This window comes from Aulostomus chinensis, chromosome 15 (assembly GCF_037954235.1).
Source record: "Aulostomus chinensis isolate RoL2024-O1b breed Wild chromosome 15, RoL_Achi_v1.0, whole genome shotgun sequence".
Lineage (NCBI taxonomy): Eukaryota > Metazoa > Chordata > Actinopteri > Syngnathiformes > Aulostomidae > Aulostomus > Aulostomus chinensis.
The window spans coordinates 14,094,552-14,338,344 of NC_141334.1; the positions used below are offsets into that span (position 1 = coordinate 14,094,552).

At 41.6% G+C, this 243,793-nt stretch overlaps 14 protein-coding genes and 1 long non-coding RNA gene across 33 annotated transcripts; 8 read left to right on the forward strand and 7 right to left on the reverse strand.

The window, feature by feature from the left end:
• Positions 1-1,377: 1,377 nt before the first annotated feature.
• On the reverse strand, positions 1,378-6,127 carry LOC147248843 (uncharacterized). Its single transcript, XM_086179125.1, has 2 exons — positions 4,924-6,127; positions 1,378-4,818 (listed from the first exon to the last, which is right to left on the reverse strand). The coding sequence occupies exons 1-2, from the start codon at positions 5,648-5,650 to the stop codon at positions 3,848-3,850; spliced, it is 1,698 nt and encodes a 565-aa protein (XP_086035251.1). The 5' UTR covers positions 5,651-6,127; the 3' UTR covers positions 1,378-3,847.
• Positions 6,128-10,346: 4,219 nt separating this feature from the next.
• Positions 10,347-12,645, forward strand: LOC147248844 (LRRN4 C-terminal-like protein). Its single transcript, XM_086226515.1, has 2 exons — positions 10,347-10,482; positions 11,175-12,645. Exon 2 carries the CDS (start codon positions 11,183-11,185, stop codon positions 11,900-11,902), a length of 720 nt encoding a protein of 239 aa, XP_086082641.1. The 5' UTR covers positions 10,347-10,482; positions 11,175-11,182; the 3' UTR covers positions 11,903-12,645.
• A 10,831-nt stretch (positions 12,646-23,476) lies between these two features.
• On the reverse strand, positions 23,477-61,927 carry klhl13 (kelch-like family member 13). 4 transcript variants are annotated; one of them, XM_086226952.1, is made up of 8 exons: positions 61,840-61,927; positions 60,621-60,716; positions 38,346-38,487; positions 36,754-36,886; positions 34,456-34,652; positions 32,772-33,567; positions 29,721-29,834; positions 23,477-25,076 (listed from the first exon to the last, which is right to left on the reverse strand). In XM_086226952.1, exons 2-8 carry the CDS (start codon positions 60,671-60,673, stop codon positions 24,589-24,591), a joined length of 1,923 nt encoding a protein of 640 aa, XP_086083078.1. In that variant the 5' UTR covers positions 60,674-60,716; positions 61,840-61,927; the 3' UTR covers positions 23,477-24,588. The 4 variants fall into 4 exon arrangements, with proteins under 4 accessions (XP_086083078.1, XP_086083077.1, XP_086083075.1 ...); XM_086226951.1 differs by having other exon boundaries at positions 60,621-60,691; positions 61,840-61,920; XM_086226949.1 differs by lacking the exons at positions 60,621-60,716; positions 61,840-61,927 and adding exons at positions 44,317-44,388; positions 54,799-55,127.
• Positions 61,928-63,321: 1,394 nt separating this feature from the next.
• LOC147248846 (uncharacterized) lies at positions 63,322-65,554 on the reverse strand. 2 transcript variants are annotated; one of them, XR_015119437.1, is made up of 3 exons: positions 64,380-65,554; positions 64,192-64,285; positions 63,322-63,751 (listed from the first exon to the last, which is right to left on the reverse strand). It is a non-coding gene; the product is annotated as an uncharacterized LOC147248846 (long non-coding RNA). The 2 variants fall into 2 exon arrangements; XR_015119436.1 differs by having other exon boundaries at positions 64,375-65,554.
• Positions 65,555-65,705: 151 nt separating this feature from the next.
• Positions 65,706-74,132, forward strand: wdr44 (WD repeat domain 44). Its single transcript, XM_086225893.1, has 20 exons — positions 65,706-66,209; positions 67,066-67,099; positions 67,302-67,376; positions 67,517-68,123; positions 68,343-68,491; positions 68,582-68,677; positions 68,797-68,933; positions 69,459-69,542; positions 69,662-69,768; positions 70,160-70,311; positions 70,408-70,546; positions 70,621-70,685; positions 70,782-70,898; positions 70,999-71,121; positions 71,223-71,414; positions 71,574-71,675; positions 71,757-71,872; positions 71,997-72,124; positions 72,208-72,342; positions 72,422-74,132. The coding sequence occupies exons 1-20, from the start codon at positions 66,133-66,135 to the stop codon at positions 72,508-72,510; spliced, it is 2,724 nt and encodes a 907-aa protein (XP_086082019.1). The 5' UTR covers positions 65,706-66,132; the 3' UTR covers positions 72,511-74,132.
• LOC147248848 (U2 snRNP-associated SURP motif-containing protein) lies at positions 73,398-82,779 on the reverse strand. 4 transcript variants are annotated; one of them, XM_086225895.1, is made up of 24 exons: positions 82,623-82,779; positions 80,965-81,049; positions 80,693-80,804; positions 80,077-80,186; positions 79,883-79,950; positions 79,641-79,765; positions 79,143-79,207; positions 78,894-79,059; positions 78,613-78,812; positions 77,878-77,921; positions 76,632-76,736; positions 76,474-76,540; positions 76,149-76,318; positions 75,904-76,066; positions 75,747-75,826; positions 75,566-75,653; positions 75,319-75,447; positions 75,028-75,217; positions 74,817-74,897; positions 74,682-74,745; positions 74,442-74,592; positions 74,182-74,292; positions 73,810-73,988; positions 73,398-73,726 (listed from the first exon to the last, which is right to left on the reverse strand). In XM_086225895.1, the coding sequence occupies exons 2-24, from the start codon at positions 81,040-81,042 to the stop codon at positions 73,603-73,605; spliced, it is 2,670 nt and encodes an 889-aa protein (XP_086082021.1). In that variant the 5' UTR covers positions 81,043-81,049; positions 82,623-82,779; the 3' UTR covers positions 73,398-73,602. The 4 variants fall into 4 exon arrangements, with proteins under 4 accessions (XP_086082021.1, XP_086082023.1, XP_086082020.1 ...); XM_086225897.1 differs by having other exon boundaries at positions 73,398-73,723; positions 82,601-82,757; XM_086225894.1 differs by having other exon boundaries at positions 82,601-82,757.
• A 1,302-nt stretch (positions 82,780-84,081) lies between these two features.
• Positions 84,082-111,327, forward strand: lrch2 (leucine-rich repeats and calponin homology (CH) domain containing 2). Of its 4 annotated transcripts, none has more exons than XM_086226716.1 (21): positions 84,082-84,406; positions 93,860-94,004; positions 94,261-94,387; positions 94,469-94,574; positions 95,259-95,395; positions 95,672-95,802; positions 95,947-96,034; positions 96,583-96,679; positions 96,801-96,898; positions 96,988-97,055; positions 97,237-97,341; positions 97,695-97,763; positions 97,881-97,943; positions 99,425-99,473; positions 99,575-99,715; positions 99,969-100,025; positions 100,102-100,165; positions 100,882-100,994; positions 106,910-107,047; positions 107,152-107,229; positions 108,239-111,327. In XM_086226716.1, the coding sequence occupies exons 1-21, from the start codon at positions 84,133-84,135 to the stop codon at positions 108,356-108,358; spliced, it is 2,268 nt and encodes a 755-aa protein (XP_086082842.1). In that variant the 5' UTR covers positions 84,082-84,132; the 3' UTR covers positions 108,359-111,327. The 4 variants fall into 4 exon arrangements, with proteins under 4 accessions (XP_086082842.1, XP_086082843.1, XP_086082845.1 ...); XM_086226717.1 differs by having other exon boundaries at positions 99,969-100,019; XM_086226719.1 differs by lacking the exon at positions 99,969-100,025.
• A 3,231-nt stretch (positions 111,328-114,558) lies between these two features.
• il13ra2 (interleukin 13 receptor, alpha 2) lies at positions 114,559-124,184 on the forward strand. 3 transcript variants are annotated; one of them, XM_086226122.1, is made up of 10 exons: positions 114,559-114,877; positions 115,007-115,095; positions 115,295-115,446; positions 117,049-117,205; positions 117,287-117,407; positions 118,239-118,423; positions 118,795-118,949; positions 120,045-120,189; positions 123,140-123,257; positions 123,350-124,184. In XM_086226122.1, the coding sequence occupies exons 2-10, from the start codon at positions 115,020-115,022 to the stop codon at positions 123,417-123,419; spliced, it is 1,179 nt and encodes a 392-aa protein (XP_086082248.1). In that variant the 5' UTR covers positions 114,559-114,877; positions 115,007-115,019; the 3' UTR covers positions 123,420-124,184. The 3 variants fall into 3 exon arrangements, with proteins under 3 accessions (XP_086082248.1, XP_086082250.1, XP_086082249.1); XM_086226124.1 differs by lacking the exons at positions 123,140-123,257; positions 123,350-124,184 and adding exons at positions 120,530-120,597; positions 120,900-123,021 and having other exon boundaries at positions 114,602-114,877; XM_086226123.1 differs by having other exon boundaries at positions 114,603-114,877; positions 120,048-120,189.
• Positions 124,185-128,902: 4,718 nt separating this feature from the next.
• LOC147248851 (transmembrane protein 47-like) lies at positions 128,903-135,727 on the reverse strand. Its single transcript, XM_086226268.1, has 3 exons — positions 135,354-135,727; positions 132,179-132,319; positions 128,903-129,171 (listed from the first exon to the last, which is right to left on the reverse strand). Exons 1-3 carry the CDS (start codon positions 135,574-135,576, stop codon positions 128,990-128,992), a joined length of 546 nt encoding a protein of 181 aa, XP_086082394.1. The 5' UTR covers positions 135,577-135,727; the 3' UTR covers positions 128,903-128,989.
• A 9,341-nt stretch (positions 135,728-145,068) lies between these two features.
• On the forward strand, positions 145,069-169,908 carry LOC147248852 (neuronal migration protein doublecortin-like). The gene is made up of 7 exons (XM_086179028.1): positions 145,069-145,241; positions 147,767-148,135; positions 151,556-151,896; positions 161,119-161,221; positions 163,941-164,030; positions 167,160-167,257; positions 167,343-169,908. The coding sequence occupies exons 2-7, from the start codon at positions 147,772-147,774 to the stop codon at positions 167,397-167,399; spliced, it is 1,053 nt and encodes a 350-aa protein (XP_086035154.1). The 5' UTR covers positions 145,069-145,241; positions 147,767-147,771; the 3' UTR covers positions 167,400-169,908.
• A 4,102-nt stretch (positions 169,909-174,010) lies between these two features.
• Positions 174,011-184,658, forward strand: LOC147248853 (calpain-5-like). Of its 2 annotated transcripts, none has more exons than XM_086226332.1 (13): positions 174,011-174,218; positions 175,967-176,155; positions 176,439-176,570; positions 177,465-177,673; positions 177,851-178,043; positions 178,121-178,311; positions 180,036-180,113; positions 180,194-180,389; positions 180,472-180,594; positions 182,546-182,748; positions 183,127-183,248; positions 183,332-183,468; positions 183,877-184,656. In XM_086226332.1, the coding sequence occupies exons 2-13, from the start codon at positions 175,991-175,993 to the stop codon at positions 184,057-184,059; spliced, it is 1,932 nt and encodes a 643-aa protein (XP_086082458.1). In that variant the 5' UTR covers positions 174,011-174,218; positions 175,967-175,990; the 3' UTR covers positions 184,060-184,656. The 2 variants fall into 2 exon arrangements, with proteins under 2 accessions (XP_086082458.1, XP_086082459.1); XM_086226333.1 differs by lacking the exon at positions 174,011-174,218 and adding an exon at positions 174,250-174,957 and having other exon boundaries at positions 183,877-184,658.
• Positions 184,659-188,372: 3,714 nt separating this feature from the next.
• Positions 188,373-212,377, reverse strand: LOC147248854 (serine/threonine-protein kinase PAK 3). Of its 2 annotated transcripts, XM_086225623.1 has the most exons (16): positions 212,179-212,377; positions 199,492-199,685; positions 199,272-199,372; positions 198,211-198,364; positions 198,046-198,083; positions 194,273-194,335; positions 192,849-193,004; positions 192,587-192,761; positions 191,678-191,741; positions 190,791-190,839; positions 190,589-190,701; positions 189,692-189,809; positions 189,451-189,550; positions 189,104-189,300; positions 188,832-188,969; positions 188,373-188,584 (listed from the first exon to the last, which is right to left on the reverse strand). In XM_086225623.1, exons 2-16 carry the CDS (start codon positions 199,661-199,663, stop codon positions 188,495-188,497), a joined length of 1,728 nt encoding a protein of 575 aa, XP_086081749.1. In that variant the 5' UTR covers positions 199,664-199,685; positions 212,179-212,377; the 3' UTR covers positions 188,373-188,494. The 2 variants fall into 2 exon arrangements, with proteins under 2 accessions (XP_086081749.1, XP_086081750.1); XM_086225624.1 differs by lacking the exon at positions 194,273-194,335.
• An 11,833-nt stretch (positions 212,378-224,210) lies between these two features.
• mepcea (methylphosphate capping enzyme a) lies at positions 224,211-232,057 on the forward strand. 2 transcript variants are annotated; one of them, XM_086178965.1, is made up of 5 exons: positions 224,211-224,501; positions 225,224-227,058; positions 228,909-229,127; positions 229,444-229,567; positions 229,667-232,057. In XM_086178965.1, the coding sequence occupies exons 2-5, from the start codon at positions 225,271-225,273 to the stop codon at positions 229,699-229,701; spliced, it is 2,166 nt and encodes a 721-aa protein (XP_086035091.1). In that variant the 5' UTR covers positions 224,211-224,501; positions 225,224-225,270; the 3' UTR covers positions 229,702-232,057. The 2 variants fall into 2 exon arrangements, with proteins under 2 accessions (XP_086035091.1, XP_086035090.1); XM_086178964.1 differs by having other exon boundaries at positions 224,212-224,754.
• Positions 232,058-236,496: 4,439 nt separating this feature from the next.
• On the reverse strand, positions 236,497-240,332 carry defbl2 (defensin, beta-like 2). Of its 4 annotated transcripts, none has more exons than XM_086227076.1 (5): positions 240,258-240,317; positions 239,073-239,208; positions 237,226-237,382; positions 236,861-236,972; positions 236,497-236,730 (listed from the first exon to the last, which is right to left on the reverse strand). In XM_086227076.1, exons 3-5 carry the CDS (start codon positions 237,359-237,361, stop codon positions 236,709-236,711), a joined length of 270 nt encoding a protein of 89 aa, XP_086083202.1. In that variant the 5' UTR covers positions 237,362-237,382; positions 239,073-239,208; positions 240,258-240,317; the 3' UTR covers positions 236,497-236,708. The 4 variants fall into 4 exon arrangements, with proteins under 4 accessions (XP_086083202.1, XP_086083201.1, XP_086083200.1 ...); XM_086227075.1 differs by having other exon boundaries at positions 239,073-239,211; positions 239,850-240,258; XM_086227074.1 differs by lacking the exon at positions 239,073-239,208 and having other exon boundaries at positions 240,258-240,332.
• On the forward strand, positions 239,877-243,424 carry spag7 (sperm associated antigen 7). Its single transcript, XM_086227072.1, has 7 exons — positions 239,877-240,022; positions 240,961-241,028; positions 241,107-241,195; positions 241,286-241,370; positions 241,465-241,554; positions 242,270-242,426; positions 242,534-243,424. The coding sequence occupies exons 1-7, from the start codon at positions 239,938-239,940 to the stop codon at positions 242,647-242,649; spliced, it is 690 nt and encodes a 229-aa protein (XP_086083198.1). The 5' UTR covers positions 239,877-239,937; the 3' UTR covers positions 242,650-243,424.
• Positions 243,425-243,793: the final 369 nt, after the last annotated feature.

Consider the following 243,793-nt stretch of genomic DNA (forward strand, 5'->3'; position numbering starts at 1 on the left):
TAATGTCTTTCTGTTAAAGTGTAAACTATGTCCTGATGAAAAAAAAATGCACTGTAGTGTAAAAAAACAATGTTTATTGAAAGTATTCAAATGTAACCCTCCTCTGGTGACAGCCCCCTCTCGGTGCTTGACGTTCTGCATCAGTGTTGCAAAGATGTATCCAGTTTCTATTTGACATCCTGCAGATTGAAAATACTAAATACTGCACATAAGAGCAGCAGGCAAACACACTCATGACATCCACTGCATCTCCAGCAGGTGCATCAATGAAGTCCAGTCCATTCTGAACCCTGCATGTGTGTGGGTGTGTGCGGGTGTGTGTGGGTGGGTGGGTGACCTTATCTTAGAATGATATCGTCATTCAGTTATTTTAGGTCTCTTAGTGTGTGTGTGTGTGTGTTTTGTAGCACCTTGTCAGGACCTTACACTATGATGATCCTCTGAACATTGCTGTCTTGTGTTTAACTTCAGGACATTGAATCTCCTGCCTAACAGATTAATCCTCAATGTGCAACTCAGATGAAACTTTGATGTATCAGATACATATCTGTGACATCTATCTGTGTGTGTGTGTGTGTGTGTGTGTGTTTCGGACCTGTTAAAGCTTCTAATCATACCAGACTATTTCAACTAGTCATTACTGGGCATGGAGACAACAGTAAGGTGTTATTTAAGACTCCGGGTGTGTCCACAGCAAGGTTTCAGTCAGCATGGAAGCTAAGTTCCTCTCCAGGGAGGTTTTATTATCTCCTCCCACAAAGTTGTTCTGATTTCAATAACAGGATCAGAAATATCTCAGATACTGCCGAAAATGAAGGCTCTGCATCGTTGATTATACATGCTCCGCTTTGATACAAAGTTCTTTTTTAGCTCAAAAATGGGAACCTGCCACTTCCCAGTTACTTCTGACAAAAGTTAGGAATTCACCACAGGAAGAAACAGTGACCAACATGGGAAGTTGTGGATTAAATTACCTCAATTTTGCAATGTTTGACAAGAAAATCCCACTGATAAAACACTGACGTGTGTTTACAACGACGTGTCGAAGTGCCCTTGAGCAAGAAAGTGAACTCCCTATTATTACTAACGAGTAGGTAAACAGTTTGCTCAGCTGCCCCCATCATCAGCGTGCGTGTGTGTGTGTGTGTGTATGTGTGTGTGTGTGAGAATGAGGTCATATTGTTAAGTGTTTAGAGTGCCATAAAAAGTAGAAAAGTACTGTATCGATAGAGTTCATTTGTAGTTCTGAGGGCCGGTTGAGTTTTTGTACTTTTTTATGACTGTCAAATAAAAATATACATCCATTCCTTTGTATGTTTGTTTAATAATAATCTACATGAAGTTGCATAAATTAACTATATGCATCAAACCGATTATGTACGTCATTATTATAAAATTAAGTGTACGTCATTTTTGTTTTGACACAATAACGGGAGCATTGCTCTGTATTACCCAAACCAATGGTATTAAATCAGGATCTGCGGGAAAATTATTGTGTTACAACATTTCTTGTACTCCAGTTTTAAATTTGGTCTTGAAAAAAATCTCTCAATCGTGTTTCAGTTTGAGCAAACAAACAAACAAACAAACAAACAACAACAGCCCAAAATAACTGCACAAATTCAAAGGGATCCTTATTTCACAGGAACCTCTTCAACTTGATAGAGTCAAGGAAACAGAAGTAGAAACAAGGGCCTTTAATATGGAACATTTACAGAGGGGTGAATGGAATGTGAAGGTACATTTTGAACTCTAAAGCGGTAAAAACAACAACAACAAAAAAAAAAAGTTAATTAACTTCACATTTACCATTGAGTTTCCACCTACATGCAAAGGCCTCTTTGATTGTAATCCACCCCCCCCCCCCCAAAAAAAACAGAAAAAAAGCAAATAGGGTTATGGGGGTTGGGGGGTTGGGGGTGGGGGGGGGGGCAACGACTAACCTCTGCACTGGCTACACAGTGACGAATACTTCACATCTTGAGTGCTTCGAATGTAAAATGTACATAGAATAGATATGTGGACCGTTAATAGTAGGATACATGGAGAATGACATGATGAGCTGCATCGGTCATGTCACAGCAGAACATCAGGGAGTTGTTTCATAAGATTATAGTTATTTACAAAGCATCTTAGCATACTGATATTTTGTAAAGCATGTTGCTTCTTCCCAAAAACAAAAACAAAAATGCATTGTAGCGGATGAACTTTTCCACAAATATTAACCCTTATTAAACCAGCTAAAATGGCTACAACTACATTCTTATTTACAGAGACGGCCACATGCAAGCACCAAAGTCTGTCTGCGAGGAAACGCTGTTAACTGTCTGAAGACAAGATGATGATACCAGTCCAGGAAATGAAGAAGAAGAAGAAAGAAAAAAAAAAAAGCTTTCTTAGACTCACAGCAGCAGCTTGAATAACAAAAATGGAGTCTTAAGATGTGGTTCTAAATACAGAGGTGGTAACATGTCAGGAGAAATATGAAAACGGTATTACTTCGTTCATCGGTGTGCACGCCGGTGCCGGCTGCCTCCTCTTATTCCACGTTGGTGAACAAAAAAAAAAAAAAACGAGAAAAATAGCGTTGATAAACTCACGTGACAGCACCATCAGATGGTGAGGGTTCTGCAGTGTGAATATGAGTCAAAGTGATATTTCAACCAAAACAGTACGACTTCTTGGTGACATCAGCTTGATGTCGGTGAAACCAACGACTAACAAGAGCAAAACCTCTGTTTACAAACGCTCGAATGGATCATCCGGTCTAGTCAACGTCTTCCTGCTCTGTAATTCAGAAAAACTTTGATTCCAGCTAAAAACAAACTAAAACACTTCTGGTTTGTTGTGACTGAGCGTCTCAGTCACTGTGGGGTGATGCCACCAGTGGTTTTGTTTGTGGGTTATTGATTGGATTACATCAGCTGATGCGTTTTTTGAGCTTGCAAACAGATGCTTTGTATAATTCTGCTCTTGTTGCATCCCCGCAAACTGATTCGTGCTTCACAAAAAACAAACACCAAATGATATTTTAGTTTTTTTAGCCAGTGAGCGACATCAGTGAAGCAGGTGGTTAATGGTCTTGTCATGGTCATTTGGTACTAGTGGAAATTCATGGAGACAGTTGAGGAGGATTGATGATGAAGCTCAAAAGATCCTTGCAAAAAGACGAATACTGAGGAAAAACAACCAGCCAGATCTTTCAATTCTTCCCCATTTACTCTCCTATTTCATCTTCATGGCTGTTCCAACTGTGTTCTTGCCATCGTCAACACTAAAGATGCTAGGCGTCGCGTGAAGCACGAACCAATCTGAGGGTTCCATGTCAGCCTGGGCGTCTCAGCTTGTTGGCTAACAGCATGCTGCATTAGTAGCTGGAACTACTTCAACGGTAAATGTCATCCACGGCTAATGTGTGTACAGAAACTCATGACCAGAGTCGTAACAGTTTGTCCAAACTAAAATCCAGATGGGAATTAGCTTCACCAGCAGCAGCGGCGGTGGCGGCGGCGGGAGTGTTCCAGGCACTTGTATATATTTGAGGTAAGAGTTGGCTCCTGTTCACTTCTGCCATATTTTTTTGCCAAATTACTGCGGAGAAGCTGACAAATTAGCAACTTCCTGTGCCAAGAACAACCCGCACACTGCGGCTGCAGCTTGTTTGAACGTCCAGCGAATGTTTTAGAAGTCGTTTTTTACATGAATGTCAAACATGAAAATGTCACAATCAAAGTCAAACTCCAGGCTTGTGGTTATATGAAGCCTTATGACCTTCATCGTGTTAACAAACTACATAAACACCTTTTCTCATGTTTCCTCTTCGTTGAGAAGACAGGCTCAAACATCTTTACACACAGTCCACCACTGAGCTGTCCTCCTCCTCTGGCCCCCACTCTCCAAACCTCATCTGGGGGGACGGAGCCGCAGGGTGAAGGTTGTTAATGTCATCAATGGCGTCGGGGTCTGTGTCATCGCTGGCACCTAGTCCCATGTGACCTCCTTCTTCACGGTGTGTGCGGATGTGCTTGCGCAGCGCCGCAGGCTCCTTGAAGCTGCGGTTGCAGAAGGGGCAGCAACACGGCCTCTCGCCGGTGTGGATGAGCTGGTGGTGTTTGAGGTGCTGCAGGCGACTCAGACGTTTCCCACAGATCGCACACACGTATGGTTTCTCTCCCGTGTGTGTGCGTCTGTGTTTGCGCAAACCGTCCAAGTGTCTGAAGCAGTTACCGCACTCGGAGCAAGAGTATGGTTTCTCACCTGTGTGAATGCGAAGGTGAGTCTTGAGGGCCCCTGACTCACGGAAACGGCGGCCACAGACACCACAAGGATAGGGCTTCTCTCCAGTGTGGATGCGGATATGCTTCTTCAGGCTGGAAATCAGACGGAAAGTCTTTCCGCATTCTAAGCAGTGGTGGGGCCGATCTCCGGAGGGTTCCCCTGCGGTGTCAGTGGCCGAAGGTCCCGCTGAATCCTCTGCTCTGCCTGGTGAAACACCAGCTCCTCTCCCAGCTCCAGAAGTCCTAGCCAGCGGTTTTGGTCCATCAAGTGCACCCTGTTGCAAGGCACTGGTGCATTCTCGAACAAGTCTTTGGTGACGCAGTGGGTGAGTAAAGGAACGCTGGGAACTCCCCTCATCTCCTACTTGAACGTAGCCGAGGTCACCCACGCTGTGGGACGACTGCTCTCCATCACCCACCCGGTTGTCATTTCGCAACCCAGGCTCCTTCCTGGTGGTCTGGCTGGAGGCGGATGCTGGTCCCTGCTCCTCTTTAATCTCAAACCTGGATGCTCCACCTGATCCCTGCGACTGCCTCTCATCTACAGGCAAATCACAAAGAGTTCAAATATGAAAAGTAAATCCATTGAAAAATACATTTATATTGACTCCATTCTTTTTTTCTGAAGAAAACACACAGTATTTACCTGGTCTGCTAGTATCAGAGCACATGTGCGATGTGTCAGAGGTGAAGGAGTCCAAAGTGTGGTTGGTCACTGAGCCATCTGGCTGGATAGACAGCTGGCACATTTTGTAGTCATCCCTCGGCTCAAACCCGTGAAGCGATTCATCCACAGAGCTACTGAGACCCAAGTCAACCCCAGCTCCATTCACATTCCGAGGGTTCTGATGGTCCCGCTCCAAGCCTGAAGTCATTGAACCCATGGAAGACAGTGACGGGGCAAACACCGACTGACTAATGGTCTGGGGGCCACTGTAGGAGATCTGAAGCTGGTCTATGAGCTTCTGAGCACTACACAAACACTCCTGTAAAGTCTTCAACTCCCTCTCAGACACCTCCAGGCGAACTTTGAGTCTTTCGTTCTCTTGTTCCTTGTGCAACAACTCTTGCTGGGTTTCATTGAGCACCAACACCACTTCGCCCAGGAGAGTGTCAACAGCTGCAGACATGGCGGTTTGGATGGTCGGGGCAAGCCTAGACTTGAGGGAGGTGACGGTCATGCTGCCATGTGAAGCTCCGTATAAAGCCTTGTTTGTTTTACGGTCATAGCAGGACTCTCCCCCGGTCCTGTCGGGAATGTTGATGATACTTTGTTTGCGATTCCCACTGTGGACGGAGCTGCTACTGCTACTGCTGCTGTTGGGTGGAGGGGAATCCATGCTAGCAGTGTAGCCTGCCCGCCGGGACGTCATGCTGTTACTGTTGTCGGCGAGCTTTGACTCAGTTGGACAGCTACGTTAACGTGATATTTAAACGCTGATAAATGGAAACAAATTGGAATAATTTATAGGTTTGGTCAGAGTCCAGTTTCGCCAGATGCATTTGCTTCATAAGCTGACTGACGTCGCTTATAAAAAAACAAACAATGTATTTAACTCTAACGGGGCCTGGCTCCGCTAGCTAACAGCCTGCTAGCTTAAATTAACAACGCGCGTCCGTTGAAGACGCGTTCCTCCAAAACACGGCTTGTCTCCGGCAGATATGAGTTGGTGGCATTTAACTTGGTGCCTTAAGTCCGTAAGATTTTATTGTTTGACGTAGATAACATGGCCCTCAGCATCGACTCACCCATCTGCAGCTTCACTCTCCAGGATTGCACTGTAGTCTACTGTACACTTGGGCCCGTCGCACGGATATGACGTCAGAAGCCGTTTCAGGGGTTTTGTACCCCTGTATTTGACTGGAAGGGATTTTCAAAGTTTTCCTTTTCCACACATGTATTAAAAGTATTCCCATTCAGAATACTTCAAATATAAACGCATATTACTGTCGATAAGCAATATCGCTATCTGTAACGTCAAATCTCACTGTTTGTGCACTGGAGGCTTCATGCCACATCAGTTACATTCCAAGGAATATTGCCCTCCACAGGTTTAAAATCACAAAATGATTAATGTTTTCAAACACTTAATTTATAAAATAAAAAAAATACAACAACAAATGAGTAAAAGTGTTGCACCTTGTTCGAAAGATTAAGTCACACCAGCAGTCAGTAGTCAGGGCAGAAAATAATACTCATTTACAGTGAGAGGATATTAGACTGGGATTTACCCTGAAACATTTTATGATGTCAAAAATCACCTAGAGAAATGTTCCTCCTAAAATCAATTTTTTTTTCAAGAAGCACAGAAACTCTACACAAACATTGATGAAACAAATAGCATAATTTTGACAGGAGAGGAACTTAAACAGGTGTTTTCAAAATAGAAATTGCTTATTAGATGGGTTATAAACACTTATTTTCCTCCTATCCAGAAGTGAACAACAATTCATGTTTGCTATGCTACTACTATGGGAGGCATGGCTCTGAGGTAGAGTAACCATCTAACAACCAAACGGTCGTTGGTTCGATACTCATTTCACCCGATGACCATGTCCAAGTGTCCTTTAGCAAGATGCTGAACCCCTAATTGCTCCTGATGAGTAGGGTGGCACCCTGCATGGCAGCCTCCACTATCAGTGTGTGTGTGTGTGTGTGTGTGTGTGTGTGTGTGTGTGTGTGTGTGTGTGTGTGTGTGTGTGTGTGTGTGTGTGTGTGTGTGTGTGCTGCTAAGGTAGAAAGGGGTAGTATAAAAATGAGTCCATTCATTAGCGTCTACATTCAGGGGATGTGAGAGAGGCTGTTACGTTTCTGTAATTATGTGTTCAAATTTTCATCCTCAGCTGGCACAGTTGAGAAACACTAACAAATTGATATTCATTTTTATAAACTCTTTTTGCAATATATTCAATTAGTTTACCTTAGTCTATGGGACAGGGTTTTAAGCTAGTGGTGGAAAATGTACATATAGAATATAAAATGATCAGTAATAAGAATGTCATGCAATGAAAATGTAGAGCGCGTATTTGCACAATATAAGGTTACAATTAATAATCATAATGGTGCAAAGGCAAGTGTATTTCTATTTTTTTCTATTCTATTCATCAAAAGAGCCAGGACTTTAGTCCCTGAATGAGCAATCAGGCTTTCAATTAGCCTGTAAGTCATAAATCAGGCGCAATTACAATCCAAATTCAGGACCATGCAGCAGCCATTTGAGGAGAAGACTGTAATTTACTATTTGATCTAAAATTGTGCATCTTGGGTTAAAACTAAAAGTTTGTGAAGATCATTGACAGGATGTAAATCAAGACAATCTGAAAAAGATGGAGAAGAAACCAGTCTGCTGCTGCCTCATTAAGCTGTTTTTATTTGGGACCAAACGCATGATACTACCCAGGAGAACCGCTCCCAGTACAGCAATCCATCATGAACGTGAATTGTCTCTAACACCCTGTTGTGTAACTGAAGTGAAATAGACCCAGCCAGTGGTCTGTGTAATATCCAAATTTGACTCTCTGGAGCAGCCAAATGTTTGTTCCTCGTTTAGTCTCTGGGGGGCGCTATAAGCCGGTTTTTATGAGGTGGTACTGAGGCTGCATGAATCATTTTGACAGGCCGCTCACAAACACGAGAACTTGACATTAATCGAATGTCTCTTCTCATTGAATTATCACTCTGCTGTCATTCATTATTATAACATGATTATTTAAAGTGTGTGTGTGTGTGTGTGTGTGTGTGTGTGTGTGTGTGTGTGTGTGTGTGTGTGTGTGTCTCTCTCTCTCTCTCTCTCATTTCTGGATGTATCTAATACAAAGTAAGCCGAAGATGAAAATGAACAAGGGGATAATAACGCCAGCATGTCAAATCTACAGGAAGGAATCTAAGGAAGACTTTTTGACTCTAAGTTAACCTTCAGGGGGGGTCAGTGGGCCATAAATAAGGCCAATAAACAACAATAATCATCTGTGTGTCTGAATTACATTTATATAGAGAAAAATGAATGGCTACCCAGACACACCAGGATTTTTCTGGTCACCAGTGTGACAATGTTAATGAGTAATGCTCTTTGGATCTTGCTTCATGGAACCTAAAGTTTCTTTGGAAGATAATTCAGCCTCTCCGGTTTGTTAGTAATGAAGAGAGCAGACCCCTCCCTGCCAGACATGTTGCTCCGGGAAAAACTGACGTGGTTTCGGCAGAAAGAGCGACAGGATTACGGAACCGACCCTTCTAGAGGTTAACATCTCTATTAGTAGTCAGAGGCTTCACCTTTCTGTCTAAATCACTCGTTAATTCATATCTAACCTTGTTTAATTATAAGTCTGTGTATCACTTCTTAGTCTTAAAATATATCGTTTTTTTTCAGATATTGCGATTGCACAATACAAAAAAAAACAACCACCACACACACACACACACACACACACACACACACACACACAACGCACACGCACACGCACACACATACCTACATGCAAATGTATGCATCATTTTCACACTTACACACCCACACTCTTTCCTGTATGTGCTTGGACCCAAAACACACTCTCTCTCCCACAGAAACAGGCACAGAGAAGAAGTCAGTAGCAGATAAATGTACAATAATGATTTCAGAAAGAAAGAAAACGAGTGCTTTATCTTCGGGGATACATGGAGGATTTTACTCCAGCCAACATGTGTTCTGAAGGAACACACCAAGGACAGCCATCATAAATTTGCACATGGCGGGAGTGTGATGCTCAGCTGGTTATGTTCAGAATCTAAATTGACTACATGTGTTGAGTTTATAGACTTTGACTGAGCTCAGCTCAACTTTAGAGTGAGTTTCTCCGGCGCAGGGAGTTGTAGTTGTTCAATCTGAGCTCGAAATCAGAGTATGGAAGCAATCAGGTAAGTTGACACGCAGGTCACGTCAACATCGTAGCCTTTCTTCCTGGATATGGGTTGGCAGATGTTTAGTGGTACAGAGAGAGATTTTACTTTTCCTTAAAATTGGTCTCAACTCGGGCTGAAAATGGAGCAACGAATGACAATGATACTTTGGATCTGATAAATAATACAGTTGAAAATCAACTTTGACAAAATGAAAATAACTTTTTGGCTCCTTAGCATATTCACACACTCAAAAAAGTTTTATAGCTGTTTTGTTGTTGTTGTTGTTGTTGTTGTTGTCGTCTTTCTCATTTACCTGATATCTCAGAAATCCACTAGGATTCTGGGCTCTAAGGCATCTGAACTCAACTACAAATACAAACCAAACACAGCTGTATCCTAGTTTGCCACGTTGAACAGATCGGCCCTAAAATGTCAAGGCTCCTTCCATCTCACACCGTTCAAATAAGTTTGATGAAAAACAGCATCATAACGGGGTTTGGTTGTTTTTTTTTTGTACAATCCTGGAAACAGACAAACGCCACAAACACACAATCTTCTCCGCCGTTGTGCGTCCTGTTCTAACTTAATTTATCTGTTTCAACTTTATGGATCTATATTTCAGCACATTTTTTTCTCTCCTCTCAAAGCAGTTTCACAACAACACAACGCAATCTGATACTCGGTGATATCAACAAAAGTAGCTGCCACCTCTTGTTATTTGACCTTTTTGTACCCTTAGCATCACTGCTCCTGCAAGTCCAGTCAGGTTTGTTTCTGGCATTTGGTGAGCAGCTGCAAAACAATTTCAGCATGGCTGCGATGTTTCAAACAAAGTCATACATTTTATTTAGGTGAGGGGTGAATGAGAAGGAGGGACGCTGTCTGGAGCCGCTGGTCATTATCCCAGATGACACATTCAAGTGAATCAAAAAACCTCCACACAGAGCGTTCTCACTGTCCTCCTCAATTCCTGTCACCCCTAAAAGGAAAACAAGAGCTCATTAACAAGTGAGACGCACTCTGAAAAACCTGAAAAGGAATTCAACACGTGGTTCACTGCATCTGATATGAAACAACGGTGATGAACCCGGGAGCAGACCACTAATAGCACGCATAGTCACCGCTCAGTCAAGACTAAAACACTGAACAAGGGGAGAGGTGTGGCTGGTGCAGACGGGTCTGGAATAAGAGAGAAGGGGGGATTTGTGGGAGGGCAGAAGGAAGGAGAGGAGACGTATATAAAAGCAGAGAGAGAGAGAGAGGCAAGAGAGGGAACAAGTGGAAGAAAGAAGACTGAAAGATTAACAAACTTCTGAAAACAAGCGGGTAAGTTCACCACTTCCAACATTTCACACCAGAGCTCAACGTACAAACTGGCATTCATGGAAGCTCCTGCTCTGTTCTCTGTACAATTAAACACAAACTGACCACAGGAGATGTTCTTTTTTTGAATGGGTTTAATTCTTAGCGCCGAGCGTATTTACAGCACAGAGAACAGTTCAGGTATGCTTGTGTGGATTCTTGTGGAAATAACACTGGCAGCTTTCCTGTAACTGGATCCAGCTGAGAGGGTTGCACTGTACCGTGGGTGTGTAGCCATCTGAACTTGTTGTGCAACGCTGCCTGGAATGTTGAATTAGAGAGAAGTAGGTCCAAATCTGAATCAATGAGGATTATTCCTTGTAGCTGTGTGTGTACAAGAGGGTGCAAATCATTGACAAAAGCCCCATAGAATTATACATTTGAGCAAATTAAGCATTCGCATTTTTTGTCATTTACTTAATCAAGAGCGAAACCAGGCTCACGTGAGCTATTTGTCTTATTCGCAAGAGCCTCCGCAGTATTAGAACCCCAAAGAGGCAGAAGCAAGGGAATAATATGTCTGCTCTCAGTCAGGCAGACAGAAATACTTTATATGTGCTTACAGCCGCAAACCCACTGGGCTGATACTTTTCAGTCCCATCCAGAAATCTAATTTCCCAAACACTGATGGAATTCTACTTGTGTATGATCTCCAGACAGAGCGATGGCTGCCAGCAGGGACCTTCCTTTCCCCCTGATGATCACTTGCCTGCTTCTCATCGGAGGCCTCCCTCCCACAAGCTCAAGAGCCACAGGGACGGATACCGTACGACTTCTCAGACCACGTGGGTTCACGCCTGACACCCAGGTGCTTCCCTCAGACGATTACTATGACTCTGAGGACCCAGTCACCACTGTCCCACCCAACAAATCAAACGGACCCTCTAAACGGTGTAACTACGACCCCTGTCTTGACAATGAGCCTTCCTGTCAACAGTTAGGAGTCTTCACTGGCTGCTCGTGTCCCGGCTCCACTTTATCTCTCGATGCTCCAGAACCTCCTCACCTGAAAACAGTGTCCTGGAACGGCTCGGAGGTCGTAATTCACTGGTGTGCTCCCTATTCTTACGTCAAAGCTTACATTGTGACAGTTGGAGGGAAAGAGTGGCAGAGGTTTAGCAGCAAACGAAGGAGAGGAGGAGTGGGCGACATAGAGCCCATCACAGAGGTTTGCGTGATCGCTGTAAATAATGCCGGCGCGAGTGACGGGTCATGCATGATGTACCAGCCTCGAGACAACAACCTGCCTCTCACAGCAGGACTCATCGGGGGGGCTCTGGGCCTCCTGCTGCTCCTCTCGCTGGCCGTCCTGCTGTGGAGGCACAAGAGGCAGAGGAAGCTGGAGGCCAGCATCTCCATGCGTGACACAGCGGAGAGTCAGTGAAGAGGAAAAAACAACAGCAACAGACTCTTCAGCAGGGTTGCAGTTCATTAACTATGACTACATCATGACATTTTTACTGCACAAAGATGCACAGTGACACACCATGTCAAGTATTTGAAAACAAGCTGGAGGACAGCATTGGATCCATCAGCTTTAGTTTTTGCTTTTTTTTAAATGAAAATTTAACCCAGATGACAAACAAGAAGCAGAAGAAAACGTTGGAGGACGGATAAAGAAAATTAAGCCTCATCAATTCACTGTTTTGTTGGGCATCTTGGATAAAACAGTCAAGTTGCCATAGTTGTTAGGAATTTGTCTTGTGACGGAACAGCAAACGACCACAGCAGAACAATACAAGAAAACACTCAGAGAGCACTCAGCTGGGCCGGCTCACATGAACCTACCCCCCCCCCCCTCAAAAAAAAAAAAATGCCTTTTTTATGTTGAACACATCTGCCTCAAAAACTGAATGAGCTCTGGGCTCACGCTGCACCGCTCCACCAATCTGACAACGTCAGGCCTTGTAGTTTTCGTGTAATCAGACAAAACAACAAACGTCGCATGAAACACACATCACACACTCCTGAGGATACGAGATATCACACTTAACTTGAACGCTCTCGTACTCGGGAATAATCGACCTGAATCATAAAGCCGTCCATGTGGTGTTTATTTATTCTTTTGTTTTAGAGATGCTGGTTCATTCCGCAATATTTCGTTACTAACAAAAAAAACAAAACAAACCACCACCAGTACAAGCTGAATTGCTTCATGGGATGATGTCAGGGGGGGGAAAAAAACCCTGGTAGTGTTTTTAGTTGCATCATCATTTAATTTTGACCAATTGTGCAACACAACGCAATAATTTAAGGATGGAATTTTTTGAAGTCTCTCTGTGAGAGATTGATGTATTTAAGGAACTGATTTGAAGCGTGTAAATAAATGGCGTTTTGCTGTATTTATAGATCCTTAAAACCGCTGTGACTTTTAATCTTGTACATGTTTAAGGGTTCATTCTAGGACTTTTTCTTGACATGTAGTTTTTGCAGAAACAGACACAGGAAGCGACGGAGACAGGAGCTGCCGTACGTGTTTATTCAGGGGTCTGACTATCTAAGTGAATTAAAAGAGACACTTTTGCAACCATATGTCGGAATGTGTACTTATTTAACAGCTTTCTCTTGGGTGTGTGGCTCCATCTGTCACATTTTGGAAGTTGTGTAAGTCATGTGGACCAGCTCAAGTGTTCAGCTCTGTTTTTCCAGCTGTCATAAAATAGCTCTTTCAGCGGATATGGATTTTGTGAGGCTTGTCTTATTCCAGCTGAGACTTCCAGTCATCCAGCACCGGGCTGCTGTGAGGCTTCAGGCCTTTTTTTTTTTTTTGCTATGATGAGAGAGAGAGAGAGAGAGAGAGAGAGAGAGAGAGAGAGAGAGAGAGAGAGAGAGAGAGAGAGAGAGAGAGAGAGAGAGAGACAGTCCAATGTTTAAATCCTTCCAGTTTATCTCATTTTCAAGCCTCCATCTGCATGTCTCGCAGTCATGTTATAATTCCTTCTTGCTCTGGCTGCTGCCACGGCGTTGCTCCACTGCCCCCGGCCGCTTCCTTTAACCAACTCCGCCGCGCAACTTACATCTCAGAGAGCTGCATGGAAGTCATCTAACATCAGTCATTTAGTGACAAAACACACAGCACGTCAGTGACTGGAATGGCCCCAAGGTGCTGTTTTTACACTGTTAAAAAAAAAAAAAAAAAAAAGAAAGAAAGAGAGAGAGAAATTGTCAAATTTCAAGTAAAGGAACGCCGTTGTCAAGTACGTCAGTGAGAGGAAAGGACAGAAGGAGAGGAAGAAACACAACGTTGTGTTACACTGAGATGAAACTTAAGTGATCTGTCTTATGTTTGGTGCCATGAGTTGATTTTATTGTTGTTTTTCCTGCAAGGAATGAGACAAATTTGGCACTGAGAGGGAGATCTGGATGTAAACAGATCCAGTTGTAAAAACAAGACCGTACAATACGGCGTGCTGGTAGCAGCCTGTTTCATGTAATTTACTTAAAACCCACGCACGCGTAAGTTTAAGCTCCCACCTGGTTTAGATGATTAAACCATGAGGAACATAAGTTTATGAAAGAGCAAAAAAACACAAACACACACACACACACACACACACACACACAGCATCAACATCTGTTCGCTTTTAAATAAACTTTGAATATTTCTGGATGCTCAAAGCTGCTGAGAGAAGGAGGTCAGGTGTACTTTTGCTTCTCTGTTTGTCCTTGGAGTATAAACACAACTAATCTATTTTCATGATAAGAATGTAGAAATCTACTGTTAGACGGGTTATTTTTATTGTGAAAAGAACATTTAGAGGAGATTTGTAAGTCTTTTTATTTCCTTTCTGAAAATATGATTAATCATGCTATTACACGGAAGTCAGACTTTTCTCTCGGAGTCAGAGAGCCAAAACTGAAACATGGCGGGATGCAAATTATAGAAAATAATCCTGCGATCTTTGGTTCTTCTAAGTAATTAGTATTTACTCTTTTACCCAGTTGACAACTTCAGATTTTTCACTGCCCCAAAAAAGGAATTTTTCTAAAGTGCCTCCATAACATGAAAGACATTCTTAAGTTAATTTATGATTGATTATCTTAAGTCTTTCAAACAATCAAAACAGAGAAAATGGGAGCTGATAAAAGGAGTTATGACGAGTAATTAATCAATGGGATGTTGTACGTATTTATACAGATTTTCGGAGTTTTTTTTAACCTCACGAGAGCAGCACGATGAGTGATTTGCAGTATATTTTCAATCATTTATTTCTCACATCTTGGGGCCAACTCTCAGTCTTTCAGAGAAGCGTTGATAACTAAGAGGTTAAAAAAAAAAAAGACAACTGAAATAAAAGAATACTTGATAACTCATGACACCCTAGACGCAGCGACTGCTTTACCATCTTCTTGATTTTTTTTTTGTTTTGTTTTGTTCCTCTTCTGGCACACTTTAAGTTTTCGGATGATTGTTCCTGTGGAGGTTTTCAGAGTGAAAAACTCCACATTTGTGCTGAGGCAGACCTCCTCTGAAGTTGTTGTTGTTGTCAGAGTAAAGCGGGAGAGCAGATGCGAGGTGCAGAATGCGTGTGTGTGTGTGTGTGTGGGGGGGGGGGGGGGGGGTAGCAGTTCCAGTATTTAGCTGGTTCCAGATGAATGTGGTTATTCTTAGTAACTGTGGATGAAGATGGCTTTTTTTTTTAAAAAATTTTACAGCAGGTCAGAGCAGCCGGGCTGCGTGTTTGTGTTTGGACATTTCTGAACTGGTCATGATGAAGCAGTCACTGCCCAAAAGGATGAATCATTATTCATTCTAAGTGTGAATCAGCAAAAATTCAAGTTTTTGGGGGATTTCACAAGAAAGAATTTGCTGATGCGGTCACTCTCTGATTCACAATGACAAAATAATGTTTGCGTCTGTATGATTATTTGTTCTGTCTGAAACTTATCGTGCATTTTTGTCTTTGTTCCGGAGGTTACTCACCAGAGCTCAGTATGTTCTCCAGTAGGAACAAACAGTCAGGCGGTGACATGTTCTCCATAGGAGCGCAGGCGGGGACTTCCTTCAGGCTGGTTGCCCTCTACTGGTGGACTCAGATCCCGGCAAAGACGTCAGACCCGATGGAGGAACAGAAAAGGACATAAAGAAGACAACAAATAGAAAAAGAACAGTTTCAGAGCAAACAGATTGATTTCTTTGTTGCCGGCGAGAAAAAGTCGGTTGAAATGTGAGGCTTCGGAGCATCATGTGACAATCTGAAAGCAAGAGCAGAACATATAATATCAGCTAAATACTGGCTGTCAGTGTTCCACTTCCAGGTATGTTAATGGAATATTTAAACAGAAATTGTGATGTAGGGGAGAGTCAGCACAGGGGAAATATGAACAAGTAAAAAAGAGCTGGAATGTAGTGACATTTTGAGGAATGAAGTAACACACAGTGGAAATACTCACACAAGGAAACGCTTCAAAATTCTTCCTAGGCTTAAGTTGTTATCTATAATAATTAAACTGTCTAATCTAAAACTACATCTAACATTTTTTGCGGCACTATTTGCTACATTATTTGTCATAAAGTGCAATAGGCGGCGATGAATGCGTTCCAATATAAGAGAGCGGGTTATTTTTTTCACGGTAGCAGTTGAAACTGGAAGAGGTTTTACTGCAATGAAAGTAATACCAGTGGTACTATAACGTTCATCTGATGACCCCGGACCAGCTCTAATTCAGGACCGTCTTTCATTATCACCATGCAATTAATTATTCATGTAATTTTAATTTGCATTTGGCACTGAGAGAGCGTGTGGATCTTTTTATTTCTTCTTGGTAATCCACCAGCAGGGGCACTAATGGTTGTTTTCCTGCCCGCTTGGGGTCAGCTTTTACTGGGCATAAAATCAAAGTAGGTCAGGCCTCCATCAGGGTCTATTATTGCAGCTTGGCCACCCACTACAACCTCTCTCAGTTAAATGACCGACCACTACTTTTATTTAAGTATTGAAAACATTTTTTTAGCCCTTTGAATGGATTTTTTATTTACTGTATATGAACAAAAACAAATAAATGCACGTCAGTACTGAGTAAGTCCTGCTACTCTCTTTTTTAGGGGGTGAACGTTATGTTCATTGATCCTCCAGAGCCCGAGTCAAAGTATAGATGCTCCACTACCAGTGAAAGCTACTCAGTCAAATTTGATTCAAGTGGAAGTTTTCACTTTTAAGGTAATTCAGTATTCAAAAGTATATTTTCTTTTTTTTAATAACATTATATTACTGTAGTATATAGCAATTCCTTGGAGAATCACAATGCAATCAAATTGACAACAAAGGACGGCCGCTGTGATAACTTAAAGCGATACATCACCCCCCCCCATCACTAGAAGTGTTATAATTTGTTTGATTCTGGCTCAAATCAAAGCATTCTTAGATTACTGAGCTTAAAGAGGACCTGGATTATACCGGATGATGCTAATGAGAGTTCCTAAAGGGCTGTTTTGTTGCTGTTAGCCATCGATCCCCGTTAGCTTTGTGCTAAATATACGTGACTGGCTCTTTCTGTGTTTTGGAGAGACAAAGTAGTGATGCAGGAGGGGAAAAAACACAATTGGAGCTTAAGACTTCCGTTTGTGAGCGCTTGAAAGGCAAAAAGAACATTTTCTGGGTGAAGTATTGCTTTAACTAAACACACTAAAGTCTCAACTTTCCAGAGTTCATGTTTATTCATTTATTAATTTACTTATTTATAAAAAATACATAAAAAGTCCTCACATTGTTAATTATTTTACAAGATTAAGACCTTTTTTTTAAAAAAAACTTTTAGTGACAAACTTTTATTTTAAAGTGTGTCATTAAAAGCCCCCCTGGCTGAAGTGTTGAGGAGCTTTTTTTTTATTTTATTTTTTTATTATTTTAGCAGGGACTACAAACTCAACTTTATCAGAGGGAACTCGGGGTCTGAGTGGGAGGTTGTAGAAACAGATCCCCCCACAGGCGTCTCATCCTGTTTACTCCTGCTGTGTCTTGGATCAAACCAAAACTCAGAATAAAAAAATAAATTAAAAGATTAACTTCTGTATCCAAGAAACTCGAATGTCACCAGAAGGACGATCCGAATTGAGGTAAATGCCGCACGTCTGACATGTTTTATCATCCAGACGTCTTTCACTTCTTTTCCTTTTTGAATTTGGTTTCACAAAAACCACTAGAGGTCATTATTGTAAAGAGCACCGTCGACATAAAAGCCACCTTCTTCATGCACTCAGTCTTAATGAAGTGGAGACAGAAATTAGTTGGTCTAATGGGGATGAAAATGAGTTTGCAGTTGTAATCATCTCCGCCACATTTCTGTGTTGCAGCGGAACGTCAAAAGTTTGAAGAAGCAGCTCCGTGTTTCTTTTTCATTCACCGGTTGACTCGTAGGTCAGCAGCGCTATCCACTCCCCAGGACAGCTAAGCAAGAGCGTTTCATAAAGCAGTTTTCATTTCCTTGTATGATACACTCAGGTAACCATGGCAACCTGGCATTAAACCGGCTGGAGCTGAGGAGGATGAAACTGAGCTCAGCTTGGAGAGGAGAGTTATCACGTTGGCATCAGCACCGTCTCTCTCCCTCTCCCTCTCTCTCTCTCAAACACACACACACACACACACACACACACACACACACACACACACACACATATCCTTCACATGACTTCACGGGTCAAGAATCACATTTTCCTTTTCAGCAGTTTCTGATGCATCTGGATGCAGGACACGCTGTCCTACATGTCCTTGTATCACAGTGCTCACGTTAAGGTGGAACATTCCCAAATCAGAGAACACCCGATAATTAGTTTGACTTTCCACTGGAATCATGTGAGTGAAACTGAATCCAGTCACGATGATGTCCATCATATTAGGATCTGTTTCAGTCTTATTTTCTCTTTGTGCGCCAAAACGGCAGTTATTGTTCGTGCAATAACGGCCGTGATCTCTGAGGAGATTTTCTGGTTCTGAGGATTTTTATAACATGACAGGAACAAAGGGAACCTGCGGCGAAAATGAGGCAGCTGATTTGTGTAGTGGAGGGACCGTTTCATCATCAGAAAAATGCTCCTTTAAGATGACCTACGTAAATCAGGCAAATGGCACCAACTGTCGTGCAATTTGCGACAGAAAAAATAAACCCATAATCAATAAATGTTGACCAAGAAAGAGACCGGAAACATCTCTCCTTGTAAACTTCCAGCCTGACACAAGTTCTTATGAGAAAACTATTTTTCCTGTGTTTTTCATTTGCTCTCAAGATTCCATAAAGACTCTGCAGCAGATTCATGGCGCATTATTCATGTACGTATGAAAAAGCATCCGTGGCTCCTGATGAACACCCGAGAAACTCTAGAAAAAGCCGGAAGACTACAGAGCTCAGAGCAAAAAGAATCACCAAATAGTTTTGTGTACAAATTTCCTTCTTTCAGAAAACTGGATTTAAAAAAAACCAAACACCACTTCTCATTTCAATGAACAGCGTGTACGCCTTTAATGTGGGCCTGATTCATTTTGGTTTGACTTTGTGAAAGTCTTCAGCTCCAGTGAAGGCGCTGCATCTTTAACAGCACAGGAAACCTGGAGGGACGTGAGCCAGAGCAGTATTTAACCCTGTGAGGTTAAGTAGTTTTCCCAGAGCACCTGTACCGTTCCTCGCTCTCCTCTCACAGCTCTTAATGCACTGTATAAAAGAACATGTTCTCTGGAGTCTCCGAGGAGAATCCCACTGTTTAAAGCTGTCTTTTTTTCTCTCCCCACCTCACCGTTTAAATTCTTTACCTGCTTATATCATTTTCATCGTCGAGGGAGAACCACAACATCCCATGATGTATTGGGTTGAGACGCCTTGGAGAGAGACGCACATGAAAGCCAGAGATGCGCGCACGCGCGCGCACACACACACACATATTTATATACATATAATAAAGATATTATTTTGCAAAAAGCCCATCAATTATATATCTACTACATTAGTTACAAGGGTCATCAGAAAGTTGTGTTTCAGGCTACTTGTATTCCATCTACCGAGTGTGTAACTGGCTGAAAATCCGGTTTACCTGAATGATCATCAATCCAAATATCCTGAAAAAGCTTTTGCGACTAGTCAGACTTGTTAACATCCATGGCAACAACACACTCCTGTCAGTTGAACAGCAAAAGCCTGTTTTAGGTCAATATTCCAACACATCTTTTTAATCTGCATTTACTTTATCAGCAGGTTATCAGGGTCCATCCATATTTTTACCAGTAAAATTCCTTGACTAAAATTAATGACCGAATCATGTTTGATGCAACACAAACACTTAGGGAAGAAAATGAGCTGGGTTTTTCTCAGTCCGTCTTAAGCGAACCAAATACATTCTAATATGCAGGTCCTTATGAAGGACATCCTCATGACTTTTACAACATTTTCTCGCTTCATTTATGTTTCAGAAACTTCTCAAGGGCTGGAAATTATTACCGTTGAAATTATTATTTCAAAATCTCATGACTTTTGGATTATGGAAGTGTAATCTGTGTTTTAAAGTGAAGTTCATTTCAAACTCATCAACATGTTTCCGTATTTCCCTCAACAGCAGCAGGTTGAAAGTAATCATGCAAGGTTTTTTTTTTTAAATATCAAACCAGTTATTAAAAAATATCGTCCGATATCGACGTGAATATCGTGCATGACAGATAAAAACAAAATGAACGCCGGTGGTTGTTCAGCAGCACTGCAGCATAAACAACTGAGAGCAGCAGCGGTGCGTCACAGGCTCATTGTAGAAAATCAGCTTTCAATCCATGAAGGAACTCGAGAGAGATTTTTTTTTTGTTCAATTTTTGGGTCATAAACTCAAATCTGGGCCTTAACACAGGCAGATGTTGAACAAAAACAAATCCCAATTATCCACCTCAGCTATGATCGTTATGATAATAATAAAAAAAAAAAAAAAACAACCCTAAATCCAGGACAAGAACAAGCGCTGGAACAAGAGATGAATCAGGGACGGATTATTCAGGACACAGTCTCTGGGGACAGGGAGCCTGAGCGGAGAGTTAAAAAAAAATAAATAAAAAAATCCCCTGACCTTCTCTGAATATTCATGAAAAAAAAAGAGGAGCGAGAAATAGAGATGTAAACCTTCTGAGGCCGTGGAACCTTGTGGAGTTTAATAATGGCCTTTGATTCAGCACAAAAATAAATAGATGTAGCAGGAGCAACATCAGGAAAGCTTGGCTGCCTGCCAGCCAGGAGGATCAATAACCATTAACACCATCATGCCTGCAGTCAGAAGACAGCAGGGATCTGCAGCTCTGCTCACTATTTCATCATGACGGGAGGCGGATTGGAGCTTTAGTTACAGTAAGAGCATCTCTCTGCTCCCGGATCTTCATCGGTGCTGAGAGAGATGCCTCCTGATTGACAATGTTGTCAGTTCACCGTCTATGTAAACACATCCAGCAGCCTGCAGAATCTAGGTCATTTTCCGGCTGCGATGAGACGAGGAGTTGTATAGACACGTCAAACTGTGCACTGTGTTCGTATGCCAACAGTCAGGCTGTAATCCACACACCCGCACGCGCACGCACGCGCGCACACACACGCACACACACACACACCTCTCTTATCTGCTCGGTGAATGAAGTGAACATGCCACCACAGGGTTGATAAAATCCCCAGAGAAACACAGGTAGTAAAGCGAAGGGGAGGAGGAGTGTTGAACACTTGTAATTTCTTGCTCCACTTCTCTTTGCTTTAACTCGGAGGACATATTGTTCAGTGAAGACAGAAAAAAAGAAAAAGCTTTCAGCCTTTAGCGCACACAAAGCTCTGCGTTGTGTATTATTGACACTGAATGGCATAAACAACAAGGAAACAATATGATGATGTGGCTGGAATTACACACTGGATTTAGAGCATCATGTGCTGCATCTCTGCGTGTCATATCAGACCTGTGAATGTGTGTGTGTGTGTGTGTGTGTGTGTGTGCGTGGCTATTCAATTCAGACACGATCAAAACAGATTTATTTGAAGGGCATTAAGTGTCTGCAGGAAATGCTCTCAAATCCATTTTCAAACAAGAGAGCCCTCACCTCCACCAGGACAGACACTCACAGACTGCAGTCTCAGCCAAACCTCCAGTTAAAACATCTTTTTTTTCAAGGATCTGCCACCAAAATTGAATGCTTCCATCTTTCGTCCGTGCTATAACCGTCCACCTATCAATCCAATCAGAGTTTTTAGGAGCAGTGACTTTTGACTCGCAAAATCTTTTCAATTTATGCCGGAGTCCCACTGGACCTTTGTGGTCAGTTTGAAGGAATTCCTGTAAAATGTCCCTGAGATCCTGCATTAACAAGACCGGGGGAGATCTCCCTGACACGTGAGGTCGCAGTAACCTTGACCATTGACCGCCAAAATCTTTACTTCATCCTCGAGTCCCAGTGGACATTCGTGCCAAATTGTAAGAAATTCTTTCAAGGTGTTCCTCTGACGTCACGGGATGGACGGACAAACTACTGACAGAAATCCTCTGACTCACAGCTGTGACAGAAATATCAACCAAGCAATTCAGTGATGTTTGACCAGTAACGTTAACACTGAAGTGCGCAGACGTGTGTGTGTGTGTGTGTGTGTGTGTGTGTGTGTGAAATCCTCAGTTATAGATGATCTATTCTATATTTTGATCTCAGTCAACAGCCAGACAGGAATATCTGCTAAATTGTATCCGGCTAGCAGACAGTCAACTCATTACTCTCCATCTCCATCTTTAGCCTGGCAGCAGCATCAGTCCCGCCCTCGGTGCTGATTGGCTAAACGTTAGGACCCCCCCCACCCCCCGCCCCCCACCCTCAGCACACTTTGGATTGATCATTTCTCAAATGAGAAACTGCTGTTTCATGTCTCGCCGTCAGTCAACTGGCTGGAAAAGATCTCCATCCTGGCAGGCTGATACATCGAGATATTACATGGAAAAAGGCCAAATTCGGAGCCTTTTCTAGAAATACAGTTTTACCACCCAATTATCAGCATATTTTGAACCCTTTGATATAACAGGACTTAGTTAGATCATCGACCCTTTTTCAGTCAGATGCCTTTAGATCCGGCGATACCCAGCAGAGAGGATTTATGTTTGGTGGAATCACCTGGGAGAGAGGACAGTAAATTCCTGCTTTCCTTCCATCATTTTCCTCGTATGTTGACGCCAGCAGCAGCTGAGCACATCGCACTTTTGCTCCTCTGTTCACCCGGTTCGGTCTGTGACTTGCCATTAAAGGATTACACTTTAAATTTGAAAGAATGATGCAAACTCTTCCATCAGAAGAGGACTTAACAATAAGCTGCTGTACAAATAAAGAGCTTTTGAAATGCTGCAGGGACAGCGATTTCACGTAGCACTTCTCCAAAGTAAACAATTTCACAAAGCATCACATCACTAAAGCGACAAAAATTGCCTGTAAATGGATAATTGTGTGAAGGAACATCTGGCTGGGAGGACAAAATAAAGCAGGAATGCATAGAAGAGATAAGAAAGGTATAAGAAAGGCACGCCACGACGGCTACGAGGACAAATGGGACAGTTCAGGCGGAGTCAGAGGCGCCGCTGCAGCATCTAATTACTGTACGGTGATGAGAGTGTAATGAGGATCTATTACTCCAGACCAAACTCACCTGATGACTACACAAACCTTTTGTTCCTGGTAACAGCAGGAACCAAATGTCTCGGACACCATATGCTGCTGTTAAGTCTTTCATCGGACAGGAGGAGGTGGGCAGATTGTGGGCGACATTACCGTCTGTCATGATGCCAGGAGGAGAGGCGGCTGCGGCAGTGGCGGCGGCGGCTGCGGCAGTGGAAGTGCCAGACTCCACTTAACACCGTTTGCATCACTTTTCTACAGCTGCCACGCTTCACTGACAGTAATCAAAAAGATTCCTAGAACTTTACTCTTTGGAGGATTAGCTGAAAGTGAGTAATGAGGACAACAAGTTATTTACTTTCAAAATCAAGTTTATTAAATTTAGAAAACACCTTTTTGTTAACAGTTTCATAGCAGTAGCAGGAAAGAAGTGAAACTGTATGAGAGATGTCGATGGGGCCTGGGCCAACCCCTGAGTTTAAAACCAGCTAGTTTGTCCCTACATCTCTGCGCTCAGGTCTGGGGGGGGTCACCTGCTTCTGACCTGGCATGGATCTCTGAAGCGCTGTGTTGTACTGGACTGGACTGTTTTGAGTTTCCTTGAAGCCGTTTCACCTCTCATCCAAGAAGCTTCTTCAGTTCCAAGACTCTGGTGGGGATGCAGGCTTCTATGACTGCGTGGGTTTGATCCTGTAACGGAGTCAAACTGGTAACTATGAGGTCGTCACACCTGAAGGAGAGAGGACATTCCTTTGAGGACAGAGTTGTACGCATCCTGGCCAGAGGAGAAAGACGGTTTGCAGGAAGAGTTAAGGAAGCCTGGCCTTCAGCACTGCCTGTCCCCCACCTACAACACAGTCCCAGGCACCTTCCCAAGGAAACTCAACACCCACTCATGCTTGGATCTCTGAGGCCCTCGGTGGGATACCTCAATGACTCTGAAACCCAGAGTTCACAGGCATTAAAAACTGAAGAAGACACTTGGATGAGAGGCGAAATGTCTTCAAGGACACTGAAACAGTCTAGTTGACTACGACACAGTACTTAAGAGATCCATGACCTGGATGACAGAGAATCTTCACCGACGACCTGGCATAGACTAGACCGAGTCAGTGTGGGAGTCAACATCTCGACGCCTAAAGACATAAGAAAACTTTGTAGACATCAGGTAGAAAAGTTGATTTGCAAAGTCACTTTTCAAGTCAAGGTATTTCCTGCCAAAATATACCGAGTATGCCACATGAGCGTGTAATTAGGTTGCCAAACCTTGTCGGTATGTAGTTTACTCACTTGGGGAGGGGTTCTGCACAGCTTTAGGGGAGGTGGGGATGTCTGGGGATGCAGTACAGATTCAGTCCAAAAAAGGAAGTGCAAACAAAGTCTATAAGGTGTTTGTTGAAGGGGGCTTGGGTGGGCGGTGGGAGGGGGAGGAGGGGTGCGGGGGTCTGAGCAAAATAGGGCTCCCCCCCTTTACTCATCAAGGTGCTGATAGGGGTGATTCTCTGGAGGGGGAGCCCGAGATATCCTCAGGGGGGAAAACGGTGAGTGTGCAGGCCCGGATCCCGCCCAGCGACTCGGGTAAATCAAAAACTTTGTGCCATTCGTCTTTCTCTGGGTCGTACTTCTGTACTATTTCCACCATGCAGCGATTGTTCCACGAGTATCCGCCCACCACATAGATCTTATTCTCAAACACAGCCACGCCCACGTCGCTCTGGCCTCGCAACATGGCAGCGATAGGTGTCCACAAGTCGAGGGCGGGGGAGTAATATTCGCAACTCAGCACGTCGTCATAGTCGCTCGTGCCCCGGAAGTGATTTCCTCCGATCACGTAAAGACGGTCGCCCACCGTGCACATGCAATGGAGGCCGCGCACTGTGGTCATGGGAGCTTTCTGAGTCCATTTATCTGCATCTGGGTCGAAGCACATCAGCTCCTTCTGAAAAGTGTCGTGAGTGATTCCCCCTGTAACGAGAAAAAAGGGTTGATCATCAGAGGAGGAGAGTAGCTGGGCAGGGTTGTCATTTACGCAAATCACTCACTCCCGTTTACATGGATCTACGCCAGTGGTTCGCAACCTGAGGTCTGAGCTGCCCAACGGAGGGCGCCAAAGATCACACGACACAGGACTTGTTTTTTCCTGCTTTAAGGTTGTCTAAAAGCACATGCTAAACCTGTATACTAAAAATCACTCTTAGTGGATTATGTACTTGATGGAAAAAAATTCTTTGAAGAGTCTTTAAAATATACGTTTGAAATGATAATAAATTATAACAAACAATAATACATTTTAGATGTTTCAAAGCGCCTGAACCACAATGTGTGTGTGAAACTACAGGGAGCTCTCAAATAAAAAGGTTAAATGATTTTAATAGATGTTCATTTGTGCTATTAATCACTTAATTCCGTGTGTGTGTGTGTGTGTGTGAGAGAGAGGGGTGGGGGGGCTCTGCTGAGATGGGGTACCGCTGATCTAGGACATGTAGAGAACACAAGCTGAACTTCAGCATCATCATCGTCAGGGTTTATGGCTCTTTATAATCTCATCATACCTTGATCCAAACGTGTAAAGCCGTGGGGGAAAGTAAAGCCTAATTTCACCAAGTAGAGTGACACTAATAATCATGCCGACTCGTGTCTACAGTGTGAAATAAAGCTTACGATGAGCAACCACAACAGAGCGGGACGCTACAAAGTGCTCACGCAGATATGCACAAACAGACTGCAGAAGGCGAGACACATAAAGCTGAGGGAAAGTGGGGAGGAAAAAAACAGGACATGTCTACAGGGAAGGCTTAAAATAAAGAGGAACACAATCCCAGCATGCATTTGGGTGGAAGCCAGCCTACTGCCCCCCCCCCCCCCAATCCACCCACCCATCCCGCCCTCACCCCCACCCCCAAGGCATAGTGACTGGGAGCAAAAGCAGTGAAGATTTGCAGCGCATGCTGAATAGAAACCCAATCCCTCTTCTGCCGCTGCCCGGTGATGGTGCGCTTGGTTTATTGTAGCAGCCGACGCCGTCTATTCAGCTGCCATGACTCAGATCTGTGATCCTGCGCCTCCTTAACTGATCAAATCCACAGATAGTCCCGCTATCCATTCTCTTTATCCAAGCAGTCCAGGGGGCACGTCTGCTATTAAAAACCTAACAAGCGCTACATGCTGGAGTTAACGCAAGGTCCTTATGATTCCTTTCAAGAGGCCCTGCTGCTATTTGATTAAGATCAAGGGCTTTGGCTTTTCCTTGATGATGTCTGATCAGTATCCCGGGATCCTAATGTCTAATCAGCACCATCAGTCAGACGCTAAGAGTAGACAAGGCTTTGCAAAACTCTCAGAAACACAGTTTAAAAAGCTTTTTCCTTTCAACAAAGAGCGAACAACACACGTTCCCTCAACAAAGTAGATAGAAAATATCTGTAAAGTCCCCTAACAGAACCAGTGACCTGCTTGGTCGATTGGATCAGAGGGGACACGGAAGGGAGGCAGAAAAAAGGGAGCTCAGCAAACTCCAAAAATACAGCACAATGATCCTGAGTGTCCAGTAGAGATTTCAACTGTCTGCTGCTCTCTGATCACCAGCGTCAAATAAAATCCCTCGAGGACGCCCATGGACCACCATTAACATGCAGTGAGCTCCAAATAGGTTTGAGAAGTAATTTCCTTAAATTCATCTCTTTGTCTCTTTTCAGATTACATCAAATGGCAAGGTGCTTTTTATATCCAGTGGCCATTGAGATCTATTAATTCAGCTGCGTCTCTCCACAGAATATAAACACACTCTTACTGTCAGGTTCAATTTACATCCTTCAGTCTGGAGCACGAGATCTTACAAGACAACAGACCGCAATGATTCTAAAAGCTACAATTTGTGTTTCCAGGAGTGGTGAGACAGTTAGCATGCATAACAGCTTTCTTAATCAAAACGGTCTTAAAAATCAGAGTTGAGGGAAAACCTTTTTGGCAGCTGACTAACAATTCTTAATCGCAAACAATCAGGAAAAATATGAAACACAGAGATCTAAGAGGCATCAGCAGTCACACAGAAGCCTGTAGAAGAGACCACACTGTTCTTGCTAGTGGATGACTCAGGAAATAATTGAGAAACAGCTACAATGATAAGATGGAAGGATCTTCATGTCTTGGATAAGACTGAGGTCCAGAGGCGGTGTGGCTGTGCACCGCTCCACTCTAACACACCACTTGAGCTGTGATGGTGTGTGGGCTGAGTGCATTTGTCAGGTTCATCCAGCTGACAGGATACCCTCTGACAGCCCAGCAGCACAGCTGGAGAAAGTGACCTGATGTGCTGCGACAGACAGACACAGAACTGCACTTCAGTGTGGGTCACCTTGCACAGCGAGACTGTAATCCCCCGAGACTGTGGCTGCTGCAGGGCCTTAGAGCAACAAAATTCCTCTAATTGGTCATTTACCTTCCTTTTCACATTCAAGGCGAGCTATTACAAGTATCACCATTCCAAAAGCTCCTAAATGAGACCGTAATATCTGATAATAGCATGCCTCTTTCTAAAAAGACAACGCGGTGAACCTCTTGTCCTAGAGCTCATGTCCTCGCTACGATCTCAGCGGGAGTCCTGCTTGTGTTATAACCCACACTTGTATCCAGAGAGCTGCTGCACCACCTCTCTCCTGTCACACAAGCGCTAATTTACAGGTGCAACGGTAGGACATGTCACAGCGCGGACAGCTGTTACAGGAGTAATACTCCCCCAGCAGTTGGCCCACAACTGCCTACACCACAGACACATGACCCCAACAAGGAAATCAGAAGGAATCCGTTGGAATATCATCATCAGAGCAATGAATACTGCAGAGTACAGCCAGAGGCGACCATAACAGAAGCAGCTGGCCACCAGCAGATAGCACATCCTGTGACCACTGGCTCATTCCTTTCACTTCATTTGTTTTAAAGAGCGAAGATGGCGCTTTCTACATGCTACTATGTGATTAGGTTTGCCAAATAATGTGGTCTGTGTGGTCCCAAAATACTGTGGGCAGCAGTTCATACACTTGCCAAGCGAACAATTATCTAATCAACTCGTGTCATAAAAGTTTTTCTCCGCTTGTATCAAAAGTCATAATTGTGTGCAAGTACTTATTTTCTTCTGATGCAGTTTCCAGAGAGTCAGAAATCAAATTCAAAGGGGCAAATGCACCGTTAACTCTCTCAGATGTGGTAATAATTCTGCATCATTCCAATTAAAAAAGGGTGCGCTGGTAACACAATCAAATGTGGTACTGTAGATGTGAAACAGTCTTTTAAAACATGAAATGAAAGAAACTTCAATGTAAATGGTGGAGTGGCTATTTGGCTTTTCCACCAGTGTTCAAAGATTCGACTATTTGTAGATGAGGAGATTATGAAATTAAATTAGAGAGGCGTGTGTAGACGCCATTATAGATCAGCAGTAGAAAATAAATTAACACTAAATTAACTAAGAGTTTTGTCAAAACTCCAAGTGTGCAAACTCACACAGAGCCTACGAGCATTGAAAAAGCATTGTAATGTCTGTGTATGAATTCTTACACGAACATGTGATGCTGTTCAATGAAAGAATGCCAGTAAACTTCCCGTCTTCATTTTCCCCCCTTCCCTTCTGCTGTGCTGCTATGCTAAAAAAAAAAGAAAGTCCTCCTTTCATGTTCATGAGTGATGTTGTTCATGCTCATGTGTGTTACAGCAATTATTGTACCCACGGCCAGGATGGATTAACACAGGCTCTTCTGTGTTACACCTCCTACACAGGCTTCAATCCTCTACTTTGCACCAGACTTCCCAATTTCCCATCCAACCCCCCCACCTTTGTAAAACTACTCAGGATTAGTCACACTGTGAAACTAGGACTCATCTCCATAACGCAAGATTTGTTTTCAATCCTATGAAGTGAACAAGTACCGAGGTGACACCTAAAGGGTAGCAGCCAAACAGCCCAATGTCAGTGTCAGTGTCCGTATCCCACGCTGTAAACATGCCACAGACTTGCATGCTGAGCATAGAGGAATCAGTCTGTGTGTGTGTGTGTGTGTGTGTGTGTGTGTGTGTGTGTGTGTGTGTGTGTGTGTGTGTGTGTGTTTGGACTGAAAGACACTTACTGGGTATCTAAAGACTGACTATCTAACAAAAAGTAACGGGAACTAATTTTTGCAACACCAAGTAGAACATTCCACGTAGCAAAAGGTGCACACACCTCGCGTTAGTCAAATAGCATTGTGATATCCTGCTCATTCCAGACCTTTAATGTACATGTCAATCACACATTATGAATCTTTTTCTATTTGGATGTTTCCATTGAACATGAAGAAAACAGTAAAGCAGAAAACACTACACTCCTGATCAACGGTGGAAACATCTGACGATGCAGCTGGTGTCAGCTAAATGCTACCAGGCGAGTGGCAGGACACATTTGTATTGCCTTGAGTGTTATCAGATGTAACTGGTAGTTTGATGCCATGAAAGGCTTGAGAAGGAAAAGATGATCTAATTAGAAATGACAGTGTTATTATGACTGTGGGACGTGAAATCTATTTTTAAACATAACACACAGTCTGTGAGATACATCGGTCTTCACTAGAAGCCACTTACCTGAAATATACATATAGCCACCATACACGGTCCCAGCATGGCCATAATGCGGCTCATTCATTTTGGCAACGTATGTCCATTCATTTGTCCTTGGGTTGTAGCACTCCACAGTAGCTTGAAGAAGAGGACGTGGAGAAAAAAAAAAGGTATTAGTTGAAAGTAGGTCAAGACACAACTAAGGAGGACAAACAGCAGCAAATGAGGCCTTGGAGGGTCTCAGTGTGGGAGCTAAAACATGGATTTAAATACATAGTACACATCTCTACAAGCCCGTCAGCACTGAGCGCACGGGAAATAGGGAGATGTAAGATTGTAAAATCCTTTCTATGAAGATCCCCAAGGATGGATTCGCAAATCGGAGAGGATGTGGAAAAGGGACACAGGGATTCAGCAATGATCCTCTAAGGCATTTTGGCGGCTTGGTGACCTGTTAATGAGAAGGAAGGGTCCGCCGACTTGTGGGCTCTGTGTCTGCTCTGGAGAAGGGTGTGATTAGGGCGAAGAGCAAGCTGGAGGTTTTTAATTAAGATTACAGCGACTTCAGTCACAGTCATCAAACATAAGGAGGAGCACAAAAGTACATCTGATGCTTTAATATCAGGGGCGATAGATGAGTTATGATTTTGTTATCTTCCTATGTGAGAAAAATCTCATCTGCAATGAACAGAAGACAGCAGGGGTGGAGATGAAGTCAAAAAACGTCATAAATAATTTCAAATCAGTTTTTTTTCTGACCACACTTTAATTTGGGATAAGCCTGAATTTCTTGTGTCCATGATACGTCCTTCCTGCCTTCCCTGCACAGTCGCCTCCCTGGTTAGTGCTGGCAGACTTTAGTTTTCACTCAGGGCCTATTGTTCTCTGTATTGTGTTGGTCTAAGCATTGCTATGTTTAGCTAACTTAGCTTAGCTACATGGGAAGCTGTTTAGAAGCAGTTCTTGGTCACTTGTGCGTTGACGTTGTTGTGTCATGTTGTGAGTGACACAAAATGATCCTTTGAGATCTTATCGGAGCATCGAGATGCTTCCCTGGATTCACATTTCAAATCAACTCCAAATGCGGTTCTGATTTGATTAGCGATCACATTTTATTTTTTTTGCAGAACATAAGTTTGGATACAATCTGGTAGAGGTCGATTGATTATGTGATACGATATTCAGCATGTTTAACATTGTCAGCATCTGTTTTTAAAAAAAAAAAATCAGATCCAGTAAAATAAACACATTTAGAAATGTGCTATTGTGTTGATGGATTTATTCAGAAAACTTTCTGGGTGAGTGGATTCCTTGCTCTGCTCAATAAACAACTATCATCAAAGTGACCTTGAGTTGTGCACCTACTCTTGCAGCTGCTCAGTGGAGGAAGTACCACTATGATAGGAGACAACGTTCGTACAGAGCAGACTGTAATGCAGATAAATAAGTTACTTCATTTCATCCTCAGGAACACAGTTTGAAAGCTTCATCATCACATTTTCCCATTATCAGCTGAAAAAGCCACATTCCTAATAATTAGCATGACCTTGTCACCCTGCAGGTTGCCAACTGATTCTTAATGAAGCACTTAGAATTTACCATGTAGCATGCAGTATTTCTCTGACCTCCAGTATAGGCCCAAACCACAGGGGACAGAACACAGTAATTGGATCGAAAGAGACTAGTGATCTGTGGAGTCTGGCTGGCCCCAGTAATCTCGGAGGATTAACAGGATAGGAAAGAAAAAAAATCTGCAGCTTAACTTTAGATATTTCTTTGTTAGAAAGGATGCCAAAAGAGAAAACATGACCTATAGATCCATGCTGAATTGAGTATTTTTGCCTCAGCAGAGAACTGGAACTAAAAGATTAAGCAGCAATCAGTAACAAGATGAACACCCTAAAATTACTGTCAAATGACCATGTAATAATGTCTTTTACTTGAGTTATTGGCGTGACTTTGAGGCATAAAATGGTGTAATTACTTTGCCTACAGACCCATAGAAGGTCTGATGAGGGTAAAACAATTACTTGTCTTATCAACCTGTGTTACATACAAAGTACTTCACCTACAAATGTCGAGATATCTGACTGAAGATCTTCAAAATATAACCTGGGTGTCTTTCAGTCATGTAAATTTGTTGCAGATCATATTCTTGTTGTGGGAGACTGGGAATAGAGTTTGTGTGTAACAAAAATAAATACAAAGTTGTGAGCGGCAGTGAAAGGGCAGTGGAACGTAAAGCAGAAACAGGCAGTTGTGTAGACAGTCAGTGAATTGGAGCTGTGTTCTTTGGTCTAATTATAAACCAGAAGAGAGAAATGCTCACACAGTGGCCGATCGCTGTCCACTGCGGTTCCAGAGCTGCATTTAAGTACTGGGTGGCACCTCTCTGTGGCTCAGAGTTACGGGAGCTGACATCCCACATGGAGTATTCAGCATCGACAAACAAACTACAATGAACCAGTTTTCACAGTGGTACATTTGAATTGAAATTTATCTTGAGATTTTAAGCCCCCCCCCACACATGACAGTTCCATTAATCTCTGCTACTACGCTTCCTGCCCCTGCTACAGCTCCATCTCAGGAGCTACACATCAATGTAATGTGATACAGTGATGTTTATCATTTGTTGAGAGTATCAGAAATGTCTTGATTCACTGAACACAACAGTACGTTAAAGGGTGAAGGTTGAGTTGTATTATATTTTGGTGTATTGTGAGGAAATAAAACAACTGCATATAGTATGAAACAGTTTGCCACAGACATAATCCAGTCTCGGATACGAATCATAATCACTAGCCCTGTAAAGGTAAACAATGACCTTTAAAAAGGAAACGCTGCATGTGTTGGTAGATTGTACAAGTGTTTATCATAATCTGCATACAGTCAAATGTTGACACAGCAAATGATATGCTGGCACAAACTTGATTACCAACATCAGTTATTAAGCTGCACGATATACCCCTACAACATCTTGATATGAAGTGTATAATCTCATACAGTATTCATGAGAGGCGTTGTTGTCGCTAAATAGGAGAGAGAGAAAAACAAACAAGCAGGGAAGTAACTCACCAAGCTCCCCGGCTGCGTTCCTCCCACCGACAGCATAGAGGTGTCCCTTGAGTGCACTGAGGTGGAAGAAGGTACGTTTCTCATTAAGGCAGGCCACCTGGATCCACTTGTTATAGCGGGGGTCGTACCGGAACACGGTGTCCACTGCTGTCTTGCCTTTGGTGTCATAGTTGCTTTGGCCACCCACCACATAGAGGAAGTTGCCGATGACTGCAATGCCATGTTGGTAGCGCGGTGCATCCATAGGTGCCAGCGCCTTCCACTCATGAGCCTTCTCATCAAACAGACGCAGCTCCTTACTCACAACTAGCTGCTGCCTCAGAACACCACCCAGCGTGACCAGGTGGGCGCTGTCTGAGCGGATGGCTGTCCGTTCTGACTGCATAACCGGTTGCATGTACGGCATCATTTGGTAGTTGCTAGCTTCCAGGAGAAGGTTGACACAGGTGTTGTCTGTGCGCATAAAGTCTACAGTCTGTACGTGATTGATGAGCTCCTGGGGGTTCATGAGAGGGAAGCGGATGTTCTTCATGAGCTTTGGGGCATAGTCCATACGACCGTCTTCGTATCGTAGCCAGCGGCAGGCAGCCTTGAACAGATCCAACTCAGTGCAGTGTTTCAAACTGTTGCTGGACAGTACAAAAGCCAACCTTTCAAAAGGTAGCTTGACAAACTCTCCCGTGCCCAGAAGTGAAGGGAAGTTCTTCAGGATGAAATTGTTGACGTATTTGTCCACCTCTGTGAGGTTGTACGTGTTGGCAATGCGCCCTACCTCAACACAGTTGTCAAGAGAAACCTGTGAGGAAGAGGAGACCTCATTAAAGCTGGTGAAGCAGATATGGGTGACTGAACCCTCCGAGTGTGAACATACAAACTTGCCTCATTAGATAAATGTTACAAAATATTAGCAATTTAGTATTTAGCAAATTAATAACATAGGTTATTGACACAATTTTTTTCCCTGCTTTTTTTTTTTTGGTAACATGTCATTGCTGATCTAATTTCTTTGTGCCAACAAAGATCATTAACTAGAGTCAAGAAAAGAAAATATATTTAACTCTTGACTAAGTTGTGTTGAGCTCATACATTCTCAAAATCTCTAAGCATCAATGTGGGAAATTAACTGTATTTTGATCCCTTTTACTTAAAAAAAAAAAAAAAAGTTTACACACACACTTGATGCTACATTTGTAAATGAGATAATCATAAACACATTACCACGAGCTTTTTTCACTCATTGCAATATGAAGCTTGTTGAGTGAGTGCATGAAAAACAGAAATTCATGTTCATATTTTCAGGTTCTAGCTTTATCAATATACAGGAGAATAATATGAAATAATTGTCTAATTCACCTGGAACAACTGGTCCTGAAGATTGAACCACCTGATTCTAATTTCACTTCAGTATTACTACTTGCAATTATAATTACTGCTAAGTTTTTGATAATTCCTTGATTCTTAATGGTAAGGAAGCATGTAAAATCCCATTTAAGCTTGGTGTGAAATTGTTGGAAAACTGGTAATTCCAAATGCAGACATTTGTTTGGCTGAAATAAACGAGTATTTGGGATCTGCAGACTTAACACTCAACAGCGTTTCTATGATGATGATGATGATGATGATGATATAAACAGCAACTACTGTATAACTGCTGAAGACCATTCTAACAGTCCTGCTTCCTTACCCCAGATATGAGGAAGACCTTGCAGAAATCCAACACAGGAAGGATCTGTAAGAAGCTGGCCGCCTCAAGTGTGTCTTGGAGATTCTCCATGTTGAGAGACAACTTGGCTGTGTAGATGAAGTCGATGATCTTCTTCAGGCCTATTCGGTTAACTCCATGAAGCTTGATGCACATTAAATCCTGTTCTTTCATTCCACCTGCATTAGGGGTAAGTAGGGGATGAGAAAAAGTAGGTGCTAACACGTGGTACACCTAATACATAATCTTGTTTGACTGACATGTCTGTGAGCAGCCAAATGTTGTTGTTGTTTTTACTTGGGAGGATAATTCAGTTGACAATAAAAAAAGGTATTGTTTCATGTTGATGCATATGCAAACAAGCACAAAAATGTCAAAGGCGTACACCAAGTTTCAATTTCTGTTCAGAGAGAGGACTGAAGGTGTGAGGGAGAACTCTCTGCTCAGCATCTATGCTCACACTCATCACTAATAAGATCTCTGTCCTGGCACAGTTTCTCCAGTCGACAACTTCAACAAGATTATCTTCTCAACTTAATCACATACTTTACATGCCAAATCTATAAACCTGTTTCCTCCATTGCCATGAAATGAGGGCTGGTCAAACAAAGTAGAATAAAGTTGGAGTATAGCTCATTAGAGAGTATCCCTCATAGTAATCATGACTACACTGATCACCTGCATACAATCAATCCTGTAAAAAATGCTGTTTAAATTAGAAGTGAAGATATGTTGGCATTCATACTGGTATTGACCAGTGTGGATTATTTGTACTTTCTTTCAATTATATACTCAAATTTAGGTACCAGTCATAAATGTAAAAACTAACATGAAGTTACTTGTGGTTTTTATGGTGGCCCTGTAAATTGTTAAGAGGAAGCAATCGGGAAAATAGAATTGGGATTTTCTAGATATTGTGAAAGTAAATAAATGACCAAGAGTTATGACCAAGATTGACGTTACAACTCTTGGTCATTGCAGAGGCCACACTTCTTGGATTGGTATAGGCCTAATGTAGATAATTGATTTACATTAATTATAATGAAGCAGTCTGTTTACAGTGTTCATTTAGGGTCTTTTCATACGTGACAACATTTGAAAAACAATCTATTTCAAGTAACCCAAGGTTTTTGGAGTGTCACAGTGCTGTGTAAAGACTTCACCTGCTGCTTCATCTCCAAAAATACTCTGTGTAAGTGTGTATCTGTATGTGTGTGTCTGTATGTGTGTGTTTGCTGAGTGCGCTTACATCTTCTACTCATACCGTCATGGCTCAGAGAGTTATATTGCTTGTGTTTCAGGACTTTTACAGTGTGTAATTACTGTCCCCCTTCTCTTACAGCAGCAAGTGTGTTGCATTGTACTCCTATATAAATTGGATTAATGTAATAAATATCTAAATGTTAATGAGATGTAATCTGTATGAGAAATAAATGAAAAATGCTGGTTGGTAATTTGACCTGTATTTTCTGCTGCATTTCAAAAGATGAGAGGATGGAAAGTTTGGGATGATGAACATGATAAACATCCCATGATAGCACTGTCTATGAGAACATACTAGCATGATAACATACGCATTAAGCTAAAAGCACAACTTAGAGACCATCAGTCATTTACCATCCTCCCCAGATCCAGACAAGGAGAAAGACACCCTTCTCTCCTCTGTATGTACAATAGGGGAGAGCCTCAGAGTCCATGTGACTGCTAGTTAGCTCAGCACAATGTACAATAGTAGGTGGGCAGGTTAGGACGCCTCTGTTAAAAGTCATCAAACAGATAAGGTTGCTGCGTCAAATCAGTGCGCTCAGTCAGGACACTAACATGGCTGCAGATCTGTAGTCCTGATACCGCTATCTACTGTATTCCCCTGCGTTAGGTGCATCAGGAAGATGCTAGAGTCAAATAATTCACATTAACAGTTATAACAAGTACAAATGGCTGTGAATGTGAATGTACAATAATGCATATTCTAGATGAGCACACAAACAACACTGGAGGGATGAAGTCACAAGGTCATCGCGAGTGAATTCAAAGGGAGCAAAATGACAGTGACATAACGGGGACTGCCTTAAGAGCATGGAATTATTCATGAATAAAGAAAATGCTTTACGAGAGAATTCTGTGCAGGAGGAAAGAAGATTAAGAAAAATCCTTTAATGAATCCTAGCACCAAGAAGCACATCCCACACCGCAATCTGTGTCAGTGTTACTGATACCAGTGAATTAGCGAAACAACTGGAGAGCAGATGTTGTAGTTAGCGTGCAGCTTTGTTGTCCCACCTGTGAACATGGCTTTGAAATAGTCGGAGGAGGAGGCCATCATGGCACGGTGTACAGGGAAAGCTTCATCGCCATCTCCAGCCACCAGTGTGACATCACATAGCAAACCCTCTATCCTCAGCTGGTCGAATCCCTGCAAAAGAAAAATGGAAGCCGAATGTGACTGATGAAGGGAATTATTATAAATTATGCAGTGGTTTTATTGCAGTGATCGAGAGCTTCAGTCGGGGCAGGATGAAGACGGTCATGTGATTACTCTTCTCTGGTCAATAAGAACACACAGAACAACAAAAACAAATCTGTCTCAGCCACTGAATTTTCCACAATGATTCATTATGGATCAATCCAGCTACCTTTGAGCTATGGAGCCAAACAGCTAGATGAAGGCCCTCAGGTCTACTCGAACCCTCTTGCTAGTCGTCTAGTGTGTGCATGGCACTTTAAAATGATATGTTTGGAGCAACAGCCACAGGGAGATTAATCTCCTTATTATCCTTCCAACATTATAAGTGACTTGAAAGTCTGTGGTGATTATTTACATGGTGAACTACAGTCACTTTTTGGAGAGTCATGTTTTCACTATTTAATTACCTGACTGCTGTGCTCTCTTGCCCATTATTTATCTGTTGTGACAGGCAAAAAAACAGACACAAGTTAATAGCAACTCTAAAAGCATCTGCAGTCATCAGTGGCAAGTTTTTAGGTCGGTTGCTTCCACATGCATCGGCCAAATGAAATTAGCAGTTCCTGCTAACTAACTGTGGCTACAGGGTGTAAGACCAGATGGCCTAGAAAAGTCATTACTGCGCCTTGACACCAAGAGCTTAATGAGCAGTAAAATCCGCCAACAGCATTCAGTTTCAGGTGAGAGCAGGTGATGAAGGGCAGCTATTTCTGTGGCAGTGACTCCTGTTCTCCTCTTCCTGCGAGGGGGAGAGAGTTCAGGAGGCAGGACATGACGCTACACAACAGAGTCTTGTGTGCCTTCCGACAAGTTCCGAATCAGTTCTTCACATCACAAGTTCCTGAATCTTGTTGTTTCATCACTTAGACCTGTTTTGGCGTGGTCTAAATTTCCCCTTCCTCTTCACCCTTGCTGTTTGCATTCGTCCGGTTTCACACCACTTTGATTAAAAAAAAGGAGGTTTCACGCCTACCCAGTAAATCCTCTGGATATTGACCTTTTCTGTTCTCCCATTGGTGAAACGAGACAGTTGACAGTTTTTATCTTGCATATGGCCGGTTTATGTCTGTTTAATACCCGGCTGATTCAGACATAGTAGTCTGTGTAACAGTAACTGTTTAAGTTTTATTAAAGCTTTTCTATACACTCTTGATCAGCAACATTTTGAAATATATGTTGTGCTCACTCAGAAATCTACAATTCTAATGAATGGAGTCCATCCACACATTTCCTTGTGTAAGGAGAAGCGGAGACCACATTTCCAAGCGTGAACATTTATACAGCTCATATTTCTCACATGCTCTCTATAGGGGCGGCACCGAAAAAAAACGGAACCTCAGACAATGGTAACATTTGCTGGATGTTCGCATATTCATATGAAGTTGACACAAGGGTTCTGATCACTCACCTGAAGAACCACAGAGCTGTGTGTGTTGCTTGTGAAAAATCGAGTGTTTCCAGTCTTTGATGCCTGAAGGTGAGCACAGATGCCCATATCACCGTAGCCCAGAGCAACTTTCATGTGAGCGTCGTCGTCCTCCACGAGGGATCTATTAGGAAAGAAAGGAAAGACATTCTTACTTGAAAAGGGTAACAAAAGCTTGTATTTCCATCTAATTTTAGCTCATGGAAAGTAGGACAGAAGTTTTCAAAGTGATACTACTTAAGGACACATCGGGGTGGCGGTAGCCTAATTGTTACAGATTGTGAATGGAGGGTTCTAAAACGGTGGACACCCTGGGAAAACTGCAGCTGAAATAGGGAATAAGTCTGTTTCCAGCCTCGCCGAGGTACTTCTGGACACAGATTTCAACTCAGGCCACACAAGTGGCTGCTTCCACATTGAATTCCAAACATCAAAGTGAATCTACCTCTTTCCTCGCCCTAACTGAAATCACATCTGTATCATGTTTAAATCAAGTATTATCTTGAAAACAGCAGCTCATTAATGAGCCATCTTCCTCTCTTACATCAGCAGTACAGCTCTGTCAGTACACAGCTGTGTGATCATTCACAGCTCGCATTCCTCAGTAGTCGACTGTAAAAGCTCAAGGCGAACACCAAGTAAAACCACCACTGTATGTTAGTTATTCTGTGACAACGTGCAGATGTGTAAATCCCTTCACCCAACATCTTGTTTCTGAATGACAAATGTTTTACTTTTGCACTTTCAATACAAACCCCCCCCCCCAGTCATGACTGTAGATGCTCCTGTGATTTTGTTCACAGTCTATTCAGCAGCTTGAACCAAAGCCAGATGTATCAACAGCCAGCCAGAGAGTGGTGTGATATCTGGTCAAAATAAGGACTGGCCTGTGAGGACGACCACAATCAGGGATTTTAGAACCCTCTGACCATGCCAGAACCACTCTGGTCAAAAGTTATTTCCCAGATTGCTTTTGAAATTTGTTGCAGATATTAACTGCACCCTGTGTGTGTGATCCCAGGCCTTAAATTTAGCAGCTACTACAACTGACTTTTCGACTTGGACTTTTTTAAATACTGCCAAAAAGAAAAAGAAAAAAATTGCAGAAAATACTCATGCCCTTTAATGGATGAGCGAAGGTAAGATGTTGATGATCATAGAGCCTCTTCTCTTGTGCCAACCCTGGGGCAGCCTTGCAGTTTTTTGTTACTTGATCCAAACAAAATGTCTGGTTTGCGGTTTGTAATAAACAAAGTGGCGCCTTGAGGCCAAAAGCACAGCTTCAGCATACAAGACATAAAAAGGTCAATTACAGACCAAAAAAATAAATAAATAAATAAAAACATTTCAAAGAAATCCAGAATTCCAAAAATAACAAAGTGCCAAACAACTCGCTTGTTCAAAGCGAGCCTTTCTACAGAGCCTTCTTGATAATGTTATCTTTTAACATGTAGTGGTCGAGCGCCTGCAGGCAGGACACTGATGAAGCACTTGCCTCTTGTAAACTGCACGGCGATGCGATTTATCATCTCTCTTAAGAAGACATGAAATGAAACAAATAGGCTTCAGGGTACTGAAACGATCATTCGAATTTAAAAATACTGTGATGAAAATGAGAAAATATAAAAAACAAAACAGGGGGTGGCATGCCTCAGAGCTAGAGTGGCCGTCTAGCAAACGAAGAGTCGCGGGTTCGATCCTCACTTCCCCCAGGGACCATGTCCAAGTATCCTTGAGCAAGATACTGAACCCTTTATTGCTCCTGATGGCCCTGCGATTGTGATGGACTGGTGACCTGTCTAGGGTGAACCCCGCCTCTCACCTAATGTCATCTGGGATAGGCTTCAGCCCCCCCCCTGCAATCCTTAATGGCTAAGCGGTATAAAAAATGGATGGATGGGGAAACTAAACATTAATTGTGATTCATAACCCAGTGATTCTACACTATAACAGAAACATGTCTAACAGGGAGTCTTTAACTGAGCCAAAATGTGTACAAACTGAGCTCAAACTAGGACATCAAGTTGTGATGTAATATAGTGTAAAGTCCTCGAATGATCCACACCAACATGGCGAAACTTTGCACTGACAAAGCTTTCATTAGAGATGAAGACCCATTTGTTACACAACGTGTGAAAAGTCTGATATGTCGCCTGCGATCTCACACTCTATTAAGGTTAGACCATAAACAATACAGGAGGGATTTTTGAGTAAGGTTATTACGTTAATGTACTGGAAGGAGGTACTTTTACCTAAAAAAACCTTTCAGTGAAATAAATAGAAATGACCGAACAGTCTACGAATAGTGTATAGTTTATGCAAGTGGCGCCTGAGTACATAAAGGCATTAACTTTCAGATGACGACTGGCCTGGTTGTGATGAAATATTGTTTTACAAAAATGTCTGGCTCAGCAAAAGAGTGAATTTGTGTCTTCAAACGAGCCTATGAGCAGGCAGAGCTTGTCAGATGTGGAAGACTAATAGTCTTTGAGCAGACTATTTATATAATGAAGCAATTCGGAGCTCTTGTGTAGATGAGGACTTGATGTTGCAGTGTATTTTTTTTAATCATTTGTGAGTAAATGTCCCCCTATGCTTTCTGTAGGGACATAATTCAACCAAAAAACAAAACAAAACAAAACAAAATACGATATTTGGCAGGCTGCAGTCAAACCTTTCAGATCTTTCTCGTGTTTAAAGTTCTCCTGTTCATTAGTGTGGCAGATTTAGGCCGATACATGAGACTTGTTTCACTTTGACTGAAAAACAAACATCTCTCAAGATACAGTGGCACAAAAATAGAACAACAGAGGAGGATGCACACATTCAAAATTCATGTCAGATGAAAGTTTAAGGACACGCACACGGAGGCTGCACAATGAATTCGAATTTTAATCAAAATGACACTACGGTCTGATGCAATTTCCAAAAAGCTGTAGTATTTGTTAAAGGCTAACCGTGTGTTAAAAACATTTTAAATTAATTATTGTGGTGGTGCAGAGATGTCCTGTCTTGGGAAAACATCTTTTTGTGGTATGGATCTCCACAAGCATCACGTTGGAATGTTTTTTTTTTTGTAAAAATGTAAAAATGAATAATAATGATGTAGAAATCTGCATTCCTTCTAAAATCACAAATCATAACCCCAATATTGTAATAGAACGGGAAAAAAAGTTGTGTTAAAATATTATATCCAAGCCGGGCAGCCCTACATACCTTTATTAACTCACTCAAAAAAGTCCGTAACACTAAGACGTATACCTGGGTAATAAATCAGTGGTCACATGTACCAACAATATCAATTTTAACAGGGAAAAGATTCGATAGAATTTTCCTCAGCATTATTTAAAATGATTTACATGCAAACTTCCATGAAAGCATACAATAAACACGATCATTTTACAGGTGTGGTTACACTCACGTGTGACGGGAATAACAAAAAGTGAAAAATGAGAGCAGGTGGTGATACAACATGTGTTAAGTCAACCAGCGTTGCAGTTTTTTTTTTTTTTAAATTTTGGTTCTGACTCATTAATAAAGAGGTTAAATTCGTTCATTTTCTCTCCTGAACTTTACTAGAAACAGGTCGTTACAAATCATCAATAATTATCGACAGAATGAAATGAACCATTCCGTGCCATGTATTTTTTCCCACTATATTGCTCAGCCCTCTTTAGAAGATCACATAAAAACATTTTTTCTTTCACTTAGTCACAAGCTGAAGATCTAAATTTGATGCAGGTCCTTGTGATCGCAGCAGTGGGGTGTCGCTTCTGGTGTCATGCTTTGGTAGATATGGGAACGGAGCAAATAAAGAGTCTTAGTGCATCAGAAACTTTATGTTTTCGTCTGCTTTGTTGATGCACAGAGTGAGGAAGTCAACCACCCACTGTAACTTTTTGTCTCAGGGTTCTCCTGATGTTCCCAATGTGCACTTTAATATGAAACTGAGTGCTGTACGGTGACTTATGCACTTTGCAGAATGAATGGGAATGCTGATAGAAGTCCTGAGAGGTATGAAGTGTATCATGCAGGAAATATATAATTGTATTTGCAAAGTTTTGGGCTTCAATTATTTAAGGTCTCTCGGAGGTGAAATAAAGTTTGTCAACTCTTGAACTGTAAGTCAATTTGGCTCCATGATCTCGTAAAAACAGATGATTGTGTTCATTCTTATTGAAAGAAAACAGTTTTGTGGTCAACTATCCGAGGAACTGATGGAAACTCCCTTTTGCCCCCCCCCCCCCATCAAAGAAACTCATAGCCAACCTCAAAGCTGACAAAGGCCAACTGATCAAATACTTTGCATCTCTTCAACTAACCTCACCTGGTTACATTTTGACAAACTTAGAGGATCATGGTACACCGATTTTGTTTTCCACAAAACCATTAGGCCAGAGACATTTTTGGCATGTGAAGGATGGACAATAAAGTGAAACTTCAGCCAAAAAAAACCTGCCCTCATTTACGTTAGCACTAATCCAGAAAGGCTGCTGTTAAGTTTGTTTTTAGCTCAAAGTGTTTGTGGATTACTGAGCACACAGCTGGATTAAGAGGACGGGGATTATGCCGCACCATGTGCTTGAGAATTTGTAGACTAATGTTTTTGTGCAGTTTTGCTGCTGATTTTAGTTGGTGGCTATGGGGCGCCGTTAGCTTCCAGCTAAGTATACATGGCTGGCTCTTTCTGCTTTCTCGAGTCCCAAAGAAGTGATGCAGGGCTGAAAAAAATGTCTGTGGGCTCAAAACAGCGATTTATGAGTACTTAAAAGGCAAAAAACACTTTTTTGGGTGAAGTATCACTTTGATAGAAAATCAAGCCAAATCTGTCATTCCTTACACATGCTGAAGAGGAAATAAGGAACAGGTAGAACGACAAATGCGGATTAATAGACAGTGCAGAATAGAAACAGAAGAGAAACATTCCTACTACAAGAGGTAAAGAACAGTTGTAAAACTATGATCTAGATCAGTGCTTCTCAAAATTTTTCAAATGATGAAACCTCTTTAAAATGTGTTTTCATGACTAAGACAAAACCATTACAACAAAGATGAAAAACAGTAGTAAAAAACTAAAAGCAAAAAAAATATGCCTTTGAGTGAAGCAGTATGGCACCGCATCATAAATTGGAGTTATTAAAGATTTAAATGCTTTTTTTTTTTACACATTTTTTAATGAAAAAAAAAAAATCACAGTAAACTGATTTTTAAGAGAATGTAGCTGCATCACACTGTTGTTTTACTCTGTGTTTGACATATTAAGTGTCAGGAAGTTGCTTTGGTAACAATGCTAAACAGGTATTTTCAAGTCAACTTCCAAAATTCTCACATACCCCCTTTGAGAAACACTGATCCGGACTGCACATGCTTGAAATATCTACACTCATCATCCAATGCATTAAAACCAATAACAGGTTTTTTTTTTTTAATTCGTATAATAAAACAGCCCTGCAATAATTGTGTTATTTCTTATTGAATCTGCTTGAGAGGGGAGCCGATTGATTACAACAGTTATTTTGAAGGCTGTACTTTGTTGTTGAACTGTACTGGGTTTGACTAATAGGTGGTGTACCTAATATTTTGTCAGGCTCACAATATATTAGGTACAGCTCTCAGTCTAAGCCTCCAAAATGACAGTTGAAATAACGAACACGTCTCTCAAACATTCAATAGATAATGAACATTTTCATCCTAATGAAGCAGTGATTTAATGCAGGGCTGTTGCTGTTTTGGCTGATAGGTGTAGATCTTGATGAACTACATTTAGGTATTAAGCAGATTTTAGAATGAAGATGAGAGGATGAAAATACGTTTGACATTTTCACAAGGACATGAAAATGAAGAACCTGTAGGAATTTGTCAACAACATCACAGCTGAACCCGGAGAGATTTGCTTAACCAGTGGTCACAATTACACTGACACACAGCACAGGAAATGTACTGGTACATTTACCCCGTCAGGTGGTAAGTCGGACAGGCAGCGAGGAGAGAGTGGGTTGTCCAAACCACAAAGGAGTGTTGGTGGCTGCCGGAACGAAACAAAGAAGACAACATCTACAGCATCCCACATAAAAGTTCTGCTCTTTGAAAACACACTCCAGAACGGAGATGGAACCTCTAGATGCATGAATCATGAATTAAGTATTTATGCTCATCAGCATTTAAAGTCTCACTCCACACAGAAATGTGTTTTACTTCTTGTTAGTACAGCTGAATGTTTGAGCTTCACTGTGTAGAATGATGCATGTATAGAGTCTGGAACTAGAAAGCTGATTTCACATTCCTTAAGTGTAATTTTTTTCTCTTTTGCTCTTAGCAATCTGATTTTTAAGAAGTGGGGCTACGAGCGTAGTTTGTGACATTGCAAATGGTTTGGAAGCAGAATTTGGCCCAAAATTCAACTTGCACAGGTATAAAGTGGTAACTTGATGTCTCCAATCAATGCAGAAACAGTGAAACAGAATAGAAGGAGACATCGTGTCCCCAGCGGCACTATGAAAATACCTGCATAGCATAGTCTTTTTTTTGGGGGGGGGGGGGGGGGTTGTTCATGAGGGGAAAAGGGAGTAGTTGTCAATTTAATGATTTATATGTGGCAAACATACACAGAGGTGTGAGTTGTCCAGCAAGTTCCTGTCGTCGAAAACCACCTGGAGACAAAAGCCTTGTATATCTTTGCGTACCATTAAAGATAATTTACAACATGACTGATAAACTCATGTACCAATTCAATTCGAGAAGAATCATTGGTCACAGGTGAGTTACTATGAAATGAAAGACAATTTTTGTGTTTAAAGGTGCAACATTAATATGACAGAGTGCAGATACATCAGAAACAAGACTTGTGATTGTATCAGAGTGTGGGTCACTCTCACAGCCCTGTCCAGCCAACTCTTACCACCACAAGCGGGGGTGGACTGGCTGGTATTTTTTTCCCATTTCATTTTTGTATTTGTTATCCTGCCTTTTGGACCAGTAGATCATCAGCTGGGATTTGGCTGGCACAATAACTATATCCTTCTGTGGTTCCCGGCACCGCACACCAAGCTTACATTGAGAGTGAGATAGAAGATAAAAAAGATAATGAGAAGCCAAAAGAAAAAAAAAAATGCTTGGGTGGCAGAGAAAAGCTCCCAAATGTGTGGAGCTCAGCCGTATTTGCAAGGACAATGGCTGCTACAGTGGCACCTTTGGCAGCGGCAGTGCCACCAGTCCAAGATGGTGAGAGCGTGGGGGACCAATGAGCGGACCAGCCCAGGTGGAAGACAGCAACACAAGTAACTGTATAGGCTAAACAAGGATTGTGATAGTATGATATTATTGAAATTGCTTGTTTCATTTTCTATGTGAAGTGTAGGATTTAATATATGGCTCTAGCTCCGTCAGGAAGAAGGGAGGGAGTGAATTGGTACACTTGTGCTGGTACACTTGTCCACAGTGCTTACAACTAAGCTTCGTAGTGGTCTGGGGAAATAGTAGGGTAGCTTCACATATTTAAGGAGGCCACATACATGTAGTACTGGTAGGTAGTGTGACGGATTGTGGTGGGCCAGCCTGGGCCAAAAATGACAGGGCTTTTTTTTTTTTGGTTCCACCCCTGACAACAAGCACTGGAAAATTGGTAGCTACAGTGAAAAGCTGCGATAAAGAGCCTATTTTTAGGTCAGAGGAGCTTTGCATGAGTAGTAAAGTTACTTTTATTTTCACCAATGTTGGATTTGAGCTTGGCTTGGAGAAAGAAGGGGGTCAAAGGAAAAATTAGGCAGAGGAGGAAGCAAGAGGACTGAAAAATAAGTGATGAAGGAACAAGAGTAGCAGTCTATCCAGTCCCTTCATGTCAGTGGAAAGCTTAAAACCATCTTTCCACCACTGACAGCTCGGGAAGCTTAAGTCAACTTAGCTTTTCCCTGGGATGACAGTGGAAGGGTGTTGAAAGACTTATGAGTATAGCTTTACTGTTTTGTCATGCTTTGCTATACATTGACAGAAACATCATTAATATCATCTATTTTCAGTCCTGAACACCTAAAAGACAGTTTCATGGAATACACTAGATAATTCCATCAAAGAGTTTTTCATGTCTATCCGAAACAGCCAGACATACAGCTCATCTCTTCTGATAAGATCCCCTTCGGTAGATGCGGTTCAGAGTTTCTATCACTTTCGGTTCAAAACGACCTCTTATTCACAGTCAGCGCAGAGGAAATAAATAATCCAGAAAACCTAAGTATAATGTGGAAAGTGCGAATAAATGTGTTGCAGTCCATTAGTGTTGGACATGGACAACTTTATCACACAAATTGCTTTACAGTTTCATGACATTTACTTGTTATGAAGGGTCACGGAGGACTCAGGTTCAGCAGCTGAATGCAAACTACTCATTCAAAACATAGAAAGACATAAAAAAGATAACAAGGTGAATATAAACAAAACAAGGGCAACACTGACGGGATTAGTTGAATCAATCAACAACTAAGTCCCTGCCCAGCCTTCCAAGTAGAGCATATGACACACACCTTGAGTGACGACTCTTAATGCAATGAAACCAGGATGTGCTAAAGAATACATCTTCAAGATGTTATGCTGAAATAACACCTAGAGAAATGCAGATCACAACCCTTTTAATATGATGCAATCAAATAACCTTGCTTTGGATTTCACTTTCAAAAGACCTGTTAAATTGACAAATCTTTTCAGATGTATTATAATCTTTCTCGTACCCATCTCAGTTAAATCAACCAGTTGATTTCGAATGTATATTCAAAAAAATAGCTGCCAGGAAATAATAAAATTTAATCTAATTGCATATTTTGCAAAGAATTGAAATGAACTGCATATATTAGGTTTGGATGAGGCAAGCATTTAAAATCTTGCAATTCAAACAGATTTTGGTGAATGCAGGAATACATTCATAGATATAAATTGTATTTTCATGAGCAAAATATGACCTACAGAGTTATCTCATGTCACTATTAGTCCCTCTATTTCCGTCATTATTAACAACCCCACGATTCAATGATACATGGGGTCTTCCATCTTTCTTTCATCTCCAACAGACTAGACGCAGCCAAGGCGTATTGCTGCCCTCTGGTAATTAGTCACACCTCTTGTTATACAGGCTAAATACACGTATGGCATCAAGGAGCAATGGCGCTACACTTTTTTCTAACTTTTAAAAGTATTTTCAGTATTGTGAAATATAATGTAACAGTACCACACACACTACAACAGCAGGCTAAAAAAAAAATTGCGAATGCAACAATGCCACAGCAGCACAGAGCTGTGACAGTCGTGTTGCAACACTCGAGCCTACGTGAGAATTTACAGCACATTATCTTCTTGATTTCTCAAATTGGAGAAGACATCAGTAGGTATTGTTTCTTTCGGCAGTTAACACTTCTATTCATCCAGCGCCACGTCTACCGATGTACAGGAAACTAGCTTTACTACTATGAAATGCATCACTGGGCCAGTGTTTCCACATGTTTAGATTCTGTAGATCTTGATTTTAATCTAGCTTCCCTGCAGAAGCAATACCTGTCTTTCCTCACTTCAACTTAAAATCAAAAATGAAAAATTCTAATTTCAATAGTTGTTTTTCGAGAATTGGTTGAAGCTCATTTCTGTTCTCCCACAACAAAGTAAGAGGCAATATGGTAATGGAGAGGAGGCAGCTGAGCAGTCTTTAAATTCTTCCATCATACATCGCCATATCATCAAGCCGACTTCAAGGCATACAAAATGTAGAGATGCAGGTGATGGATAGACTGCAATATGAATGTTAGAATAGGCTCATCATCATAACAACTACAGCCATTTTTATTCCACCAAGATACAAAAACGAGTCATGACCGAGACCACAGACATTCCAGGGGAGAGGAAGCTATCACTTCACAGACAATTTCCCACATCTGTGTGAAAAGTGTCTCACAAATGTTTGATCTGCCTGTTCCGATGAAAACTGGCACTTCAATAAATACTGCTTTAGCTTAGCAAGCCAGACAAATAGCTGCAATTCAGTATTCACAGACTCAACCCCTACTGATTTAAATGCTGAATATAATGCATAGATCTTTTTTTTTTTTTTTTAAATGCAGGTTTTTAACCTACCTGTTTTGAGAATTTCCATTGATGAACTTAAATGATTTAAATACAGCAAGAGAGCATGACATAAGAAACAACGTGAAATGTGAAAATACCCACCCATGCAATTTTGTAAGGCACGTGTATTACATAAACCATTTATGTGCATCTCCCCACATTCGATTAGTTGAACTAAGAGCTCTAAAGGAAACCATGGAGCTGTAAGTATTAACAGCCCTCTCTGTCTGGGACAAACTAAACATAATCTCCAGATAATCACTCCAAACACCACTAATAATCTTCACTTAATTGGTAGAATATCTATGTTTTAGCCGTAGTACTCTAATGAGTCTGCAATTGCACTTTGTAATCAAAAAGCACTTCAAGGTCAATGCTTTTATATCATGAAGGGCTGTGTGATTTATGCTCAACTAAAATTAAAACCATTCCAACCAGCACTATAAATAGTTAAGCCACAAAAAGCCACAAAACATGTTTGCGTGTGGGTGGAGGAGACAATCTGTCAACATGCACCAAATGCTAAATCAACCTGAATGATGCTGTAAGAGGGAACACACCCCAGCTGAGGATAAACACAGCCAGAATAATTGGCTTGTAAAGAAACTCAGCATTTTTGAGGAATAGCTATAAAATAGATCTCCTTTACCGAATTGTCACAGCAGATCTGTGGAATCACCCAGCATATGGAAGAAAAGCCGGAGATGTCAAAAGCAAAGGAACTATCCTAAATTCTGGATAAAACGGTACAAAATGTGTCAAAGCATCTTAATATGTTTAGCTTTTGTCGTTCTATTTTTAATTGAGAATAAAATTAATGAGTTCTATTTTCCTCCTTCAATTTTAATATGTAATTGAGGCACAAAAATTGCATCAATATTTATCCCCAGAGGTATTCCTGTCAGCAAGAAAAAAGAAGCATCAGTATAATTTTGCCTGGAATAAAATGAGAAAAAGTACAAAGGGTCTTAAATCTGTCACAATCTAAACATGATGAACAATCAAAAGTAGATCCTTTCAAAATCGTGTAATTCAGCAATACTGAAGTAGGGTTATTAATTCCCTGACTGCACTGGTGTGGTAAGTTGCTGGTGCAGGTTCTCTGGAGGGGAAGCGTAGCAGAGGTAGCTCTATAAAAACATAAAGCAATAAGGTGTAAATGCAATGCAATGAGCAAGCTGACTCACTGATGGGGTCGGGATCAAGTAGTGTCTGCTAGATAAGTGTTTTGGGAACCTCTGCAATAGACTGCATACAGATCTGTTTTTCAAACTCAATCCAGCAATAACTGACATTTTGGCCACATGTTGACTCAGATATTCACTTGTAATAATTGTGAAAATTTGCATGCAAACAAATTTCAACTTTAAGGCTAGTTTTGCGATGACAGATGCCATAAATCTCCATACGTTTTTAAACACCAGACAGCAGCTTGGACAGTGGCAAGAATGACTACCAGCAGATCCACACCCCTTACATTTTGTCTTGGGGCATGTTTTTAGTGGCTCACTTCAGCTCGGGGCGGGTCGCTACGGCTTGGGTGCGTTTCCACTGGAACTGGGTACCACGTCAGCATGGGTGGACTCACCGGCTGAGAGTTCCCCGGCGTAATTTGTGTGCGACACAACAACAGTGGAAGACATTGAGGCAGCGTGATGCCTGTTGCTTGGTCAGTGGTTTTTGCTGAAACTAAAAGTAAGGGACGACAGACAGGCAAGGCTTCAAGCGGCGAAACAGAACACCCAAGAAAAGTATAAAAGACTTTACCAAGCGATCGACAAGTATTCTGCAGAGGCAAAGATGATATGAAGTACACGGCGTAAGCAGGTAAGTTACCCAATCAGCGCCCCGCTATGTGTTTACGTCACATTTTAGTCCCTGCTCAGCTCACTTGGAACCCCAGCGGATCAGGGACCAAAATGGTACCAGTTAGTACTGTGTTGGGGCCGAAGTGAGCCAGTGGAAATGCGCCCTTAGACATGCCTTCCAAGAAAGGATTTATTAAACCGAACTTAACAAATCAGTTTGTGACACACAGACCACTTTTTAAAAAAACGAACTGCCTCCACAGAACAAAAAACAAAACTTTGGAGAACGTCCTCAGTCTCTACAAGTGTTTAGACTTGTCCGTGACCTGAGTCTATCAAAAGGTTGTTTTGATTTTTTTTACTTCTGAACAGTCTTTTTACTGTGTTCTGATATGACACATTCGATGACAGATCAATCAACTTTCTGCAACTCACCAAGTTGTCAAGAAAAAAGTTGAGTCTGTGTGTGTGTGTGTGTGTGTAAGAAACGCTTGACAGTTTCACCTGATTGAGCTCACTTGATGCTCTGCCAGCTACACTGCCTCTGATAAATGATCCCTAGGTGGCCATTGCATTTTGTTCAAAATGCCCACAAGTCAGCAAGAACTTAATGTACAGTCCAAAGGGTAGGTACATTAAAAGCTCCATCAAAATTGTCTTCAGTTGAAAATTCCTCCTGAAGCAGAGCACCTGTGTCACATGGTCAATATTTGTGTGTGTTCGTGCAGTGGAACAGCCGTGCGAACGAGGGCTAAACGATTCCATTTCAATTATTTTGACTGATAATGTAATTGTGCTAAAATTCATATTACAGGGAATTGCAATTTAATTACTATTTTGTCATTATTCATATTCTAATAAAAAAAACATTGAAATGATAACAATATGATTTTTACAGGGATCAGTACCAAACAAAGATGCTGCATACGATGAGTGTGCTTAGACATTCCTGCAGCAATGCAATATGGGGATGGTATTCTGACACACATTTGGCCTTGAGCAAATATTCTGCCTCCTGCAGTTACAACATTGCACTAGGCCATATTACAATTTTGATAAAAGTCTGATATATTGTTCAGCCCTGCTTTGAATATCAAAACCATGATACATCTTCTCAGGGAGTGTTTAAAAACAGTGGCAGAGGTTGTAAGCAGGAGGGGGGAAATTCGATATTTTGTAGGTCTTAGGAAAACAACTATGCAAGTTCATGAAAGATGTTTTATGAAAATTTCATGTTGATCCAAATCTCCCGTGTGTCCAACTTGTTTGAGACAGGATGACTACAAAAGCCAAAACATGGGATTTCATTCCGTGACCCCTCTGTTCAATATAGAAGCGTCTGTTTCTACACTCATTTATTCAGAGGTTTCCTCCAATTACTCACCAATCTGTATCTGATGACGAGGATTTTTTTTTTCAACCCATAAAGTTGATGAAAAACAAATCAGGGGAGTTTAAATTCAAAATGAAAAGAAATACAAAAGCTCTTACTGAGTGTGACGTCAGATGTAATGAATTATTTTGGTGAAAAGGAGACATATAATTGATGGATCAAAGGAATCTACGTTGCTAATGAAGCAGGTTCCATAGTAACCGAGTAAACCGATGGACTGCTTGCATCCGGGAATATGCGACTCATCGCAGGGGGGGCGGCGGCAGCAGCAGCAGGAGGATCTGACAGCCACATGAGACATGTGAAGCATCTACATGAGTTTTGCAAAAAATACTGTTGACATTTAAAGCTTCAATATGACCTAAACTGTACAGTCTGTATGCACTTACAGGGACTGTGGTTTAGGTTATTCTACACGCAGCCAAAATGTTTACAGATGATTGAATGATGAAAAAGAAACATTTATTCAGCATTTCTTATGAAGAAAACAGTGAACTTGAATAAAATTGAAAGATGGTGACTTTTAGATTAATTTGCCGAAACCAAATATGAAGGTCAAGTTATTTCCTATTCAAGATTACTTCAAAAAGGGATTTCCATCATTTTTTCTTAATGTTAGGAAGGAATGAAAGCTGATAATGGAGACAGGGAGATGACATGTGCTGAGGGTCCCTAACTGGAATTGAAAAGTCTTGCTGCAGTGAAAGCTGTTGGCTCTCCATGGTGCCTGCTAGAAGTGATTACTACAGACAGCAGTCACACATATTAACTGCTTAGTACTGAACCAAAGTACAATGAGAGATGACATTAATTTCAAGGACTTTCAAAACCACAGTGACTTCTCTCTGAACTGAGGATTATTCCAGAGGCCGCAGTGACAGTGAACCTTAACCATTCCAGGCTGCCGTGATTCCTGCACCACCTTCACTGGTTATCAAGGTGTTTTAAAAACATGTAAGCAAGCACGCATAAGTTAACGTCTTCATAGATTAGGTAAATCAAATATTCCAAAACACTCTTTCCTCAGTCATTCCTCCCTCTGCTTTGGATACAAATACATAGTTTAAAATACTAGCGTACAAAAGATAAAAATATCTCTTAAGTCGAAAAGACTCCACTTAAATGGCCTCTAATGAGTAGATTTTTTCCCTGACCACAGAGTAACCTATAATTGGGGGCCCAATATCAGCCTGCCTAAACACACAGCTAACAATATACACATTTCAAAATAGCAAGTGGTCTGGAGGGGCAGAGCCATGCGAGGCGGGGTAAGGTGGAGCCTCAAGGCTTGGGTATGATTCACTTGCCAATGTGTGCACCACCTCCTAAGCAGACATGCAAGTGCCGTCCTCAGCTACTTATAAACACTTGATGCACTGTTCTTGAGCCGTTCATCAACATGGCTTTGTGTCATTTTAACTGCTGGAGATTAATACAGCGCACAAGAAATGATATTTCTTACATTAATTATGTATTTCAAAATGACTTGTATATCAGTGCATCATGTTCTCCTTTATAACTTTTGAAATAAACTAGTAGACCAAACGATACTTGTCAATGAAGATACAAAATCCTAAAGTGGTAATGACTGAGACTGAACATGCAAGTGGAATGTCAAAATGATCAAACATTAATCCTTGAGTAAATTCTTAAGTTGCACTGAAAATGCAACTATAATACTCCTTTACTGAAGCACACACTCAACCGATCTGCAGATAGGAATTTTACGAATGTTCATGGTAGAGATATATCTAAAGATAATCTCACTTTACAGCTACAACATTATGCACTAAATCATATTTTGGTCAAACTACAATAACAACTCATATTACAGATCACATGCAACGGTTTTAGCAGTTGTCAGTTTGATCTACGGACTGTCGGGAGGAATCTGGGCGGGGAAGTAAAAGATGAGGGCTTACGCCTCAATTGCTCCAACCACTAAGGCACCCTTGAGCCAGGCCTTTAACCCGAAATTGCTCCGGTGGCACAACAGATAAAGCCTGAGGTTGTACAAGCATTTCCAAGTATGAGTTTGTGTAAGTGTGTGCATGTATGTGTGTGTGTGATCGTGTGAGCCTGTGAGTGTGTGTGTGTGTGATTGAGTGATCCAGCTAAACTACCCTTGTTAAATAAAGATTGAAGACATAATGACAAAGTCAATAGCGTCAATACTTCAACACCCACAAAATTCTGTAAAATGTCTAGAAAGTTAAAATGTTCAGATAAGCCCTGAGAAAGGACACCGACAGTCAGGTATATAAAGATGCACAGAAATTGTTTTATATATATATATATATATATATATATATATATATATATATATAGTAAATTTATAAGTAGCTATGCTGCAGATGTCACCTGTTTCACCAGGATACTTAAAGTGAAATGTATAAAAACAAAGGTTAGATGCACATATGTCTCATGTGGTGCATGTGTTTAATATAACCATTTGTAAACTAGCAAATTTAAGCTCTTAAGCTCATAAGTAAAGCTGTGTAATAACTGGAGACAGCAGAAATCCAATTTTGTAAAAATCCATCCAAGTAAGCCCTAGACTATCAAATTACCTATGAGGTGGTCTTGATTTTTTTTCTTCTTTTTTTTTTGAACGGGCTGAAGCCATGTTACCATTCAAAAGTCAGAGAAGAGCTCAGAAATAGGGGCAGAAAAGAGAGGATGGTGAGGGGCTGTGTGAAGCCCTTCCAGTCTACCCTTCCCCCCTCCTGAACAGTAGCAGATGACAATAGCTTCTAAACCAGGGCAAGCCAGACATCCTGACAAAGGCAGGCTCCTCCCAAGCTGCTGAGTCCCTGTTTCCAAATAAACACAGCCACAGGAGAGGGCAAGAGTCGGGATGTGTGGTGCTTGCCACGACTAGACAAGCAACCAAATGAGTCCTTCTCCCCACGAGCGATTCTGCACACAAACCCTATAAACGCTTGCTGGTCAAAGCAAATCTCCTGACACAATATAACACTAAATCGTATCGTGCTTAATTTGGGCTGCACAAGAACAAAAAAAAAAGAGAGAGAGAAAATAAGAAGATATAAATCTCAATAACTGAAATGCTACATCCCTACAGACACTGCCACAATAGTGATAAATTGAATTGTACATAGCTGGTACTCACATGTAGGCAGGTGAAAGCGGTGAGGACCTGGATGTCTTAAGAACTGGCACTGGGAATTTCCAGCTGACAGGGGAACCGCTTTTCCATTTCAACGGCATGTTGTTGTCACCAGAATGGTGCTAGAGCAATACCAACAGCAAAGACCATTTCCATGAAAAGGTTTCCAACGCAGTCTTCCATCCCACTCTGCCCACACCATTTAAGGGGGAGGGAGAGCAGCAGTGGCAACAGCAACACAAATACACAGGCAGAGGCAGTGCAGGCTACAGTCAGCGTTGTGACTTTAGCAGCAGCACTGACAAGCCAATAGATTGCATCCACAACGACTGCCTTCCCTGCTGCATTCACGATTGTCTTGTGGTAGGAGGGGGAAGAAGCCCTGCCTTCCCATCACCCTTTCAGGGTTCATGGGTAGCCCAGAAGTTAAGCAACAGCGCCACCTTGTTAAACCAGTTGTGATTACACTTCTTGGGGGTAGGAGGATGAGAAGACTCAATTATGAAATTAATACAATTCTTGTTCTTTAGCCAAAAGGAAATTTACAAGCATCAAACATCAGATTTTCAGGAACTTAAAATAATTTGAAGGAAATCTGTGTTCGTCAGCAGTAATGCTAAAATAAAGTAAACCTCACAAGATATCAGTTGATCCACATGACTAAAAATGTCCCATTGATTATCTATCCCTAATATATGTTGTAGTTAAGTCCTACAAAGTTTTTTTTATTATTATTATACTTTTTTTTGTTATATTATCATTATATGAATGCCAAAACAGCATTCCTAGTTTTTGGAATTCTCATGTACACAAACATCCCTTGTAATTACTAAAACAAGCTCATAAATCCCCCAGACTGTCAGATTCCTGACACCTGGTAACCGTCCTTGTAATACACCGTTGGATACGATATACTGGCTGAATGACCTCATGACAAACTTGTCGTGGATACTAAACATGAAGAGCACAGTGACTGCAGAAAGGAAGAAGAACTTTAATTTTTCCCCTTCATCCCCTTGACCAAACCTTTCAAGTAACTAAATTATCTAATTAATCTTAAAAACAAAGTACGAGATCCCCCTGAGGGAGATCAGTGGTGAGAAGAACACAGGTTTGTTGGCCCAACAAGGTATCAAAAACAGCTGCCACGGACATCTTCTCTTCCAGGTTGGTGGGTCCTTTGCTAAGCTACATTTGTTGGTCTAGCATCTTTTGTTTACACTTGTTGAGAGCATAAATATAAGCTAGTTCGTGTTCTTGGTCTTTCAGTGATCATTCAAGTCGTAACAACAATCCAGCCATTTTCCTTGTCCATCAAAACTGGTTATGGGGGCTCAACAAATACCATCGTTACTGAGCGAACACCCGAGAAACTGAGACAAGTTACAAAAATCTAATAATAATTATATAGCATGAGTGAAAGCAGGCAGGGTTGTATACAATAGGGATGTAACAAATGATTATTTTGCCATTGATAAAGCAGATTAGTTGAAAAAGTTTATATCTTTAAAATGTTCCACTTTTTTTTTGGGGGGGGGGGGGTGCTCATCACAATTTCCCAGAGTCCAAAGTGATGTGTTAAATCACTGTTTAACATTTAAGCAACTAGTCACTCATTAAAATAGTTGCCGATTAATATTTTTTCCTTGAAACAAACGGACTAATTGTTGGGACTCTAGTTTAGGCACAGTTCAGCAGTTGTGAGTGGGTAAACTTTGGAAAGCAGCAACTGATAATGGTGTTAAGCCAATAGAACGCAAAATAAGTAACATTTCAAATATTGAGAATGAATTGGCAAGTGGGGGATTTAACTTGTTAGGGCCTGCTGCACACCTCTGACGAACAAAATTATACATTACATAACTTGTGTTGCTGACAAATGCAGTAGCATAACAACATCCTGCCTGTCACTGAGGCAGCTGAGACTAGAAGCATAAATTTAGACCAGATACATTTCTTTACAGAGGAGCTTCAATTATTAGCCGCCGGCTCATTGACACGACCACCAAAACATGTCCACATTTAGATTAGGACCAAGTGCTTTGAAGCATCCAAGTTGCCCCGTCCTGCCTGAATATAAAAATTCCTGCAGCTTCTTCACAGGAGACACCTCTCACCCAGAGGTGCTATCAGTTGTACCATTTTCAAGAACATGTCTGGTGAATACTGTCAGATTTTGGTAATTGGTTTTGAGCCGAAACACAGAGAGAGCACACAGAAGTACACATTGCTGTCAGCTCCGCTTTTCCTGAAAAATAAAAACAGTCTCCATAGTACCAGAGCTTAAAAAACAGATGCTGCTGATGTAATTCATAATTCCACTAAAAATAGATCTTTCGGAGTAAATGTCAAATTCTAAAGCATATAATAGCCCAAACCACCATCTGGTGTACAACACTCCTTCTGCCCACGATGTCAAGAGTCCACATCGTAGTTGCAGCAGGTGTAGCAGAGTGCACATTAAATAAAGGAAATACAGACTTAACATGGTGTATGCAGGTTCCTGTCCCATCTCAAGGTGATTGATTAATACGCTGTTAATTACCTCATCTGAGGACAAAATGCAAAAATTCCTCAACATCCGTGGTCTCCCAGACAGCCAAACTTCAATTACCACATGAAGATGGCTGCTGTACTGTTGGTCACCTCACCAACCACCAGAAAGCTTTCTCTGGGGCTGATGGATCAATTAGGCTAAATTACCAACTCTAATAAGGCTCCAGGGAGAAGCTCTGCTCCTTTACATCGCAGCTAACATCCTTTCCCACATTTTCCTTTGCTGGCAGCTCCACTCATCCCATCTACATCTTAGTTTGTGTACAACTAGATGAACAATGTAAAATAAATTTTGAAAAAGGACTTTCACAACCAATAAACCGTAAGTCTGGGAATTACAGGACACTCGTTGGCTGAGGACAGACAAACTGCACTCCCGCTGGATTCAAATTATTACTTCATACTTAAGTACATCCATCCATTTGGTGTAGTTTGTCCTCCTCCTCATCCTCACAGTAAAATTTTATTCATGAGTAAAGGAGTATTTTTCTGACAACATATTGGACCCCATAGACAGAAATTGTACGCAAATAATCAAATAAACTGTAAGTGTCGTGATATTACCAAGGAATTCAAAGTTTGTAAATACGTGATAAAATCTTTTATCCATACTTAGTTCTTATGAAAAGCGCAACAGTCATCTAAAGCTACAATTCTTGTTGGAATGAATACAATTTGCTCCAATACCAGGATATCGATCCTCACTGCAGATCCTAAAAGTAATATTGCATAAACCAATGTTTTCTACTTTTATTCTCTCATTTCAGCTCATCTGCAGCAACTTCAAGGTCAAAAAATATGCTGGTGTAGCCAAGTCAAGAAAAACTTTGCCAAATTTGTCACCTCATCTGTCATCCTCTCTCATACTGGGAGCTGGAGGCTGGGCATCAGCTAAAGATAGCCAGCTGTAAAGCTAGGGAAGTGCAGAACTTTACTTATAGCCCTTGAATACTTTTTCCATCAGCTGCACAAGACTAGTACCTCAAATAATACTGTTTAAAATGATCAAAACATTTATTTAAATCACATTGCCTAAATATATAAAATCATCCAGCCTGAGTCCGACAGGAGAGCCCCACTTGTCACTCTAACGGTAAGAAAAACTGCATATCAACTATTTAAGCAGACGAATAAAGGAAATGATATGTTGGCATATGACAGGAAATTGACAAATGTAGACAAACATGATGCTCATTGCGAATGTGAAATGTGTTTTCATAGATTCGGTGCTAGGACAGACGAGCAATGACGATGCAGGTAGTGATGTGTGGGAGCCCAGAGCAATCTTCATCTATGCATTTCACTTAAGTTTGGTCATTTGTGCATTTCCTATTGGAACTTGTGGAGAAGGTACATGATTCAGAGTTACTAAAAGTTTGCTATAAACCTCCCACTTTAGGTGGACACAAGTGCTCCATGACAGAGATAAATCGCTTCAGTTCCATTGACTCGAAACTAGTAAAGAGCTCCATATAAATTTTGCCATTTCGCCGAAACCGAACTCGTCTGAAGTCCTCAGGAACAACAGTTCGAGTCAAGGAAAACTTATTCACAAGCAATTAAGGCACAGAAGGCTGCCACAAGTTCAATCATGAGGTGGAAACACTACAATATATCAGTCTTAAACAATAAACAGGTAAGGCTCTTAATATAACAGCCCCACTTCTTTTTCCTCATAATTTAATCCAGAAATACCTGTTCAACATCTCAGATTCTATGCTGTTTCCCAGATGGCACAACTGATATCCAGCTAGGTTGCAGTGCCAGGCTATGACAGGGCTGGTAACTGCTGTTTAATTATCGGTTGTGTGTAAAGTTATTTACCAGCCTCCTCTGTTCTTACCCACCTGTGTATGGTGCTGAATTGCGCTTGATCTTAAAATGCATGCATGTGCAAAAGAAACACCAAACTAAACTCCTCTAAGTGCTGCAGACTTGAGTGCCGTGCGCACATCATTTGACCCGTAACATTACACCCAGACAACGAAAAAACAGGAAATGGGCCCTCTAAAGACAAAAAACCCCTTCCTTTTACCATTACACTTATTCTGCAGCAGTGCTCAGGAGGCAGAGTGGGAGCCGCTGTCTTGTAACCTAAGGGAAGCTTCCTCTTACCATCAGTGTGTGAGTGAGGCAACACTGTAGAGCACTTTCAACTGTAAAAAACTTTCAAGGAAAGTTCTACATAATCGCAGTCCATTTACCTTTTTTTCCCCCCCCAAAGTGATCTGGTTAAATATAAAAAAAAAAAAGCCACAATACCAATGTTTATGCCACAACTGGGCTTAACTGCAAGACAGTCTTGTGCAGGACAAGTATCTCGCACACTCAAGGTGTATTTACCTGCCGTGTTGCGTTATGGCCTTCAAAAGTGCTTCACAACTGAACACCAGCACACTTGTTTCTGCTTATAAACCCTTCTGCTGGATTTTTCAGTGGAGTTATAACCAGCGGATTAATTCAGTGCTTATTTATGTGTGTCTATCTCATTTGAAAAAAAATAAAATAAATGTGATTACTGAAAACATACTGAAATGATAAAATAGTGATTTTTGCAGGGATCTGTACTAAACCAACAAAGATGTTTTCTCAAGACTCCAGGCACTCTTTGCATGCTGCAGTATCTCCCACAATTAAAATGGTATCTTTGGTGACATTTGACACTTCAAAATTCTACCACCTGCAGCCATCTGGATATTGCTCTAAACTGTATAGTGAAATCAATCAAACTCAGCCTACACCAATTTCAAATTGCAGCACAGCGTAATATTTGTGTAAAAATACCATCGTATATAAAACATTACGATGCTGCAGAGATGTCCTGCCTCCACATATTTAACAGACGTTTAAAAAAAAAAATCTGTTTGATACAGATATTAACATAAAAAAAATCACAGTATCAGTATTTCAATGGGTTTTACAAAGAAAATGAGAATGATGTAAAAGATTTGCCTTCTCTCTAATATCACAAATCATGTCGCGATCACATTTTTGGAAAAAAAATTGAAAAAAAATCAATCAGCACTAATTCAGATCTCCCCAAAGAACAAGCACATAAGTATTAATGAATGCTAACATAGTTCTCAAATTCCGCCTGCAAACACAACTTAAGATAAAATCAGTTCATACTCAGTATTCACACATTCATCCAGGAACTGTGTCCAAACAGCTCCTGCATATTCGCAAGAGCTGAAACGATATAACCGCAGTAAACAATAATACACATACATTCCCAGTGGCTGCTGCGATTATGGAATATCACACACTACCTGTCATGCAGTCCGATGGGCATCGTCTCCCCTCTGTGTGCAGGGTGCTCCATACCCTCACCAAACCACACCTGCACCACAGAAACAGGGCAAATCCTAAAATATACACAACAGCGTGACACAATTTGATTAAAAAAAAGGCATTCTGCCATTGATACATAGAATATTGTTGAATGAGAAGGTGATTTAATAAGCAAATATAAGATTACTTGCTTGCACACAAATGCTTTTTTTAAATGTACATTTCTCGAAAATATGCAAACTTTCATTAACAAAATTGCAAAAACAAAGCGTTCAGTACTGTTTTGAAAGTATCATTGATTTACAAAACACAATTGGCAATAACAAAAAGGCTGTGGAAAACCCTTTTCGTGTTTATATACTTGGAATTACACTGGTTTATCACGCAGAACTTTGTATAAATCGTTCCATGAATAGATGTTTCTATCCACTCAGAAGTCAAGGTGAATCCCTTACTGAATGTAACACTTGCCTGACATTGTTAACTTGTTGCTCTACACAGATCTAGGCTAATTGAAGCTTAAAATATCTGTGGTGTGTGACAGCATTACATTCATCGGTATTTCTGAGCCGTGTGCGTTTCATGTACTAAATGAAAGGACGTCAATCTTGATCATGTTGAGAATGGTAATCGGTAAACGCCCATTCGGATGCGGTCAAGTTTCCATACGAGTTATCATGTTGATGTTGTAATCTGGTGAAGTGACTCAGAACCGATGGGGCTGACCGTGACGTTGAAGCCCTGCTAGAAAAATGAGCAACATGTACTGTCAGAAGATGTAAGGCTGTCAGCTCGGAGCAAAGCTCTTTTTCTAGCCATGTTGCCTCCTCGAACATCTCCAGTGGGAACAGGCTAAGGCTAACTAGCTAAGCTAACCCATTTAACGTTAACACTAGCTAGCTTGAAATACACCAGAACTATCGGCTGTGTGGCTGTCAATTTTGTTATTGTTAACCATCGCCCGCTAGCTGTGGTAGTTTAACTACAGGGCAGGGTAAACGACCAGGGTTTTGACGTGAGTTAGTTGGTCTAGTTATTACTTGGTCTGCTTCGCTCGCTGGTTTGATACGACCAATAAATAAACTGTGACCCACTGTCAACCTTGTGTTTGTTGTGTACAGTACCTTCTATATGAAATTTCAACCATGGTATGTATATTTATCCACTCTGGGAACTTTTAAAGGATAAATTCCATACCTTCAACGACGAGAAAGCGTTGACTAGCGTCCTTGTTTTCCTCCCAAGCCCTCAAATCCACTTATACCAGCGGAACCTCCTTCTTTGTTTTATCCAATACACGTGATCCTTACTCCCAGCGCCGGAGCATCCTAACTTTCCATTGGTGGAAGGGTATGGCAAGCTTTTCTCATTGGCTCAAAACTTCCGTTACTAAATAAAGTGGTTCTAAAGAGGAGTTCTCCTCTGAAGTATTTGAAGCATGTCTGAATTTATTTACACAAACACACACACACACACACAAAAACTCGCCCTCAGTTCAGAGTGATTTATAATGATGAATGAATTCACAGTTACTTTATTTCACAACAGCAACTGTGTTCGATATTAGATGGCGCATTAGTGTGATTAGACTAAATAGTTGGGATTAGGTGATTAGGTTCATCCTTTGTCAAATATGGATATGCTATTTCAGCAGCGGATTATTTCTGACTTTACAGATTTCACTGCTGTTATTTTCTAATTAGCATAATCATAATCCCTCTCTTCTTAAAAAAAATTGCAAGTGCTGACAAATGCTGATGCAAGACAATACAATTGTTCAAAATTAAATACACAAATATACGAGTCTCCTTGTACAAGGCAGAAATACGCGCAGAGTTCGACACTTGAATGCAGTCACATTTGTTGATGAAAAGCGTCTGCTTTCTTTGTGCTAATTGACAATCTGATTGTTCTATAGGAACATGATTTTGTAACATCGCAAATAGTTTTGAAGCAATTGTGGTTTAACACTCAACATATAATTTGGAAACTTGTGGAAACACTGATTTGACCTGGTTGTGAAGTGAAGTACTTTCAGGCATTCTAAAGCAGCGTAAGGAGAAGTGACATTTTAAGGATGTTAATACAGTAATTACATGATTTTTAAAAAATAAAAATCATGCCACACACATTTTAGTGACAGGTTAGAATACTTCGGTAACCACATGGGGTTAAGGTAAATAATTACCCACAAGACGGAGATGAGGACGAAACACTCCATTTTCTGTGCCAGGATTTCTCTCTTCACACTGAAAAACCTGAGGGTTACTTCAACTCAAACTGAGGACACTGATCGCCTTTATTAATTCAAACAATTTAAGGGTCGATAATTACTTGATGTGCTTAGAAGAACTCAAATAATTATTGTTGATGTAACTTGGGTAAATAAAGCTGCCATTACAAATTACAGTAATTTAAGTGAACTCAAAACCATAATGTGTATTGGACTCTCACGCATCATTTATCTAAACGTTTTTAAAAAAACGCATTATAAGAATGCTTCTGATTTAAGTAAGAGTAACTTAAATTAACCTCACTTATACAAATTGTCACACTTAGGCTGAATTAACTTGCTTAATTTCCACTTAAGCAAATTACTGCATTGTAGTTGTGACAACTTCAGACTTTGTTGTTGCGACTCACCGCATTTGATGAGACAGACTGCCTCAAACCATTTAACTTTTATGAACACAGAAATCTCATTCAGTTTAAATCATTTATTTACTTAAATATGCAACACTCATATATTTCTGTGTCCAAAAAATGAAATATTCTTATTTCTAAAATGCAAATTTTCTTTACCCTATCAAGAAAAAACAGACATTAAACAGCGTAACCTTTTGATAACTTATTCCAGCTCAAGGCCTGTAACAGGTTTGAGCCGCTTTCTTCCACCAGCAAGATTTAAGAAAACCACAATGAACTCAAAGACGCCACTTAGCTTCTACGGTAGCTGAAACATAGAGCACAGACCACTCCAAACAAAACCACCAGTGAAGCAGTCAAGGATCTGTGGGACGATTGAGACATGGCGAGTTTCAAAGGGAACTCCTGCAGGCACCTCTTCCTCATTCAGCGCGGCTCCTTCCCGGGTTGCCTTCAGTTCAGCCTGAAAGGATAATGCAAGTGAAGTGTGTGTCGGTGAAATTGAACAAACCATAAATTTTGCAAAAAGACCAATGCCGCTCACAAAAACATCAACGTAACATAATAACGTCCAAATTTTTACATGGGAGTAGAAGCACGTCACAAACAACAGTAAGTCCCTGGTTAACTCAGTATGTTAGAGGTGTGTTTTGGGAATAACAATCAAACATATCAGTCACTTCAACCACAGGACCATGACCTTTCCTGAAAGTGAGCATACTGACCTCGAGAACTCTGAATATTTCTACGTTGAAGGGCCACAGCTCCATATTTGATTACATTGTATACACTGCATATGATTCAAACATTTCCAGTAACTCCAGAGCCAAAGAGAGACAGGGATAGACACCGTTTCTAAAACGCAGAACATGATTTTATTGAGCAAAATATTCAGTTTCATACCATATTTACCGTACAATTTTTAAGACATCTGAGGAAAGTACGGCAACAGGCTGGCAATGGCCGCTGTTCTCGAAGAAGCGATGCCATTCCTGCCCTGTTAAAAGCACACACAGACACATTCCATTGGGTCATATTTAAGAATTGTAAAGATATTAAAGTGTATAAATATTAAAATACTTGTACCTCACCAAAACTTCTAGTCTTTCCCATTTTGTAGAGCCTCTGCAACTGAGGTATGTACTTGACTTAAGTATCAAAGAAGGAAAATGGAAGACTGGAGGGTGATCCTCAGGTATTTAGCTGACCTTCAAACTGATAACAAGCCTGGCTCTAACAAATTCCATGTACAGAACCAGCGCCTCTTAAGGTCACTGGTATACTGGAACTTGCCTGTTTAATCTGTGCAGTTTGTAGAATAAAACTGACATAAGGTGGCTGCTGCAGGAGGCACAGTCATACTCTCAGATCCTGGTATCATCGGGAGTTTATCTGGACAAGAAGAGACCTCCAGGAAGACACTGCTCCCCATTTCCTGCCATTAAAACCACAACTGGCCATTCTTACACTTTAAAATACGACAGCAAAGTACCCAAGTAAAAGGATGCTAAGACGAAGTAGCTAAGCTAACTAGCACGGGTATATAAACTTCAGAAACAAAAAACTTAAGAATGACACAATCACCTTCAGAACTAACATTAACATTACCCGGTGCCACCTTGAGCTCAGACATGAACGAGTGTTACCGTTAATGAGTTGAAAGGTTATTTTCTCAACTACCAGACTGGTAGTTGGGTGTGCATGCATGCTAACGCCGTTTCCACAACGGCGCATATTAGCAAGTTTTCGTGTTCACGAACTGTAATATCAGACGGAGAGGTAAGCAGCCTCGAAACAGTAAAAACGTTGTCAAAGGGCCTCGCCAGGCTTGTCCCCGAAAAAACACCTGCCGAACTCCTCCACAGCTCCATCCTGATGATGGAGAGCAAACTACATGAAACCTTAAAAAGTGCAATAATGCGACCTTGAAGTAATATTCAAGTACCATATTGTTAAAAGAAACAACAACAAAAATTTGCATCCCTTTACTAAACTCCCTAAAGTGTGTATGACTTATAGAGTGCTCCAAGAGTCTGATCCAACACAGATGTGAACTGTAGAGGGACTGGTTGACAGAGGGATACTGAAGTGAGAATTCTAGTTTATTTCATGCCTTCATTTTAATTCGTTAGCTCATATATTCTTTTTTCTTTTTTTTCCTCTCAACTATAAGTATCAGCTTCTATAAGCCCACTGACTCTCAACCTGATTAAAGAGATCGGCTCCAACACAAACACGGTAGCTTGTGTTTTCTTTGGATGTAATGAAAAATACTAACGGAGCCCGTCCCTGTTACTTTCTTTCCCCTCATTGTCTTGATTGCACTCCCACATCAGACCAGTGGACGGCAGTAATGTCACTAAATCTGACTTTGCTACCATAATATTGAAGCAGAAGAAGAATGAGTCCGAGCCCACAGCTGCCTGTGCCCCGCCCTTTGGTTCACCTAGCTGACATACATATTTGTTTATGACGCTGTTCACTGCCTCCGGCTGACAGCTCACCGAGTGTCTGTCGTTGCAAAGACGCATTCTAGTATCTCATTTCGTGGAAGATACTCTGCTCTGAACGCTTTCATATTTAAAAGAGGGCGGAAAGGTAGTTAGCATAAGGTGCTGGTCAGTCGTACGACCAGATAACATTTGTTAGCCCAGCGGTAGGCTAGCATACTGTAACGTTATGGCGTGACGTTAGACAGGAAAGTGCTCGACGGGGCGAAGCTTATTTTATTATACTAATGTAAAACAGGTGGATTCAAAAGAGCCCATGTGATAGAACAATCTCTTTCGCGGGTTAGGCTTTTAGCAGCTGCCTGACTAGCTAGCGAGCTAAATTGACGTTAGCATGGCGTCAGACACAAGTGACACGGAGGAATTCTATGATGCTCCTGAGGACGTAAATTTCACTCCATCTCCGAAAGTGTAAGGAAGCAAACTTTATAATACTACATTTGACTGTTGTTACTGCTGATTTTAAATTGTATGCCAATCTTTTCAACAGTATTAACCATACTCATCTTTGTTGTGACACGTACGTGTGTAGAAATCCTTTTTTGAACATTTGTGGTACACAGCTCGTTCAAAGTCTGTAGAGAGATGGAAATCCTTGCACTCAATTTTAAAATGCATTTTAAAGCTCATACACTTACCAGCGATTTATTATGAAGGGATGGCCTTCCTTAGCACTCAAGTCACATGATGTTATTCCTCAGGTCTCGGGATATTGGGATATTATATGTTTGCAAGCTTCAAGCCTAAATATGAGTTTCAGTTGGGATTCTTCATGTTAATGTTTGTGGTAACACTAAAGAAGAAGCTTTTAAGCCTTGGATTGGTTAACTATGACTAAACTGGAAACAAAATTGCAAAGTTTTTCAAATATCAGGGCCTTTTGTCATGGCTTGATTTAAGGTCATATAATTATCCAAACATGTATTAGTTACCTGAACTTTGAAGACACCAGATTTCTGGATATTTTAGCTTCATCTGTTTGCAGTTCTTTGCTGTTGATTGAGGTCTATTTACTAAATAAGTTTACAACAATATCAAAGACCATCCTTGACCATGTTTTCCCATCAAGCTTCATTTTTTTCGCAACCACATTCTGTGAAAGTTGAACATATGATCTGAAAATCAGTGCTTAACTTCCCAATGAAAGAAGACGCACATTTAATTCCTCAAATGGACAGATACAATAATAAAAAAAACAAAATTATTTGCTTTGAGATTTTGTATTTTAGACATTGACTGGACTTTTTTGATCAATGTGTTTTTTTAGGTCACCTGCAAAGTTTGTCATTCCTTCGCCTCAGGTATGTTTGCCTAAACCGGACACTGTTTAAACAAAGTGATATCAGCAACTAGATTGGCTTTTCTAACTTTAGTTCCAGTCTTAGGAAGACTTTAAGATATAGTAAAAGTGGCTAATACATATATTACTGTCTGTCCTGTGAATTTTGTTATGCATTTCTACAGTAGGTAAACAAAAGTTTGACTGAATCTCTTTCTGAAAAGCTCTCACAGATACCAGTCCAGGATGCAGGCTGTGGTGTGGCCACAAGCGAGGCCCAACAAGATGATTCCTTACAGGTTAGATTTTGTTCAGTATGTCTCTATATCACACCCAAGATCACTTTTGAGTTGTATTATTTCTCATTTTTGTTTGTGGAAGTGAGAGTGGTAGTTCTATATCTCTGTTGTTGAAGGAACCCTTTGTCTCTTCCAAACAGATCATTGACAGCATCATTGAAGAGAGTCAAAAGGGAAATGGTGATGTAGTTCAACTGCTAGATCAGCTCCATGTTGATGTAAGAGCAGAGCTGGAGCCAAAGGAAGAGAATAATGCTCAGGAAGTTCCCGTGGAGCAAGCAGTCCCAGCTGTTGAACCTCAGCTTATCGAGAGACCAGAGGAACAACAGGAAAGTGCAGCAACAAATGGAGCATGTTCTCTACCTGCCCCTGAGCCCTTAGATTTCCCAGGGCCATCAGTTGGAACACAAGAATGTGTTCAGCCCCCTGACATCACCAGCACCATAGGACAGAGTAAGCCTGATGGGGCGCTCGTGGTTACAGTCAGGGAGCAGGAACAGAGACCTGCAGATATCTTAGACCAGGTCCCCTTTACAGACAGGTCAACGGACTCAGGCTCGCCTGGGCCTTCAAAACCCCCTAGACAATTCACAGTGGAACCAGACATTGTAGCCAGCACCAAGAAGCCTCCTCCATCACGACCACCCCCTCCTAGCGGTTGCCCTCCACCAAGACCACCTCCGCCGTCCTGGCAGAATCTACCTTCCAAGAAGTCTCAGGAGTGTCTGAGGCCAAGTGGACTTGAAGGTAGAGAATGAATGAATGAATGTTGAGTTTTGATGGTCCAGACATCAGTGAATCAGCAACTGTTCAAAACATTTGGCATTGTTGTCATATTTGTTGAGCCTTTAGAGCGAGCGCATCATCTGTTGATCGATTATCATCGGTTGATGTCAAACCACTCTACTTGTATACACAGCAGAAAGAAAAGATGAGCGGTTTTCAGATGATGTTTTGTTCATTTAGTGTCTGCAGTCAGTCCAATCACCGATGACGCTCTGGAGCCTTCTGGCCTGGTGTCTCCCAGTAGCACAGTGAGGAGTCTAACCAGGGAGTTGCAGCATTCCTTGGATCTGGCCAGCGCTACCAGTGGGGACAAAGTGGTGACAGCACAGGTCAGTCAAGCTATGAACCTGAATGTGATGTTACGCTGTTTACTTAAATGTTATCATTCATTATTATTGCTGGTTTTGTTTGTATTTTAGGAGAATGAAGGTGAACAGGCCTCATCTCTGAGTGAAGGGGAAACTCCAGGCCCTCAGAGACCACGTTCCAACTCTGGTAGAGAACTGACAGATGAGGTCAGTCCCGGTGTATTTGACTTTGTTAGCTTTATTTAGCTTGAATCTGAGCCACTAGTCAACTTCGTTTACATTACTTACACAGACCTTCTGTGCTTATGTGTGTTATCTCCTAACAGGAAATCCTGGCCAGTGTAATGATAAAGAATCTGGACACTGGGGAAGAGATCCCGCTAATCCAGGCAGAAGAGAAACTTCCTGCTGGGATTAACCCCCTCACGTTGCACATCATGAGGAGGACCAAGGAGTACATCACGTAAGTGGAAGGTGTTTTTCCTCCACAATATTGCTAAACAAGTGAGCGTGTTTAATAGTTGAGGGTGTGAAGAAGAGGCCATTGGCCCTTGCTCACAGGATGGCATTTGTGCATGCAGAGCAGAAATTTTTTCCTCACAAGACTTTTGACTCACGGTGACGATTTTGTGCGCTCATGTACTGTACTGTGCATGCACCTGGTTTATATGTGTGTGGGTTTTAGACTAATTAAAAGCCGTGCAGTGTCAACAAATGATAGCGAACCGCATATTCCAGACACATTATACATGACAAAGTCCTGGAGTTCTCTTGCATGCGCATTCGTGGATAGTTTTGATAATGAAACCTCATAATCAATAGAGAACTTTGTCCTGCAGTACAACGCTGTACAGAAAAGCAGTCACTCTCGGCAGGGTCTTTTGAGAAGCTGCACATGTAAAGAAAACATTTTCCCACTGAAATGCTACAGGAAAACAAACGGCCCATTCTTAGAGGAAGTTGATCTGCTGTATTTTTACCCTCCCAGGAATGATGCAGCTCAGTCAGATGATGATGACAAGTCTCAGGCTCCGCTGACCGACACAGATGGAGGAAAACTGAAACAGAAAACGTAAGGATCGGTGATGCTCTGGAATCTATTTCTGGAAATCAGATTCTTATCCTCCACGCCACATGATTATCTGTAATATAGATTTTAATAATGGTTTGGTATTCCTTATTACCTTCCAGGACTCAGCTAAAAAAATTCTTGGGCAAGTCTGTGAAGAAGGCCAAACATCTGGCTGAGGAATACGGAGAGAAGGCAGTCAACAAAGTCAAAAGCGTACGCGATGAAGGTAAAAGACATAACACGGTTACCGAATGCTGTATTCAGTTGAGATGAAACAGGATGACAATTCAAGCTGATATCAGGATGATGCTGTTGAAACCCAAACGTTAATGCGAATGTCCATCCACCAACTGCTGCTGTGAAAAAAGTTCCACAGAAGCCGCTCCGATATAAAAATATCTAATAATATCCTGAACTTTAAAATTTACCCAAAGGGCTCCCTTGGGACTGTCCCCCCCTGGATGGTAGCATCATTGACCTGCTAGTTCCACAAATGCTCATCCTTAAACCTCCATTTTTTTTCTGTACCTATTTAGCAGTTTCAACATGTGACATGCTAAAGCTGTTATTTCTAATGTTGAGAACTCAACGGTGCTTGTTTCTTGGTGGGGGCTTAGTTTTCCATACGGATCAGGATGATCCGTCGTCCAGCGATGATGAGGGAATGCCTTACACCAGGCCGGCCAAATTCAAGGCAGCTCACAGCTTCAAGGGTCCATTTGACTTTGATCAAATTAAAGTTGTGCAGGATTTAAGTGGAGAGCACATGGTAAGATGTCATACTTATTTCTTTTTGTGTGTCACGTTGAATGGAAGGTGAATGCCAGTGAATACTGAGATATCAGCGGCCATGTCTTGTCCTCAGGGGGCGGTATGGACCATGAAGTTCTCTCACTGCGGTCGACTGCTGGCAACCGCAGGCCAAGATAATGTTGTTCGCATCTGGGTCTTGAAGACCGCCTTCGACTACTTCAATAACATGAGAATAAAATACAACACTGAAGGTAATCTCGGCAGTAATTCTGCTGTTTTAAAGATTTGAATTCACACTCTGTTAACATTGCCTTGACATCTCCAGGTCGAGTTTCACCTTCACCATCTCAGGAAAGTTTATGCTCCTCCAAATCTGACACCGATCCCGGGGTTCGTAGAAAATATTCTGAATTGTGGATGTTCAAGAAGAAGATATGTTGAGAATCAGATTATCTTTTGGCTAACATGGTTTATGTATCTATTCAGGCAAGTTGTGTGCCAGAGGACCCTGACACAGAGGATAGGAATGCCCCTTTTCGTCAAGTCCCTTTCTGCAAGTACAAAGGTCATACAGCTGATCTATTGGACTTGTCCTGGTCAAAGGTGAAGCGTTCATCTTTTTGTCCCTTCTCTCCACTCATTTTAGATGTTCTTATTTTTTGTTTGAATTTGTCTCACGTAATCAATTGCTCTGTCGATCTAGAACTTTTTCCTGCTCTCCTCGTCCATGGATAAAACGGTTCGATTGTGGCACATTTCCAGGAGAGAGTGTCTCTGCTGCTTTCAACACATCGATTTTGTCACAGCCATCGCATTCCATCCCCGAGTAAGAGTCACTCTTCAACACTTACCTAGCACAAACAATAATGCTTATTTGGCTCCCACACTGGTAGTAGTAGAAGTAACATTTATTTTTGCGTTTCCCAGGATGACAGATATTTTTTAAGTGGCTCTCTTGATGGAAAGCTACGACTCTGGAACATTCCAGACAAGAAGGTGGCGCTGTGGAATGAGGTGGATGGACAAACACGCCTCATCACTGCTGCCAACTTCTGTCAAAACGGGAAGTATGCAGTCATCGGCACATATGACGGGCGATGCATCTTCTATGACACAGAGGTGATCGATCCATATTCCTGCTGACACATTGTTCCACATGATCCACTTTATCATGTCAGCGTCAAATGTCAGAACATGTTATGTCATTTTTAAGTGTGCACGATGATCTGGATGATTAAAGAAAACTTGGGTTTATTTTCCTCCGTGTGCATTCCACAGCGTCTGAAGTACCACACCCAAATACATGTTCGGTCCACCCGAGGCAGGAACAAAGTTGGCCGTAAAATCACCGGTATTGAACCTTTACCTGGAGAGAATAAGGTAAGATCTGGTCTCCACTGTACTTACTTCTTACCTTACCTGGAGCCAGATGAACTGACTACCCCACTCCTCCCCCCATAGATTTTGGTAACCTCAAATGATTCCCGCATTCGCCTCTATGACCTGAGGGACTTGTCTCTGTCTATGAAGTACAAGGGTTATGTCAACAGCAGCAGCCAGATCAAGGCGAGCTTCAGGTGAGGAGGGTTTCCCTTCTGACTCAAGCATTTTGTTCATGTAATTGTACCAACTGATCAATAGGTAGATGGAATCTTGTTGTTTCATGACACCCTTAACACACAATGATCTGTCGTCCCACAGCCACGACTACTCATTCATTGTCAGCGGCTCCGAGGATAAATATGTGTACATCTGGAGCACTTACCACGACCTAAGCAAATTCACATCTGTCCGACGTGACCGCAATGACTTCTGGGAAGGAATTAAAGGTAACTGAAAGGTTACCTGCATTTTAATATCACTTGTCTGATTCACTCTTTCTTGCTCATCTGAATCCTTGTTTATTTTTCAGCACACAACGCAGTAGTCACGTCAGCCATTTTTGCACCACACCCAGGTCTCATTGTTCCTCAGGAGACTGGGGCGGAGAAACCAGAAGCAGAGTGTAAGAGCCTGGACTCCACAGACTCTGAAACGATACCCTCAGGTGGGTTTGCATGGATTCCTTCTTGGAATAATTCAAGTCACTCATTTCAGTGTGTAAAATCCAAATAATTCTCCCACAGGAGCACTGAAGACGGATCACACTGAGGTTCTTCTCTCTGCTGACTTCACTGGAGCCATCAAGGTTTTCATCAATGTAAAAAAATACTGAGCACTTCAGAGCTGGCCAGCTCTTCTCATTCAGGACCGGCTGTCAGAGAACACTCCGAAAGATCGGGGGCAGTCAAAACTCACCTGGTGGTCATTTCTCTGATATGAGGAGCTATTTGATGATGACACCTCCCCAAAACAAAAGAACCGGGACCCTGCTGTGGAAGATGATGGAGAAGGACACGGACTGTACAAAGCAGGCAGGATACAAATCCCTGTCTCATCTTTAATACCAATCAGCTGTGAACGGTTTGGTATTAATGAAACAACCCATGGTGTAAATTTCCAGCTGTACGGTCTAGTCACTAGGTATAGAGGGCTGCTTGTATTAGTATGAGCACTTAACTAGTTCCTTTTGCTCCCACGTTTCACAGGTTCAAGACACTGTCCTAAGATTTGTGACTTAATGTGTCGTGTGTGAAGAGACGTAACCGTTTGTCTTCAGAACAAGGTGATTATAAATGTTACTTCCCCAAACATGTCAAAAAAATCTAGATTTTTCTAAAGATTTCCTCTGCTGACGATAACAAATCTATGGTACAGGAGAATCTGTATGTTTGATTAGGGCTGGGTATCTTCCTGTTTTTCAGAAACAATACTGGCTCTTTTTTTTTTTTTGATACATTTCATAATATAGAAGGACTGTAGATTTTACTGTGTAACAGTACTAAAATTTACTGTGTAACTGTGCATACTGAACTGCTTTTTCAACAGAACAAAATAATACGATTAATTTCCTCAATAAAAAAAACCCAAGCAAACTAGAAGAATGCTTGATAACATATTTCATCCACCTGATGCAGCAGGTTGAAAGTTAAGATACCGAGCCCCGCCCACAATGTCCTCCACCTCCAGGAGAGTAACACAAACACACACGCGCGCACACACACACATGTAATCACCAACAGTGATTTATTGAGTGTCTGAGTTTGCACATTTCTAATTGTCTTTTTAAAAACAAACATTAAAACAAAAATATATTTATAATTACAGTGTTCAAAGTTCATACAAAAAAAGAGCTGAATCTTGCCTGGATACGTAATAGTTTGGACCAACCGGAGAACAGAGCAGCGGGACAACTGCTAGCTGACAGTCAGTGTTTGCTCTTCTTTGCCTTCTTGTGGGAGCGATGTGGTGATCGCGACCTGGACATTCGTGCCTTTCTGTTTGGAGATGGTGAACGGGACCGTTTGGACCATTTAGGAGACCTTGTCCTGCTGAGAGAAAACGACACATTATGACTGACATCTGAACCAGGATTAACACATTTTCACAGCTAAAACGATCAAATGACACTTGCTTTAAAGGAGAGATGCTACTTGATTTGCGGGTCTGCTCATCAGAATCTCTACTCCGTCCTCGTCTTCTGTCCCCGTCTTCACTTCTTTTGCTCCTCTTTTTGTCCCTTCTGTCATCCTTTGATCTGTCTTTAGACTTGGACGTCGACCGTTCACCCTTTTCTTCATCTTTTTCAAACTCCTGCGGTGGACAGGTGTAACATGTCACGCCAGATTGATGAGTGCCGACATGATCCACCTGGTCGCAGTGCACTTTCACTCTGCTCTGTTTAAATGTACTGATAGTCACTTTTGTAAGCGTGTGATTAAAGGAATATTTTACTCATCAGTTGTGTTTTCATTTGAGCTCCTCTAACGCGTCACTGCACGTTTACCTTCTGTAGCAGTTTGTTCCTGTAATGTTCGACCTGTTCCTGGATGCTCATTCCAGATTTCTTCGGCCTCTTTCCAGATTCCAGCTCATCTTGGATCTTCATAACCTTCACCTGTGTCAGACACATCCAAGTTTACCACGCTGTCAGACACTTCCATGTGCAATAATAAGCGGTATGTAGTGATTAAAATCATACAGCTACTTCTATCCGCTTTGTATATGGAACTGCTCTACCGTGCTGACTGTCCCGCGAGCGCTCACCTCCAGCTCTCTCAACCGTTTTCTTTTGCTCTCGGACATTTGGAAACTTTTGAGGGAGCTCTGGAAGTCTGCACTGTTATATTTGGAGGAGCTGCCGGAGTCATCGCTGCTGTCATTCTCTGAGTCGTCGTCTCCGTCCTGTGAGTTGACGCTGTAGTCATGGGGGAGAAGAGGGAGCTATGAGTTCGCTCCATGGCAAATGTGTCACGGATGCTTGGACACTAATCGCCGTGGTCTTACCTTGCATTCGTTTCATCTTCGCTGTCTTTATCTGCCACAGAGCTCCATTTAGACTCGGTCATGGCTGAAAGAGGAAGGAGTTAGATGAGCTTAGACAGTAGAGAGGTAGTGAACTGGCTTTGGAACATGTGTTACCTTGAGAAAACGTCCCATCCTCACCCGTCTTCTCCCACTTTGACAAGGGCCCTCTGGAGAGAGGAGCATTGCTGTCATCCACTGAAGAGAAAAAGGCAGTGGGGTCAGGAAACTCCAGCCAGCAGCACCTTGTTAGCATTTCAAGTAGCAGTTCATGTTTGTGCTACTTCATGTTGAGGACTCCACTGGAGGTTACTCCTTATCCACTCACGTGGCATTCCATCAATGTCATCGATGGCAGCACCTAAGGGAACGCCGTCTATGTCATCAACTGGGACTCCATCTAGAGGGTCCCAACCAAGGGGGCAACCGTCTAGGTCGTCAGGGGGAGCGCTGCCCAATGGTAACCCATCTATAGGTGCACCATCCATCGGTGCACCATCGAGGTCAAAGGGTGCTTTCTATGAGATGAGAGCACATAGGTTATGACTTATAGCGCGTGTTAATAATGTCTGATGTCAATAGAAAATGTCTGCAGCAAGAAGATAAATATTCAGCTCACCTCCACTGCTTCGACTGGCCCCTCCCCTGATTTAGCAAAGCCCAGGAAGATGTTTTGAAGGTGGATTAAATAAGGTTCCGGGTATATGGCCCAGTCCTCCCAGGCTCTAAAACAACTCATGACCTTTTGCTGAGGTGATGAGAGAGAAAAATACAACGTGTTTTTTGGGATTTTTTTTTTGGAGCTCTGCATTTTCTTTGGGTGGGAAGGTGGTAACATTCCTTTAGTCAATGAGAGACATACTGACCTTAAACTGTTCTGCCTGCAGTCTGGCTCGTATATTTTTATGTGCTGCATTTAGTTCTCCAAATATCTGTGTTAGCTTTGTTTCAAAACTGAAGAAAAAGAGAGAGAGAGAGAGTTTTAGAATACCGAGTCCCCCAGAAATAACACAAGGGTTAAATATGAGTCGGGAGAACGTCTCTTACTATTTACGATAATATGATGCACCGGCTACTTTGGCACACGAGTTGTGCAAAACATCTGACACAAGATACAATCTGGCAATCTAGGGAGGCAAGGACAAAAACAAGGGTGTTATTATTTGAGTGGAATCAGGCTTCACATACGCAGTAGGAGACTCACTTTCTTCTGCAGGGGCGTCTGAAGCAAGGAGAAGGATTCAGTGATGTGTCCAACCACTTCCTCTGCTGCATCTGCTCGCTCCAGGCAGAACAACATGGTGTTGGCGATATCGTCTCTGCTCGGCGTGAGCTCGTCAAGCAGAGTCTCCAGTCTCTGTCTGTGTCTGAATGGTGCAACCAGCAGAGTCGTATCGCTGACTCTTCATTCTTCAGGCGGAAACATAAATGATTGCTGGAGATACTTACTCAGCTCTGAGCTGCCCTTTCTTCACCTCCTCCTCCGGAGAAGCGTCCTCCTCCACTTCTGCCTTCTCTTCTCCAGTCTGCATGTAGCTGTTAAGAACGGGGGGCCTCCAAAGGGAGCCACCGCGGAACATGCGGAAATCTGTTGTCCTCCACTCAGTCAGGGACTCCCCCTGTGGTGGAGAGGAAGGTCAAGCGTATGGAAACTCACAGATTCATTATGATGGACCAGCCATGTATCCGCTGAACCACTCAATCATCCCATAGAAGGGAGGCACGTCATTGATTACAATGAAACGATGCTCCACATAAACCCTTGAATTCACACCTGGAGAATAGAAAACAGCTTCCAGCGGTAGTACACGTGATCTTGACTTTTGTTGTCAAAAAGGAACCTGTGAAAATAAAGGAAGTGGAATTTTAAAAAAAACCCAAAACAAAACTGACCAGTGGGATTATGTCAGGAGCAGGTGAGGTGATACTCACTTGTAGTCTGGGTTGTTTTTTTCCTTGTTCATTATTATGGCTTCAAACACGGGACCTTCACGCACCACAAACTCTATCATTCTGTGAATGATGAATAATAAATTCCTGCGGAGGGAAAGCGAGCGTATCAGACAAGGGTTTTGTGTCAAAACCTTGGAGGTAAACATCTTACACTCTCTTAATAAAGTGTTGATGTTCACAAATCACTTCTGGAACTGCAGTTCAACTACTCGTTTGATTTGGGACTGGAAGTAGTTCTGCCATCATCTAGCTTGGGTTTATGGGACATCTATCTGCCTTCTAGCTGTATCCGTCTGCAGTGTCTCAGCCAGGAAAGATAGATCAATAGCTCAGATGCTCTATTGTCACACTGCCATATGATAGGAGCAAGAGGAATATTCTGGAAGTGTTTAAGCAAACTAAGAGAGAAAATACAAATGTATACAAAACAATGTTAATTACATGCATTTTATTGAAATCGGACTTCACGAGGACCTGTGACGTTCGTTTTACAGATGTTGATTGGACCACTGGTGACAGAGTTTGGGTCATACGACTACAAATCAACATGCTAGCAGTTACAGCTCTTACAACTGTCACTTCCTGCCCCGGGCTGCAGGGGGGTGGAATTCTGATCCATACATTTGCCATAAGAAGTCCAGGGATTTATAAGGAATAAACTGGCCATTTTGGGTAATGTATATAAACTATGTAACAGTGAAGGGTGTACGCTTCCCCCACATGTACCTATTGCTAGCATTTTACTTGCTGCTGCATGGTTTTTGAGGTCATGCCCAGCTTTGATGAAATTACTGCATTTAATGCATGTGATCAATAATATTCAAGCAAACACTAAATGAAAATGTGTTCGTTTCTACTGCCTTTTGCTAACTTGTTTTCTGTTCATTTCTGCAAACTTTAGAAATGCTTTTTTTTTCTGTTGTTCAAACGTAGTTTTTAAAAAGTGTGTCTCAAATGTTTGCGTGTATATCTGCATATGAGAATGCAAAATGTGAACTTTCCTTGTTTGTTTATGACCAGGTAAATAAAGTACAGACTACCCTCAATTTTCCAGTTTATTCCTGTCAATTCCAGTGGATATTTTCCAACATTGATTATTCCCAGAAGCCTCTTCCTGCCTAAAGGACTCATCTGAAGGGATACATGAACAGTGCAGCACAGCCTCTGTCCTCTAATACTCCTGTTAACAACAGCTGGTCAGTCATAGTAAGAAGAGTGTGTGTACCTTTCGGTCGGGATAACCACTTTGACTACGGCTTCGGACAGAGTCTGTTTGTGAAGTCAAACCAAATAGTGAAAATGTTACAAAGTGAGTATTTGTACAGATGAAACACTGCAGGATACATACAGCTTAGAAAACCTCGTTAGCATCAGCAAGACACAGCGTTATTACTCGGGTGGATTCAGAAGGATCAGCTGAGAAAACTACTACAACGACAAGAATTCACAGATGAGAGCACGTGGAATGACCTGCTACAAACTTTTCTATTATTTTAAGATGCGCTTTATCGCCTACTTTAAAGACGTAAAATTCTGCTACGCTGTGTTTAATCATTTGCCATCACATGCAACATTACTGGTTTGCGACTTTTTGCAATGACAGCTGACAAAGAACAGTTTTGCTTTGAGAATAGGGTGAAAATGTGTGCAGTGGACCAATAAAACTGCAACATAGAGCCAGAGATCAGGGATTTATGAATCAGTTGAAATGACTGTAACTTAAACATAACAACAACAAAAAAAAGGTCTCTTAATAATTATTCGTGTCGCTTCTACGCAGCACTATGAGACAACCTTTTACTAAATCATCTTTTACAGATCATAATTCCTGTTCTCCTCAGCCACGTTGCTTATTTTTACAAATTTACAGAGCAATAAGAGAAAAGAGTAAAACTCCACATAGCATTAAAAAAAAAAGGGTGACTCGGCACGGCATGACACACCAGGGAACAGATATTACCTTGTCAAGCTCCCCTTTGGACATGCCCAGCGGCTTGGTGAAGTCATTGCGGAAGCGATCCCTCGGCTGAGCATTGAAAGGAAGACCAGATGGGGGAGGCGGCGTGGCCCTCACGCCCACTGGCGTGTAGAGAGGTTGAGGCGGAATGCGAGCCGGTTTACCCCATCCCAGCTTCATTTCAAAGCCCATAATGACTTTACCTACAATACCAAACATGATCCCACAGTCAGCATGAGGCATGTGGATGTGAGCTGAAATGGAGCACGAAGAGTTAACTGTACCGTCAAGAGCAGCCAAAGCTCTCTCTGCGTCTTTCCGCGTCATGAAAGCCACGAAGGCTCTGTTGGATGTCCTGCAGCGCTCCTCGTCAGTACGGGGCCACATGATCTTCACGCTGGCCAGGGGACCATACTTACCGAACTCTTTACAGAGGATCTCCTCATTCATCTAAATAAACAAACACCTGATCGGTGACTACATCAAACAGATACGCTGAGCTGAGTGGACGCAGGTCGGCGTGGCAGCCCTACCTTTGGGCTAATACAGCTGATGTAGAGGTTGGTGGTGGTTGGCACTGTGAGGTCATCATATAGCGCTGAAAGGAAAGAAAATTAGCATGATTGCAGCGGCGATTTGTCGGCAGTGACTCATTTAAATATTCACTGCTATGAATTTACCTATGGGTGCTCTGCAGGAGAAGGAAAAAATACTGAGATGAGGATGGAACTATGACGTCAACCTGATTTAATATGATACAGCTGATAGGAGAGGAAAAACATGCCAAGCAAACGACTGCAAAAAAAAAACAATTAAAAAAAAACAACAGACACTCACACTGAACTGAAACGAAAGCACAACATGAAAAAATAGGACCGCTGCTGAGTATTGCTGTCATGCGTGTCCTCTACTCTTCTCTGCACCTTCTCAGCTCACACGTGCAAACTGAACATTGAGGTGCTTATTTTAAAAAATTCGTCATCCCCAATATTCAATGCTTCAATAAGAAGATAGTGAAGAGGAATTCTTACTTGATCGTCCTGATAACGGTATGTCCAGCTCTCCAAACCCTCCTCCGCCTCCCCCTCCCCCTCCCCCTCCTCCTCCAGGGTCATTTTTCTTCCTTTTGTGTCTCTCCTCTCGCTCCTCTTGTATTCTACACGACACACACACACACAAACACACACACACACAGAAATGGCTTTTGATGATTAAAAAGTACCAACCGCTTGATACGAAACACAATATCAAGCTTTTTTTGCTACACACTTACAGTTTCAGTTCTTCTTTGAAGAGTTCAAGGTTACTCTTCTTTTTTTCTTCGGTTTTTTTCTTAAACGCCTGTAAATCAAACAGTCTAGTAAGTTGTCGTGCTTCTTCTTACTATGGACTGTCTGTATATGTTATTTACAGGGTTTTGCATGATTAAAATCAAACCCCTGACCAAACTCGGGAGTGCAGACTTACAGACTTTTTGCTTTCTGCGGCCAACGCTGGGGAGACATGCTGGGTCACGGGGACGAACTTGGTAGCAGGTCGATAAAGCTTATTTTTCTTGACCTCTGCTGCTTCCTCCTCTGTGAGAAGTATAACAGGCTGCTCAATTCTTGCCACAGCACATTTGAATAAATCTTCCCAAGAAGAAAAACTGATATAAATGAGTTGAGCCTTGGTCATTCAGCTATATTTACATTTTAAAATTCAAATGCCAAGAACCTCTTTATGTTTAATATTAATTTCATGCGTTCTGAATTGGAAGCAATTTAGTTTTTTTTAAATGAAAATGATAATAGACTGCTGACAATGGTGCTCCACGGTGGCGGATTTTTTTTAATGGAACGGTTTGAAAAGATACGGGCGCTGAAAAGGAAGACGTGAACGATTGCAATGCAAAGTCAGAATAATATTCAGTCTTGTTCAATCTTCCAAAAACGTCCAGATAACTCAGTTTAACGTCGTGATAGCTCAATATTTTGTACAGACATTTTGTAACTGAAAACCAGAGTAGAATATTTTATATCACAGTTGCACACAAACAGCTTCTCCGTGCATTCTATCCATACATGAAGTCTCGGCTGCTGACCTTTTGTAGCGTTCACGATACCCCCGCGGACAAAAGTTTTCGCTCCGCTTTTCTTATTGCTCTCAAAAGATGCCAAGAATTCTTCAAAAACTTCCGCCGCTTTTTCTTCCTCCTAAAAAGTCACAGATGACCCAGAATATACACATTTGTCTTCAAGAACCTGAGTGTGGTTACATAACATCTTCTAATACTAGATTCTGTAAGTACTTCATACACATTGAACGGATCCAAAATATCCTCCCCGCCAGAGGAAAGGTCCACAGCCTACTTACCTTCTGCTTGAGCTCTTTTTGTTCTTTCTTTGTGAGTGTTTTGATTGGAGTAACAGGTTTTCCCTTTTTGTCTGCCATGCTCAGACTGCAATAAAAAGTCGGAAACGTTAGTGCTTGAGAGTTAAAAAACAACAACAACAGACTTGAGAATACGTCCTCAAATATCACACCATTATATTTGCTTTTCTTCAATTCAGGTGTGAATGGTGACGCAAGAATGATGATTCCTTTCAATATTTTCAATCGTATCGGAAATGCAATTTTGGGCAAAATGGTCACAATGGAGCATTAAATCAATATTGTGAATTCAACTGCAGCGAGTGATGGGGGGGAAAAAAATCAAGGCAAAATACACTGAATAGTTAATTTAGTGAATAAATTCTAGGAATGCACAAAATTTGATGTTATTTTCTAACTAGTATCCCAATAGTTTCACAATTTAATTGATTGATGGACAATATTTATTGACGCTTACATGTTCTAAAAAAAAAAAACACTTAAAATTTTTCCTTTTTTAACATATAAAAAACATGTTAAGTGTGCAAAAATGAAAAGTGCTATTTTCTTTATTTCTAAAACACTTGGAAAAGCCCATAATCAATTATTTAAGACATCATTAATCACAAACAGCAGATGAGATCCAGGTGTGATGCTCCAATTATTGTGTATCATATTCTGCATGTTTACAGACCATATTAGAGAAGAGTGAGAATGGTGTAAAACTGTGTATAAATAATCAGGAATGAATCCAAACTGAGGTACGAGGTGGAAATAACTGTGATATTAAATCAGTTTGACCTCAGCAACATCGTCTAAGAGTTAGTTTTTTTTGTTCATGAATCAATATGATGTATTGTATTTGCTCAGCACTCAATAAAACCAACACTTTCATCAATCTGGTGTTGAAATAAGTCCAATCCTTCATCCTTCTGTCAAAAACAAGCTGTGTGTTCTAGTCAGAGGAGGAACCTCCCTCCTCAGCACCGCACTGTCCCATGTGTGTGTGACAGTATTGATTTACACTCCTATCATGACATCATCTTTACACATGCAATACGTGAGACACTCAAACACACAAGTTTAGCAGATAAATTGACAGCTGGATGATCCCAAACACCGCAATGCAAACTTGAGTTACGCTACAGAGCTCAACTAGTGATGGGTATATCGCACTTAACTGTCGGTCGGCATCAGCCGAGCTTCGACACACGATGTTGCATTTTTAAATAAAATATTACAGCGATATACTGGATGTCCAGCACACGCAAAGGCAGAGCATTATAGTTGGAGTTCATACCGACGCTGTTTAAAAGGCCTCCCCCTCAGCTATCACTTCACTTTGCTAACCATAGGGCTAGCTATCAACATTTAGCTTAGCTGACAATCGCACAGTCAGACTGGAAGCTAACCCGGCGTTAACCTTCAGATAAGTAATAAATAATACACACATCCCTCACTAGCATATTAGTTATAATCTCCCACAAACATGCAGAAATCCCCACCTACTCGTTAGCCTCTGCTAACTCCGGACAGTGAAAACAAGCCTCAGCTAGCTAACACTTTTCTAATGCAACGCCACAAAGCACCGTCCGACCGGACAGGACGTTATTAAACCACAGTGCAAGCACATTCGTACCTGGGCTAGAACTGGAACTTACAATGCGTTTTTGTTATAGCTGCACCATTTTTGTTGCAACGATAGCCGATCACAACATGCTATCAGAGGCGAGATAGCCGACTGGAGCTCAGTCGCTCAAGACCTGCATTCCAGGTCCGGACCATGAGAATTGAATGTGGGGGGCTCATACATATTCATGACGGAGATATGTCTTAAATTAAAATGTATATATTTTATTGATACATCTTCAGAGTACCCTCCTTAGGTCCCTTATGTATTGTGGACACTTGAGGCTAAATGTACACCTTTGTAAATTTAAGGAATCTAAAAACCAGGACATATCATGCTCTTTCAGGTCATAATTCATATTTATCTTTTCAAGATATTTTAACAGTAATTAATAATAATGACTCCCTGAGGACGCTCAAACAAGTGAATATGCTAACACTTGTTCAGCAATTATGCAAGCAATATATTTTGCTATATTGTTAATCTGGTCAGAATCTGACCCATAGAATAATCAGTTATAATAATATCAACTGAATTTCCTGACCAAAAAAAAAAAAAAAGAAAAGAAAAAAAAGATTGATGTCCAAATGTACATCTTCTATAAGTTCCTTGAAATGCAGTTGATTATGTGGTGGCCATTTACTGTCTTGAAACTATGAGGTTCAGTCGCATTTCACATCTTTATATATTTTGCAGAGGCTGTATTCATCCTTATTATACAGCCAAACTGTGACCAAACAAAACTATACATTGTTTTTGTGGGATCCATCCACATCTAATAAGGGTTTCAGACAGGACACTTTATGAAATAGAATGTATGCTGAAGGTGTACTGCAGTTTGAGGGTAATTTTCCTTTTTTTCCTTTTTCCAAGAATCCTAAACTAATAATTGACTCAGAACAGATGGCTTTCATGTATTTATTGTACTGTGATATCATGTAAAACAGCGTTATGAGGTTAGTGTCGTTAAATATTTGGCTGTGGATGTGGACAAATACTATGATGATGATCCTATCTAGACATGAAGAAATTAAAATATTGGTAATGTGATGATGGAGGCCCACCATCCCAGACTTGGGGGAAAAAAAAACCTATTCTAGCACATTATCATTTTTATTATTTATTTAGTACCCCAGCACCCACATGTTTTAATATCTCTGAAAGTGTGTGTATACATTTTGACATTCTATCATGGAATTTTATGTGATTAAATGGTTAAAATAAACACCTGCATCCTTCCAGGAATGAGGAAGTCATAATCCCTGTGTCGCACTAGGGTCCCTGCTGGGAATATTGGAAGAGGAGGTTAAAGTAAAAGCCTAAAATGGCTACCTATCCTCCTCCTCCTCCTCCTCCTCCTCATCATCATCATCATCACTATCATCACCAGCAGCAGCAGCAGCAGCAGCACGACTACCACCTCAAGCCCATCCCCTAGCGTTCGTCCCAAGAATGCAAGCCTACCCCGTGTATGCGCATGGGCGGAGGGTCTGCCGCTGTGCGCTCTTATTATTGTAAGAGTAATTCCTTTTTTTACGAAAATGGCGTCTAGTCAGGGAGGTGTGGGAGCTGTCACGGCTCTTCAAAGCCATCACTACTCTAGCGGACCTCACTGGAGCCCGGGTGCGAGCCAGTACCAGCACCAGCAGCAGCACCAGCAGCAACAGCAACAGCAACAGCAGCAGCACCACACGGCCCGCAGCCTGGACCGGGCTCTGGAGGATGCCGTGTGCTCGGGGATACTGAACCTGAGCGGGAGGAAGCTGAGGGAGTACCCGGGGATGAGCTACGATCTGACCGATACAACACAAGCTGGTGGGTCGCTGTGCTCGCATGGACCTTTGGTTATCAGTGCGGTACCATGTGGCCGCGATGTGCGTGGATTTATGTGTGATTTTTCTAGTGTGTAGATGAGTGTATTTTAAAGTGATACGCCGTCTACTGATCCGGCTGTGTAAATACGCCCCAGGTGCAATTACTGTCCACTCGGACTCATTTATGACACCGATTTACTGCTGTGAGCGTCTCGGCTGCTGTTGTGTGGTTGTTTTGGTCGACGCCAGTAGCGTCCTGAAGCCCCCTGAGACCCGTGAATGAGACGGCTGGCTGGCGCACCCAAGTCAGGCGCCGTGCAGCGGTTTGCACACGCAGCTGTGGTTGATTCGCCTTTTCGATCCAAATCGGAATGAACCAAGGGGTGAAGTCATTGAGAAAAAAAATTTAAGTGATTATGTGACACTTTTTTTTTTTTTTTTTTTAATTTACTGCACAAGCAGACAAAAGATGGAGGGTAGTAGCAGCCTCACCCCCTGCCTGCATGGGTGCATATGCTCATATATCTGTCAGAGAGGAGGAGGAGGAGGAGGAAGACACTGGGCTGGTTTTGGTTTCATTAACAGCATTTCTATAAGAGGAATTAGAGAAAACCATATTCTGTGCTGTGCTGGTATTGTTATAAGTCACTATTGGGCTCATCGTCTGAACAGGGTCAGATCTTACATACTAATTTATTGGTATAAACCTGCTGGTGTTGAAATGGAAGCTGTGTTTAACTTGCTCACAAAAGAATCTGGTATGAAAATGGTTCAGTTTCTCTTCATGTCGGGGAAGTCCTCACCCATTGTCACTCTGTTGATGCTGGATCTTTTTCCTCGGAGATGCTCATATACCATATGGTGCTTTGTCACGTGCAGCTCATAGTAGGGCACTGTCTCCTAACCCTGAGGGATTTCCATTTTCTGCTCAATGATTTTGGTACCTTAATCATCACAGTGGGCTTCCACCCCACAAGGCGTTTTTTAAATGAATATGCCAACATTTTGGGGGAGAATATGCTTATTTGCTCCCCAGAACCAGATAAGAAGATAGATTACCCATGGTGACCAGTTTACTATTTGTTAGCTTAGCACAATGAATGGTAGTGGGTGGGAAGTGTTAGCTTGCCTTCATCAGAGGTCATCAAATACTGGGAGGCTATGCAAAATAGTCATTCTGAATGAACACATTAAAATTTAGAGACAAGACACAAAGTCAGAACTACTTTCCTAACTGGGCGCAGTGATTTGCCGCAGCACCACCAAAGCCCCACTGTAATTGTAGTCACAAAAAAGTAGCATTACTTCTGGACAAACCAAGATCTTGACAGTATCAATTGGCTGACTTTGACAGAGGTATGCTAACACTTCCCAGCCACTATCATTCATTATGCTGAGCTAATTAGCTGTCAGATGGTCCAAGCTCCCTCATGAACACAGAGGAGAGCAGGTATCTATTTTCTTTTCTGTCTGCATCCATCCATCCATTTTCTTCCACTTATCCTGTTAAGGTGTTAAGGGTTGTGGGGGGAGGGGGGGGGGCTATCCCAGGGCCAACACATAGAGACAGACAACCATTCACACTCACAGCCACACCTACGGTCAATTTAGAGTATCAATCAGCCTCGTCCCCTCTTGATGTCTTTGGACTGTGGGAGGAAGCTGGAGTACCAGAGAGAACCCACACAGGAACAGGGAGAACATGGAGACTCCACACAGGAAGATCCTGTGCCCGAGCCGGGGCTCGAACCCGGAACCTTCTTGCTGTGAGGCGACAGTGCTGACCACTGCACCACCGTGCTGCCTCGTCTGTCTGCATACTTAAAAAAAAATAGAGAGAGAGAATCCTTCCTGAAAACAGGTTTGATCAGTTAGTTGTTATGTTATTGCAGTGGACTCCATGTGGTGGACTAAAATCCTTGGACTTCCCCTCTGTCAGCACTCTAATGTTGTCATGAATGCAGCTTTTCTGCCTCAGTGGTCTCGATATATTAAGATTGACCTCCGGGATCAGAGATTCAGGGCTAGTCGTTAGGCACCAACTAGACATGAATGAGTGTTTATATGACAGTGTCATTTTTAAGAGCTTGAGCTGAACTGTTATGCACAAGTTGTGTTTCAGGGGTGACGCAGACACAACAGGAAGCTCTTTCTATTTCTGGCTTGTTTGGCTGAGAGTCCACTATTTGTCACGATATCAAGGCCTGCTTGTTTCTCAAACGCGAGCTTGTCTCGATACATTCAGATTGTTTCATATATGATTGAGTTCTATCATTATTTTATTTCACACAAAAGATACAAACACATTTCTCTCACTGGGAGTTGTGAATTCTACAGTCTTGTCACAGATTTTTTTTTCTTGTCGTATATTCATGTTAGTGCCGGAGGGGAAGTGTGTCTCATACGTGTGCGAGGAGGAACAACACGAACATTTGCGTCATCTATAGTGCAACTATAATAAGTGCACCCATCCTATTGCTCGTCTGTGGGAGTGGGCAGGATCGATCACATGGGAAAGCTCTCAGACTGAATAAAAGGCGAGATCAGTGAGGTATAATCAGGCGCCATCCCTTGAGCTGAAGACAGATGTAAGAATTAAAAGTTCTTGCTTTGTTGTCTCAGTTTGGCAGTTTGGTTTTTGAAATTAATTAAAATTTCAGTAAGGCCTCTTCGGTCTCAGCTTTGAGTGTAACAGCAGCGGCGATGTAATATTTATATCTGAATCTGAATGTGACGGTTCAGAAACAGCACTATCTGGTCGCACATTGGGTGTTAATATAAAATCAGTCAATGCCACTGCTGCTCAGATCAGGGTCTAGCTGAATGACCCTCCCCCCCCCCCCCCATCTGACTAATGAGCCGCGCCGGTGTGTGTTGAGAAAGAGCGAGGCCTGCTCACACACGGGCGTCTGTTTGCGGTGGGCTAATGGCAGTTTGTCTCTAGTCAGTCTGTTTTCCCCTGGGAAGGTGTGAGAGCTCCGAGCTGATGTCCTGACCTTGGGGGGGGGGAGGCCAGTCAACCTGGGCAGATGTTCAGGTTCATAAGGCCCCCGAGGGGACACGCAAGAACAGTTTGAGGTGCTTCCACTGTGGCTCCGCGCAGTGTGTGTCGTATTCTTTGACACACAACAGACAGCAGGAGGATCAGCTGTTGTTGTGTGTGTGTGTGTGTGTGTGTGTGTGTGTGTGTGTGTGTGTGTGTGTGTGTGTGTGTGTGTGTGTGTGTGTGGTACCTCAAGGGAATCTTAATGTACGGAAGATTTTTTTTTTAAACCCAAGTTTATCTAAGAGTGATTTATTTACAAAGTACTTGAGCTGTTCTGGCAGGAGTTTGTGCTTTCCTGAGTGCTGACAACTTGAAGAATCTGTTGTCAGCTTTGATGACAGATTCACTGGTTTTATATTTAACAGCCAGATGCAGTTGAGAAGCTGACACCAAAAGCTTAAACTGCTGTGGTTGTTTCTCCAGGCGATGCACTCATGCTGTCATGATAGTAGAATTTTCTAACTTCCACACAAGACCTTGAAACATGTCAGGGAAACACCCATAGATCCCATCTGCTGATATTCACCTTGCTGACTGCCAAGGAAGCGCCTGACAGCAAATAAGATGGAATTCACAAATGGGAGTGGCAAATGATGATAGGAAAACACTTAAAATATCCTTTTTTTATTTTTTCAATGATGATTATATACATAAAGGGGGGGGGGGTAACAATACTGGCAAAAACAAACAAAAAACCCCATCAGTATAATCATCATCTATCTGACATTTTTTATTTTAATATCAGTATCCATGTCGGACCTAAATTTTAGAAATCGTGCGCATAAAAAAAAAAAAATTGGATACTCAATAGTATTTGTAATACTCAAGAGAAACTGTCAAAACATGTTGAGCAAATAAATATAGATTTGTATTAAAAAGTAAGTAAACAGGGCTTGAACCTGTCAGGAAGGAATGGCGTGTTTGGGCTGGTAGCAGGGAGCAGCAGAGTAACTAAACATTAAAAAAAATGTTTTTCTCTTTCATAAGATTAGCACTATGACATCATCAAACCCAGAGACGATCCAAATCAAATCAGTTGTACCTCAACTTAACATCTACCATCATACCAAGTTTCATCAAAACTCATCCTCAGATTTTTAAGTTATCCAGCTAACAGACAAACCAATCGCGTTACTCACTAATCTCAGAGATGAAGTACATTTACTGCGTGTGACGTGTAGTTCCTGACTTGACTCAGTCACCCTTAGCACACACACTATTCCTCACACGGTAAGAATGCATCTTTTTTTTTGGGGGGGGGGGGGGTTTACATTCCTGAGAGGTTAAGTCCTCTTTGAAGGACAGAAGCACACAAGTGTCGACCTGCTATTCTTGGGTCTAACAATCACCCAGTGTACATAAGCACCGTTACCTCAACAGCACAATGAGCAGGGTGAGTCTTTCCAAAACGAAACCTCAGCTCTTGTTTCTAGTAATCACAGTCATGTGAATTTAGCCTGAAATAGCTTGAAAAAAAAGAAAGACATTCCTGTGTAGTGTTTGTCCCTGAGGGCTCTGACGAGATGTAGCTGTGGATGTCCGGATGAGGAGACAAACTACAATAATGACTGTGAATCGTGATTTGTGGCTATAAGAAGAAATGATGTCACATCTCATTTTTTTCTCAACAGTCAAAGAACTTTTATGAGAGTAATGAGGCCGGTAAGTGTTAGATGTTTGTATGTGAACTTCAGCGGTGGCTGGGAAAGGCCTGCGTTGAAGAATAAAGTCTCTGAACCCAGAGACAAAACAGCACGCATCGTATAATTAGATCAGAACCAAAGTTTGTTTGTTAGTCAGTGAGTTGTCACACGGTTTCTAAGTATAGAGCTTCAGCTTCTTTGATGCAGGATCCAGGGGAAGTGTTTGATTTGTAGACATCGAGGAGACAGACATATTGACTTTAAGATTGTGTGCATGACAAGTCAATAAAAGCACCCAATAAGCAACAAAGATCACGTGATTGTTCACTCCTGCAGGCCAAACCACCTGATCACTACCCGCCAGCTCACCCCAGGTCAGAGGGCCCTGGACTACTGAACCCCACCTAGAGAGCAGCCTCAGTTCTGTAAAAGCCCCTTGTTTCTCCTTCCTGTTGGCTTTTCCAAATTTGACGAGACACAAATGAATCAGACTGACTACCTGAGTGCTGGCAGATCGCCACCTCCATCCGTAGGCCCGTAAAACACTTTACTGTCTGCGCAGTTAAATAAGTGATGTATTTAACTTGTTTTATTGTGATACTTAAAATGTTTAGGGTTCATGTCAATTGTAGCCAAAGTTTTAAATGAGGAGGTGCACCCGTGTTAAAGCTGGTGCCTGTGGCCTCAGACTGCTCTGGTTTCCAAGTTTTCTCTCCACTTCCTTTATGAGCTGATGACTTTATTTGGTCAACTGATCCAAGAAGAACACACACACACACACACACACACACACACACACACACACACACACACACACACACACACACACACACACACACTCACACGCAAAGTGAGTGATGGAACAGTTGCAATTTCAACAAAGCATTAACTAGCTTCAGCTTGGGTCATATGTATAAGGTCTGGGCTATCAATCAGATGTTCTTTTTAACTACAATTTCCACTTGCAAAAATAATGACAACAAGATAATTGAGATCAAATGATAATTGGGCTGTTTTCCATTTCACTTGGCTGGTTAAAATGCACTTGCACTTTACAAATGTACAGACAAGAAGACAAGACATTTACCTTTTGTAAATACATCGTATTTGTTATATTGTATTTGTTAAAGATTTTTTTGGGAAAACTAGTTTGATTGTTCTGGGCTGTGGAGACAGAGCAGATTCTTGTGTGCTTTCCGATACAGTGACGTACAAGTTTGTCTGTCAGAGGAAGAAAGAGGATGGATTCAAAGTTTTCATAAAAGAAAAGTACCAGATAAATCTGGATTTTTTTTTTCAATGTAGTTTTTTTGCTCTGTTTGGCTCCTGAAAAAAAATGGAGCACAAGAGTTCCTGTCACAGATGATCACAGCTTGATTTAAAAAAAAATAATAGCCTGAAAGGAAATTGTTCCGTTCCAGCTCCCTATAAACTGTAGTAACTCTCCGTCGAGAGAGGGACGTTCCAGCAGGATATCATTTAATTTAGAGTTCGCTGTGTCATGGGAAGATTGTACTTGGACATTCGTAATGAATGGGTTGCTGATTTGGCATGAAGGTGGGGTGGAGTGGAGCCTCGGTGAAGGGCTCATCTGTGCCGCAGGAGCTCTGGCCAACCAGCGGGTGGACGAAAGGCCCGCTGTGGGCTGCAGATGGTGCATGGTCTGGGATGGAGATGAACAGGTTCACAAAGACTGTCCACCCCCCCAGCTACCCATCCACCCACATGATTCTACTACTGAAGACCAATCCCTAGCAGTGGATCTGCAGCACCGAGCCTCAGGGAGAAGCGGTGCTGACTCTTAATGGAAAGAGAGTAACCCTTATGACCTCAGCTTTGGTCTTTCCCCATGTGGTAATTTCAGTTTCTCACTGCCTCTCACCTCCTTGTAGTCTCACTTCCACTTAGCGGATGCTGTTGGAGCTCATCTATGGTTGGTTATTTACAGCCTGTTAGTTAAAATTCACAACAGCTACAGAACTTCGCTGTCCTCGCATCTTGTAACGTGGGTGAGTAAGGTGGGGGTACGCTTGCTGAGTTTGAATAAAAGCAACATTCTGTGCATTGTGCGCTGGTTCAGGCTCCGTGTGTTTCCTTTGACTCAAGCCCATTCACATATAGCATAATTGTTTAATGAAGGCTGGGAGCGATCTTTGATGGCACGTATTAAGGAGGTGGGGGTTTGCTTTTTCCTTCACTTGGGATTTATTGAAAGCTTAATGTTTAGTCGAGGCTGTGCGGCTCCTCACGAGGGTCTCTAACTATCATGTCACCCGGAGGCAATGTTGAAGACAGGACCATTAACACACACGTTCACACACTCATTCGCAGAATCAATATGCGTCCAAAGGTTATCCATAAGGCCTCCATAGGTCCGTGTCTATCCTCACGCCTCCTGTTTAAAGAGATCATGTATGTATTAAGCAGACACAGAGAGAGAGAGAGAGTTTGTTTATGAGTGATAGAGTAACGCTGAAGATGATGACGCAGCGATCTTTCTAATGGAGAATGGAGCTTTCCTACTTCCGCAGGACCTAGAATGAACACCCGTCTGGCTCATCAGCTCTTATGTCAAACTGTCCAATTTTCTCTTTGTGACAATTAAGCACATCCCTTCAGTTTAAGACTTTTAACATCCATCCATCCATCGTCGTCTTCCGCTTATTCCTTACTAGTAAGGGTCGCGGGGGGGCTGGAGCCTATCCCAGCATCAACGGGCGAGAGGCGGGGGTCACCCTGGACAGGTCGCCAGTCCATCGCAGGGCCAACATAGAGAGACGAACAACCATTCACACTCACAGTCACACCTACGGTCAATTTAGAGTATCAGTCAGCCTCGTCCCCTCTTGATATCTTTGGCTGTGGGAGGAAGCTGGAGTACCAGAGAGAACCCACACAGGAACAGGGAGAACATGCAAACTCTGACTTTTAACATACTTATATAAAAAAAAAATCAGATATTTGATCTGATTCAGAGCATTACCCTTCACCTCTCCCTGCAGCTGAGAACTGCTTGTTCATCAGATCATATTTTTTTGCTCTGTCTTGCTCCGTCTAACAGCGGTGGGAGGTGATGAAGAGTGCAGCGTGAGACGAAGGGCTTACGCAGACATATCCCTTTGATATGAGGTGAAAAATATTTATGACACAACTAAGTGAGGGAAATGCACGCAAAATGAATGTAGACCGACAGCTGAGTAATGAGCTTGGCTGTCAGTATCTGTTTTGAGTTTGCTTCTTTTAGTTGACTCACGCGGATGAGCGGGCTGGTGTTTAAATATTTGATCTTAAGAAGCCGATGCAGATGTGAGGTGGTGCTGGTATTCACCAAGAAGAAGCCCCCCAACTCATCGATGACTAATGCAGAGCTGGGATTTTGCAGCAAAGCATCAATATTGTGTCAGACAGCTTTTTAATTGCACCTTATTGATAATGGTTATGGGAATATTTTTCAATACGCAGAAGAATTCCATATTTTGCACTAAATGCTCCAGATTGCTTCAAAAGTGTGCTCTATTTACACCCCCATCCCCCATCCCCCTATTGAAAATGAACTGTGATTTGGAGTGTTGACATTGTCACTGTGTGTTGGTAGAGACATCAGTCTCTCTAACAACTGTGGGATGGATTATCATGAAAATTTAAATGGATATTCACAGTGGCCACAGTATGAAGCCAAATAGCTAATGAGATACATTGACTTCTCTTTTTGCACGACTGCAGAGTTGACATTTGTGGTTGGAAATGAAATGTCTGGATGTCACGGTCTCGTTTGGACTGTTGTTGTTGTTCTTTTAAGTTGTTGTACTGCCATTAGCCCCTGTTTCTGGTAAATGACGAGGTGGCAGATGGTTCCTGTCTTTCATTACGCTCAGCTGTGTCTCATTAGTCCTTTCTCAGCAGCCATCTTGACATGCCTTTGTAGGGTAAACACAGGTGTAATCAATAATATTATTTTTGGTGTCTGTTCCGTTGAACTGAGCAAGGGCCCTGGTGTTGAGCAGCTTGCTTCACTGGACTGCCTGCAACACCCTTAGCAGAATGGGGCCATTATCAATTTTATTGATTACACATCAAAATAGCTGCTGTGAAAATGGCCTTTTGTGTGTGTGTGGATTGTTATGAAACCCGCTACCGACATACACGTCCACCTCAAGTTTTACATTTATTATCTTTGCTGAGCTAATAATTTCCTCTTGTGCCTGGCACACGTCAGCATGTAAGCGCTGTATGAGTGTCATGCTAGCAGTACTATTTTGCTTAAAGCATTACCACTTCTACAGCCGACAGCCAGCATATATGTTACATTGATGCAAATGTATTAAATATACATGTATAAAAAAATTAAACTTGATGAACAAAAATCCTCAAAAAAAATCTACAAATAATGCAGGTTAGAACAATTCATCATAAATAAGTAGAAAGTATATTTGTATGTACGACACATAGAAACTAGACTACAGATTTGGTAATGGTAATTCATACAGATTTATTGCAATTGCAGTGCCACTTCCACTGAGACTGATAATAAGCTGAGATAAAAGGTAGCACTCAGACCATCGAGACCCAAGGGTGTGGTTTAGGGTGCATCAAAGAGGAGTGTTGCCTCCTCCTCCTCTGCCACTGAGATGTTCTGTTGATCAATCTGTGAAGCCTAAAGTCTTTTATGCTTAACGCAGACATAATGGACAGTGCCTGCATCTAGAAAAAGAAAAATCACATCTGTTGAAAGTGCCCTCATCTCATCACCTTGTGTTCTCTGCAGATCTGTCGAAGAATCGGCTGTCAGAAATCCCTCCCGAGGTGTGTCTGTTCGCCCCGTTGGAATCGCTCAACCTCTACCACAACTGCATCAAGTGCATCCCAGAGGCCATTATCAATCTGCAGATGCTGACCTATCTTGACATCAGGTGCTCATACTTTCAGTACTTTCAGTACAACCTCAGTGTTTTTTGTTGCAGAAGTACTTGTTCCCCTTTCACTACGTGGAATGAAAGGGCAAAAAGGGATTTCCTCTTTTACCAAAATTCAGATCCTGTCCACATGATGTTCATTGTTACAAGCTCATTAGTTCAAAAGTCAGATATCATAAAGCATGGATATTTGTATGCTATTGTAAATATAGGCCAATATAGATATAATTTTTTTTAATTTTTTTATCTCCAGCCGAAATCTCCTGTCAGTTTTGCCAAAATACCTGTTCAGCCTCCCCCTCAAAGTTCTGCTTGTGAGCAACAACAAGCTTGTGTCCATCCCTGAAGAGATCGGCAAAGCCAAAGAGTTGATGGAACTGGTGAGCGGAACATCTTTCACTCCCTTGAAACTTTCTAGCGCTCAAGTCACACCATCTGTTACACTTTGTCTCCCCCTGCAGGACGTGAGCTGTAATGAGCTCCAGGTGCTGCCAGCTCAGGTTGGGAGGCTCCATGCCTTACGAGAACTCAACATCAGGAAGAACTGTCTCCAAATACTACCTGAGGGTTAGTACATCACGGTCCTTAAAGATGCCCCGTCATTTGTGGCTTAGAAGCACTACCAAGCTTCTCTATTTGGTTTATACACACACACACACATATATATATATATATACACACACAGTATATATGTATATATATATATACACACACAGTATATATATATATATATATATATATATATATATATATATATATGTATATATATATGTATATATACTGTGTGTGTATATATATATGTATATATATATGTATATATATATATATATATACTGTGTGTGTATATATATATATATACTGTGTGTGTGTATATATATATATATATATATATATATACTGTGTCTGTATATATATATACATATATACTGTGTGTGTGTATATATATATATATATATATATATATATTTTTTTTTTTTTTTTTTTTTTTACTGCAACTGTGACATAATGCACCTTTATGGTAGTGAAAGTGAAGGTGGCAGCAGCACGGTGTATAATTGTGAATATGTAAATTCTGTTCATAATTATTGTACTTTTGTATCTTTTTAACGTTATATTTACTTTATATTTGTATGTTTTTTTCTTTCTTGTCTTGTTTATTCACTTTACGTTTTGGTGTTTCTTCGCTCGTTTGTGCAACTAAAATTGAAACTAAAGCAATTTATGACCCTCTCCCGTCTCCTTTGCTCACAGAGCTGGCTGACCTTCCTCTCATTCGACTTGACTTCTCCTGCAATAAGATCACGGAGATTCCTGCAGCCTACAGGAAACTCAGGCAGCTGCAGCACATCATCTTGGACAACAATCCTATGCAGTCCCCCCCCGCACAGGTACGGAGCACCATGTAGTGAACCGAAGAATACAGACCTCTTTCTATTTATGACAGCGACTCAGACTCCAGAATCCTTGGGTCTCAAAAATTAGTTCATACATGAGTAGGGTACATGTTAGATATCGGGAGCAAGGATTTACTATTAACTGTCAGGTTTTGCTTAATTTCTGTAAGATTCAATTAGGGGCTAAAAAAGTCCTCAACTGGCAAGGAAAATGTTTTTATTTAAAACAGTTTGTGAATGAAGTTCCACGTGTGCGTTTGTATGTTTCAGATTTGTCTCAAGGGCAAAGTGCATATATTCAAGTACCTGAACATCCAGGCCTGTAGGATCGATAAAAAACCAGACACCCTGGACCTGCCCTCCCTCGGCAAACGCTGCCTTCCTCAGCCACTTACAGATAGGTATGAGCACCAGTGCTACATCGTGTCTCATCGTCATTTGTTTTCACGCTTTCACTCACACATGCGTGGTATTTCTCATAGAGTGCACTCTTTATTTTCATACGTCTTTACCTCTAATGAGCTGTTTGTTTTGCAAACATCCAGCATGGAAGATTTTTATCCCAGTAAGAACCACGGGCCTGACTCTGGCATCGGCAGTGACAATGGTGACAAGAGGCTTTCAACAACAGAGGTCAGAGTCCTACAGCACAGCCCCATTTGATTGATACACATGATAAGTATACTGACATGTTCCGCTACTTCTGAGGATGTAATATTTTTAGATACATACTGTCAAAGGCAATCATACTCAAAAAGCTTGAGAGGGCAGATGAGCCTTCCCCTGGATTTCATCTCAGCTTCCTATTTACGATTAGATCACTGTATTAAATGAATATAAGATTATTGACACGGGGAATTAGTGGATCTGATAATCATCATGTTTTATTTATTTTTGGCATTTTTGTTTTTTTTCTAATTCAGATTGACAATAATAATGAATGAACTTATTGTCAATCCAAAATGTTTGCTGTTTTATTTATGCATGTATCTGTAAAGTAAAAGTTCAATGAAAACAAATCTTATAAGTAAACGCAGGCTTCAAAGCATTTCAACTAGACAGATAAAAATCAGTACTTAGATCAAATGAAGGTTAGAAGTCCAGCCACGTCAGAAGGTCTCTGCGTGCCAGTGAATGCTGGTACTCAGATATTCACTCCTCCTCGTCTTCCTCTCCCGTAGCCTTCAGATGACGACACGGTCAGCCTGCACTCTCAGGTGTCAGAGACAGCCCGTGCTGACGCCCTCTCACTCCTCTCCAAAATGGACTCTTGCAAAGGTTACCGAAAATAAGTATCACAATAGTATCTACAATAACAGAGACAAGGGGGGAATTTCAATGACGTGCCTAAAATATGAGCCTTTATGTGATCAACGTGGATGCTTCCTCCCTCTATCAGATCAGGATCTCTATGACTTTATAGAGTCCAACGCAGATGAGGATCCTGCTCTGTCAGAGTGTGATGGGCAGCAGAACAGTCATGTGTCATGCATAAAGGTACGAATCTGTATGCTGTAGCAGCAAGTTATTTCAAGGAAAATAAAAACCTGATTGGATTTATTGATCTCCGATATGATGTTTTTCAGGAACTGGAAAAAGTTCTTAACATGTCTCACCAAATTAAAGATAAAGAGAGCTGGAAAGAGGAGTCGGGGTGAGTCGTAACTCATCTTCTGTCACCATCCCATCACGGCGGTGTTGTAATTAGTTGTGGACTTGTAACTGCTTGCGTACCTTCAATGAGAGACCAGCATCAGCAGAGCGCCCTCTTTGCCCTCTCGATGTTGTGTTTAAAAAATCATGGCAAGCTAACGATGGCCCTTCCTGTGTTGCAGGTCTGATAAAGAGCAGCTTGTTGAGGAGGAGGATGATGAGCTGAAGGAAGTGCTTGATCTGAGGAAGATTGCTGTTCAACTTCTGCAGCAGGAGCAGCAGAATAGGTGTGTGTGTGTTTCCTCAATCAGCGGTGCCCAGGTTCAAGCAACATAGCTAAAGCTACTTCATTCTTACTGAAATGTTCTGCATTCGACCTCCATTGGCAACACTTTCCTCGTTTCTCTCTGCTCTTCATTAACTCTCATGCTAGCCTCAGTCTTGAAAGGATGACCTCCTAACACTTCTCTCTCAGTGCGATAAAAAAGGCTTTTCTGGTCTGTTTTCCAACTGTTTCTAGCTATTCATGCATTTGAGGGTGTCTTCTTTCACCTCTGCTAAAAAGTTTGCTTCAGCTCCACTTTCTTTCTGTTCATTCCTATGTTTCTTCTCTGCTGCCACTTCGATATATGGCTTCTAGACGACGATCCCTAATTTGTAGAGCAGAGAGTCTCATTCACCGGCGGAGAGTGACAGGTCGAGCGCACAGGTCTGACATTGTTTACTGATGTTTTGACTCACCTTTGGAAAATCCCATACATGTGTCATGAGTCACGCTACTCTTAAACAGTGTTGTAGAACTACCTGGATCTGTGTTTGTTTGCAGATTCTTAAGCCATTCAGGGAGCTCTTGCAGCAAACCGAGGCCTCCTCCCCAGACGGCTCGGAGGTATGTCTCTGTATGGCGTGTTCAGTCCTGAGCCCACATTGGCATGTATTCCCAGCAGACATAACTAACAACAAGATTACCTAAAAATGTTCATGTGTAAAAACATGTGCAAACTTGATATCACTCAAATAAATTTACAAACTGATCTACCACGCTAAGGATTGTGACTGTCTCGAAAGATAATGCTTTGTGCTATATATAAATTATAAACGTGGCATATACGTGTGTGCGTATATATATATATATATATATACATATATACATACACACACACACACTACCAGGGCTTGAAGTTCATATTTTTGGAGCCACAGTCATTTAACCAGAGCGCTCTGCGTTTAACCAGTCGTTTTAAAGTGAAGCAAATGGATAGTTTCAATTACCAAGGATAAAATCTCATTACTCAAGGTAACCAAGGAGTTTTAGCCAATCTGAGGCAGAGTAGGGTGGGCCTTAAACAGGTTTTCACAGGTGCACAACACTCAAGTCGACTGAAGTTGTCATAACTACTACAACTGAACATTTGTGACTCACGTCGGGTAGCGACTTACATACAGAGGTTAGCAGTTGAGTTGATTTTAGCAAATTAGCAAAGTTGATGATGATGATGACGGAGAATGATGGAGGCAAGGCTTATTAAACCTGGTGAAGATACATCAACAATAGAAGGGGGGTGAAGAATAAGTGGCGCTGGGCTTGGATAGAGGAGAGTGGAGCAGACATCAAGCCTTATGGTAGCTGGTGTCAAAAACGGTACCGCCACTAATACATCTATGACTGACGGTGTTTGCGAACCAAAAATATGAGTGTTTGCAATCGTAGCTGAACACGATCTCACGTTCACTATGTCCCAGCCACTTGCAGATCAGTGCAAGAAGCTGGCAGCAGACAAAAATGCAAGTCTAAGTTACCCGTTTCCAACAACCACGCCAGCTGTTAAAACACACATGGCCTTGCCCCGAGTTCAGGAAACAGCTGTCTGAAAACTATGTACTGAGACATGTTATGTTTTTAATTGATAGTTCATCATTAAAAATCTAGTAGAATGATAGGACTTAAGTTGAGGAACTACTGACTCATTTGGAATAGATTCAGATTTGATGACCTCATCTGGGCATGTGCTTTCTAGACTTTTGGCAGAAATCTTAAAAATGAAAGGATGGATTTTTGGGGGGTAAAATCGGTGGGAAGATGTCATATTTGAAAGAAAGCGGTGATCCACATTTTGAGGGGATCTTGATCTTGGTCTTGGTCTTGAAGACTGGGGCTTTGGCAGGATATGGCAGTACTTTTCTGGACAATTGAGATAAATCAAACTCCTTTGAAGATTTTAGCTTCCTCTTGATCGTATATTTGTGGCTTTTTTATGTGTTATTGTATTCATACTCTGTATCCATAGACACCCTGATGAAGGTATGTGCTCCTTAGTTTCATTATAAAACAAGAGTCAACTCATAGTACTTTTCTCTTGTTTGTCAAAGTGCTTCCCTGGATGAAGGAAGTAGTGGAGCAACTGTGGTGATTGGACAGGTACAGACTTTCTTAAATCAAAGCTACAAGGTGTCCTTTACTTTATCACGTGACCCGGATCCTACAGAAGCCAGGAGTTTCATTGTTTCTTGTTTCTATAGCCTTCGTCTTCCTGCTCCTTTGATGGAAGCCTGAAGAGTGATCAATCAGATTCCGACTCCAAGTGGCCTGAAATCCCTCCTGTCCTGAATCAAAACGAAGATCGAAAGCGGAACAAGTACCTGAGAAAGGATTATCTGAAGGTGCAGTACAAGTTTGAGCCTGACTTCGAAGTGATTCTTGTTTGGCTTTGCACGTATCAAGTCAACAGCGTCAGTTTCTGACCAAACATTTTTTTGCGATGCTTTTTTTTGATAAAGGAAGTTTTGCTGTGGTCTTGATGAAAGAACATAATTATTTTTGTTCACTCTCCCCATAATATGGAAGCTGATGGGAAGTTCATCTGGGGAATATGAAAGGACTATAAATGAGTTGGTTTGTTTTCTTTCCAAACAGTACAAGTGTCAGAGTGCTCGGAAGAACTCCAGCATGGATGATGACTGCGAGGCGAGTGTGAGGACCGTTCTGTGTGGTGCCTTTACTCCATGACAATCAATGCCTTGTTTAGTTTTTATTATTCTGTCTGCAGGAGGGCTTGCGAAACGTTGATTTCAGTACTACCCTGACCGTGTTTGGACTAAAGCCCCGATCAGGTAATGCACCAGTGCAAGCAATTTTCGTGGGGTTTTTGTTTTTTTTAATTATTGTTGTTATTCCAGTTGTGTGATTCATCTTTTTGTTTACAGTGAAAGAATGAAATCCGTAAAGCATGTACAACGAGCACGACAACTGTAGATGTCCACTTCTCTCTTGAAAACTGACGAGACATACTCTCATTGATGAAAATCTTGAGGACCTGCACTATCCATACCCTACACTGACACTTCAAACATTGTAAATAAGCGAATGATACTACTGTTAATAAGTAATGAGTGTTCTGTTGATGAGGTCACTTTCTTTCTCAAGTTCAGCTTCTTTATTTCTCTGGAAGGGAGGACGTTTCTGAGGAATTGTACGATAATAACAGTCTATCAAGGACAAGGCATAACAGGACTTGGAGGGGGGGGGGGGGGGGGAGTCTAAATTAAATTCCAGTGAATCAATTGTGAGACTGACAATCAATCAAAACGTGATTCAGCACTTTGGTTGGGTAGTTTTTTTTTTTCTTCGGTGTCTGTAAACACTGACTACACAAGTGGAAATGAATTTCCGGGAAGACGGAAAGCCAGCAGGAATGGGGGAAAGTGCGCATGCACTCAAGCAGACCCCAGTTGCCCTGAGCTCGATCTCCTTTGAAATGACTTGGAGATGTTTTTAGAATTGTGTCATACTGTGTTTGATTTGAAACTAACACGATGTGTTATTTCAGCATTCACCAGAGGAAGTCGTCAAGAGTACAGTTCAACAGACCCCAGTTTCACTATGAGGAGGAAGATGGAGCACTTGAGGGAGGAAATGGAACAGATAGGACTCTTACGGCAGGTCAGATGACTCCTAACTTCTTCAAGCGTTGTGTCACTCACAGGCTAAAGATACTCCTTCAGTTCCAGTATGCAGGAGGTTTTTTTTTTTCCAACTGTGTTCCACATCTTTGCACTCCTTTTAGAAATATGTCACAAAAATGATTGAAAGCACTGTTGTGCGTTCAACCGTGGACTTGCTCAAAGTTTCGCGCTGCTGCTGGTGCGTGGCGGTGACATCGCAGCAGGTAGACTGAATCGAGTAACATTTAACGTCTTTATCATTAAAATACTAAAAAACACATTTATATAAATTCTGCCATGCCTAAATCTAGTGTGTCATTTCCTAGTATCGATACATTCTTTTGATTACATTTTAAAAAGATGTTAGAACGATATGCATCGTACGGAAGGACAACTAGCTGAGCACAGATAGATGTAGTTTGATCACAGGAATATAAATTGACACATCAACGCATAGCTGTCAAGTCTCCCGTTTTGGCCGGGAAACTCCCGTGTTTTACCCCTCTTTCCCGCCCTCCTCCCGTTTTAGTGTTCTCCCGTAAATCTCCCGTATTACAATGGAAAAAAAAAAATCCTCTGCTGAACTCTGTCACTAGCCTCGCGAGAATTGCCACCTGCAGTAGTCTGGGCGGCAGTTGTCGCGAGGTTAGTGCCGACGGCGGGAAACAAACAAAAGAGAGATGGATCACGGACGTGACACCGAAGGCATTCCTGCCAAAAAAAACTAAGTCTTCCTGTAAATACCTCGATAAATGGAACTCTGAATTTACCTTTCTAACGAGGAGCAGAAAGGGGGATAGCCACGCTTTCTGTAGGATTTGTAATAGCGACTTTAGTGACTCCCACGGAGGAAGGAATGATGTCAGCCAGCATGAGAAATCCGCCAAGCGCGGGCTCGAGGCACGGAATCATGCCCAGGCGATGTCAGTATTTCTGACTAGAAATACCACGGAGGCAGACCAGGTCACAAATGCGGAGGTTAAAATGGCAATGCTGTGTGCCAAAAACAACGTTGCTTTTACTTTTTGACTTCAACAAGTGTGTAGCTGAGATGTTCCCGGATATTATAATGTAGGAATTTTCACAGCATTTCAATGTCAACAAAGGTAGGCCTATCAGATTCTGATCACCTAGTTTTAGTTAGTAAGCGGTTGGCAAGTTGTTTTTAGATATCTTGTACACCTGTCTTAAGATGTAAGGGATACTGGAGCTTAATTGGGGTGGTGGGATGGCTTGCAGCGATCACCAGAAAATTTCCCTTAATTTCAAATCCAAAACTTGACAGGTATGCATCAATGTAGTAGATGAATCGTTACACCCCTAATCTTCTGTAACCCTAGAGGTGGTTTTGTGTGAAAATCCCAGTCGATCAACAGTTTGTGAAATCCTCACACCCGCCTGTCTGGCACCAACACCCATGCCACATTTAAAGTCATTTCGATCACCTTTCCTGCTCCTTCTGATGCTCAGTTTGATCTTCAACAGTTCGTCTTGACCATATCCAGCTGCCTGCTGCCAGGTGATTGGCTGATAAGATATTTTTATTAACGAGCAGTAGAACAGGAGTCTCCAATGGTAGCCGGAGCAGTAGTGTACTGTGTTAGTAGTTGAATATTAATAGTTGTTTTGACTGCTGAGACTGCTTTTTGGTGCTGCTCATTAAGATTTACAAAGAAACCGGTGGACTGAAATGTTGATTCAGATGGGTCACAAGGTGGAGAAAATGATTCATTCAGTTGAGTGGATGAATTCATACACCCACACAGATTTTGTTAGCATCAGAGCTAATAGTGTATCATTGTTGACTCATCTGCATGTGGCTGTTTGTATTTTCTGAAGTAGGAAGTCGCTGGGTGCCTGGAGATCAGCAACTTCCTGTTTTCATATTTATACCTATGAGTGGCACAGCCGAGGGCCGGAGCCAGGCGTTGTTTTTCGTACTTCCATTCACAAATCTCATTCTCTTTAACACAATATCTCAGCAATGCTTTGAGGGAATTAATTCACATTTTTCAGACATTTCCACTTGGACTCAAGGTTGAACCAAAAATATTTTTGTCGTCAGGGGATTGTGACCCCATATCCATACCGTTTTGGTGAACGCTATGTCACAAAAGCCCACAACCCATAAATATTTTCTGGCAAGTGCAGATTATATTGAAAGCCATATTGAGACGTGTTGGGATCTGTAAAATCACCTGTTGAGAAGCCTCACTCAACTCTATTTTAGTTTATCAAAGCAAAACTATACACACATTTTCGTACATTTCATTATCGCAAGGTGCACGACTGCGTTGTGGTGTTTGTAGTTTTTGCTAGTGGTACCAATTTTTTCGTTTTTCGACCACATATTATTGCCAGTAAACATTTAAAGGGTAGTTTAGAGAAGGACTGCTGCATTTATTTGCAGTGGTGGAGGCTGTGAAGGGATTTTTGGAAGAGGATAAAACACTCACTCTCTCTCTTCTGCTGTAAATTCTTTTGTATTGTAATTGGGAACAGAAATGTAAAATTTGGACATGAAAAAGTTTGAGCAAACACTGAGCATACTCAAGTCTTCAACTCAGGAGGCATGCGAAGTTTACTCAAAAAGGTGGTCTCTATGCAGTGGTTAGGTGTGTATACACACACACACACACAGAACTATGTGGGACAGGTTGAGGCCAGGTCAGAAAACACATGAACCAATAACATGGAAATTTTGTAGAAAGCAGTTTCTAAGAAAATGTTAAAACTACAGCAGCCTAACACTCTGCACTAATCGAGGAGCAGAAGAACAACCCCAGGCTCCTCTTCAGTGCTGTAGCCAGACTAACAGAGAGCCACGGCTCTACTGAACCAAGCATTCCTGTTTCCCTGGGTAGCAAAGACTTCATGGACTTCTTTAATGACAAAATTCTACTTATTAGAGAGAAAATTCTTCTCCTCCTGCCATCAGCTGACAACACGGCCACCCCAGAAACCTCAGAGGCAGCTGTAGAACCAGACATACACTTGGATAGTTTTTCTCCCATTAGCCTTCATGAGCTCAGTTCAATAATTTCCTCCTCTAAACCATCCATCTGTCTCCTCGAGCCCATCCCAGCTAAGCTGCCTAAAGACTCTCTACCCCTAGTTAGCCCCTCTCTCTTCGATATGATCAATGTTTCGCTGTTATCTGGTTACGTCCCACAGTCCTTTAAAGCAGCAGACACTGGAGGACACGTTACAGTTAACAGCCTCTAGGGTTGTCAGTCCGTCCTGTACTTACGTCCCCACACAGTGCCTCAGTGATCAATAGTGATGCAAAATCCAAACTTCGACGCAACAGTATGAAGAACTGTCATCGCAACTAGACCTGTCTGCTTGGGGAAAAAAAGGCTACGACATGTGGGCAGGTGCTCTGGCTTCAGGCCACCAACAACAGAGGCAATAACCTCAAGATAAACCTCTAATGAAGCCGAGCTCCACAAGAACAAAAACAAACATGAGAAGTACATGTTAGATTACAGAATCCTTTCAATTCACTCAGTTTATTTGACTGGGAAAACTGCACCTGGTTGAGACACACAAAATGAACATGAATTGCAACCTGTTCAGAGAGTGTCATCATATCTGAAAAACAATAGATAGTCCTGATGGGCAAAATCCAGCCCCAGGGCCAGAACTGGCCCAAAGTCCATTTTAATCCTGCCTGCAATATCATCAAAGTTAGATTTGAAGTGTCTCTCAAATCAACAAAAGGCAGTATTATGTTAATAAATTTCTGTGTGAATAACTTTTCTCCCCGAGAAAGCAAAATTCAGCTCAGGTTATGGTCCAGGCACTTGTCAGCAGCCGTTGTCTCTTCCATCTGACCTTTAGTGCATCCACGATGCCACTGCCCATCTCATCTTCAAGCAACACATATTTTTGCACGTTACTCCCCTCTCCTGGCCTCCCATCACACAAATAAAATTCCAGCCACTAGTACTCAACCCCTCCATTCTTCCACATTTACCAACAAGTGTCTGTTCAGTGACAATGTAATGACTTCAGTGAGTCTGTACTGCCTTTCCAGCAAAGGGTGTGGTCTATATTTAGACTGCACTAAAAGCCTCAAGTTGATTCTTGCTCATTCTTTATCTCTGGCCAGTAATGTTTGCTTTCTTAGTGGTAGATTTACAGTCAGGACCAACACCTTAAAACGGAGAGAAGTTGAGTCTGATTGTCGCCTTTTTAAACAGGACTGTACCTCTTAATACTTTGTCAAAAGTGCTGGTACAAAAGCTGTATATTTGATATTGGTAAGAGACAACCCAGCATGCTAACCACGTTATAAATTTCATCCCGGGAAAAGGAAAAAAAAACAAAAACTGAGGTTATCCTCCACGTTACTTGTTGGGCAGAATATTTAAAGAAAGCAGTTGACCAACAGAGAAAAAACAAACCCATGTTTCAGCTCACTCATCCATCAAGCCTGGCCTTAATCTATCTAAATCAGTATGGTTCTTTGGGTTCTACTGTTGCACACACCGGGTCAAGATGGACCTAACAGATGTGCTCAACTCACCTGCTAATGATGCAAAGGAAAAAATGTTGCATTAAAAAAAACAGCTCTTTTTTCACTGGTCTTAAGACTGGAATGTTTACTTCTCATTTAAAATAGAGATCGATAACATCCCTATCATGGGAGTTGCTATCACGTAAGTCCTTGGGGTTTGCTTGATGAGTCCTCCAGCTGGAAAAACCACTTCAGAGCCGTTACAACAATACGGGTAAAATGCATCACTTGTAGAACTTACATGCAACCACTTCTTTCCATGGATCAGTCATTGCAACATGGTTTGAGCCAGCACCCATCAGACCAAACATTTCTGAAACAAGCACGTGTAGCTCTTGTTCCCTCCAGGCCAATGCTCTCGAATCTTAGTTTAGTATAATCTAGCGAAGGCCCAAAATTTGGGATTTTCTAACCCTAAAAAAAAAAATTTAAAAAAAATTTACAGTTAAGCCAATACTTCCCATATAGTTTTTCAATATGAATTGAGTCCACGCTTTAATGAATGTTGCTTATTTTGTTTTAGTTGGGTCCCCCCTGGTGACTTTTGCCTTGGATTGTTTATGATTCACACCATACGGACAGTTTATTTTCAGATTCTCAGCTCGTTTTTTGTGCACACTCCTTGGAAGTTGATCTGACCTAGATTGACTCACTCTATTGCATATAAAAAATTGGTTTTCAATGGTGTGATTGTTTGATGCAATTATTTAGTGTTTTGATATGCAGTAACTGTTAATTTTACTGTTTAATTTCATTGTTGATGCTACCTGGAGGGTTTTTGGCAGTTTTCATTCACATTCTTTTCTTATTATGCGGTTTATATATTTATTCTTCTATGTGGTGATAAAAAAAAGAGTCCCATGTTCTTTGGAAATTCCAAACGCTGTCTACTTTCCTGTGAACTGGTTTATTATCAGGAAATGTTTATCAACCATCTCAAATCCCAGAATAGCATCTGCTGTAAGATAATGTTGCAAACAAGCCCAAATATGACTGACATGGTGTGTAAGTTGACTTGAAAACAGCATTGGAAGGGAGAACTGTGGAATCCAAATATCTCCCATCAGGTGAAGTGAAATGTTGGCAAGTGTACACAAACATCTTGTGTCTCAACTTGGACGCACTGATCACAAACACACCCTTATCAAAGGTGTGGAAGTGTTGAGGTATGACAATTCTGGTCTGAATAGATGGGATTTAAATTTTCACTCCGCGGTGTTTAACAGCACCGCCTTCAAGCAGATGAGAAGCCCGATATGTTTACCCAAGGCAGTTGACCCCACCTTCCAGAACACGTTGCAGAAGTGCATTTAATGAAAGTAAAATGAATACGTCGAACTTCTATATCAACTGGAATGCGGTGTTATGATAAAATGACTGTGTGTTTGCAGAACATTGAGTCCAGACTGAAGGTGTTACTCCCAGATGATGTTGGAGCTGCTTTGATGGACGGGGTTGTCCTTTGCCATTTAGCCAATCACATTTGTCCTCGCTCTGTTGCCAGCATCCATGTACCATCCCCTGCAGTGGTAAGCTTAAACTTAAAATAAATAAATAAGTATCCTTTATTTGAAGTCAAATCTTTTTATGCTCTACTTGGAATTACTAACATGGCCGACCTTTGTGTCTGCAGCCAAAGCTTAGCATGGCTAAATGCCGTCGGAATGTGGAGAACTTCTTGGATGCCTGTAAGAAGCTGGGTGTTCCACAGGTAGTGATATTTATGACCCCTATGCAATTATTTTATTATCTGATGTCTGCAAGCTCCTCCATGTTGCCCTGTGAACCATTCTCCCTTAACAAACAGAAATAGATGCCAACTGACTGTTGGTTAGACGTCCGCGACATTTGAAAGTTTTACAAAATTCCCATTATATCCCTGCTATTAATTGCACGTTATTGCAATATCAAACTGTAACGTGTAGTATAGGATGAGGGCTTGAAATTTTACAAAATTTCAAAGAGCCAAAGTGCAGAACGATACTGTTGTAGTAAGTACTGTGAATTACCAGTCGCATTGGAAAGCCATTGAGCCTAGATTTGGAATGACTTTGTTCTCTGATGAAACGACGAAAACCAATATTTGCTGCATACAAGCTGATTTAATCCAAAAGCCCACACACAGAAAACCTGATCCTGCTTGACAGTTGCCAGGAATTGCGATGTAGGTGAAAATACCCGGGAATACACAGTAAATAAAGAGCAAACCTGTTACATTGTACAGGAAATGATCCAGAGATACCGCTAGAACAAGCAGCAACTACAGGTTTTTATAAGCTGCAGTCGATGAGTGGATGAGCAACAGGTGTGCATGCGGAGAGCCCCAGCACCAGGAAACAACACCCAGCATCTGAATGAACTCCCAGAATCACCAGCATCACACGAACAATGAATCTGCAGAAAACGCCCAAATCAGTCGCGCCGACACACAAATTTGCCTTTGGAATCAGTGACAGAAAGTGTAGATGAAAGAATCCCACGTAATTGCCTTGGCTCGCAATTCTTGCTTAACTTTTGCAATTCTAAGGAAAAAAATCAGATAAAAATCTGCGTATCATCATACATCATAAGTTCTGGAAGAAAAAAAACTGCTTCACAATGGAGGTAGGTTGCTGCAATGCTAGATGTGAACGTGTTTTATTCAACTCCAAAGCACCTCTAACGACCACACAGCTTTCTCTCTATGTAACTGACAAAAATGCCTCTCTCTGCCGGCTCAGGACAAGTTGTGCCTGCCTCATCACATCCTGGAGGAGCGCGGTCTGGTGAAGGTGGGCGTGACCGTGCAGGCTCTGCTGGACCTGCCTACAATGAAGCCCACACAACTGTCAGCTGTTTGACATGAACCAGAATGTTGATTCCGACCTGCAGTCATCCAGCCCCCCCCCCCCCCCCCAAGTCCAAATGCACACCCCATCATCAGGGACCAGAGAGCCCCTCGGGGTGAGGCCCCAGTGGCCCGTGGGTCTTCAGGAGTCCGCCTGTGCCTGACTGAAACAGGAGACAAGATGGTTCAATACCTCTTCTTTCCGCATATGATGTCAGCCGTTGCCCACTTCCTGTCCATCACATTCTTACTTGTACGCCGTTCCTAGTTACTGGAGTCATCCTGTGTATGTGTGGACTAGCAATGTGACTGTGCGTTTCCTGAGGTGCACAGTTTGGACTTTCTGATGAGAGACAGACAAGACACTGGGTCGTCCCTCTCACAATGCTCAGTGACTATTGAGCCTGCAAGTGCCAGTACTGACAACGTTTCCACACTGGTGTTGGAGACAGTGAGGAGATTCGGAGGTGGGCCTCACTCTTTCACTGACCAGGACAACTGCCCCTGAGGCAGATCCTCCTCTGCTGACTTCTTTTTTCATGGAATTCATTTTTCTAGCGATCATTTCTTTCACAAGGTTTACCAGTTGGCATTTAAGGGGCCCACTGTTGTTTGGTTTCAGTGGCCAAACCTCTCATCAATTTTGTAGTATTAGCCAAGTATAAAATCTGTGTCCTCACTGCTTTCACAACTGGAGAGTGCAATCACTCTGTCTTTTCCCTGGAATTAGGGTGTGGTATCAATAGTCTGCTGTACAAATCTCTTTCTCAGAGTTAACCTGCATGCATCACAGGAGCTGATGTCTGACCACTGTGATAACGTGTGCTTGGCTCAGGCCAAAACCATGACAGTCTTGTTTCGTAGCATTCTCCAGAGAACATGCAAGGTTTTCCTATTCTCTTGTTTAACCTATTACTACTTTTCTACTCAAATCCCACACATTGCCAACACATTGGTTCCCACACAAAGATTTTTTCATTGCTTTGCATACCAATACATCCTCCAAATGTGTGTGTGTGTGTTTGTGTGTGTGGGTGTGTGTTTGAGTGTAAGGCAATCAGTCGTGGAAAACCTTATATACAAGGCACGATCCTCTCCTGCTGTCAAGCCGCCCTGCTGCATTTGTTTCTGATGCAATGAAATACGTCAGGGAAATTCAATAATTTATGCATTTATTTATTCGTTCAATATTTATATGCTGTTGATTTGTGCATCTTAACCCTGTGTAGTAGTGCTGGAATGTTTTTTTTTTTTCTTGTCTTCCACACCCACTCATAGAGTGTAAGGTTAAAACACACCGTTTTGTCAGTAGAACTGACAATAGAGCCTCTGTGGAAGCCATTATGCAAAAGATTAAGTTAAGAATTTTTTTTTTTTTTTAAATATTGTGACAGTATAAAATAATTGTTGTACATTTTTTACTGTTACCCTTTATTTTTTATTTATTTCTGGATGGTTATTTCCATAGGCTGCATAGGACTGAACTGTCACGGGCTTGTTGAAGTTTATCTATGCTGCCAAAAACAGTTTTGGACTGAATCAAAGCACATAATGAGTTAATTTGACGTTAAAAAGCTTACATTCAACAAGAAAAACCACTTACCTCAGCCCAACCCAAGGTTAAAAAAAAAAGGAAAAAGTTTTTTTTTTTTTTCAACGTTTATTGGATCTGCTCCAAAATGGAAGGTGTTCTTCCTCACCCTTCCAGGAACTTGAATGAGAATCAGCTGTGTTCATCCTGTCACGTAACATCCTTGGGAGAAGTGACGAGGTCTTCGATGATGCTGGCCAAACTTGACCTCAAAATGTGGTACAGATCTCAGCTGGTAGTCTCTTTTCTTACGCAGAACGAATCATTTCCCCTGTTTTCCATTTCTGTGCTTCAGTTTCTATTTGAAACAGTGTGAGTGACATTTAGTCTTTCAATGCACCGATTTATACTGTAGACGTGAATTAACCGACACAACGTACCAACACGCTTACGTGCCGGGTACTAAAACGTGAGGGTTATCTTGTTACATTTTTAAGTGACTATTAATTCAAGCGAGAGAGAGCCGAGGACTCAGTGATATGAAAGAATCAGCTGTAATTTCTGCTATCGGACTTTTTATTTTGAACAGCAGAAACGAGGAGGCAGTTCTGAGGAAGTAGATATTTCACGACTGACAAAAATATCGCAATTCCTGCTGTAAAAGATGTAAAATATGTGAATTTTCTTCTTCCTTTTTTGTGTGTGTCCTCATTGAGATATCTTGGAAGACCACTTCAATATCTGAGAAACATCATGGGTACAAATGGCACTGTAACACCTGAAAACATGACATAATGTGCCTTAAAATACTGTATCTTTTCATTTTTTTTCCTTGCTGGACTTGTATATTCATACTCTTTAAGGAGATCTATAATGTTTTTGGTTGTTTTTTTTATTTTGTCCATCTGGGCTTACGGTAGCTCTGCATGATTCTGGAGTGTTCCAAAAATACACTTTATTATTCAGAGCTCTTTTTGCATACATGCCTTGCTTTTATTCTTTTTGTTTCTTAACCTCATTAATTGAAACTTTGGTCTCATGAAATGCAAACATCCGACATTACAGCATATATGACAGAAAATTAAGAACAAATAATGGGGTCACCTTAAAGATTATGGCGTGCACCTTTTTTCTTGATTTTTTTTTTCTTCTAATAATTCGTGATATTTTAGCTCTCATTTTAAACTGGGTTTTATTTTTTTTTCCCAACAAATAAGATGTAATTATAAGCAGCTCCTGCGTGGAGGCGTCCTGCTTTGTTGTTTGGTTGCCGTAGAGATGCTCCGTGGTTTTGTTAGCGTTTAAGGGCAGATTACAGCCCTGGTCCACAACAGAGGTGTAATTATCAGTTTTCATCACCTTAAATCCACACTGCGGCGTGAAGTCACAAGCTCTGAAAGTAAACAGTATGGTCCCATAGCCGCGCTGCTGAGAACATGGGTGTTATTATCCTGGAAGTTTTCTGAACTGAAATGCCTAAGATTCCCACCACTGCCGTAGGGTTAGATTACTAATTCAAATAACACAGGGCTTCCAGACTGCTGATCAACAAAATCACAGCCCCCCCCCCCCCCCCCCCCCCCCGCAACAAATCTCTTGAATTGTTTTTACAGTTGATTGTCAGCTCCCAAGTGTCGTGATCTGGTTCAATTATGCCTCCATAAACACTCTTATCCATCACGCTCAAACCTTTATGCCCCTTGCTGCCATATATTTGTCAAATAAACCACCTGAAGGGAAATGGGATTTAGTTCAATTTGCTGTCATGTCAGACATAACTTACAGCTGCTTGAGCGTCGTAGTTCATTCCCAATTGTCTTTAAAAACTGAGTTGTATACTCAGACACGTACATGAGGTGGTCCAATGAGGGATCCGCTCTCATCCGTGACATTTTTACACATTAAAGTTTGTTCACGTTGGTGAAACAGACCGTAACGTGTACGACGTCAGTCATAAAAAGTGACAGCAATTTTTTTTTTTTTTTAATATTTAATAATAATTTAAATTTTGGATTCGAACACAAAGTTTTGACAAAAATAGACGAACACATAAAAAAACAACCGAAAAACCACCTTGATATTCCAAGTTGTTTAAAAAAAAAAAAAAAAAAAAAAAGTGTATTAAGTCAACTCCAGCAGTGTTTTATGGACTTAACAAAAAAAACTAAAATCCTCAAATCCAAAGTTCCTCAGCCTCCCATCAGGACGAGAATGACTGAGTTTTCAGTTTGGGGTTAAAAATCCCTTTAACTCAACAGTCAAATAGTTTTACTGCTGTGGTTTTGCTTGTTAAAGGGACTGAGGAGGATTTTTCTATACATATTTGCATTTTCAGGCAAAAGAAGAAGAAGCAGAAGCATTTCTCTCGGTGAAATATTTGGAATCAACTTTTAAAGCTGCAATGATGATTAAATGTAGCTGGTTACAACAAACGGTTAGAAGTAATGGTGAGTTTCATTCTGACTCACACACCTTTGCGCTTCATAAAAACCTTTTGATTGTAAACTGATGTTGGCAAAATGAATCATTTGTGAGCAGGCATCTGTTTCCTCTCTCGGTTTTCCTTGATACTGATTGTGACTGCTCTCTTTGCTTTCATCTTTTAAAGGTTTACGTCACTTTTATTAATGTCTATCCAACAAAAGAAAATTGCTCTCTTGTCCAAACCTCTTTATTTTCCACAGGGGGAAAACGAAAAGTCTTTAGTGTGAAGGCTAGAGTGTGAGCTACTTTTCACTGTTTTATTTCGCTTGTTCAATTCACATGGCAGCACGGTGGTGCAGTGGTCAGCACTGTCGCCTCACAGCAAGAAGGTTCCTGGTTCCAGTCCCGGCTCGGGCACAGGATCTTTCTGTGTGGAGTCTCCATGTTCTCCCTGTTCCTGTGTGGGTTCTCTCTGGTACTCCAGCTTCCTCCCACAGTCCAAAGACATCAAGAGGGGACGAGGCTGATTGATACTCTACATTGACCGTAGGTGTGACTGTGAGTGTGAATGGTTGTCTGTCTCTATGTGTTGGCCCTGTGATGGACTGGTGACCTGTCCAGGGTGAACCCCACCTCTCACCCGTAGACGCTGGGATAGGATCCAGCCCCCCCGCGACCCTTAATAGAAAGGAATAAGCAGAAGACGATGAATGAATGAATGAATTCCCATGGCATGCGTGACACATGGTTACTTGAGCGATTTTGTCACTACAGCTTTCAGACCCACACAGATGTGGATTTGACCACTTTTGCTCAGTGGGTGCTGAAACTGACGCTCCTCCAACAGCTTCCATGCAGACCACGAGGGTTCACAGTGTAAAGGGGACTAGAGTTTCCTCACAAAACTGTTGCAGGGAACCAAAAATTTCAAACTCAGAAGACTCTTTAAAATAGTCTTTGATATAGTGTTTACTGGAAATGCCAAATATGAATTGTGACCAAATGTTGAAAGCACGCAAGACCAGTGGATTTAGCCAAGAAAAAAATGAACTGAGAGTACCGATATGATTTCTTCTCCTTAATTATTTGCATATTGAGACCATTTAGAGTCTCAAACAGCCTCGTCCCCTCTTGATGTCTTTGGACTGTGGGAGGAAGCTGGAGTACCAGAGAGAACCCACGCAGGAACAGGGAGAACATGGAGACTCCACACAGAAAGATCCTGTGATGGAGCCGGGACTCGAACCCAGAACCTTCTTGCTGTGGGGGGACAGTGCTGACCACTGCACCACCGTGCCGCCCTGTCTTGTCAAATCAGAATCAGAATACTTTATTCATTCCCAAGGGAAATTCTGTTCTTAACAGTATTCCACTCAACAACAGCAAACAGGGAAGGAAGAAAAAACAAGGCTATGCACATCGTGCACATAATGACAGAACAAGACTATATAGAAAGTGCAAAAGAGCAGTGTGCAAAAAATAAGTAGAATAAGTGGGTCATTTACATGAATGAAGACAGTGGAGTGAGTGTGGAGGGTCGACAATGAATTTACAGAGATGTGCTGTTTTATTGCCAGTGGGAGAAAGGACCTTTTGTGGCGCTCAGTTTTTGAGGTGGGTGGTCTGAGTGTGTTGGTCCGTGTGCTCCTGTGTTGGACCAGGAGCTGATGGAGGCAGCTCACTGCCCTGAACAACCCCTGCTGCAGACTCAGCTCAAGTTACCACAAAGGACGAACGAAAGGAAGAGGAGAGGGAACTGCAGTGTGGCCACCACCTGAAACACCACTGCTTCATAGGTGTTGTCTTGCTAATTTCCTCTCTTCTCCATCTGTTGTCAGACCCATTTGAACTGATTGACCATCATCGTTGCTTGGACAGGTTGCACCTGAGACTGCCTGACTCTCGAAGTGCAGCAATAACAACCCACCTCCCCAACCTCTTAGCCAAAGCTGCCGTTTCCCTTGTAGTCTTTCATGTTGCCTCTTGTCCTCTTACCACGGCTTTGATGTGACATTTGAATATTTCTCACACTTGTAGCTCGAGAAAAGACAGACAGAAAAGTCAGGTGTTATCATAGGGGTGTGACGGCCTGAATGAGATGTTGACAGAATTATGATTAGAATTTTATGGGAAGTGAAAAAGCCATGCGACGACTGACAGAAGGATAACCGGCACCTCCAACCGCCCTCGATGCGTCGGGCTTCCTCTTCAGTCCCTGATAAGAACACCTGATCTGTCCTCTCCAAGATCTGTCCTCTCCAAGATCTGTCCTCTCCAAGATCTGTCCTCTCCGTGCTACAAGTCTGAGGAGTGTGAAAATGCCGCAAATAAGGCGTGACGACGGGACAAGAGCTGACATGACAGACGAACAGGGAAAAGGGAAACTGGGATAATGGGGATGACTATTGTTACACTGGGGAAACTCCCAGTAACTTTCTCCTTTCAATTTAGCCGCTGCTTCCAGCTACTGTTGTTTTTTTTTTCGTCTCCTTGGTAGGTCTTAGTCATCCGAAGCCTTCAAAAGTCCACCCTCCCTGCCTGCCTGGCTGCGGGAGCCTCACTATCTTTGACACTCCTGTAAGTACACTGCTGCCGGCTTGACTCTCTTCAAGAATATTTGTTTCATTGAATTTGTGTGTGTGTGTGTGTGTGTGTGTGTGTGTGTGTGTGTGTGTGTGTGTGTGTGTGTGTTGGATTATCAATCAGCTTGTGTTCACCGATGGCGGCTCACCGGCTCACGCTCTTGCTGCTCTTCATCATGAGGAGGGAGGAGAGGCACTGTCAGGCTCTCTCAGGTTGGTCCACGTATTCATTCACAATATTAGTAAGAATGTAAATTCATGGCACTCTGCAATGTTATGTGGGTCAAATCCACCAGATGCTGAATTGAACTGTATTATAATGCTGTTAACCTGATGAGTTCTTTTTTGTATTGTGGTTTTGTTGTTGTTGTTGTTGTTGGAATAAGTTCACAAATGTTATGTTTCCCTGCAGTTGATCCACCTGAGTCCATAGACATATACGATCCTGGTCATCTTGGACGTCTGGACATTACATGGAGACCCCCGGCCAGCTTACACAACCTGACCGAGTGCCCCCAAATGTATCAGCTGGAATACTTTGACTCCTACCAGAATAGTTGGACCGTAAGTATCATTTCATTCAGATGTCACTTTGAAGCAAAACTCTGTTAAAAAGGGCTGTAATGAGGCAAAACATGGATGCATAGTCTCAGGCGAAGGGGTGTATCGATGTCACGAACTGTTATTTTGTATCTTTTTTGGTGGAGAGCAGGTTTCACTCTCATGTCGAACAGTTTGTGGTTGTTGGAGGAATGTTCGTGGCTTTAAAATATGAACCGCTGTTGCACTTTAAGCTTCTTTATCCACATTTAGGAAGGATCACACATAACTCCACTGGCTTCATTCGTGTGTCTGCATGTGAGTTATAAAAATGGTATGCGGGGCTGTTCTTACTAAACCCCACCAATGTTCCTTATTCACATCTACAGCCAGGTTTTCTTTGGTCTTTCTTCTTAGAGATCTGTGTCACTTCTGTTGATGGGGTGTTCACAGTCCTGACGCTGTAGCATCTGTGTCAACAATGAGTGGGATAATATTTTGGGATGTCACTGATGATCCTTTCCCAGAAAGGCTCCTTCGCTGACTCTGGACTGTTACATTTTGATGGAGACAATACGGGGATTATGTCTTGTGTCTTTGTCCTTTGCTGTTAAAGTCACCCAAAGGCTTTTTCTGTGTATTCCGTTCCGTTATTGGCCACATTCAACACTGCCACGTGATGGACACTCTGCAGAGATTTTTCCGGAAATCGACAGAATGTCTTGGATCCATCTTGTCTGGTAGGCTCGGTGGGACCTGGCTTGAAAACAAAGTCCTCGCTCGAGGGAACATCTCTGCGCTGCTGCATTGTTCATCCCGCTTCCCTCCACCAGCCCCATGACTCCACAGTCAAGCATGAGTTCATTTCAGTGTAAGCGCTCACTCCTCATCGGTTGGGCTGCGTCAATGGAGGATAATCTGACATTCAGGCTAATTATTCTTAGGAGCTTTTTCCTTCCTACATTTTTTCCCCATCTCCATCCTATGAATCATCCTGGCCACCTTCTTCATGTGCTGTATCTGGGCCCATAACGTGTCAGCTTGGTTACCCGTATCAAGGAGGAACCACACAGATCACATCAACGGATTCGCCACATTTCTGTTTCACAGGGCATTCGCCATTGTGGTGAATGACAAAAATCACATCCCCACAATATCAGTGCATATGAAAATAAACACAGCATATATAATATAACATGGGAGCACATTGAGAAGAAATGAAACAACTCCAAATTAATATAAATAACATTGTAGGTGATAGCATGCCCTTTAATAAGCACAGTTAGCGTTTGCTAATCTTGCCTTCTCATTGATTTTCTTTATCGATTCTCGGAGGAGCAATGACAGGCGTGACTGTGAAATAAAATCCAGATGATCGCTTACGTTAAAAAAAAAAAAAGAAGAAGAAGAAATCCCATAATGTTATTGGTAGGATGGAAAGCAATTCCCCAGGTTGATATCTGGATGATGTCATTGCATCCCGTGTTTTATTTTTGGCATCTTTTATTGGCTCCTTTGCTTTGTGGAGCACTTTCTAAGTATCAGAACTTAAATGCTTTAAAAGCTGAAGTTTGGAACTGTTTTCTGTCCGGATGCACCCCTGTTTACACAAATGTATTTCTCCAGGCCATCAGGACTCCTGCGAGGACCTACACTGCCCAGTTTGACCTGATGAAAGACGTGAGCGTGAGAGTATACACCTTGCTGAGTGGACCCTGCACCAACGGCCATCTGGTCACCAGCTCAAACTACACTGAGCTGGTGTGGAAAGCTCCCAGCACAGGTCAGTCCTGAAGCTTTCTAAATACAACGCTGTCAAATGAAATGAAAACATATCCACTGATGGTTCTGGTTCTACCTGCAGGTGTTGCAGATACTGCAGTGAAAGATTTCACCTGTGTGTTTTATAACATGATGTACGTGAAGTGCACATGGGAGAGAAGCCCGAAGACCCCAGCCAACTCACAGCACAATCTGTATTTCTGGTAAGTACCAACGAAGAAGAGAATTTTGAGTCACCCTAGAAGAAGTCAGGCCTTTTACTGCTGGATGACTTCACATGAAATGTTGTTCAGACATTCACGGCTGCCTGAGGATGAACCTCAGTGGCTTTGGGGATCGGTTATTTGCTGGATTTTTATAGAATTTGGTTGAAATGCTCGTGTTCCTCATCCAAACATGAATCATTTCATTCAGTATATCCTCCAAAACCAATAACATCGCTGTCAGCTATACTTTCTCTCTCTGACGGTGAACGTCAACATTTCTGAACGTCCCAATATCTTGTGTGGATGTTCGAACAATAAAATCTAATTAAAAATTACCCCCAAAAAAGGAAGAAAAAACAAAACAAAACAAAACTGTAGCTTAACTATTCTTCATCACACACCTTTTCACATCGAAGTTACAGACTCACCTGCCAGCCTCTACCTGCCTGTAAATGGTGTTTTTGAGCTAAAGAAAAACAAAAGTAAATCCATCAAAAAAAGAAAAGAAATCAAAAGACAGGAAGCTGGTGGTCAAAGGACCAAAGAAAAGGAAGTGTAACTAAGGTTCAGAAGTTTTTCCGTGGAAGCCTTGCAGTGAAAACAGTCCCATAGAATTTCCCTTGTATCAGGATTCTCCTTATCTTAAAGGTTTCCACTGAAACATCAAACATAAACATATAACTCAGTCAAAAAAACCCAAAAAAAAACATTTGCACGGGAGTGAAAAGCCACTGTGGTCCTCCTCAATCACAGCTGTGATTAATGTCTTCCGTTTAGTTTTACTGATGATGAACCGAAGTGATCTTTCATCATCTGCCTCTTCACCAGGCACAAAGAACTCCAACAAACAAAAGAATGCCCAAAGTACCTTCTGTCAAATGGAGTTCAGACCGGCTGCGACTTCACGGGAAAACCTCTTCCAGAGTTTACAGATGTCAGCTTCTGTGTAAATGGCTCCTCTCCTGAAGGGCCCCTGAAACCAACATACACCACCCTCCAAATCCAAAACCATGGTAAATGAGTGTTTGCTTCCTCTTGACAGATTACTTTAAAGCCACACTTGAGCCAAAACATATCATTTGTTTATCAGTTTCTCGTGCTTCTTGCTAAACCCAGAATTCAGAAACTGCATACTTTTTTGCTGGAACCTACTTGAGGTTGGAGATTTATATCAGCTAAAAAAACCTAAACGATACAAAATGTCTGTTTAGAAACCCAAGCTTCAAGCCCGAGACATTGATTTGTGTTTACTGGAAAGGCAAAATACACATTTTGGGTGTAGTATCACTTTCTATCTCATATAAGATCCACTGCAGTCCTGCACAATTAACAGTTTTCCTCTGGTCTTCCTGTCACTGTCTGTTCCTCTGCTGCAATGTCTCAGTGAAGCCTGATACCACAGGTGAGCTGCATCTGCAAACAGGTTCGGATGCACAGCTGGAACTACGCTGGACGAACCCTGCCGGAAGGGTTCCTAAACACTGTTTGGAATGGGAGGTGGAACACAACCAAGAGGGACGCAGTAAAAAAACCATACTGGTACTGTAAAGTTTACCGAACATGTGAATCTAAGTCTTAACCCTGATTTAAGAGCAGCTTTGTAAAATTTGTCTTGAACAGGTTTGAAGTCATGTATGTCTCTGGAGCTGTAAGAGCGTCTTTAAAAACGTCCATCTCATTGTTTTGTATTTTCCCTTTCCTCTTGACTTCAACTGGAAGTTGTTGTTCAGCGTTTTTTTTTTTTTCAAATCCAGTTTTATTATCTAAAGTTATAATTTGCTCTATTCCCTCTGTCAAGGAGGTCGTAGTCCTGCTGGTGTTTGTTAGACTGTCCATCACGTTGATTTTCGCCACACTTGGCACAGGGCTGTTGAGTGGCTCGAGGAAAACCCCTAAAATTATGGGATAGAATAATCATAGTGTCACTGAATGCAACATGAAACAATATGCTTTTTTTTTTCAAATATTCAATGTACTCCTTCCTGCGGTAGACCTTGTTAATCTCAAATATGCTCAGAAATACTTTAAGACATTGGCAGTGTGTTACTATGAAGAGTTTGTGCTCTTTTGGCGTTACCCTGGCAACCACTTTGAATACTTCACCACAGAAGAAGAAGCTGTTGTTTGCTGGACTCAATATACTGTAGTGTCCAAACTTCGACGGTTTGATGAGTCACTGCCTGAAGACATTTGTGAGCTGAATTAAAGTCCAAAGGCCACCTAGTGGTTAGAGGATGTAAATGACACAGTGTTGTCTTCACATGATGTGTCACAACATGAGATAGAATAGGAGGTGGATGCAGGAAGTGATCCAATTAAAACATTTAATCATTAGGTTTCACCTCCCTCTTACTATACTGAAGAGCCGCACACTCCAATATGTGTGTGAGTGTGTGTGTGTGTGTGTGTGTGTGGGGGGGGGGGGGTGCAAACAGAACAGACAATTTTCTGGAAGATTTTAAGATATTTTCCTGCTCTGGATGTGATCCTGTTTGAAACAGTCGCTGGAGCATCCACACTGTCATTCAAACCTCCAGAATGGAACATAGAAACAAGCTAATTCATCAACTTAAAGAACTACAACTCTCATTTTACTCATTTGAAATTTCTTTTTTGTATCTCTTACTTTAAAAGCAGATTTCAACTGAGGCCACAAGTCTGACGCTGCCTTCCGTCTCTGACAACTTGAGGAACTGCTTCCGGGTCCGCTGCCGTTTGGATAAGTATTGTACAGAGACAAGCTTCTGGAGTGACTGGAGTCGCCAGATATGCCACCCAAGTAAGAGCGTCCTTCTTATATCACATAAAGCACATTATAAAACAACGCATAAGTGTCCCGTTACCATGTAATACCATCCACGAGAGTTAAAAACCCTCTAAAAGACTTGTTTGTGTAAAATCTCTAAACTAGCAAGTACAATATCGTAGACAAGTATTTGTCGTATTTTTGTAAAGGAAAGCTCTGGTACTTTTTTGGCTTGTCCCTCAAGGATAGATTTTGGTGTAAAATGTTATTTTTTAATAGGTAAAGAATTTTTTTTATTAAATTGCGTCTCTATTTGAATAATTCCATATTTACACACGAAAAAAATTAAGCAACTTTTTCTTTGAATTTAAAGCCGTACCAACAAATCCACAAGTCACACAGGTTTTCCCAGCTGGAGAACCTTAACGTCATCATTACAAAGTAAGTTGTATTTAATCACTGTTTTGTTTTTGTTTTTAATTATTTGTATTGTATAAAACATGATTAAGACATTCCAATTTTAATAGTACAGTATGGCCTTATATTCACACCATCAGACACAGAGATGAACAGTATTGTATTTGATGTCGTAAGCTAAGTGATAAATTCTTACATTACAAATATTTTAAGATTTCAATGACTTAACGAGTAACGTCAGACAGCAAGCATCACTTTCATTTTACAAAAACCCCAAAACAAACCAACAAGTGCTAATCTTTTCTAATTGCTCTGTTTAATCAAAGCCACAGAAGTCTTCACAACTGGATCCAATGAAAGACAAGATGAAGCATCTTATACAAAATACTCTTCACATGAATGGAGGGGGAAATGCCTCTGGTGTACACTGTATCAATTTATGAGTGAAGATTTGAAGAGTTGCAAATCATAGACAGACATACAGCTTTCTGTGGCAATGCACTGAATGTTTGAGTCATGTTTAGTTTGGCATGGCATCTTTTGAATTCTATTTTTGTTTTTTTGTTTTTTGTATTTAACACTGAAACAAGCCTGTCTCCTAAAAATGATGTTCCATACAACGGAAATGCATCCTGTTATGATTTGAATAATCTTTCTTGTGGATTGTCTCAAGTGACGAAGCCAAAACATGACCCGAAGAAAATATTTTGCATACCAAGAGAATAAGGGGCGGCACGGTGGTGCAGTGGTTAGCACTGTCGCCTCACAGCAAGAAGGTTCCGGATTTGGGTTCCGGATTCGAGCCCCGGCTCGAGCACAGGATCTTTCTGTGTGGAGTCTGCATGTTCTCCCTGTGCCTGCGTGGGTTCTCTCCTCCCACAGATTAGGTTAATCAATACTCTAAGTTGAACGTAGGTGTGGCTGTGAGTGTGAATGGATGTCTGTCTATACGTGTTGGCCCTGTGATGGACTGGTGACCTGAACCCCGCCTCTCGCCCAAAGGCTGCTGTGATAGGCTCCACCCCCCCATGACCCTAAAAGGATAAACGGTAGAAAAGGGATGGATGGATGGAAGAGCATAAGATAATAACATTAGTTTTCATGAATTGTGGTATTCAAACTTAAAGAAGAGGTCAACAACCAACTGCTCATCTCAGAGAGAAATTATCCCCACAAGAATAATTAGGATAAGAGAAAAACTACTTTTGGTACTGAGAACATATCAGAGCTGCAGTAGAAACATTTCCATTTGTACAAAAGGTATAAATACTGAATTATTTTAGGTGGCATATTGACTCGTTTAAATCTCCAGTCTCCAGCATCAATTCTGTAACCTACAGAAGCTTTTACTTATAATTATTCTACTAATTGATTTCTGGGATATGGTCATCATTACAGCTGTATTCTGCATGTATACTGTACTTTATAATTACTTGAGGGCCTGTATGGACAACCTCCAGCGCTATAACTCCCTATTATTTGAGGATTTAATTTGATATTTAATGGTTCGCAATGTTAAATCATTGAAACTTCTTTGATCTTTGCCTGTTAAGAGTTGTATTTTTCAAATCAATGTCAAGGAAATGGATGCAACTTCATTTACTGTTAAAGCATTCAAATTTAAAGAATAAAATATCTGCTCAGACTCTATGATGTGATCGGTCCCCTTCATTGCAATCCACATGGTTGACAAAGGTGTCCCTCAGGGATGGATGTCAAGCCCCCTGACACTTTTTCTCTAACTAATAATCATTGGGATGTCTGTTTTTTGTGTATTTAATGATACCATCTTGTACATTTGACTCTCTCCATGTTACTCTGATCTTTGAAAACTTCACTCCTCTTGATTTAACTTATGTTGAAAGAAAATATGTGCCTTGGACCGGAGCACGGTTCTTTAGAATCTTCACCTGTACTCCCAATAGACACAGTAGAACTGTTACTGTAGCTATACGCTCAAATTTTGTCAGTAGAAGCGTGACTAGTTTATGAGTAGCATGTTAAAATCTTTGCTCCAGAAAAAAAACCAAGATGTATCGTGACTTGTCGGACTTGAGCGAAGCTTCTGTGTCTTTTATTTCCATTCAAACACAATTATGCAGCATTTAATGAACCGCCATAGCATTGTTTTGAAGATATGTTGAGGAGAATTGCACCTAATAATTCTTTCCCGTGCTGACCATCTCACATATATACACGTTACTCTGTGCTCATGCTAATGCCTCTACCCTTAACTTGAAGTCAAGGAGCCCTGAATATGCGACATCTCCTTAAATTTTTAGACAATGCAAGATGGTAATGACACCAATAGGCATTTAATACATTTAGAATACAATATTATGTAAAAAGAAATAGCCCAAACTTCTCATGGACATAAAAGTCCGATTGATTATGTATTTGCTATGCTTTGACAATATTTTCATACTGATATGCTATTGTTTTATGTGATAAATTATTTCAGCTAAGCTTTTTACGATATGTGCTTTGTCAGAAGGATAGGGGCTGTGGTTGATTTGACTTGATGTGCATGTCTGTGCTTCTTTTTTTGTCTTTTTCTTTGTCTTAGAGGAGATTCCCAGCTCTGCTGAGCCCCGACAGGAGCCAGTATCTATCTTTGTGTATCTTGCTGCTGTCATCATTACCGCACTGCTGCTGTTGCTGGGTGTGTGGGAAGTACTCAAAATGTCAGTATTTACATGAGCAGCCAGACAGACAATAAAATAGCACAGATATACGGCGAAAAGACAGATCAATCAAAACTGTGCATCTGTTGTAGGAGAAATCACGGTCAAGTGAAGAAGTTGGATCCTCTCACCGCCTCGGCTGGCAGATCCTCAGCTCTTTGAACGGCGAAAACCAGACGCCACAGCAGAGCTCATTCATCGCTGTCAAAGAGCCCACAGATGCTCATCCCTCTCGTTTTGAAAGTTCTCTTGAAGCTGACGATGATAGTCCTCTAATACTTGGTTTTGTACGACATACGGGGTCTATGATGCAATTCATTGAATGGTGCAGTTCATTGAATAGGTTACAGCACATAATCGTGGGATGTTTTAACGTACCCCTCAGAAATAAAACGGTAAAGGGTCAATTTAGAGAGCATTGGGTGGAATTTAATGCCGAAGCTGCTTGACAGTTTTGATATTTGTATTCCTCTTGAAAGGGTTACATTACAGCCTAACATGATTAACTGTCAAATACATATTCCATCAATGTACCTTCTTCCATATGTGATACAGTGATGCTGTAGAGTTCAACAGATGTTGATATTGCTCTTCGTGGCTTCTTTATAGAAGGAGCTTACATTTTATGCTAATAAGCTATTATTACCACATAGCGGCCTTAACAACCTCATTTTATTGCTATTTATGTAACACAATGTACTTTTCAGTACTGGTCTTATGGTGAATAATGTTATTGGTTTTCATGGGAGACATTTTACAAGTATTCGTAAGTCGTAGAGGAAAAACACAGTTATGAAACAATATTTCACATTTTCCAGGCTTTGGTTGTGACATGATATGGGATATTTCTGTAAATAAAATTTCCAACAAGCCCTTGAATAATTATTTTTCCTTTTGTGCTTTGTTTCAAATAAAATGAATTTTTTAAAACGCTGTGTGCTCTGGAGTATCTAAATTAATTCTTATTCGATGAAATGACGTTCTACCTCAGAAAACAGTGAAGAAGCTGCAACTGCTGCTAGAACTACTTTACTTTTTTCTACTGATCTGATTGAAGCCCTCAGCTGCTTGAACGCTCTCTGTTTGGCCCTCAACAAGCTTGAATATTTTGCTCAACAACATCATAAAGAACAGAGCAGAACTCCTGATGGTTCTGATTATAGTTTTAATGAACTGCGTCTAGGGATGAGACATTGATCAGAAAAACAAATGAAAGGGCAGAATAAAAAATGTAATACTTGAACTGCTGTGCAACACAACAGAAATGCCTTGTGATCTTTGTTTATAAGGATTTTTGTAGCAAACTCTATCCATTTCTCATGTTCATCTGTCAAAATTGCATTTTTATAGGAACGTTTGTCTGTACAGCCGCATATTAACTTAATTAAATCCCATATAATCAGTTGCCAAAAGGCTACACGCTGCCATTTCAAACAGTTCAGCAAATGACATCAGTTTTGATGTGATTTTTCTTCCAAACCATGACATTAATTATGCCTAAAAAAGGCTTCGTCTGCTCTGATTTATTATTTGTATGAAGACAGGACAAACCCCAACATGGCCTGACAGACTGAGAGAGGAATCACTATTCTGGGAAGACTGAATGAGAATGCTGACAATGTTTTGTTTTCGCCTCTCTTGATCATTCCCCTCTTGTTTCTCAAAGTTCTCATATTCTTCATTTCCATACATATAGAACGAGGTATAATATGTACAATGAAATCATCTGTTGTGATGTTTGCTTCGATTACCTATTAACAGTAGATAACCTATTAGTCAGGAATGGGTGAGAGTTGTCTATATTTTTGCAAAAACATGTTGCCCTCTAGTGTCCAGATACTATAAAACACACATCGCATTCAGAATAATAACACAAAATAACAACAATAGTCACGATAAGACAAACTGAACTTGATGTCATGTTTTATCAAAGTTGTGATGAAGTCATTCTGGTACATTAAACAAAATCAATTGTTTTTGGTGTTGCTGTTCTCTTTACTCTGTGTATTATACACAGCTCTTGTTGTGATTCCTACAGACTAAGTAATCATTTACATTAAAACCTCTTCCTGCTACGTGATACTTTCTTTCACTGGGAAAGTGATCACCTGGGACCCGGCTGACCTGTTCTTTTTAGTATTTGATCTAACATACGCCGTCACCCTCAAGGTTGTCGAGGCACCTGACCGCTTCCCACCATCAGTACCTGAAATGTACATGTGCATGTTTGAGTTGTGTCTCTTCTTCATGCGGCTCACTGGAGTGTTTTTTTTCCCCATAAATAATTAGCAGGGGAACACCACTATAGACTATGATCATAAAACGTTGACAAACATATGGCGTCAGAACGAAGTGCCTAAACCCAAATATAGAGGATGGTCTGCAGCCCTGTGAATGCTAGAAGGGTGCTGATGGGCAACATGGAGTGTTTGAGTGGTGCATGTGTTCCTGGCTTCAGTCCAGGGCCAGAAAGTGAACCAAGGAAGCTGCAGGGAAAACAGGGTAACAGGACAGAAGTGAATAACTTTTCTTAGGTTAATATGTAATTTTGGTGGGGCCACGCTTGATTGAGGATTGGTTTGTGTGTGTGTGTGTGTGTGTGTGTGTGTGTGTGTGTGTGTGTGTGTGTGTGTGTGTGTGTGTGTGTTTGTGTTGGGGGCGGGGGGCAGGGGGGTCATGTATAGCTCAGGTGTGACTTTTCAGTCCAGTTACCTTCCTTCGTCCCAGCGTGTGGTCTGTGCAGGACTTCTAGGATCCATGGACGAGCCGGGACCCTTCAGGTTTACATTCATGACTTGATAAGAGCTTGGAGATTGTCTGTATAACAACCATACAACTTTCTTCCTCAGGTCTCAAGGTGTCAGAACATGTTTGTCTCCGTCTCCCAGGGTCAGTAACTGGAATCTGTCCCTGCAGAGTAAAAGTGTGCAGGGCCTGACTGGTTACTGGCCCCAGGGGCCAGGCTGTGCTCCGAAGGCCGCGCTGTATTTACCGTGTGGGAGCTTTGAAATGGTGAGTGTTTTTAGAATGTAACACATAAGACACATTTCAAAATATCAGCAGGTTTGTTAGCCCCTGGGAAACATCCATTCACTCATAGTAAATTTATGGAGATGTGAAAGCATTAGTCAGCCTTGGCAAGACTGAACATACAGGAGTCACTTAAATACAAGTAAAAGAAGACTATCAAATTATGAACAGTAAATATGCATTCAAAGACTCAAATATTTGGCTTTCAGCACCAAAGCAGCCACCCTTTAACTGCTTTTTTTAAAACAGATAGCAGTGCTCACTGCTTTTAATATTAGAATGCATTCGATTTGCTGTTGCTGCCGAGTACAAACGTGCTTTCCTCTGAAGCTCTTTTAACTCAACAGGGTAGAAAAATCAACTCATTAGTGGCAACAATGTCTGACTCTTTGTCTTAGTCTTGCTTCCTTCGCTGACATACAGTAAGTTGATATAATTCTGTGCTGTAGGAAGACTGTGGTCATGTATAAAGTATTTGCAGCTGGGAGTGAGTCGTGGCAGCAGCTGCAGAGGAAGTGAACAATCATCATCAATCATCAACATGTGACAAATAAACAGTGGTTTGTACCATACCTGCCCACTTTTATCATTTCAGAATAACGTCCTTTTGGATTTGTTGTTTCATTTCCAATTTCCAAAATAAAATCAGAGGCTTTTTTGGGGGTTGGTATCTAATCAGGATTGAATCTCAACTACATCTGAATGCAAACCTAAAACAAAGAACACTTCGGTTTTGTTCATGACTTTTAGGTTTCTCATAGTACCAGACACTGTTGAGGATGACCACTAGATGGTGGAAGAGAGAGGTGGGTGACAAACATGCATCTTCATACAAGTCTTGACTGAAGCCACAACAATCTTTTGACAGGGCAAATGTGCAGTTCACATTTAGATGGACAATTACACGGAAAAATGCCTTGGCTGATATATCATTGTTTAGGTGTGATAACGTGGATGGCTTTTGAGCATCATAATACCTGTTTTAATGAATATTTACATTAAAAAAACATTTTTCTGCCAACTAAAATCTACCAATGCCTCATGAGACACACAAGCATCTGTGCACTCATTAAAAATGTATGATAAATCTTTGGATTTTCCACTGAAGTAAATGTTTATGAAACACCTCCAAGCAATACATGGTACACTTGAGAAAGTGCCAGCGTGTTATGTAGCCACATCACCTCTGACTAGCAGGTCACATTTCAAAGATTCCCCAAAGGTCACTACTATTATAGGAAAACCATTGAACTAGCACCTCACACACTCGACACACTTGTGAGGTTTACATCATGTGGTAATATGGGATTTTCTCAGGAAACGGTTGATCCTGTTGTTAATATCGTCCACAGCTGGGCATCTTTCACATAGCAGCAGCTGCTGAACATGTTTACTCACAGATATTCCCTTTCCAGGGATTCTTGAAGCAGCTGTTGTGGGGTGAAGGAAGTGTGAACAGGAAGACTTCATACCAGGCGGCTGAAGTGTGGCAGTGCGTTCTGTTTAACACGACACATGCAGGGACGTCTTGTAGAGCTCTTTAATTAGCATTTAGTTAACATATTTCAACAACAAAAAGTTTTGTTTCACAATTTGGTGCAACCTTTCAGTCACATTTAATCCTTTACAGCATGGTAAAAATGTCTCGGATAATCACATGTAATGTTACAGATAAAACAAGTTGTCTTTGCAAAACATCCGATGGGTAATAATAGCTATAGTTTTATGTTGCTGTTTATCATCACTTGCTAACTAGGTGCAAAATAGCACCCAGTGATCAGGGATGTGGGCCCTGGAAAATCAAAGTCTTGCTGTTCAGTCTAAAAGGGGAGAAACTCTGGCGCTTTTTACAATTCAGTCATTTGTCAGGAGTTTTTAGTGACAGAAAACCACATCAAAGTTAGTTTGCATCAATAATTCACACTCCTAATCCTCCCGAAAACTACTTTTTATTCATTTCTCTCATGTAGAAACACTTTGTACACATTTACATTTTTCATTTGAGACAAACTACTTCGATTTTTTTCCCCCAAACAAACTATAAACACTTGACAGCTCCAGCGTATATCGAAGCTGACTAATTTACACTCTTAATATCAGAAGACAAACTGGATGAGCTAGAAGACAAGGAGCGAGAAGCTCAGTATTTATAAAGTGAAGCCATAAATACATTAACAAGCTAGTCCTCGTCAAATGCTATAAAATAATAAAAAGGAAATAGGGAAATGAATCAATCCCTTCAAATGTTCGGCTGCTGCACATTTAGGTCTGTACTGAGAATCCTCTAACAATAGAGATCCAGGTCAACGTGCAGTGGAAACGTCCAGCATCAGTGGCTCGTGCTTATCCAGAAAGCTCTCCATGCTTTTGCCACCTCACCCTGATACCGGCAGGGCTGAGGGACCCACTGGGTGCATGGGAGGGGGGGGGTTGGGTAGGTTTGGGTTGGGGGGGGGGGGTCCTATTCATACAGCCCTGGCCTAAATTAGGCCTTCACAACCTGTCTAAAAATAACAGAGAAGGCAGAGAGAGAGAGAGAGACATCTGTGCTCACATACACAGTGGCTGTGTGCAGAGTAAAGAAATGCAATATGCTTCATGTACGGTTTTGTTTCTCTGTGTGTGTGTGTGTGTGTAAATATAATGTATGTATGTATGTATGTATGTATATATTTTTTGAGCAATAGGAGTTAACACAGGACTCAGTACATTGCATCCTCGTATATGTCCGTCCGCAGGCAGAAGAGAATTCCTCCGCCCAACATGAAGATGGTCGCTCCCCATCCGAGCCCATAACCCCAGTTGAACTCGTGATATGTTTGCAGAACGGTTCCATCAATGAACTTGATCGGGTAGAGGACCAACGCACAGGCCTGCAGAACCACTACAAGAAACAAAAAGAATAAAAAAACTTAAATTATACAGGCAAAGCTTTCCATTTCTCTTGACTTGGCAAGAGAGTGGTAGAGTGCAACAGGGATGACGTATGTAAGCTAACCAGGGAATTTAGCATCGCCATGGGTTTCCTCAACCAAAAGCTAACTGGATTTTTACACTGAATGTTGGATTACTGTTTAAAATTAACTGTGGTGAACAAAAGTAGAGATTTACACAATTCAGGAGATAATCGTCACAAATGAACAGCACTTGTGTGAGTTTTGAAGAGGGAATGTAGTGAGTACAAAGCTAACATTATGCTAGAAAGTAGCACAACTAGCTTCATGCTTCTTTTGCGTTTGCAGTAATGACGTTAAATGACAGCAACCTCTGTTGTCTTAATTAGCAACTTGCTAACAACCACTGTATTTAAGACACAAGAATGCTTCCAAATTCACAAATGGGGAAGTTATGGATGTATTTATGCATTTGAACAAAGTGGTGGAGTGTTTGAGGTTTGTGCTAACAGAGCTTTTTTCACACATTTAAACCAAAACCCATTGAATTTAAGAAGAGAAACCCAGACATTCAACAACGCTAATTTATTTCCAGCCTTTAAGACTAATTCCCAAACCACTCTATTAATAATACTAGCACTGCAGAGGTAGAGTGCAAAGCCTCCTGATGCACTTTGTTCCAAAGACTAATAAGTAAAGCAATTTTCAATTGGAGATCAATATGTGCTTTCTGTAAGTCCTATAATTAAAATATCATATAAATCATGTGATATAAATATATATAAAAAAAAAAGAAACTAAGAAACTAATCTGCTTTGTTTTGTGTCTCCCGACCTTCATACACGGAAGGAAAATGCTTCCATCATTGCGAATCACTCTCATTCAGAGCTCCCAGAGGTGTGTGCTGGCGTCAGTGTGAGCGTACGTGTGTGTGTGTGTGTGTGTGTGTGTGTGTGTGCGCACAATCAAAGACATACTTTCACACTAATGATTACAGTTCCTTTCTATTCATGGTAGGTTGCTCCTGGGGAAGGGACTTTGTGAGACTTTCCCTCCACCCTTCCTTGCTACAGGATGGAGAGGCGGGTGTGTGCATGAGGAACAGCGGCAGCCCAAGAATGCAGCAGTGTTGATGGAGCCCAGAGTGAGCTTGCGGCCTGCTGAGGTCATATTTCTGGACGGAGAATGAATAGCACACAACCACAGCCCTGCCAAGGGGCATTTAACAGAGTCCAGCCCCTCTGTTGCTGCTGCTGCTGCTGCTGCTTCGTCTGTAAGGAGTCCTTATTCTCGCAAGGCTCAACACAATTACACACAGGAAAGAATAACACTGCATTCCCACGCTTTTCACTAAATGGCTAGCAGGCAAAGGTACAGCCATTAAGTCGACTGCACACACTGATCCTTTATGTTGGATGTTTTCATAGAGAAAATGAGACAAAAACTCCTTCCAATTCCCATTCAAACTTTACTGCAAATGTAACTTTATTCTTCTCACGCACATTTGCACCAAACATCACATCTGTACATCTGTCCGTTCCGCTCTTATACAAGAAAAATGAGTCATATTATGTGTGCAATTACATGTATGCCTTCACATTGGGTCTCTATTGTAGATGTTTAATTGTTTAATCGCCTGTGGTTTTTAAAAAGAACATTTCTGGCTTTTTAAAGAAACACGCTTCTTTAGCATCCTCCCCAGTGTCAGGCAAGAAGACAAATACCTTTCTCTCTGCTGAGAACCACAGGGACCAGCTGACTGCTTGTTAGCGTAACACAATGACTGGTGGTGGATGGGAAGTGTTAGCACACTTCCATCAGAACTCATCAAATTCACTTTCCTCCAAATGAGTCTTTGCCTGCATTAATAGAACGAGTAGCATCCATAACAATCGCTATCAATTAACTTTAAATTATTAGACACTGTAATTCTAGATCAGCTACACAGCCGGGACTACTTTCCTGACTGGGTGCTCCTTAAAACTTTGGCCAACAGAACACAAAACTTTGACTTTGACAACTAGAAGAGTGATTGTTACCGAGGATGAGGAGGATTACTGCTGGACAAACCAAGACCTTGAACCTTATCTATTTGATGACTACTGATAGAGGTATGCTAACACTTCCCATTGATTTCCATTCACTGTGCTAAGCTAACTTGCGATCTCTGTGGGATTCACCCACCCCTAATGTACACACAGATGAGAGAGGGGTATCTGTGTGGTTTAAAAAAAAGTGACTTTTCTAAAAGTCAATGTGTTCTTTTAACAGCATATTTCCACATTATGGGTTTGAAAAAAAAATGGAGAGGACACAGGGACTAGCATTGAATTTACTCTATCGGCATTGTTTTAAAACTGAAGGAAGAGGAGGCAAAACAGAAGTTCTGATGCTTATATAAACATGTTATGGAAACCGGCAAAAATGGAACTACGCATAGGTTCAACCAACAAGCCTCAGTCATGGTTAGTGTTTCATCACGGCTGTAAAGTAAAATAAGCACAGACTATGAGTCAGTTTAACCTCTAAAGTATATGGAACAAAAAGCTTCTACAGCATACAAAATCTTTTGTTTTAGTTATGGTTATAAGAAATTCTCCCTCACCAGTGTCACCGTCTCAAACAAATCCATGTTCAACTATGAAACAGTCCGGGGGGCGGGGGGAGCTTCTTTCCCCCTCAATGACTTCACTTTGTTGGTAAGTCTGCAAATTCTGCGGCTGCTTTTTCTTGGCTGGCGGGCCACAAGGCCTTTAGACTCCACACCACAGAAAATGTGAGCTCAACTAACAAGCCTCATTCAGCTGCTCCTTTCCCCTCGCAGCCCTTCTATTTAATGTAAGCACTGGAACAAAATGAAAAAAAAATAGAAAACCCCTGTCTGTATGGACATTTTTGTGGTTGTGACGAATGGATCTTTGTCTCTAAATGTATGTGCAGCAACAGAGAAACAGGGAGGAACAGACACTTCCCGATAGAAAACAAAAAAAGACATACCTGCAGTGAAGAGGAAGATGGCCACCGTGCGGTAGTGTCGTCTTTGTGTCCCCTGGCAGAGGGAGATGAGGGCCACGAAGAAGGCCACCAGAGTCGCCACAGCGCCCGCCACAAGCAGGACCAGCGTGGCAATCTGCCAGTCTGCAGGACGGGACACACGCAGGTTAGAGTGTTAGAGCAACAAAAGCTTGATGAACAGACCGCTCCTGTTGAATTGAAGCGCTGTGTTGACAAACACCACACAAATCCCAGCCGGTGAAGCACAGAGGCTGGCAGGACACCACGCTAATTGATATTGCATCTATTGAGTGTCACATGGTGGTCACAAGGATGTCTTTTTCTCCATCCCCTTACTGTCTCCTAGGGGTTTTTGGTTGATGAGGGTGCCCTAAAGTCTGCTCAGCTGAGCAGACCCGACAATAACAGCACATTTCCTTCCAAATAAACAACTGGGAAAGAAAAGATGTCATCTCTTCCTGTATGCTAGGGTACAACAGCGGTTCCAAATTTTTTACGTCCTGTTCCTCCTGAAACAATGAACCATCGGCTGATTACCTCGTCTCCTCCACCCCTTTTGTACTCTCGTTCCATAAAAGATGTATGACAAAGACAAAGGAGGCCAACAAAATGAAGACATGGAAGTGTTAGTCACATTTTTTTTTGCTCTTTATTCAGCCTCATTTCAGATTTCACCAAAAATAACTTACAGATGTACTTAAGTTCAGGATTATATGTCCAGTTTGACCTACTGTATTACCTTGTTGAACCCAAAAACATAAAAATCAAATTTAAAAGTAATGACATTATTTACACACACAAAAAACCCCCTCAAACATACACAATGAAGCATTTTGAATAGCTTCCAAAATGTGAACATATGAAGATAAAATTGAAATAAAAAACAAACAATCAAACTACTTATAAATATTTGCAGCAAAAAAGCCTACGAGATTATGCAACTCAAACAGTTTCTGTCCACTAATGAGACAGAGAGCCAAACCACAACGCTCACGTTTCCATCTGTGCTTGTGTCGACACTAGCTGGGCTGGCGTTCCCAGTGGCTAGGCTCACACCGCTAATGCTAGCTGGTACTGAGTCTCTTGGTCCTTTGCTGTCTGACGCAGGTCCTGTGGTGGTTTCAACCATTAGTCCATGTTTCAGGCTAAACAACATGTAGGGTACTTCAGGGTCTTAGATTTTCCAGCCCAGAGGGAACTGGACTGGCTGGGGGCACCTCTCCAGAAGACCCGCCCACAACTCTACTCTCAATTTGATTGGCAGATACTCTGTGCCTTCTTTACGCGTGTGAAGTGAGATCCAATCAAACGAAGAGGAGACAGAACACTAGTGGGAACATAAATACGTTTATTTTGAGAGGATGCAACCAACTTTTGTTGGCAGCCCCCACCCCTCCAAAAAAACCCAAAACCCTGAGTATTCCCCAGTTAAGGAATCGTGGAGTTTGAAGAATCTTCCCTCATCCCCTGCAAATATCTGTGCAACAAACATAAAACTTTTTTTTTCGTATTGCCTGCAACAGATTCAAGACCAGAAATACAGGCCTATTCAGAGGAAACATTCTTATACTTTCATTCCTGGCTCCATTCTGTATCCCCCCTTTGAAATCCCACTTGTCAGTGTCAGAAGAAAGCCTAACCCCAGAAGACTCCCCTCAATAGGAGAATTTGCATTCGGGGAAGCTAACAAGCTCAGTGAACAAATCAGGGTGTCTCTCGCTGAGCGCGCCATTCATTTGTCTTCAGGATCGTTAAAAGGAACATTTCCCTGACGACACATCTGAACCACATTTGAATAAGCCTCATGCAAGAGATGGCATATTCTTTAGGAGATAGTTTTCTGCCATCCTCAGTGCGTTGTGTGCTTAGAATTTTGGATTTGGCTAAAAAAAAAAAAAAAAAAAAACTTTTTAAAAAGGATTCAAAAGAATATTTTTAGACAGTTTTATGAATTCAGCTGCAGTTTATCCTACATACAACTGCGCGCAGCGGATGATCCTGAACTCAGATTATTTCATGCATTTATGTGCAATCTGCTTTGCCTTTTTGGTGAACTGCCCCTTTAACCTCAACACACCCCTCCACTGTCGCTTTAATGAGCTGTGCAGACCCTCAAAAGCGACAAACCCACCTCCCATTCAGTCCGACGCATTCCACAATATCAGTGAGCCGTCAATCACACCAGAGCCCTGTTTCCTTTTAATTATTAGTGGCTGTCTGTGTGTGTGTGTGTGTGTGTGTGTGTGTGTGTGTGTGTGTATGTGTGTGTGTGTGTGTGTGTACAATCAGTCATGCTTATGACACTCAAGATTAGATGCAATTTAGAATGGTTTGGCCTTAAGCCAAATTCATGTCAGAGTTCCTAAATCTGCAACATGAGAGGCAGATTTTCTCTCTTGTTGGTGGGCAAAACAAGGGGTCAGAGCTGTAAACACTTCGGTCACATGACTCTTCTGCTTGACAAAAGATAACCTGGTGGATTTAGGCCTGGTGAGCAGGAGGAGGAGGTGGAGGAGGAGGATGGGGAAGATGCAAAAATGTGTCTCTACAAAAGCCATTTAAAGCCTGTTGGTAGTTTATTCCAAAGGAATTCGTGTTTACAGAAATAAGCGATGAGTTGTTTTCTAATCCTCGACAATGAATTTGGAACATTTACACAGATTCAGAAGCCCTTAATTATAGAACAGAAAAAACAAACATCCGCTAGCACATCAACATCCCCTCCTGTCGGCTTATGAATCAGCTGAGCATCGCAATGTGTCCGTGACCCCAGCTCACTGCTCCGGTATGAGGTAGGAAACGTGTCAGAACTCACTAACACAAACAAATAAACATGAGTGGAGGAGGAGACAGTCGGGGATGCCGATGCTACCACCAAAAAAAAAAAAACAACAACCCCAAAACATCAAAAACACCAGTTCACTCTTTTACACACTATAATTAACTGGAACACGCCCATTCCGCTCTTTTACACTACAGATTGCGTGTTATTCGCAATAAAAAAGAGCTCAATTAACAATCTTGCAACTTTCAAACTTTACATCATCTTTATTTGAACTTCTGATGCTTTTTAACTCCCCTCCAAAGACACCCCAACTCGCAGGACAGACCGTTCCCCACAGCAGACAAAGACCAGCAGCAGCGGTTCGGTCCTTACCAGTTGTGAGGGTGGAGAAGCAGCTCCACTGACCCTCCTCCTCCTCCGACGGGTGCCGCGCCTCGGCCTGGGAGCAGGACTCCCACAGGGACAGGGAGAAGTGCTCGGCGGTGACCCAGGCGGGACTCAGCAGAGCCACCACGTCCAAACAAAGCGCCAGAAAGACGCAGAGCAGCGCGATCAGCTTGAAGGGCCGGAACACGTACACCTCGTTCACAGACATCTCGTCCCTACACGGTCGGTTCACCGCTGCACGTCCGTCACAGTGAAGAGAGCTCGCCGGAGGGTCCGTGTGCGTCCTCAGCCACCATAACACGCACTGCTGCCACTGTCTGCGCTATTGTGAACCCAGCTGGGAAAGTTTTTTTTACAGGAGACATCCGCTTACACGGGTTTTTCAAAATAAGAGTTGAGCGTAAAACATGTTCACGGGTATCATTTCTGGTTGTGAGTGGACTGCCAGGTGTTTGACGCACTCTTATTGTCAAACATGAACACGATTGCGTCATGTCCTACTATATAAACGTGGAATTCTGATTTTTAGAGCTTTGTTTGGGAAGAAGATCTTATATACACATGTGTAGAAAACGTGTTTGTTATTCTAGGACGTAAAACATGCACAAATATAACAAATTCATATATTTTTCATAGATGGAGAGATGCCTATATTTACATACAGGGGCAATGAATATATCTCATTATTTATCATTATCATGTGCAAAATTGAATCTTTATATATAAGCGAGTTTAATGGATTTAAAAATAAATCTGATCCTATTTCAATATCAAAATACATTAAATGTAGTTACTAATAATGGTATATTCCAGTTGATGTACATTCTGTATACATTGCTAAAACATTGAAGAGAAACAAAAGTAAAAAACATGGCTTGAAATAAAGGTAGGTTTTTTTTAATAATATTTGAAAACCAAAATACGATGTTTTATTGATTGTGGGTTATATTTTCACCTAAATACTTAAACAAATTGTGGAACGGTATTTCAAATATTTCATTTTTTTTAAGTCAGAGTAACATTGTTTTGTTATCCAAAAATGTACAAATCAAGAGGAATAAAAACGGTGATGAATGAGCCCTTAAACATGGTGCAGGTACAGTTAAAGTTAACGGACATATTAATTAATAGAAATTAAAATCACAAGGATATGAGCTGAAAAATTTACTTTACAGAATTACATCTGGGAAAAGACTCAGGGGGGGGGGGGGACGCTATGCTTTGATTTTTTTTTTTAAAAAGTAAGCGAAAGAAGTCCAGCTCAACCAGACTTGAATTTCGGTGCTTTTATTTTGAAAGCTATGTCAGGAAACCATCAAACTCGGTTTGTTTTTGGTTTTCTCCGCTTGGAAGCAGAAGCAAGGATAGCGTTAATAGAAAGAAAGTGTCTCCAAGAAGTAGAAACTCAACACGGTTCGCAAACATAAAAGACACTTTAGTAAGAAGACCTTTCAAAGCCACGAGGAACCAAACTTTAACACAAATGTGCTCTGAAAATTGCACACATTTTATAAAGTAACTTTTCAGTGGTACATCAAAATTAATCCATGCTTTTGTTCGACGTTGAAGTCCAGTAAATAAATACATTCCAGGATAGGTTATTAGAGGGCTTCCTCTCCAATTTTTGTAATGAATATACTGGTATGAACGAGAACAACTGTCACCGCCATCAATTAAAGTGATTACTTATTGGAGGGTTGAAAAAAAAACAACGCGGTAATGCGGTAACAGTCCAGCAGATGGCAGACGTGTAACATTTTGGCTGGTCTGCGAGTCCCAACTCTCACCACGTGACTTGTATAACTATAAGTAGATGAGATTTAATGAACAGTGATTTTATAGGTATTATGAGATACGATGGATCTGAGACCTCAGGTTGAACATTTCTGAGACACTGTAACAATAAAACTGTCCATTAGTGTCTTTAATTTTTTTGTGTTGGTCCTGTTCTACATGTGCAGCCAGTGTGTGTGTGTGTGTGTGTGTGTGGTTATCTGTGTTTGTGTGGGCTGACCTGACAGATATTTTTACCTCCTTTTGGAAATAAGCCTTTGATCCATTTACAAATACATGCTGAGTTGCATATCTCACATGAGCAGCAACAACATGATTAAAAGCAACAATATTCTCGTGTCCAAATGAAATGACAAGTATAAAATCAGACGAGATTCCACTACGACGTGGTCGTATCTGCCGGATTATTCATTGAGTACTTTTGTGAGGTATTTCCATCTTCTGGTGAACCAAAAAACTGCATTCCAGCAAAGCCAATTTCCATATTTTCCTCTGCTGAAGACGTACGTTGACTCAGATCTGTGTGGACTTGAACCTTTCTGTTTTGATAGCTTCTTCTTTACATTTCAGAAGTTATTATACTGTTCAAAACTTTCAAAAACCAAATTGTGCAATTTAGAAGAAATTAGCTCTACCTTGATCCATACAGCCATTAATGAATACATATCAATTCATGTACCAGTAAGTACTTGGATACTGAGTACATGCAGTATTCTCGCTAGAACTTTGATGGAGTATTTTTTTTCTTGTGTTACTTCTATTACACTTCCCTTCGCGTGGATGTGATAAAAGAAAATACAGCCACATTTTTAAAGACTTAATTATCACGAATGGAGAAGAAACATCTAATATATGCTCGTCTGACCATCACACCTTTATGGCTGAGTAATTTATACAGCAAATGTCCAACAAAATCATGCTGACCAGAATTAGACAACTTCTATTTTATTTCAAATGCTTATTTGATCACATGATTACACATAAACCCCCCCCCCCCCCCATCACATTTGCATTCCTGCAGCTGTACTTTAATGGCTCGACAGAAAAGATGGACGACCTGAATTAAAACATCGTGACTCAAATACCTTCGATGGGGTCATCAGTTTCAATACCAAGCGTGAAATATTTAAATGGTCAAAACCGTCCTGTGTCTGTTACCTCGTGCTATAGAATGGCACGATTGGCTCTCTTGAAGCGATCGCGGGTGAGTATTTCTTGTATTTTTAGTGATTTTAGTCCCTCTTCATCCCACTGGATATTGATCATTTTGATACAAGTGTAAGATATCATTCGAAAGGTTAGACAGGTTCTAACACTGTCAGTGAACTTGGGACGTGTTGGAGACTTGGACCAAGTCACACGTCTGGATATATGAGCCCCTTGAATATCTCAGCTCTAGAGGATTGAGTCTCCCCCGATAGACTCTCAACAGTTGCGTTCCAGTCATCACAAGAGGAAATATTATTATATAAAAAGATTTATATGAAAACACAAGAGTATCCAGTGTGTACTCCCTAAAAGAAAGAAGCAGTATCTGACTGTAGTATTTGCTCTCATTGGCCCAGTTGGGTTTAATTCTAGCCCCGTCACTTTGGTGCCTAAATTAGAGGTTTTCAATATATTTGACATAATGAGAGTTTCAGACATCTCCGTCCTAATGGTACTGCCAAGCTGCCAGCAGGGCATCGGTGGAGGGGAGGGTGGGGGTGGGGGTGGGGGTGGGGGGGTCTAGTATTAGGCGTATCCATAGACAGCACATTGCTCATTTCCTTTAAACGCCCCTCCTCCCCAACAGAGCAGGCAGAGCGCTCTGTCAACCTCCTCCAAAAGCCCCTCATTAGAAAATCCGCAGAGCAGACAAAGCTACTTGAAACGGCACAATAGTGACTCCCCACATGGTGATTTGAAAGAGCAGAGAGAGAGAAAAGCCAGGTCATGTTTTACTCCTCTGAACCCTTCTGTCCTCAATTCATCCATTTATCCATCCTGTTCGGTAGCATCGTCCAGCATGTTTTAAACTCCCGCATGCTAACACAGGAACTATGATACGGTCACTACATTCTCCACATGATAGAGAGAACAATGGAGATGATGGATTACGGTGGAAAAGAGTCAGAGCTTAAAAAAAACACGTGACGATGACACGTCGGTGACTCAGCAGAAGTTTGGGAAGATGACGATGATTCAGGTTTTTAAGGAAGAACAAGCTTCTCCTCTAAAGACTTATCACATGACGTCATCCGCTGTTGCTCATCATGGTTTTCCTGCTGGGGCTTCAGGTGATTAGACTCCCCCAGAAAAGCCTCTCAAAAGTTGTTTTTTTTTCTTTTTTTTTCTGGCAGATAAGCTTCCATGGTAACTGAGTGATGAGTCGTTGTTGAACGTTATTCCTGCAGAGGTCTAGTTCCCCTCCTTGCTCCACTGGCACGAGTCATGCTGCAGTCACAGACCAGATGCAGCAAAATGATTTCACATGTACGAAAAAAAAAAAAAACCCAACTCATTTTGGATTATTGAATCTTTCTAAAGAACTTATTCCAATCAGCACTTTTACTTGATAAATATTTGAAAATTTTTTGAGTCCCAGATCACGTGATCAAATTCCCTTCAAGTTATGCTGATGCAGTGAAACATACGTCGAATTGAAGAAGAAAAAATAGATGAAATAAAAATCCTATTGTTTTAAAAGTTCCATCTTGTTTACTTTTTTGAAAGAGGGGAAAAAAAGCCAAAATAGGCACAAAGGGGTTAAATAAGTACATACTTGAATGTGCTGGAGCTCCTTTTGAATTAAAATACCTCTAAAAGTAAAGTTCAAGCCATGTTGTGTAGAAAAATAAAATAAAAAGAAAGGAAATTCAAAAAGCTCGAAAAAAATCAGACGGTGGCACAAAAGGTTAGCAGTGGTTGATGTTTAGATGGAAAAAAACAAAACCAAAAGTTCAGTTTACGTCTTTGACTCTGGTGCAGGTCAGGTGATCGAAACACTGGGAAGTCTTGTGCGTATGTACTGCAACGCTTTTACTCTTTTTGTCGTTCAAGTCAGTTCCAGCATGCTTGTATAAATCTCAGAGCAGCTGTGTGTTGGCGGCTCCTCGCTCAAGGTCACGCAGACGGTCAATCACCCCCTGTACTCAGATGTAGCGGTTAGCGAGGGGCTAACTGATGGCTCGCCAGCACCGAGTCCTCCTCCGAACTAATGCTGCTGCTGCGGCGACTAGCACGGACAGCAGAGCTGATGATCAGTGATTGATTGGTTTGGACTGCTGGGATGAAGGCGTTCTCACTGCCTCATCCTCGCATCATTTCATGAGGTTGGATTAAAACAAATTAGAAGAGACGGTAATTAAACTCATGGGGATGATTGAGATTTTTCTGTCTCATTACAGTTACCAATCAAACAGTGACGTCGTTATAATCTGCACATGTGGGTAGAAAAATCACGCACTCGGACATTTTATGTGATGACTTATCATTTTAAGGCAATTCATATTTGTGTGGGAGACAAGAATGCCAACATCTTTTATGTTTTTAATGTATTGATATAGTGGATTCAGGCAGAGACCACCAACGCCTTTAGTCTCCTATGAGGAGCGACGACGTGGCACAGGTGATGTGCAGCAAAGCAAAAGTTACATCACGAGTGGTGTAACACATTGGCTTTCTGATTGTGATTGTGTAAAATGCAATGAGGTACTTTTTAAAAAGCCATTCATATCCAAATCTACCTGGAAAGCCTCTGACATACAGTATTTGGCAATCACTTCCTACGCCTTCAGGTTCTTCCGGTAAAATTGGATAAATTTGTCACCGTCCAGGAAAACCTTTATTTTTCCTCCTCTGTTTCCAAAAGAAGCATGAAAATGAAAACAAATGACAAATAAATGGATCAATAACTTCTGAAAATGATGAGGATGTTGCAGCGGGTCTAAAAGGGAGAACAATCCATAAGTTGCATCAAGTCGAATGTGTTCTACTTGACGTTTCTGGAGTCATAAACCCGACTGGTCAGTACAACAATGAACAACAGCCTTTAATTTGGTGCCCCAGTGATTTCCACACTGCTACACGACTGAAATACTTCAAACAGAAGCTTGGTTTAAGTTGAATCTTACTATGACAGATTTATTTATGAGCGACTCCAGTCTGTTGCCTCCTCCTTGTGAAGCTCTGCTTGGCTTCACAGTCGCTCTGAGGTCCCACTGTGTTCCTGGATGCCCACCTGTCTCTCAGTGGCTCGACCACTCCGGGCCTGTCTGCCAGCTTGTGGACATCTGTTTACTTCCTCCTCCATCAGTCGCCATGGCTGCAAACACCCCCTCCAACACCACCACCAGCACCAGTCCCCCTCCCCTATAGCTGGACGTCCTTCTCCGCCCCTCTCTCGTGTTTCCCCCAGACACCAGCTGTGAACCACTTATGCTTATCCTGCAGTCCACCTCGTCCAGCCTTGTCATATCAACAGCCAGCGCAGCACTCTCTGAGACGCTCACTCTACTCTGCTGTGCCTACTGCCATGAATATGGACTCAATGAACCCTGAGGACGTGCCTGTTCTGGTTTATAAAAAATAAATTAGCGACTACGACCGATCATTGTGTCTGTTTGCTGTCTTGCAGAAAGTACATCCAACAGTGTTTTTCACCTCTTGGGCTGATTTACATGTTATGACCTTTTGATGTCAGTATGGAAATAGACCTGATTGCTCCACGTTGCCTCGGAAACGCTGGGGGACCTGACAACAACATAGGCTGAAATATATTTGGGTTTTAAACTCAGTCCTAATATCCACATGTTTTCAAATTGCATGGAATTAACAGTAGAAGAAAATATGTTGAGATTTGGTCATTTTGAATGATTGCAGCATGTCAAACCCTTTTATTCAGGTGGTAAAACACGGTTAGTTATCAAATGTGTCTAAATGTATTTCAGATGTACTGAACATATTTAAACCCGATGCAGAATATGAGTTGTAGCTTTAAGACCTGATTTCATTTTTGGATTTTTTTTTTTTTCATGGATTAATAGGATGGCAAAAGAAAGTCATGGCGCGTGGAAACCACAGATCTAAGTTTTTGTTTCTGCTTTTGATTTCACGTTTCTATCTGCGGCAGAGAAATAAAGGTTTTAGAGGACATTCATAATTCTAGGAAGTTTTCCCGGAATACCCTCCAGCTTTATGTGGTGATTGTGTATTGATTTGTCATTTTTAGGTCTAGCTGGGAAAATATAATTCCTCTTAACTTTGCATTTAGGGATCTCAAGTATTTGTTGGAGCGATGCATGAGAGAGCTCTAATCAAACCAAGTCAGACAGTAAAAACATTTTACAGCTGATTTCGTCACGGGACAAGGAATGTGAAACTTGATGAGTGCATGTTAACTTCTGGCGTGAGTAACTGTGTGACATAGCAACCAGCTGAGAGCCAAATAGCCAAATTTGCTCTTCTTACCATATGCCCACGAACTAATAAACCACCTCCCGCATGGACTCTTTCTTCCCTTTCCCCCCCTTTCAGACTGCAGGCAGTGGGCACAGCCCTTGGGGAGCTCACCGAGGGAGGTGTGGAGCAGCCAGCGATCAGAGTGAATTAGAGTTATGCGTGACATGCAAAGGAGAGGCTCCAGAATGTGACAACAGCTGAGTTTAAAAGTGAAGCTTTTCCGCCTGAGGGGAGAGGAATAGTCGACAAAGACAGAGCAGCCTGCTGCGTAAGGAGTCGTTTCCTTTTGTTGGCTCTTTAAAAGCATAGGTTTTCTTTTCTTTTTTTTTCTTTTTTTTTAAGCAGTGGAGTATTCACTGACGTCTTTGGTGTCAAAGTAGAACAATTAATTAATAAACATGTTTGTTTCCCTCAATCTCAGGCCTGGTTAATATTCTCATCCCCTGCCAGTTGATCCCAGTAATGGAGAAAATGGATTTGTGCAAGTCAGCTGCCTAGCACAAGTGTATGCTGTATACAACGACACCATCTTGAAATAAGACGCTATATAACTTCATCATCTCAAAACAAGATCGTATTTAACTGTATTAACTGAAAATAAGACACTATGTATCGTATATTCTTAAAATGAGATGGCATCTAACTGTGCTATGTTAAAATAAGTTAGAATTGAAATTATTATCTTCAGATAAGACAGCAACTTTATCATGATTTGGGCCATTTTATCGAGCCAAAATGCGGCAACTCTCTCCCAGAAACTATTGTTTTTGACTCTCGTTCTTATTCCTTAAAAGTAGAGATAGCAGCACTGTCTTAAAATAACAGATTTTTACATGAGAACAAGAAGATACACTCTGATGGAGACTTAAAGAGCAAAGGCGAAGGCTATAAGAAAGGCTAGAAATCAACATTCAGGACAAGAATATCTGTCCACGTGAAGCACAATTTACACAACGACAGAACCGAAAGAGCAAATGTGTCTTATCCTTCAGTTGGATTCATTTTTCAGTTCAAATTGAAAACATTTTTGTCACATTTGTGCTGTAGACATTGAAACAGAATCAATCAGTTTTCCAAAGATGGATTGTTTTGGGGCGACAGCGCAATTTTTGTTTGTCCAGGCTGCTTAAGTATTATGGAACCTTATACACACACATTTGCACTGTGGCCCACTTTTCAGGCCCAGAAGTCATTACTCTTCCTTGAATTTCACAACAATGGAGTTGTTCTCTTACATGATGTTTAGCTTGATTTTAAAACGTGATGTTCGGGGAGTATCATGTGACACCCCTGCAGCCTCGCTACTCACCTTACCCCGTGCATGAGGAAGCCCGCTGAGCCTCCGTTGCTTTCGTCGATACTTCATTACAACAAAAACGACAAGTCTATTTTATTTATCGTAGCCACAAGGTTGAGAGCTTCACATCCAAATCTGGTAATCTGAAACACTGTCCAACGTGTTCTTTGCAGAAGCGTTGTCTTGGTTTCTTGTGACCGTCGACTCTCTAAACTGAAGCTGAAAACCTTATTATGTGGTGCCTCTATCATGTCCCAAAATGTAACACAAAACCCGCTTGATTATATAAAATGTTAGAAGTAAATCATTTTTCATAGGTTTTAAAGTACAGTGCGTGGGTCTGAGACGAAAATCATTATCCGGGTGTCAGAGATCAAAGTGAGAGACCGGAATAAGAACTCCCATGAACAGAGAGTCAACCATGCATATCAAGCTTGAAGTTAATGTCGCTCCTTAGCCTACAAACTACAGCAACATTGTCGAAAAATGTTTAAAACATTACATTGGATCATCCAGTAGAATCCAACGGTATGCTCAGTAATCCACAAACACTTTGGTTCGAGCTGAAAACAAACATAAGGTTTCCGCTGTGGCGCTATTTTATACGACCACAGGTGAGTGCTGGCGAACTGGTCAGCTGCACCAGCGCTACCATAAACGAGCGCCGAACCAAAAGGGTCATCAAAGTGCTTCTGAATTACTGAACACTCAAGCTTCAAGCTGGATACACGTGGCTGGATCTTTCTGCACTCTGGAGTCGTGAAGCACTGGTGAGGCAGACAAAAGAAGTGATCAGAGGCTCAAGACCAGAGTTTATGAGTACTTGGAAGAAAAAAAATGCACTGATTGAAGTATCGCTTTAATATCGGCCATAGCAGCACTTTCAGCGTTGGTCATGAAGTGCTTTGTGTGAATCAGACACCCTTAGGGTGAGCTCAGCTGGTGACTGTGACACCAGCAGACAGCCACTGTCCATTGAGTTGATAAGTAGTTTAAATTGATTCACAAATTAGATATTCACGAAGGAATTCAAGGCAATCACAGGTCTACAGCTGTCAGTGCTAGCCTGGTAGGAGTGCATGTACCTGTGGTGGTGGGAGACTGATGTCAGCTCTGCAGCACCAACCCACTCTGACTACCATCTCCACGGTGGGCGGGTCCAGGACTCGTTGGCTTTAGGACCCAGTAGCTCTTCCAGTGAGGCAGGCAGCGGCTCGGCTCTAGGACTGAAACAGACAAAGGCGAGGGGAGAAACGGCGTGCCGCTATCCTGCAGCATCGACGCACACACTCTCACACTCCCCCACACACACTCCCTTCACTCCGCAAGCAACGACGCAGGTGAGTCCGCGACTGTGTGGGATTATCTAGAGACCTGACTGACTTAGAAGGGACCTGAAATGGAGAGAACTCGAAGTGGACAGGTTGTCATTGTAGTTTTTTGAGTGTAGGAGAATATATTTCAGGGCTGTGCGCGTGTGCAGGTGGATTGAGAGAAGGTGTGCGCACACACCCAACATCCCCCCCCCCCCTTTTTTTCTTCCCCCTGTTAAAACCTAAGACAAACTTGGCGCGGCTCTCTGCCATGTGGCTACACTCCTCCGTCATTAGTCGGAAGTGTTATGTGGTTAAACTTTTTTTTTCTTGCCTTTGTGATATGATTAAAATTGTGACATGACGTTCTCAGACAGGTGCCGTGTGTGGACAGGCTTTGAAAGGTGCTAGTCTTGTGTGTGGGTGAACACAGAAAGAACCCACCAGAACTATATATATATATATATATATATATATATATATATATATATATATATATATATATATATATATCTCAAGGATATTTCATTCAGTAGCTGCAGTGCTGCTGCAGATGGATCTTGCTGTGGTGGTGAATTAATCAACTGATTAATTAATCAATTAATGTAGCTATTGTAGAAAAAGTCTGACGTCATGTAGTTTTAATTCTAATTGGCTTTAATGAGAAATTTAATGAGAAAAAAGGAGGTTGCCATGGTTGAGGAAAATGTACTTCTTGGTGAATTGAGCCGGCATGCAGCAGAAGCAGCAGCAGCAGAAGCAGCAGCAGCAGCAGCAGCATGGTGGTGATGTCACTCTGAAGGCAGAAACCCTGCTTGAGACAATGGACTGTCCTAGTTAGTGCTCCTCTGGGGAAGGGTCACTGTTAGTTCTGCCCATTAGTGCAGCAGATGGGCTCGAAACCTGGTCTTTGTCAGCTGAGGAGCACCCATTCCACACCCCTCCTAGCCAGGGGGGTTGGACGGCCACATCCATGGGTGGCGGCAGCAGCAGCAGCAGCAGCATGTGTCCTCTATTCTGTCTCCATGGCCTCTGTATGTCATTCTGATCAATAGAGTACTGTGTATAGAGGATATATGTTTTAAGGGGACGTTAAAGCCTTTGATGGACACTGAGACGGTGCAAGGCTGAAAATGTCCACTTTGTGAAACATTTAAGACTTAAGTTTTAAATCCATCACGCAAGAAGGTCGAGGATGAGAGAAAATTCAATTCTGTAAGTTCCTAACTTGAATAACACTCAAAGATGGTGATCATATTGAACTATTGTTGAAGTGCTGTCAGACCTTCAACTTCATCCAGGAAGGAAGTTAGTATGTATGTTGTTAGTATTTGCTCTAATCTGTGGCAATAAGGATTGCTTCAAGGGTAAATCTGGAAAAATGAGATGACAAGCAGAGCAGAAGCGGCTACAGACAACTTTCTTTTTTGCGTGGGTGTGTATCATTGTTCACTTTACAAAGGTATGGTTCACTGAGTTCTGCGGCGTGATATAGATGGTGAGTTGAGGAGCAGCTTTAAATAGAGAAGCTGCCTCAGTCTTTGCAGGGCCCATCTGACAACACATGTTTATTGTTTTGTTAAATGAATTTTTGAATAACTTGCATATTTTTAAGCAGCATAAAGAACTGTCTGTCCTGCAAAATGTCAATCCCCACAATTTTCCCCTCAATTTTGTAAATGTCAAGTATGAACATCATATGAAGAATGTTTTAACTGAACTGGAAGTTTCAAATTCAGACGATACGTCACATATGCTTCTGTTTAATAGTGGTCTTAAAATCAGCACTACTCCGAGAAGCAGTTGCATTCAAGAATATACAAAATCTTAAGACTTTCCCATGGAGAGTTGGTAGTAACTATTGCCATCCAGTGGTTTCATTCATTCTCAGCCTGTATGCAGATGAAGCACAAATGACAGGACTTTGGTGTCTCCTCTGCTTTAAAAGGAAAAGACAGAAAAATGTCTTTGGTGTTTTTAGCGATAATTCATGGTGATTGTAGTTCAGCGTGAACTTCAGCTTGTAAATACTGTGGGGGAAAAGCGTGTACTTACTCCTTTTGTCATGGAACCTCAGATTGGGGCTAGGAGGTCCCGTATTAATCTCAGTCACTGGCCGAGTGAGTTAGGAAGGATGCTAAGCAATGAAGCATGGTGATTAGATGGGAGCTGAATTGGTTCAGATGATTGCCTGATAGCTTTGATACACTGTGACATCGTCTAAATGTCAGACATCAAACAGGGATTAAAGTCAGTAATAAAGGTAATCAAATTTAGAGATTAAAGTAAGAATCCAAGAGATCAAAGTTTGAATTAGTAAACCCCAAGGAGATCAAAGTCAGAGATTACACAAATCTTCAAGTACTACATCATCATCAAAAAAATGTCAAACCTGTTGGTGTATTATCTACTATACAAGCAGTGACTTGACTTCAAACATAGAGTGCATGAAATCAGACACCATGGCCTTAAATGTACCCACATTTGTTAATATTTCTTTGTTTTTGATTTACACCTTCTTGTGTGTTCTCTTTTTTTATACTTACTTTCAGTCATCATGGAGCTAGACTTTGGACATTTTGATGAGCGAGACAAGGCGTCCCGCACCCCACGGGGTGGGCGCCTGAATGGACTTCCCAGCCCGACCCACAGCGCCCATTGCAGCTTCTACCGCACGCGCACTCTGCAAACCCTCACCAGTGAGAAGAAAGCTAAAAAGGTGCGCTTCTACCGCAATGGAGACCGCTACTTCAAGGGCATTGTGTACGCTGTGGCCAGTGACCGATTTCGCACCTTTGACGCTCTCCTGGCTGACCTCACACGCTCCCTCTCTGACCACATCAACTTGCCACAGGGTGTTCGCTTTATCTTCACTATTGATGGCTCACGCAAGATCTCAACCTTGGATGAACTAGAAGAAGGTAAGACCCTCCAAGGATGTCTTATACCTGATTTAATACAGTCCTCACATGAGAAGCTGTGGAGAAGACCAACCATAGACATTAAGGAACGCCACACTGCTTGGTGGCTTACAGCAAGAAGGTGCTGGGTTCGAATCCTGGCTGTCCAAGGTCCTTACTGTGTGGAGTTTGCACACAGAACTGATCTAAATGAATGCCCTGCAGTTACAAGTCAACTTCTAGCTCTCTAAGATTAGAAGTTTTATCTGCTCAGTCTAGACTTGTGTAATCTCTTCATGATGTATCAATTTTTAATCTGGAGGGTTGCTTTGGGGCGGTCAAGTAACATTGAGCAACACTCTGGATGACTTGAGTTTAAAGAATTGCTTTCTGTCAAAGACCAAACAATCTGAGTAAATGTTATCTGTCAGCTCATTTGCTTTGTTCATATCAAATGGTTTACTCCATATTGAATTCCTGTTTCACTAAATTTTTCACCACTCCCAAATAAAAAGGAAGCTGTCTCTAGGTCGTTCTCTTTCATCTAAACTCAGGCTCAGAGTGGTTTCAGCATGAGCGTGATTAGCTGCTCATATTGTGCGCTATACTGTATCTCAGCATGGGATAAATGGTATATTAACCGACATTAGCATCTAATTCTCCACCTCCAGTCACAGTTTGGGAGAGCTTTGAATTTTTACTGGCAAATCATCCGCATCCATATTAGAAATGGGTAGAAATCCCAGTTTTGCCTTTTTTGTTTTCATTTACAGTAAAAAGAAACTGCTTTTTTTTAAAATTCAGCTGTCAAGGTATTTTTATATCACGACACCTTCTGTACTGTTACTGTTTTGGAAGCTGAGGAGTTGGAGCGTCTGTGTGAAAGATGTGTGCACCTTGGTAGATTTGGCTTAATGGGCTGCTGCCATCACAGACTTTGGTGTCTGTTCCTCTTTAAATGGGCAGGCAGACAGATTAATGTTGTGAAAGTGGCCAAAGATGATTTGGAATCATTTTTGGTAACGGAATGAAGCTTTGGCAGGACAAGCAGGCTTTAGCCTTTGGGAAGTCATATTACAGCAGAACCTTTGCCCACATTGCGGCAATTTAAAGCTTTGATTCAAGAAGAGGGTGGGTGGGTGGGGCTGTTAATGAGGATAAAGTCAAACAGAGGAGGCGACAACAATTCTTTTGTCACCATTATCTCCCAGTTTTAACAGTCCCTTGTTTGTCAAGAGTAATTCAAGACTTCATTAAATGACCCACATTGATACTTGACAAACAATAATTTATGAGATTCCTCCAAAGAAATAGGATGGGGACGGACAGGGTGAGCTGGAAGCTGGAAGATAAACCGCAGCTTAAATGTTCAAAATGAGATGATCATCTCTGCTTCTTGAGCTGCTTAGGAAAGATAGTAGAATGTGTGTGTGTGGTGAGTGCAGTACAGCAGGGGCAGCACAGTAAGGACTGTGTGGTGATGGTGGGGAACATTTCATTGTGCCTCTTCTTTTGGGATGTAATTAATTGCTCAATCTCCTCTGCACTATGTAATCTGTTTTGTGCCTTTGTCTTTTCCTTAATTTGTGCACATTTGGCCTAATTGTTGCCTTCTGGATTCTCCTTTTGCCAAAATGTTCCTTCCTCTCTGTCACTCTTCCCCTGCTGCTTTCTTGTTTCCATGTTAGCTCTTTTCCGTGTATGAGCAAGACCTGCACAATGTGTTGGAAAAAATGGAGGTTAATAGAATTAAAATGGGAGCTCATTTAGACAGAGGTTAGATGAGCCATATGGGGAAAAGATTTGCAATCTGCCTGCATTGTTGAGTATTTTAACTCCCAAAATAGTTTTTAAAATCTTATTTTGATTGAAAACAGGTTTGTAGGTAATGTCAACAAGCATGCCCTTCATATTTATTTAATCCTCCAAACCAGTATGGGGTTGTGGTATCCACCCCTACTGAAAGAAACAAGAATACGACAACTTTCTTAGAATCAGCCAGAGGGCAAAACTCTCATGTTCCAGCACCGATTGTCAGAAGCTTAGGAGTGACTACAAGATGAGTTTGCTGATACAAGCAGTCAAAATGAGTTTCCACTGCAAGGTGGCTGGTCTGGGCTGCTGCTCCTTGGTGCTACCGTGATTTACTATCACTGCTGGAAGACCTCTGGAGAGAGATTGGCAGTTATGTGTTGTAACTCTTGTTCTCTGAGTATAGATGCACTCCAGTGGTACAGCCATGGCTGCTTCATGTTACAGTGAAGTTAACATGATTGACAGTTTATCGTTAGTGAGCAGGGTTAGGGTTAGACAGTAGTGCCAAGGCTCATACTTGCTGGGTATGCTGGTTGTATACTAAGGCCGCCAAGCCGCTTGTTCAGAAAAATGAATCGCAACGTAATGGAATATGTCCTCGGTGCAAACTAGATAGGAAACTGACATGTAGATGGAATTGTCTTGTCATTGTCCTGGAAGGAAAACTTGACCTACTGCACGTAGAAAACAATGTGCCTTCAGTCATAGATTTGATCGTACTGTGTATCATGTAGGTTGGAATGTGAACGGAATTTTCTAGCAACTTGAAATATAATCTTTCTCTGCTGTCCACTTAAAGGTAGTCAGTGATTCGTTATTTCACTCTTTAAGAGGGTCGCTCAGTATCGCCTCTTTAGGAACAAAGTGGTATAACATGACAAATGATTCCTCTAGACAGGCGTCTCTTCGAATGATGGTTGTTGGAATACGTGTTTGCCTAAGCCAAGAGACTTCAAACACAAAGAAGCTTTGAAGAAGTGTTTCCACTGTATGTTTATTTCTGTGCAGTCTGCGCTACGAAGCAGGTATTGTTGGACTGATCTGTGCAGTGGTCTCATGGGAGATACTTGATGTTTAAGCTCTTTTTTTCATCAACACCAGACAAATGCATGCAAGTAGGAGCTACATAATTCATAATCACAAAGTAGCATACTGTCTAGTCTGTTATTTTTAGTGTCATTCAGTCGTCCTGGACTGGAAATGCTCTATTTGTGCACATATTTTACCCAAATATTGCCTTTAATAGAGGATATCTCTCCAACCAGATTTGGTTTTAAGACGTCCAATCCTTCAGACCCCTGCTGCGACAATACGATGGCGATGAATGAGATTAAGAATGTGGTTCTTAAAGGATCACAAATAATATTCTGAGGAACAGCACACAGTATTTCCAGAACTTGGAAGCAGACGGTTTAAATTCATTCATCAACAGTATGTGTTGTGTTAATCAACAAAATATGTTTGAGATGAGATCCGAGCGCAGAGATAATTTCTTCACCCCTGCCATCGATCTGGAGTTCCTAGGAGTTCAAATGTTTTCGAGTGGACACCTCTGGGACTCTCAGGTGTCAACATTGAATACCTCAGTATGTTGCAACACACTAACCTAATTATCTTTCCCCACAGGGGAAAGCTATGTTTGTGCATCAGAGAATTTCTACAAGAAGGTTGACTACACAAAGAACGTCAACCCCAACTGGTCCGTGAATGTTAAGGCCTCTGCGAGCCAGAAGAACATACAGTCCTTAGCTGCTAAAGCTGCCAACGAGCCCAGAGAGAGTAAGGACTTTGTTCGACCCAAGCTTGTGACGGTGATGCGCAGCGGTGTCAAGCCACGCAAGGCTGTGCGCATCCTCCTCAATAAGAAAACGGCGCACTCCTTTGAGCAAGTGCTGACCGACATCACAGAGGCCATCAAACTGGAAAGCGGCGTGGTCAAAAGGATCTACACACTTGACGGCAAGCAGGTACATCTCACACCTACAGCCCATCTCGGGTAATGTTCTCTGATCCGGTGAAAGACACAAGATTGCATGTTCTTCTGAAACCCTGGGTTCACTGTGTTAGAATATGCATCCACCTGCATCGTGCACATTTTAGTACGGGATCAGGGTCTTTCCCATATAAAGCTGATATGGTGCAGCATGCAAGCACAACTACACAATAGAAAATTTTGTGATCAGGATTTAGGGGATTCGAGATGCGTGCACGCACACACACACACACACACACACACACACAATGACTTGCTTAGAGAACAAAATTTGCTCAGAGGACTTTGCCAAAACCATTGCATCTCTTGTTTAAGGTGACTTTAAAAACGGACCCACTTGGTGGAGGACAAAATATGTACCTGAGAATCCTGAGCACTATGAGAACAAGCTGTGTACACTGTGACCTCCATTGTCGAAGTTCATTATTCTGACTTTCAGGCTGATGCGACACATTCACCTCTCTAGCGGTTCCTTTGTTGTGGAGTTACTTTTTAGGCCAGTTGCATTTCTGAGTCCATCAGCCATTAAAAAGTTCAAAAGTCCTCTGAAGTTTCACCTACTATGATGGTGGACAAAAGGCCAAGCCCTTTATTGTTTGTCGCCAAGTGTTGTTGCATTTGAGTTGGAGCACCCTGGTATTTTAAAAAGCGTGAGAATGTCATCCAGAACAACTCAGCTTAAAAGTCAGGGCATTAACATGAAAGGTTTAGAGCATAGTGTGAAACTGTACTTTTGAAGTCGCGCTAACATACCTAGATCATGTGGTTGGGAATCAAATTCGTCCAACATTTATACATTTCAAACCACCTTAATCCCTTCTTGGCCTGGAGTTCTGTGCATGTTCCGTAGAATCCACTGGGCCGTTTAACCCAGAAGAGACTGTGCATGGTCAAGGGAAGGAGTATCGACATGGTGGGTAAAACTACACTGGAAGAATTTAGTGGACAAATGGGCGAACTTCATATTGTCTGAGCTGAAGGAGTACATTTGTCATTTGTCATTTGAAAGGGATGCCACTTGATTTCGTATGTGACGGTGAGGTGAGCCTTAACAAAGTCTGACTTCCACCATTTATAAGGGGGGATACCGCCACCTACTGATCTGGAGACGGACACACGAACACGAACAAATCGATTCCTCCTCATTCATGTATACTGGGAAGACAGTAGTCCAATTAAGTGGCCTAATCTAGCTTGAACTTCAACTCGCCTGCAATGGTGCATGCACACCCCGAGTGTGTTGTTCTTTGGCAACTTGTAATCCAATTTTCTCCGTGGTAATTACCACTAACGCCTCTTTCTCATGCAAAGTAATTTATTTTGCAGTACATCAAGTGATTGTGAGACTGATCTGAGGTCTGAACAGCGATATGAAGATAGATGTAGGGATAGAATTAGAACGATTGGCCACTGTTCCAACACTCAAATATTTCGACTGCTGAAGCACGCAATGAAGCGTTCAAACACGTGAATTTGATTCAGAATGTGACTTTGACCTGCTACAGCTCAATATGCTGATAAAACCACAGATTAGAGAGGTGCTGTGCTAGAGCCCGTCCACAGTCTGTTGCTGTTTTTAACTTCATTAAATGACCTGTAAACTACAGCAGTGGATGTATCTTCCTATGGCAAACACTGATGCTATCATAGCAAATCCACAACATCTTTAAAGATTGTGAAGTGGGATGTAACCAGATTCCAAAATTGGTCAGGATTTTGAAGCTCCTGACGTCTGAGCCCAGCATGAGATGGATGGCCGGGCTTAAATCGTAGCAATAAGGCGAGGAGCTCAGATGTTGTGAAGAAGCCCCGTGTAGAACTGTTGCACTTCCACTCTAAAGTACTCGTGTTTGTCGTGTTTCCATTAAATTGAACTCTGAAAACGCAAAAAATGGAAACCCATTTCCATTATTTAGTTTGGAGCGTAGAAACAAGGCTATACAATGCAAACATTTGTCAAAGATTGCGATAAAGGCAAGTTACAAATGGCTGTCTGAGTAGAAGAAACTATCTACAGGAAAAACAATGGGGAAAGGTTTTGAGGAATTACAACTGGTTATAATGGCTCTTTCATGCCAGCTCGATTCGGCCATGTTGCTGCTGTCCAGAGACCAAGTTGGAGATTTTTTGGGAAGAAGCAGAAACAGCTGCTCATGGACTTTTTGCTACATCAGTTTTTTTGTGAAAGGGGTTTCTATCTCCCATTTTTGACAAAAAGGGTAATAGCCTGCTCAATCAAGTGTAAAAACTTGTAATTCTTAATTTCCATCAATCTACTGTAATGCGATACTTCTGAACTACTACTGCTACTACTACTACTATCACCTTTTGAGGTACAAAGTGGTATTATGAGGTGGAACATTGTGACCTTACATATTTGCCCTTTTTAAAAAAAGAAAAAAAAAAAGGCAACAGGAGAAAAAAAATCTAAAAAAATGCAAAGTTACACACTGCGAGTTTTCTTAAATGTGACTCCCTGGGGGAAACTATTGTTTTCTCAAATCTGGCTAAGCTAAAAGCACGACATGTTTTATTCATGCCCGGGCTTTATTGGAGCAGTCTTGAGGGTTAACCGCAGGGTCACCCTCCGGGATGACGTCCATCTACCATAACCTTTATCTCTGAGGGAGAGGCTTCTTTATAAAAATATGAGTGAGCAGTGGATACAGATGGGGACTCAAATTTGAGTCCGCACAGGAGGCAGTGACCTTTTTGACTACAAATTCCATCGTCCTTATGGAAAGCTATCTTTCTGCATTTACTTCTATTTTTTTTTGTATGTAGTTTTTTGAATGACTGCCCATTTTCCTGATTTCAGTCACACCGGCGCTGTCCTGACTATGGTGAATGATAGTTAATGAGCCGAGGCAGGAACAGCAGCAAACCTTACAAGCACGTACGAACACGGACATCTGTTCCTCTTCTTTGATATGGTTGTGTGTTCACTAATTCTTGTATGGGGACATTTTCTTGTATTATTCATTACAGATGGACTGTTGGGGTGACGGGGGGGTTGCCCAGAGAAGCTCCTGGTTCTTGTACCTCGTCCGTTTGTATTAAGAAAGCGCTGTGGTTGAGAGGAGGGGAGGGGCTCTGAAATGATAGATGGGGGAATTTTCACTTTAATGCTCTCTCCCATGGGTGCAGTCTGCCAGCCTCAGGTCTTATACTGAATAGAAACACTTGTTAAGATGTTTGTACACTATAACCAGACATTGCTCTTTTTATTTTTGTGGTTAAATTTGATAATAGCTACTACATGGTTAGAGTGATTGTATTGTCTGCACTCTAGATTCATTATCTTCTGATTAGTTTTTATTGATGACAACTTGTGACAAGGACACCACAGACGCATGGAAAAAAAAGAAAAAGAGAGAAAGATCCAAACCCTGCTGCACATATTATTGCGCTGTCTTTGTGTGCAGAGGTAGACTGGGGCTGCTGCGTGGTGGAGGTGATATGGTAGAAGCAATATTGATGCAGTGCTGCCCCTCCCTGACTCTGCGCCGATCCTCCTCTCTTCCCATTCCATTGCGATAGCTGCTAGGACTGGTTGCTAGGAGACCACATCCCAGGCACAAAGAGAGCCCAGCTGGTGTGGACCGGTCTGTCAGATACCACATCCTGTAGTGGGTGTGTGAGAGTTTGCAATCAATGCAAGCCTTTAGGTTTAAAAATCACATGTCATGATTTTTTTTTTTTTTTTACATCACCGACTATGAATCGTTTTAAAGGATCAGTTTAGATAATGAGGTTGTTCTCTGGGTTGTCATTGATCATTTTTGGAGATGGGTACTTGATTTCCGTCTTTCCTCAGTGCTGTGTCGGCTCTAAAGACAGTCTGCCCTCCTCTTTGAACAAAATCACTCTCATTTTCCTTTCAAATGCCGCCTTTCACTTGTATCGAGAAGGGTGGGGCTGCTGGATTTCGGAGTAATTTTCTGTTCTAAGAGCAAATTGGGATCGTTTTATTTTCGCTGATGGGGAGTGATTATTCCTTTCCTTACTACTTTTTATTTTGAATTGCCTTCACTTCCTCTAAAGGCGACATTTAATCAGAGTCTTTATCTAATTGCTGGCAGCCATTTTGTATTCATTCCCTTTTAGATAGAGGTGTCTGCATGGGGAAAATAAAAGATCATTTGAATTGCATATTCATGGGTTTCTGTAAAAAATAATGTCAAATTCAAATAATTCTGGTCAGATATGTCGAAGTGCTTTTGTGGTTTGTCCTTGAATAATATCAGCTAGTTTTTTTTTTTTTTTAAATGAACGGATTTGTCAACGAGAGGGAAATAAATGGAGATCTTGGTAATGCTTGAGGCACAAGGTCATGTCTTAATTGTAAGAAAACCAGCTGCTTTAAAAGTTCATAACTTCTGGAGTGATATGATTGACCGGCTAGGAGATGGAGACGTACATGGGTTCAGGGCTTCTTAGCAACTAAATACATCCAGTAATGGGGAAGAAAAGCCTGCTTTGGCCGCTGTTATCAGTACTTTTGCAGTCTGCCTGCTCTTTGCCATGCTGCAGAAGCAGTTGTCATGGCAATAAGCTCTGCGCGATGGATTCAGTGTGTGACAATGGCTGTAATACGCTGAGTGTGCTCTTTACATGGGGTCTTACCTGCTTGTTCTGTTCCTCAATCATCAGTTGACTGCAGCAGCGTTTCACTCTCCTCTACACATTCACATTGTGAAGCAGACAAAGGGGCGTGGTCGCCATGATGAAGCATCTCAGTGTGTGTGTGTGCGCCTGAATGTCCTCACATCCTCCGCTCTTGCATGAACACCACATCAACAAGTGAGCATGACCCGAGGGGGGGAGGAAGAGGAGGAAGCCCGATTTAATAATACAAAGACCACATCAGTCAAGCAAATGGAAAGGCTGCTTCCTCAGGGTTGGGGAGGGGCGGCGTTAAAGCGGCATCAGGCACCAGCTGCTCCCTCTGACTGTGCAGATATTGCTGCCTAACTGACTCATCTGCGCACCAGAGCACCTACAGTAATCCACAGTCCAAGGTCGCAGACAGGTCGTTGGATGGATCCCTTCAAAATGATGGTCAATAATGAAATGGTAGCTTTGTGTTTTTTTTGTTTTTTTTTTATGGCATTCACAAACTGAGCTGCTTTAAACCCAGACACCTCCACATGATTTAAAAAAACAACAACAAACATTTTAGTTCCATTTTGCCTGTAATCACTCAGTGGACAAAATGGGAGACTGTGTGTGTGTGTGTGTGTGTGTGTGTGTGTGTGTGTGGTGGTGTTTTTTGTTTTTTTTATTTTGGAGCATTATTCCTCTCCGTGCAGAGATGCTGATATTGATCAGGTCTGTGGTGTAGCCACTGAAGGAAATGGTGTGGGAGGTTCCCCATGGGCTGTAAAGAGAGAGGTTCTTTTCAGCTTCTCTTAATATTTCTCTCACACAGCACAGTCACTCCGAGGCTCCGCAACATCACGTTCAATGAAAGCTAATTATGCAGCATGAAATAATTCTTTAGGGTTTGTATTTCTTGCTCTCCCGCTTTACTTCAAGGTTAAGTTATATTGGTAATAAGAAAATGTCATTGTTTCATCTTCTTCCCTTGAGAAATGTTATCTTAGTAAGTGCTTTTTAAAAAAAAAAATTTACACCAGCCTACACTGTTGGTGTGGTGATTATATTCTCAATTAATTGATCGATTGTTCAGTCTATTGATGAGAATTTAATCAGGTAAACAAAATCAGCATAAATACTTGATTTTAATTAATAGATTTTACAAGTGATTGTTGCAGGTCAAATGTTATATCTGATCCTAGCTACATTAAAGTGTGGTATAAATATGTACACAGAATATGACCATTGTATCATTAAAAATACATTCATTTTTACTGACTGAAAAAAAAAAAAAAGGTTTCAGGATCCAGAATGGGTGAAGACGTATCTCTCAAGCCTCGAGGAATTTCATCAAAATATGCACACAGTTTTCGGCGATATTGACCGTTGTATGAAAAATGAGTCGTCTAGAATTCAGTTGATGATTTCTCCAAAACCTTCTTCTGTCAATTATTTCACAGGGGCCCAAAAGATGCCAACAATACTAAAAGCTAAATCCTGTAAATGATCTACAACAGGGTCCAAGATGGACAAAATAATCAATCTTTCAACCAAATTTTCACCTAAGTCCTCCATTAGGTGGCACCCTCATTGCTCTCTAGCTAGAGCTTCTGTTCAACAGCGGTCGCAGGTTCGATTCCAGCCTGCCTGTCACTCGCCGTCTCTCTCCCTCCTAGCCAGCCTGCTCCTCTCACAGATAAAAGAGACGCCGGCCATGACATTAACTACTAATCGGAGGTAATTAAATGTTTACAATCTGCCTGTAAATGGTAAGAGAGGCTTTATCGTAGAACAGGGTGTTCATATGGAGGCAGAACCCTGTCAAACTGATCTGAGATCACTCATCTGGGGTGTCTGTCTGGATGTTCCTACTGATTGGCTTTAATGTGACTGTTCAACCTTGACCGTTGACCAGATGAGTGCTGATTAGATGATCTGATGCTATTAGGCAGCACTGAACAGCGTTGCTGCTGCGGAGACTGCGTGGAGTCAGAGGTGACACGGATTCTACAGCTCATCATCTTTACAGCGGCTGCCATTCAAACTACATTGAACAAGCCTTTGTCCCACTTCCTTCTTAGTATGAAGCGTTTAAAAAAAAAAAAAAAAAAAGGATCAACGTTCCCGCTTCTCTCCTTGACGACTGTGACGTGCGGATGATGGGTCAGTGTCAGGCTAAAGAAGCTGTGAATAATTCAGTTGTTGTAGTTATAGTGTCGCCTCTGGTGGTGTTGGTGGTTTTTCGGGGGGTCATGTGGTCCTGACAGCTGGTGAGGCAGATTAAAGATGGGCTTGGTGAGAGAGAGAGAGAGAGAGAGAAGGGGGGGGGGGGCACCTGGAGTCTGGAAAGAACCTGTTTTGCAGTAAACCCTCCTCCTCCTCCTCCTCCTCCTTCCAGCAAACTCCAACCTACACACTAACCTCCTACAGGCTCAGCCTAAACATGCAGTATGACTAACAAGAGATTTCTGACACACTCAATGGCATCGCGGCATCTCATATTCTCCTCCTGGATACTGTTGCCGGGTTGGTCCTGTCGACACTGTTGATTGACCTTTTCAAATCTAGAGAAGATGCTTTCTAACCTATTCCAAATGTTCCCGAGCTGCTCTGCCCTTTCCAATCTGCAGCCACGTTTCAAAGGGACATTTCATCTGAGTTCATGCAAATAACATTTCTATCAAATGTAGACAAATGCCTGGATACAGTCACATTAACCCTTGATGGGCATCCGTCGGGAGAGGAGGTAGATAATGCTACAAGTCACTGTGTGTGTGTGTGTGTTCGTTCACAAGTGTTTCTGCAGTGGACAATGAGCTCTTCACCTCAGAGAATGCTGCGTTTTGCTAGACATTTCCTGAGTTCTCTGAAATTATGCGTGTGCAGCAGATATGAAGTTTTTTTTAGATTTCTGAAGTAATTGAGCCACATTTGAATGGCATTATTTTTTTGCTGAACAGTGAGAATCTTTAGTTCCAGGCCATTACGAGATCAAGTATAGGCAAATCTATGGAAGCATTATTAGATTCAACAAGAGATAAACTCTTCCTGTCAAGAAACCAGGGGCCTGCATCGAGTTCAGAGTCTTCTTTTATTTTTTTCAAGGGATATTCCTGTTAAGAGAGATTAAGGTGGCAGTCTTTTAGATTTATCTCTTTAATCAGCTCTCTTCTTGAAGCTATTAAACAGACAAGCCTTTATCCTCTCCGGCCTCACTCCAGCCTATTTCTCTGCCACCTTCTGCAAAGGTTGGCCTTCAGGGGAGGGCAGGGGTTTGTATCCTAATGCTCACATCTTATGATTAAGCATCAGGTGCCCCTGTTGCCACTCTGCAGTTTAACCTAATGAAAGGAACATTTATCTAATCTCTTGATAATATCGCAAAAGAAAACCTCCACTATACACATCCTGGAAATTAGGACTGGCTGGAAAACCAATTAGATTTTGATCCCTGGAGCCAAACCACCATCTCAGTGCCTCAGCGGGGATCTACACGGCCTGTATCCAGGGAATCTTGTGGGACTCTGAGAGGAGGTACAGCTGTTGGATGCCACGCCAGCCAGTCACCACCACACACTTTTAGTTTGTCTAGCAGGACGGAGAAACCAACCTGGCAGCTGCTGGGGTGGGGTGTTCCCAATTTATCTGCAGCTCATAGTTTGGATGTGTATCACAAAGGGTGCCATGATGCTTCTAGACTATTCTGGCGAATGTCCCAGCGCTGGATGATTTATCACACCAGTTTTTAATTCAGTGATCACTTGAAAAGGAACTCTAAATGTCACTTCTAAAAGACAGAGCTGTTCATCTTTTAGTTCTTCATTCATACATATTAACTAGAGTGAAGCAAGTGAAACTCAGCAAAAAAAAAAAAGAAAAGTTATCTATTGAGGACAAAAAGTGATGCAGCTTTTTATCTGAGTGGCATCAATAGGCATGTCTGGGCTGGTAACAAGGCCAATATAAAGGCAAGAGAGGAGAAGGCGTGGCCTAAAGACATCTGTCCACTAAGTAGGCCATATTGTGTCAACAGCTGCTGTTTAGTTCATAGTCCCCGGGGAGGGAAGTTGAATCATTTTAACATTACAGCAAAGGTGTAACACTTTACTTTGTGTTTGTTTGTTTTTTTGTTCTCTTTTGTTTGTTTTGTGTGGTCATGTCTTTTTGTTATGTGCAGCCACTGTGGCTAAAGGCATGTTGAGATGTCAGATGATCAATTAATCCCACCTAAACACGCAGCCTCATGTGGATGCCATTGTTGTGCCACGCTTTTTTTTTTTTTTTAATCTTTAACAGTTTTTTTGGGTTCTTTTTTTTTGTGTGTGTGTGTTGTTGTTTTTTTAAAGATCCGAATTTGACATTTTCATTGCACTGAACCCCACTGCATGGGTGACTTCTATATGAGACCTGGAGCAAATGCACTCGTTTGAATTTTGATTAATGACATAAAAAGTATTAAAACCCTTTTACTCCCTGGAGTTTGCATTGTTTTGGTGCGACTCTCTCAGTGAGTGCACTAAGTAGTATTCATATATATTTTTTTCCTGAAGTCAGATGATCAGCTACGCTCTTTTAACTCTGGCGTTTGGCCTCGCAGGTTACCTGCCTTCAGGATTTCTTCGGCGAAGATGACGTCTTCATCGCATGTGGCCCAGAGAAATTCCGCTACGCCCAAGACGACTTCTCTCTGGATGAGAATGGTGAGTATGACTAGGTCAGTATAATGGTCAGTAAAATAAACACACTAATATTTCTAGTGGATTAGCATGAGTACATAAACCACCTTCCTGCCCCTGAGGCTAACCATTACTTCATCACATGCTATATCTAAAAGAGTGCCTTCTAAGCTGAGCAGTATGAATTTCCTGGAGTTTCGCTTGACAATATCTAATTAAAGAGACTTAGCATAGTGGTTTCTTTCTTCTTGGGCATATGTTAAAGGAACAATACAAAATACAGTGTTATTGTTGAAAGTGTAAATGCGAAGGAGATGTGACGAAAATGATGTCTCATGAGAAGGGGCTAAGTACTAAGCAGCTTCAGCGGCGTTGAAAAGAGACATTTTTCCTTTTGTTTGTGTGTGTTTCTGTTTTTTCAGTGTCATATCTTTGTCTTTAATTCAACAAAAGTCTAAGAAGGAGATCAAATCCTGGTTGCTCTCTATGAGGTTCCAAAAAAAAAGATGGAACTCCAAATGGTATCCTTTCCCTTTCTTTTGTAAAGGAACATACCATATTTTTGAGAAATACTTACCATTTTTCCACAGCAGAAACCAAATAGATCCCCCCCCCCCCCTCCTCTGTGTAGTAGGGAGATGGATCTCACAGAGAGCAGCTGGCTGCTAGTTAGCTTAGCACAATGAATGATTGTGAGTGGGCAGGTTAGCATAGCTCTCTGGCCTGTTTAGCTTCCAAAAGATGCAGCTCTTCCTTTGTGTGTTCTGTTTAAATAGATAAGAATCTTAGTCGACAACATATGAAGCTTAGTGAGAAAAAAAAGACCTCTGATTGAGTGAAAGGAAGGTCAGCAAAGAGAAACAGAGAGGGAGGCTGTAATCTGCAGCCGGCAGCAGGCCGAAGGAAAAAGTGGAAGCACCATTAATCTGTCCAATGACAGGTTTAGGTCAGCTGATCTGCTGGTGCTGATACTGCTGGGTAAAAAAAGAGGAGAGAAAATGTAAAAGTCTGCTCCCCACAGACCTGAAAACTCACTATTTTTAACAATCCACCTCCACATGATGTCCTTCTCCTGGAAAGATTCAACAGTTTTACATAAGAAAATCTCTGTCTCCATACAGCAGTTTCACAAGCTACATTTATTATTTCTTTTCTACTCAGTCTGATGTTGGGAGGATGGAGAGATACAGGTTCCATTTATAACTATCCTTTCAGCGCATCCAGGATCCAGCGCCCATGGAACCAGAGCTGACTTGTTTAATTGAGTCAATGACAACCTTGGGGCAATGCTAGATATGATCTCTGATTCCTGAGCATCAGTTCAGTGAGTTCACAGCAGGCCTGTGTGTGTGTGTGTGTGTGTGTGTGTGTGTGTGTGTGTGTGTGATACACAAACTCTACTCTGCTGTGCCTCATGACGTATGTGTAGCAGTATTATTTTGATGTGCTTTGAAGGAGTTGAGCTTCTGTATGAGATAAATGTTGAATAATATTTTTCTTTTCTTTCTCCGCTGCCACTCGTGCGGCTTTTAAGTTTCGTCTGGCAGAAATAGAATTTAAATCCCTTGTGGTTATTTTTCCAGACTTCTCATGTTAAGACTATGAAGATGGACGCGCGCGCACACGTGTACCTGCAGCTCTGTTTATGCAGCAACAGCATCTGGTGATGCCGAGTAAGAACCTGCGCAGAGAGAGGGAAAGAGAGACTCGGGGCTATTTTGAGTTGACTAGACAAGCTGCCAGTGTGAAGGATTGTCAAAGGCGTGGTGGCACACCTTTGCCAACAATGGAGAACAAACGTTCGTCTGTATCCAGTAGTGTGTGAAGGTTAGGAGAGAGACGCCAGACATGCTAGCATCCCTGGAGATGGAGGGAGGACGGATAGTATAATTAGCATCAACGGTGGAGTGGAAGAGGAGGAGGAGGAGGAAGAGGAAGAGGGGGTGAAAGATGCAGAGGGAGGAGCAGCAGAGTCTGGAGTCTCCCTACCCTGATTAAGACAGTGACCCAGAATAATAATGCATACGTTTATATGATGGCATACACATGCGCATTACCACACATTAACATCCATTCTCAACATATGTGATGTGCCTGGATCATACCAAGTAATATGAAGACTGGTTATGCACATTTAGGCTGGAGTCGGGTTCAACTCCTTCACCAGCCAGAGTTTAAAAACGGCACTTGAGAAAGTAGAGGTGACACATTTTTCTCTTTTTTAAAACAATGATTTTCTCAGAGCAAAACACAAGCAGCCACACAAACACCTCTGCTAAATGAATGCCAATTTAAAAAAAAAGAAAAAAGCAAGATCAGGAAAGACAAAAGTAAACAAGTTTGCCATCCTTTGCTATTGCACAGTTTTAGCTGACATGCGTTTTGAGCCGTGTTTGGGTTTTCATCCTCAGACCCTCTTTACATTTGAAACTTTACAATAATCATCTGATGTTCAAAGTAAATCTAGAGACCTCCAGATGTAAAACTCTGACGTAAACCTAAACTAGAAAGCAGTGAATCATGTCTGTTTAGGAGCTTCGCTAAGCCTTCCTCATCTGCAGTATATCAAAGAAAACTATTTTAACCAATGATACATAATTGATGATATAACATGAAAATCTCTAAAAAATGTCACGCAGTGCCTGTGCCTATATGATGTAGAAGAGCAAAGCCATCAAACATGAACACAAGCAGCTCATATGTAGCGTGGTGATTCCTCATATTGTTTGTTTCTCCTTTGCAGAATGCAGGGTGATGAAGGGACCTAAAGCTCAGCGTGGATCAGCAAAGAGTCCCGGTCCCATAAAGCGCTGCAAGTCTCCTGCTGAATCGAGTAAGCTGATTATTATCCGAACCACAGTGTAACCCATCCACGCCACTGCAGAAAATGGCCTCAACTTGTGATATAAACCACAACAAAGAGTTCGGTTGGAAAATAAAATACAATTTTATTGTCAGAAATGAACACAGACGCAGAAATATGAGAAAAAGCAATGTAGAACATTCTAGTTACCAACCAAATTCAGTGGTACTGTCCTGTAGATGACCTCTGTTTTGCTATGAAAGGGAAAAAAAGGATTTTCTTCTTTTTTTGTAATGTTGTTTTTTTCTAGTCTCATTTTCTTAATCTATAATTTAACCAATGGGCGGAGGTCATATCAGGGAGGTCACGGTTCCTCTGCGATTCACTGTCCATGAAAACCCTCCAAATGATGTCAGCCTCTTAAGGGAACACAGTGTTTTTTTTAGGAAATGATGAATACCCTTCTGTCCTTTTGTGCTGCATTATTAGGCTGAGACCCACAGAGACCAGCTAACTGCTAGTTAGCTTAGCACAATGAACTGTTGCGGATGGGAAGTGTTCGCATACCTCTGTTAAAAGTCATCAAGTGCACTTTTCTTATCAATGGTCTCGACTGAAAATGTCATAAATAGGCTCGTGCATTACATTCACTATGAAATCATTTAAAAATACAAGACACCGCCATTTTGATATCGGACATATAGTTGGAGCTTTGGTCGGACGAAATAAAGTTTGTTGTCAGCTAGAAGAGCAACTGCTGCTAGTATCATGGGCGACTTTGGAAGAGAGGATGAGGAGGATAACTGCTGGACGAACCAAAATCCTGAACCTGATTTGTTTGAAGACTTTTGACTGAGGTGTGCTAAGACTTCCCATCCACTACCATTCACTGTGCTAAGCTAACTAATGGTCAGATGATCTCTGTGGCCCTCAGTTGCCTACTGCACTTTGTTTTAGGGGAAGCTGATTAGCTTTAGTATAATTTCAAGGATTAAAAAAAAAATCTATAATTAAAACACAGACAACAAACAGTGTCAACAGCTTCAGGCTATTTGTTTAACAATTGGGGATTTTAACATTTAATAACATCCGAGAGGCAACATAATGGAGCCACTGGTGCCTGCTTGAATCTTTGATGTTCACGAAAGCTTTTAACACTGGAGAGCAGAGTTCTGAAGCTATCCAGTATTCATTGAGTTTACATAGCTGCACCCTCAGTCGGCTAAACAGTTTGACATCTTGTAAGACGGAGGCATGAAGAAACCGCTCTCTGACTACTGCTCTCACAAGAACACCAGCGCATGGACGTGATGCATTTCGGCGGCACTGCACTCATGTGTTAGCTGGTTATTGAAGTGTTGAGAGCTCAGTGGGGTCGAATGCAGGACCCACACAGAGTACAGACAGCTGACACACACGGAGCTGACAGTGTGGCCGCATCAGCAAGTAGTCACTTCATGTGATACTCTGCAAAAGTCTTGCCACGAATATTTGTTTAATATCAAGCTAATCTCATAACACAGTAGCACTTTTTCAAAAAATAAAGTACAGTTTGCTGTACTTGGAAGCAGAGACAGGAGAGGAGTTGAGATTTCTTGCCGGAAGATGTTCTTCGTCTCAGAAAAGCCCTTATATCCCACCGAGACGCCTCTTTAAATGGTTTTGTTTTATATTAAGTGTCATAAGATTTTTTTTCTGAGGATTTAAGGAGACAAATACACTGGGTGAGCTTTAGTTTTTGAATTGTAGGCAGGTGAGAGAGAATCCCTCAGCTGTTTTCAATATTTCATTGATGGGGGGGGGGGGTGACCAGCTGAGGGTTGAGTATGAACTACATTTGTAGTACCTGAGGGGTCGGCAGGCTGACGATGGATGGCAGCACTCGTTATAATAACGAGAGTTTTCAGACGTACCAACTTGTATTTTAGGTCGACAGTTCATCCTGAAACTTGGCGCTGGATTAATGTGCCGTTTATGAAAGAGGTAAATGATTGAATCAAATCCATTCTTCGGTTCAGATGTCATTTAATCCTGCTGCCTTAGGCAGCAGGCAACCAACACATTCTCCAGCCTCTGAAAAACACCACCTTGTCTTACCAGGGAACACTGGGTTCAGTGGGTTGAATAGAGAAGTGTGTTTTATTTTATTTATTTATTTATTTTTGCCCGGCTGTGGGATGGATGCCCGTAAAACTGTTGGGGAGCAGACACCACAATGAAAGACAGCGCTTCAATTATCACCAAGCTGGATTAGGTTTTCCACAGAGGATGAATAAATCTCTCCAGTGTAGAAAAAAACCTCCAGTCACCGTGGAAGTGACTCTTGTGATAGAAAAGGTTGTTTCGCCCTGCTGAAGCCAAATGTTTGGACTTTTCTTGAGTCCAGGAGAGGTCAGAGAAAGAACTTTTTCTTTAGTAATCAAGAGGGGAAAAAAAACATACATTTTTATGTACAATTTCTTATCTTGTGGCATATGAATAAATTAAATTGAGGGAACAAGTCATACCTTTGGCCCTAATTAAAGGAAGGAGTTGTCTTTCGTGGCCTCAGTATATTTCTATTTTTTCTCTCGATTGCTTCTCCAGGGCTCTGCGGTCTTTAAATAAAGCAGCTGTTCTCTATGTTCCCTCCTGTGCTTACATATATTGATTTTGGATGGCAGCACATTTGTGATGTCACTGTTTTTGGGTGGGCTTGGTCCCACATTAGTAAGACTTTGTCTGTGGCAGTGAGCTCCAGCCAAGCTTGTAGTTTTAACAACGCAGCTTTATCCACGTAGTGTTTTCACCACTCACTGGCTCAAATCTACTCGTCGCCATCTGGCTCATTGTCTTCGCATTTCTTTTCATCTTTATGGACAAAAACCTCTTCTAAACCGCAACACTGACGACTACATCACATAACGCTTCTCTTGGATATAAACACAGTGTTTGACCAGAGGGAATCCTAGCAACAGGGCCGAGTGACTCAATAAAATGTCATCAAACAAACAGAGACCTGGACCACCAGCGCCCCTTTGCACCGTTGCTATAGTGAGGCAATAGTCCATGTTTGGGTCCTCTCCAGCAGAGACAACAGTTTCTAGTCCCCTACTACTCTGTTTACCTCTTTTTCTCCTTTTTTTTTTTGCCTAATCCCTCCTTTTTTCCCCCCCTCAGCCAACGGGACAGGCTCCAGCAGCCAGCTCTCCACCCCAATTTCCAAGCATTCCCCCACCTCCACCCCCAACAGTCCGGGTCTCAACAACAAGCAGAAGGTACCTGGACCGTCTCTCCTCTCCTAACCCATCATCTCGTTGCTCCTTTTGTCTGTAGATCCCCTAAAGATCTGATCTTTTTCAGGACCTCTACCTGCCCTTATCTCTGGATGATGACGATTCCCTGGGTGAATCCATGTAGACTCTCCTCCTGCAGTCTCTCCTCCTCTTGGCCTGAAACACAGAAGTTTTTATACATCTGCATCTTTCCACCCTTCACTGAAGAGCGCCACCTGTCGTCTCGGAGAACCACTCTTTGTTGCTTTGTAAGGCCTTGGCCACCTCGACTATGATGCAGTTTGCTGCTTGAGAATGACACAACCTCCCTTTATTTTTTCGTCTCTTTTTAAAAAGATCGCTAAAACAATCCACTCACGAATGCACTGACACGTTCTCTCACACGGTTCACTGATTGGCGGAATTTTCACGGGGTGTGAAAATGTCACTTTGGTCTCAAAACGTTTAGTTCTAGGATGCACTCTCAAATTTTAATCGTTCAATCACAGGATTCCAAGCAGCAAATAGCTATTTTAGGGGTGTAACTTTTGTATCACTTGTATCCGTGATGTTCCTTCATGTTCCCGTCCTTCTGCTCCTTAGGCGTGAAAGTTTCCTCGTCATAGGAAATCTGCTAAGCCAGATGAAATCTTTTTAACCTGTTGTAAATACTGTGTATAGCTATCACACCACCCAACGTCCGTTGCTGTGCTTCCATAACGTAACTGTCCTAACATTTTCTCAACATGATACAGGGTATGGTCAAAGTAAAAGAAGAATCCAAATGAAGTTCCACCTCAGAGGGGGGAAAATGTGTGGGATGCAGCTCCTGATCGAAGAAATGTACTAACGCTATTATAAACCAACACTTTTAAGTCGCTAAAACCACTGAGGCCTCAATAATTGGAAGAAATTGTGACAACAAACATCCCACACAGCCCTCAGGGAAATCTTTATGTTGGTTTCCTCTATACATAGTAGGCTATACATGGTATATATACCCTCTGTGTTTTAGATACTGCAGTGCATGATATTGATGAATGATTTTTTTTTTTTTTAAGGCTTTGGGCACCTAAAAAGCTGATTGTTGATTTTGAAGGACCTAACGGTGCAAAAAAAAAAGACTGACCAAAGTAAAAGCAATTAGGCCGCTGAGTATCCGGTAGAGTTCTAGCGACCAGGTTGGTTGCCATCTTCTTTTTGAGCCAGTTTATCACTACTTCCCCTCACAAGCTGTAGTGACATTTTATTGGTAAAACGAGTGAAATTCAAAGACATAAATAAAGGTCTCAAAGCCAAAGTATGTTTTTTGACCGAAACATTTAGAAAAGGGGGAAATATGTTAGTTTATCAGTGGTCTTTAACTACTCTGGTCGAGACACACCTGGAGATTTATGCATGTTACTTTTAATGCAATCTAAGAGTCATCGGAGGCAGTTTTAGCAGGATGCTCGTGCTATTTCTCATATTTTGCATGGCTCAGCATAGTTCTCAGATGCAGGGGAGATGAAAAGTTTGTCCAAATCTATGTGTGGGTTTTGAATTTTTATAAAGTTTATTAATTTATATTAAGGGAACTTGTCTAGGAATTTTTCTTTTTTCTAGTTGCTCACAGAAGCTATAAACACTTTTTTTTTTTCTTTCCAAGCCTCTGTGCGTGCACCTTTCTATCGCCATATTCTACTGTCACTGATGACATTTGTGTATCTTTATATTCTACTGAAAAGAGAGTTTTCCTCAGGTTTTGCAGGGAATCAAGCCTGAGAATCTCAAAATTTGGACGACACTGAAGCACAAAGCAGGGAGAGCTACTCTTCGCCACAGCAACAGACACTTTACTGTCTACTTGCCAGAATTACAATGCGTGACCACAATTAATTCATGCTCCCGTGTAGCATCCTTTAAATTACCATCTATGCATTTGGATTCCAGAAAAGTAAAGAAAGGCCTTTTGTACCCAGTAGCTTAATAAGAAATAAATTGAAATGCCTGTTATGATGACAGTTTTGAAAGTTGTATGTCTCTAGAGTGATGCGTCGCCTCGTCCCCTGGATCGGTTTTCAAACAGCTGTTTTTCATCAGCCTCTTAACTTAAGACAGACCATCAGCAAACTATCTGGTGCTGTGATCTACACCTCTCTCCTGCAGGGAGTGCTGTCACACCAGCAGCACACACGGCTAATAATATCAGCTAATCCAACAGCAGGGACACCTCCACATACCCGCCATTTTGTACAAAAGCTCCATTTGTTGTCATTTTTCTGGAACGGTTCTGTATAATTCTACTTGCTAATAAGGTTGTCTTTCATTTTTCTACTGCTTATTTCAGAACTACAGCATTATAAAAGCCTAAACGGAGAGGGAGAGGGGGAAAAAATATCTCGGTTGTCTTGTGTAAACTGGCCACCACCACGTTAAGATGGATGGCGCGACCTCATCACCAACAGTGGTGCCTTTTCTTAAACTACCGTCTTTTGATAATGACATCGCTGGCTTGTTCTTTAACAGTTTTAAATGTCTTTATTGAGGAGGCCTCCCGACACACTTTGTTTTGTAGTTACAAGACACTTTCATGGTGTAAATACCCTCCGTCCTTCTTCTCTTTTATATTTCATGTATGCCTTTCTGATTGAATGAATGACTTTCTCCTTGAACATTTACAGTGTCCTCTTTAGTGGTATTTTGCAATGTCACAGTGGCTTGTTTCAGTGCTTCATTCAGTGTATTAACTGGTATCCTTTTGCAATTAAAACAGTTGTATTTCAAAACTCTGCTTTGGAATTTATGACATTTATTTTATCTCACTGCAGTGCGAACGCTCTCAGCTTATCGCACCTCTCTGCTGTTCGCTCATCATGCTAATCCACATGGAGGGTTTTTTCCCTGCAAAGACAGACAGTGAACAGTGCAAGTGTGTGTGTGTGTGTGTGAATGTGGGTAACACAAAAGAGAAATGGCACTTGAAAGCCAGACAGAATTTTAAATCCAGAGAGACGTATGAATAGTTTTTTAAAAAAAAAAAAAGGCAATTGTTTTGTTTCTCACCAACGGGAGCAGGAAATCTGTCTCACATTATCAGTGGTGGCCAAAAAAATGTCAAAAATTGCATCAATATGTTCTACATCACTGCAAAAATGATTAATGAATGTCATGAAGTAGCATTGAGTGGGAATTTGGGAGGTCTTGCTTGCCACAAACATTTGATCCAATTTAACTGATCCACTTTTAATTTCATTGTCATCAAAAGGGAGTTGAGCTGCTGAGCGTCCAAGTCCACATTTCTGATGATACAAATCTTCATATCCCCCTCTGAACCAGTGACTGTCTTTTTAATTTATACTGCCATTTACCTGAAGGTAAGATGCAGGTAAATATAACAATTTAATAACCTTATTCCTAAATTCTAGCACACCTGTTCTGTTTGCTTTGTTCAAGCATGGCAACATAAAAAAAGGTGATTGGTCCAAAAATCCTGTCCTGAATGTGGTCCAACATGATCTTGAAAAGGGTTTAAAATGCGTCTGAGAAGTGCTTGATGACTGTGGACACCCTGCATGACATACTTGACAGCTCTGGAGACAAATTTTGGTGTGCTTTGTCATTGTTGAAACTATAAATCCCCGTGCTTGTACTTTGGCGGTGACCAGTTCTACTCACAGGTCACAGCTGTCCACTCAGGCGTACCCTCACACATCAGATCAGGTATCGATCCAGATGTCCAGACGTGTCTCATCTCAGAAATAATGTTTGAATAAATAGCCAGCAGGAGCCAATAGCTGATGTCTGGCGGCCTCTACTGTACGCCTGGTGTATGGACACACTGATGTATGGAGTCCCACACACACACAATACCATGTTTACCTTCATGATGGTCCTGCCATCTGCTGGCTTCTCCTGGTTTCTGAGACTCTGCTAAAATAACCATCTGTGTTCCTCTGAAAATGGCTTTCAGATTGGAATTCCGCCCAAGTATAAATGAAATGGGAGCAGGAAATGGTTATCAGTGAGTATCTCAGACTTGAAAAGAATTTGGATTTTTATCAAGAGTTAAGAAGAACCAACCATCTCGAGTCACGCAGGATACCAACTCTGTTCTCTTCAACTCTCTACTTATACGGTCAAACCACTCTCCATCCTCTGGATGAGTTGCAGACTTTCGTGTCTTGACGACAGTAAAGGTGAGAGTTCACTTCTCCCTGGCTCTGAGGGAAATTGCTTAACCATTCGCAAATGTTGTCTGGATTGTGAGCAGCCTCTTATTAGTCTTTGACCCAGACCTTCCGTCCCATTCAAACACTGTCCAGTTCATACCACTTAAGTCTCTGTCTGGGTCATTATTTTTGTTTCTTTCTCTTTTTTATTCTAAAATACAATGTGAACGTAGAGAAGAAAATGACTGCAATGAACTGAAAGCTGTAGAAAGCAGAATTAATATTACAGTTCTGGATTCAATTCTTCTCCATTGAGTTCCATTGTTGAAAAAAAAAAGAAGATAAAGCTAGAAAACAGCACAATATTATTATATATTATATTGTGCGGCTTTAAAATCAGTCTTCTGTTATAAATGAGTAAGAAATGGTTGTAAGTGCATTCCTACCTCCACTGTAAACATTACATAAACCATTAAATAACACTTATAAATGGCCTCATAACCTAATTTTCCATACATCAGTGCAGGATCACTATTTAGCAAGATGAAGTTGTGCTATACGAGTTGTACTATACTTTTTTAGACATCTTGGTTAAATAAACTATCAAATCCCGTTATTTTTAACTTAAAAATGCAATCATATTAGAGCAGGCCTTCGTCTTGCCAAACAGTGATCCCGCACCGATGTATGGGAAATGTGGTCATAGTCGTTTTTCAGTTTATGAAGGGTTTAGAGTGCAAGTGATGACACACTGATAACCATCTATTAACCCTTAATAAGCGGAGACTTGTTGGACTTGGTGCGGAACTATTTAAACTGGTCAAAATGGTCGAAATGTCAAAAGCAATAAGAGGATAATGTCCTCAGAGAGCAGAGGAAATGGTCTCTGTAACTGAAAGGAGTTGGAATGCTACAGTCTGTTGCTTCTTATGTTGATGTGCTCGTCCAGAATCGGCCAGGTAGTTTATGCGTAGTCATGCAAACAGACCCGGGTGAAAACATGACCTCTTCGGTGGATGTAATTTGAGCGATCGGTGTAGCGCGCGTGTCGTAAAAGTCAAAACCTGCTGTTGCATTTGTTGCAATCTAACGGAAAGAAATCTGAGCTACACGCTGAAAAGTTGTGATACAAACTGATAGGAAGTGCAACGTGACACAGTATTGACACCACGTGAATGTGTTCCTGTGGAGTCTTTGCAGCAGAGTTTAGACCACCTCTAGAAGAAGGGATAAAAGATTATTAGAAATTAAAATATAAAGGTATAAACAAATTCCATTTTAAGTCTGACTAAAGTTTTTGAAAGCTCACGTTTGTATGTGTCATCTGAGAAAAGCGCTAAAGTTCAGTGACTTTTAAGGTGAAAAGTTCACGTGGTCTTTGGAGCATAAATAAGATCAGTAAAGGTCAAGTTGAAAATACCCCTTACATTTTTATTTCTCTCATACAGAAGAGGAGTTTTCAGATACATAATAAAAACACTTTAGGTTTAATCCTGAGGGAGTTGTAAATATCAACGCCAAGTCTCTTTAGTGGAACTCTGGATGAACTTGTTGGCAGGACACACCAAATATGAGGGACAGAATTAACTGACGTAACATCAAATATCATTGTTCAACTATTAACCTCGACTGTTTGGGGGAAATTGGGAACTTCTCTATTTTTAATGGCTTCATTAGTTAGCAGACAGAAGGGCGATAACAAAAACCCAAAAAAAAAAGGAGGAAAAATGTGGCCATTCCTCAGCAGGATTCACACACACACACACACGCACGCACACACACACACTTTTTCCTGCTGCCATCAGGCTTCACTTTCACGCAGCTCAGTGGTGACTGTGAAAATAAAAGGATCAGCTATCAGGCTGTGATCACTTTCATCATCACAGTCATTTTTCTATCTTGATCTCTGCGATAGATCTCTCACTCTCATCAACTTCTTGTTGAAGCGTTGGCTTGGTCTGCTCTCACATCACCGCTGATCAAAACCATTTACTTTTTAATTTAGAAAATGTCCGTTTCTTCTTCAGCATGTCAGCTTAGCTGCTGCGTAGATTTACCTTTTTACTGCCGGCTCCCTGTTAAATTCCTCATCAGTCGTTTCTCCTGCCCCAAGTTTTGAAGCCAGGATTATACAGACTGGAAGTTCTTCTTCTTCTTTTTGTTCAGTCTCGTGAGTACAAAGTCCCTTTTGTGCTCATTCCAAAGTTAAGCCCAGACCCCAGACATCCTGCCAGTGTGCCTTATTACCACATTTCGCTTACAGTGTGAAAATAACACACAGCTTATTGTTTGGGTAAACTTTCAATTTTCTGACCTCAGACTAATTATTTGTAGTGCCGATGCTAACCATAAGCATCGGTTGAATATCTAATCATAATGGCAATATGGAAACTTTTGTTGATGTTTTTGGTGATTTAAAGAAAATTAACACAAACTCAAATTAACACCAAATTAACAATTAACACACAATCACCCAACAGTGTATCTTTGTTGCTTTTTTCACCTATGAGTAGCTGGGGTGGAGGGAGTGAAGGTGTTCAGTTTCAGGCTCCTCTTCCCTCCCTTCTTCTAATCAGCCTTTTGCATAATAGCTGCAGCTGCAGAGGGGCTTGTCAGACCAGTTTTCAAGTCCTAGTATTTGTCTGTAAATGTTAAAGCTGGTTGCCGGAATTGAAAACAAAAGTAATCCTATTTAATCCTGTGAAAAGTATAACAGACTCTTGTTTTATGGAAAGGACGTAAAAACCATTTCAAGGAATCACACAGCACGTTGGATGCGTCTGATCTCATCAGGATAAGACAGCCAACCACAGGTGAGTGCTGCTTTTAAGGCTTTAAAATTACCGTCAGTTTTATTTCCATTCTTGCCTCAAACCCTCGCGCCTCTGCCTCTCTCCTGAATGACACGTTCTAACCTGTTATGCAGTCTCTATGTAATGTTATACATATTTCCTCTGAGGACAGTTGACTCATTTTCTTGCACTAAAGAAGAGTTAAAGAAGACATGTCCCCAACATTGCTGTCGTGTTCCAGCAGGCATGATGTAAACATCTGGAATGTGAACCGCTGTCAACTTTACACATGCGTTGTGTTGAAACCCTTTTTTTTTTTCAATAAACTTGTGGTGCACTAATAATCACCCCCACCAAAAATAACCTGTCTGACCACATTAGCCAGGAACTCTCAAACAGATAACATTCACACACACACACACACACACACACACACACAGACAAGCACACGCTCCAACATACACTCTCTCAGAGCCTATGACTGGCTTCCACCCACAATTATTTAGACTCTTCATCAAGTCAGCTGTGTCATCTCTCTCTCCGCTGTCTAACTTCACATTCTGGAATACAACCATAACAGCAGTACAGATAAAGAATAGGTTGGCACAGGTGGGGTGTGGCTCTTACAGAGCGTTACTGCACTAGTGTGTGTGTTGTGTGTGTGTGTGTGGGAGGGTAACACAGGCAGGTATAAACACCTGGAGACTTCCTTATTGTGGCGCAGGAAGGTGTCTTCGCGTTACCTGAGAACTACTGTGAGGTAGGCTTTCATTTTCCTTACTTTTCTTTTCCTCACAATTTCTTTCGATGGATCATTTCACAGATAGACGGTCATTAAAAAAGGTTTTCAAATGGTTTGGTATCGTTCTCCATCTACTGCTCTTCCTCCATGGGGCAGACATCTGTAATGTTTCATTGTCTTTCACCCCTTTGACTGCTGGGTAATATCCTCCAGGAATAATGTCAAACTTAATTTGCCTGCAATAAATTTGATTTGATATGCTGTTATTTTCTATTCTTGGCCATGCTGAAGTATCAGAATGCTTCATTTTAATTATATTGGCTCGTCTTGTCCAAACGCAGCCCTGAAGGGTCAGCTTGAAGGGGCGGAAAGGTTGAGTGTTAAAACATCATCATTCCCTACAGAATACAGCTGCGCTGTTAATCGCGCTTTCTTTAATAAACACATCAACACTGAGATAGACTCCATCTTTAATCATCGTGTTGTCCCTTTGTTTTGCTCATAGTGATGGATAAAAAAGACAAAACAAATGGACGTGTGGATTAAATTTGCCAGCGCTGTACAATCAGATATGTTAAGAATACTCAATACTGTCCAGTAAAATGGTTACATTAAAAATATTTGATTAAGTAACCCACTGTACTTAAAAACTGTAATTTTTTTCCAGTTGTAAAGAGCTACCTGATGCATTAGTGAATTGCAAGAGTTATAGAAATAAGTTAGAAGGGATATTTCATGGAAATTTGTCGCAGATGTTATTTTCTGATGATGTACAAGATACGATTGCCACAATTTCAGGGGAAATGAATGCTGCAAATATCTGGATTTGTGTAGTCATTTGTGCACCCCTTAGTCCAGAGGGACTCTGAGTCACAGGACAGTTTGTGAATGTGGGAATGAAACAGAGGACGCACTTCAGCAGGAACCGCTTAGAGTCAAAGGGCACGGGGAGATCCATCCCACATAGTGACCATTTTCCAGGCTACTTAAAGTCACATAACGTCTGGTGTCTGTCATCAATCTGCAGCTGTGATTCTTCAGCATCTGGACCATGTTCTCCTCCGCTACCCCGTATAAGAACCAGCACTACGCTGATCTGAAGAGGGACTGTATCCAAGACAAGAAACTGTTTGAGGATCCAGAGTTCCCAGCCACCAATGGTTCGCTGTATTTTAGAAAACCGCCGCCTGGAATGGTCCAGTGGAAACGTCCAGGGGTGAGTGGCCCTGGTGGTAGTGTACCGCCTCTCCCTGTGTTTCCATACTGAAGGCATGAAACGGTCCAGACTAGGGTTTTGCTTTTTTTAATTAAAGATAAAGTGATTCTCTGTAAATTATAGCAGCAATATTCAAAATGATGATCATAGGACCAATGAGGACAGTTTAAATGGAAAAAAGCTGCTCGGGTGCTGAAGATTTGATCAAAGACAAAGCAGAATCTTCGTAAACTCTTGTGTGTGACGTGAATTAAAATCTTCACATTAACTTTCTGTGTGGCAGGAGATCAGCGATAAGCCTCATCTGTTCGTGGAAGGCATCAGCTCCCACGACCTGAACCAGGGTGTGGTGGGTAACTGCTGGTTCGTTGCTGCCTGCTCGTGTCTGGCTCTGAAGCCAAACCTCTGGAAGAAGGTGATTTGCTTTCCCTGAGTGATCGAGGTTGTAGAAACCAAATACGAGGAACTGACACAGGAATGCGCCTGAGGGGGTGACACCCATACCTCAAACAAAGCTCGGTCTTTTTTAGAGATTTGAAACAAGTGACAGTTTTGTTTGCTGATAGAATGTGTCGATACTGGGTTAAGCTGGTATGTCATTAAATAATAAATGTAATGGAACTTTATGAATCCACAATGGCAGGTTGATATTTCCTGCAACTGGATTCAAGCTTGAGGTCAGAAAGATATTCTGGAAAGAGTCGACAACCGTGGGTGAGGAGGAAATGGAAAATGTGATGATTTAAGAGACTATTTTACGTACGACATACATCGGATAATCTTCTCTGTTAACGTCTTCTTAATTCACAACATTATTCCATCTTGAGGCCTAGCATCTGAGCTAGTAAAGTGGACATTTCAGCTGTGAAAAAAGTGTTTGAAACCAGTAAAAATAAATAAAACTGCAGCAGGATACATTTAGGAAAATGTGGAGGAGATAGTTTATGTCATTCCATAAAAGAAATTTCCTAAATTGAACCATTTTGGGAAAATCCTGATTCTGATTATACTGAATATTCTTTTTTAATTCTAGGGATTATTTTTCCACGGGTGTTAAACAAGTGCACAGAGTCAGGCTTTCCTAATTCCTTAGACACCTGAACATTACTGACCAGCCCTGACAGTTGAAGTGGGATGATGTCGAGGTTGATGTAGGCTCCTCCTCATGCAGCTGCGAGGTTCTCACTGGAAACTTGTGCTTTTTTTTGCTACAATAACTGTGACCGCTTATAATTGTGTAACAACTGTGATTTGGATCATGGCGGCTGGGCTTTGTTTTGTTTAATTTTGTGTGTGTGTTTGTGTCCAGGTCATTCCTGACTGGAAGGAGCAGGAATGGGATTCCAAGCATCCGGAAAACTATGCTGGAATCTTTCACTTCCAGTTCTGGATATTTGGAGAGTGGGTGGATGTGGTGGTGGATGACCGTCTTCCTACGATCAACGGAGAACTTATCTACTGTCACTCGAAAGACAATAATGAATTCTGGAGTGCTCTGCTGGAGAAGGCCTACGCCAAGTACGGAAACATGCAGAACTCCTATGATGCTGCAACAAACAGCTGGACAAGGCTACTTCATATTCTGCCACTGTTACCTGCAATCATCAAGTGTTTCTGCTTTTATACATTTTGCAAGGTAAACTATTGTGGATTTTGTGTAGTCCTATGTATTGTTTAAATTGCACCCTCGTCCAGGCTCTCTGGCTGCTACGAGTCACTGGAGGGGGGCAACACTGGAGACGCGGTGGTGGATTTCAGTGGAGCTGTAGCAGAGGCCATCAATCTGGAGGCAGAAGATTACTATAAGGACCAGAAAAAACAAGACCAGCTCTTTGAGGATCTTCTCAAGGTGTACGACCGAGGAGGAATCATAAGCTGCTCCATTAAGGTTTGTGACTGGATGTGTGCTTATTTACTTTTTCATCCAGACAGTATGGATCATTTGCTCTCTCATCCTCTCATCAGGCAGAACCTCACGAAATTGAGCTGAAAATGGCAAACGGGCTGGTGAAAGGCCATGCATACTCGGTGACCGCAGTGAGGAAGGTGCGTTTGGGTCATGGGCTGCTGGCTTACTTCAAGAATGAAACTATCCCCCTGATCCGCATGAGGAATCCCTGGGGGAAGACTGAGTGGAAAGGAGCCTGGAGTGACAGGTGAGGAGGACACTATCAGTAAGGCTTTACCCAAATACTTATCTTATCTCTAAAGTACTCCCAATAGATGTCTTCAGCTAAAAAAGACATTTGTTGTCCTCCTGCATCGCTTCTTCGTGACTCCAGAGTGCAGAAAGAGCCAGCTACATAGTTTTTTAGATTATAGATAGATTAGATAGCTTGAAGCTCATGCCGACTGATGGCGAACAACAGCTTAAGTATTCAAAAACATTCTTTTACCAACTCTCAAGCACATCATCTGGTTTAATCCACATCTACTTGATCCAGTCATATTCTTGGTAATCTACACACACTTTGATTTGAACTAAAAACAAACTATAACACTTGGTGCCATCGGTTGGGGCAGTAATTCTACTTGCTCATGCTCATTCATAAGCAGTGCCAGAAGTGTTATACTTGATTTTTAGTTTATATCCAAGTGTTTGTGGATTACTGAGCATATAACTGGATAATGAAAACCTCACACCGAGTGCTGCGCTTGTTTTAAAATGATGCTCTTTGCTTTTGTTAGCCTCAGTCGCCATTAGCTTCAGGCTAAATATACCTGGCTGACTCTCTCTACATTCTTGGTAAAAAAACAGCTCAGGATGCGTATTTTTGAATACTTGAAAGGCAAAATGCACTTTTTAGGTAAAGTATGGCTTTAAAGTCAATTTCCTCTCCACATATTCCACTGTGAATATACTCAATAGATCCCTGTTGATTTGTAGTTTTTTTCACATGAAGAAATGAGGCTGTTTTGATTGAATTCAGTGGATCCCAACACTGTTTTTACTACGTCCCAGCCAATGTTCACCTCACTGACTGCCGTTGGCCAAAGAAGAGGGCATTCAGCAATGGTAGTGTTTGAATTGTGATTGGTCTCTCTATCGGCCCAGATTTTTGCAATCAGTTGATATTTATAGGGGCAATAACTTAAGAAAGGACGGCTGAAGCAACCTCTGCTTACTCAGTATGTTCCAGACAGTCACTAAATATGGCCCTGAATCAGGCAGGAGACGGCAGCTCTGGAGAAAACCAACCAAAGTAAATTCTTCCACACAAGCCTGTCAGAGTCTCGTGGAATAAATAAGATGAACTGAGCCATATTTTTGGTTAAAACATGACAGCTTGGAACATGGAGAACAGAATGATAAAAAGTAGAACTTGTAGAGATTTAAGAGGTGTCAACTGACGTATTTCGTTTTTACTGTCACTAGAATTTAATCGTAATTAACTTAAAATTCTTAATTGTATCTGTTGTGGGTTTAAGCTGCATAACACTATCTTTAAAAATCCATCCATCCATTTTCTACTGCATATCCTGTAATGGGTCACAGGGGCTGGAGCCTATCCCAGCAGCCTTCAGGCGAGAGGCGGGGTTCACCCTGGACAGGTCACCAGTCCATCACAGGGCCAACACATAGAGACAGACAACCATTCACGCTCACAGTCACACCTACAGTCAATTTAGAGTATCAATCAGCCTCGTCCCCTCTTGATGTCTTTGGACTGTGGGAGGAAGCTGGAGTACCAGAGAGAACCCACACAGGAACAGGGAGAACATGCAGACTCCACACAGAAAGATCCTGTGCTGATCCCAAACCTTCTTTCTGTGAGCTAACAGTGCTGACCACTGCACCACTATGCTGCCCTTTTTTTAGCGCTACTGTTACTAACTACACTCTACGATGTAACCCATCTTCTCATGCTCTCTCTATCAGCTCAGAGGAATGGACAAAGGTTGGCGACACAGAAAGAGGAAACCTCGGCATCACGGTGGAGGACGATGGGGAGTTCTGGTGAGGGATCACTGTGGTTCAGTCCTCCAGGAGTGATCGTGTCCCCCTTCAGGGTCTAATAATGAATTTTCAATCCACAGGATGTCTTTCACAGACTGGTGCAAGTTCTTCACAGATGCTGATGTTTGCCGCCTCATCAATACGTCTGTGATAAGCATCCATAAGACATGGCATGAGGTTGTGCACTTTGGAAGCTGGACTAAACAGGCAGAGCCACTGTTGAACCGTTGCGGTGGCTGTGCTAACCACAAGCAAACTTTCCTTCAGAACCCACAAGTACTGACCAACTCTCTATACACCGACCGTGTCCGTGCACATGCTCACTGGTACACTCACTCCTCTCCTACTTGTCTTTCAGTATGTGTTTGATGTTACAAAGGAGGTGGATGAGGTCCTGATCTCTTTGCAACAGAAAGATATGAAGATCCACAGAAAGTTTGGCCAAGGAGAAAATATAACCATCGGCTTCAGTGTCTTCAAGGTAACACTTGCACCATCGTGTTTTGGTCTATTGGAAAGAAATACATGTTCAAAATATCCAATGAAAATTACATTTTTTAACCTAGAACACATATCAGGAGCAAAATAAAAAAACCAGTGTCACGATGGCTGAATGTTAAACTGTAGTGTACCCACAGCCTCAAAAACACCATCGATTTCATACATCAAGGAACAAATCTGTCTTGCGACCTGTTTCCTGTAATCAGGAACCAGGTTTTTCCAACGTTACAGACACATGAAGTGACGTTGTAGACAACTAAAGGTTCATGATATCGATTTCTACTGTTTTAAAGTGCAATACATCAAATGTATCATAATCAGTTTCTGGTTCTACCTGAACGGTTGAACATCTCAAAGAATACCGCCTGGTTGCGTTATTTGTGTTATAGATGAACAGACAGCTAGTAAAGGAATTGTACTGAGAGAGGGAAATTTCTTAAGGGTGAAACTTGTAACCAAACCAGACCAGACTACATAACATAATAAACAGAGAGTTAGCAGAGCTGGGCTCTCCACCCCGATGATCTATGAGAAACAATGGACGCCAATGATGCTCTTCACCATGTACAAGGTTTTTTTTTTTTAAAGTTCAGACTCTCATATGGTCTCAAGCTTTGGGTGGTGACCCAAGAATGACATCACAGATACAAGCGTCTGGGGCTAGTTTCCTCTGTAGGGATGCTGGGCTCAGCCACAGAGATAAGATGAGGAGCTAAGACAGTTGAGCTGCTGTTCTCTCTTGGCACTGTGACTTATTGCCGAGTCTTGAGGTACAAAGGGGTATTACGGGACAGGACTGACCCACGCTAGCTTGTTTGTGAAATGTTACAAATGAGGTGGACAGCCAAAAGGCCGTTTACTTTGGGGGGAAACGGGGTCAATTAATCAAATTCTGGCTTTCATTTTGGTCGAAGAATTTGGCTTGATTTGACTTTTGTACTCATTTGTTCAACAAACAATGAGCAGTTGTTGGGTGTTTATAATGACATGCAGACATTACATGAAGGGTTTATCAGAACAAAAACAAACTGTTTCAACAAGAGGCCATTAAGTCACAAAGAATGCACATACTTGAGTTGATTGTTTCAAGCTGAAACGCAAAGAGACACCAAAGTACTCTGTGGTCATGTCGCTACAAAGGTGCAGGTTGTGCAGGCTGAACTGGCATACAGATGTGCAGCCATAGAACTCTGACACTCTATGCGATAACATCTATGAATTTGAACTGATGTGTTTCGGTTGAAGCTTAAACTCTTCTGCTGTCATTTACTTAAAGCGGCTGTGAACATGCCAAACTAGAAGTTACATGCTGCTAATGGGCTGTCACATTCTAAATCAGGCTTTCGATGATCAGCATCACATTTCCCGTCATGTGTTTTACTGCTCAGAGATCTGGCAATGTTCAAACACACATCATACACTCTTATCATGCCGACACGAGTGCTGTCAGTGGACCACCATAAATGCTGCTCTTGATGGGTACACGCCATTAGAATAAGCAGCTGCATGTACACGGCCAGTTGAACTGACAAACTGCATTACATTTGTTAAGTAAATAGATTCACGATGATAATAATAATAATAATTAATATTTGACTATATCTGACCATCAACTGCTCACAGAAAAGCTGATGTGGTTAAACCCTTGAAAGCAACAGGAAATGTACGCTTACCTAACGCACTCCTTTTCAGATTTAAGTTGTGTTCACTATTCTGCCACCAGGAGGCAGAAGAATCAGACTCCGCTACAGGCTGTTGTTACCATTAAAATGTATTTACAGTGAAATGTAATCTGTCTTGCGCCATTGATGAGAGTAGACGTCACGTTGGACGAGCTGAGCTGAAAACCGATTAAGTTAATTAGGACATTAATGTAAGAAAAAAAAAAGAGGTTTTGTAAATAAAGCCTTTTTTTTTTTTTCCTTTTTCAGGTTGAACTGAACAGAAAATATAGGATGCATGACATCCTGACCCAACCGTGCGTGGAGACATCTACTTACATCAACGCCCGCACAGTTTTCAAGAGGTGCTCGCTGCTGCAGGGCCGCTATGTCATCATCCCCACTACCTTCAAGCCTCATACGCTGGGAGATTACATGATCCGAGTTTTCACCGATGTGGACTCAGGCTGCAGGTACACCACTGTGATGGCTGGAGTTTCCCCAGCACAGAGATGCGAGGTTCCCGTATATAAAAGTGCTCTAAAGACACTTGAAGGGAAGAGAGGACACAGTTTCTTTTAGATCATTTGAGCAAGAAAAGAAGATTGTTTTGGATACAAAGATTTAGCCATGATGGTCATCGATGGTCTACTCATATTAAATCACTCACATGTAACATCCAAATCCTGTTTTTCTTGGCAAAGACTTTCTTGGTGCAAACAAACTCACATTATTTTCTCATGTACTGATCGCACAAGCCAACAAAACCTAGACGTTACATCATTCCCCCACTCCACTGCTTTCACATAAATGTAGATCCTCTTTTTTTAAGCCATGCTTTATTCTGACAGGGAGTTGACCGAAGATAAGCCGAGGGTACGATGCTGGAGTTCCTTCCTGGGATACCCACAGGTGGTGACCCACATCTACGTCCATGGCGCTGAGGGGCTGCAGAACCAGGACAGCACAGGAGGTCAGTGACGACCAGGCGCCTTGAGAGCTTTTACTCCACCAGCGCTGTTCATTGAGACAGATGTTTCCCACGGTTCCATGCAGGAGCAGATCCATACGTGATCATTTCCTGTGAGGGCCGGTCAGTAAAATCCACTATCAAGAAGGACACCTTGGAGCCAGAGTTTGCCACCAGCGGTATTTTCTACAGGAAGAAGCCCAGAAAGCCTTTAACTGTGGAGGTGAGATTTTTCAGGAGGTCGTTGAAGGGATCTGACATTTACTTTGCTTTTGCTTGTTTTGTTTATCAAAGACAAAAATATACTGCAAAGCAAACTAGGAATATCACATTATGATTGTATGACTGTGATTTGTGACCATCAAAATATTTCAGTTTCCCCCTCAAGTACCAGCGGATGTCTGGGACAAATTAGAAATCAAATTCCCTCGAGGCGTTCCTGAAGGACGGATCACTGGACTGCAGTTGTTAATTAACTCAAAAAATGTGGAGTTTGTTTTGTTCCTGTGAAGTTGCAGTTCATTCAGAAAAAACAAAACAAAACAATGTCCTCACATGTGACAATGTGACATTTCCTATGTGTACATAATTTAAAAAGTGATTTGTCTCCCCTCCAACGTGCTGATCTCAGGTTTGGAACAGTAACGCAGTGAAAGACCAGTTCATGGGTGCGGTGGTGCTGTCTGGCTCAGTGAAGGACACCACCAACCCTCAGAGGCTTCAGCTGAGGAAACAAGGTCGGCAGATGGCTGATGAGATGCCCGGTAGCATTAGTCTGAGGATCATCACCTCCACTCAGTTGACCGCCATGTAACATCATCAGTGATGCAAGACGGGGGGGGGGCTCTCTAATGGACAGACTGAATGTCAGATCTTGATCGTTCCTTTTTTAATCTTTTGAATGAGCTGTAGCAGTGTTGAATAGGCTTTTGCGTAACTTATAAAACCATTTTTATAGTGACAATTTGCATATTGGTTGCAAAGATGTTCTTTTTTTTTTGTTTGTTTTATACCACAGATACTGTGAGCGATATGACTTAAGTTGTCATTCATGTCTTACCTCGAGTCATTCATTTGTGTTTTAAGATTCCCACACCATGATAAAGGACCACCTGCAACGTCTCCACTGGTTGGAGACCCCCGCTACACAGCGAGCTTTACACAGACAACTGTACCACATAAACAGCACAGAATTTATGTATCATCTATGTCTTTAATGCATCTTTCATTTCTTTCCTCTTCCAGTTCATATCAGCATGTTTATTCACGATAACCAGGAAAATGCCAATAACTACAGAAATAAAAGAATCTCAGCCCGAGGTCGGCTGTAAGCAGTGCCACAGCTCTTGGTTTTCTTCCTCTTTTTATTTCAGTCCAGTTCCCAAACTGCAATTTTTTTTTTTTACACTCAAGACACAGCCATGCACAATTCAAAGTTCAAAAAGTCTATTGCTTCAACCACAATTAAAAATAGTTTATCCAAAACCTCATTTCCCCCTCACTCATTTGTCCTTTTTCAAAGATGGGGAAAAGCCTGCTGAGGTATGCCAGATGGATCAGCAGTTTTACAAAGCTAGACAATAATAAGTGTAATAATAATAATGATAATAATAATTTAAAAAGTAACATTTTTTGTCTTTGTTCCATTCTCTTGATACACAGTAATAGAGGAATTTTCACACCACGTGTACAGGTTTACACATTCAGAAGATAGGAATGTACAGGAGCAACCACAGAAAGGGGGCACGTCAGAGGTGTTTTTCTTGTCCCGAAATTCACCTTTGTGCTCATAGTTCAGACCTGTACATGGGGCAGAGCGGAGGCCAAGCATCCCACGGCCCGGCGACTTTGCACGAAGCTTCCTGACAGGCCATCCACACCTATCGCACACATACATACATGTACTAACACTCAGCAGTACACACTGTGTGGGCCCGCACACAGAGCGCTGCATTCACCGGCTCTCGGTCCAGATGAAGGAGTGTCCCATAGAGCCCAAACAGGAGAGAGTTGGATCCAGGAGTGCCCAGCGGACAGCGTGTGTGTTTCTCTTTTTCAATTCCCAGGGTGCAAAACAATTATTGATACATACCATAGAGCAACCTGAATATTGTCATTTTAAGTTACATAAATCTGAAAAAGGGGGGGGGGGGTATTCCCATCATATTTACATACATACATAGATATCCTAACAATCTTAACCTATCTGGAGATGAGATACAGTGTATAGTTGCATGCACGGAGACTGTTGCATCCTCCTGTCACTCCTTCATCTTCTGTACATTTGTTGTACGATGGAGGTACAATAGACTAAGCAGCTACCCTGCACCTCAAGGTGGACAACATCAGTGAGGAATTGACTAGTGCAGACTGAGGTAGCCCCCTGACACACTCACACACTCTCACACACACTCTCAGAGGGACACTACGTGGGAAAACACCTGACGAAGCAACCGAATACAAAGCGGGTCATAGATAACGTCTGTACAGAGATGAGTTTAAAACCTAACAGGGGTATGAGGGGAATGTTAGCCAACAGTTTCTGTCATCAGTGCTCATTCGGAAGGTACAATCATAATATGGCACTCACTGTGTCTTAAATTCTTAAAAAACTAAACAAAACAAAAAAACAACACCCTATAAATCATATGAAAAGTCCCACTTAAGACACAAAAGACAAAAGGACACTGAAGTATGATTGAGCAGCATCTTAAATATTACAGGAGAGGAGGGGCAGACGGGCCGAGTCCCTCATTTGCCACTAAGTATTTCTGACTAGAAAGTTAGAACAGGATTTGTTGGTATTCACTCTAAATGTGTTTGATCACGTTTGTTTTACAATTTAAATAGCAAAGACTTCCTGGCTTCTACGGAGACCCACAAGGGACAGGGAGAAGGCAAAAAAACCCCGACCTATTCGCGTGCTGTAGATTTTTCATGCGCTTTTCTTTCGTTGAGTTCTTCTTAAGTTTTCCTTGTTAAAGAGCCATTCAGTCATTTCAGTTTCAATCCAATGCTCATAAACTCAACCGGGGGAGTGAGTGTGTCTCCTGGCCCTCTTCAAATGTCTCTCACACAGATTTGATGACAATATGCTTCAGACCAATCAAACTCAAATTCATGCATCTCTCCCACGGGTGTTATATCAGTGACCTGGACGTATACCAAGCTAAATAAAAATGTTTGTCAGCATTTCAACTTCGTTTTTTGAGATTTTTTTTCCCCCGGATGCTGATTCCCCCCTCTCTTTATGTCCCCCCTGGACCTCTGTAAGTGGCTCACATTCTGGATTTATGTTTATTTTTAAGTTTAATGAGTTTCAATTTTCCAGTATTTAAAACGCAGCTGGAAGAGGTTGAAATGCACTGAGCGTAATATATTTTTTTGAATGTTTTGCAGGTTTTTTTCTTTCACAAACAGGTAACAGGAATTTTAAGCCGAAGGACAAATGGATGGACGCTTTTGCCCACCGAGACTGCGACAAAGTGGGACGTGAACAATACCAGAAGACACGAAAAGCTCCTTCAAAATAAACATTTCCAAGTAATTTTCTTTTAAGACAATTCTAATCGCGGAATGGACTAAAGCGAGGGTGGTCCACTATTGCTGATTTTGGTGGCAACTTTTCTGTAAGGGGACAGTAGATCAGTTTTAAATATTGCAGGAAGTGATGGGAAAAGGAGGAGGAGCAACAGTGAGCTGTGAGGGGAAGAGCTGCAGGCGACACACAGCACCTTCAACGTCTCACCCAGCAACCAGACCGGCTGCTGCCAGTAATTAGATGACAGAATGATAGAAAAGGCCACTTATTGCCTGATTTCTTTAATAAAATGACAATTGCTTGTATTGCTGCCCCAAGAATTCTGGGAACGGAAGTACTGAACCACAGCAATGCTACCACTAGTAACTCCAGTGTTGCCAAAGAAACACGGACTAGAAATCTTTAGGATTGTTATCTTAAAAAGCACAACTTGTCATATAGATAGTAATTTTCACCCAAAATATCCATATTTATAATTTTGAAGTTATTTTCTGTCTGCTTGTATTGAACACTGAGCTGTGAAATGTAACATTACCACCATGTCATAAATTGAGAAGCTAAATTTGACACAGTTCTGTTATAATATCAAGAGAACCGAACACATTCAGTATCTATGAATAATCAGTTTGCTTGCACACGGTGAATATGCTCAGTTATGTGGACATGCATATTACTTTGAACCGACTTATTCATTAAAAAAAAAATAGTTGCATGTGTAATCAAGGGGTTAAATGAAAAGAATGACGATCGTACCAAACGAACATTATACACATTCTTCCTGGAACTGATAATCAAAGTATTCAAATTGTAAAATAAATAGCATAAAAGAAAGTTAGCATGGAGTGCTGCTCAGGAATAGAAAAGCTGTAAGAGGGTGAGTAAAATTCACGTGCGTGATCTCAAATTCGACACTGATATGTTGCTTCTGTTTGAGCAAATAAACTATAGATCGCCTCCACGACCTCAAGTGACTCTATGATGGAGTCAGCTCAGATGAAGAGGAGAGAACCTCGGCAGCACAATGAAGCAATGAATGAAGGATGTTTAAATCTGGTTTAGGTTACGCAAAATGAATGACACCTGACTTTCCCCTGTAGCTGCACCCCTACTTTCTCTCTCTCTCTCTCTTTCACACACACACACACACACACACACACACACACACACACGCCACCCATTCTGATTGCGCTCCACGGAGGGTCTAGAAGAAAGAGAGCCTGAAGCTGCTCAGGTCAGGAATCACCAGCTCTTTAATTTATTTTCTTCATGAAAAAGAGCGCACTTTCTTGGGTTTTTTTTTTGGTCTGGAAGCAGCTGCCCCCCCTCCAAACAATACATACGACACAAAGATGTGCACGTTTTTTGCGTGCACCCACACACACACACCCACGCACCCACACACACTTGTGATGGACTGCTCTACGTGTACAGATGCTGCTGCAGAAGTAAACGAGGAGGAAAGGTAGCAGCATGGGCCGAGAGGCTGCAAGGCCAGATGTCCATCCTACAAATGAAGCCTGGGGGTCTTTTGTCCTTGTGCTCTCATTGCAAGTCACAATCCCACCCCCCCCCCCACCCCCCCACCCTGGCGCCTTGTGCTGTCACTGTCACGCCAACCAACCTCCATACATCCATGCCCTTGCCCCCCCTTGAGCACACACATCACAGGCAGGGCGCCAGCCTCGGGTGCGGGGACAGAGGGCACACCCTAGCGACTGCTGTTCTTTATGGCTTCCTTCGCAGCTACAATCAGAGGCGTCAGGCTGGACAGGGGCTTCGCCAGCTTGAGGAAGGAATGCTGCAGACAACATGAAATAAAACATCAATACGGAGTTAATCAGCATCCCAAATTTATAAAAGTTCACATTAAGTGAGGTTTTCCTGCAGGACTTGAAGAAAGCAGGAGCTGGATTACTATACTTTGATGAGGGTTTGAAGTCTTAATATTCAAGTCTAAAGGAAGACCAAATTTACAGAGTTTAGCTGCACAAGTGCACATTTATGAAAGCATGTTCATGGAGGATTAGCAGGCGGTAGTACGGTACCTGAAGCAGCTCCTTGGCAGAACCTCTGCGGTCCACGTCCATCTCCAGACAGCGATTGAGGAAGTCTCTAAAGACAGATGATAGCCTCTCTGGGTTCTGTAGCTCTGGAGTCCCATTGGTTGCTATCAGATACAGCGCCTGCAAACATGGCCACGGCAAAACAGATTATCAAATGAGGGCATCACGAGAGAAAGCCTGAATATTTCATCTCCCTGCACAATGTATGACCACTGAGGAGCAACGGCGGTCCAGGCTTGAGGTTTGTTTCTTACCCTGAGTGGATTCTCATTCAGGTAGGGTGGTTCTCCCTCCACCATTTCTATCGCCATGATTCCCAGAGACCAGATATCTACTTTGGGGCCGTAAGCCTTACGAGTCACCACCTCCGGTGCCATCCAGTAGGGCGTGCCCACCATCGTGCTGCGCTTGTTCTGCTCTGGAGTGATTTGGGCACAAAAGCCAAAGTCGGCTGCAGAGGGAGATGGAGGGAGGGACATGCAGGGGTTTGTTTAGCGAGCTTTCATTCAACACGATCCTCCCTTTACTTTAATTCTGCCACACTAAACCAAAAAAAAAAAAAAAGATTTCATTTGTGTTCTGACAAAACAAGAAGACTTACTGAGCTTGACAGATCCGTCCATTCCCAAGAGGATGTTGTCACTCTTTATATCTCTATGAATCACCTGGTTGGAGTGTAGGAAGTCCAGGGCTTGAAGACACTACGGAGAAGGACACAAAGCAAATAAAGGGAAGCTGTGGATTTTTCTTGTTCGAATAAGTTGACGTGAACATAAAGGTCAGCTAGACAGCAGTACAGGAGGGGAGGTTTGTTCTGCTGATGTCTACATTTGGCTTCTTACTTCTCTGCAAACCGCAGCGATCTGGCCCTCGTCCATGCAGGTTTCAGTCACGACATCTGTCAACGATCCTCCCGCCAAGTACTCCATCACCACCCACAGCTCATCTCCTACCAAATAACTAGAAAACAGAGAGATGGATGGGCACCTTATAGCAGATTATTTCTAATCCCTCGACGGTAAATTCACAATAATAGTCAATTATGAGTAATGATATCTGCTGATCAATGCCATCTTATAGATATCTGTTGATAAATCAAAGATACCTGAGCTCAGAAGACCGATGAACACATGTCTGGACTGACTTTGATCATGCGTTATCTGTTTCTGTGAGTTTACAACTGTTCATTCTCAAAAGGGTCTTTGTAAATAAATGCTGATTAGGGTGCTAATATTGTTTTTATCTCCTGTCCACTAATTACATTTTGTTTTTAAATTTAGTTTAAGATTACCTTAAATTTGCTGCAGACCGAACTTAAGGATGCAAAATGAGACAATGAGATTAACGCTAAATCAATGTTTCGTTAACTTCAGCAATTCCATCTCGTTATCTAATTACTGTACGTAAACAAGCAGCAACGTGATGTCGTCATTATATCTAAGTTTTTGAACAGCGCAGCAATTCTTTGATTTGATGAATTTGATGCAAGTGAAAGGATTCTCTCTGGTTCACAACAGTAGGTGGCAGTAATGCATCTTATAAATAATGCCGACCGTCGTCAAGAAGAAGAGGAAGAAGAGGACAAATCTGATGAAGTGAAACTGAAAATTAAGCTTCCTTCATTGAACACCAGACTGTGGGGGTGAGGACTAAAATCCATTTAGAGATTGCCAGAGAAGCTTCTCTTTTAACTCTCTCGTACACCCGTTGGGTCCACAAACACGTCCGCGAGCACTGACCTGTCCAGGTAGTTGACTATGTTAGAGTTTTTGTTTTCCCTCATCACCAGGATCTCGTTGATGATCAGCTCTTTCTTAGGCTGCTGCTGCAGGTTCATCTGCTTAATGGCCACCTGACAAAAAACACACAAGTTTTCGTTTGGAACCAAAAAATGTGACATTTATGCAAATATTAAATAATCAGCATCTTCATGGGATTTACCTCCTGGCCAGTTGCTATGTCGATGGCGGTGTACACAGTGCCGGACGCCCTGGAGAAATGCACAAAAAGCGTTGTTTTGAGGACGTTTCAATTTATGTTGGATGTATTTGGCACCATTTTGAGGCAAAATCTGACATTTCTTCTCAAAAACATAGCAATATGAAATAAAGGAAATTGGGTTCGATAGTGCTTTTGCTTGATGTAAGAATATCACAAATAGATTTAGATTGTCTTCTGGATCCAGGAACTTAATTTATGCTAAATTGTGTTGCGCACATATATTCAGGTATAGACTTTCAATTACCACCAAACATAGTTGTTGTTGTTTTGTTTTTTTCTTATCAGTCAGAATGAAAAATTTGGAGAATTAATTTAAGGCCTGGTTCCTGTGCTAAAAACACAACCTACTAAAACACTTGGATGTTAAGGGGATTTCCAGCTTTGGCTTGAGATTTGCATCCATCCTCTCCTCTTGTTTGGATGCGTAACATTTTCACTTCTGCTATTTCCCTTTTGACGCTTTCTCTCTTGCTAATCACTGACACCTGCACCACTTCCTGGTACTTCAAAGTTAATGAAGAGAATAAGAGAAATAAATAATATCTAAAAGACAGTACTTCCTGATCAGTCATGGAAAGAACGAGCATCATAGTTTATCTTGTCTGTGCAGTGAGCAGGGAGTGACAGAAAGAGAGAGAGAGAGAGAGAGAGAGATGAGCTAATCTAGCCTTTAGCCATTCCAGGATACTGTTCTCATTTCCTCTTTTGTAACCCAGTCATTCCCCCTAACCCCGCCTCTGTCTCTGCTGGAGAGACTGACTGCTCCTGAAATCGCTTTATTTCAGCAACCATGACGACTGGATTACGATCACAGACAGAAGTCTCACCCTTGTCCTATTTTCTCGAAGCGTGTATACTTCTTTTTGGGATCCCCCACACTCACGATGCTCCCTGAGAAAACAGATACATAATAATTAAGTGATGGCCTCAATACACAGAAAACATCAGGGGAGAATCGCTTCTCAAAGCAGAGATGGCCTGGTTTGTAGTGCTGTCATCCTTATTTAACTTTGTGTCCTCCAAAGTTAGGCTGAAGTTCATTAATATTACAATGCTGCGAGAGTAGCAGTGCAGGTTAAGACTGCAATTAATCAATGAAGGACTGTTTGGATCACATTAGTTCACTTGGTATGTGTTATACTCTTCTAAATATACACAAGATGGAGAAAAGAAACTGCTGCACATCAAAGCTTGAACTACCACACACACACACACACACACACACACAACCAACTCCCAACAGCATTTTTGTCTTTTATTATAGTTAGAAGTAATTAAAAAAGGTGTAGTTTGTGTGAAATGTCGAACATAAATCCTTTTTAATTTTAGTCAAAGAAAAACTTTCATACTATGGACACGACCTGAGTGTCCCTATAGGCACATGTTTTAGTTTTTGGGAAATTCATTTGTTGTCCATCTTCTCCAAAGATAGAAACCCTTCTCTCCTCTGTGTGTGTGTGTGTGTGTGTGTGTGGGGGGCGGGGGGGGGGGGGGGGGCTTGGAGCCTGCCCCCACTGACATTGGGTGAGAGGCGGGGGTCGCCAGTTTGTCGCAGGGCCATCAGGAGCAATTAGGGGCTCAGTATCTTGCTCAAGGATACTTGGGCATGGTCACCGGGGGAAGTGAGGATCGAACCAGCGACCCTTTGGTTGCTAGACGGCCACTCTACCTCTGAGCTATGTCAACCCCAATATTTTTGACTAACACACACAAAAAGACTTTGTATGAACACATACTGAGTCTCTCCAGAATCTCCTCATCCGTCATTTTGGACTTCTTCCTCTGACGGTCAGTATGGCGATACATTGTGTTGGATGTGTTCTCTGGCTGGACTTGCGACTCTGGTGGGGTCAACACCTCTTTCACGGGGGTGGGAGGCTTTGGTGGGTCCATGACTGAGCGTGTGTAGATCTGCAAGAGCACAAGTGTTAAAAGAAACTCATGGGAGATTACACACGCAGCAGAACAGACTCCTTAATCACGCTGGTTAAACTTAACAGATTTAGTGTGCTCAGGTCGAGGCGCGATGACCGGGGGCAGCTCATCATCATCATCTTCATCTTCCTCCTCCTCCTCCTCTTCTTCTTCCTCCTCATCCTCCTCCTCTGATACAGGCGGAGCGATTGGGGGCTCTGACGATGATGTTTTGGCACCCTGTAGGAATGAGATGTAAGTAGGCGCATGTGCCACAAAGCAGCATGGAATACAAACAAAACAAAAAAGGTGCAGAACCTCAATTTTTGTCCACAAATCAAACAGAAATATTTTCTTTGTATAACACAGTAAAAACTCTGTGAACCCAATTTACCACAATTTAAATGGGCGAGTTAATGACTTAAGAATAGAGTTCACTTCAACCATAAAACAGAAACAATATACCGGAGAGTAAAAATGCATCATATTAAACACGTCATCCCAAAAGGAGCACATAAAATACACTTAACCTGCTGTGATCACGTGTAATTGTGATTTTATGCAAACATACACAAAAAAAGACTGTTGAGAGAATTTGTGATTATAGTGGAGGGGATTGTTATGAGTGTTTAAAAGAAAGAGTGAGGAGCCATTCAGTGCCGTTTATCTGCGGGGATTTTTGAGCCGAGGGGTCGGGTCAGGTGTGCTATGAATGAGAATGAATCTTTAAATAGGAACAAAGTGTTCTGTGTTAAAATGTGTGAGAGGAGAAAAAAAAACCATGCTGCAACATTGCAGGAATGTGCAATGTGTTGATGAACTACAGATATACCTTTCATAACAAGTGTGATTAAATCTCTTCGGATATGTTTATGACGCTTAATACACAGGCTTTATTGAAGACTAAAACTCTGTTGGCCTCAGATCATCTCCCTCTCATGGAATAGAAACCTCCCTTTTCAGTCTTGTCATGCATAAATGAAGCAGTGCAGCTTAGGTCTATTAAAGAGCGAGTGTCCCGGTTCTTCATTCAGACATCCAGGGCCTCTGACCTGCTTTGAGGACGGCTGGGCCAAGACCGCAGTGCAGAGATGAGTGCCTGGCTATCTGTAAGCAGTGCCATGTGTTTTTCCTTACAGAGCCATGCGCTAATGTCTACGATGGTGATGAAGTTACAGGCAGATTATTGGTAATGTGGATCAAAAATCGGAAGGAATATGAACGCAAACATGCAGCTCAAAAGTCATCACAACCCTCTGTGGCATGCGCCCCTGCCCTGCCATTTCAAAAACAAGAGGCGCTCTAGTAGAAGAGAATGAATACACCAGTGAACATCCTAAACTAAGAGATCCAATCATACCCCCCGTGAAATTTCAATACAGAGAGTGATGATGCCTCTAAAATGAAATATTTGTGAGCATTTTGGGTATAATTCAAATTAGGAGATCAATTTATCTGGAAAGCCAATGCAGAGATACATCATGTGGAAAGTAATATGGAGAAGTTACCTTGTCAAATAATGCGCTGCAGGTTCTAAGGCTGACAGGAGGCCCAGATGACAGCAGTCGGTTCTGAATGTGAAGGTTGAAAATGGGAGGATTTACTCAAAACAAACCCACACAATGTTTGAGAGTAAGTGGATTCAGGGGGGAGGGGGGAGGGCAGGGGTACGCTACTGAGGGATGGACATTAGGTTGGTAATTTGTCCCCTAATATAACAAAGCATGAGGAGAGGTACAACCAAAGCTGTCTCCAAGCGGAAGTTTCCTCTCCTCTCTCTTTAGACATCAGGACATTAGAAGTTATTTTAACCGACCGCTTCAAAAAGGAGACAGCGGGGTAAAAGACGTTGGCGTTGGCTCATGAACTTTTATTGTTTAAGGAACACGTCAAGTTTTGGAGAAACATAGTTTCTATCCTCCCAAGATCCGTTCCAGAAAACAGACACCCTTCTCTCTTATGTGCTGCATTCGGGAGTCTGAGACTCTTGCTAGTTAGCTTAGCACAATGAATGATAGTGGGTGGGAAGTGTTAGCATACCTCTGTCTGGTCACCAAATGACATTCATAATAACATTTCAAATTGTAAGATATTGTAATTTCAGAGTCAGATACATCGCTGGAACTGCTTTCCTGACTTGGCCCAGTGATTTGACATAGCAACCGAAGACTTAAGCTAACAAAAGAGAAAAGTCCCAAACATTTATCAACAACTAGAACCGTGGCTGCTGCTACAAACTATGTCTGACTTTTTAAGAGGGAGTGAGGAGGATTACTTCTGAACCTGATCTATATGATCAGAGCAGAGATGAAGCAGAGGAGCAACTACAGGTTTTGGAAACTGAGCAGGGATGATGGAGTTAACACCTCCCACACACTACTATTTATCATGCTAAGCTAACTAGCAGTCAGCTGGTCTCAGATCCCTAATGCGTGCACAGAGGAGAGAAAGTTATCTAGGTTATCCGCTCGTCTGGGTCTCACTTGTAAGTGGCAAATATGTGTATTAGATTTTACACTACAACAAATAATGTGATGAAACCTCAGTTAATGTCCCTTCATATATCCTTTTCATTGCGTTTGTCCCTGTTGCCCACCAATGATCCTGTCTCTTCTCCTGTTTAACACGCTGTTTGTTGACAAAGCGGGAAATGAAAACAGTCATGCTATTTATTGCTGCAAATAGCCACATGATGCTAATTTATCAGTGCATCAGTGCAATTATAACCATTACATCATCCCACTAGCAACTAGCGCCTTGATGATGAACTTGAGGGTTTTTTTTTTGTTGTTGTTCTGACTTCAGGCGTTTTAGGTTTATTTTGGAAACCTTTTTTTTTTCATTCACAAAAGAACGTTTTGTCCCAGACCATCTCTATGTTTCAATGTACAACATAACCTTAATAATTACGACCATGTTAGTCATAAACATTGTCGCGTGACAACTTTTCTTGAGCTGCAGCTCACACGTCCTTCTAATAGTTGTTACTGTAATTGGTGCGTAAAGCTGAAACCAATGAATTGACATCAAAAAGGAACACTTTAATCCAACAGTTTCAGAGCTATGGGGCTTTTAGTCCTGACTGAACGGACAAAAGTTGAATTATGAATCTGTTCAAACATCAGTTATGCTTAGTTTCGATTTTTCCAAATCAATTATTCCTCTGTTCCCTTCCTGAAGCATCTAACATGATGCTATGTGTTACATAGAGTTTTACATCTACAAAAAGACATGAGAGTTAAAGGTGGCAAAGTTCTTTCTCTCTCTCTCTCTCTCTCTCTCTCCGTCTCTCTCTCTCTCTCTCCCAGCTGTTAATGTGGGTTGTCAGGTGACCTCTGTGGTCTAAAACTCAGGAAACACACTGAAGTAAGATTTGAAGGAAGAATGGGAAAAAAAACTATAACAGTGACAATCCATCACCTGTCCCTGTTTCAATCGTCTTTCTGTTTGTCCTGTTTTATTCTGTCTTTCCTATCAGCAGATCTCTGATTAACCAACCATTATCAGACACAGGACGCTCAGTTTGGGATGTCTCACACAAGTCTCCCACTCTAAAATTTGACTGCAACGTTTTGTCATCATTAGGATGCAACACATGTCTCCAGCACCAATACCCAAAGTTATAAATATATGCCGAGTAGAGGTCAAGGTGAGGTACAAGGCAACATAGCTGATTAAAACGGATGCAGTTCTCACACGCGCCGGCTGACAGACACATTTTCTTTCTTTTTTTACATCTCGGTAAAGGATTATGGGTAAATGGTTTCACACATTGCTATTTCTTGATCCTTGGTGACAAGACAATATGAGAAGAGGTTAAGACACAGCACCTCTGAAATATTAAGCAAGACGGCAGGTAAGTTGGTGTGACATGATAGGTTAGTGGGTCTCATTCATGAATTATTCTTCCACACAGATTTTTTGTTAACCTCTTAATTTAGTTTTACAGACGTGAAGCAAAGCCTCGTGACATCGACTGTGTACTTCCTGCCTGTCTGGGTGACTGACAGTTACGAGAGGTACACAACAGATGTCAGAAGTGAGGAATAGAAACAGCCATTAGGCTTTGCTTCCTGCCTGTAAGACTAAATTAAGGGTTAAAAAAACATTTATGAACAAGAACACATATCTTTGTAAGAACATTTCTTGAATGAGGCCCAGTGTTTCTCTTAGATATTAGATAAATTGTTCATACAGGCTGGTTATTGATTACTGGCACCTCTCCAGTGGTTGTCCTTGCCTGAGGCAATGTGGCCCAATCTATGGCACTGCAGCGAATTGGAGGCTGTGGACCGCTGTGTCAGTCCGAAGCTGAGATGCACCCTCACTGAGCAACCTCTTAGCCTCACTGCTGAACCCGCATGCCCTTCACCAGCAAAGAGCTCTTTCAAGAACCAGCCTGCATGAAGCCATCCTAGTATAGTTCGCCCGGGGTGGCGAATCCCCCTGAACAGACTCAGATTCCACTCCTTCACCCGACTGAGCGTGCACAGACCAAGGCATTGAAAGCATAGATTACTCTGGTCAAAGCCAGGAATGAGGTCAGCATAGCGGGAGTCCTCCTAGATGCAAGCTGAGCCTCCACTGAGGCTTGTCTGTGGGTATTTCAAAATCTGGTTAAGTAGATTGGAAAAATAAACAATGAGCAGCAGTGACTCTCACAGCAGTCTCCGTTTCTGTGCAAAGTGACTGGCATGTTTGCAAAATTCAGGGAATTATACTGCATAGTGAGGGCAGTGGGTCTCCTGCAGGGAACACACGAGTGCACGCGCGCACACACACACACACACACACACACACACACACACACACACACACACAATGCCCATTAAAGGGTGTGTGAAATGAGTGTGCCCGAGAGTAACATCCCCGAGATGACCAGACAGAGAGGAGTGAGGGAAGAGATTTACTTTGGTGGGACGAGAGAGGTTCAGCATGAGAAGATAAAGCCGACTTACCTGTTTAATTATTACATAAATCATTAACGATTACATTTCCTAACATAAAAGAGATGGTGCATGGCGGAAGCCTGGATATCAGATTATTTTGAAATTGGCACATTTACACCATAATAATAGTAAGAGCCTAAGTATGAATCGCAGCGATCAGATTCTTAAACAGAGAAAGGTGCCGCCTCCAGCAAGGTTTTTTTTATCTGACATCATTATTGATTTAAATTGAAGAATTAACTAATGTGTATTTTGCCAGATTTTTACTTTTTTTGGAGTAATAATAAAACACTTATTAAAAACAATTAAAGGAAGAATATGTTATAACTCACCAGAGTGTTTGCTGCTATGTAGCCATGTGCTGACTTGTCTGAAACAGCGAAAATAAATCTTTTTTATTGGAAGTTTATATGAAAATTTCAATGTAAATACAAATATAACCATTATCTGTCAATGAGATTTGTCTTTCACTTCGTCGTGGATCAGCTGTTGCATACCTCCCGAGGTGAAGCTCATGTATTTCTGGTTGTTGACTGTCTCTTTAGAGTCGTAAAACTTTAAGACGTCCAACACAGCCTGTGGGTTCTTCTTCTGCTCCAGCTTCGTGATGTTGGAGGTCTGTAGGAGTCTGGCCCATTGCTCCGGAATACCCTGCGCACACACACACACACACACACACACACACACACACGCACACATATTACAAGTTGTCAAGTGTACCACGTAATCTGAGCATCTTCCTTTGGGAAAAAAAAATGAAGGTTGTCGATAGTTCTTCAGTCACAACTAAACCAAGCTCAACTAAAAAAATTCTGTTTTCTGAGTTTTTATGTGAAACTATTCCTCTTATTCTGCAGCACTGCAGAATAACTTCAAAGCTTTGGTACAGTGAAATCAAAATTTCTACAGACATGGATGTTTTCTGTCAGTTCTTCGAACACATGCTGGTTTCACAAAGAAATATTTGACTGCTCTCAGTTTTGCCTTTAGCTCTGTGCTATATCTTTGCAGAGTTATTATCAGTTACAATGACACTGTATGTTTTTGGAACATTAAAAACTTTTTCATTATAAAGTCAAAAAAGGTTTTCCTTTCCTTATACTTTTTCCTTTAACCTGTGACCTTTGAATCAATGGCGCAAGCACCCCCCCCCCCCGACATCTCACACATGCAGTATACTATACACCGTGAAGACGTCACTTTAGCAACCCTAGGCACCAAATTGCCAAAAAGAAAAAGGCAAAATATGGCTCAATATTTGTGGGGTGGTAATAAGACACCAGTGATGACATCATCAGTTGCTTGATAGATAAATGATGTCTCGTTGCATTTTACATCTGAGTTTGGGCAGAACATCTCCTGTAGAGTAAAACTGCATCTTAAATGTAATTCAAACTTTCTGTCATTCGTATGATTCTGAAAGTGTGTATACCAACTTTAAGTGAAGAGATACAGTTTTTATCTCAACTCGGGGGAATTGCAATATTTTTAGAAATATATGAGGGAGGAAGATTTTCCTGGTTTGCATGAGTGACTGTCAGGTGACAGAGAGACTCACCGTGAATTCTCCTGTTACAGCATCAAAGCCGACATGAATAGTGTGTTCAAAGTCAGAGGGAAGGGAAATCTCAGGACGCTCCTTCTCCTTCTTCTTGTTTGCTACAGGAATCAGCCGCACATACAAATACATCACTGCATTTTAACTCTTTTCATTCACGATGAAGTCATAGATTACACATGAATGAATGCAGTTGTGACGTGAGATGAGGGATACCCACTCTTGTCTCCCCCAGGGAAGATGGAGCGCAGGCGGACCTTCTTGTTTTTCTCTTCTGGAGCCATTGGAAGCGGTTTAGAGGCGTGATTCACTGATGAAGAGTCTCGGGAACTACTGTTCATTCTCAAGGGAGGGGCTGGTGGTTTCTCTTCAATATCAACGCTATCAGACATCTTTAGTAGCACTCACAATGTCCTGGTGGAGAGAGAGAGGGAGAGAGAGACAGAGAGAGAGAGACAGAGAGAGAGACACACACACAAATGGGAGATTTAGAAGTCTGCACATAGATCGGTGACAGGCAGTTTAGGGTGATTTCTGGATCATAACGTGCTCGAGCCTCAGAGAAAACAATACAAGAATATCAAGGGATTAAACTTGTAAATGGTTCTGTCAATATCTCAGCAGGCAATGGTTGAGACAGCTTGTTAGATGATGCTCAGCAACAGAAAATACACAAAATATGTGTGTTCATGTGTTTGTGTAAAGAGGCTCTAAACTTACACTCCACCCTTTGTTGGACAGTGTTTCCATCTCAATTGTTTATTTTTTAATTAATTAAAATAAAACTTCTCAACTAAGGGCAGCACGGTGGTGCAGTGGTCAACACTGTTGCCTCACAGCAAGATGGTTCCGGGTTCGATCCCCGCCTCAGGCACGGGATCTTCCTGTGTGGAGTCTGCATGTTCTCCCTGTTCCTGTGTGGGTTCTCTCTGGTACTCCAGCTTCCTCCCACAGTCCAAAGACATCAAGAGGGGACGAGGCTGATTGATACTCTAAATTGACTGTAGGTGTGACTGTGAGTGTGAATGGTTGTCTGTCTCTATGTGTTGGCCCTGTGATGGACTGGTGACCTGTCCAGGGTGAACCCTGCCTCTCACCTGAAGGCTGCTGGGATAGGATCCAGCCCCCCAGACTCTTAACAGGATAAGCAGTAGAAAATGAATGGATGGATGAATGGAAAATTTCTAAGCTCTTCAAAATTCAACTTTATGTATGAAAATATCATAAATATAATAACATGGTACAATTTTTTTATACATAGAATACCCTCATCGACAAATACTGTCGACTATATTAGTTGTACAATATTGACATATCAGACATCAGCAAAAAATTCCAACATTGACTTCCTTTCATATTCTACAACTGAAAAAACATCTGGGCAACGGCAGAGTGACGTAGATCGTTTCCAACAATCCTCATAGTGTTTTTCCATGTGGCTCAACAAAATCTCAGCATTTCTCACATTCATTTTGGATGAGAACCTCGCTAAAGGTCTGAGCAGGATGTCTCGTTGCAGAGGTTCGGGTGAATCGCTTCTCCTCCGCAGCAGAACTGAGGCAGCGTGACTGCATTCAGACATATCTGACGCTTACAGAAAACTCTTTTCATGGTAGTCTGAGTATTCTTTGGTCTATTTTAGTATTCAAACAAGAGGAATCCTGCACCGGCAGGCAGCACTGACTGCTGGTTGGCAAATCCACATGAAAGAGTTCATTACAGTCAGATGATGGTTACTTGTATCAGGAGGAGATAAAGATAAGAGTTTTAAAATTGTCATTAAACTGGATATTTTTGCATCATGTTGCCATGATTTCCCAGGATGCAGTCGTAGTCTGATGTTGACTCTGACAGAAACTGGCGAGAGGAAACGTTTCCATCACTCATCCTCACATCTTCCCTCCACCCCAGCCACCACCATGTTAGACTCCTTCACTGCCTCGCCCTGAGGCCAAGCCCATCATGAGATGTGCAGCACCACCGTCCCAGAAAGCGGGCCATCCAGGCTGCCCCCTTAGTGGAGACCTACATTAGCAAACAAAGACCACTCCTCAGCTCTTACCCAGGGAGCACTGTGGTGAGCCTTCACAGCGGCCTTTAGAATTTTACGTAACTGTCTCCTGTTCGAGGCTAAATCTGATTGGTTACACCCTATTCTTTGTTAACTTCCCAAAAGAACTGGTTTGAAGTGAAGGAATTAGATTAGGAAAAAGATGTAACACGATAAGAAGCCGTGATTTAATCAGACATTTCCACACTAACAGAATTATTGCACAAGATCTCTCCGCTTTCCTCTGGACTGCCTAAAATCTCAGAAACGATTTTTGTTTTCATGTGAAACACATTTGTAACGTTGTGTCGTTTCCTTGTGACAGGAAACCCAGAGCCAGATTGCGTCCTCTGAATGGTGACCCTATGGCTGTTATGTAGCTAAAATTAGGATTCCGCGTCTGGCTGATAAATGAATGTTTTATTTCTGCGCTCTGCCTTGATAGAAGATGTATAACTGCTAATCTGTAAAAGCTGTTTAAACTCTCCATCAACTACGGGTTTATCTAGCTGCTTAAGTCTGAACAGTGTCTCTTCTGATGAGTTTTCTTACCTTTGATAATATTAGTGATATGCATTAATGTGTAATTAGGTGGATTCCAACGTTTCATTCATCTTAATCAGACTATATAATATCTGAAAACCTTCATTATCTGAAAAGGTCTTGAAGATCAAACACCAAAATAATCTTAAGTGTTTCATAATGAACTGAGCGGTGTTTCTGTGCCGCTCTCCAGACATGATGAGAATAAGAAGAATTATTAAATATTTCAGGAGGAAGGTGCAAATCTACATTTCATATTTCCGATTTTCTTTTGCGGCACCTGAGTGCCGATGTGTAATTTCCAGGATCTAATGAGATGTGATGTTGTGGGGATGACGAAGTGTGTCGTTAACCGAACCCGCAAAAACTGTAAAAGGATTTCACACTGCTGACATGCGAAAGAGTCTCAGACAACAAGGCTTGAGGACCTTGTCACGGAACGGCAGCCACTCCTGCACTCACTCCTGCTCATCGTCCTATAACAGATTAAATTTTAATCGTAGTAATTTCCTTAATCCCCCTCGTCTCTAAACACGCCGGTGTTCTTCTGCCTTTTTCATTTCGCTATTTAGTTCTGTAGTGGAATGCCTTCAAGCCACAACTTCGCGTACACATTTCACACCAAGTACCCGCTGACAGAAATGAAGCTAGCCGGCCATCATGGCCACCACGACAACACACATCCCTCCAGACATGTATATGCAGCAGTTCCTTGTGTCAGCTGTCACGTCCAGATACAGGTGGGCCGTGAGGCCAAGGCCAACGCTACATTTCCGCTGCCTAGATAATGAACTGTTGGCTGCGGGGCTAACGATATGCTCGCTACGTAACCACAGAGCTGCTGTTGCTAACATCCCCTGTCTCTTAAACTGGTGTGCGACTTAATTTAATCTGTTACCATGGAAACACTAGCGCTTACATAACCTCTGGGAACTTTAATCAAGAAAAACTTAACAAAGACTTTTTTTTTTTTAAAGATGCTGAATAAGTGGTGCTGGCTGATACTTTATTGTGCCAAAGCTTGACAACTTTAGCATTCAACATTGAGCAGACTGACCACGTACTGATGTTTTTATTGTAAATATATAAACAGGGTCTGCAGCTGTGGATGATGCTTCTGTTTATCCATTAACATAGCCTTGTGCTTTTAATAGTCCTGGACAGACATGGATTCATTCACCCACATGTGGGCGATCAAAACCTGACAACAGTGACTGAGATCTGATCAATGAGCTCACCAAATGGGGGGGGGGGGTCCAATAGTTTCAACGACTAGGCGACATTTTGACCTTTTGCACTTGATGCATTCATATCCTCTGATATCTGCAACATGCAACAGAAAGATCGTAGAATGTGCAGCACACACTCATAAATAGATCAGAATTGAGGAGCAGGGTGAATAATGCGGTGGTCTGTGGTCATCGCTGCGAGCGCGGCGAGAAACAGCGCGACCAGCCGAAGGATGAATCAGGAAACCTTGAGAGTGATTTCATATATCACAAATGTCTAAACTCTGCTGCGCGGTTATCTTGCTAATCACCTGAATGTCTGCTGCTGCTGCGGCTCTGCTGAGCAGCGGAAGAGCGAAAGATGGCAGATTCACTGAGACCTAGAGACGTTTCTGATTCTTCACTCACATAAAACACTGACCTATTTACCACGCAGACTGACAGGCAGGCGCGGTCGTCGCTGAGCGCATCAGCTGGTCTCTTAAGTGTAATAAAACAAATCTGCACACTGATATTCTCCTGCGAAGATAAAATCTCTCAGCAGACGAGACTGGAGCAATTCTTTCATTCACAAATCTGTAGGTTTTTTTTTTTAAAGAGCTATAAACAGCAAAAATGCAGATGTAAAAGACTGATTAGAAGATGCTATTTCAGGCTTATTTTACTTGGCTTGTTTTGGTTTGGATGTGACGTTTTTGACGGCAATGAGAAAAGAAAACACCCACACACAGCACAGACACACCACACCAGCTACCCTCAGATATTACTGGGGATGTTTTCACATTTCTCCCTCATAAAATATTAATCTATCCATGAAAAGCTGGCATTTTTTGCTCTTTCAAACATTAATGCTGAATTTGACTGGCTAACACGGGAAGAGGCTCTAATCTTGAGTCCGTGGCGGCCCAGTAATGGCCCCACAGTGGGGGGAGGGCTCCGTAAGCCCAGCTCTTCATGCCCCTGATTAGGACACACTGTCTGTTCGACTTGGCTTTAGCTTTGGCTGTGCTTCTTTGAAGGATGCTGATTACTTGGATGGGATGGACAGCTAGAGGACATTCAGAGGATAAAGAGGTTACTACAGAGAGGCAGTTAGCCATTGTTATCTCCTCTATCTCGGTGGTGTACATTTACCACCGGAGACGAAACTGATGAACGCCGTTTCAAACACTTTGGCCTTTCCTGCTGTTATGAGAAAAAGAAGAATGTTTCACAAAAGATACAACCATCTCTAGGATCTCTAAAGGCCGGTTGCCTGAACTCAGTGGACACACACACACGCACGCACACACACACACACACACACAAAACCTGAAGAACCAAAAAAAAAAAAAGCAGATACTTCCTCCTTAAAGTCCCACAGCCAATGACACACACAGTCAATGTGTTGCTACACAAACTCTCAAGTTGCAGTGTCATCCGATTTTCATTTCAAATGGAGGAAGATATTCATCGCCTCTATGAGCACTAATGTGTTTGGACACGGTACGTCTCGGTTTAGGGATATTTCCATGTGTCAACCAGCGCTGGTGAGATGATAGTTCTGTCAATATATCCAGATTTATTACACCGACTCACATTTGTTGCTGTGGGTGTAAAATACACATACAGAACACCCATTTCTACAGTCGCACACACACGTCTAACATAAACGAGACTGAGTGCGCGTGTTGTCTAACATCTCAGCTTTACTGACAGTAAACTCATCAGTTTGCTCGTCACAGGTGAGACGGACTTGTATTAAACTAAGAGCATAAACTAGGAAAGATTTAGTAGAACAGATACATAAGAGCGTTTAAGCGCAGTTAGTTAGCGCCATTATGATGATTCAATCCTCCATTCATTTGTCTTTACTTTGACAATCCATCAATAATCTCACACAAAAAAACCCCAAAAACCCTGTGGACTAATTTTGACCAAACTTGGAGTGGAGGTGGGGAGCGGGGGCAACTGAAGAACCCACTACATTCTAGAAGGGTTTAGGAATCACTTGACTTCAAATGTTTTAAAATTTTGACATGATCACTCATTTCAAAGCAAATACAGGAATTACTGTGGAATTAATGTGAATCTAGGAATATGTACATTGATAATATTCATAAATGCATAGCACTTTGTGTGGATGCTGATATCTGGTTATTTAGAAGTGGGCTGGTGGCAGAGGTCTGTGGTCTCAGAGTGCAGGCTATTACTTCTCCCACAGAGGTCATGTGATCTCCGGCATGTGTCTGTCTATTTGTTTAGTTGCAGAATATCTTAAGAAAACTATTTCTGATGAAAGAGATTTTGATGAAATATGGTGGAAAGACAGGTAATATTAAAAAGGAAGAAATGGTTTTCCTTCAGTCCAAGGTTCATCTCCTGGAAATGATCTCGATTGTAATTTGTACATCCAGAATACAAATTTTCGATTAAATGGTTGATATGAATTAAGCGTAACGTGATGAAATTTGTTGAGGCCACATATCTTGATCGGGGGAGGACTCGATCCAGAAGAACTATTTTTTTGTTGGTTTAGAATAGGAATTTTGAGCAGATTTGATGATACTACCTTCAAGTAGCCTCCTTGGCGGCGTGTTTTCTAGCTGTTACGATTATTTAACTTAATTTCAATTGATACTGAACAAAAGTATCTTAACAACTACATGAAACATTCCAGACTAGGAATGTAGCTGTCGTATTATCTCACCAGTCACTCTCCCACTTGTATTGTCTTATCTGATACATATGCCTTGGGGGAAAGCTGTGAAAATTCTGAATGTTGTTTAATTGTGTTGGAATAAAAGCCGTACGGTGGTTCAGATTAAGCCAACTGGAGCATGATTACTTGATATCAAAGGCTCATCCTCATGAGGTTTCTGTTCACACTGACCCATCACATCCTTCAGGAAAACTGTACATTGACATATGCTTCCCTATGATGGCGATTGTTTAGAAAGACACACACACACACACGCACACACACACCTCTCACGAGTAACCAGTAATCTATTATTAGCCACCAGCCAGATGTCTGTGTCTGAGCTTATTTACTTGATCAAGGCTTCTTTTTTCCTCCCCTTTTTTTAATGGATAGTGTTGAAAACACTTGTTAGCAGAGAGCTGTAGCATCAGCACCCTGGTGACTTCATACATCTGGTATATTTATTACACTTTACGTTTTATTACTGTTCTATTTCCACACGGACGGCACAAAGACATTCACAGCAATGAAACTAGGTCAGGTTACTAAACGTAATAGAAGCAGAATGTGAAAAATGTTTTAGCTCCACAAATCTTCTCATATCTCAGGTGGAGAAAATATTAGAAGAATTTAGTCTGCGAGGTTTTTTTTCTTCTTTTTTTCCCTCCTTTCTTATTCAATCATCACAAATTAAGACTGCAGAAAAGCATCTTGGTTTGCCAGTTTAAATTCAGCACTGATCTCATCTTAATTAACCTTATTTCCTCCAATTGCCTGCAATATTTACTATTGAAGAATTAAAGGATTCTGTGGATGGTCGGTTGATTTCCTTACTTTTTAAACGACTAAAACCCCTCAGCTCAAAAGGCTGTTGGGTAATGTTTCCCATACTTAGAGTAAATGTTTGTCTACCCTCCAGACTCTTATTAAACCACAGTCTACCACCACCATGACACTCATTCTACCAGGCTTCATCCTCTCCGTAACTCCCCTGCTGGGGAGGCTCGAGAGCTCATACTGTCATTTAATATTTAGTTCTGGTGAACTCGTCCCAGTGGTGACACATAAACACACACACACACACTTTGGCCTCATGTCTATATAGATTTAGATTTTTGATACCCATTTCTAAGGAAGTGCACGTTTCTTTTTTTTCCAGCAGCATAAATAAACAAGTTTCAATTAAGAGCATGGTATAAAACTACAGAGCAGTGAGAGCGGACGCAGCTGCTGCACATTGTGTTCTGACAGTTGAGCCGCGTGCCGTCTCTGGAGGAGATGCCAGTGGAATAAAAGTCTACTTTAATGTGAAGCAGCTTTACTCTGTCAGGTGAAGGAGAATTTTCAAAATGAAACAATGAAACTGGACAAATGAGCTTAAAATACACGGCAGCTCGATCTGTCACGTAGACAAAGGCTGGGGGGAAAAAAAAACAACACAAAAAACAAAAAAGAAAGAACCTCTTTACTTGTCTGACTGTCGAAAGAGCAGTCATTCCTGACAGCAACGTCTAACTTTATTCAAAACACATTCCCATTATCAGTAATTTTAATATCATAGACAATTCCTACCTGATAGACGGTTTGTGATATTGAGCTACAGCGACTCATTTGAGAGATCAAGCTGATTTATTTATTTTTTAACTATTTAAAGGAATACACAAACTTTTTGTGCTTATTTTCCATCCTCCCCAGAGCCAAGCAAGAAGATAGATGCCATTTTCTCCTCTGTATGAGATCCTCAGAGACTAGCTGACCGCTAGTTAGCTTAGCACAATAAGTGTTGGTATAACTGCCACTAATCTATTTTGTCCCCCTGCGGTGGTGGTTTATCAATGATATTCGATAATATGCACTACTTCTCGCCTCCTGGTGGGCGCAGTTTTCCCTGTCTGAAGCATTGTGATCAAAGTTAGCTTGTATCAATCATAGTTATGACCTACGTCGGTGGCTAAAGTGCATGATGACATGATTAAAATTGTCAGTGTGAAGAGCTATAAAACAGACCCTAACCCTAAACCCTTTTCAGTTTCCAAAGTTTGAAATTTTATATCCTGTAATTTTGATTCTATAATTTTACTCTCAACCTATAACAGCCTAAACAACATCAGCTAGCATTTCGACTGGCCTTGTACTCCAGCTCGCACATTATCAGCAAGGAAAGCTTCTTAAACCGAATGAGCGTCTTTGTGTTATTCTGCATGTTTCCACAACTGACACGCAAGCACAGATAAAGCTACTAATCCTCTGGTTTTACTCTCAGGTACCAAAGTGAGGATTTTTTTCCCTATCAGAGTAGCATAGGTGGGTATGTGAGAGTGCCAGCTGGAGGCAGAGAGGGGAGTGGGTTCCCTCTTGCCACGCAAGCTGGTGCACCTGCTCTGCACGTGAGAAGCATTAAAACAGAACACACAGAGAGGAAGAGGATACAGTACAGTGTGTGCATGTAATATGTAATTCTCTATTGTGTTTCCAGCAAAAACTATGTTTGTGCAGGATTAGTTCATATGTAGAGAATTCATGTGCAGGGGGAAAAATGTGAATATCCAGCAGGCCTTTGAGATAGCTTCATGTACCTGTGACAGAAACATCATCATTTTTAATAGAATGTTTAATTGTTTCACACAAATCCAAATCCAAATGAAAGCATACAAGAAACAGACAAATGCCCCTTGTATGAAAAAACCCTAATCATGTTTCCTTCCTGGTTCATAAACCGACTACCCTATCTTGATCATAGGGTGCTATGAGTAGCTGTCAAACCCGAGCAAGAGCTGAAAACACCACTTTATTCATCACTTTAGCCGCCTTCACCCTAGGGAGTGCATAATGTGTTGTCAATGGTGACCTACATCTCTTACATCCCAAGAAACCACTCACGGGCAGTCCTGTCGGTGCACTCTAATGTTTTTGGTAGCATTTGCTGTCATTCGTTTGTGTGTCTGTCAGGATTACGCAACAATCTATGATGCCAAATTTCAGCAAACTTGGTGGTAGAGTGTAGCATGAGCTTGTTTGACGGCAAAAAAGGGATTTTTTTTTCTTTTTACCTTGACTTTGGCTGAGTATATCAGCTGCCTGAGTGCTCTCTGGTTTATTTGTCACTAATGTGCTCAAATTAAGATGTTTACTTGTGTTCCTTCATTCATAAAGATTTTGATTAAAAACAAATTGGTAAAATTCAGCCATTCATGACTGATCTTTATTAAATTACATGTTCAATATATTGAAATGTAACATTTTATTGCGCTTTCATTTTCAAACACAATTCGGCGAGTCTTGGTCATGTTCTGGAATTATACTGAATATAATCAAGTCTAGCTGCTGTCTCACTGTTACAACAGGCCACGCATTTAAATCTGTTAGTCTCCCACTTGCTGCACTGCATTATGCTTTTGCAAACACCATTATTCACGTTTGAGTCCATTAACAGAGACAGTAGTTGCACCTCTATGGAGCTGAGAAAATAAACAGACCTGCCAGGAGGCAAAGCATCACTGTGACAACACTGCTCTGGGAAATCGTCACTTTCACCTAAATGTACAGAACTTCATTCCTTATAACGACAGTCTTTCTGGATTTTTCAACAGGAAAACAATCAAAATCATGATAAACCTCCAAAAGTCCCTGAACACACTGTGAGTGAAGTCCTCACCTCCAAAACCACCAAAAAGAGGACCGAAATGTGATTTAATAACAAAACGAGACTTAACAGCTGCCTTGCCAGCTACATCTGAGTTCACCCGCGATCTTTTCATTCACTTCAACCTCCTCCCGCTCGATGGCCTTCAACATGTTACAGTCTGTGGCCTGTTTAACTTCAGAAATGTTCAAGTTCAGACACCGCTCGACAAACTCTTGACCCAGTGAAACTTGTTAATCCCTTAAACCTCGTGAACCCTCTATCTTCCTACTCTGCAGCATCTCACCCTTCTTTTCTCTGGTTTTCACCCACTGAATGATTTACTGTGAAAGCTTCAGCGCCTTTTACTTACTAGAAGCTTGAACCCTCACAAAACAAGCAACATGACTGTGGTGGTTAACTCATATTTGTGTTTGATACATCGGAAAAAGGAGTCTCACTAGGACTATCACTGAGGTTCAAGTAAACACACAGAGACAAGCAACTCTTCTCTAAGTAGCAACAGACATCAAGAGGGGAGATTACGGAGAGAGCTGTGTCAATGTGTCAGTGTGTGAGTGTTTCTCTCTCTCTGTCTCTCTCCATCCATCTCTCTCACTTACTCCCCCCATCCCTCCAACCCCTCCCCTTTCTGAGACAAAATGGCCAGATGGCTTCCAATCCTACATGCTAATCCACAACACACAGACTGTAGCTCTGACACACCTACCACAATACACCACTGCTCCACTCGGGCCCTCCAACACACGCACGCACACACACACACACACACACACACATCTATAAACAAGAGGCTATTTTGAACACTAACCGGTCCAGCAGCGGTATACGTCCTCAACAGATGGAGGACAACATGTGTGTGTGTGTGTGTGTGTGTGTATGTCCTACTATCATATTTCAGAGAGCCTGGTTAGCAGGCTACAGGCCAGGGGGAGCTTCAGTGTCCCCTGCTTTTGTTAGCCGTGGTGAGGTAAGAGAGAGCGTGTGTGTTGGGTTACACCAGCCAATGGAAAACCTGAGGTAATAAACAGTCAGATAACTGGATTAGACAGATTTCAGTATGTACAATGTGGAAATATCATATAAACCTGGTTTGATATCCACATAATATCAACACTGGTATATATCAGCAATAAAATATCAACATATCTACAAAAAAAATCCAAGATGGCGCATCCTCATTGATAAGTAACAGCTAATTCAATTTCAGTGTGAACATAGCAGACACATGGTTAGTAAGTATCAGTGTGCACGGTGTCTAAGGCCAAGAGAGGAGACATCGATTACCCAGCAGCAATGTTACACCTCATTTGAACGACATGATGCATCAACACGTGCACTGTAAAGTTGCAGTCCATCAGTGTATGTAGTCTCACTACCAGCCCATTGTTGAATGGTATGGTCTGGAGCTTTTTCTAAAAAACAACAACAACAACAATAACAACAACAACAAAATCCCCCAAAAATGTACCCAAATGGTTTCTGTTAGCCACAAATTATATTTCAGCCCCAGTACCATACTGGGCTGAAAAGTAAAAAAAGAATGGAGTGCAGTCATAGTGTCTGAGCAGATGGATCAGAAGTGAAAGGAGGAGCGTATCTATATCAGTATAAGAGGCCCATGTTTGCAGGGAGTAGCACCAACATCCCATCCCCCAATTCCTTCCTCAATCATCTCACCCTCCCTCCATCACTGAGATGACTCCCCTCGCATCCCTCTTTCACACAACAGGTCTCCCATCAGGCCCTGCTTCTCTCACAAACCAGAGGATGACTGTGCTGCTTCCTGGGGGAGATGCCCCCCCCCCCCCCCACTTTCATCCATCGGCTTTGACACAGTCATATAAATGAGCAGAGGTGATGGCGAGACACACATTCAGCTCACGCCATATAGCCGATATCCTCCTGCACTGATGGCTGTGGAAGAATCCGAGGCGGAATGGCTCGGCTTTCACAGGACCAGCCCCCACCCCCACTCCCATCCCCAATGAAGTCAGGTGACCAGATGTTGTATATCTGCTTGTCACTACAGCCGCCATGAAACAGCTACACACTTTCATGTTTAAAACCAGGCCACAAGCATCTTCTATGTGGGTGTGTGTGAAAAAAGAGAAATACAAGTCCTTTTTTCCTAACACCTTTCCAAGAAAGGCCACAAGTGAAAACAAAAGAGCATCCTTCAGAGCAATAGAACATCCATCACCCATCTACTCCCCCCATCCAGTACAGATTCATCCTTCAGACTACAAACCTGAAATAGCATTGCTTTTTTTTTTTGTTTCAGTATTGCCACTGCAGCTGCTGCATTACTCCAGGACGGACGAACACACACACACACACACACACACACACACACACACACACACACACACACACACACACACACACACACACACACACACACAGGCCCATACAAACGCCACCATTGATTCTAACACCTCTCCTTCAGTTAAGATGCTATTTGTGAGGCACAAGGGAGGGCATGCAGAGACGATGTGGTGCAGCGGGGTGGGGGGGGTGTATGATCATACAGAATACGTCCAGCCCATCTGATGCAGGCATCCATTTCCATGTCACGGACAGACTGCTGATGAAACAGCTGCCTCCTTAGCTGGGCTGAATGCAGAGTGGAAGGAGAGAAAAAAAAAGGCTACAAAGCACCCCTACATACACAGCCTCCCCCTCGTCCTCCTCCCCTCTCCTCCCTGCTCTGCCTTCCCCCTCTACATCCCCTAATGCATACACAGAGAGGGAATTACCTGAAATATGTCTTCACATTCTCTTGCTCAGTGTGTCGCCATTGGGCCTGGATCTCTCCTGGATTCATCGCCAACTCCTAAAGACAGTTTACAGGCAGGATTGCCATTCTCTTGTCAGACCAGTTCCTGACCCTAAAAGCAGGCTTGTTCGGCAGGCTGGATGCTTCACTGGCTGCTCACTGTTCCCTAGCTCATGATGTCATCCGCCCTGCTCTGCCCATTGGCTGCGAGGCTGAATATTAATACGGGCAGCAGGTCTGGGGGAGGAGGCAGCCAGCAGACAGACACAGTTGGTTTTCTGTTTAACAGACCAAACTTGCCGAGCGAAAGGACCGGGAAGTAGGGATCTCATGTTCAGATGAAGTTCTGTTCTTTTGCAGTCTTGTCAGGTTGTGTGCTGATCTGTTAAAGCCAGGCTGGTAAAACTCGAGAACTTAACTGCAAGTCCTTGTGTTAGTTTTGTTGCAGAAATTAGACCTAAAACGTTCCTCATTCAGGATTTTACAGAATCCTTCATGTATACCTTTACTAAAACCTAACCATTATAAAACTGATCTAAATTAAACTGCATCCTGGAGAGATTTTGTTGAACAAAAAGGACTAGCAGCAATCAAACTGGCTGAAATGAAATCAAATACACGAGAGATTTTGTCCATGAGAAGACTAAAAATAACAACAATCAAATTGTAAACTAAAACTGACAATAGTTAAAAGACATTTCAGCGACTCACACGAGACCTAAATCAATAAATGAAAACCGTGCCTAAAATGAATATGCAGCACAGTTCAAACACTAAACAGTCAGCTGCCCAAACACACTGAGCAGACGCATGAGCCGACGTCAGTTTTCACAGACTAAGGTGAGATTGAAATGCTCAGATATTTACTCAACTAAAACTTGACCAACTTGACTACATAGGACCAAAATAATTGATGAATACTTGTTTGGATTTTCATGTACTAATTTAAACAAACCTCATTTCCAACCATCCATGTCTTTATTTTCTAGATTTTGTGTGTGCAAATGATCTCATAGTGGGTCTGATGACTTTCAACGCTGTGCCAATCCTTTTTGTCTCAACATGTTGAAGTTGTCGCAAACCATGAAAGAGATGTTACATGATGACGGTATGAAAGCTGATAAACTTTCACTCTTTGCTGTGAAATTGTTGGTTTGTGCGCCATTGCACACAGCAAAATGTACCATGTGTGTATTATGTTATAACCCACGTTATCTTGTATTTTCAACCCAGCATCTTGATGTCAAGCGTTGTATGTCAACTGAGAAAAATGTGGGATGGACAGACTTGTGAGGGCTCTCCAGTATTTGCGTTTTGTAACACAGAAGTGTTTCAACTGTGACACAGAACCAGCTCTTTTCCTGAGTTGGGAGATTCATCTGCAGAACGGCTCAGGATTTAGTACAAAACTGACTTCATATTCAGAGGCAGGCAGCGACAACAACCAAAATACTCACTGCATTTGCCCTAATTTGCCTATGATGTCATCTTTTTTCTCCATCTCACCTGTGATTGGCTGACTGGAGCAGCATCTGCTCAGTCTCATGGCTAGTGCTTCTAGCTCAAGGTGGAGGCCTCTGTGAATCATGGCTGGTTGTCCTGACAACCCCTGTAATGTCGATTCCTTGTCGGACGTTAATATGGCTGTTCAGAGACAGCGTTCACTCAAATGGAGAATCTGATAATTATAAGAAGGTGGACGGTGACTTTGATTTTTATTTTTTTTTATTGTAACGTGAGCAACTAAGCTGATAGAATGCAATACATTTTGGTAAAAGTGGTATTTTTCTGCATGTATATATATATTAATCTCATGAGATGACTCAAACTTTCTTAAATCTTAGGGATTTTATATATATTGAAAATCAGGATTAATCCCTTACACATCTTTCTTGTGTATAAGAGTTTATCTTAAGCTTTCAGTGTTAAGCCTAAGCTCTGAATACTGTAGTTCAGCTGTGCCATGCAAACATTTCCAAGCGTGGACAAGTGTTTTCTCTGACACTGAGGGTCACTGTATATTAGTACAGTATAGTGTCCAAATGAATCTGCACCAGGTATAAAACAACTAGCGTGAACTTAAAATGGTATTGATCCGTAGATGGAAGCTATTTTACTCTTGTGTTTTGGTCATTTTGTGTTGTTTTCTCAATGCAATACCTTTCAAGAGTTTAAGCCCACTGGAACTATTAATTTGTTGATCTTCCTCTGTACGTGTGACATGTATAAGGATGATTAGGTGAGGTCACAGGGGAGGCAAACATTTGGTTGATGGGGAGGAAATAACTTGGACAGGTCAGCTGTCCATCACAGGTCACAAACAGATGATTAAACACACTCAGACATTTGACAGTTGAACATTTGAAATGAACCTAAATGTCTCTCCCTTCAACAGAGAAGGCACACCGTGACTGTTAAAAATCCAGTTTTTGTCCCTTCTATCAAATCAGCTTGCATCCAGGGAATATTATAGTATAACAATTATCAGGTGCCGTAAAGACTTCTTGTCAGCCACCTTTAGCCAATCAACAGCGGAGGTCATTTATGGAGCCTTCAGCAGAATCTGGACCCACCAGCCAAGAGATCTTTGACCACCAAAACCTTGGAGTACATCTGACTCCTAGTGGACTTTTGAGCCAAATTTGAAGAGATACCATAAAAGCATTGCTGAGATACGATGTTAATGAGAGTGGGATGAACAGATGGATGGACAATCCAGAAACAACCACCTGCCATTGACCCACAATGGAAACACTCCCTGACCGCACCATTTCTTGTTTATCCCCCCCCCCCCTTTAGATTCACGAGTAACAGGTGAAATTAAGAAAGGATTATACATTTGACTTGGATTTACTGGCTTCGTCTGCTCCTTGAAAGGAGCAGGTGCTTTGTTGTGGAACAAACTGGGACGGCTACAATGATTAGAAAGGTCACAGACTTCTAGTGTGTGTGTGTGTGTGTGTGTGTGTGTGTGTGTGTGTGTGTGTGTGTGTGTATGCAGAAATGTACAAAATTTTTTTATACAATATGAAGGTAGAACAATACCCTCATTCATACAGATGTTTGTTACTCTCCACATCAGGTGGAGCAAGAGTTGTGCACTGAGATTAATATGACAGATGTTTATTGTCATTCTTCGGGTTGCATTTTTGTGCGTGTGTTAATTTATAAAGTTATCTAAGAAATGCTTGAGGCTGATCATTTCCAAAAGCTTGGCGGTGAGAGCTCAGACCAGAACAACCTGCAGCAGCAGCAAGGAGGAACATGATTTACTAGCATCCATAGGCTGCTGTCAGCCATCAGGTTTACATAATCAATCCTATAAATATCCGACGAGGCACACAACATCTCTGTGTGGTGACATTTTGTAAGAGTCACGAATTTACTAGTGTTATCAGGAAAATTGCATTCAAAATTAATAAAAAAAAATAACACACACATTTCCTGACCAATTAGAATCTGGGATGATTCTAAAAAAAGAGTTTCAATCTTATTTCTGAGTGTAGAGTTTCTGGGCGCCTTTAACTCAGAACACGTTATGTGAATATTCTCATAAACGCTACACCCACATCGTTGCACATCTTATGTCATTTAACGAGAGTAGATGCGTTGTGTAAAATCCCGAATTAAGTCACAGGCATATTGAAATGAGGAATTTGTGAGTTAATTGGCAGATTTGATTTGGTGGACATAGACAGCATTCATCTTAAAGGGCTAGTTCACCTAAAAATGTAAACTGGGTCATTATCTCCTTACCCTTATACCAGTGGAAGGTGGGGTGAAGTTTTTTTTAGTCCATAAAACATTGCCGGAGGTTCACAAACAATCAGTCTCCCAAACAATTGAAGAGAATGATCCATTTTCAATTTTAAAAAGTACATAATAAAATACTAAAATATCTCGGTGCTGCTCGTCTGCGGAAAGCCAAGTGTCCTTTAGCTCTCAGCCATGGCACCATGTTTTAATGAGGCAGTTTGTTGTGGGCTACAAAACTTTATTTGACCATTTATTTGCAGGAGGGTGAATAGATAATGACTGATTCATCATTTTTCAGTTCAACATTTTGAATTATGTATCCGCAGAGGTCAAAGTACAAGAACAGCAACACAAGGCTGCTTGAACAGTTTTAAACTTGTCTTTACTGCCTCATCCATGTAATTGTATAATGAATTCTACTTCTGCATTCCTTTTTATGGATTCTCAGAAAGTCTTTGCCCTTGAGGGAAAGGGAAATATCACACATTACTGAAGTGTGCTCAACAGGTTTAATGGGTGTGGCGCTTCACAATCCAGTTTAGTCTATTTGATCTAGAGATTCTGTTTGGTTTCCCAACTCCGCAGGACAAACACACTTCCTACCATCTGAACCGTTGCACAGCTTTCTCCTTGCTATATAACCGTGATGATCTCGTGCTCATCCTTTCCTGGTGGTCCTTCGTTTTTAGTCGAATTTGAGATGACGGATTCTTTGGTCTAGGATGAAATAATCGCAGCGCTGACCGATCACTACTCTCTATCAAATTATGGTTCCCATGATCATATTATGCTGGAATTCACAGTACCGCCAGTAGCTTCATGCAGGCTTCACAGGAAATGATGATACATGAGAAGAGTATGTAGGTGAAACTGTCTTCTACTCTGCACAAAGGAGAAATCTCCCATGTGTGTCAGATACATCTCCTGGTAACAACAAGCGAGCAAGCTTCTTAAAGTAAATGGAGACAAAAACAAGTGAAATTACAGAAAGTACTTGATGTAGAATAGTAACATCCATTCTTATGGTCAAAAACACTGTAGCCTACAAAAAAAGCCTATAATTTGTATTTAAAGAGGGTTTTAATATCGTGGCTATGTGCAAAATTCACATCATCGACCACATTTAAATCTGGTGCTCGTTCAGCACAGATTATAACCCAACCCGAAATCTTTTACATTTATCCAAATGCGTGATTTTAACTGATACATTATCATAAATATTCCAGCAGCACAAAGCAGACACAGCTAAACAGAGGAGAGAGGGTTGATAACGGCAGTGTATTAAATGCTTTCCATTTCACTACATCAGATTAACTTCAGTAAGCCCTTCACTGGTAACTTGGCATGTAAAAGATAATGGGTCACGCTCATCCATGCTACATGCACAAACAACTTTTTCAGTGTGGTTGCAGAGTACAGATGACCCCCTCTTCCATCCTCCCTCTCCAGTAGAATCTAATTAAGGTCAGTAAGCCTCTATCCTGCTGATCATGGTTAACCTATCAATGAGTAATACACGGTTTTACAAGAGCTCATTTAGTCTATTCCCTATTTTTTTTTTTTTTTTTTTTTGTCAGAGCAACAGTTATTCAGGCACCGACAGCTAAGCACAGTAATTACAGATTACAGCATGGTTTAATGTAGAGCACTTAACACCTTGGCTGTTTTGCCAAGATTTTAAATGTGCGCTATATTACATGTTACGACCTGCTTATTCAAAGAGGATGCTAAGGCTAAGAGGGAGCTAACAGGGAGTTTTTGGATCATGAGTTCCAGTTTGTGCCATGAAGCATACTTTATCCTTTACACACACGCACACACACACGCACACACACACACACACACATTTTCAATATGGGGATAACGTGTGTCTGTGTTCACATGGAAGTCTCGATTCATTAACATTTTCCCATATTGAAGTCTGCTGAATGTGATGTGTGTGAGATGGTTATTATTTGAACTCAAGAGTAGCCTTCAATCCAGAAATTTTAGAAGATGCCATGATGGATCCTCTCAGGAAAATTACACATCCTACAGGACTGCATATTAAAGAGCAATAAAATCTATACACACAGCCGTCCATGAATTGATTCACACTATAGAATCTGATGTCTATGAAACACAGAGAGCAAGGTGATGAAAATAGGTGTATTCGACATAAATATCATACCTTATTTAAATGAGCCTGGTGAATATTTATGATGACATTTGGTGTGAGTGCAATACAATCCATTTTATGGTTAAATAATTTTGGACTTCACAACAAGCCAAAAAACTGTTCGATGTTATTGTTATATGAAACCATATGGATAAAGGTTAGCAGTGAGAAAAGCAGCACACCAACATACTCCATGCCGATAAAATAGCCATTTTAAATTGAATAAATGGTTATTACGGATCTTTAAAGCAATACTAAAAGTACTCAGACATAGATGGCTCGAGCTTGCAAAGATATTTTTGCTACAGCATCAATTTTTGCTACTCCTGAATGTGGAAAGAGCCAGCCACGTATATTTAGCCTGAAGCTAATAGGGTTTGATGACTAACAACAAAAATTACCTGAAATATCAATTCAAAAAAACTCTCAAGCGTATCATCTGCTATCATCTACGTTATTTTTTGTGTAGCTGCATGCTCAGTAATCCACAAACAATTTCATTTGAGCTAAAAACAAAGCAGCTGCTACATTCAATTGAACATACTTGTTAGCGCTCATTCGTGATGGCACATAACAAGAAGAGTTATGGTTTGTTTCAGGCTCAAATCACACTGTTTTTTGGATTACTGAGCATATGGCTGGAATAAAGAAGATATGGATTAAACCAAATAATAATCCTGAGGGTTCATAAGATGTTTTCAATACTTTTGCTGTCGTTAGCTGTCAATCACCATTAGATTCAAGATGAATATATACAAATCTTCTCTGATATCACAAAGAAAAAATGGAGTAAACATCTTTATGCCCTGAAGACATGTATTTGTAAGTACTTATAAGGTAAAAAAAACAAACAAACAAACAAACAAACACATTTTTGGTGAATTATCTCTTTATTCATGCAGATTTGCTTATTCAGGTATCCAGTGCCAGACATGTCTATAAACACTGGTTTATGTAAAGGTACAGACTTAAAATCTAAACCTACTGAGATTATATATTAATTTGGTTTAACATGACAAGTTCATTGTTCAGTGTTTGAAACATTTGGCAGGAACATCAGCTCTTAAACAGCTGAGAAGATGCCCAGAGCTGCATCTCTGCATGTTGAAAAGGGGTGGAGGGGTAAATGAGAGGCCTCTATGGATTAGACAGAGGGGTTTAATGTGTGGGCTTATAAAGGTCAGCCATTATTCAGTGGTAAGACATCTATCATCAAAGAAAGGCTAGCTCAGTGGTCAGTGGCAGCGATGAAAATATCTTATTTTTAGCACATAGCGGGCAATCTTATATTCATTAACCCCATAGTTGCCTCATCTTTGCACATATTCCTGTTTTTGAATACACCCCACTGCCCTCTTTAACTCTGCCCACTTGCCTGGCCTCAATCAAGCCTTGTGTCAATATTAATCAGTGCATGTCGGCCTCGCACAGGATCATTTATCAACTCTCTGAGGGCAGCACAAACCCCTACCCATGACAACACTGGTCTGAATAAGCCCCTCCCACTGACAGCTGGCTTATTGTGTGTTGTGTCTCTGAGGCAGCCTTGTTTCCCTTTGCTTGGACAGTTCAATAACTAATCTCAACTCAGCCAGCAGCATGTAGTTTTGAAAATCAACACCCGCCACCCAACGGAGAGTGATAATCTGTTGTTGCTGTTGTGTCAACTGATTGGTACAGTAGGTTACCTAGTTAGGTGAAGAGGGGTCAGAAACTGCACACACAAACACTCCAAATAAAAAAAAAGTGAAAATTAAAGCAGACTAATATTTTCACAATTGCTGTTCAGGTTGACTGTATCTTTTCTCCCTCTAGCTCACATGTCCTCAAGACAAATTTATTATTCGGTCATGAATTTTTAATCGGGAAGTATTTCCACCTAACACATCCTCGAGGGCAATTGTGGAATCAAATCAGAACTCTTTCCTATTTAGATATTTAAATTCACAACTGTGTTTTATTCCATCGCCAGCCTGCTCCGCACATGGAACGTTTGTAATCTAATTCACCCAAACGTAGTTTACTCTGAAAATTTACCACATCGATTTAATCAATAGCGTTTCTTTGTGTTTCTGAAGAATAATGTGGCTTGTAATCAAATAATTATATTAAAAAGGTTATCGTGGCATGTGTGCAATTATTCTGGGGAGATTGCAAATGGCATTTTATTGTCCCTCGCAGTAATGAAACTGAGGTCTCCATCCATCAGTTCATGTATCTGTCACATGTCAGACACTCAGTCCTAACAAAGCTCAGTGGGTTTGGTGCTAATTTCTGAAAGGGCACTAAACTTCCTATTAAGTGAATAATAAGTATGAAACAGAATGTATCCTTATTATAACAGGTCTTCATATGGAGGGTTATCAAATTCAAGTTTTTGTTATGATGCATCTTCACACATCAGTTTGAAGACAATGATCTTGAAGTCACCACTTGGTCAACGGTCATTTAGAATGACATCACACATAAAATCTAACCCAGGCTGGAAGCAGAAGAGTTGCCCTGATGTTGCTTCACACGAGGCACGCGAGTAGCCCCCCGTCCTCCGTCGCATGTAGGCTAATGAACAGCAGGCTCGTGCTCTTGATGCAGGAGCCTTTTGGGCCACAAGAACCATGTGTACTCACTGCTTTCTGCTTGGACACACACAAACAATAGCACACGTCTGGAGAGTTTGGGGCCCAAGCCCTGAGGAAGGGCAGATGGTGCTCGGGATCGAGGACCGCACCCCTATTACCATGAGAAAAGAGAGTGACAGAGGCGGAGGAACAGGTACCCTCTCTATCCCTTTTCTACACAGATTAGTGTGTGTGTGTAGCCAACACTGAGTCTGATTTAGAACCCAATTAGCAGGCACATGCTGTCAGCTCAAAAACAGAGAGTATCAAGTGTGCAAATCCATTTTTTTTAAATGCCATCTACAGTTGCATAAAAAATGCACCATTTTCTTATCTATATTTAAGAGCTCCAGTTTATCATTTATTTAAGAAACTTCATATCCATGTGCCATGTTGTCTTACAAAAGTAAATGATTTGAGATCTTTTTATCTAAATATTTGAGGCTTCATTAGAGCTGACTTTGTGTGTGTGTGCACGTGTGAATCTCCAGTTCCTGCTGTGTATTGAGAGGTTGTATAAACACTCAAGTATTTAAGTGTCAGCAGGTTGTATAAATAGAAAAATGTGAATAAATCTCAGATTAAGTGGACGTACTTACAGGGTTTTCATTTTTGCTAAAAGACATCAGCTGGATGAACAGGATTTAACAAGGAAGAGACCGATGTCAAAATCTCTGAGGTGATGTTATTTACAATGCTTAAACGTGGTTGCTGTTAAAAATCAAGCATATAAGTTAGCCACTAGAGTAGTTTTGTGTGTGTGTGCGTGTGTGCACGTGTGTGTGTGTGTGTGTGTAACAATGCCGATGGTGAAATGTCATTGATCTTACCCAATTTTAGAAAAAGATTAGTTGTAGTAAGTAGAAGTAACAGACGATTTTTTGATGAAAAAGGAAATAAAGAGGACAGCATTTCAGGATTTTACTTTATTGAAGGCCTTCTAGATGACTCACCAAATTATTAATGTGTTCCACAGACTGCTTAGAAATAATAAAAAAAAACAATAAGAAAAACTTTTAGTCAGTGGAGTGGTTTAGAAAAGCTGAGGAAAGTGATCAAACGGGATCTTTACATTTATAATAATGTGCAAATTGCAACATTGCATTCAAAATTTAGAAAAAAAATATTCAAGAATAGGTGGCACAGTGGTGCAGTGGTCAGCACTGTTTTCACTGCAAGAAGGTTCCAGGTTCGATCCCCTGCTCAGGCACAGGATCTTTCTGTGTGGAGTCTCCACGTTCTCCCTGTTCCTGTGTGGGTTCTCTCTGGTACTCCAGCTTCCTCCCACAGTCCAAAGACATCAAGAGAGGACGAGGCTGATTGATACTCTAAATTGACTGTAGGTGTGACTGTGAGTGTGAATGGTTGTCTGTCTCTATGTCTTGGCCCTGAGATGGACTGGTGACCTGTCCAGGGTGAACCCCGTCTCAAGCCTGACGGCTGCTGGGATAGGCTCCAGCCCCCTATGACCCTTAACAGGATAAGTGGTAGAAAATGGATGGATATTAAGAATAATGTTAATAGTGACCAGTATTCCTTAAAAGATGTGTTTTACAGTGATAGTGGTGGTGAGTTTCAACCAGTGTGCAGCATAAATATTTAACTCAAGTTTTGTCTCCCCCTAGTGTTTTTTTGAAGGATAACAGTCCTCCCCACTAAATTCAAGTTTGCTGACAGGCTCATACAATATTTAACTTTATGTATCTTTGTGTAATTACAGTGTATATGGTGAAATCAGCGTACAAGCTCTTAAAAGATATTGCTAAATAAATCAGGAGGTTTAGGACAGCAATATAGTTGCTTACATTGAATAGATATTCAAAAAACATTCATTACTGAGTTTATCTTCCATAACTTCTGTCAACTAAGCTGAAACATCAAGACTAAATCTTTATTTTGGCCTATTTTGGATTCATCACACTGGACCACCACGATGTCGTACTTATGCCATTTTCCTTCACCAGGATTGTTTCACCATGATGAAACTGGAAACTGGTCGCTTTGGTGGAAGTGGAGTGTGTTTACTTGAGTTTCCAGTGAAGCTGCAGAGGTCCTTTACCGTGTGCGTGCTCTGACATAATTAAACTGCCACTATAAAACTCACATCTGTCGGAGCAATTATTTACAGACCTTCATTGGTTATTCTTGGAGCAAAATATCTGACTTTAACCTGCACTGATGAACAACAAATAGCTCCAGGAATTTGTGTACTTATGAATGTGCAACCTCATTTTACTCTATGATCATAAAGGCGGCTGGCACAGCTTCCCCTACTTCCAAGGTCCAAAGAAATACAAACTGATTGTAAAACAGCTTTTATGGTACCTATTTCACAAGCTCACGGTTGTATAACCACTAACCCATTATAGAATATACATTTAAGAGTGGAAAAACTTCCTAGACCAGGATAAATCTGGTGCTTCAACACATTTGTGGAATGAAGCGAAAGCTGTGAGGTTGTTTTAAAGGAAAGATTTAATCTAATTTAATCTGAAACTGACATGATGCAAAGTTCCGGTTCAGAGTGCCATCATTTAATGTGTTACATTCAGACCATCCTAGTTCTGTGCAAAATTTCAGTTTGACGATTAATTCAAATTGCACCCCACAGAGAAGATGAACAAAGTTTGATACATTTTGGCATTAAGCTTTCTTAATCTTAAAACTGCAAGAGGCTGCTACCATTTCATTTTGTCATAGCGGCTTGAATTCTTGTTCTCAATCCAATTCTTACACTTTGCATATATTAAGAAAGACAAGGAAAAGCAACTCAGTATGTTAGTGGAATAATCTGAAATACTGAAACATGTTCATGCCCTTGAAAGGATTAAGGTGGAGTTGCAGACAGGGAGGTCTTGCTCTATGATAAGAATACTGAGGAGAAGACTGTTTACACTACATTGAATGCTTACTTTTCTGCATTGTAATGAAAGATTGATACGACTCCACAATTTTGAGGGAAAAAAATTATCTGATAATTCAATTGCAATCCGATTTGCAATATGAGAACGAGTGAAAGGATATTGCTTTATTAATTTATTTCAACCTAATTATCGCTCATTTTGATCTCAGAACTGTGAATACTATTTTGTTTATTTCATACTTAAGTGGATGCTTTTTTTTTGCACCTGTGTGTGTGCATGCATGTGTTTGTGTGTTTTGTTGAATTTATCCTGTCTTGCATATGATTTGAAAGCTCAGCACATCAGCTGATTTTTAAATGCGCTGTAGCAATAAATCTGTCTCGACTTCATCCACTGTGCAACTGTAGTTCATAATACACATAAAACAAAGCACCAAATATAAGTCTGTCAATTTATTTATGTGTGTGGCCTAATTTCATATATCATCAAAACTGTAACGTTATTACGGATTAAAATGTAATAAAATCAACAATGAATTTCGAATACTGACAAGCAAGTTACATTTATTTTTTAAATTTATTTTCGAAAATGTGAAAATAGTAGTTGTCCGCGTCTCCGATAACAGTTTTTTTTGTTTTTGTTTTTTTTGTTTTTTTAAGTTTGTGTTAGTACAGGAAAATATAGTGTAGCGCATCACCCGTGGATACTGGTAGTGAGATATCCCCACCCCCGCCGTCTTGAGCTTCAGCTTGGAGCCCGGATGCACCGCCATGCCGACTCTATCAGTAAATGGAATAATTTATTCACCAACCTGCTGTTGACTGAAGAAGTCGTCAACACAGGGAGGGGAACAGAATACCCTAAACAGCGGACGGACCAGCACGGAATCCCCGCAGCGTGTTTACTGGTGTGTTTGCCTCGGTTGCGTTGATGCAGGGACACTTGTGTGCTAGCTAGCTAAGCTAACGTTAGCTCGAGTCAGGGGAGTGCTGGGTAGTGACAGTCCGGCCGGAGGCGGGGAGAGCGCGAGGTGAGACTGTTATTTGGATGGTGACTACACTGGTAACTGTACGCGAATAGGTGGCCATCTGGTTGATAGTATCACTTTCATAAATGTGACTCACAGCAGTAGTGGAGTCCTCGGGGAGCAGCGAATCCAGGTGAGTACTTAACCGTTTGTCTAAGGTTTTTTTGGCTGGACGAGAACGTTTATTCGACGTTTCAACCCACTGGCCCGCGTCAGTGAAGCTAAGAGCTAGCTTGCTAACTAGATAACTGTCCAGCACAGGAGTCAAACTTTTCAGGTCATTAACCCCTGCATAGATGTCACATCCTCAGTCTGATAATGGTTAAATGGAGGCCGGGCGGAAAAAGTAGACTTTATTAATAAAGAGTATGTTAGGAAAAGAGTGAAATGTTAGGGGTTATATTATGTGTTTTGTTACAGAAGTATGAAATCATTTTAGAGAGATAAGCCAGCAGAGATATAAGCCCACTTTTCAGGTCTGTAAGTCTAGCAATATGTAGGCATCTTATTTTAAATTATTTCATTACAATCTAAAGATTTTGCTGTGCAGTTATGTCAAGATTTATTTTTTTTTAACAAATGTTGTCACTCTTCTCTTTTAGATTCTAGAACGTTTCCATGTCTGTGTCGGCTCTGGAAACCAAACACAATGTCTGTTGATGAAGATACTGTAAAAACTGGCAGTCCACAGGCCAGCTCCACTTCATCTCTGCAGCTCTCAGAATGTACTGGAAGTTACAGTGGTGTATCTGTAATGGTGGAGGGTACGGCAGCAACCCCTGACTTAGCAGCTGCATGTCCGGTCCTGGGCACTGCATCCTCACCGAAACATAGCAACACCACTGATGCCCATGTAGACAGTGCTGGACAGAGAGCTAGAGGGAACGAGAACAACAATATCAATCGCCGGAACAGCTTTCATCATTCCAAACAGCAGCAACAAATGAAAGTGACAAAACGTCGAAACACATCTAACTTTAGTTTCAAGCATCCAACATCTGGTAAGAAGAGACGAAGGGCAAACTCTGAGAGTGACTCCGTCCTGCCCACCAACTTCCTCTTAGGTGGTAACATATTTGACCCGCTCAATCTCAACAGCCTGCTGGATGAGGACGTCAACAGGGCACTGAACGCAGAGACTCCTAAATCCTCCCCTCTGCCAGCAAAGAGTCGAGACCCAGTGGAGATCCTCATCCCAAGGGACATCACAGATCCACTGAACCTAAACAGCTGCATAGCAGATAGCGGTTTTTTGGTGTCCCCTTATAAGAGTGGTGGTAGAAAGAGACATCGGAACAGACACCATGGGGGAGGCGGAGGCAGTGGTGGTGGTGGGATTTCAACCACACAGATGAACCTTACAGAATCAGGAAAAAATGAGGTTAAAGCTGGAGCTGCCTTGCCAGTTTCAGGTATGTTAACATCATGTTCTGCACTAGAGGTCTCAAAAGAGGCTGACAGTTTCTCTAGGGTTCCAGGGGAGCGTGAGCACACATTTGACATCACAACCAGCACCAAGGAGGAGACAACATCTGTACCTATGGAGGATTCCACTTCTTCCATATCAGGGGGATCTAACCAGCACACAAGCAGACGCAAGCGGAGGCGAAACTCTGGCAAAATGGAGCCCCCGGTAACACATTCTACCCCTGTTGGAAAGTCTGAAAGGAGTATGGGGGCATCAAGAAATTCTCAGTCCTTCCACACACCAAGGAGTGGTCCTAGATTTGGATCAGGAGGTCGCCAGCACCAACAGTCCTACAACCAGTCAAAGGACCAACAGAGGAAGAAGTTCCAGTATGGGAACTACAACAAGTATTATGGCTACCGTAACCCAAGTGCCAGTGAGGATCCTCGGATACGTGTGTTTCGTCCAGAGTGGTTTGAAGGTAAACATGTACTGGATTTGGGGTGCAACTCGGGCCACGTTACACTCTATATTGCCAAAATGCTAAGACCTGCTCGCATACTTGGCTTGGACATAGACAGTGGCCTTGTACATGCAGCCCGAAAGAATATAAGACATTATCTCTCGGAGCTGCAGACCCAAGAGGCCAGGCGTGCCACCCAGGAGAAAAAGGGCACCAAACAGGATGAGAGCTCTGGAAACGAGAGTAATACAGGCAGTGGACGGTACTATAATAAAGCCGAGAACAGGGAGGAAAATGGGAAACCGGTGGAAGGAGAGCGTGGCCTTGCAGAGGCTGTAAATGACAATGACTCCTGTCACACAGATGACACAGGGACCCAGAGGCAGGACAGCAAAACAGAGGAAATGGAGCAGGAAGATTGTGATTCGCCCCCCGCTGATCACTCTATGAGCTGCTCTTTCCCTTTGTCCCTTCGGATCTCCAGGGGGCCCATCGCTGCACCTCCTCTTACAGAAACATCCACCGCACAGCCTGGGGAGTTCCCCTCAAATGTGTCCTTCGTCAAGGTAAGACGGCATCCCCCTTGTGAGTTTTTGGTTGTGCGAGTACAACATGTTTGTCACTACACAATTAGTCACAGTACATCTATGTCATCTTTTGATTTAATTAGGATTTGTACATATACAAACAAGCCATTTTAAAACATGACATGGAAAGATAAATGTTACAGCACACACTTAAGTTTTCCGCAGAGATGTTGTTATAATTTGGTGCATGAGCGTCTCCTGTGACATGATGATGATGATGATGATGATGATCATCATCATCATCATCATCATCATCATCTTTTACCTTCACACACCATCATCTGTCCCATTTTCACGTGCATGATCTGGACCAAAACGTGATATTAACTTTACAACTAAAAATTAAATAGTGACTGAATCCAGCACGTAAACTGTATGATTTATCAGCATGTTATACAGTTCATATTGTGAAATAATACCAGTAAGCCACACTAGATGTTTGACTGCAAAACATGGAAAGTTCACTTGTTGTTGTTTTTTTAAAGATTGAAAAGGTCCAACAAATTGAATTATTTTAAGTAGCATGAGGCAGTCTTTGGAAATTTCTCACATTCACCCAATATCCAACGACATATCATTGTCAGCTGCACTGGTGGGGGGGTGTGTCGGATGATTTTATGTTGTAGAAATAAAGCATAAATGGAGTTTGAGGGCTTCCCTGTTGCTATGGTTACACATAGCCACCACATTCATTTAGATGGTGATCAGACTGTTTGTCTGGAGGTAATTGGTAGGTGTTTGTGAATTAGGAATTAATGGACACCCAGCAGCCAATCAGATTACAGTATTCACCCAGACCATAGCATAATGTATTTTAAATACATTCTTAACTCACTCTTGGCTGGAATTAATCAGGGTTTAGCTCGTGAAGGTTAGTAAAATAACATAGAGTCTTTTTATAGTTACATTTTATCAAAAGGAAGCAGTATTTTTTTGTCCACCCACACATTTCTGTTTGTTCCAGAGTTTCTGATCAGAGACTGACTATTCTCTCAGGGTTGCAGCAGTGAAAGATGGAAGCAACAAAGAGGAAGCAGTCTGTCTTTTTTATCAGAATTGGTCCTGTGACCTGAATTGATACATTTTAAATGGAATCAGCCCATCATGTACCACTCTAGGCTGAGAATTTAAAAAGATAATTTAAGAAGCGTGTCTCTTTTCAATACAAATGTTTCTCATCAAGGCATGGGTAGTATTTTTCTGGATTCTATTGAAATTTAGACACTCTACTGGCCTTGCAGGCTTTGTGTAGGCAGCTGCAAGAATGAATGAGTGAAATGGAAATAAAAAAAACAGCATCCTCTCCTCTTATGAGCATTAAAGCTGATGGCAGTGCAGCAGAGGGCCTATCCTTAAAATAACAGAAAACCCTTCATGACAAGCACCTGAGCCCCCACTGCTTCACGCGTATGAAGTCTGGAGAGTTTAGAAAATGCTTAATTTCAACTATTAAGTGTTCAAAGTAAGTTGGAATACGTTCCATGAGTGTTTTTGACCCATTATATTAACTCTCAAACAGTGTGAACCCTGTAACCTGAAAGTTTTATTTTTTTTGTATCAAGCATTTTATAGACATTTTTGTAGGGATTCCCAGGAAGCCTATTTGATTCTCTACAGCTGGTGTTTTTATCCCCATATTGCACACACTATATTTAACATAAATAGAAAATGCAGAGGCCAAATATATTACCCGTGATGAGCAGATGAATAATATTTTTGGCATGGGCGATGGAGCAAACCTTAGTTTTTATTATCCTTAAACCCTCAGTACCGAGTTGTCCTGTTAAGGCCATGTTTCTCACTGCGCTCCTCTATCCTCTCTCCTTCAGGCCAATTATGTGCTGGAGGACGATAACCTTATTTTGACCCAGCGGCCAGAGTACGACGTGATCCTGTGTCTTAGCGTTACAAAATGGGTTCACCTGAATTGGGGGGACAGTGGCCTGAAGCGGCTCTTCAAGAGAGTCTACAGGCATCTCCGTCCTGGAGGCATGTTCATCCTGGAGCCACAGCCCTGGGAGTCCTATGTCAGGAGGAAGAAGCTGACTGTAAGAAACTCCAGATTATTGGGGATGTTGTGAAAATGTCTGTGAAATGACCTGAAACCACCTAACACTGACTTAGTTCTCTGAAGAGCCCTTGACAGTCAACATTTATTTAAATTTAATGTGTTTTAATGTTTTGTTAAACCTTGTAGCTTGTCATTCACATGTTGGTACACTTTGACATTTATTCCTCCACTTATTTTACACGTGCTGAACAAAATGTTTTATCGTAAAAGTTTTCCTCAACAGGATGACAGTAGAATCGTATTGTTGAAAATACATTGTGCATGACACCTGTTTTCTCTCTCTCACTCCTCAGGATAATATTAACAGGAATTATCAGAGCATTCGACTCAAACCTGATCAGTTTTCATCGTACCTTACAAATGTCGTGGGCTTCACCAGTTTTGAGAACCTCGGGACCCCCAAGTCATCGATAAAAGGTAATTCATTCATTCGTCAGAAACTGTAAGATGCTCAACATGAGATTCTCCACCGTAGCTTGACACCATCTTCAACTTTCCTCTCAACAAAAACAACAGGTTTCCAGAGGCCAATCTATGTATTTCACAAATGACCGCTTCTGCCTTGAAGATCATTGAATGTGAGTAGCCTCAACCACCACCATACACACAAACCAGCCAGCTGCCTCGGGACTGTCGCGCCAGCTTCACAGATGACGAAGGTGATGTTTCATAAAGGAGACGGGGGACCAAAACTGGGATTCATTTTGCTACGATATCAGTCACAAAGAGGCAACTATCAAAATTTTCTGTCGACAAGATACTGGAGGAAGTTTATGGAGTGAGATCAGGTGGGACTCTTTGATATGAACATGGAGCTAGACCTGATGGTTTGGCCGGACTATTCTAGTGCTAATGAGGCCCCAGTTTGATGCACGGCCATAACATGTGTTTGAATATCTTTGGCCATATATCTTTTACTTTTATAACTCTGTTCTGTACCACCATGCATATTAGGGCTGGGCGCTTGGGCAGAATCTTCCAATTGGCCACAAATGCCTCTCTTTTACTAGTGATAGAAGGTACTTGCCATGTGAGCCCACTGTGTGTTGCATCTGCAAAAACTGCAGTATACCACTGGATGACAAAGCCATTAAACTGGTCTGATACTGGTGTGAAAAGCCACTCTGGGCTGCAGGTGATTTATTAGACGCAGTGTAGGACCGTTAATATTGACACTTCCATTGCAGCTACTGATGGCATTGAATTAGTGATTTTGGAGGCTAAATAACTGAAGCCTTGAATCATTTTCAAGCAGATATGTAAATCCACATATTTTGGTGATGTATTTTTTTTTGTTTGTTTTTATATCAGCCAAATAAAGTCCATCAGCCTTAAAGTCAGCTTCTACTTAGCTGATGTGTTTGCCCCATCTCCCAACCCTAATGTATCGTTTGTTATGATTTTGCAAAATGCAGCGAAGAGCAGAGTGAAACCAGCCGTGAAATTGTATGCTATTTTAGATATGACAAGATTGCACAAATTTAAAAGCTACATGAGTCAAAAGTGACTGGATTAAGTGATAAAGACACTCTAAACAGTCAAAAATAAGTCAGTCAGTGTCCCACTAAGTCAAAACATTAAGTGTTTTTCAGCATAACATGGAGAAAGGGTTTATTTACCACCATTTGAAATAAAAAAAGAATTGTGGCTGCTTTGAGTGTTTCGAGTTGAAAAAAAATTCCGCAGCAACAAATCACTTCATGGGTTCTTGAAGCCTTTTTTTTGTTTGTTTGTTTTTGATGCTCCATCCCAATGGTAGGGGGCACATTTGAGCTACGATGACACCCCTGTGTTGGATCAGCTCAAGATAACTCAGTACAAACTGAGACCATGGGGACAATATTTTGCAAGGTCAATCTCTCGCATGCAGTGATCCGTTGTTAAATGACAGTTAAGCCATAAATCTACCCTGTACTGTATTCTGTCTATAATTTCCTTCTTGAGATCAGGATAAGAATGTAAATTAGTGAAATTGAGTTTCTGCAGCATCTTGAAGAATCTATAAATGACACACGTAGACTCTGTGATCAGATAATAATGAGGCATTAATTCAAACCTGATCAGACACTTTTAAGTACTCTGGTGTTTTTCTAACATCTGAGTTGGAAACATCCACAATGGATTTTTCCGACATTTTACCAAATTTCAATAGTAGTATGCCGTTTGTATCGAAGAGCTGACAAAATATTTTGGGGGTTTCTAGCTCTTGGATTTGACACAAGGGCAAAATAAGATAAAATGCTGTTGTTATCACCTTGAACTTTGACCTATTGTGGTCAAACTCTTCTAAGTTACAGGCAGTCATTCTTGTCTGATTGTATCTGTTTTAACGTGCACTGCTCATCTACAATGCTCACTCTTCATCGGCTGAGACGGGAACACTTTTTTTTTTTGGTGACTGGTTTATTAACATTCTTGGGGAGGAGATGATGGAGGAAATAGTTGTACGTTTCTATTTTTAGTAACCGATCAATGTAAATACGTTTGCAATTTTTTTTTTCATGTTGTCAATATTGAAGTTCATTACTGCTTTTGTCATTTTTTTTTTGTAGGTTTTTTTTTTTTTCTCAGATGTTTTTCTTGCCAATGTATGTGTTAGAGGAGTTTTGTCTCTAAAGGATGGCTGATCCAGCTTTGTAACAACAAATGTACATTGCAATGTTTGGATGTTTGCTTTGTTCTCCTTTTGGCAGGCACATGAATTATTAGATTAGCACCTTTTTTTTTTTTTTATAAACTTGTTTGCAAGGAGCATTCGTGTCAATGCACTCTCATTTCTCTTCATTTGACATTTTAAAAGCTTTCCAAGTACAAAAACCACTTTTTCTAACCCATTTTTCAGAAGTTTTGGGACAGTGATCGATTCAGAAAAACAAAGGACATAAAATCACACCTTCCTCCTGAGCTGAGACAATCAGATTCTCATTCTACAGCTGGAATACCAAGGGCATTATTAAGTTTTATTTCTCCTCCTGCTGGGCACAAAATGAGCATTTTTATTTGCAAAACAAAGATTGCACCTTACTGTCTCAGCACTGGCACCGTCAGTACAGGTATCCAAGATGAATTGAGTTGTCGTTGACGGTGCTGTATAAACTGTTCGTACTCTTCTTGAGCTGTTGCACTCGTGTGCACAGTTACGTTTTTTTTTTTTTTTTGCCTTTTCATTGAGGGGAAGTGCACAAAGGACAAGACGTAACAACCCTTGTTGTATTTTGTACCTGTGGGAAATTTCATGTTTCTCTAAACTATTTGCTAATACGGTTGGGAATAATGGACAAATCTGCACATAGACAGACAGACAGACAGACAGATTGCTTTATTAATTCCTTTTGGACGTTCCACCAGGGAAATTGCAATCTTTGACACAGTCACAGCACTGTTACCATAAAGGTAAAAAGAATAGACATAGATAGGACTGTGGTAGTGCTTGAAGTGTAATTCTGCCCATTTTTAGCTTAAAAACATCTTTTTGAATCAAATTCTGGGTATAATTCTGCGTTTTGAAAGTTCGCATAGCGTCACTGCTGTTATTTTTCTAATTTTATTCCTTTTAAATGGACTTTACATGTAAACCAGAGACCTCCTGTAAGAGGAGGTCGTTACTCTTTAGTTGTCTGGCTTTGGTTTGTTTTGCTAAATTGCTGGTAATTTTTTCCCCATCTACAACAAAGCAAAATCAGTGTACTTAATGATAACTTGAGGCTAAGACCCCATTATAAAATCCGAGCAGCAGCAACAGTCAAATTTTAATGTGATATTTGTCTGCGATGCACTGAAGCCCTGACAAAACGATGGTCACATTAGCATTTGCTTCCTGCTTCTCATATCCAACATATAATTGCCTGACTGTAGTGCCTTGGCTGGATTTAGCACAAAAACTGCATAAGCTCAAGGGTATATGGTTTATAATGGTACTTTGATTCTGTGTGTTGAATTTACACTGGTATATATTGAGGAAATTAATCTAGTGCATCTATAGAGCTTTACATTTATTTGCTCAGTCAGTTTCCTGGGGGGGGGGGGGGGGGGTGCTGTTGGGATCAACTGCCTTCTCTGTCAGGGAAGCTTTAACTTTCATGCCTCTGAACAACAAAATGTTTCTCTTTGTTTTAACATGTTAATTGATTAAAGAGGTTCCAGATACATTCATTTCTAATATGGCTATGTCTTGTTAGGTTACTTAACAGAAATGCGTTTTTTTGGGGGGGATGTAGTTTTCTGTATTTATAGTATACCGATTTTATAATTCTGTTAGATCCTAGTCATCATTTTTCCTCTGCTTGACCTTCCCTCTACCTGATGTCTCCTCTGACAGGCAACAAGCTGCTATTCTAACGTAAATATTCATCACAGCATCTGTAGGAGGTTGACAAGCTGCTTGTGACTGAAGCATTACATTCCTCTGGAAGCAAGTCAAGGTCCATGGATACCGGTAGATATTTTCTGAAGGTATGTGGGATGTGTAGTCCTGTGGCTTGTGGCTGCTGCAATACAAAGACCTTTTTCTCTGCAGTTTAAACAGGAAGGAGGAAGTTATTTCATGCTGTGTTTGTCTCACATTAGAAGTCTACTTGGGTACAAAAAAATAACTACAGTCTAATGTTTGGAACAGGATGTAGACGCTTATGCAAACCAATGCAACAGCATCCCAATGAGAGGTTTGATTCCTGCTGGGGTAGTTTATTGTGTAGTGTTTTATTAGATTTAAGCTCCTCTCCGCCCTTCCCAATCTTTTATCTCCAGAATGGGGAAGGTTTCTATGTGCTGTTCACCTTGAACCAGGATTTAAGGCGACCAGAATTGAACACGAGCCGAAATTCGATGCGTGTTAGCTTTAGACTTTTCATTGAAGAGGCGTTTATGAGTTCAACAGTTCTACTTTTTAAATGAAAAATATTCAGGATTTTTCAATGACAGAAAAGTGCTGGTAGATACAAGTTAAATGATTATTGTTAGATTTTGTTAAGATCATTTAATTTGAGATTTCTTTGTTTTGTTTACAGGCTTACGACTCCAAATATATTTGGAGGCATATTTTTGAAAATATTTTGCCTTGGAGTGTCTCATAAATATGTAGTCAGACCCTTTACTTTGCTTCTCTAAACGGATTATGAGCACCAGATGACAAATCCCCCTGTTTGATTACACCAAAATTAAACTCTGGTTTGAATGTCAAGCATTGCTTCAAATGAAAGCCAGCTATTTCTCCTCATGCGCATAATTCCGTCCCTCTGTTGAAGCCTAGTGGTAACTGCTACACTGAGACAAATGCATCTTCAATGGAAAGTCTGGGAGAAAGGCCAAAACAAGGGGAAGATGGATGAGAGGACGAGGCCCTGGTCCAGACTCTACGTATCATAACCCACTGTTTGAGGTAGTTCTGCTCAAGTTGAGCGCAGCAGCAGTCTACTCAGGCAGGTGGACTGGCCAATCCAGCTCATTCCTCTGATCAAGTAGGTAAACACCACAGACATCACAGGACCCTCTAATCAGCTGATCTGAAGCAGCTGAGAGGTTGCCGTGGCGATGCTAACCGCTCTCTACTCGGTGAGACGAGGCTTCAGCTGAGATTCTCGCATAGCCAGATGTTCCTTCAGTGTGCCAGCGCAGGAGAAACATCTGGCTCAACCTGTTATCCTTTTACTGTAGAAAAATAATGCCCCGTTTGTATTTAACTGATGGTAACCGTCGTTAGCGCTGCTATGCCCAGGATGTGGCAACACTGCTATTTCAAAAATAATGTTAAACCGTGTTTTGTAAAGTTTTGAACATATTTGCTGGATGTCTTTATAGCTAATTGTGAAAAAAAAGTTGGCTGCTACATCTCAATTTTTACATACTAAGACACTCTGCAATTTATATTACCCTGTATGTTTGAGGAAAATATAGCAAATTTAAAAAAAAAAAATTCCCTTTTGGTTTCCCTTCTGAAAATCATGGTCTCATTTGAAATTGGAGCCTACAGGTTACTCTCACTTGGAGGATCAAGGAACAAAATGAGGAAGTCTTTTTCTGTAAAAGTTGCATTTTGTGTGAGAGGACCAAATTGTTCCGGCCTCATGTGAGGAAAAAGCCCAAAAGGACAAGTTAGACAGAAATCTTCGTGAACATTCTTCCATTCTGTGTCTAGACTCTGAGCACTCCATCATTTTAAATTCCCTTTCGTTCAAGAAAGCGGGGGGGGGGAATTCCTCAATCTGCCTCATGATTCTGACCTCTTCTGCCCAGTTCCATTTAAATCAGCCCGGTAGTTTTTACATCATTCCAGACGCTGTCTCGAAACCTCGTCTTCTCGTCAAAAAAAAGCCTGTCAAACTGTATTTAGTCTGAAACTTGAGAAACGTAGCTCACCAACTATATAACAAGGGCCTGCAATTGTAACAGGAAGTGTGTTTTTTTAGCAGTAGAATGTACAGTAAACCTGGCTGTGATATGTTTCACTCCTGTACATAAAAACCCTGAAGCATCTTCGAACCGCGATTTCTCCTCTATTATATTTGTGTGCTGCCATGTCGCTTCATCCTGGTATTACTTTGTGTTTTAAGCCGTTGCAGCCTGCTTTGTGAAGACAGACAGCCTCATGTAAACAGGTTTGTGGGGGTCTGCCCCTTTGTGGTATTGGTCACGCTGCTCTGCCTGAATAGTACAAAGATTCAATGCACGGCACAATACAGAGGCTGGTGTTTACAAATAGCATCCATTCCTTTTACACCTACCAGCCTGGACCAGTCACCAGCCATCTTCAGATCCTTGGATAACTCTCCTAAAATATTTACTCACCTAATAGTTGAGAAGATGTTAAAAATTTGTATCCCCAAAAGTGGATGTTTTATGCTTTACCACAGCAGACATTCATCCCCCGCTGTTTCCTGAGTTTATTTTAGGCTGACGACTAGATTTCTGCTTAAAATAATACAAACAACAAAGCCAAAGTTCACCTGCACAGACGTTTGACCTTTGTATCAGAGATCGGCAGACAAAATGACAATGAATTTGCTTTGCAATCGTGACTGGTGGATTGTGATGTCCGTGTGATCCAGACAATGTTGTCCAGACAGACAGAGAATGGTGAGATAACATAAACACAGACCAGAGACATAACACTTCATTCACAAAAGCTCTAGTCCATCACAGCTATTTGGCTCAGTCACTTGACCATCATTGTCTCCTGTCAGTGCAGCGTTGAGCAAACTCGGACTGCTTTTTGAAATGTTTTTTCCTCCCTAAAGCTGATCTGAGCAGGTCATGAGCTGCCTGTCGACATCGTAACGCTTAAAAAAAAAAAGAAAAAAAAGATTGTTATTCAGAGGTGATGATAGTAGTAGAATGAAACCAGTCAATCAGTTTGTTGTCATGCATTTATTAGCAGCACTGCATTTCAGAGAGTACAACTAAGCCTTCACAAGATTACTTGGGATGAGTCACAGAATCAGTCACGCCGTGTTTTAAGCACGTTTCACACAAAAGCGTCCATTCTCAGATCTGTAGAGGTCCGGAAGTGTTCATCCAGGAGTCGGTAGTCACTGCAGGTGTCGTGCTGTGACATCAGGCGCTGCTAAGACCGCATAGCGCAGCACCTGAAGACGAACACAGTATCAAAATGACATTCTGTACTTTTCGGCTTTGAAATTGTACAATCAACAGCAACACGGCGATGCCAGATAATTCTTAAACTGCAAGTCACACTGCTTTGTCATGCAGGCCAACCTGTATCTTCGAGGGCAACCGTGATGACCAACGATGTACTCCTGAGCATAGCAGAACCGTCTGCAGAGTCCTCTATACCCACAAGTCCAGTACTGCATTTCTGGATCATTGTCTGTAAAGGATAGGAACGTAAGGATAGCATCGAAGGAAAGGATAGAAACATAAATGTGTCCCCATAACTTTTACAGATTTTCCACAAAATAATCAATCCTTTTTTCTTTTTTTTTAAATTACTCAATGGTCAAGAAAACTTAAATTTGATGTACTTGTCCACACAGACAGGCCCGGTATGAGTACAGTGTAGTTATGATTTGCTTGATTTGATCTCACACAGTAAGAAAAGGGATTGATCTGATATTTCTTACCCTCCCCGACTGCAAACATCAGGAGAAGCACAAGGAGAACCAAGCTCAGTCCCTTCATGTTTAGTTTGGGCACCAATAAGCTTTCAGAAAGTGCTGTTGACCGGCTGATCCTGCATTTATACAGCATTTCAACCATGGGGGTGGAGTCCGTCGTGCTCTGTCCAAATCACAATAACAAAGTATCGCTGAATGATGAGAGTCTGAGGGTTGAAGGTCAGGACTAGCAGCTTGCTCAGCTCAGTCCACAGCTGCAGCTTCTTGAGGATCGAAGATTGCATTTTACAAACTACACATTTTCTGTCTTTTACTAAATTAAAAAGACTGGGATTTAAACTCTCTGTACAACTCAACAACACATAAACCTACATAAGAAAGGGTCAGTACTGTAGTATTTGTACTTACATACACCCCTATGGCTGGACAAAGGAGTAATAATGGACCACCACCCTCAAAAGAACAAGCCCTCCTAAAAAGTTACGGGTCTAGTAACAACTAATCTGTTTGTTTTAGACACCGCAAGCGGCACAATTCAGTCTGGCCTGCTGCGTTTTGGGGCTGCCCTCTGTTCATCCACGGCTCTGGACGCATCTGAATATGGCAGTAGTTGATGTGTTATTGCTGATGCTGTGAAACTACCATCAAACTGCACAAACATGCTGCTGCAGTGACGCAGGAGAGTAACAATACAAGGCATGGACTCACACAGTAGGTATGTGCATGTGTAGCATGCCCCCTAGTGATGATGTAAAGACGCTCGGTTTGGTTTTTTTGGATTTTTTTTTCCAACGCCCCATTTCCCCCCCAATTGTAGGAAAAGCTGTGAAAAGACTAGCATGTGTCAACACCTGGGGATAATGTACTTTTTTTTTATTTTTGAGGGTGCTTATCCTACAGAGGTCTCAAAAAGTAAATCAACCGCCTATTTTTTTTTTAAAGAAGTAAAAAAAAAAAAGAAGACTTTTTTTAATTTATAAAAGGGAACATAAACAATAGCAATCAGAATGTGAACAAATATTTAATTACAGAAATTCACTTAATGCAAGTAAGCGTGCTGTGTTTAACACACTGGCTGATGAGTGTGGTGTGTGTATGTTGCTCCTTGATATCTGACTGCCCACTCTGTGAGTCGCTGGCAGGTTCACAATTTAAATACATTTGGACTCTTAATTCTTTGGTCTTATTATTTATCCCTCAGAAGCTCAGGCTCCCCAGAAGTGGCTCAAAGATAGAATTAGCTCTACCTCTCATCATCTATCATCTGAGAAAGTAAAGTTGTTGTTTTTTAATCTCCCTAACATTGCAAACATGCATGGTTGCTAACATATCGTCATCTGCACTGATAGGTGGTGACACCATTTACCTTTAATTTTTTTTTTTTTTTTTTTTTGCATGGTGAGCTCTATTTCTATTTTCCATTTCTGCTACTTGTCTGGATTTGGGTCACAGCGGCAGTAGACTGGGTGAGGTAACAAAGTATTCCAGCTCCTCCTGGGTGACTCAAGGTGTTCTCAGGTCAGATCACTGGGGTTGCACCAATTTACCAATCTGTTCTGGTTCTTTTATGGAGCTTTTAACCAAATGCACCAGCCTGGAACACCTTCAATAAGGCACCTGGCTGACTATGAGGGAGCAGTTACTCTGATTTCCTCCAGATGTATGACCTCCTCACCCTATCTCTTAGGATAAGAAGCCCAGGCACCCTTCAGAGGAAATGAGTTTTGGCTGCTTGTATCTGTAACCTCATTCTTTTGGTTACTACCCAAAACAGTAAGTGAGGGTTGGAATGTAAACTGGCTGATAAATTGAGAGCTGAACATCTGTATTACTGCTGATGTAACCTAACTCACATTCCACTCTCACTCATAAACAATGTCTGGAGATCGTTGACTTCCATCAGTGAGGACAGCACTTCACCATTTTCCAGCAGAAACTTGGAGTCGCTGACTCTCATCATCACCAACTCACACTAAACCACCTCAGGACCTGCTGGAGTTTACAAATGAGACCAACAAAACCACTTTATCAGCAGAAAGCAGATGTGATCCTGACTTTCCCAAACTGAGTACAACAGCGTAAAACTGAAACATCCTCTGGTACCAAGTGAACCACCTGATACTGCACTAGTAAATGGTGTTTGTTATTCCCTAATCAATTCTTCTCAATAACTAAATATCACTCGTTTAAACCAGGCCTTTCCTCTTAAACGTTTCAGGAAAGTGCACCCTGTCTCCCTCTTCTGGGCATGGATCCCAATTTATAAAGGACTTTTTGTGTAGCTGAAATGAATGTTAAGCGAGTGGATCACAGGTTGGTTGAAAAAAGTTACCCTTTTAATTTATCTATATGTACATTATGGCCAAGGCAACAGTATCTCAAATAGTAGCGATCTGAATTAAATCCACATATTCAGGAGCATTTCAATCAGTCAACTAACTGGATAAGGAATTCATGGCTATCGGAAAAATAAGATCTATATGAGTATTACTAATTCTTTACTTTAAATGGATGTAGCTCTTCCCTTTAAAAAAAAAAGGCGTTTGTTTTAATATACAACTGCACTGAAAGAATTAAAACTTATGTGTTTCGCTTTTCTGCCACAAGGTGGACATATAGACTTTACAAACCGCTTATTTACACAGCGAAGAAGACCGTCATCATTTGCGCTTGCGCAGCCCGTCCAGTCGCAGCTATCTGTTGTCTTATCTGTCCAAGATGGCGGACTTGCTAGGTTCAATCTTAAACTCGATGGAAAAGCCTCCAACAGTCGGCGACCAGGAAAGCCGACGAAAGGCTCGAGGTACAATAGTGCTTTGCCCTAGGACACGAGTCACTCCGCGTTACGTTAAAACTGTCGAAATGGATGTGATACTTGACCGAGACACACTGAAAAACGAGAAGGACAAGCGAGATCATTGGTGGAATAGCAAATGCCCGGTTGTGCCTGTCCTATTAAATTTCCATTTTTGAGCGGTGTTATTCACATTTCACACCAATAATTCAATGTTTTGACCTTTCAGTATCCAGAACCTTACCTGGCTGTGTAAGCCCATGACATATTAATATACAGTCCATATAAACCAACTAAGAAGCATGACGTTGTGAATAATGAGGTCACTTGTAGTGTTACGACACTGTATATCGTTAGACGGTAAAATCTTACTGCGTTTAGATGTTAAAGAATTTTCCCCAGGGTGAACTGATATTGATTCTCCATGTAGTTCAAAGTACAACTAGACACGAATAATACTTCGTTACATATCCAGTTTGTACATTTCATTCATAAACCTTAAAATCTGAAGCAGCCAAGCTAACAGCCTAGTAAAGTCCAAGCGACTTTATTCACTGTTTGTTTATGAAGAAACGGTCGGCAGTGTTTTAAAAAGAAGAGTGTTCAAATGAGTTTCATTAAGTGGCATGAGGCTGCCAGGTCATAAAAGATCAGAGGCTGTCTGCCCTCAGACACATGTTACAAATAATAGCATTAGCATCTGCAGTGTGACTCCAGCCCCAAATCATCTGGAAATGAGATTTCAGGATTACAGGAAGTCTGTCTCTTCATGAGCTTTCTTTTTTTCTTTTTCTTTTTTCCCCCCATTTAGGTCTTTAAAAATCCTGGTGGTTGTTGTAGCAGGAAGATGAAATGATCTGTGTTTACAATGGAAACTTCAAATCCTATTGACATAAACGAACCCTGTAACCCTAAAACCTGAAGTTTTTTTGTTTGTTTTTTTTAAGAGCAAGCAGCGAGACTCAAGAAGATGGAGGAAGATGAGAAAAGAAAGAAAGCAGAGTTCAGGAAAAGAGTGAGTGAATAGATGGGAGCTCCTGAGATGAATTCTGCCATCGTGTAGGTGTTAATCTGCTTTGACTCTCTTGTTTAGATGGAGAAAGAGGTGTCTGATTTTATCCAAGACAGTTCACAACAAAAACGAAAATACAACCCCATGGGGAAGATCGAAAGAAGTATATTGTAAGTCCAAATAATTTTTCCAAAAAGGGTATCAGGTGGGAAACATAAGACATTGTTGTGGCGTTCAGCTATTTACTTCCTGTCATACAGGCACGATGTCGCTGAAGTCGCAGGTCTGACTTCTTTTTCTTTCGGGGAAAATGAAGAGAGTCGTTACGTCATGCTTTTCAAGAAGGTTTGAGTATATATTTCTTTCAAATCCAACTCCTGATATGAATGTCTCTGTAGCAGGAGGCAGTGTGAGCAGCCGTTATTTTGCTGTGTTGTAGGAGTTCGCTCCGTCAGACGAGGAGCTGGAAGCTTATCGGAAAGGTGAGGAGTGGGACCCCCAGCTGGCGGAGCAACGACGCAGACTAAAAGTAAGACCAGATGCTTCTGTGCTCCACGGAGGAGAGCTGGGGTGACATCATTGCATAACAGTAATCTATGATAGTAAAACTCCGAGGCCTTGAATTTCCAGGTCTGTTTTGTTGCTTTTTATTTGTTTTATTTTAACACTGCGTAGCGTAACGCAGACATGGTTGTGTAGGTTCACATTCATGGAGCAGCTGCACTCGTGGAATTATAGCAGATTAGATACATATTTTAAGATGTAATGAATGCTGTATTGGTTATCTGCAGAAAAATAAATGTTATTGAAAGGTGTGTCACTTTATCTAAAACTGACCTCAAAATCACAGTCACAATTGCCAGTGCATTTACTTTAAAATATATATATAGTATATATTTGTGTATATATGCATATATGTATTTATATAAATATTATATATATATATATATATATATATATATTTTAAGTTAATGTTTATATGGAGGATTGTTGCAGTTTTGATTTTGGTTTAAAAGTCCTTTCTAATGATTCAGGGTATGGTTTGACTTGTATTGTTTGTTCAGTGTCCAAAAAAAGCACAAAAATTGTAATATCAGTTCACAACAATTCCAAAATTTCTTTTTCAAAGAATAGTATTTTAGTCTAATCTGCACCCAAGTATGGTGATGGATCAAGGAGATCTGCGTATCCTAGTAGAGTAAAGGTGGATTTAGTCTGACGGTCTTCTTTCTTCTCCACTGCAGGAACAAGCTGCGCTGGAAGAAGAGACCTCCACTCAGACCAAGACGTCCGAGTTGTGTCCAAACTCCAACTACAGAGACAAGTACAGTCACTTGATTGGCACCTCGGCGGCTAAAGACGCAGCGCACACGCTCGAGGCCAACAGAGCTTATGGTTGTGGTGAGTCTTGATTAGTCGCCCTCACTTCCCACGGTCCTCCTCACCCCCTCTGCCCTTTTGTTCACTGATGATGTCTCTCTCTCTCTCGCTCTCTCTCTCTCTCTCAGTTCCGGTGGCCAACAAGAGGGACACTCGCTCCATAGAAGAAGCCATGAATGAAATCCGAGCAAAGAAACGTCAGAAGCGAGAAGACGACACAGGGGCACATGGCAGCAGTTCTTGAGTCCCCATTGTTTGTGTATGGTGTGTGTGTGTGTGTGTGTGTGTGAGAGAGTGTGTTTCTTTGTTTGTGTGTGTGGGTGTGTATTTGTCTCGTATAATTCATCCATTAATGCAATATCCTGTAGTTCAGACGTTGGTGTATGAATCCAGTATGTGAGCTGCCCTCAGATGGACAATGTCTTTTTAACAGTGTTTCCTATCCAGGAAGTGGCTCTCCTCTACACGTTCAATGTTCCTGCCTGTGACGTTCTGTCAGTGATACACACGTGACAGTTTTTACTGGACATGTTTTCGCTGGTAAATGGTATTTTTTAATGCAGATTTTAATTATTAAAACAATATTTCTCTGCTTTAATTTGGCTGCATTAAGCCAAGTTTTAGTCTCACTGATGCCATTTATTGACCCTTTTTTTATTTGTCTCAGTATAAACTTTTTCTTGTCTTTTTTGGGGGGTTTTCATGCTGTTTCTATCATTGCAGAGGAAACTCTTTTTTTAAGAAAACACTGTAGTGTATATTTTAGGAATCTGTGGTATGTCCTAGACTTTGTGTACATTTGCACTGACTGTGAATGAATCTGCTACTCCATGAGAATATTCTGTCTTTAAGCCATGTGAAGGCCGTCAATAGAGATCATACAGCACCAGACTCCAAGGTGGGTTAGGGGTGGAGTTTTTTTCTGTCTTTAAGTTAGTTAAGATAAGTTTCTTAGCATGTCTTTTTAAAAATGGTGGGACATCCCTCTTATGTATTAATAAATGGAGAACAGTATTGAACTTTTGTCTGTTTATCGCCTTCTTTTCTTCCTAGCTTTTTTTTTTGGGGGGGGGGCATTTTAACTCACCGTAACGTTGACGTTCATGAGGGGGAAAAAAAAAAACACCTTTATTATTTTTTTGTCGCGTCCATTTAATGCAATAGAGGCATAGCGACATTTTAAATGTAATCTCACATGGTTTTGGTGAGAAAATTTTCTATAAAGTGTACCATCCATCCATCGTCATCTTCCGCTTATTCCTACACATTAAGGGTCGCGGGGGGGCTGGAGCCTATCCCAGCGTCAATAGGTGAGAGGCGGGGTTCACCCTGGACAGGTCACCAGTCCATCACAGGGCCAACACGTAGAGACAGACAACCATTCACAC

What these genes read in the sequence shown, in the direction of transcription:
- spag7 (XM_086227072.1), top strand. Translation starts at nt 239,938, where the DNA reads ATGGCGGACTTGCTAGGTTCAATCTTAAACTCGATGGAAAAGCCTCCA. An exon ending in AGCAACGACGCAGACTAAAA is followed by an intron (nt 241,555 to 242,269) that starts GTAAGACCAGAT and finishes TCTCCACTGCAG; the next exon opens with GAACAAGCTGCGCTGGAAGA. An exon ending in CAACAGAGCTTATGGTTGTG is followed by an intron (nt 242,427 to 242,533) that starts GTGAGTCTTGAT and finishes TCTCTCTCTCAG; the next exon opens with TTCCGGTGGCCAACAAGAGG.
- LOC147248852 (XM_086179028.1), top strand. Translation starts at nt 147,772, where the DNA reads ATGGAGCTAGACTTTGGACATTTTGATGAGCGAGACAAGGCGTCCCGC. An exon ending in CTTGGATGAACTAGAAGAAG is followed by an intron (nt 148,136 to 151,555) that starts GTAAGACCCTCC and finishes CTTTCCCCACAG; the next exon opens with GGGAAAGCTATGTTTGTGCA. An exon ending in CTTCTCTCTGGATGAGAATG is followed by an intron (nt 161,222 to 163,940) that starts GTGAGTATGACT and finishes TCTCCTTTGCAG; the next exon opens with AATGCAGGGTGATGAAGGGA.
- klhl13 (XM_086226949.1), bottom strand. Translation starts at nt 54,896, where the DNA reads ATGCCGTTGAAATGGAAAAGCGGTTCCCCTGTCAGCTGGAAATTCCCA. An exon ending in GAACGCAGCCGGGGAGCTTG is followed by an intron (nt 29,835 to 32,771) that starts GTGAGTTACTTC and finishes CTCTTCTTCAAG; the next exon opens with CTACTGTGGAGTGCTACAAC. An exon ending in TGGCTATATGTATATTTCAG is followed by an intron (nt 25,077 to 29,720) that starts GTAAGTGGCTTC and finishes TTCTCGTTACAG; the next exon opens with GGGGAATCACTCACGACACT.
- lrch2 (XM_086226716.1), top strand. Translation starts at nt 84,133, where the DNA reads ATGGCGTCTAGTCAGGGAGGTGTGGGAGCTGTCACGGCTCTTCAAAGC. An exon ending in CAACTGTGGTGATTGGACAG is followed by an intron (nt 99,474 to 99,574) that starts GTACAGACTTTC and finishes TTGTTTCTATAG; the next exon opens with CCTTCGTCTTCCTGCTCCTT. An exon ending in TGGACTAAAGCCCCGATCAG is followed by an intron (nt 100,166 to 100,881) that starts GTAATGCACCAG and finishes GTGTTATTTCAG; the next exon opens with CATTCACCAGAGGAAGTCGT.
- LOC147248853 (XM_086226332.1), top strand. Translation starts at nt 175,991, where the DNA reads ATGTTCTCCTCCGCTACCCCGTATAAGAACCAGCACTACGCTGATCTG. An exon ending in CTGGAGAAGGCCTACGCCAA is followed by an intron (nt 177,674 to 177,850) that starts GTACGGAAACAT and finishes ACCCTCGTCCAG; the next exon opens with GCTCTCTGGCTGCTACGAGT. An exon ending in GAACCAGGACAGCACAGGAG is followed by an intron (nt 183,249 to 183,331) that starts GTCAGTGACGAC and finishes GGTTCCATGCAG; the next exon opens with GAGCAGATCCATACGTGATC.
- defbl2 (XM_086227074.1), bottom strand. An exon ending in GATGTTTGCAGTCGGGGAGG is followed by an intron (nt 236,973 to 237,225) that starts GTAAGAAATATC and finishes TATCCTTTACAG; the next exon opens with ACAATGATCCAGAAATGCAG. An exon ending in GGTTGCCCTCGAAGATACAG is followed by an intron (nt 236,731 to 236,860) that starts GTTGGCCTGCAT and finishes GTTCGTCTTCAG; the next exon opens with GTGCTGCGCTATGCGGTCTT.
- mepcea (XM_086178965.1), top strand. Translation starts at nt 225,271, where the DNA reads ATGTCTGTTGATGAAGATACTGTAAAAACTGGCAGTCCACAGGCCAGC. An exon ending in TCAGGAGGAAGAAGCTGACT is followed by an intron (nt 229,128 to 229,443) that starts GTAAGAAACTCC and finishes CTCACTCCTCAG; the next exon opens with GATAATATTAACAGGAATTA. An exon ending in CCCCAAGTCATCGATAAAAG is followed by an intron (nt 229,568 to 229,666) that starts GTAATTCATTCA and finishes CAAAAACAACAG; the next exon opens with GTTTCCAGAGGCCAATCTAT.
- LOC147248854 (XM_086225623.1), bottom strand. Translation starts at nt 199,663, where the DNA reads ATGTCTGATAGCGTTGATATTGAAGAGAAACCACCAGCCCCTCCCTTG. An exon ending in ACATAGCAGCAAACACTCTG is followed by an intron (nt 194,336 to 198,045) that starts GTGAGTTATAAC and finishes CTTCACATTCAG; the next exon opens with AACCGACTGCTGTCATCTGG. An exon ending in TGAATGAGAATCCACTCAGG is followed by an intron (nt 188,970 to 189,103) that starts GTAAGAAACAAA and finishes CCATGTTTGCAG; the next exon opens with GCGCTGTATCTGATAGCAAC.
- il13ra2 (XM_086226122.1), top strand. Translation starts at nt 115,020, where the DNA reads ATGGCGGCTCACCGGCTCACGCTCTTGCTGCTCTTCATCATGAGGAGG. An exon ending in GTGGAAAGCTCCCAGCACAG is followed by an intron (nt 117,206 to 117,286) that starts GTCAGTCCTGAA and finishes TTCTACCTGCAG; the next exon opens with GTGTTGCAGATACTGCAGTG. An exon ending in CCTCCAAATCCAAAACCATG is followed by an intron (nt 118,424 to 118,794) that starts GTAAATGAGTGT and finishes GCAATGTCTCAG; the next exon opens with TGAAGCCTGATACCACAGGT.
- wdr44 (XM_086225893.1), top strand. Translation starts at nt 66,133, where the DNA reads ATGGCGTCAGACACAAGTGACACGGAGGAATTCTATGATGCTCCTGAG. An exon ending in GTAGAGAACTGACAGATGAG is followed by an intron (nt 68,678 to 68,796) that starts GTCAGTCCCGGT and finishes ATCTCCTAACAG; the next exon opens with GAAATCCTGGCCAGTGTAAT. An exon ending in CAGATCAAGGCGAGCTTCAG is followed by an intron (nt 71,873 to 71,996) that starts GTGAGGAGGGTT and finishes GTCGTCCCACAG; the next exon opens with CCACGACTACTCATTCATTG.
- LOC147248851 (XM_086226268.1), bottom strand. Translation starts at nt 135,576, where the DNA reads ATGTCTGTGAACGAGGTGTACGTGTTCCGGCCCTTCAAGCTGATCGCG. An exon ending in CTTCTCCACCCTCACAACTG is followed by an intron (nt 132,320 to 135,353) that starts GTAAGGACCGAA and finishes CCCGTCCTGCAG; the next exon opens with ACTGGCAGATTGCCACGCTG. An exon ending in CATCTTCCTCTTCACTGCAG is followed by an intron (nt 129,172 to 132,178) that starts GTATGTCTTTTT and finishes TGTTTCTTGTAG; the next exon opens with TGGTTCTGCAGGCCTGTGCG.
- LOC147248843 (XM_086179125.1), bottom strand. Translation starts at nt 5,650, where the DNA reads ATGACGTCCCGGCGGGCAGGCTACACTGCTAGCATGGATTCCCCTCCA. An exon ending in CTCTGATACTAGCAGACCAG is followed by an intron (nt 4,819 to 4,923) that starts GTAAATACTGTG and finishes ATTTGCCTGTAG; the next exon opens with ATGAGAGGCAGTCGCAGGGA.
- LOC147248844 (XM_086226515.1), top strand. Translation starts at nt 11,183, where the DNA reads ATGGCTGCCAGCAGGGACCTTCCTTTCCCCCTGATGATCACTTGCCTG.
- LOC147248848 (XM_086225895.1), bottom strand. Translation starts at nt 81,042, where the DNA reads ATGGCAGACAAAAAGGGAAAACCTGTTACTCCAATCAAAACACTCACA. An exon ending in TATCGTGAACGCTACAAAAG is followed by an intron (nt 80,187 to 80,692) that starts GTCAGCAGCCGA and finishes TACTTCTCACAG; the next exon opens with AGGAGGAAGCAGCAGAGGTC. An exon ending in AGCTTTGGCTGCTCTTGACG is followed by an intron (nt 78,813 to 78,893) that starts GTACAGTTAACT and finishes TTGGTATTGTAG; the next exon opens with GTAAAGTCATTATGGGCTTT.